We start from the raw sequence: 243,691 nt of genomic DNA, 5'->3' as shown, positions 1-243,691 counted from the left end.
AGGTTATTCAGAGTTATTCTTTGGACAGTGGCTGCTTTTCACTCATGTTCAGTCCAGTCCTTGTACCTTTTCATTTTTTAGAGGAATGTTTTTTGTTTGTTTAAAGCTACTTAACACTGACCTATGAATCATCCAAGCACGGAAAAGGCAACTAGCACAAGGGATGAACCCGTGTTCTGTGTACACATAACAGACAACTTAGCAAAGAACCAGTTTTAAATTGTATCTTTTGACACTTTGTTAGTAGCAGCCTGTCACAAAAACATAATTTGTTACCATTCCATTAGTTAGATCTATGAAAAATGCCAAAGATAACAGAAAATAGTATTTTTGCATTAACAAGTTGATTCCCAAAGAGCTATTAGCTAAAAGCTTGTCCTATCTCAGGATGCATAGTGTGTTCAGGCCTAAAACCTACAGTAGATGAACAATATCTGAAAGCATGTCCTTCAAAAATAGCAAAGTCCATCAAAGGCCTGACGCAGGAAATGAGAGATGCAACTACTCCTTCAGTTGATGCATCTACTGTTCATTGAAGCTTCATCAGAAATGGTCTCACTGGAAGGGTGGCTGTCAAGAAGCCATTCTGACGGACTGGAAACAAGGAAAAAACGCTGAGATATGCCAGATCACAAAATAACTAGACTGAAAATCAGTAACAACGTGTCTGATGGAGTGTTGAATCCAAATTTGAAAATGTCAGTTCGAATTATCATCAATATGTACAGAGGAGGTCAGGCGAGAGTTACAACAGTGAGTGTCTATAGTCATCTGAAAAACATGGTGGAGTCATGGTGTCATGGTTTTGAGCTGCATTTCGGTCAGTGATGCTGAGATGTGGAGATCTTGCTAAACTTGATGGACTTATAGAATGGAATTAACACAGGAAAGTACCGTCCGGTATACAATCTGGAAAGCGTCTGTTTGAGCACGACAATGATCCCAAAAACACTGCCAATGCAGTAAAGCATACCTGGGTAGAAAAACACACAATGGCGCACTATCAGTCATGGATTGGCCTCCGCAGAGCCCGGACCTCAACATTATTGAAGCAATGTGGGATCATATTAACAGAGAACAGAACAAAAAGCAGCCAACATCCAAAGAAGAGGCCTGGAGGACTATTCTTTAAGACTACTTAAAGAAATTACAGGAAAGCTGTGTTGAAAAATAAAGATGGTCACACCAAATATTGACTTTCAGGCTTGTTAGAGGCTTTCAAAAAATGCCATACAGAGCTTTGAACCACACCCTACCAATTTTAAGTGGTTTGGTATTTATATTTCTTATTTAGTTACCTGTGTGCCGCCCCATTTTAAAAATCCTGCAAACACCCCAGTCTCCAACTCAGTATCCTTGCAGCTGCCAGCTTTGCAAAGAAATTCTCTCCTTACGTGGTTCATGTCTTATGTCTGTCCAAGTCAACAAGGGTGTAAGAAAACTTGATGTTTTGTGAGGCCCGGTGTTCTGTCAAGTGATTGGCTCAGTGAATGTTTGTAGCTTCAGTCTTGGAAGGTATTTCCTGATTGGTTGCTGTGAGCAGTATGGGTCACAGAGGAAGCCCATGTACAAGCCTGGTCATTCAGTGGCTGTGAACAGTGCTTGGTTTTCATCTCACTCATATGTGGAGGATCGGAGGCAGCCAGACCTGTAGTGGGTTGCTATGGCAGTATTGTTGCTACTCTTCAATGGTGTACTTATTTTTCTCCTGCTACATGGTAAGTTTTATGGTTTGCTTTGTTATATTAGTTCTTGAAGAGTGAATTCATTTTCCAGTCAAAACAGGGTTTGGCTGTAGTAGATGTTATGTATAGAAGTTTGACAAGGGCTGTAATGTTCTGTCGATATGCCTGAGTTGTTGTTTTTTTTCCTTTTCAGTAGGTGATTGCCTACAGGGGAAACCAAATCTCTGTGATTTAAGTTGTTCTGGTAAGATCTTTGTTACTTAGTCTAATGGATCTCAGATTTATGGATGCATGCACACTGACAAGGAGGGTTTTTTTCTCTCAAAATTTCCTTTTCAAATGTTTAATTGTGTTTTATTTGTTAAATTATTTTCACTAGGATTTCCTACCTCTGAATTACTCTATCAGAAAGGGGTGAGATACACTTACAGGTATAGCACGACAATTACCAGCACCCTTCACGGCTCCACTGGTGGCAGGAATGGTCTGGCTTTGGACTGTCTGGTTGATATTGACGTGGTCTCCAAGTGTCACCTAATGATGCAGGTCAGCTTTAATAAAATAGTTTTTGCAAAAAAACAACAATAAAAACGCATTATTAAATAACAAAAAATCTGATATTTAATGTGCATGTTTGATCTCTACAGATAAGGAATCCACAGATAAAACGGCTTTCCCCTCAAAAGGAGCACTCTGTGCAGCATTTAAAAAGTCTGAGGTAAAGCCAGTGTATAGATTTAATACAGTCCGGTGTGTTTTCACAGATGATGGCGAGTGAATGAGTGCAGAATTCCTTCTCTTCTGTTTCCTTTTGCATGTGTGTGTATGCCATTCTGTCCGCTCATTTTGGAATGCTGCAGATGTTTTTCCTGTGAATCTGATTCTCAGTTCAGATGCTCTACTTGTCTGTGTTCCCCGGTCTTGTGGGGGCCTCATCTGGTGTTTTTGTTTCCCAGGGAGTCACTGGAGAGAACACGCCTCAAGTTCTCCCTCCAGAGGGGGAAGGTCACGGCCCTCTGTCTGCAGGAGGGGGAGCAGGTGTGGGCTCTGAACATTAAAAGGGCTCTACTGAGCATGTTCCAGACGTCCCCCATGGCTTCCAAACTGACATTAGAAAATGAGGTGGGTTCGTGGAAACGGAATTTGTTTCCATTCATTTCCTAAATATGCATGTATATGAAGAAATTCTTCCCAGGGGTATTTAACTTTCTTTCACTCTTTCTTTTCCTCAGACGGATGTGTACGGCACCTGCATCAGCAGGTACGAGAGGCGAGGACTCATACTGCTGAAGACCAGGGATCTAAAACAGTGCCATCAGTCCAGGCTGGCAAACTTCTGGCCTCATTCAGTTGCTCTGAGTGAAGACACAGTAAGATTAGGGATCTTTCTCAACAGTGTTTGGAAATGTTGATATGTCATTAATTAGTGACTGACAAAGTTGGAAATAAACATGCACATGGTGGTTATTTTATGGTGTAATTCCTGTAATTTGGAATGAATACTTCTAAGGAAAAGGCAGAAAAAGGAGTGATGGTGCTAGTCCTCTGCACAGCTGAATTAGAACATATATTAAAGTGTGCATTTGAGTCATATTCTAATGATAATGAGTTTGTTTCTTCTTTGTCTTTTTGTTCTTTTTTTCTAGTCGGTGCATTTGGAGCTACAGTGTGCTCAGCGCCATGGCTCTGTAATGGAAGAGGTTAACTGTACTGAGGCTGTATCCATGATGACATGGTCCAGGACTACAGGGATGGTGAAAACCCAAACAGTGTCTAAGCTACTCTTGCTCAGAGCCCAGCCAGGAAGTCCTCTAGGAGCAGGTCAGAAGACTCTGCAGTCACCTTAATCGAATCTAATCCCACTCACCACCCTAAGTCCCAAACATGTCACCTGTGTGGGTTAATGAGGGTTTGATAATGACATCCATAGGAATGGGTCAGCACTGACTGCTATACCATGCATCTCTCTGATTTCATGAAATCTTGGGGTTCCGTTGCTCCACCCATGGCTGTTTGTTTACTGTTTTATAATACACTAACCCCATGTTTGCCTCAAAATGCTGTGAACTGTGGGTCTTTCCCTCACGTGAAGTCTGCAGAAGAACAAAAAGTTTGGTAAACTGGGCTCAAAATGTCTGCTAAAGAACTCTCTTGCACTTGACAATTTAACAGCGTGAGCGCGTCCATGGTCTTAGCCACAGCGCATCTCTGTGGGTTCTGTGGCATTGGCTCTTACTCTTTCAGAGACCTTGATTCGTGTTCTCCTCATTGTCCCTGCAGATTCCTTAGGCACTCGTGTGCCAGCTGACCTTCAGTTTGAGGATGAAGGAGCTGCAAGGCTGGGAAAAACTAGACCAGCAACACCACAGGAAGTTGGTCAGACTGTCAGGATGTTATGCAGCCTCACCTCAGACCCACAACTGGTAGGCCATAAATGTAGCAGGTCACAATCTTTTAATTATATCAATTATACTGCAGTCCTCTTCAGCAGTGACTGTGAATAGCTTACATTGACTGCACCATGTCAGATCACTGAAGGTGTGTTTGTATATGTAATTCATGGCTGGACATCCACTGAAGCTTTTGGTGCAATAGCTCAGAGAGTGATTACTATGAATATCCCTTCTAAAGGTTAGTCTCCTTAGCCTGGCAACTTGTTTACATGGGAGGTTTATAAAGACTTTCCCCAGACCAGGGGTTGCCAACCTGCGGCTCTTTAGTCCTTAAAGTGCGGCTCCGCGTGGTTTGGGAAAATAAATTAGAAGTATTTAGCTGAAGTGTATTTTATTCATGTTAGTTTGGAAGATTTGTGATATTGAAATATAAATATAAATAAAAATATATTCTATTATTTTTTCATCGCTCAAAATAAGCGTCACACTCGCAGAAGCCGGTATACACGCCGAAACGCCATGCATTTATCGAGACTTTCCACCCCAGGTAGGTCAATTATGGATCTTCGGATCCACATTATGTCAGCAGCTGTTCTCCACCGTGAACTATGTTAAAAACAAACACCGCTCACGCCTCACAGATGACAGCTTACAGTCCTGCGTTTTCACACACGGTTGCTGTACGCATACAGCCCGACACATACCAACACAACAGCATAGATAGCACAGACGTTAAGGTAGCGAGGCGTGATTGCGGGTGCCGCTCAGGTGCGTCGCCTCTCCTGCAGCGTTGCTGCAGACCACGCCCCGCCACACACATTAACCAGGTAAAAAACATATTTAGGCAGAATTTTGCAAATATCTGTTTTTAATTTTTCAGCAGCATAGTGCTTTTTTTCAAATTATTTTTTAAAAGTCAGGTCAAGGCTCCCAAAGCCCAAAAGCAATATGAGGGTGGCGGCTCACAAGAGTTTTTGTTTGCTACATGGATCATTTTAGTTCAGCTGGGTGTCTTTCCTTTTGTTATATTTCTTTAAGAGTTCAAAATGTGTTAATTAAATAAATAAAATGTAATTTTCTCTGTAGCACTTCATGGATTTCATAAGCAACACACCTTAGTTGTTCACACAAAGCATAAATGTAAAAAACAATATATACAGTGTTATCTTGATTTTAGATGTCAAAAAGTATTTGCGGCTCCCAGTGTTTTCCTTTGCGTGGAAACCGGGTCCAAATGGCTCTTTGGGTGTTAAAGGTTGCAGACCCCTGCCCCAGACTCATTAAAATGATAAACTTATAGTGTGAAGATCAAGTGATTGGTTCACAGTTCTATAAGGGTTCATTTTTCTACTTTAACACTTTTGAAAAGCTGATACTTGACATTCACTATATGTTAGCAGCAACTTTAGTCCATATTATATATGTTTGGTTTTTCTGCTCCAAGGTATCACAAGAGTTTATTCAACTGGTGTTCCAGCTGAAAGATCTGACTATCTCTCAGCTCAAGACACTTTGGCAAGAAGCTTCTTTCAAGTGCCGCAATGACTGGTCAGTATATCCCAGAAGTTTTATAAATGAGTATCCTTTGGTTGCTCCTTGAGTTCCCTGTCAATCTACCGCCAGTAAAAATTATGTAAACATATGAGTATACAGAATCTGTAGGCCAGGAACAACACTTTTGATACTGAAAGCTTTATGGTTCCTCTTTTCAGTCCATTTGTCGACTGAGTTCTTTTGTTCCCAGGGACTAGATCAGCAGACCACTAGCCCATGGGATTCCAGATTGTCTCCACCATGACTATTGTGCATGTCAGTTAATAAAACATATTTCCCTTAACTGCTAGTTGGAGTAAAGCTAAAATAACAGCCAACTTAATTAGACAATATTCTGTGACTGAAATGACCCAGCGGGCCCAAGGACAGGGTCACCTCCTTGTCTATTAAACATATCAAATCTGGCCTTATCACAGTGGATTAATGATTTATTACTCACAAGAGTAACAGAAAGCAATTAGCAAGGAATTGCCTGTAAGGTGCGGCAAGAACAGATAGTGTTCAGTGTTTTTTAGTGCATGACTTCATGGCAATATAATATTATTACAATACTTTACTCAAGATATAATATTATTGCAATTTTTGTCATTTTCTGATATGCTGAGTATTGTAATAACATATGTGTGATTTATCACCTTTTTATACAAATTATGTCCTCAAAGGTCAACTGTGTCCATGTCTGTTGTATATCTAATGAGATTAAATTCAGTTGGTTTGTTTTTACTGCAAAATGAGATGGTTACTAAAACCTTTCATAATTGTTGCTATAAGACACAGTCAGTCTAATATCAATCTGTGTACTTTAAAGTTAACAGCCTTCCTGTTCCACAGGAATATAACCAGAAAACAATCCCCTGGCACCCAGCTGTGCTCATTTACAGTCTCATTCAGACTCATGGCAACATGCTGACAATCTGTCTGCATTTAGAAATGAGACAACAATTACAATCACTCTCAGACAACCACTCTGAGAGTGATTGCAGTCAGTCCAAGTCAGGCTGCAACTATTTGCAGAAAGGTTGCCTCCTATCAGGCGACTTGTGCAATCGCTTTGTAATAAAAAGTGATTCTGAGTGTGCAACACCAACAAGCTCTGGGCAACCATTTACTCACCACCCCTGAATAGAGAACACATTGAGTAGGCAACCACCGATTTTAAATGCAATGAGGTTACTGCCCTATTTTAATCAGGGCACTCAGGCATTAGCTTGCTCTGAATTTGGAGGTAGCTTTGTCAAGCTAAGTGTTCCCAGTGCTGGATGGTTTGTTTTTGTTTTTTTGGCTGAACAGTTTACTAACTAACATAATCTCAGGATGGCATTGCATGAAATAAGCCCTCTTGTTCATAGAATTCTCTGAGTATTTCAAATTATTTGATAAAATATTGATCTTTAGTGTCCCTGTACTGATACAATATCACCACAAAAAATATCACAATACTATGCTGTATTGATTTTTTTGTCACACTCCAAATGTGTGAAATGTGAAATTTGGAACTTTGTGAGGAAGAATAATAAAAATGATAACCGAAAATATTTTGGTGCCCAGTGAAATGTCCAGTTAGATATAGCTTGAGTTAAAATAATCAGGTATATATGAGCAGTTTGATACTGATGTTGATTAATTGTTTGGACAGGCAGCCGCTGTTGGATGCATTGCCGGCATGTGGATCTGAAAACTGCATCATATTACTGACTGACCTGATGAAGAACAAAGAGGTGGAGGAAGAGCAGGCTCTCTCTCTCCTTACCACCATAGCCCTCGTCCCTCATCCTTCGTCAAAGATCATCTCCTCCATCAATGTAGGAACCTTCTGATGACACTCATGATGACCTAAGTCTCTCATCAAAACTCACATGAAATATGTTAGTTACCCAGATGTCTGCTCTTTGTGTTAGGCTTTAACAGAGCTCCCAGAGCTGCGGTCCAAGACCCTGTTGGCTGGATCATCTCTAGTCTATCAGTTGTGCCGGAGGTCTCAAAACTCCTGCACTGAGCTTTCTCAGGTACAGACCTTTATGCAGATCCTTGAGAAAACCCTTCAGGAGGGCTGTGAAGGAGAAGAACCCACTCAGGTGCAAGAGGTAATGCAGTGACCTAGAACTTCATCGCACTCTCCATTTAATGCACAATGAATTGTGAGAGGATTTACATAAACAATGCCCAATTTGCATTTGTTATGTTGCCCACCAGGTTCTTTATGCTTTAAAATCAGTGGGAAACACTGGTGTGTCTGCTTCTGCCTTCATTCCCCTGCTAAGCCGTTGCATGCTGAGCTCCTCAGCGGCCCTGCAGCTTAGGCTTGCTGCAATCCATGCCTTCAGACGCTTTCCCTGCTCAGCTGATGTGAGTTAATTCAGAGTTAATATTTAAGCCAGCAGTTGAATAAAATTGTGCTAAAAGAGCATAAGAAACCACCCTTGGTGTTCTTTATGCTCACCATATTCTTAGACAAACCTTCATGAGCTGTATGGTTAAGTGAGGCGATAATCAATTCCCTGTGAGCTGAGGTGGAGATGACAAGGTGAGGAGGTGAATAGGAGCCGAACGTCAGTACTGACAGAGATTTCCTTCCCTCAGAGGTCTGTGCTGTTGCAGCTGTACAGCTCTTCCCAGGAGGATACTGAGGTCAGAATCGCCGCATACCAGCAGCTCATGCGTTGCTCTGACCTGGATGTGTTTGAAGTGGTGAAGACGACCCTGAGGAGTGAGACTTCCAGTCAAGGTGGGGTTTGTGGAAGAGATGGCCGTAACAGCTTCTGCTATCAGAAATGTTTAATGGTGGAAAGCAGGAAAATAGTGAAGTGCTGGACAAACAGCAGGATATTTGGTGGTCACTAAATCTCAGAATATTTCTTCGATATTCTCTGAATATAAATATTAGATCATATTTATCAATTTCCATATATCACATTAATACTGTATTCTTGAAAAAAGCTGTTCCATGTGGGAACCAGAGAATGAAGTTTTCAGCAGTGTGATCTACTCCCATCCCGAAGCAGTAAGGTCTGGGTCTGACCATTAAATGAAGATGCAGGTTAAAGAACTGTGAAGCATCTGTTTCTGAAACCAGAGACTCTGATGCACTTATCTTCCTGCTGAGCTGGACAAGTGGCGAGGGTCACAACTTCTCTTAGAGACAGTTTTCACAGTTCTGTGAAGAAACTGTTACATATAAAAAATAATTTTTTGAATATTCTGTCAAAAAACAAAACAAAGTCATTTAGATATAACCCCAAACTCTTGAGTGATGGCACAGATTGAATTCCTTTCTGTGTATCTTAGAGGCGCATGTTTGATTTATGTTTATTTGCCAGAATTTGTTAAGGAATGTAAGGGAATGCAATAATGTTTCAGACTTTTACTCGGCTTGTCTGTGACCTAGCATGTCTTGAGCTCTTCCCTTCTTCTGTTTCTCTAGTGGGCTCATTCGTGTGGAGTCACCTGACTAATATCATGAGGAGCGAGGACCCCGCAAAGCAAGCCCTCATTGAGTTGCTGCCCGACGATATTATCAGCAGAGATTTTGAAGCCGAGTTTTTAAAATATTCCTCCTATTCAGACTATACTGTCTCATCAGGTATTTAAATTTTAAAACTGTAATTCGTTTTCATAAAACTGCACGATACATTATTTGGAAACAAATAAAATGAGGTGCTGAGCAGTGTCACTCTACCAGGAGGGTGATAATGCATTTAAAGGTGCACAAATATATGTCTTTTTATATTACTTTATTTTCTTCTTTTGTATTTGTTTTAGGCGTCGGAATCAAGAATGTGGAAACATCTCTAATTTTCTCCCCAAAATCATTTCTACCAAGATCTGCTTCTGCCAACTTGACCGTGTATTTTCATGGCAGAGCCCACAACCTTCTAGAGGTGAGTTTAACCCACATCTTATTTTTTACACTTTACGGTCTTGAAAAGTGATATTTCGAACGACTATATTTTGCTCCCTGACTTTAGGTGGACCTTCATGTTGAAAATGCTGAGCCATTTTTAAAGAGCATCTTTGGGCAGCAGCAGACAGAGAGAGAAAACACAGCTCAAAGTGGAAAGCATGAGGCCAGGAGCACAGGGAGAAAGACGGACGATGGGCGTAGAGGAGAAAAAGAGACGTGTTTATCGAGCACTGACAGCTACCTGAACCAGGCCCGAGAAATGGTGAGGTCAAACTGTTACTTTAGGGGTGTAAGTCATAACGTATAATCTGAGCTTGCTCAGTAAGATTTTTGTCTGAAATCCAAAGATACTCAGTTTATAAAAGCAGACCAATCAACTGTCAAACTCATCCCCTGACCCTTAATCAGTGGCAGGTCTACAGGACAGTCTTCATACTCCCCGTACCTCTTTCCAGCTTTCAGTCTGTGTGTTTGCACTTGAAACATTGTTGGTTGGTCCAACTACGACATAAAACTGAGCACTAAAAACAAGGAAATTTGTGTTTGGTCGATTATTTCTTTGCTGTACCGATGCTTCTTGAAAATAAATCTTATATCATTGGAAAGCCTGTTTATCTGGCCTTAAATGGCGCCACATTTGTAGGAAAACTTACAATTATGGGTTGAGCAGCAGAGTCGAGTATGTAAACAGCTTATTCTGCTACTGGCTCTTGTTTATAGTGTTGGATGATTGAAGTCTGAAGAAACAAGATATACTAGCAATTTAACAATTTATTCATTTAACAAACACGGGCCTCAGCAGCGTGTGGCCACACACTGCTGTGGTATGGCATCCATCAGCATTTGTCACAGGGCAGCCAGTACATGTCACAGTTACAGATACACCACATCCAAGTGCTGTATCCCATAAGTGTTGATGTTGAGGTCAGGACTGCAGACAGGCCATTCCATCCTCTCCACTCCAAAATTCTGCAGGTAGTCTCTGATAAACCCGCTCTGTGACGGGAAGCTTTGTCATCTTGCAGGATAAAGTTCAGTCCCAGACGCTGCAGTTACTGGATTGAAAGAGAGCTGTCTGGCTCTAAACCCAGACAGCTTGAAGTTGCCCTATGGCACGGAGCTCTTTGTTCCAAATGTGGCACTAGTTAAGGGGAAATAAACAGGCTCTCCAACAGTATGAGATTTAGCATTAGTACAACAAAGAAATAATCAGCCAAATGCAGATGTCCGTACTTTTTGCGCTAAACTTAAATATAGAGTCCTATGTAAAAGCTATCAATCATTCTGTAGTCTCCAGAAAAGGTGGAAATAATGAAGTGGTAATTTTAAATGAAATAAGGTGTATTCAGTAAATAAAAAAACAAAACAAAATGATGGATGGATGGATGGATTGGATGGATGGATGGATGGATTGGATGGATGGATGGGTGGATGGATTGATGATGATGGATGGATGGATTGATGATGATGGATGGATGGATGGATGGATGGATGATGGATGGATGGATGGATGATGGATGATGGATGGATGGATGGATTGATGATGGATGGATGGATGGATTGATGATGGATGGATGGATGATTGATGATGGATGGATGGATTGATGATGGATGGATGGATGATGGATGATGGATGGATGGATGCATGGATTGATGATGGATGGATGGATGGATGGATGGATGGATTGATGATGGATGGATTGATGATGGATGGATGGATTGATGATGGATGATGGATGGATGGATGGATTGATGATGGATGAATACAAAATATGAATATAAAAATTGTAGTATGAGAAAGTAATCACATTCACTGCCGGTGAGTCAGTAGCTGATATCTTTGTTACTTTATGGAGTTTTGGGGTGTTTTTGCAGTTGTTTGGAAGAAAGAAAATGGATGCGAACATGCCCAACTGCTGGGTCGGTGTGAAGGTGTTTGGGAATGAGCTCAGCGTGTTCACATGTGAAGATCTCTACAATCAAATCAACCAGGTGTCGCTGAGCATGGCTGGACTGGCTGTCAGACTGCTCAAGGTGGGACCCCTGTTGTCACGTGTTATTACAGTCTCTTATCGCCGACTCTTTACCTCCCATTATCGCCCTGATTGTCTCTTCCACTCTAACCTTCAGGGTCATGAGGTGCAGCTGAACCACAGATCCACGTTGATGGCGGAGGAGCTGGCTTTGCCATCTCTGTCTGGTTTACCCGTCAAACTGGGCGTCAACATGACCTCCCTTCTTTCACTGCATCTGAAAGGCAGAGTCAATTACAGGGATTATTCCCATTTCTCCCTGAATGGATACATCAAACCCAAGTACTTAAACGTTACCAAATGTCACATGGGCTCATCTTTCTTCACGGTCTGGTTTTTTTGTTTGTTTGTTTTTACTGTGCCAGGTGAAACTTGTCTGTTTGTTCTCAGTGCCTATGTGAGTCTCTCGGCCAGGATGGGGGTTGACGGGGCTCTGGGTCAGGCTGCGGTGGAGTGGGTGGCTGAGCTGAGGAGCTCCACGAATCTGGACGGCAGCATCCAGCTGCAGGAGGGGCAAGATTTCAGGGTCACGCTTAACACACCCGAGGACTTAATGGACATCTTCTCTCTCAGGTACACATTAAAAAATTTCCCCTAATAAATCCCCTGTTTTAATGAACGTGTGTGTTTTTGTGTGTGTATTTACTTAATCAAAATCCTTGTTAAGCATTAGGAGACAGTTTAGAGAGGGTTGAAGTGTATCGTGTGTATGATGCACTGTAAAATCTGTCAGAGTTACAGGATGGACTCAGGATTCCAGCTGATTAATGGCATTACCGTAAAAATTATTTAAAAAACATGAAATACGACTAAAAATTTGTTATAGTTGCTTTGTTAAAATTTAAAGACGGGATTGAGAATGAGTGATGATCTTTTTTTGTTCTCACCAGCTCGAGAGTGTTTCAGCTCAGCGGAGACCACAGAGAGGAGATAAAGGGGCCAAAGAGTCGAGTACAGAAGACCACCTGCACACCGAAAACCTGTGAGTTCTACAAAAGCGGTGCACTTTTAAACGTGTGTGTGTGTGTGTGTGTGTGTGTGTGTGTGTGTGTGTGTGTGTGTGTGTGTGTGTGTGTGTGTGTGTGTGTGTGTGTGTGTGTAGTTTAATTAAGAAAGTGCACTTCACTCTCCTTTGTTCACAAAATCACAATCATATATTATATGTTTAAAAAATTAATCTGAAGTTGTCTGATTCAGTTCATTAACTGCCTTTCTCTGATTATTGTACGTTATAATATTTAGTAAGTAATAGTTATAGTATTATAAGTACATGTCTGGTTCCCTGCAGGGTCCAAGATGGTGGGTTGGCAGCTGTGCTCCAACACCTCTTACCCATCCCTTGCCACAGGTGTTGCTTTCCTCCCCTCTGGACCAGTGCACCTCTCCCTCAGACTGCTGAAGCTGGACAGAGGCCTCCATTACTATCTGCTTGAGGCTGCTTACTCAGTACATCATCAGGTGCCAGACAGCATTAAGATATGCACGTGAAGCCCTTCCACTGAGTTTATTTTATCTGAATAAAGCTGATTTTGTTATTTAGTCTCACAGTGGTTTGTGTTTCAGAGAGGGACCTGGCTTCCTAGGGAGGCCTCCATCCACCTCCTGCTAGCCACTCCTCAGTCCTCCATCCCGAGAGACATGTCTCTGGATCTGGCCTTCAGCCCTCGCAGACTGCTGCTGAAGATCATTCATCCTCTGAAAAGCATCCATATACATGGTCGGCCAGACAAACAAGCTAAGATCACACACGGTGTTTGGATACATTTATGAAAATGTGTTTTGTCCTGTTTTTTTGGGTTTTTTTTGTTGCAGGTCAACTTGAGCAAGAGAGGAACACTAAGTCAGCAAAGCTGGAGCTCATGATTGATGGTGTTCATTATTACATCATGGTAAATATTGTTCTCAAGTTTTCAAAAATACATTCGATCAGTTTTATCTAATTTCCCAGTTCTAAAAACATGTATATCATCCACTGCAGGGTTTGATGGACACCCAGACCTTCCTGTCGGAGCAGAGGACTCGCTACCACCTTGAAGCCAAGATGGCCCCCGATCGACATCCCATGATCCTCTCTGCTAATATAACTCGTGGGCTGGGGGGCAAAACAAGCTTTTCTGCCACTGTGAAAAATGTGTTCAGAGAGCCTGCATCGCTGTTGGGTACTTTTATAGTTGTCTCTAAAATCTCTTCTACAATAGACAGTAGACAGCAGAAAACATGCAAGTGATATGTGCTTTTAGTGGCCCTGGAACGCAGGCGGGATGGCAGCAGCAAGCAGTACTCTGTGGAGGCGGAGCTCCTCCTACCTGGTGTAGTCGGCAGCAAGACGCTCGGGGTGATGGAGCAGAGGGGCTCACTGTGGAGCTCTGTGCTCAGGCTCAAGTATGGTTTGGGAGGTGAGGTTTAGCTTGCAGATGGTACAGGACACTTCAAACTGTTTATACCCCAAAACACACAGTCTTTTAAAAACAGGAATATCTGCTTTCATCAAAAGTTAACAAATATCGCAGATTCTCCTTTTAAAGTTTTGTTTGTTTAGATTGATCTGTAATGTGTTTGGTAGCATTCATATGCCTGACATTTTTTCTGCAAACACAGCCCAAACAGTTTTGAATGAATTCTGATCAAACTTTGTAGGTGTTCAGAGTGGAGTCATATTAACAATCCATTCAAATTTGGCTAACATCCACCCAAGCCTTCGAAGTCAACTCAATGACTTATTGGTTGAAAACTGACTAAAGGCTTCTAACTTACAAACTATGATTCTTACAAGAGTAAGAAAATACCATATAAAGATTTAAAACGTCATGTCACATTTGACCTTTGACCTCTCCATCAAGGTTAATAGACTGATCTCAAGGTCAAAGTGATAATAATGCTATATAGAGCTATTTAAAACTATGGAGCAGGAAGTAGTTCTTATCAATACAATATGTCTGACAGGTCATCACTTTCCTATTTTATTTGGGCTTCCCTGCAGTTGATTCTCGCCACCTCCATCAGGAGTGCTACACATCTCAGAGAGTGAGGAGCGAGAGGGATGCAAACCTCACATACATCATGAGAGCCGATCATGAATTCTACTGCACCAGCACCGCTCCTATTAACCATAAGGTACCTGCAGACACATTTAATTTGAAGCCGCTCTGCTTCATCTATTACAAACAGCATAAGCTGGCGGCGCAAGTTATCTCCGGGTGATTGAAAGCATTCCGGTTGTTTGTGCGTCCTTCTCAGATCCACCTCAGGCACGAGGAAAGCTTGAGCCATGTTAAATCATCTTTGGATATTAGCTACGGCAAACACTGGGATGAGATAAACAACAAACACACGCTTCTCCTGAGCCAGTCTTTCAAAAACCAGTCCACAGAGAATCACACCCACTACACTCTGGAGGTAACCCGACCTGAATTCAGAGCTTCCCGTTCTCTCTGTTAGCCCGGGGGAGGCTTTTTATCCCAGATGACTTCCAAAGCAGCAGATTAATATTTTCTGTGGTCAGAAGTAATACGGCTACCTTTCCTCTCCTTAATCTTATTCCAGTTCAACCTCCAGGCACCGGAGAAAAACATGAACTACAGGACTCAGCTGCTACACTCTCACCTGACACAGCAAGGCTCTGAGAGAAGCACTCATTTAAAAATCAATTACAACAATCTGATGCCGCTGGTGGCTGGATTACACTGGAAAATCCCTCCTAAAGATGCCCTGCACAAGATATGGGAGGGTAAAAACAACTCACAGCCATCTTACATTACAGCATGCTTAAGGTCCACTTTCTCTTTTCATATTCCTACGTTATATTTCTTTGATATACTAAATTATTTTTTTAAAGTTTGCAGGAAGTTGACTATCAGATTACTTATTTTTCTTATTATTGTTTAGGATCGTTTAATATGGACACACCATGGCTGTACATTTACACTGCACATAAGTTAAACCAGCTGCAGAGCCAAACGCTGCAGCTGACCTCTGAGCTGACAGCCAGCAAGTGGCTGACCATCCGTAACCTGGTCCTGGAGGGTTTTTACAGGGACAGGGGGAGAGAGAAGGAGGCCCGATTGGAGCTCTACACACCAGCAATCACCTACATCCAAGTAAGGAGAGAATAAAGTGCTCTGCCTGAATATCACCATTTAGTTTTTAATTAAATAAAAATAGATTTTTGAATTTGTGGGTTAAAAAAAGTGTTCAAGGCGCCACTTAAATAAAATCACTTCCACACTGGAGTGAAGTAATTATAAAGATAAAAAAAGAAATATTGTGTGTTTATGAAAACTCCACCTTTAAAAACACACGCCTCTTCCTCTGCCCTGCCTCAGGCGGGGGGCTGGGGTTTGCTGGGGAAGCGGAGTGTGAAGGCCTCATGCTCCTTGAGCTCGCTGTGGACTCCTCCCCTCCAAGGAGACATTTCTCTGGAGGCCTCTAAATTCAGCCACACCCTGCAAATGGCCTCCACCTATGGCAAGCAAAATGTAACCCTCGCTGCTGCCCTGACCGCTGCTGATAAGGTGGGTGGAGACGCTGGGCTGCTTTTGTGGTTTGGGCGTGTTAAATGTGTGTTTAATTATAGAACGAAGCCATCATATTGTGTTGATTGTAAAAGTCTGAGATCACAACAAGCATGAGAGATAACCCGTAACCACCAACTGTATTTAAAAGGCCAAAATCGCACATTTTGATAGCGTAGGGCCTGAAAAGGTTAAAGGTTGTGCTGTAGTAACAAACCTGCCCTTTCATTTGGATGTGATGAAGAATTTGAAAAAGAGGCAAGGGATTCTGAAGATGACCTACACAAATCCAAAGAGTCTACCCACTGAAGTGGAGCTTGAGGGAGTAGTAGAGGAGCTGAAGAACGACAAGAGGATGTATAAGAAAACTGCCATGCTCCAGCTCAGGTCTGTGCCGTAACTTACAGATTACAGATATTTTGAGAAATGACCGCAAGAACATTGTTGACTTTAATAGTCTCCATCTTGCACAGACAGCCCTTCCAGACCTTTCCTCCAACTCTCCTCCTCCGGGAGACTTTCACCGTCGACCTCCTCAATGGCCTCTACGTCCTAGAGTCCAAAGCTGGTTTCAGTGACAACAGAGAGGTCGTCCACACCCTGACCCTGGGCTACCGACCACCGAGCCCTTTTGTAAGTGCTGTGTAAGCTAATAATTCACCTGGGCATTTGAAAGAGTGAAGTGGGCTGTAAACAGTGATCCTCATCTTTAAATGTGATCTCATATGTAGGTTTGTTCTGCACTGATCCACCCTTTCAGCGCTGACGCTATTCCATCAGACTCGGAAATCTGTGTGACCGTAACCAGCAACCAGGTAACCTGCCAACCTTTAAAGGAAAAAAAAACAAGATCTAACATAGAGGGTAATCAGCTGAACCCCAAGAGAAGGCCCATTGTCTGTGACTCCAATGGGTCCATCACTGCAAGTGCTCCACACTTTAGCATAATTGGTAAATCAAGATCTGAAACAATGAGTGAAAGATTATGTGACATTTTAATTTTGCTGTCATGTGACTGTAACTGGCAATGTGAGAGACTCATTGCCAGTTTTTGCAAACACTTGATTAAGATAACTAGAAAGAGAACAAGAGAGCATATTACTCCCATAGTAGCTTCTCTTCATTGGCTCCCTCTTAAATCCAGAAGTTGGCTTAAAATCCTCTCCTCACATAAAAGGTCTCAAACAATCAGGCCCATCTTAAAGACCTCATAGTACCATGTAACCTCAACAGAGCACTTTGTTCTCAGACTGTTGGCTGACTTGTTGTTCATAGGATATTAAAAAAGTATCCTTGCCCCTTTAGGCCCCTCTTCTATAGAGCCAGCTCTCAGTTTGGATTCGCGATACAGACGCTGTCTCTGCTTTTAAGATTAGGCTTAAAAGGTTCCTTTTTGATCTGCCTCTGAATCCTTGATTTGTTGTGCTGCAGTCTGAGACTATTGAGCATTTCTTTTTTCACTCACTATGTTTTTAAATCCCTCTTTACGTTTAATTATTAGTTACTATTAATCTCTGGGTCTCTTCAATGATGTATGTGTTGTTCTCGCTCTCTCAGCACTCTTTCCCCCCCCCTCACCCTCAGCTGCCCCTCCCTGAGGTTTCTTACTGTTAAAAGGGAGTTTTTCCTTCTCACTTTCTCCCCATATGCTTGGTCGTAAGGGTTATCTTATTGTTGGGGTTTTCTTTCTAATACTGTAGTGTTTACTTCACAATATAAAACACCTTGAGGTAACTGTTATTGTGATTTGGCGCTGTATAAATAAACTGAACTGATTGTATTTGGTATTTTTTAACTTTATCCAGTATCTTTTGAAACGCAAGTGCCTGAAATATATAAGTTTGGCAATTGTGCCAAGAATAGTGTAGATGGATAATAGTGGAACATACTGGCAACATTCACGTATTAGATGTTGTTTCGGTTTTGTGCACTCTTCTTCAGAACCAGAGAAATATACAAGGGAGGTTACGAGTTGGAAGCAAGGAGAGACTGACTTTCTCTGGGCAGCTTCAGCTGAACCCTACGCATTCAACTCACCAAGCAATAAAAGTTAAAGGCAACTTTCTCCATCAGCTCCAGGTAAGCGGGCTTCTCTCTATCCTCAGAAAAGTGTTTAGGTTAAAGAGCCGTGTTTGTGTGCGTGATGCACTGGATGGTGACCGCAGTCAGCAGTGCAGTAAATGATGTACGTCTGCTGCTGACAGTGAACGGTGTGGTTTACAGTAACGAGGCCAAAGTTATGACCGGTTAATCTGTTATTGCTTTTACAGCTGCAGCTCCCCTCCTCTGCTTTAATAGAGGGAGATGTACTTTGGACCCCAAAAAGCAACAATGACTTTGATTACCAGGCCAAAGGGAAACTAAGAATAGAGCGGCAAGAGTGCCAGGTGAGTAAAGCAAACACCTTGTGCATTTGATGAGCCGACATTTTTTAATTAATTTCTGGTTTCTAAGGCTTTCGTGTTTGTTTTTTAAATTCCTGTCAGCTTTCTGTGCAGCTGAATGGAACATCAGGCAGAGTTGGTCTGTATTCATCTCTTCGTCATCCCTTCAAATCAAAGATTCCCAAAACATTAGAGGTGGGCTGATTTGCATTATTTTTCCTTTAGCGTTCTAAAAATACACATGTTAAGATCTTGCAAAAAATTCAGGTTATGTGAAACATTTTCATTTTGGGGTATTAGTTCAGTCGATGTACTGTTTGACCTGTCAATATGAAGGCGTCTGCAGACATGTCCATGGTGACTGGCAAAGGGAGCAGCTTGGTGCATGTGAGGGCTGACGGGAAGGACAAGCTGAAGCTGAATGCGGACATGTCCCACTACATGCAGAAGGGAGACAGAGCTGTAGGGCTGAGGCTGAACTTATCCCAGAGCCTGCTACCTACAGCCACGGATCTACATGTAAACATAGCAGGGAACGTGTCCTCAGACAGGTTTGTCTGTTATGTTATTTTAAAAAAGCCTTTAGTCTAGTCCTCAGTCACACAGTAACTAACTCTAACAAAACTGCTTTCTCTTATGGACCTTTGACCTCTTTTCCATGATCATCTCCTGTCTCCTCCAGTGTCTTTCTACGTGGCTCCTTCACACAGGGAATGCAGGCTCTGCTGGCCCAGCTCAAGGGGTCTTTAAAACACTCACAGGGGATCCAGATGGCTGTGACAGGGGACTGGAGGCACACGGTGACCAGCCTAGATTTCTTGCCTCCAGTCCTCGGGTTGGATGGAGCATTGGGGCAGTCTGACAGTTTAATCGAAGGTAGACCATAACCTGTGTCCTTTACTTTAAACTTGCCTTTGCCTGTAAAGCGTCACAAATGACATGTAATGCATGCGTGTTGTTGCAGGACAGCTGAGAGTTAGATTGATGGAGACAGTGTACAGCGTGGAGCTGCGACACCAGCGAGATCCCGGAGCAGCTTTGGAAGGAGATGATGGAGAAGGAATGATGGAAAAGAGGTCCCACAGGACCCACGACTGGCTGTGTGTTTGGTCCGGGGAGGAGCATTTGTGTGTGAATGCAAGCCGCCAGCAGGGGAATCAAGGGACAGGAGAGGTCTACACACGACTTTCTCACTCTTTCCATGTGCTGAGAGCCACAGGTGATCATTGCAATATCGAAAGGATACATACGCAGTACTTTCTACACATGTATATATGTCCCTGTCTCTGAGTTTCCCTTGTCTTCTGAGTACAGGTGTACCTCCTAACAGTAGTCTTGAGGCTAAATGGGCCCAGGAAGGTGATGGATTATCAGTCCTGGGAGAGCTGCAGGTTGGACTTGAACATCTTAGAGCGGAGTTTCATGGAGGCAGGACAGACCACACCAACCCCCAGTGGGTATTCTCCTCTAGGCTGCAGCACCAAGTCGAAGCCCTGCTTAAAAGAGGCCTGACACCCTCCTTTGAGGCTAAAGCGCATTACCAGGTGCAGGACTGTCCTTTATTTTTTAATTCTTGCCAAGAGCATAAAGTAGTCGGGAAGCAATTGCATTAATAAGTTATCTTTCTCAGGATATATGGTGTATAGCTGTAGGCTGCTTTCCTTTATTCTTATATTTATTTTTCTCTCTCTTAGTCAGAAACAGAAGGACTGGACACAGGCTTGGTCCTTTACATGGAAGATGTGAGAGCTGCTGACATCCTTTTAAAAGTTGGATCAATAAATACAACACCTATTTTGGTAGTGTCTCTATGGCAACAGATGAAGCTGCTCCAAGGACTCGTACCCACTTCCTTACAGGTATATTTATTTAACACCGTTTACACATGTACACTCACAGAATCGGGCTATCACTGTAAAAGGAAAACTGTGATTACTTCTTTGTACCTACCCATGAATATGTGAGCATCCAAAAGGTCGATGATCTATGAATCTATATTCAGAGAAAGATTACAGATACAATCATTTAAATTAATCTCAAAATGGATAAATGCAACAAGGACACAGATATGGATCTGTGATCTTCACTTACATTGTTAGTTCCCTAAGATAAACAGGACCAGCTACCTGTCCATTTTCTTAACAGCTTGTCCATGTTAGAGTAATGAAGGTGTTGGGGTGGGGCACATGACTGATGGGTCACCGGGCCATTACAGGTTACTATAAAGAGAGAGACAGTCACAGCTAAGCCCAGTTTAGACTCACCGATTAACCCGACATGCAAATCTCCCGCTAAACGCTGCACCTCCGCTTGCTATGTGACAACAGCACTTCTCCAGAAGCTTTTGAACACATTATTTCTTATTTGTTCCATGAATGAAAAAAGGTACAGTAAAACAAATCTTTGATGTGCCAGCAGACAGTTTTTGTTTCCACAGGAAAGAGCCAGACTGGCTGTCTGTAGCCCTTGTGCTGAGCTACGCAGATGCTAGATGTATCTTTATGTGTGGAAGGATGAAAGATTGAAGGATTTTCTAGCCTCACTCTCAAAAACAAAGAGGGTTTTTTTTTAATCAAATGGCAAATATTGTTTCATACAAGGCAAAAGTTTATTCTGTTTCAACTAAGAGCACTCAGTGATCATTAGTGTCTTAAAATACACAGAAATGCTGTTCAACACTAAACATATGTGTTCCATAACAAGGTCTCAGATTATTATGTTATGGCACTGCAATATTTTTATGTGGCTGGTCTAAAGTTCAGTGATTCCTCTTCCATCTCCTCCTTGAAACAAAAAACAAACTTTGCCAACGGGGGTTTTGTTTTCACAGATGAACTGCACAGGGGACGTCACCGCAGACCGGCTCTCCGCTCACTGCTATGGAAATGTGGCAGACAGCCCGGTGGAGGTACGAGCCTTTCGCTCCTATAGACCACACAACAGGCTCTGCTATGGCCTCTCGCTTGCTCACTTTAGGCTTAGTGCTCATGCTAAAGCCTGTTACAGTTCCAGTGGCCGAAAGGAGCTCAGAGCTAACCTCACTCATTCTTCTGTGCTCTTACTTACATATTTGGGGGTTCCCACCACATCTGGTGTTAGGTTCCTCCTCCGGCCTGGCCCTGAGAGGTGGGTCCTGGGGATGGGGATAGTGGTCAGTCCGTGGAGAGCAGATTTGAATGTGGGACTGAGGTTGGAGAGACCTGGGCAGTATTGCTGGCACGGGCTTCTTGAGTATGGAACCCACAGTTCTACTCAAAAGGCTACAGTGACAGGACGGATGAGCCTAGAAAGGTGGTGCCACATCTTGGGAGATGTTCGTGTAGTATGGGACTCTCTGAGATCCAGTCTAGTCGTGTCCCTTCGATGCACGGGGGTGGGGCGGCTGGTCTGGAGGCAGGTTAAAAGCATAGAGGGGGGTAGATCACATAAAGCCTCTTTAACTGTGCATGCACAGGGAGGAAAAGATGGACTCAGAGGATCTCTGAGCCTTCAAAACCAGCAGGACTTCCTCCAAGGCCTCTTGTCTGTATTCCTAAAGAACCATAAAGCTGAGCTGGGTTGGAGACTCCAGCACCAATGGGCCTACCTTGGAACAATCATCCCAAACAGATTGGACTGTCATGGCTCAGGTGAGCTTCTTGATACCTCCCTTGCTGGAAGCGCTCGAATCTCTGTCAACACCCACTCTGCACAGATGAGGATCACTGCTGCCTGGGAGCCCTTCACCTCTTTCAGAGCTGTACTTCAGCAAAACCTGCTAGCTACTGCTCGTGTACCACAGGAGCTCACTGTTAGCATGGCGACCTCAGCAAGGCAAGCCCAGTTTGAGGTGGAAAGTGACGTGTGCTCCATGCTTCTCCTGACCAGTCAACACAGAGGAGGAACGAGCAGGAGGAGAGGGTGGATGCTTTTTGCCCGAGAGCGATGTGTCTTTCTAAAGGTTAGAGAGGAAACAAGGAGCAGTTGAAGGAAACTTGTTTCCCACCTGAAGGAAAGCAAAAGAAACATCTTCACTTTGGAGATGACTCTTTGTTTTCCACTGCAGTGTGAGCTGCATTGAAAACACCAACAATGAATAAAAAAGCTCAGTGGCTTCAATGAATGGTAACTTTCTAAGGACTGGTCACTCACAGGGCAACATAAAGCTTTAGCTGTGAAAGTTAAATCTATCCCCATAAAATATGTTGCAGATATTTAGTCCTCTTGGGATCTATTTTGATCCACTTTGATCAATTTAACCTTTCCTCTAATGCTACCATCAACTGAAAAATAAAATGTAAAATTAGAGAAAAAGTGTATCCATGGGTACAATCATAGAGCAGTATATCCTGTGTATCCATTTAAAAAACCCTGAAATTTCTATAGAATATAGTAAATTAAAAAAAAGACTTTTCTGTCATTTAATTTTGTAATCATTACCTAATTACATTTGGTGTGTCATGAATAGCCACTGGGAAGGCCTTATCAGCAATGATACGACTGTAAAACTTATGAAAATACAGTTAAAAATCTGAATATCTGCCTTCCTTCACATTTTCCAAAGCTGTCCAGTGTGGCGGGATTGGAGTATTTGCCAGGCCGATTCTGGCCCCTCCGTCTTATGTTTGACACCCGTGGTCTAATCCTCTAGATATGACGTCCACCCTTCAATTAAACTCTGAGAGGCTTGCTGTACTTACACTGGGCTAATGAAATCCAGCAGATATCTGCCTTTTAGCTGAAATATTAAACCACCTAATCAAAAGTTTGATGCAGCAAAGTATTTGCTCTTCTCAGTTCTTTGTCCATTTGAATATATTTAGGCTACATTGTTGGACTGAGATTTTAGGACTTTACATACACCTCCTTGTATAATTCACATTTTTTTGTGATTAAATATTTGAACTGAAGGATTTCTATAAATGTAATCTTTTATTCCCTCCTCTGTAGGCTCTCCTGCCTCCACAGACCTCATTCAACGTCTCCATCACTCAGTCTGGCTGTTCCACAGATCTCAGCACTGTCCTGCAGGCCGAAGGAGCACAGAAAGGCAGTCTAAACCTGTCTCTAACTTGTGATCCTCAGCTTAGTCTCCGGGCATCTGTACAGCACTCAATTGAGCCAATAAAGAAGCTGCAATTTCCTACCCATGGAGAGCTATTCCTGAACGTCTCAACTGCCCTTCTGCCTGGTATGGAGGTCGGCCTGGAGGTCGGACGTTGTTTCTTTAGGGGTAATGTAGGGAAAGTCAAGGCTTCACAGACAGAGACTGAGCAGACTTCTTACACTGTTAATGTGAGCAGCTTCTGTCCTTCTCTGCAGGTGAGTAAATCTGTCAGTTGTGTTTAATACAGCTCGTGGAAACCTAAACCAATATGTTGAAGTTGTTGAATCTCGCTGTCACCTTGTGGTGATACATACATGTTTCTTTCATCACAGTTAGAAGAACTGGAATTTCCTCTGTAACTCACTCATGTTTATGTTAATGTAGTCTCCTTTGAAATACAGTTTCCAGCCCATTAGAAGATCAAACGTGAGCTTGTCATAGCAGCAGAGCAGAACAACTCCACTGATACAGCTACAAGCTTGTAAAGCTATAAAAACATTTTGAAGGGTATTCGTCTCTCAGAAGTAATGATTATGCTCCACCTGTGTTTGTGCCTTAGGGAATGAAACTCCCTGTGTCCCTGGCTCTGCGGGGCTTCCTCAAGGTTATTCCTTGCCAGCTGACTCTGTCCGCCTCTGTGAAGGCGGATAATCAGAACCTCTCTCTAGACATGAGCCAGTCCTGCAGGAGTCCAAACCTCTCTGGGGCCCTTACTCACTCCTTTCTCTGGCTGAGTGGTCAGGGTCTACCACAGATCATTTCTATAGATGCTAGTGCTCCTGAAGGCCCTGAACAGCCTGGAAGTCTCTTCATCAAAGTTGGGACGTGTCACATTAGAGCCACTCGAGTTGTGGAAACCAGAGGACGAACAGAGTGGCTACTGGCTCTGGAGTCTATGTGCCCTCTGTTACAGGTTGGATCTTTTGAATGATTAGTAAATCATTTTTGGATTTTGAAAGCTGCATGAATCCTTGTTTTTGATTTTTCTATCAATACAGTCAAAGACATATTAGAGAAAAAGGAGTTTGACTGTTGCTGACAATGATTTTTTTATTCATTAAAGGCTAATATAAATGGGTCAGTACAGCAGGATCCTCGGGGTATCTGGACAGTCATGCTGGGCACTGATATGGAGGGCAGAAGGGGTTTTCTGAGGCTTAATGCAAGGGCCTGGCCAGAGCTCAGTGTGGATGGTGAACTCAGCCATGACCTTCCTGCTCTCAGAGATGTGCCTAGAAACAGCAGACTGAGACTAAGCACCAGGTCAGGAAAACTACGATTTGACGCCGAAGCCCTCGTTCAGATGGAGGAGTGTGCCGTCACAGCCAGTGGAGCTGTGATGTCCCAGCTGGGCCTGCAGGGGTCGCTGATGTATCACAACAACTGTACAATGATTCAGGTACATACTTAATGATGCACATAGAAAAGTATTACTCATCAGATCTTTAATCACTTCCTGTTTGTTTTTTTATAGGAGTTGGGCAGTCCAGACAGGATGCAGGCCTCTGGGTCCCTGGTTGTGTCCTCAACGTCTGCTGAATCCCAGCTCTCAATGGCGATCGACAACGCCAGGTTGCAAACTTTAGTGTTGATCAATAAAACCAAGGTGTGGGAATATGTCAAAGAAATTCAGAAAGTCTCAGAAAGTTCATGAGACATAAAGATGTCTAATTACTTTTTCTTGGGTTGAAGGACGAAAATGAAGCGACTCTTAATCTAAACCACTCTGTGCCCCTGTTGAAGAAGCTGGGTCTCCCGCTAAACGCTGCAGTGACAATGAATTCTGGGAGTCACAGGAATGGTTCACACTTTTACACATTCAGCAGCAGTGCAGGAAATCAAATGGTGGGTCCAGAATGAGCGCACAAAAACTGTTATTCAGGTGAAGTCAAGGACAACCATAGTGGCTCAAAGCTGCCAAAGACCCAACATATAGATTAATATACCTTTACTCGAAACATAAATAATATAAAACATATATATGGAGACAAAAACAACAGATTAAAGAAAATCAGAGAGCTCAGATGTTTATCTGTGTGGTGCTCAGGTGTTAGTGGAAGACAAATGATGAATTAAAATGTGGTATTTTTTTGAATTTCTATAAAAAGTGTTGCTGTTCACGTTCTGAATTCTCTGCAGGTAAGTCATGCTGTGTCTGTGGCAAAGACGTCTGACACAGTGAGAGTAAACAGTCATTTTAGACACACAGTGAATTGTCTGAAGAAGCTGGGAGTCTCCGTCAACAACAGCATCCAGGTAGGAAACTAAAAAGGATACATGACCGTATATCACGGCACCTGATTTAACTGAGATGAGCGTGCACTAAACCCTGGATGGTGACTGTGTCCAGGTGGAGTTTGGTTCTGCTGAGGGGAAAGGCATGAGCTTACAGTCCCAGTTTGGTGGTCAGCTGGCGGGACTGAGGCTTAAGATGAAAAATGTTCCCATGACCAAAGAAATAAGAGGAACCATGTGGCACAGCTGGTCATGGCTACACGACAGAGGCCTGCCATCTAATATAGAGGTACCTACCTAATGGCTCTACATACAGACACAATGTTAACCTACTTCTATGAGTTTAAAAAAAAAAAACATTTATTTTTATGTTTCTGGTGAGCTGAGGTTTGCCTGTCTCAGAACATCCTATTAATTCATGAGATGAATGACAAAAACAAGTTGCTTTCTTCTTTTACTTTCTTCTCTACTAGGGTCTTTGCTCCATCCAAGGAACCTTCTCTCAGCATCAGTCCAGGGCTCAGCTCACTGTGGAGGGACGCAAGCTGCTCACATCTGGCTTGAATTTCAGTGGCACCAATGGACATTTGTCTGTTCTCCTCTCCTACTCTCCTCCAGATTTCAATCAAACAAGAACTCAATGCAATCTGGACGCCGTCCTCACTGCTCAGTTCAAAGGTCAGACAAAAAGTCGGGTTTAACGTTGTTCTTTTACTTTAGTCATCTATTTTATTTTAATCTTCATCCCAGTTTCATAATTTCATGCACTTCTTGCTTCGTATTTTCCCCGTTTGGCTGCTGACCGCTTTTGTCTTAAATCCTATCCATGAAGTGCAATACTGCACAGTGACCAGCAGATGTCAATCTTTTACTTTATAAATTGTTTTATGGCCGTTCCTCCTCTCCTGCAGGAGCAAAAAGATGCTTTGGCTAAATGTTATTCTCATGAAGGTGTGATGACTCTACCTTGAGGCAGTGATGCTCTGATACCCTCCGCAGGCCCTCTGAGGAGCGCCTTATTAGACATTCGAAGCCAGGATTGGAGGGTCAGAGCGGTGGGGGATGTTGGTGGTTGGGGCGCACATGGAGGAACTAAGGAGGCCAGAATCACACTGAAACAGACAGTACAGGGACAAGCCACTCCTGCTTTTCAGGTAAGGTCAGCACGCACCTTTAATCCCAACATCTTCGTTCTTCTGTGCTCGCAGTCTACTCTCATATTGTTATCGCTGAATGTTGTTGCAGGTGGAGGCCTGGGGAAGACTTACTGAGTCACAACTGAGGTGCTCCATGGCTGTAAACCCTGAACTCAGCACCTCACTTGCACTCATTGTCCAGGGACACCATGTCCCTCATAGGTACCGTTAATACACATCAGTCACTCACTAATTAAAAAAATTATTGTAAGTTGTCTTTGTGCACATTGTGCGCACACTGAAAGTGATAGATGTCCTTTTGTTTAGCAAGGACCTGATGGTGAAGGTGGTCCAGAATATCCCCACAATGCTGGTCTACCTGCCTTCTCAGATCAATGTCCGAACGCAGGTGAGTTTTTCAGTTCTCAGAGGAGCTCCTTTTGCATTTAACTGGAGCTCAAATAGACATACACTCTGCAAAACACAATCTGTGCATCACTGTCCAAATCCTCTGTCAAATTACAAATGCACTGCTTTTGTTTGGCTATCCTTTTAATGCAGCACCTTCTTGTCTCTTTCCGCCTCCAGTTGAACCACTCTCAGTCCACTGTGGTGGGTTTGGTGGAGGTGATGTCAGGCAGGAGGAAGCTGTGGGCTGTTGGAGAGCTGGCAGCGATAGAGAGCGGATACAGGCAACTTCTAGAGGTCAAAAACTCGTACCCACAGGTATTTCTGAGCTTAAATGTCTCTTCACTAGGAATACAGTGTGTGCACAAGTTTACTTAAGAGTTTTATCAAGTCACAGGTTACAGACACTTTTCACTGGCAGTGATGGATGGTTGTTCTAGAGGGTTATCATATATTTGCGTCCTATTGTTTATAGACAATAATAATAAAAATAATAATGCAACGGCCTCTATGTTATCAGCGGATGCATTTCACCTGATTTTGGGAACCATTAAAAAATAAAACTAATGAAAAAATTGACTTTCTGGGTCAAAATCTGAATGTTGTTTCAGTCCACACCCTCAACATGAACCCTCATGTGGAACATGAATGTTCCACATCCTAAATATGATTTGTTGTGTAGTTGAAGCCACTCCCCAGGACTGCTGCAGTGAGGACAGTGTACGAGGCTCGGAAATGGAGCTACCAAGTTCAGCAAGCTGCTGTGTGGGGAAGCCAGGAGTTCAGCTTGTCTGGTCTGTACTCTGCTCCACCAGCACTGGAGATGGGAAACCAGACAATCAGGGGTAACATTTAGTTTTTCAGCAATGCTTGATCTTCGTTGTTTTATCTGCAAAGGCCACGTTAGAACTTAAAGGGAAAAAAGTAAAAGATAAATCATGAAGCTAACTTAAGATGCTGAGTCTTTCTCTCGTCCCTGATGTTAGTTCAGATCACCTGCATCCCCCGTTTGACTAATTTGGATGTGAAGCTGGAGCGTTCGCTAAATGCAGGACTGGATAGTGTTTTGCTGGACTGGATGAGGCATGGACAACTGGAGCAGGTCAGACTGTACAAGCTGTGTCATTACGCGAAAAACGAAATTAAAACAACGTTGATTTCTCTCTGCTATTAGCTTTCCTTCCTCTTTAAACTCTAAAACTGTAACATAACTAAATGGAAATGTGTATGAAATGTATATGGTTATGACAGTAAAACACAGATCATTCAGGCATTAATAAACTGGATTTCTTTTCTGCATTATGGGGTCATCTAAAGGTCAGAGTTCTGAGCTCGTGGAGTCGCTCGGAGGACATAAATACAACCAAACTGGAGCTGAAACAACCATTCACCTCTGCGCTCAGACACCTGTCGCTGCACACACTGATGCAAAGCTCACACAGAGACCGACGCAGCAGCCACCAGGTACAACAGGAGCTTCACACAGTTGTCTTATATTTCGTCTGCGATACTGATTTAAATTCAATTTATTTTTATTTAAATAGTGCTGAATAACATAAACAGTCACCTCAAGGCACTTTATAGTTTAAGGTAAAGACCCCACAATAATAGAGCGAAACCCCCATCATACAACCCCCTATGAGCAAATAATTTGCAACAGTGGGAAGAAAAAACTCCTTTTTAACAAAAACCTCCAATAGAACCAGGGTGAAGGAGGGGCAGCAAACTGCTGCGACCAGTTAGGGGTGAGGGGAGAAAGACGGGACAGAAAACAAGACAGAAGACATAGACAGAATTGCAGTTACCCCTTCAGACTACAGATACATTTTTTTACCTAAAGTACTAATAAATGCCAATAAATGTATGAAAACTAACAATGATAGGGATATAATATTTGTGTGTGGGGGGGTGGGTGGGGTGGGTTATCTGTATACAGGCCCATTTGTCATGGGACGGTGTGGTCCCTGTCAACGTTTCTCTCAGCCTGAATAAACAGTGGCAAACCAACTCCAGCAGGGGGCAGGCATGCGCTCTGTTTACAGCCCAACAGGTTGGTAAATACTCTCATGAGTCATGTGTGCAGAATAGTCAGGAAGTTTGTGGAGCATCAGCTTACTTAATGTGTGTGTGTGTGTGTGTGTGTGTGTGTACGTGCACAGATGGCCGTGTCTTCTGTTAAAGGATGTGTGTCAATGGCACATGAGGGGAACTCATTTTTCCAAAATGCAGAATTAAGATGGGACAGCAGGAGCCTGAAGCAAGGCATAAAGTACCAGGTAGTCAGTTTTATGCGCTGAAAGACATTGACCTTATATGATAAAAGATCAATAAGAACATCTGTTTATGCTTTCTTGATGTTTCCAGAAAGCTCACTGGGGAATGCACAGCCTTCAGGTTAACGTTGGCCTGGACAGAGTCTCTCCAGCTCCCTGTCCCTCACACACACTACTGGCCAAAGTTCAAACCAACCTCAGGAACCGCTTAGAGCACATTGTGCTGCTGGGCCTCTGTCCTCTACAGCCTGTGAGTCCACACATCAGTTCTCACTGCTTTCTTTCTTTGCTCTTCATATTTGGAGACATTATAAATTGTTAAGAATAAGACTTGATGCGGTGATACTGCCGCACCTCATCACGTCTTGTGTTAAACTGGCCGTCTTTGGTCTCGTCGGGTCAAACAATTTTGTGTTGAGCACTATATATATTCTTTGTTTCCCTTGAATGACCTGCAGAGTTTTTCACTTTCCTCATCTCCTTTCTTGAGCTCTTGTTAATTATCTCTTTGCCTCTCAGACTCTGTCATGGTCAGGATCCCACAGAGTGAACTCAGGCGAGGAGCTGCTTTACACTCAGTCCCAGCTGGCAGTGACAGGGCGACCGTACCACTGCAGCTTCACCCTCGCCCTTACCAACTCCTCCACTCTTCACGGGACCAACATGTCTCTGTTCTCTGAGGTAAACAACAACAAGGACCTGGTGGGAAATTTAAAATAGTTCAAGTATTGTTAATTTCAACAAAGTTGGAAATTAAAAATACTTGTGTAAAATTGTTGCTGAATACATGACACGATTCCCCTGCAGGACCTTTACAGCCCACTCTTGATATTTAATATTGTGAGAAATGGGCTTTTGTGCATATTTCTTTGAGAAGGCAAGAAAGGGCAAGTAGCTACACACACGCATACCGATTTCACTAAGCAAAATTTTGTATTACGACGGCTAAATTTGTACAAAAAAAGAAACGTGTTTCTTCTGTGGAGTTTGGAATGACTTCCTGCAGTCACTGCTGGTTCCTAACAAGGATTCCAGGAAATGATCGAAATATAGTGAGATATTCGACTAGCCTTCTTTTTGTAAGTCAGGGTCCTACTAATTCTAAACATGCCTACATTTGTTTCACTCTTTACAGTCTAGGATGGGTAATTGTAGTGTGGAAGTGAGGGGAAGTGCCCTGTCTCAAATCAAGGGGCCAGGTCTCCAGGTACAGGCCAGACTGGATGGCAGAGAGAAGATCTGGCTGAACGGTACAGTCGAGGGACGATGCCTGCAGACTACAGCCGGTCATATGAATGGTAAATGCAGAAGAACCTTAGCCATGCATTAATGCCAAAATATATCAAAATGAAATAAAATGAAATGAAATTGTCTCTTGCTGTGCAGGTCTAGGCCTCAGTGAGGATCTCACTGTAGCGGTATGTGTGGGTGTAAACCACAGTTCGACGCTGGATGTGCAGAAAAGAAGCGGCAGTGGCACATCCGAAACTCTGGGCAGAGTGTTTCTGGGAACAGCCAATCAGACGCTAATGCTGAGAGCAAGTGGCTGTTTGGAGAGTCTGACTGCAGCAGAGGTGTCGCTAATGGCATGAACACATCCCAGTGTTTGCTTTCATGTGAATGGCCTTTTTTTAAAGTGGTTGTTTTCATTCGGTTCACAGCAGTGGGCGGACTATTTGAGCTCTCAGATACAGATTAAACTTACGGAGAGAATCAGGGCTTTGCAGCGTCTCCTCGTAGACTTTAGAAGACAGGTAACCACACACACACACACTGGAATTCTTAATGTAATAACAGGAGCTTTCTTGGATTTAACTGCTGTGCTGTTTCTGTTAATCCCCCACCACTCCAGTCCAGAGACAGTCAGCTGCTGCAGGAGTTGAGCGCTCTGCCTCTCCATGTTTCACAGCAAGCAGAGGCTCTGCTGGGGAAGAAAGAAAAAGGCGTGCTGGCTCTGTGGCAGAGGAGCCCGCTGCGTCACTTCTTGACCGACAGCCTGCCACGCTTTCTGAGTCTGCTGCAGCACGCCTCGCTGCTGGGTCAGCAGGAACTTAGGAGTGAGTGCGGAAAGACAGAAAGCTTACCAGAGCTTCAGGAATGATGCATTCCAGTTGTGTGTACATGATTAATTTAGTTCTGGTGAATAAAGAGATGGCCTTTAGTTTTTGAGCGATTGCTGTGCCGTCACCAATTGAATTTCCTTAAGGAACTCCAAACACAAACTAATCTTCTCTCCATTAACTTATTTACCGGAAGCATGAAAAGCATCTCTTCTGTCTCTCAAGGCATTATTTAGCAAATTTCTCTTCTTGCGTCATCATCGATGATCACATCTCTTTTTGTGGTCCCTCACAATTTCCTGTGAGAGGTTCTGAAGTATGTATACTCATGTGAAACTGAAAACGTGTACCTCCATCCCTCGTTCTGCCTCAGGGCCGCTTGCCACTCTGGCGGGTGTGTACCAGGATGTGAAGGGCCAGAGGCTGGAGGCGATGTGGAGGGAGGCTGTTCTGCAGTGGAATGACAAGCTGGTGGAGGTCCATCCTGCTCTGCTGGAGAACCCTCAGCTCAGACTGCTGTCAGAGGCCGGTGTCACCACGCTCAGCATCGCCCTGGATGTGGTGAGAAACTGCACTCTGGTGCCTTTTTAAATGTGCTCGATGAGGTCTTTGACTGGGTTAGACAAACTAAAAACCTTATCAAGGCTGTTGATAAGTGTCTGCCTTCAAATTAGATCAGACAGTTAGTTCCATAAGTTTTTGGACAGTGACAAATTAATTGTCCGCAATTGTAGTTTTTGCTTCTGTGCACCACGACAGTGGATTTTAAACCAAACGATTGAAGTGCAGACTTCAGGTTTTTAAGGGGTTTAACAAAAGCATTCACTGTATAGGAGTTACAGCTATTTTTATACTACAGGCTTTCATTTTCAGAAGTTCCAAATTAATTGGACAAAACTAATATGATTTCAAATATAAAGATAGTTTTTAATACTTGGATATTCATCCTTCATACTGCCTGAGGTCTACAACCCATGGACATCATCAAATGTCATGTTTCCTCCTCCCAAAATGCTCTGGCGGGCCTTTACTGCAGTTGCTGCTTGTTTGTTGGTCTCTGTGCATTCAGTTTGTATTTAAGAACTGAAAAGCAAACATTGAAGCATTGAGGTAAGTTGCCTGATTTGGCCACTGAAGAATATCAGAGTAGAGAGTGTAGCCCTGCACTATTCATCATTCATTTATCCTGCTTCTTCCATCAGCAGTCACATCATCAATAAACACCAGCGATCCATATCCACTGGCTACGGCGGTGTTTCTCTATCCATATACTTCACATCATGAACTGTTTCTCTCCTTCTCCAGACTTTTCTCTTCACATCATTCTGGTACAAATTAAGCTTGGTTTCAACTATCAATTTTCTTTTATTTTTCCCATAAGTTGCTGGCTCACTTAGACATTTTCTGGCCGAAAACCCAAAGTCTGATCTGGCCTTCTCGTTCTTGAGTTTGTGTTGGGTGTAACCCCGCCGTATCTTTCATGTGTCAGGTGTCTCTTGTTTTAAGGCTTTGACAATGATACATCCGCCTCCTCCAGAGTTTTCTTGAATTGCTGTGATGGTTTTCCCAAGCCAAAAAAAGAATTCTGCAATCATCCACTTTAGTTGTCGTCTGTGGTCTCTAGACCGTTTGGTGTCCAGTGCATTCCTTCTTTTAAAAAATGGACCAGATTTCATATTTGGCTACTCCCAAAGTCTTTTTTCCTCTTTGACAGGTTGATTTTGGGTTTTCGGTCTAATGATGACCTGAATTATATCACTTTGAGCCTAATATTGAGAGTTCCAGTAAAAAGATACCAAATGTAAGTTCAACACTTGGATTCTTCAACCATCCATCTTCTTCCACTTATCCAACTCAGACTCATGGCAGGGCTGGAGTCTATTCCAGCTGTCACAGGGTGAGATGTGAAGTACATACTGGTCTGTTATAGGGCTCGTACAGAGAGAAAGACAGCCATTTATGCCTACAGACAGTTTAGAATCACCGATTAACCTGGCATGCATGTCTGGAGAAAAACCACACAAGCATACGGAGATCATACAAACTCCCAACAAAGGCCCCAGCCAGTCAGAGGATTTGAACCCAGAAGCCTCTTGCTTTGAGGTACCAGTACTAACCACTGCACCGCTGTGCCACCCTCACTTGGTATCAGCTCCAGATACCCTGTCTTTGTTTGTCATGGGATCATAAGGGAGCAGGCCTCACCTGGCCATGAAACCGCCTGCCTGTCAAATGCCCAATTGGATTTGAGCCTTGAAATATTGGGCATAATGTATGAAACACGATGTAATTCCTAAACACTTAATGCAGCACTTTTGCTAAACACCCTGAATTAAATGTCTGAGTGAAAGTCTGCACTTCAATCACATCTTGATTGTTCGGTTTAGAATACACTTACATAAAACTCTGACTAAATACCAGAGGTGGAAAGAGTACTAAAATATTTTACTCAAGTAAAAGTACTATTACTTTGCTGAAATTTTACTCAAGTACAAGTAAAATTACCTGTCTAAAAATTTACTCAAGTAAAAGTAAAAAGTAGCTCATTTAAAATTTACTCAGAGTAAAAGTTACATAGTTACTTTTTTGTCAGCAGGAGGACAGCCTCTTCTGAGTAGTGCAAAAAAGACAATGGGATAAATCTCAAAGTAGTTGTTTTTTAATTAAAAGAAAAACTTTACAAATTAAAGCGCAGTGGCAGTTAAACTGCAAGTCTATACATCAAAATGGATAATGGTCACCAAACCAACCAACCAAACTGTCAAAACCATATAATTATTTTACATGTGAATGTGTTTTAAACTGTCAAATAAGAGAACAAGTACTGAATTGAGCTGTACAGCAGCTGCTATAAAAATGTGTTTTAATTTTTTAAACTTGGCCCTGCTCTGTTAATTTTGAGGAGCAATTCAATTCAATTCAATAAAACTTTATTGATCCTGAAGGTTGACCCCGAAGGAAATTGGGTTAAGGTTGCCGACCTTTGCCAGCGTCATCTTACCCTCCGACCATACATACATTACACAAACATCACATGGGGAAGACAGGTCAGAGAGGTATAACGATGGAAAATGCACCACGTGAGGAAAGATTAAGGAGAAAAAAATAAGTCCCCCTAGACTGAGCTCCAACAGGGAGATCAGTTTGAGAACAGAAAAAAACACCTCTGCACATAGCACATGTTATTCTTTTGCCTGCAGTGTGAACATATGTGGGTTAAGTAAGAAAGTAGCCGCTTCTGTCTTCTGTCTAATTTAACTAATTTTTTTTTTTTTAAATAAATTATTATTATTAACAAACAGGAAAAGTGAACACATTTTCTTTTGGCAATTTACCAATCAAGTAAAAATATTTTAAGTTGCGTGGACAACAACGTGCCCAATAACAGCTTATGTCTTAACTTAATGTGATTAACTTGAGCACAGCCTTTTTTGCTAAAATAAATGTACAAGTTTCATTTAACTTACCTCTACATGCTTGCGCAGGTTTGATGTGGAATTTTTAAAAGCTGCTAACTCGGTCTCTCTGGGCAAACACAGCTTACACTGCATAATAAAGCTGTTGCCTTTCTTGCACTTGAAGCCGAAATGGTCCCTTAAATACGGCCAGGGGTTCACATCGGTTTCTTCGAGTTCAGGGTCAGCAGAATTCGATGGGGTTTCTTTTTTCACTGGATCCGTACCACCGATGTCAGACTACATTTTTATCGTGACCCAACGCTAATTTGTTCTACTACCCATCATTCCCTGCAGTATTTCCGAAGCGCAATGTTGGTTTTTTTTTGTTTGTTCTTTTAATTTACTCAGTAACGGGTGTGATTGAAAATGTAGCGAAGTACAATACTTTTTAAAAAATATACTTAAGTAAAAGTAAAATTACCGACTTGGAAAATGACTTTAAAAAGTACAAATACACAAAAAAACTACTCAATTACAGTAACGCAAGTAAATGTAATTCGTTACTTTCCACCTTTGCTAAATACTTTCTCACCAAAATACAATATGGTGAGAAATTTGTTAAATGCTATTTTATTTATATATATATATATATATATATATATATATAAATAGCATTTAACAAATTAGATGGATGGATGGATAATATGTTATAAAACAGCAAAGTCATTTATATTGGCAAAGTGAGATATGGAAAACATCTGCAAAGCGTAGTGTCCAGTCTGCTGGGATTCTTCTTCCCTCGCTCCCGTGTGGAAAAAGACAGCTTGTAGTGATGAGTTGTTTGTGCTTTAGGCTGGCCCATATCACATTTTTATCCTACTACATAATGTTTATTTGATTCATACTTATTTCTTATAATGTTTTCACATCATAATAAAAGAGAAAGGGCATAATTTCATACATACATTATTAGTATGAAACATAGCAGCTGTATATGTAAAACATTGTTTTGATGTACAACAGTTGCTCAAGTGTCACGATCTCTTACACCCACTCTTCCTCCTGTGCTTTTCACATTGTTCCCATCCATTGTTTGTTTCAGCCTTTGCTAAAAGACCTATTTGAACCTGATGAATGTGTCAATGTGTCAATCAGGCAGGCCAGCATGCCTACCACTGGATTGAGACCAGGCTGGCGATGGCTCTGTCTGGAGTCAGAAAACGGCTTGCATCAGTCTACAAATTCTTCCCCAGGTACTGCACATATCAGAGTTAAGACAGCTATATCACTGTTTTGTTTTGGGGGTTTTTGTTTTTGAAAATGGTCAGTTTATTTGGGCTCACTGCAGGTCCAAACTACATGTTGAATTATAGTCACCGAAATGCTCTCGAAGCTATGTGCACCTAGATGTTCGTAGCTAAAGCTGGACCTGTTTAAACTTAAGCAATAACTCGATCAAGAAGTTTAAAGATCAAGTTTTGATCCAGAGTACAACTGATGGATAAAAATGATTCCAGTTGGATTTTTTTCCCTTTATTTTTCCTTTCAGTGAATGTTCAGTGATTGTGTCCGTGCCGCTGCCACAGCTGCCCCGGTCAAGGACGGCCAAAGCTGGGCTGATGGAGATCCTCCTGGAGGAGTGGATCCTGAGACCTCTGCTGACCCTCACTGCTGTCAGACCCACTGCCGAACTCTACCGCCTCAAAAGGAAGATCATGGACAGCCCCTTCACACGTAAGGCACCGTTTTAATTACTCAGTTTTACATGTTTATGACAGTGCTGTTGATCAATTTTACTGAGACCGTATTGACACAAAGTATCGAGGTGTCATAAACGCTGATGTTTATTACGGGTGTACAAGTCGTGCTGTTCTCTTTTTTTTCTTGGATCTTTTGTGATTTCCTGGATATTTTTCTTTGCTTAGATGACTTTTGGAAGGCACACTTCTTCTGGAAAAGTTCACTCAGTTTTTAATCTTCTCCATTTGTACTTCATGAGTCCCAGAACCTCAAAAAGAACTTGTCACTGTTCCCAGGCTGGTGTATTTCAACTGTACTCTTCTTCTGTCTTTTCTCAGATCTCGTTTGAAATGTTTTATGTGAGGATTTAACTGATAGGTCTGGCAGAGCAAGCCTCAGTATCTGCATGGAAACTAGCTGTAGCAATACCAGCCTGGTAATTGTTGCAAATAGGACCTCAGGAGGTGCTTTTTAGGCACGCTCAGTTGGTATTCGATAACCTCTTCACTTCAGTCCATATAAATATTATTTAAAAGTCAGTAAACTGTTATGTGCTGTAGGGTGAGAAACAATACCCAGGACAGACTGAATGGGGAAAAATGAGCATTTATTTTGATTGATGAAGTCCAAAAGAACACAGAAATCCAGAGGCAAAAGGGAAACACAATCCAGAGCTGTCAGAGGACGCACTGGGAGACTAAACAGATGCACAAAAACTGCAGGGAAAGACAGAGCTGGAGTACTCATACATGAGGTAAACAAGGGGGGGTGGACAGACGAGGGTAACGAGATACAGATGAAACCAATAAGGACACAAATGACTAACAAAATAAAACAGGAAGTAACTAACAAGTGCAGAGGTTAGACCATGGATACGTGCAGCAGCTTTACACACAGTGAAAGACCAGGATAAACTAATAAAGAGGGAATCAAATTAGATTAAACATCATAGAGGGGTTTTTGTTTTGTTTTGTTCATATTTAATACATCCTTCAAAACATTTTAGGTCATGGCTGGAACACATCTGCAACAAATAACACAAGATACCTGAACTAACCAACATAACACTTCTAAGTAAATCAGTACTGGCGGCACTTGTCTAAAAACAAATACTGACTTATATGTTGTAAACATGTAGTAATGAGCATGGAGTAACTAAATATGGAGTTAGACCAGCTATGAGTGGAGGCGTAGGTAAAAAGGGCACTGCATGTCAACATGAAATATTTATTATTATTATTTCAGCTTCACATTCCTTCCCTTTGGTTTCCATGACGAACGGAACAAATAACATATTTCTGATGACTTCACGCGACTGTTAGCGTGTACAAGTGTGCCTTCGGGTGTGTTTTGTCTTTTTGAGCTTGTTTTTTGCATTGTCAGGACTTCGTGTGTCGCTCAACGCTGCAGCCAGACTCCTAATGCACCCTAGCGAGCGAGCTCACATCACCCCTACTTTACTCTGTTTTCATTGGCTGCCAGTGGAGTTTAGAATTTCTTTTAAAATTCTCACACTCGCGTACGGAGCTAAATGGACACCAGATGACTTATCTCAGCTTCGTGTTAAACACAGTGCTGCTCGCTGTTTTCACTAATATGCTAGTTGGCTCATACAAGACTGAAGACGACGGGGGGTCAGAGCCTTTCATCCTGCGGCACCGAGGCTCTGGAACAGTTTAGCACTCCAGCTCAGTTTAACTGATTAACAGTTCAAAACATTTCTTTTAATCAGGCCTTCTGATGACATCCTTTTCTTATTCATGTCTTTATTTATTTTTATTGTTTTAATATGATTTTCTTTTTACATTAATTGTGATTTAAGTGTTGTTAACAGCACGTTGAACTTTTACGTGGCAACACGCGGCTTGCTACTGGATGTAGAATGAGATGAGGAATATTTGAGAAGATGTGGTTCCCATAAGACTGAGGGTGAATGTGGGACAGATATTTTTTTCTAAGCATTACAAACATCCAGGCGCAATGATACAAACGCAGCAATTTTCTCTAGCTTAGAAATGTTCCCTGAATGAAAGAAACGGGAGCATGAGATAGATTTTATATGTGAGTCAAGTTCACAAAAAATAAGACAAAATAATACAAAAAGACACCCATTAGGTTTGACTGGCTCGCAGGCCAGAATAAGGTTGGAACAGCTGCAAGAAACACATATGCAACACATCAAGTATGCTCCTCGTTTTTCAATGGAACTGATGTGACATCCGTTCAGTTTTTTACTAATTTCAAAGAAGTAAGCAAGAAATTTTGCTGCAAGATAAACACGTTCTATTTGTGGTTTGGGTTGTTTTTTGTAACCAAGAACAAATTGGATTTTTATGCATAAATTGGTTCTAACAGAGGTAAATAACAAACGTTAACCACACGCGTTTGTCTGTATAGCTTAGTATTGGGTTAAATTATATATCTGTTAAGTGCTTTTTACATAAAATGATTTAGATTTTTGATTTAATAACCCTGTAAAACAGTGAGTCCACCAGACCTGCCAACATTGCATGAGTAACACCACATGAGGGTTCAATGAATTCTCTCTGTTTTTCCCTTCTTATCTCACCAAAGACCAAGCTCTGTTGGTGGCAGATCAGTTCGTAGTGACGTTTGACGGTCACTTGTATGAGCTGCCAGGTTCGTGTCCACTGCTCCTGGCCCGAGACGTCGGCCGCGATCCGTCGTTCACGCTGCTGCTCGGCACAGACACGCAGAACCTCCTCCTGATACAAATGAATAACCACACCATCAGCGTTCAGCGCAACGGGCAGGTATGTGTTACTCTCGACGAATAAAGAGCGTTCAGGCCACGAGGAATAAGACGGGTAAATGCTTGTGTCACAGGTGAGGACCGACTGCAGCGGCGCTGTCAGCCACACGTTTCTCACTGATGATGGAATGACAGTCAGGAAAGCATCAAACGTGGTGCAGGTGTCCAGTCAGCGTGGGATGTTTGTGTCATGTGACCTGTCGCTTGAATTGTGCAGCTTCGCTCTGGATGGATGGTTACATGGTGGGAAAGATTCAGCATGGCCCGTTATAAATATCTGTCTTCATATTCTCACACATATACACCTTTCTCGCCTGCACAGGTGTGTCCACCGGTCTGTTTGGGACCAACGATAACGACGCAGGAAATGATTTTCCTATGTTTGACGGATCTCAGGCTAAAAACTTGGAGGATTTTCTCTACACCTGGCAGGTAGGATCAGTGAGATTAATCAACACATGGCATCGGTCCAGTTCTCAAAAACATGTGCAATATGAAATAAAGCCTAGATTTCAAGGATTTGTAAATCATTTAAACTCTACATTTGATCGAAAATACAACAAAAAGGTTTTAAAGTGAAAAAGGACTCGGTAAGGACTGAATAATCGAGGAATGTTCTCAGGATTAAAATAATCATCAACGGTTATGGTCTTCAGGCCCTCAAGTGAATTCATTAAAAAATATGAACCACTCCGTAGCACATGTTAAAGCTCTGACTTTGAAAGAAAAAGCAGACAGAAACAAGATGCAGAGACTTCACTGGGCATAGCAATAGTCTGGGCTTGGGTCCATTTATGTTTTAAGATCAGTGGAAAGCTGTTTGCTTGTATGACCAATAAAAATAAATTTTTTGGCAGGGGGCAAGTAGAAAGGGACAAAGAAAGGCTTGTTAGCGGTACACACTTAAAACTCCAGCATCCATTATAGCATAGGTTTACAATTGCATGAAGTGGAATTTGTTCCTCGGTCATCTGTTGATGTCATCACCCTGTTAGTGATGAAAGATATAAAAATAAATAAATAAAATCCTCTTTCAGCTCTAAGGTTTTACATAAAAATGATTTGGTCCTCAGCAAGTCTTAAAATTATTAAATGTGACTTCAATTCAATTCAATTTTATTTATATAGCGCCAAATCACAACAAAAGTCGCCTCAAGGCGCTTCATATATACTTCAGATGAACAACAACTCTCACATCACTGCGGAGGAATTTTGGCCCTGTTGTCTTTACAACATTGCTTCAGCTCATTGGGCGTTTGCTTATGCACGGCTCTCTGAAGGACCCGCCACATCTGTCAGGTGGAGATCTGGACTTTGAGTGCGCCATGGCAACACGTCAAATGATATGTTTTTCAGTCGTTCCATCAGCTGTTCCATGACCCAGTTGATGCCAAACTTTAGCTGTCAGACCGATGATCTCATATTTGAGTAGAAAACTTTGGTACAAGGAGGAGTTCATGGTCGACTCAGTGACTTAGGCTACGTTCACACTGCAGGTCTAAATGCTCAATTCCGATTTGTTGTCTAATTTGTTTCTGCTGCCTTTCCCGTGCCTTCACTTCCCTGACCACCCTCTTGTGTACATATTGTCCCGCTGTCCTGTGCCGGAACGCCCGTTCTTCTTCCATGTGTCTTGCTCATGTTCCAGGATCCTTGTTACCAGTTTTTCCCCCATTTAGTTTTCTGTTAGTGAAAGTCTTTGTCCACTTTTTCCCTTTTATTTTGTATTTTTGCAAAGTTTTGATCAGCCTTAATAAACGGCTCGCTTTTGTTAGGATTAGTCCAAGCGTCTGCATTTGGATCTTCTAGAAAACGTGACCTGCCTCCCACAGATCGTGACACTTTTTTTGAGGGAAGAGGCTTTCTCCTGGCAGTCCTTCCAAATAAGCCACACTTATTCAATCATTTTATAAATGTACTGTCTCGAACTTTAAGATCTAATGTGCCAGGAGTCGGAGATGTAGCTCTTGGGCTTTTGGCAGTTTCTCTGAGCACTCTTAAAGGTCAGAGCATTGTGGTAACACACAGCTGAATTCTCCAGAGCAGCAAACTGCCAAAACATCTGCTTTCATAGAGATGCTCACACTCACTAATGATCAGTTAATCTCATGCACTTGATCTGCTAATTAGTCTCTTAATTCCTTTGGAAGCAGTGAGGGTGTCGTTAGACTTTATGCGCAGCGTTTTTACATGTTAGATTATTTGTGTTGAATAAATAATGACATGCTGTAATAAGTAGAGCAGGGCAATATGACCAAAATATTTATCACGATATACATTTGAAAATTTACGATAAGATATAACTGACGATATAATTGACACTAGACAAAATACTTTACGACTCCACAACTTTATTAGTGCTAAAAAACACATCAAGGTATGTTCACTTAAACAAGCAGCTGTTTTTTATGTGCATTAAAGTTATATAAAAATGTAACAGTGCAAATTCCTTGCTGACAGTTTAACCAAAAGGCATTTCCAGTGGAAACTGTCCGACATATCCTCAGCATAACCATGTATAATATCCACAAAACTTAAAAAGAGGTTATACACACACAATACAGTAATATTATGTTGAAGCACAGTACGTATCACTCCGCGAGGCTCCTGCCTACGATAGCCGTAATAATCCGACAATCCATCAAGCGGTGCGGCTTTGTAGCTTAGCACAGTCATACTAAAATATTTGACAGATTTTCGAGCGCCGTGTACCACATAAAATCGTTTCGAGGTCAGTAAACGCAACCAGAATTCATACATAAGGCACACGGGATTATAAGGGGCACTGTCGATTTTCAGAAAAATCAAAGGATTGATTCACGGTAATAACGACGGCCAGCTAGCATGCTCTACCAAAAATTGTGCTTTGTTGTGCATCTGCTGGACAAAAGCTAAACCAGTTCCACACCACTGAAATTGCAGCATTTTTACAAACCAGCTCTGGTTCATCCGTGTCATTCAACGATCCTCTTTCGCCCTTCTCATTCTCCTTCTCATTTGCGTTCCAAGTGACAGCCATTAATTTCATCTACCAAACATTTGGAAAGTGTTAAAAATGATATACGATAATGGGAAACATACTCCCGCATAAACATTTTGGGGGGAACGTTTTGCTGGGATGAAATACAGAATGAACATATGTTTATAAAAATAAATCAGCGTCAACATTTGATTTGTGGTTATGGTTCTCGGTGGTTAAATCATTTTCAAATCACTGCATTCTGCTTTAATTTGTATTTCAGACAACATCCCGATATTTCCTGAAATCGAGTTTCAATGAAATTGTGAAATCTTGTGTCTACAAATGTTTGCAGAGTTTTTGTCAGCCTCGAGGTTCTCCTTAGCTTTGCCCGCTTGTTTGTGACTTTAGATGAAACCTACATGCATCAAACCTTCTGCGACAGCAGCCGTCAGTCCAGCGAGCTGTGACGCTTTGTTCTCTTCTCCCGATTCTCCCCTCAGCTCTTGTTTCAGGGTGGTGAGTAACAAAAAAACCCACACAGCAGGCATGTCCTGGTGGTTTCTTCACCAGAACATTTTTATTAATATCCCATTTATGTTTGGAAAGCTCGTCATGGAGGGAAGTTTAAACAGATAAATATGAAATCCTTTCTGTTTTCCCCATCTCCATCTTTTTTTCCTTTTTTTTCTCTTTTTGGTTGATCACATGTGATTTTTTTCACAAACCTGCGTTTGTGTTGTCAGGTGGATCCCAGTCAGTTCATGTCTGTGTGTCAACTCAGCTCATCGAGAGCACCCTGCAGATTAGCATTTGCTTTCGCTCACCTCTGCCAGCAGAACTACATACCCATGGAGGTCCCCGTTCAATGCAGTGAGTTAGGCCACTGAATAAGACATGCATGATTATTCTTGTATTAATGTGTCCGTGTATTTGTGGCAAATTTTGAATTCAGACATGCAAAATGTATATTTTGTATGTAGTTTTAACTTGTTTTGTGTGTGTGTGTGTGTGTGTTTCTGTTTTAGTGACAGTGTAAAGGAAGGACAAGCTAATGAAGAGCAAAAATGGCCAGTTTCTGACCTCTCTGAGATGCTATAATGGACAGATTTACTCTTTATACCACTGTTTGTGCCATATTGCCTTCGTACTTTTATGTTGTACTCCACTGTGTAGTCACACATTCTTGTACCTCCTGTGACGCTTTTGTCCTGTTTAGACGTGCGTTGATTATCCCATTAATGTGAATGTAAACACATTCACTGTAGCAAGTAGTTTATTAATAACACAATGTAATAAAAACATTTTTTTTAAAAGATTTGTGTCAGTGCATCGTGAGGAGGGAGCGGCTGAAACCAGCTTTTTATTGAATATCATTCCTTTCAGACTTTGTTTTGTGACCAGGACAATTATTAACACAAAGTCTGGAATTAAAGAGTAATTTCTTTCAAAAAATTTGAGACGTAAGCGATCAGGTCTTGAAACTCAATACACATGAGCAACAGATGTGCTATAACAGTGTAACACCAAGGCCGTGGTTTGTAGTGCAAACAGGGAAGATGCTGAAGACTCACTTTGGTCCACCACATTTACTAATCCGTACTAAAACGTAGTAAAACATCCTTGTTTCTTAGTTAACTGGTCTTTTGGAAGATGGGTATGTAGTTGTGTATCTTTGACTTCTGTCTTTGTGTGACACATTCGGCAATCCACACAATGTTCCGACTCTCCTGCTCCTTAAGTTTGATGTAAGAGTAAAATACTCCAAAGTGGAACTGCTGCAGGAAAGCAAGTATGTTCAGCTTCACCTAGAAAAATGATAGATGTGTAAGCTGCAAGAATCTACAGTCAGGGCAACCTAACAAGAAAAGTACATAATAATACTAAATTTAGATTAATCAACTGTACTTTCTTAAAAATATATATACTTTCAGCAGGTGATAAAAGTGATTTTAAACATGATAGAGTTTACAGAGGTCTAAAACATGAAAATATCCAGTGAGCTGCAGTTCTCATAGAAGCTAGAAGTCATGGGACAATGGCCAGACTGCTTTAAACTGATAGGAATGCAACAGTCTGATAACCAAGTTACAACCAAGGTGTGCAGAAGAGCATCTTCTAGGAGAGCACATCTGTGAATCTGAATCTGTGCTACTAAAAATTCAAGTAGCTCTGAAGACAAAAGCAGCTCCAACTAGGTGGGGTGTACCTAATAAAGTGGCTGGTGACTGTATGTCAGATTTTCATATTTGAAAGTCTGAATGGTCAGCCTGGTTCAAATGTTTTTTACAATGTTGAAAAGTGGGAAAGAAATCCGTGAAAGTTCAAAACAAAGCCGTCATTACCTCTTGTTCGAAGAATCGGTCCTCAAGAGTCTTAAAATCTGATCCAGGCTCAGGGTCATCAAAAACCATTTTATAGTCCTGCAGGGAAATCTGAGTTTACACTGACCACATGTCTGACTCAATGTGCAATAACAACCGTGCAGCATCTTAAAGGACATGAGGTCAAACTCACTGGGTAGCAGTCAGCCACAGCCTTGACCTGCTCGTGGTCCTCCGCCTGGGCCAGGAGTTTCAGTCCTCCAGGGTAAAGTTTGCCACAGGATGGATACAGCGCACTCCTGTCTGCACTGCTGAGATCCGTCCCAAAGGAGTTCACCGTGATGATGAAGGCCCGCCGGTCCGCCTCAAACTGCAGCACGCATAAAAGCGCACGGCATTTACAGCAAAACAAATCTCAAGTAGTTTGTAAGACTTCAGTTAAACAAACTCATGCATCATAGAAAGCCAGAGTACCTCCAGGACAGGGCACATTACGTCCTTTGTGGCACCGCCCACGCTCTTGCAGAAAGAGTGGAAAGACTGCAAATATGCCTGTGCGGTAGAACAAAAGGCACCGAGATCAGCACAAATTTCATGAAAAACAGATTGCGTTCAGTAAAACTTAAGTGCAGCTGTTAAGCATGTTTATCACAGTAGTATAAACTACAGTAAAGAATTTATTGCATATTTATAGCATGTGCACAAATACTATAACACAGGTGTCAAAGCTGAGATAGGTTAGTCATGCCATCTTATGCCATGCTCTGCTCACCTTATACAGTTTGTTTCTCAGGATCTCAGCCTCCATCTCATCCAGGCTGCACTCAGATACGGCATCCTGGAAAAACTGACCTGTGGCGAGAATAAAACAACACAGTAACCCTCAGTATGTTGTAAATATTTTTATAAAGTAGAAGCCCACTCCTGACATGAAGAATAATAACATATGGTCACAACTGTGTTTACTATATCCCTGCTCACACCTATTACTTCATGCTTAGCTTTGGTAAACTATGACTCTGAAATTTTTAGCACTGACTAACTTTTAGCTGTGCTGAGGGAACAGAGAGCCAGAGAAGTCTAAAATAAAGAAACCAGAAGTAGCTTATTAGGCTTGTTGCTAACTAACAGTCCACAAACTTGCTTGGAAGGTATTATGAACACATTAGGAGGATTTAACAGCAAAGGAGGAAAAAATAAAAGAAAACAGAAACGTGCATTGCCTTTTAATGACTAGTGCTAATCTGGCTTTGACATTTGACACCTGAAAAGTTAGGCTACAAAAATTTACCAAAAAGACACCACAGTTGTATTTTCTAAAACACCTAAAGAAAGAAATGACTTTTTAGTTTTACATTTTTATAAGTAAAAATCTTGATTTCTCCCTTTGAGAACCTCTAAAAGGACACAAAAAAGTTAAAACCAATTCTAATTTGGGGAGTCATCGAACTATGAAGTGGGCACAGCCTGAACAAGTTGAATCCAAAACACATATTCATCACTGCTTTTGTTGCATTAAGATTACATAAAACTACTGTCACTCCCACCACTACTCCTAAAACTTCTACTACAACTAATATAACAACATTATTGTTTCCTTTTGGTGTTATTTGGTTTTTGGAATAGCACTTTAATACTTAGTAATAACGATATAACACATTTCAGTGTTATGTTGAGCACTTGCAGTTTCTGACAAACATTACACAGAGCTCCACATAATGCTATGCATTAGAAATAAAAGTTATATCACTGTAATAAACTGATAAAAAGATCCAGTCTGATGAGGTCATGTGAGGCATTTAATATTGTATCTGTACTCAGAAAGGTTCATAATGCTCTAATGACTAAATTAATAGTTTTTGTGTGCAAACCACTTCCAGTAAGCGGTGGTTAATGAAACAGGATGAGTGAGCAGGACCTGTTTTCTTTTTGCATGCATCAGTGCAAAGTGTTTAAACTAAAGTGTTTTTAGTGACTCATTGATATTTAAGTCAATGATGGTCTTTCACAAGTGTATTAGAGCTAAAAGATAATTAAATATTAATAATATACATCTTTGCCGCCATTAGAAATTTTAAAAAACAAAAAACAGAGATTACCTAGTGGTGTGTCCACCAGGATGGCTGAGTACAGTTCAGCTGGAGTGCGAGCAATGCCCACGGCTGCCATTTGGTCAAACGCTCCCAGTGGGTGACACCGTGGGAGCAGCTCTGACACATCTTTGTTCTTCAGGGCCCCCGTGATCAGCATCACCACATTGTCGATCATGTAGCTGTAACTATGGCAACACAGAGACCACATGAATTGAATATCCCTTTTACCCTACATGACAGTTCATGTAAAATGTTTCCTGCTCATCCCATTTTTATAAACCACAAAGAGTGTTGCAGAAGGAAGGTTTTCATCGCATAAATTGCATTGAGACCTCGCCACGTTTGCCACAAGGTCTCCACTGTCTGCGTAAACACTGTCCTCTTTAGCTGAAAATCTCAGCAGCAGCTAACCTGCAGGATGCTGTTGAAGTGCGTCTGCTTATCCTGTGACACAAGCTATAAATAAAGCACATGCAGTGACTAGGCACACCTTATATAGTCAAGGAAGGTAGACAGGGGTGGCAGGGCGTTAGAGCGCAGGCAGCTGAATTCAGTCACCAGATTCTCCCTCAGCTTGCTGTCCAGCAGCGACACAGTCAAATCGCCCTCAGATGAGGACAGCAGTTTACCGTAGTCTGTGCTCTGAAGGTGTAGCTTCATATCTGAGCAGAGGACATGGCAAATCAAATGTTTTATACTCCACTGCTTGTTAGTTTGCCATTTTCAAATAAGCAGGAAAAGGTTAAACAATGTACTGATCACAGATAGATAGATAGATAGATAGATAGATAGATAGATAGATAGATAGATAGATAGATAGATAGATAGATAGATAAATTGCTTCCAACACCCCCTCACATGTGCATAATATTTTTTAGACTGCAGGTATTGCACATTTGCATATTATGACACATGTGTGATACAAAAGTCTTACCCTCTAGTGTGTCACACTGGGCCAGATTATGATAATCAGTCTGACACAGAATCCCAGCTTTCATTCCTCGAACCAAACCCTCCAGGTAGCCGTGATCCACGTTAAAGCTGAGCTCCTCGCACGCTGCCATAATGCCAAATGAGTTATTGAGTAGAACTGCCACAGTCACAGCGTGATTTTAGCTTTTCTTTATATATATCAGCTTCTGCATAATTCCCTCTCTGACTAACGTTCATGCTGTTATTTTTCCTTCCTCTTTGACAGCAAGAAATTCCATGGCTAAAAGTGTTTGCTGTCTCAGCTCCTGCTTTTAGTACATTCACTCTGACTCGTGTGTATTCACCCACTCTGTTTGAACCACTGTGTAGCAGGAATTTCAAAAATGAAATGAAATAAAGACCCTGATGGGGTTTTGTTTTTTTGCTCTGTTCACACAGCACGGGTGAAAAAAGTAAAAAAAAAAGAAAAGCTAAACAAGCACTGAGTAAAAAGTCCGCTTCACTGCTCTTCTGTTCTAAATAGTTCAAAATACACACTAGACTAATGACTACTAGTGATGACATCTGCATTGTTTTCATAGATCATTTTTGCTGATGTCAGCAAATGTAATGTGATTGTGAAATCATATAAACATGTTTTAAAGAGCTCAAACAAAGAGAGTGCATATGTCTCCCAAAGACTAATATGATATATCTTAATTTGTATGACCTCGACCTTTGACCTATGACCTTGAAGCATTGCATACTAAAATGGTGTATTTTAATATCTTTATCCGTATGATTGGAGCAGGATTTCCTGAAATCTTTGGTTTCTGTAAGCTGTAAAAACTCACTGCTTTTTACAGACAGAGAAATGTTGGTGTGTAGCATGCAGATATTATGCAGACGGCAGGCAGTGAGCATGAGCCTGTGGATTTTAAATATGTTTCATTCACTAACATATCCAACAAAATTGGCCTTTGTGCACATTTCATGAATCTAACAGTGATTTTACGTGTAAACACTTATTAGTGAATGAGCCCATTGTCAGTTTGAGATGATCTCAGCTTTGTGAGATGGTGCGTTATATTATTGGAAGCCATCATCAGAAGATGGGTGTAAGCAATGATCACAGATTCAACATGCATCAACAATATATCCTCCACCACTAGCAGCCTGAACAACTGATTCAAGAGAGGATGGGGCTGTGCTTTCATGTTGTTTATGCCAGATTCTGACTCTACTATCTGAATGTTGCAGCAGAAAATCGAGATTCATCAGGCTAAGCAAGTATTTCTCCTGACGTGGTCTTCTGCTGCTGTAGAAGACGCTCTTCTGCATACATTGATTCAACGAAGCTTATTGCTTTTGCCTTCCTGTCAACTCAGAGAAGTCCCGTTTTTCTCGTCTGACCATTTCTTCTTTAATCTTTTTTAACCTTTCTTAATCCTTTTTCTTCTATGTAAACTAGAGATGGTTATACAGAATAATCTCAGTAGATCGTTTCTGAAATAGTTTCTGAAATACTCAGACCAGCCTGTCTGGCACCAGCAACCTTGCCACATCTTAAATTATGTTTCTTCCCCATTCTGATACTCAGTTTAAAACTCAGCAGGTCCTTTTGACCATGTCTATCTCAGTTTGTAATAAAAACCTGGAATTTTCTTTTCACCAGAAGCCCACATAGCATAATTGGTATGGTTCGGATCTGGCCCACACAATGTGCTTACACATGGCCCACATACCGCAAAGAATGACGGCTCTTTGGTGGCCCAGATCTGGTTTGCCAGAGGTGACCCACACATGGGCCAGCACAAGGCCAGTTGCAGACACACTGGTGGCCCAGAACAGTTTCAGTTCTGGCCCCAGATGTCAGCCTAATGTGTACCTTAATCAAGCCATGTAATATTAACATGTGCCAGAACATACTAGTGCAAAAGTAACATGACGTAACTCTGTTAAGTCAGTAAATGCACTGATTCTAATATTATGCTTTTCTGCTCTCCCAGGTTACTCAAGTTTCTATACAACATGCCACATTCACCCACTTTCTCTAAACTGAGTGTTTCCTAACTACATTCACACTCTTGACATGCAGACTGGAGGAGCCAGGGATCAAACTACTAACCTTCTGATTAGTAGGTGACCTGCTCTACCTCCTGAGCTACAGCCACCCGGTGGTAAACACGAGTAAACCCTCACTAGGTTTTGGATAAAGTGTACACTCGCAAACCTGTCAAACCTGCATTTGAAAAGTTGGCTACCATAGCAGTATAGTATTGCAACATGACATTTGGCCTTCTAACTAAAATAGGAAAATAGGAACATAAATACTGCCATCATTGCCAGACCTGGCCCACATCTGGTTGACATACACTCTGCCATAAAACCAGTCAGTCAGAAGTGCCAGCTTGATGCTGGATCCGGGCCAGACCTGTTTTCTATGAGCCTGGGCCACATACACCAAACCACAATCGAGCCAGATATGGCGTGCCATCACATAAACAGTGGCCTCTATGCCAGGCCTGGCCCATATCTGGATGACATACGTCTTATCGTATGTCATCCAGTGTGTGAATGTGTGTGTGAATGGGTGAATGACTGAATGTAGTGTAAAGCGCTTTGGGGTCCTTAGGGACTAAATAAAGCGCTATACAAATACAGGCCATTTACCATTTTACCATTTATCATGCCAGAAGTCAGCCAGCAGTGCCGGCTTGATACTAGATCCGGGCCAGACCTGCTTGCTATGTGGGAACTTTTGGAGCTATAAAAGATCTTCTTCTGTCTTCTGTTGTTAGGGTTAGGGCTAACTGTTAGGCCTTTTTCTGTAACATTGGCTCTTTCCTGTCTTAAACTCCTTCATGCTCATGGACATAATGGACATATAAGGATCTCCATGAAAGGAATAATCATTCATTACATAACTACTACTGACAAATGGTGTTCAGTTTGCCCATTTGCCATTTTTCAAAGCAGAAGCAGACAGTGTCCCAGACAAGATAATATATTATGTGGACCACACATTTCCTGGATAGGATTTATAACCACTTTCCTTTGGAATTTACACAGAAAGCATGTGTCTCTGTGCATCTCCTCGGGATACTGAGCTGAGCCTCCAAAAGAAGGTCTATTTATTATCTTTCTGCTATTCACATAATTGTCCTGGAAAACCTCAAAATGCTGGTTAAGTCACTGTTTAACTACGAGAGACAGGTCGGCCTGCAGTAACGTATTCTTTACTCTCTTGTTTTTAATCCTGTGTACCGCATTTACTCTAAAATCAACATTAAAGTAGCAAATCATTAAAAATGTTTTTTTAGCATCTTAATAGGTTCCACATGGAGAAATGCAAGGAGAATTTAGGCTGACAGTGTGTTTATTCAATAGCAAAAATATAAACTCCTTAATCCACAAGAGGCAGGCAAGTCCAAACATATATATCTGATTTTCAAGGCGTGGGGAACATAAGTAAATGCCATTTGGTCCTCATTAAGTCTAAAAGCAACAACACATTTATGTTCCAAAGTAAATTTACTTGCAGGTATCCCCAGCAGCAAGATATTCAAAAGCAGCAAACATGTGGGAAATACCCATAATGCAACACACAGTTAATATCAGATTGTCTACATACATGAAAAAGCACGTCACCCATCTCTTTTTATGCATACATATACTGTTTTAGGATATTTTAACACTGTGCAAAGATTTCTGTGAGTATTTTTTTTCATACTTTTTGCCGCTGAAGACAGAAGAACTCTTGAATAAATACAAACAAATATAAACAAATGCCTCACATGATATCAGAAGCATTTTTCAAAATGCTTCGATTTTATTTTGATGTTTAATCTCTTAACTGCATTTGTGCAGACAAACCCACAGAGCAGATGTGAATCTTTCCGTGCTCTTTTGTCAACCACAATATACGTTCAGGCGTTGTGATGTGTTTGCGTGCATGTGCATGCATGTGCATGCATGTGCGTGCTGCATCTAGGTCCTCTTTAAGCAGAGGGGGTTCATCCTCCAGCAGTGACAGATGGTGTTGAAGAGTCGACAGCGGCAGGAGGCGCAGGGGTCGCAGCACAGCAGGTGAGGGGAGCAGCTTTCCATCAAGCGTCCGCAGCGACGCGCCGGAGTTACAAGGTTCGACTTGTGCTTCTAAAGCAATTCCAACAGAGACAGAATATGTGGAAAAAGCACGAGTCAGTGGAAGAAGTGGAAAAGTCATTTAAATACATGTGAACTATTTGACCCCCGACTCATGGCAGCTCTACAAAGCGTTTTAGTGTTGTTTTGGTTTTACAGCCATTAACTTCACTGTTATTACTAAACTATTTTTTTTAATCAGCCTTTTGGCAAAAGCTTCAACAGTTTGTTTTGTTGTTATTTTTTAAATTTAGGCACAAGTCCTGTTTACTCTTTTAAGAAAAATCTCACTCACTGAAAGACGTTTTGTTGCGAGAGTTCTGACAGGGACAATAAGAGGGAGTCAAATTCATGCTACATCATAGGACAACACATACAGTGCACTTGATCTAAAGTGGGCCAGACCACTTAAGATGGAAATTCACCTTTCTAACAATATGATAACATTTAATTACACATTTATTCTTTCCTGAATTTAGGCCCTTAAGTTTGACACCCATGGACTAGAAAGATCGAGCGTATTTCTTGCATAGTTGCTTTTCTTCTGTGATCTTCTCACATACAAGGTCTTAAATAATCAGACCTCATCTTATCCTAAAGACCTCATAGTACTGTATGTGTCAATTCAATTCAATTCAATTCAATTTTATTTATATAGCGCCAAATCACAACAAAAGTCGCCTCAAGGCGCTTCATAGATACAGAGAAAAACCCAACAATCATATGACCCCCTATGAGCAAGCACTTTGGCGACAGTGGGAAGGAAAAACTCCCTTTTAACAGGAAGAAACCTCCAGCAGAACCAGGCTCAGGGAGGGACGGGGCCATCTGCTGTGACCGGTTGCGGTGAGAGAAGGAAGACAGGATAAAGACATGCTGTGGAAGAGAGACAGAGGTTAATAACAGATATGATTCAATGCAGAGAGGTCTATCAACACATAGTGAGTGAGAAAGGTGACTGGAAAGGAAAAACTCAATGCATCATGGGAATCCTCGGCAGCCTACGTCTATTGCAGCACAACTAAGGGAGGATTCAGGGTCACCTGGTCCAGCCCTAACTATATGCTTTAGCAAAAAGGAAAGTTTTAAGCCTAATCTTAAAAGTAGAGATAGTGTCTGTCTCCCGAATCCAAACTGGAAGCTGGTTCCACAGAAGAGGGGCCTGAAAACTGAAGGCTTTCCCTCCCATTCTACTTTTAAATACTCTAGGAACAACAAGTAGGCCTGCAGTGCGAGAGCGAAGTGCTCTAATAGGGTGATATGGTACTACAAGGTCATTAGGATAAGATGGGGCCTGATTATTTAAGACCTTGTATGTGAGGAGCAGGATTTTGAATTCAATTCTGGATTTAACAGGAAGCCAATGAAGGGAAGCCAAAACAGGAGAAATCTGCTCTCTCTTTCTAGTCCCTGTCAGGACTCTTGCTGCAGCATTTTGGATTAGCTGAAGACTTTTCAGCAAGTTTTTAGGACATCCTGATAATAATGAATTGCAGTCGTCCAGCCTGGAAGTAATAAATGCATGAACTAGTTTTTCAGCGTCACTCTGAGACAGGATATTTCTAATTTTAGAGATGTTGCGCAAATGGAAGAAAGCAGTCTTACATATTTGTTTAATATGTGCGTTGAAGGACATATCCTGGTCAAAAATGACTCCAAGGTTCCTCACAGCGTTACTGGAGGCCAAGGTAATGCCATCCAGAGTAAGAATCTGGTTAGATACCATATTTCTAAGATTTTCAGGGCCGAGTACAATAACCTCAGTTTTATCTGAATTAAGAAGCAGAAAGTTAGCGGCCATCCAGGTCTTTATGTCTTGAAGACATTCCTGCAGTTTAACTAATTGGTGTGCGTTATCTGGCTTCATAGATGTCATCTGCATAGCAGTGAAAATGTATGCTATGTCTTCTAATGATGCTGCCTAGACTCCACCGAGACAGCGGTGACGCTAATCAGAAGGCTACACCGTCCAATTTCACGGCCGTTTACTTCTGGCCTACCCGACCTTCTGAGGACCCGGCCCACGTAGACCGCGAAGGCCGGGTCCTCAGGAGGATGCAGCCCATGAATTTGGACACGACCTGTGTCTCATGTGAGTGTTCTCAGCCTGACGTCTGTGTCTCGTCAGCCCTGATTTCTCCCAGGTGTGTTCCCCTCCTGTGTCCCATCCCATGATTACTCCTGTGAGTATTTAAGCCCCGTGTGTTCTCCTGCCTGTTGCTGGTTTGTCTGTTTGGTTTCCCTGCATCTGTCTACGTCTCCCTGCGGTTCTGTTTGTGTCTCTAGGTTTCAGGTTTGTTTTATTCTTAGTTTTCCCAGTTTAGGATTTCATAGTAGGTTTCAGGTTCTTTGTTTAGTTTTCCCAGTTTAGGTTTTGTCAGTTCTGTTCTCGCCACCCTCGCCTTTTGTTGTATGTCATCCTCCTCAATAAAAGCCCACTCACATCAGTAGTGCCTGCATCTTGGGTCCTTTAATAATTCCCACACGGTTTGCCCTGCTGACAGTATGTTTACTGTTGCTTTACTGATGGTTCCTAGGATATTTAAAAGTAAGGGAGGGTGAGCCTTCATCTTCAAGACTCCTCTTCTATGAACCAGCTCCCAGTTTGTGGAGACAGACACTGTCTCTACTTTGAAGATTAGAGTAAGCGCTTTCCTTTTTGATAAAGCTTATAGTTATGGCTGGATCAGGTCACCCTAAATCCTCACTTAGTTATGCTACAAAAGGTCTAGACTGCTGGAGGCTCCCATGATGCACTGTGCGCTTCTTCTTGATTCACCTTGTTTCACTCACTATGTGTTTATACACCAGTCTGCATTTAATGATTTGTTATTATTCATCTCTGGCTCTTATCCACAGTGGGTCATTTGCCCTGTCTCCATCCCTTCACCCTCAGTCAGTCACTGCAGATGACCACTGTGCCATCCGCTACAAATAATTTCTCATGCTGTAATTCATTCATAAGTGTCCTCTTTCTACAGTTTTCTTAATATTGGGTCCTTTACATACCTGATTTATAATTATGTGGCACAAAAAACTGTGAAAGTCAGAGCAAAGCTGTTGAATTGTCCACCCTTTTCTCCAGCCTCTTACCCCACCCGAAAAAACCCCAGTTTTATCCGTCCATAAAAACCACACATTTTTTTCCAGTTCATTTAAACCAAGTAGAAATAAGACTTCTGAGCCCTCGTTACGCTACATCAACAACGTGGTATTCCTGACGGGTAGCTCCAAAAATAATGTCCACTTCTTCCACTAAACCGCGTTTTTTGTGGTCGTCTAATTAATCTACAAAAATTTCAAAACAGACGATGAAAGCAGGACTTAAACTTCAAGTGACTCATTGACAGCCGGGATAAGCTCAACACAGGAATTTATTATGAATGAATCAAAACTTTTGTGTTAATGAACGTAAATGTGACACATGCAAGTCATTTGGTTCTCCGTTTCTTTTTCATCTGGTTTGGAACTCCACGAACACAAACGTATTTAATCAGCTGGTAAATTTCATCTGAGTTTCCTGATCTTTCTCTCATCATCCTCTTACACAGACACTTCCTCCTCTGCCTTTCTTGTTGCCATCAATTGTTGGTGTCAGTCTCTATCTCACCCGTGAGCTAACTTTCATGCTAAAACACAGTCTCAAGAGCTAAAACAGTCAAAAGCTAAAAGTTAAAGAGCTCCTTCCTTGTTAGGCTGATGTGAAAACACTGATCTGAGCACATTTCAAACTTTGCATAAATGGTAAATGGCCTGTATTTGTATAGCGCTTTTCTAGTCCCTAAGGACCCCAAAGCGCTTTACACAACCAGTCATCCACCCATTCACACACTGGTGATGGCAAGCTACATTGTAGCCACAGCTGCCCTGGGGCGCACTGACAGAGGCGAGGCTGCCGGACACTGGCGCCAACGGGCCCTCTGACCACCACCAGTAGGCAACGGGTGAAGTGTCTTGCCCAAGGACACAACGACTGAGACCATCCAAGCCGGAGCTCGAACCGGCAACCTTCCGATTACAAGGCGAACTCCCAACTCTTGAGCCACGACATAGATAATTGTTCGGTTTCACTGGAGGTTTTCTGCATGGAGTTTTTAACAGATAGCTTGAACATTGATTTGTTTGTATTGTTTTAACAAAATGGTTTCAAGAAATATGTCTTAGCAATATAAAAAACTATAACAAGTGAATTCACGACACTGAGAATTTAGCTCAGAGGGCAGGATTAAGGTCACACTGAATTTTTATCATCACTGTTAAATTATTGTGATGTGCTTCGTTTTCATTGGTGGGAAATTTGATCCTTGTGGAAAACTGGGTTGTGTTGCTGTCACCACATTTTGCTGCATGTCACATGTGTTCACTGTTGTCTGGCGTTTTCCTGCCAATGGAAAGCAAGCAGGAAATTTTCAAATCCAATAAACAGGATTATAAATTCACCTCACAATAAAAAATTGCCTAACAAACCGAAAAAGGCATTTTCAGGAACATCTTTACAAAGACTAAGGGCATGTCACTGAAACATGTCAGCAACTACCTCTGAATACTTTTAAAATGAGCAATTTTACACAGCGTTACTACTAAATCAGTGAGTTTATGACAAATAGAGTCGACAGCAGAGATGGGCAGTAACGCGTTACTGTAATCCGATTACTTTTTTTAAGTAACGAGTAAAGTAAGGGATTACTATTGCAAAAACGGTAATTAGATTACCGTTACTTTCCCGTAGGAACGCTGGGTTACTGCGTTACTAAAACCGTGATTTTTTTTGCGAGAATGTCTCATGACAGTGTGACAACAGCTGTGTGCAGATCAACAATGGATAATATATCGAGCGGGAGAGAGTATGAGCCTGCAGCGTTTAAAGCATGGAAGTACTGACCTTACTTTGAGTTTGATTCCATAAAAAGTGACAAAAACATTAGTGTCCGTTGTGCGTGGGAAGAAAACTTCTTTTTACAGCGAAAAAAACCCCTAAACTTCCGAGCAAGCACCGAGTGCGCTATGACGTAATGGGAAATTCACAGAGAAACTCGCGGATTCTTCCACTGACCGCTGCGGCACACCTGCACCAGGGTAAACCTCCGCCTACCCCACTCCTGCTTTACAGGTGAAAATAGAGCAACAGGACCGCCAGTCTGTGACTTTATTTATTTTCTGCTGTGTTTTACTTGCATCTATTTGAAAGAGTGAGTGTAAACACACACAAAAAAATATTTTATGTGCTGGAATGTGCAGAAAATAGGTTTAAATGTTAAACTAATTTATTCAAGTCAGAGAATGTTGCATATAATTAAATTTTTGCTTGATGCATAAAGTTAAAAGATTAAAACTAATAAAACAAGTTTTAAAAAGGGACTTTTCAATTTGATTACATTTTGTGATGGATTATGCAGAAAAAGTAGAATTGGGCTGAAAGATCTATCGCTTTATTACCTATTCAGGTTGTAAATCGTGTTTTTAAAAAGTAACTAAGTAACTAAGTAATTAATTACTTTTGAAAATAAGTAATCAGTAAAGTAACGGGATTACTTTTTTGGGTAAGTAATCAGTAATTAGTTACTGATTACTTTTTTCAAGTAACTTGACCAACACTGGTCGACAGTAAAAACTTACGGGAGTGACACTTTGGCGTGGTGGAGAAATCTTTTGCCTTGCAAACAGCCGCCTATTCTTCGCTTGGCTCCAAACTGGGAATGGAAATAAAAGCAGAGTCAAAAGATCAATTCAGTGTTTCAACAATGCAGCCCCTTGTGCACAATACATGATTAAAAATTGTAAATATGTACAATAGTAAATATTTTAAGACTCTAATACTAAATACTACAAGAATCGGCCCTTAGATTATGAAATAAGGAAACCAGGATCTCCTCTTGGAGTGAGTGTCTGGGCACCAGCCATGATTAACCAACAGCGAGAGCAGAGTTGAAGCCACACAGGAGGGGGAGGGGTTAAAGCTGACAGCTGGCAAAGTCGGAGAACTTGGAGCACGGGCTTGTTTTACAGTAATTGGGGTCTAGAGCAGGAAATTTATACAATATGCATATTTTTCCTCAAAACAAGCCAAAGAAAACCCAGCTTTACTGACTAGAAAATGTGGGCATCATATTTGTGGAGGGCTTTAAAAACAATAATACGTTTTATTCAATTGTATTATAGTCTGTGCTTGCATGGATGCAAGAAAAAAAAAGGTTATTTTTGCTAATGTTTTTTTATATGCATCATTAAGTAAATACTAAAAAGGTTTTTCGATACTTGTTAAAAAAGGATTTAGAAGTCTGCTCATTTGTTGTCTTTGAGATCTCCATCATCTTTTCTTTCTGGATCATCATATAGTCTAGTAGGAGGAAAGATTTATGACGGATCAGCTGAACATCTACAACTCCTTTTTCTCAGCAGTGGAGTTTCTGTCAATCGTGACTGATTTTTTCTTCTTGGCCGTGAAGCAAGAGAACATTTTTACACATTTAGAGCTAAATCATTTATTTTGCTTTATACTTGTAAGAAGTCCAGTCAAAACAGCACAGCAGGTTTCTTTTCTTCCTCCAAATTATTTTATCATGCCAAGCCTACAAATGGACATAAAGAGATGTTTGCTTTAAAGCGTGTTGGTATGTGATACGCATCCAAGACTCCAAGACACTGAGGGGTTTTGTTTTGGGTTTTTTTCACAGACAGAAATGGCAGAGAAGGTAGCCAACGTTCCACTGGAAATCAGAATTATTTGACTCTACATCTCCTCTCCGCCAGCCTGGACATTCTTTTGATCATAATCGAAACAACGTTTTCAAACCACTCACCTCACATACTGGCACCAGCAACACACTCACCCTCCCATACTGGATGCTGCACAAGTTCAACAAATCAAAAAGCCTCTCTTTTGGCTATGATTTCTTTCCTTCTGCCCCATGACTGATAGCTGCGGCACCTTTTCTTACCATCCAGCACAACACAGATATAGTCTAAACATCTGCTCAAAAAAAAAATCACCCCAAGGTGTGCTGGATGGTAAGAAAAGGTGCAGCGCAACACCTTTGGGCGATTTTCTTTTTTTGACCAGATGTTTAGACTATATCGGCCACATTTGTGGAAAACGCCCTTTCTTGTGTCTCCTGCTGTTCCCGAGGTTCTCGTGTGCACCCTGATCTTATCTTTATTTTACTACGTTATCTGAAATCGTCTTGTCCCCCATCTTCTGCAGGAAAATATGATGAACTCTCATCTCCCATGTCCTTTCTGTGCTTACATTTGAAATGTTTCCCTCACTCCTGCTTTCTCATGAAAATCAGATGGTTGGTTTTCCGTGTAGTTCAATCATATTTAGCTCACTTTTCCAGCCTCTTTTAAATGTTAATAGAGCAATTGGCTGCTAAAGCCAGGTGTTTTCCCCACTTGATTATAAGATATCCACACACTGAGTAATCACATTTGTAACTGTGGTTTAGACTGTATGTCAAAAGGTGATGCTGTGTTGGTGTAGCATCTGTCATATTGCTGTTTAAAAGCAAGAACTCTAAATCCAGCTGTAAATACTTTCAACTGTACCACAATCATTTTGAGGTTAGGGGCCCTAAATATGCATTTTTCTATTAACAGTACATGCAAACAGGAAACTTTCAGCTGCTCCAAATGGAAATACAAATTTTTAACATTTGATTTGGCAGAGACTTCACACCAGACCTTCCTCACATAGTCATTCATCTGGGCTTGAGACCAACACAAGGAGTAGACAAGCTGAAAAGGCTGCATATGCATCACCTCGCATGCGAGGTGATGCATATGCATTTTAACATATGCATGTTAACGCATTTCCCTATTTTGATTCTGCAGAATCAAAATAGGGAAATGCGTTAACCCCTAGACTATGAGACCACAGTGCACAATGCACACAAACACTGTGGTTGAACTCATTACATGCTACCAGCATACACTGCCACTCCAGAGCTGTTTCTCAAGGAAAATGGTTAGCGTTAAACCATCTACTGTTGCAAATGATTATTGGAACCACTTATCATCATTTTATATGTGTAAATATTCAGCCCATTTTCCAGTGTTCCAGCTGCAAACTCTTATCATGCTGGAACATCAGAGGGAAGAAATACTGTCTTTAAAAAGAAATAAATAGCTATGATTTAAATGTGCCTCTGGTGTTTGGTATCTGGTTTTCCCCTGAAAATCATCAGAATTGTTTTGTTCTAAGAAAAAATGTGAAGGGTGTTCTACTCCTTTCACATCACCAGAGCAAACTGGCTCTTAAAGGCATTGTACACTGTAAAAAAATCCTAATATAAAAGTATTTTACTGTGTATTTTACAGTTTTGTACTGTTCTTCTAGAATATCATTAAATTTACATAAATAGACTGTGATTTCACATTTCAAATGTAAATTAACGTAAAATCACTGTAAATGTAATAAAACATAATTTTCTTGTTTTTTAAATGCATCTGTCTGTACATATGCATATTTAGATTGTTAAAATACATTCACAAATGCATCATGATTTCACAAATATTTGTCCGTTATTTGAAAGATTGAACTGTTAAATTCAAATGTAATGCTATGGAAAAATATATAAAATGATTCTTAGAAACTTTTTTTTTACATCAAATAATCATTATCATTATTGTTATTTAAGGCGATCGTGGCTCAAGAGTTGGCAGTTCGCCTTGTAATCAGAAGTTTGCCGGTTCGAGCCCCGGCTCGGACGCTCTCGGTCGTTGTGTCCTTGGGCAAGACACTTTACCTGCCACCTACTGGTGATGGTCAGATGGATATTGTAAAGTGCTTTGAGGCTCTCATAAAGCGCTATATGAATGCAATCCATTATTATTTAAGTTAACTGTATATTTCTGTACATTTAAGTATTATTATTCATATTGCCGCATTCATTGACCTTGTTTATAGGTAATTTCATTGTTTAATCACATTAAATTGTTCCTAATTTAATGTTTAAAAGCACTTGAAAACGGCAAAATCCCATGTAAAATCAGGGCAACAAACTGTATTTTCATTACTGGAAATAACCGTATTTTTATGAGTAAGTTATTTTCTGTTATTTTACGGTATTATTTTGGCGCCCCAACTGCCGGAATATTACTGTTTTTTTAAGATGTTTTTTCTAACACTGTAGAGGTGTCTGAGGCTCTGACCTCACTGTGTCACAACTGTTATGGTTTTATTTAGTTCGTTTTATTAATCCGCCCCGTGAAACTTCAACAGTTCTCCACCAGCATGACTGGATAATGTTTTTTCACATGATCAGCTCACCTAATAAACATAATATACTTGCAAGGAACACTACGTGGACCACTGCAGGGATGCTTCTCCAATAATAATCCACAGACATTTAAAACACTTGAGATCACTTTGTTGTTGCATTACAATGAAGAAAGCAACGGCAGCTTCTTGAAGAGCAAAATACAATTATTGTTTATATTCTCAAGTTATATTGAAAATGGTGAAAAAAACTATTTTTTGACTATATTACAGGTGAGCTTGTCTCTACAGACAGATGCCAGACTTAGACAAACCTGGTGGACATTGTTTGTCATTTAATGCCCAAAGCTCAGGATTCATCTCAGATCATTCCATCTTTATTTTAATTTGGTTGCTTTTTTAAATTTGAAAACACAATGATAAATTTACAAAATGTGACAAATATGTGACATATACCTCCCCCCTAACGATTGTAAACCAATGCTATGCATTAACAATGCTAAAATAAATCCTGCTGTTATCAAAGCTTTAGCGTGTGTGCTGCCTGGACTGGGAGTTCGTTAAGTTTTACTATTTTCGGCTCGTAAAGGAGATCCCTCCTCTGAGATGGATTTAGTTATGTAATTATTTATTTAATTATTGGGTTTTTTTTTTTAATGATTTTATTAGTCTGCTTAGAATAACGCATCTGTTTATAATAAGTGCTCAGTCCTCAGACACACAGACCCACAGACCCTCATCACTCTGTGTCAGCTACATACATTATCTATCCAGCACTGTAAGCAGCGGTATTGTCGGTGAGCCTCCAGCCTCACGACACTTTTTAATAATAATAATCATAAATAAATAAAAACTACATCAAATCAGGTCTGTGCTCATCGATCCTTACCTGTCACATTCTCCCTTTTCCGCACATCCTTCTTGGTGTCCTCTGCCCAGGACATCGGCAAGGCAAGCAGGAAGAAGCACAACAAGTGTTTGCCGGTGATCTTCCTCATGATGATGATGAGATCTGTTGATGACAATGGTGCAAAAAAACAACAACAACAAAAACAATCAGTCTAACGTTTAGAAGATAAATATCGGACTTTAAGGGGCTAAAGGAGGAGAAATCTGTGAGTGACGTACGCCTTGGCTGGTTGGTTCCCTCAGGTTTCTCTCTGGCTGTGAAAGAGGAGGTGGGCTGCGAACGAGGACTGAAACACGCACTCGCGACGTGATGGGCTCGATGCACAGCAGAAGCTGGTTGAAGACCAGTCAGTCTACACTGAGAAATTACGGGAGAAATTACTAAATTGAAAAAGACAGGGGCGGATTTATTGGTCTTGTGGAGCCCCAAAGCAACCCCCCCCTCCTCCCACCACCACCACTAAATAGGCTATGATCTTCACAGGTGTATTTTCTCACCCTCGCAGACACAGACTTGGAGCAGACAGTGTTGAAATACAACAAATAACAAGAAACTACACTTGCTTTGTGGTATTGCACAGTCCATACAAAGAATCAAACATAAAGGAATATTTAGCTTTGCATGATTATGGGGCAAAACAAACCCAATTTTGCAATCTGCACTTATGTAACTCTTGTGAAAGTGCACAAATGTAACAACTGACCATGAAAAATGAGAGGAAATAATTTCTTGGAGTGTTCGGGAATGTAAAAAGATCCGCAGGGAATTCTACAAGGAACAGATGTACAGTATAAGGTCAATTATCAGCCCTTTAACCTTGTCCTCACAGCTTTCCTCGCTTGTGAATACTTGTGAAAAGAAAGCCAAGTTTTAAAAATACAATTTGTTTTTATTTTTAAGTGAATTTTATGTCAATGAAAGCTGACAAATCCCAATTCTCTAGCTATTTTAACACATTTATGGTGTTTTTATTCAGTATAACAGAAACCTTTTCTTTTTAAATGCTAATTTAAAAAAAAATTGTGCCTTAGAGGACAACTTTGGACTGCAGGAGTGCAAATTCTGCGGTTGTATTATAGCCTCACTCCCTCCTGCACAGCTGCTTTGTGTGCATCTGCTGGCCTGCATTCAAACAGAAGCCTAACCGGTGGGTGGACTCAGGGTCCTTACATCAATGGGGTGAAATTGTTGCATTTACAATACTCTGGGTGGATGGAAATTGCTGGATTATGTGAACATAAAAATATATATATGTATACATATTTTGGCTCCCCATCACAGAGAGTGCTCCCTGCATCTGTGGTTTTCACTGGAAACAGTGGAATATGTATTCTTAGTGTATGCCGTGCCACCTCAGTATGGTTTCCTCATGTGCTCTTTGTTAAAAGTGGTGATATTCCATTAGAGAAACCTGGAAATTATATTAAAGAAAGGTCTAGATTTTTTATTTTTTATTTTTCAACGGAGCCCCTGCTTTGCTGTTGGCATTGCAAAAATATTCACTAAACATTAGCATCTGCACGGCAAGAACAACAGCTTTTTTTTTTTAAACCACACTGATGCTGGATTTCAAACTTGCCCTGAGGGCCCCAAATCCTGTGGTTTTCATGTGTTACTGTTAGTTTGTGGTAAGTGGAGGATTTTTATTTATTTATTTTTTTAATTTTATTATTTTTTCATGTTTGTGCGAGTGGAATAAAAACTGAGAAGAACTTCATAGAGGCCCTGCTTTTGTACCTAATCCCTTGGCCCAGAGACAACCTGTGTCAAAAACCATTTTTGAAACATTTATTCTTTGAGATTAAGTTGTGCTTTCTGGGATTATATTTCTAAATAGTTTTGCTTAATCAAATTACCTGAAGATAACACAGCAAACCAGGAGCATGGTGGGCTTCCAAAATACAAAAACTCATTGTCTTGGGGTCTTTTGGCAAAATATGCCATGTATAGTAACTTAAAGGCACATTAGGATTTACCCAAATAATAAAAAGAGTGTGGGAACATAAACACGGGTCAGCAGCAGCCCACCTCTTTGGGATTCTCACATAAAACCTTAGAATCCAACTCATTTCTGAACTGCTGAAAGAAAAAAATATACCCATATATAAGAAGTCAGAAAGATTGAAAACCTCTCCAGTACAGCTGGTCTGTGTCTCATGTATACAATATAAAGAGCCTTTCTGTCCCATCACATTGACAAATAGCTTTAAGATTAAGATCGATCGAGGCCTGTTTTTAATATGATATGTGATATGATATGTGATACCAGAACGTTTTTGAGTCATTTGTGATGAAAGTGGATCAACTGTATAGAGTCAGTCATTTACAAATGGGAGTAATCACAGGGGGAAAGTGAAATTACTCCTTTTTTTGCATTTCTCATATATGTTTCACTTGTCTTGTTTTTCTTGTGGAGCGTGTGCCAAGTTTTTGATTCTACAAACAGATGTAGCGAGCAATAACCTGAGGTTTAACGTGATAAATGAATCTCTAACATGGTGTTCCATCGTCTCCTCATACACTGATGCACACGTGGCAGATAAGTTTACAAAGTTTCTCTGTGCTCTGGCTTTGAATGCAGACTTTGAGTCACGCATTTCTGAGATAAACAAAAATAAGCTGCAGTTCTCTGTCAGGTAAATTTGAATTCCCTGCAATCCTGAATTGGATAAGAATTACTATCTAATATGATATTAATTACTACATCCAAAAATGTTGGGATGCTTTTTAAACTGTAAATAAAAACAGAATGCAATGATATGTAAATGACATAAACCTGTATTTTATTTACAATAAGACACAGACAACATGTCAAATGAGTAAGCTGAGGAAGTTCCCAGATGTCCTTAAACATCTGGGAGCTCAGGAGACCATCTGCTGGACTTCTGGCAGAGGAATGTTGTCTGATAGTTGTGTGATAGCTGCGCAGCAGTCCTGGGACTTCTTTACTGTATTTTTCATTTCATGGTGCTCCAAATGTTGTCAGTTGGTGAAATATCTGGATTGCAGGCAGCCAGTTCAGCACCTTCTACGGTGAAGTCGTGCTGTTGTAACAGATGCAGTTTAGCGTTGCCTTACTGAAATATGCAAGACCTTCCCTTCTGGATTGGAGCACATGGTGCTCTAAAACCTGCATAAACTTCTCAGCACCGATGGTGCCTTTCCAGGTGTGCACACTATGATTTTCATAGGCACTAATGCACCTCAATACCATCAGAGATAAAGGCTGAAGACAAGTTGATAACAAATTTCAGATTTCAGTTTTCCAGGTTGCGTCAACCCATTTAAAGGAGCTTTGATAGTGATGTTGCTGGATAGTTGTCACATTTGGCTTCTTTGCATTTTAGAGCTTTAACCTGTATTTATGGATGCCCCTGTGGGCTGTGTTCACAGACAGAGATTTCTGGAAGTGTTCCTGCTGTGATTTCCCTGTTATTACTGAAGTGCTCTCTGAGCCCAAACATCACGGGCATCCAATATTTCACCCTTGTCCCTTGCACACAGAGATTTCTCCAGATTATCTGAACATTTTGACAATATTATGCTCTGTAGATGAGATTATTGCTGTCTTTACAAATGTACATTGAGGAACATCATCGTGGTAAACTTCTGCACATTTTTACTTCTGAGAAGCTCTGCCTCTCTAAGATGCTCTTTTTATACCCAATCATGTTACTGACCTGCTGTCAGTTAACTTGCTTAGTTACATAATATTCCTCAACGCCATTCTTTTTAGCAGCACTTACTTTTCCAGCTTTTTCCCAACTTTTTTGGATGTGTTGCTGACATCACGGTCAAAATAAGCATTTTTTCATGAAATAGTGAAACATCTCAGTTTAAACATTTAACATGGTTTCTGGTTCTATTGTTCTATTTTGTTCTATTTTCTATCTGAAAACTGTTGTATTTGGTTTTAATTTACATTTTATGCAACATCCCAACCTTTTTAGAAATGGAGTTGTATATAACTCTCACTGCAAGTGGCCATTTCTTACAAGTGTAGTGAGACAGTCAAGGCCAAGATTTGATTTGGCTGCTTGTAATAGGCATCTTTAAAAAGAGCGGTCAAAGTTTAATTCAATTTAACTTTTATTTAAGTCTGGATGAGCTGTTTTCTTGTATATATGCTTTATAATAATATAATGATAATATCTTAAAAACTCAACTCAATGAACTAAATACTAAGAGGAAAAAATAATCAGGTTCAAAACTTTAGTTTAGACATTTTCTCATTAGTATAACGGTACTTTCAGTCAGTCTTTTATTTTCCAAGGGGTCGCCACAGCAAATCAATCCACATAGTGGGTTTAGCACTGGAAGCCTTCCTGACACAGACCTCAGTGCTTGGAAGGAGCACTGGGAGTGCACTAACTTGTGGCTCCCTGATGCTGGGTTCATGTCTTCTCCCTGTTTCCAACTTGTGATCTATCATGTGCAAGTCACACATGTTAACCACTGCAATGTTAAGTATATAACACTTAACCTGCTGATGGTGGCGAAGGAAAAAGACGGTCCTGGATACGAATCCACCAGCCGGCTGGGATCTTCCTGTGCAGTTTGAATGTTCTCCTTCTGAATGTGAGCGGGAATAATTGTCTGTGTCTCTGAGTTAGCCCCGTGACAGACGGGTGACCTGTCCAGGCATCTCGCCCCATGACAGCTGGGATAGGTTCCAGCTCCCCTCCAGCCTTCAATTGGACAAGTGGTTAAGAAATTGATTGACTGATGGATGGATGGTTGGTAATTTTATAGTAATCCATCCCACAGGGACAACGTTCGTAAAACCTCAAACTTAGTGTCAGTGCCAGAGAAAGTCATGGGAGGCCACAAATGCCTGTAATAAACAGTGACCATTTAACCACCACCCTCACACTCCACCGCCTCCCTCCCACGGCCCTGATAATCTTAAGCAAATGGACCGATAATAAACAATCAGAGAAATGATAAAAACTATAAATTAAATCATTAAATCTTTGTTTTGTGCCACCTGATTTGTCCTTCATAATTAAACAAACCACTGTGCCGCCTGCATCTCTTCATGCAGTAACACTGTGAAATACATAATTCTTTCTGCCCACCTCAAAACAATATTTCACAGCTGCTGGGTAAGCTGTGGCCAGACTCACTGAATCCTGTAAAGAGTATGAACGTTTTTCTGCAGCCAAGCAAGCTGTAAGTGTGTTTATATATCTGACTATGGACAACCTGTTTTTCACAGTGAATGTTTTATTATTATTATTATTATTATTAATTTGCTCACCGATTGTTTTTTATACAACCCACTCAGATCCAGTCGAATGTTTTCATTGTACAAATCTAATAATTAAGCACCAACCTGCTCACAGCGGCAGCATAAAAGTAGCCTTCATGACCTCGGATAAGCCACACATATCTGGTTTATTCAGCGACTCAAACAGAATGAGTGAAAGGAAACAACATGGCCATTCAGTGTGATAACGGGGGCGCATGAATGAGGCTTTACTTGGATGGATGTGGAGCTCTCTCTCTCACACACACACACATTCACACAGGCTTCCTTCATTGATTGCGAGCTGTTATTCACTACTCAAGAGGAAAACATCTCTCCCCTGCTTTTGTGCTTCTCTGCACTTAAATCTTACAGAGATGTCTCCGTGCGAGATAAGAACAGAACATCAAGTTCCCAGTGTCCCTCTCACGCAGATCTTTGCTTTCTCAAACTGTTATTGTATTACAGTGCCCCCTTGTGGTCGTTTTGTTTTTTCATATGCTTCAAAAAGAGCTTGTGTTCACTAAAATTCAAGATCAATGAAACATTGTCATCGATATGAATTGAATACATTACTTTGAAATAAAAAATAAATAGGGATTTTTTCCCTCATTAGGCAGCATAATATGCAGTAAATACACATTATGGGACTTCTATGTGCTTGGTATTTTGAGGTAGTACTCTTAGTGACACCCTGAAAAGAATCAAATAAACATATGCATGGCAGGGGTTAGATTAAACTGCATCTGATGATTGTTTCGGCACTGCGGTGGTCACATCATAGACTTTCTTGTGCATTTGGGTTTAAGAGGAACCAGCAGGATGTCTGACGACCACTTGCTCATGTTACTGTCACCTAGAGAAGAAAATACAGAAAACATTATTGATCATTAACGCCGACATTAAAAAAAAAACAGTGTTAGGCGACTGAGATTAGATTTGTTGGTTCGATATGTTATTTACAGTTTGTTTCTTTGTCCATGTCAGTCACTGCATGTCCTCTGTGTCACTGTCTGTGGGGGTGGTGATTGTTGAAGCTTCAGAGCTCTCAGCAGAAAGTGACAGGGATCTGTGTGAGACGGGGGAAATGAACAGTTTCAGCACAGCATGCAGCTCCTGCTTTACTGTGTTTCCAGCTGTGCAACAGAAACATAATTACTTGGCTTCTTTTAGCAGCAGGTTGAGACGGTTCTCTCTCTCCTCCAAAGTCTTCTTCAGCCTGTCGGCTACTCTCTGCTTGTCCGCGAGTTCGCTCTGAAGACGAAGGTGAGTTTCCTCGAGACTCTCACAAAAGGCCTGCACGCCACACAGTAGCCAGAGGGTGTTTGAGATGCACAACTTTCCTTACATTCAGCCCCTGAGACAATATCTTTGAGAGCAACGTGTCCTCACCCTGCTTTCCTCCAGGCTGTCAAACGGACTCGGTGCTTCAACCAAACACAGAAAGCGTCTTGCAGCTTCACTGGGGAACCAAAGGGTTTTATGTACAGGTCAAAATTAGTAGTACTGAAAAAAAAGTCACAACACATGCACACACACACACACCTTCTGAGGACTTCTTTGTGTAACACTAGGTTCTCCAAAAAGGTCTGCAGTCCAGCTTTCCTCCCTTCTAGAAACTCCTCATCATAGTTGTTTTTGAGCCAGCGCTTAGGAGGCAGGGCTGGATGAAAGCTGGGGAAAAGCTCTTGAAGCTGCGTCAAGGCGACGAGCAAAAAGGGCAAAAACGGGAAACCAGAATCACTATGGCAACAATATTACATCAATGAGAGCCGAAAGCGTCGCTGAATCACGGTGCCGCAAATAAGAGAACAGTTGCAGCAAGGTCTGCATGTGTATCGGACAAATGCATGAGGTAAAATGTCACTTTATAGGTTTTTCATTAGTCTGACTAATTTACTTTATGGGGGTGAGTTTGATAGCTTCACAGTATCACTCCACCTACAGCATACACCTGTAGGGGGAGTGCTGGTTCTATCCCTGTCATTAAATAGACTGGCTGTGAGCTGAACAGTCGCTGTGTTGTCCTTAATTCAAGTTATATTCTCCCCGATTCAGGGGTGCAACATGTGCACCCAACAAAGAGAGCGTACTGAACAAATCAGGCAGCAGATTGTTGTAACCCTCAAACCAACCCACATGCACATCCACATTTTTCCACATGCAGCTAAACCATCCTTTTACTGAATGTTGTTGGTTAAGACTGGCCGAGCAAAGCAATAGTCACTGATACTCAAGTGCTGAAGCATTTGCCATATATAATCTACCCCCTCCAGCCTCTCCGGGCTCCTCACGGCACATCATTTCACCACCATGAATGTATAGGCTGCTACACTAATATGTAGCTGCTGAGGTGCACGATATCTTCTCACCTTGTCACTGAGCCTGCAGAAGTCTGTGTATCTTCTGAAGATCACCCAGCTGTCTCCCTGACTCCCCACCACCACGATTTTATAAACCTACAGAGCACAGACGACTATATGACAAATAACAGACACATGTATTGGTTTGCACTGAGTGCCTTAGCAAGTTGACACTGTACGCGTGTGCATTTCAGGTGCACATAAGAACAAGAGCAGCAGGATAGTACAACATGTATAAGGAACTGTAAATGCATCCTTTAAAAACAGCTGTAATGTCAATAAGATGATCTGTAATAAAGCATTTATAACACATTAAGAAAGTCTGGGTGGCGTATTTCACCCCTCTTCTCACAACAAACTGTAGACTGCAATATTATTCCTGTCACTGTTCTTCAGGTTTTCTCAGAGTGAGTGGATTCGTCTTGCTGTCTCGGTGTACATCAGCATAAAACTGAATGAGATGTCATTACAAGCAATGCTGCTCAGGCAGCCGCATGCATATTATAAAATTAAACCTGAATCATTGACGACAAGTTCTTTATTTAGAAAGCCAACAGCTGCTCTCTCTTACTAGTTGTTTTATTTCTTCAGCCCCTGATGACGACTTTCATCCATGGCGCTAAGACAAAACCACGTCAGTCCAGCATGGAATTCCCAAAGGTAGAGCGCCAACACAAAACTCCGGTAGCTGACAAATCGCGATTGAACCAATTTATTTGGCCATTCTAACAGACATGCTGAAACAACCAGAGGATTGTTTTATTGTTTTATTTCCTGTTCCAGCCCTTTCTTTCTCTTTTGCTAGACAAATTTTAAAATGATACGAGTTCCTCTGGTTCCACAGTGTAACGGTTTGCACATCGGCCTAATTTGACTGATCCTGAAAGGAGATGCAAATCCCAAATCCGATAAAAAGAAAATGTTCCAAACATGTGGCATGGCCTGCTTTGGTGTTCCCTTGTGAATAAGGCAGCATGTTCAACTGACACCCTCAGCATCAGCAATTACAACTTTTTTAATTCACTCATTTTTTTGCCCACTCAGCTAAATCCTTTCCAAAAAACAAATATTGTTTGAAATTTAGCCAACAGTGATGTTATTTATAAAAGTAAAAATCCAACAAGCTTTTATTTTAGGCTTTTAAGGTCCTGCCCTTGTTAACACAGTTTGCACAGTTTGTTCTTGGCTCTCTTGACTTGAACATGTGACTTTTACTTGTTTTATTATGCAGCTAACACACACACATATAATATATATATATATGTAAGAATGTGCTTACTTAAAAATACATGATTGCACAATTTTGGAAACCCCTAAATCCGAGATCCTTTTTTTCTTTGGTTTTTCTTTTGTTTGTTTGTTTGTTTTTACATCAGGATGAAGTTTAGCCTGTTGTCTGCAGGAAAAGAAGAGCCCTCCCTTTAAATCCCTACCGTGAACTTTGCCCTCTCCTCCAAGATCTCATGGCCAAGCAGTGTCGGAGTAATGGGTCTCTCCTTCCAGCTCTCCCCATAGCTCATTTCACCTCTGTGCTGTCTGGATGGTCCATCTGTCAGGCCTCCTCTTGGTCTCCCACAAGTCTCATCTACAGTAGGATCTACAGTGGGACCATCTCCTCTGCTTCTAGGAGGTGAGTGCTCACAGTTTGCAGATGAAGAGTTGATATGTATGGGAGAAGCTCTTTTGCAACCAGGCCTGCTCACGCTGACCAAGTCCACTGGCAAAGGTACTGGAGTAAATGGAATAGCCATCCGTGGTGGTCTTAGTGACGTACTGTGAACAAGGACACATGGTGAATTAGAATAAACACAGGGGGAACCACATGGACATGCACAGAGAGCATGGTAGTGTACTTACAGCGGATCAGTGCAAACACTTCCAGTGAGTCAGAGCGGGTGAAGGAACTACAGCACAGGGTTTTATAGAATCAAGCTTTGTTTCCCACCTGATCTGTGCAGGGATTGTCTCACTCCATACTCTTGCTGGCTCATCAAAAACACAAGGCAGTTTGTGTGACATCCACGTAAGCAGTATCATAGTACCTGATTTGTTGAAAGCCTGTTCTCGGTTTCAGATTACAGAGGGACACAGAGTCATGTGCTTTATGGTGTGTCTCATCCAACAGCACAAAAAGGGCGCATCCTGTTTCAGTAAATCCCAACAACGCACTTGTAAAAGGTCAAATTTAATACAAAAAATACCTATAATTTCAATAAATTAACACTAACTGTGACTTACCAAAAGGCCCAATTATCACATAAACTCAAATTTGGAGCGATCAAAGAATAAACACCTAAAAGAAATCAATAATAATAATAAAGTTTATCGAGACATCATGCATTTAACTGTCTTATTTGAACAGTTTGTATAAGATCCTCTAAAAATCTGCTATCAGGATGTCTAAACTAAACTAGGATGTCTAAACCGAAGTTCTCTAAACTAAAACTAAAACCTATACTGCTACTGAAAAGAGAAAGTGTTACTTATGATCACATGAGACGAACATCGTATTTTGACATGTCTTTAGCGTCGACACATCTGTAGGAAAGCCCCTGTTTTTTGGGGGGATTCCCGCTGCTAAAAATCCCAATATTACCAATTGGGTTCATGCCGCAGGAGGCGGATCTTTGTTTCAGCGAAACAGAAACTAAAGTTGAGTTAAAGGCTCATTTATGATTTATGGTATTTTAACAGCGTGCCTCCTCAGTGTTTTTCCTAGACTTACCTCGCTGTTATCCATATTTGTACTGGGATTCTGAATGCGCTCAGAGGGCTGCTTGGAAAACGGGGTCAACTGTCTGAAGTTCTCCAAACCTACCCTCGTGAACGCATCTCGTAAAAGCCGGAAGCGTGTCGTCATTAGCAACAACAAACGCACCTGCTTAAATGAGCTCGGAGCTCAGCTGCGCTCTTCTTGTTGTTGTTTCGCTTTGGGTCCTGCGCACATTTAACTGTAGTCGCTGGGTGAAGGGCAGCTGTCGCCGGTCAGCGGGTTCGCTGTTTATCGGCTGCTCTGTTTTTTCTGCTCGCCTCCTCCTCTGCAACATTAATGTTAGCTTAGCATGCTAGCAGCCGGCTACGTTGTGGAATGCATGTGAATGGGAGCGCAGTTCCTCTTTGCGTTTATACCAAAAGAGGTAGTTCTGCCTTTATTGGCCAACCCCGTAAGAGATAAATCCTGAGAGACTTCGCGTAAGGGATTCAGAAACTGATATGGAGCCAACTGCGGGCTGTTTGGATATCGGCAGCCTGACCAGCACCTTGCCGGTGATCCCCCAGAATAAACTGACGGACCTGTACTACCTGAGCGGAGGGGGTTTCGGCACCGTGTTCAAGGGGAAGCACTCCGACTGGAGGACCACTGTGGCCGTCAAGTGCCTGAAGCTCGACTCTCCAGTTATAGAAAGGTACTCAACACCGATCAGGCAACTTCGCGTAACAAGGTCTAGGTCACGGAGACACATTTCAGCCATTTATAGATGAATTGCACTACTATAGAAAAACTTTGTGCTGTTTCAGGATGATGCAGTAAAGTCTGCCTGTACTTACTCCACAGTAACAACTGCAGCACTTGACCTAATTTGAGTCAAATGTGAGAAACTGTTTCCCAACAACAGTGAACCAGGCCAACTGGATTTCAGTCAAATGTCCAGACATCATGACTCAGTTTGGTATTTATTGGTCACCTAGTAATGGGTCATTCTAAACATCTCTGCACAAATTCACAAGTGAGAAAATCTCAGAATATCTGCGTGTAACATTTTTACTCCTCTGTGTAATCAAGAGATTCAGCAAGATTGTATACTGCATTTTTGGTCTGTGTTTCTAGAAGGATTTTATCTTAAATATTCATTTACCTCACTATCACAAAAGTGCTCTCAGTGCTGTTTTGTTTTTGTTATTTATTCTGTGTCTGGCTGTGTTTCAGAGAGAGGAACTGCCTGCTGAAGGAGGCCGAGGTACTCCACAAAGCCAGGTTCAACTACATCATCCAGATCTTTGGTGTCTGCAATGAGCCTCGTATCTTCTGCATAGTCACGGAGTTCATGAGCAATGGATCTCTGGACCGGTTACTCCATGAGGTAGCTCATCAAGTTCACTTCCTATCACTAGGAACTCTTCTAGTCTGAGCAATGCACCCTTAAATAAACCATTTAGATTGCCACTGAGTGGCACCAGTTTTCTCTGGTTTAAATAGTTAGCTGTGAGAGTTGCCCAGACTACACACTGGAAAAAATGAAGGTTTTATAGTTGTTGCATTTGGATTTTTGTTGCCAAAAGAGGTCAGCTGAGGGAGTTGCATTGGTCTGTTGTTTTTCTCTCCTGTGCATCACTCATCATGTGAGTGTATGACTCTTTTTCCTTTCAGTGGGACTATAAACAAAAGCGAAAGCTCGAAGTAATTAGTATCTGATGAAACATAAAAGAAAGTAGGGAAAGAGAAGCAGAGCACTGAGGGAAGCAGACAGCTATGCACAAGGGAAATTCCCACTGGGCTGAGTGTAGTAATTTTTTCAGTCTTTATTTCAAGCTCTTGCATTGTTTTGTACTTTCACTGTAGTAAAACCCACATTTCCCTCTTTTATTTATACATTTATGATATCTTTAGCCCATCTTTGTAATCTCTGCCTTACAGAAGGACGTGTACCCTGTTCTTGCCTGGCCTTTGCGTTTGAGGATTCTGTATGAGATCGCCCTTGGGGTTAACTTCCTTCACAACATGAACCCACCCCTCGTACATCACGACCTAAAGACCCAAAACATTCTGCTGGATGGTGAATTTCATGTTAAGGTATGCGATAAGTATGAGGTGCGTGCAGAACAGGAAAATCTATGACATCACCTTAAACCGTGTGTTTGTTGGAGCTGTAACAAAAGGTTACAGCTGCTTAGGTGGTTACAGTTATAGTCACATGTATTGTGTACGTTACCAGACTAACTTAGACATAGTGGATAAGCAGCACATACCCTATGTACTGCTTATCTGCTACTCTTTATGAAACGTACCATTTTTATTAGCATAAAAAGTATATATAAACTGTATTTTTCAGGTTGTTCAGACTGATTTCTTTTTCTTTCATGGCCTAATTAAAGTGAATATATTATACTCATATCAACTCCATATTTAAGTTTTTGGACTGTAAAACAAACTCCTCTCCTTTAAACTTTCTTCTGATTGGCTGCCCCTCACAAACAGAAGGTTCAAACAGCAGGTGGGTGGTGCTAGTCTGCTGACACTCAGCGCTGTGTGCCTAAGATGAGCACATAAAGATAATACAGTATCAGTAAGAGGGGATAGAGATAACAGTAGAAGGGGAAAAAACCTCCCTGAAACTGACTATTTAGGGCAGTTTGAGTATCCACCATTGTAACAGGAAATAAGAAAGGCATAATAACTTCCCCTTAAAGATCTGATATTATAGAAAAGGCTGTCCTCCCGCTGCAGTTATCAACCTTATTTGACTTTTTGTCACGAATTAATTTAAGACTCATAAAATGTAAAACTGGCTTTGTATAACTTTGTCTGTCTGCGGTTCACGTCTTGCTAACTTTCTGCTTCTCTCCAGATTGCAGACTTTGGCCTATCGAAGTGGCGACAGCTGTCAGTGAGTAGAGGCTCGGGGTCCAAGCCAGCTGAGGGTACAGTGATCTACATGCCCCCTGAGGAGTACGAACCATCCAAGAGCCGTCGGGCCGACGTGAAGCACGATATGTACAGGTAAGACACCAGAACCCAGTAACTATTATGTAGAAGTCAGTCTCAAAATGTACATCCTTCCCTGAAGATTTAGCAGAAAAAGTCTCTGACTTATCTGTGTTACTATAAACTCTGATAACTTCCGTGTTTGTTGAGCACAATAAGCATTTAAGGGAAATGAGGCTTTCCTTCCTGTAAAGATGAAACAGTTCCTGCCTCAGCTTGCATTGCTTGCATACCACTGCAGGGCCCAGTGTCAAAGGCTAAATCAGTCGTGCCAGACAAAAAATCAGACCTAACTGTTGAGATCCGCGAGTGTGTCAGAAAAGGAATTCTGATTATTTTTCTGCTTTGATAAGAGAACTCTACTTTCCGCTGATGCAGTCTTTGTAAATTTTGCGCAAGAGGTTACGCTCGCTGCAACGGGTCAATCAGTCATGGCTTTGAGAGTCATCCCTGAAGCTGGCTTGTGGTACAGTCCCTCAGCTATAAGGGGAAATGCCAATATCTGGCAACTTAGTAACTCTTCCCTTAACTGTTTTCCTCTTTGATAATTGGATTCTAGCTATGCCATCATCATGTGGGAGGTGCTGTCCAGGCAGATCCCGTTTAAAGGTAACTGCTCGTTTTTTTTGGGGGGGGGGGGGGTTTCACGTCATGCTTTGTTCCTTCTTTACCCTATTTGAGTCACTAATATGTGTGTGTTTATGTTCAGAGGTGACCAATGGCATTCAGATCATGTTCAGCGTGCTGCGCGGTCTGCGTCCTGACACCAGCCTGGAGAGCCTGTCCACAGACATCCCCAGCAGAGAAACGCTCATCAATCTTATGACAGCCGGCTGGAACGCTAATCCAGATGAACGGCCTTCCTTCCAAAGTATGCTCATACAAATGACTAAAGTGCGCACTGCTAATGGGACGGTAGTTCTGTGTTACATCTTTGGCAGGATTTAGCAGTGTGATGCGTTTCCTACCATTTCAGATTGTTTGATAGAGCTGGAGCCTATGGTGAGGGTGTTTGACGAAATAGAGTTCCTGGAAGCTGTGCTGCAGATCAAAAAGAAAAAGGTCAGTTTTTATATTTCTTCTTTATGTACCTGTAGGGAAATCTGTGTAGCACTTTTTTTTTCCTTTTCCTTTTCCTTTTTTTTACTTTTGATTTATTTCAAAATTTAATTTGCATTTCTTCTGATCCACAAAGAGTGTATTGTGGGATGGTATCGTGTGTCTGTCTGTCAGCATGCGCTCAGGTGTGTCAGCTTACAGTAAGAGAAATCTGGTGAAACTAGTTTGAGACAGACTGTGGCTCAGAGTATGACTTTAGTTTCATGATGATGTCTCACAGCCATGCATATGAAAAATAAATGCACAGGCTTTGATGCAGCTATAGCTACAGTGACAACTGCATTTGTTTTTATTAGTGTGTGTGTGTGTGTGTGTGTGTGTGTGTGTGTGTGTGTGTGTGTGTGTGTGTGTGTGTGTGTGTGTGTGTGTGTGTGTGTGTGTGTGTGTGTGTGTGTGTGCGCTGTTGATGGCCAGATTTTTACAGCTAGTGCATCACCTAAAGTGTCATAAAATCTTTCCTTTCCTTAGTAATTGCACAGGGGTTCCCTGAATTGGCAGTTTATCACAGGTCTACTGGATCAGCTTATCACCTTTTCAAATTGATTAGAAGGAAAATGATAAAGGAAAAAAAGATAAATGTGATCTAGAGAAAGAAAAAACAGGAAACCAATAAACAGCGGCGAAATGCAGCAGGGGCCTCTGACAGACTCAGTCTGGGGACATTGTGGCTCATAGTTGGGGAATTACTCATTTAATGAGTTCATTATTTTATTTTGTTTACTATGCAAACGGCAAAACAGGGAGATGTGTTGATAAATTGAAAGCTGCCACTAATTTGTGCTCATCAATCTATGATCCTGTGATTACCAGTATCTTCGATGAGGTACTGAACCACTTGCATATAACACCCCCATACCAGCATAGTTTTTTGCTGATGTTAATGGTAGGGTGGGTTTGGAGCTCTGCAGTTACTGAGCAGAGCATTGGCAACTTTTCCACACTCTGCACCTCACTCTGTAGTTTTGTAGTTCACTTCAGTTCTGAGTTCCTAAATACGTCCACCTTACAGTAATACCACGTATAGCAGTTGATATCAGTTGTGGAATAGATGGGAAAGAACTATCAAACTGACTTGTTACAATGGTGGCATCCTAGTACAGCAGCATGCTCAAATTCAATGAGCTCTTTAAAATTACCCATTCTTTCGCAAATGTTTGTAAAGGCAGAACACATGGCTTGGTGCTTGATTTCATACACCTGTGGTAATGGGACAGAAAACATCTGAACTGAAGGATTAAGAGGTATGGCCTCAAGCTGGCTGTAAGTTAGCTAACAACTGGACACCCGTGCCCCCGATTTATAGTTTTGTCCAAAGTAGTTAAGTGTTCAAAAACCCAAAATGGTAAAGGCAGAAAAAAGCCAGTCTACCTGAAATGTCAGACTAAAGGATTCAAAGTAAAAACCAATTGGTGATGCCATCTTTTATATACAGTTTTTGTTTGGTGATCATTAAAAGAACTCATTTTCAAAAGACTGTCACAGGTTAGTGTTTTTGCTTAGCAGACATAGATGGTTAATTATTAACATTAGATACATTTTTTATTTATAGTTGGCTGTGTATGGATACACACATTTACGCAAGTATAAATGTTGAATGTGCAATTTGGGGCAGTTTAAATTGCACTGTGACTCAGTGAGAGAGATTAAAAACTGACATCATAATTTCCCTTCAGCATATCCTTCCTCTTTATATTTTCAGTGTATATGTGACTTTGCAGTCACATGTCTGTTTCTAATCCGTACTTTCAACAAGCACAAAATTGAACTACATGCAGTTAAAGGCAGCAGGGAACTAACTGTGGTAAAGAACAATCTATAGTGTTATTATTGTCTGTTAGCTGCAGAGTACTGAAGAAAAAAGTTAACAGCGTGTATTTTTAGTACTCCTTTTTTTCCCTCCTCTAAATATCCTCACTTGCATAAGTCACAGAAGTTATGAAAACATCAGTGACCTTTAGTTTTGTTCAGTGTATTGTTATATATGTTAAACACGTTGGTTATACATTAGCTTAGCTGGTAATGTACAAACTTGATTCCAACAAAGTTGTCACTCTTTAAAATGTCTGTGAAGGTTCTCAGTCATCCAGGTCATCGTAGTCAAAGGAGCTTGCAAAGAAAAGCGTCTGGACTTCTTTAAGTTTACTTGAAGACGTTTCACCTCTCATCCGAGAAGCTTCTTCAGTTCTAAGGTGAAATGGTGGAGAGTCCCAGATATAAACCTAGTGGGAGTATCCCCCCACAGAGGGACAAAAGGACCCCCTGATGATCCTCTAATCGCCTGAGCCAAGGTGTGAAACTGGGTGTGGGTCCCAATCAGCCAGAGTTTCGGGTGTGTTCATTGTGAAACCTGGCCCCACCTTATCATGCGAATTCCTGAGGTCAGATGGCCCAGGATGTGAGTGGGCATTAAGGTGTCTGGGAAGGGATCTCAAAACTGGATTATAGATGGCAGAGAGTTGGTGTCGTAAACCCCCGCCTCTGTTCAAAGATGGTCGCTCACAGTGGACATAGATGGCTTCTTTCACTCCTCTTTCAAACCATCTGTCCTCTCTGTCCAAAATGTGAACATTGGCATCCTCGAAAGAGTGTCCTTTATCCTTAAGATGCAGATGGACTGCTGAGTCTTGTCCTGTGGAGGTGGCTCTTCTGTGTTGTGCCATGCGCTTGTGAAGTGGCTGTTTGGTCTCTCCAATGTAGAGGTCTGGGCATTCCTCGCTGCACTGTACAGCATACACCACATTGTTAAGTCTGTGTTTTGGCGTTTTGTCTTTCGGGTGAACCAGTTTTTGTCTGAGCGTGTTGCTGGGTCTGAAATGCACCGGGATGTCATGCTTGGAGAAAACTCTCCTAAGTTTTTCTGATACACCGGCTACATAGGGGATGACGATGTGACAGTTTCACACCTTGGCTCAGGCGATTAGAAGATCATCAGTGGGTCCTTTTGTCCCTCTGTGGGGGGATACTCCCACTAGGTTTATATCTGGGACTCTCCACCATTTGACCTTAGAACTGAAGAAGCTTCTCGGATGAGAGGTGAAACGTCTTCAAGTAAACTTAAAGAAGTCCAGACGCTTTTCTTTGCAAGCTCCTTTGACCACTCTTTAAAATGTAAATAAAAAGTAGAATAAAGTCATTTCCAAAACTCCTTTTATTTAAAGAAAATTTGTCATTTTAATAGTTAGATGGCAGAAACTCGTCTCTAAAAGTTAGGACATGGTCATGTTTACTACTGTGTAGCATCACATCAGCTACGTTAGCAAAGAGCATCACTGGAATGAATGGGTGGATCAGCAGGTTGATGTATACTGTATATTTGTTTTTTTTAGCAACACCAGAACCTGCTGCTTTGTTGGGCAAGTCAATATTTGACTGTGTGGTCAGATACTTCAACATTCTCCTTACACTGTCCGATATAGTTTTATGGGATTTTTTTGTAAATGTAATCCTCTCTTTCAGTGTTAGTGGAATTTTTTTGTCTCTGTACTTTTTTTTTTTTTTTTTTTTTTTTCAGCAAGGGATTGACAGTTAAAGTATTTTGAAGTTGACCTTTTTGTTTGCTAATATGTGGTTGTGCCGTATCTCTTTTGCTCCTCACACAGCTGAGGTCACAGTGTTGTTCAGCCCCAGCAGCCTGTCAGAAGGGGAGTGAGGAGGAAACTCCAAGTATGCCAAAGGACAGGCCCAGCCAGTGGACGGTCAGTATCTACTCGTCACCTACACTGAGAATAAAGATGACGTGTGTGGAGCGTGGATTTTTTTTTTTTGTTTTGTTTTTTTTTTTTTTATGCATGTTGTCAGCCGGTAACTGAACCTGAATAATTTACTTGGCTTATAATGAAAACGGTGATATGGAGGGATGCAGTTCAACATGAAGGTGTGTCGTTGTGGTCATGTATGAACATAAATGAAACCTCACTGTTTTCTCTGTCGCAGGAGGGCACTACATCAGGCTCGGGGTCTTGTTCCTCTCAGGACACGGACATATCTCTACCGGGCGCCCTCTCCAGCAGCAATGCTGCATCCGCTAAACGTAATGACACCAACACCTTTACCAAGTATCACCACTGATAATCTTTAAAGGAAGTGGTGTGACTTGATGTCATAGAGAGTTCAAAAATAATACTTTAGTCTCTGTTACAGCGTATGCTCTGTTTGGCTGCTGGGCACATCACCTTTCTTGTTCTGTTTTTCAGCTGTAGATTGCCTTCCATCGTCATTCATGCCTCACAGTCTGGAGTCTCCACAGTCATTGAAGGATGTCTATGATAAACCAGGATGTGGGGATAAAATGAACGGCTGGACGAATGATTTAAACATACTCAGCAAGCCTGAACCAATCGCCGAATGTGAGACAAAGCTGGTTAATGTCTCCCTCAAAGCACAGCCTCAGCCTCAAGGTACAAGAAGCTCAATCGTGCATCTGTTGGTGTGTGAATGCGTGGACCTGTGTCCCATTTTTAAGTCTTTATGATAGACGAGTGCATGTGAAAAACAGAGTGCAGCTCATGATTCAGTAGGCTGTAAAACCACGTTTGGCAGCAGTAATGATTCTCTGTACCACTTTATCAGTCTCTCACACGCTCTTCTTTACAGCATTACTTCAGTTCACTGAAGTTTGTGTGCTTTCATTTATGGACAGCTCTTTGACTGGACCATTTTAACACTTTGATATTTTTTTTTTTTCTCAGCTGTTCTGTGTTTGGGATCATTGTCCTGTTACATGACTCAGTTTCGGCCACACTTTAGCTGTCAGACAAAGGAGTTCATGTTTGATTCAATGACTGCAACCTGCCTGGGTCATGTGGCTGCAAAACAAGCCTAAATTATCGCCCTTCCGCCAGCGTGCTTAACATTTGGTATGAGGTGATTGTGCTGATATGCTGTGTTTGGTTTGCACCACACGTGGTGTTGTACGTTATGGCCAAACATCTCCGCTTTGGTCTCATCTGACCAGAGGACATTATTCCTGAGATTTGATCAGATGCAACTTTGCAAACTTAAACAATACATGTTTTTAGAGACTTTCTCCTGATAACATCTTCAAACAAGAACTTGTTCAATGTTTTTCTGAGTGTTTGTCATGAACTTTAGCATATAGGCCTGTAGAGTCTGAGACGTAGCTTTTGGGATTTTCCCAGTATTGCTCATTCTGTCCATCAAGTACATTTGCTGGGATGTCCAGTCCTGGGAAGATTGTGGCATTGTGTTAGCACAGCTGAATGCTCCAGACGAGAAAATTGTCAAAACTTCTGCTTTTTTTTGAGGTGCTCACACTTGCTGATGATCAGTTAACCAAGTGAATTAAATTAGTAACACCCAGCTGCCGCTTAGCTTCTTAATTCCTGTGGGAGCAGTAGAGATGCACTTTGTTTTTCACAGGACCTGCCTGTTCTAGTTGCACTTTTCTTTTTGTTTTCCTGGACACATGGTACCAATAGGCTATCAACCTCATAATTCATGTTTCTGTGTTTTGCTGGCTCTGTCTAGTACAGGGCATTCAAGCACACTTCGATCATTTTAGTGTAACTGTGTTTATTTCTTCCTTAAGAAGATACAAATTAGAATCATAGTGATGCTGTTATCGTTCCTTTGTTCTTGACTAGTAGGCCCTGATAGCAAGTTACACTCCTATTCAGCTGATTGGCGTAACATAACATTGGTTTGTAACACCTTACACTTTTGGTATAAAGAGTATATTTCACCCTTGCAGCAATGTTCAGCAAATAAGGCATAACTTTTTCTTGTTGCAGGTTACTCTCCTCCACCGCGGCACTCTCCTCCTCTGCAAGGTCCCATCTCCCAGTGGATTGCAATCCGGCGTGAGGAAATTGTCTCCCAGATGACGGAGGCTTGTCTGAACCAGAGCTTGGACGCCCTGCTGTCCCACTCCATGCTGATGAAAGAGGATTACGAACTGGTGATCAACCAGCCCACACGCACCGCTAAGGTCCGCCGACTTCTGGACACCTGCGACAAACACAACGAAGACTTCTCCCGCATCATCGTCCGCAAGCTGCACGACAACAAGCAGATGAGCCTGCAGCCGTACCCGCCTGAAATCAGCTCGCCTATGGTGGCACCCAGCGCACCGTCACTGTCCATGTCCTACAATATCCCCAGGAAGATGTAGCACCACTCACGGCCAAGACTTCCACATAAAGACTGTGCCAACTTGACACTACAACTAACTCTTTCTGGTTCCGTGTCATCCAGACACTCGCCACGGTTTAGACGGAAGAACAGCTGGTTGAACAACTAAAGTTACAGGTACAAAAACGTCATGTGTTACTATGGACACATCAACTCAAGATTTAAGGTTTTATTCTGTATGTTTAGAATCAAAAAGACTTTAACTGAAGCAGTGATTATTTTTTTAATGTTACGGATTTGATGTGATTATTTATTTGTAGTCCCTAAGTGACTATATTGAGTGGTTTTCACTCTTTTTGGTATCTAATGCTTTTTGTCTGAAGACTATTAGATTAATGTTGGCCTGTTTGTGCGATCGTGTATCAGTATTTGGAGAATGCAAACGTCCTCATTTATTTGATGCAACTAAAGACAGGAGGACTGTTAACTGGAAAACCTGCTGTAAAAATAAGGTTTAACTCTTCTAGCAATCTTTATTCAAGTATCATGTATTTATGGGTTCTGGTCATGTTTACGGCCTGAGTGAGCGAGTGTATTGTTGTTCTATTTAAGCACAAGGTCTACAGAAAGTTTGAATAAGTGTTACTTTAAATAAGTGTTCCTGAACTTTGCAGCTTTGCCAAACTAAGAGGAAAAGTTGGACTGAGTTGTGACCCAGTGGCAGACTGCATGGAAAGTTTTTACTCTTCCTCTATTTATCACCAAGCTAAAGAGAGTCACAGGGTCACAAAGTAAAGAGGAAGCTGAGAGGGTAATACAACACCCAGAAAGAGGTGTGTGTGTGTGTGTGTGTGTGTGTGTGTGTGTGTGTGTGTGTGTGTGTGTGTGTGTGTGTGTGTGTGTGTGTGTGTGTGTGTGTGTGTGTGTGTGTGTCTGCATATAGTGGGTCATTAAAATTGGACCAAGTATGTGCTCTCATTTCTTTCGGTCGGTTCAGTAGCGACCTCACCTCAGAGACTTCAGGCTTATCTGGATCTTTCCAGACTTGACCTATCTTCCACAGACTCTGAGCTGAGATTACAAATAAATGTATTCCAACTGAGCTTCTCTGCAGTAGCATAAGAAAAAAAAAATCGAATACATGAAAATCCAGCTTTGCTTGTAGCAGATCTTTAGTTTACCTACAGGCTGCCTGTTCAGCATATTTTTCTTGAACGTTGCAACTTTTTTTGCTGTTGTTACGCAGTCTGCTCAAAACAGCAGCAACATGTTTATTAAATCTGTCAGTCACTGACCCGCAAGGCAGAAAACTGTTGCATAAGTATACAATAAGCAAGTACTGGTTTATCTGTTAAACTATACCTTTGTCTGCCACAGGGCTCTTTGTTAGCTCCTTAACATAATAAGCATATATTGTACGTTCTTTCTGCCAGAATATGCTGTAGTTACACAACAGATATTTTCTGTTTTATTAGCGTGTGTGCTCCTGCAGTTAACAAATATAATCAGTCAATTGGCCAACAAACGGCCTATTTCATTCCCCATTTGGCATCTTTAATGTGCCAAACATATTTTGTTGTTGTTGTTGTTTAACCCTTCAGTGTCTCAAACATCAAACATGCAAACCTATTCACAAACTGTCCTACACTGATTCTTAATAACTCCATTGCTTTTGCCTGTCAACACTTTCATCAGTAAGTAATTGTTTTGGTGGGTATGTTGTGTGCATGCATGTGAGCTTTTTTTTTTTTTTTTTTTTTGTAAATGCACACGGGCCTTGCCGCCCTCAACACTGCCTTCACTTCCTCAAATGGGTGCTTGCAATGACAATATTAAGCTGTGGCTCTGGATTTCAGTACCACCTACAACACATTAATCACAGGACAGTCAGTGTGATTAATTAATGTTTTTTCATGCACATGTTCTGCATCATTCAGTCCAAAGTGACCACAGTCCAATGAAGACCTGAATCACACAGTGGGGAATGAGTCACAGCACGTCAGACTTTGTAAAACACTGTTAGAGCAAATTATGCTCGAATGACAAAATGTCATTTAGATTAGAAAGGCCGAGCAGGGTCGATCTGCTTCCGTATGTTGGACTGGTATTGTTTTTGAAATCTGTGCCTCATATTCTGCTTCTGGTCTCACCTCGAGTTACAGGCAAACGCCTTCTACGTGCATATCAAGCAAAGCTGAGTGAAAATGCTATAGATTTGATAGTGGTGTGTGTATATGTTGTAACATATTTTTTTTACTGTTTTTCTGTGATGTGTTTATTTGATATTCGTAGAAATACCAACTGAAAAATACGGAGCTAATTTAGAGCCCTTGTATTCAGTAGTGTCAGCCGATTGAGCAGTTCTGTCAGAGGTTTAACATGATGTGTAGCTGTGGTTTCAACTAGGATTTTCTTTTTTTATATTGTGTCAAACTTCATTAAAATGGCTACTCTGTTTTTAATTTAATTTGGTCTCATTTCTGCTTCTTGTTTTTGTAACAGTAATTTTAAAGGAACACTTTGCTCCTTTAATGTTACATGTGCTGCTGATTGATGTAGCAAAACCACCAAGGGGCCACACTGTATGCTGTTGTAGATAACTGTGAATGGGCCTAACAAAAATGCAAAGGTTCAGTGAGCTTCACTTAAGGACTGAAAAATACACTTATCTGCCACTTTATTATGTACAGGTTGCTAATACTGAGTTGGACCCATTTTTGCCCTAATTCTTGGCAAAATAAATTCAACAAGTTGCTGGAAACATTCCTCTGAGATTTTGGACCATATCGACATGACTGCATCACACAGTTGCTGCAGATTTATCAACTACATGTCTGTAATATGAATGTGCATTTGTGAAATATCCCAAAGGAACGCTTTGACATGACACATTATCCTGAAGGGTACACAGTGGTCATAACGATATGGACATGGTCAGCAATAATACTCTGGTAGTCTGAGGTGATCAGCTGGTGCGAAGTGAAGTGTGCCAAGAACCACACTCTTACACCACTACAGTCATCTATACAGGGCAGGATATGCCAATACCTTTGTTTATGCCAAAGTGTCACTTAAATCACCTTTCCTATGATGTTTGGTTGAACTTGAGCAGCTTTCTTCGACTACATTAACATGCCTAAATGCATAGAGTTGCTACTATGTGTTTGTCTACCAATAACTAGATATTTGAGTTTACAAGCAGTTCAACTGGTGTACATGCCTATTAAGTGCACATGAAAGATATATGAAGCCACATTGACATCACCTACTGGTTTGTGAATTTTTGGAGCTAGAAGGTACCATATTTGGATAATTTAGCTAGCGCTAGATAGCTTGGCTAGCAAGGTGGATTAACAGCCAAAAACTAGCTAATTGATGCTAACTGCAGTAGAAAAGTGCACACTCTTTCTCAAATACTGAAGATGTCACCAACAACACAGAAATATTCAAGATATTCAGTGACTTGGACAAGCTGAAGTAAAGGTTAACATACAACTAGAGGCTTCATTTGGCTATGTTGGCATACACCTGTTAGCTTCACAATCCATGACTTTAATGTTGAGTACAATTTAAACAGTTGAGTCTTCATCCTCATGGGCTAAATTACCAAGATAATTTTTGTAGCAGACATTTTAACATATCATGTGAGGACTGACTTACTTTTGAGCCAACCTCAAGTGGAAGTTGCACTTTTTAGCCTTGGAGTTGGCTGCTTGGCAAGAAATAGTTTATACTTCACTTATAGATCGTTCAACAAACAAGCTGCTGGACATAGCTTTCTAGTCATTTTCCTGGCCTGCAGATGTCTACAAGGAGGCACAAAACAAACTCATAGTATCAATCATTAAAAACACAAAAAACAATATCAAGTAGACTTATAGAGTCTTCCTTCTGTATACCAGTGATGAGGTGGGTTATGCCCCTGGAAACACTCCCTGCAAATTAAGATAAGCTTAATGACACTTTTCATCACAGTATAAATAACCATCCTGTATGTGGGGTCAATTTGAGCATGGCTCCCTCTGTCTCAGCTGTTGAAGGCTCTGTGCGGGCAAGAACGTCTGCTTGTCTCTGAAAATAGCACAGGGGGCAACATGAGAGTGTGGCCCTAGAAAAACACACGTTATGGATGGGCTGGCCTGCAGAGATTGCAACATCGACCATCCTGTTGGTGCCTCTCAGATGTGATCTCCCCCGGTGCCAGACTGGTGTTTCAGACCTGAGTGGTGGCCTGAGTCAGACTGCATGTTCAGAGGAACAGACAGACTTGAAAACAAGGTAAGTTAATCTTTTGTTACTTGCATGCCTGTATTATATGTCATGAGTCACTCGTGCTGTTCATTTATATCTATAATTATAAACAAAGGGGAGTGATCTGTGTTGGGGAATTGCATGCTTGTATTCTTAAGTTTGAACATGTGTCATGGAGAATTTTTTATTTTTTTAATACATTGTGTGCTAGCTAAGTTTGTTAAATTTGAATAATCCCATCTAATTTTCCCTATCATCTCCATCTCAGCACTGCTGGAATAATGGGGGATCTGAGACAGACCATTGGGGTCATGTCACAGACGATATGTCCGAGCTCACGAGTTCCATCTGAGGAGGACCTAAAGGCTCCAAATGGTGTTAAAGAAGAGAAAATGCAGATGAAGAGGGAGATTTCTCTCCTGAATGGGATCTGCCTCATTGTGGGCAACATGATCGGCTCTGGGATTTTTGTTTCACCAAAGGGCGTACTCATGTACAGCGCTTCTTATGGACTGTCGCTGCTCATCTGGGCTCTTGGCGGGATCTTCTCAGTGTTTGGGGCTTTGTGCTACGCAGAGCTCGGCACCACCATCACCAAATCTGGAGCCAGCTACGCCTACATCCTGGAGTCTTTTGGTGGCTTCTTGGCTTTCATTCGTCTGTGGACGTCCATCCTCCTGATCGAGCCAGCCAGCCAGGCTGTGATTTCGCTGACATTCGCCAACTACCTGGTGGAGGCTTTCTACCCCACCTGCCAGCCGCCGTACGCTGCTGTCCGCCTCCTTGCTGCAGCCTGTCTCTGTAAGAAACACAGCTGTGTCTGAATGAGTGTGCCCACTGGGTTTTGTATTGAGCTGTAAATGTGGATTTTTAAATGAAACAAAATGTGCTGTTGCAGTTTGCTGCAGAAAAAGCTTAAATTTACTAACTACTCACATTTGACTCTAGCATGCTTTTGGTATACCTACGAGTTCATGGTCGACTCAATGACAGCAAGGTGCTCAGGTCCCATGGCTGCAAAACAACCCTAAACATCACATCTCCACCACCATGCTTGATAATTGAATGCGGTGTTTGTGCTGATATGTTGTTATTGGTTTTCTAAAAACATTTTTGCAGTTTGTTATTGACAAAAATATCGACTTTGGTCTTGTCTGTCCAGAGGACATTGTTCCTTAAGTCTTGTAGTTTGTTTAGATGCAACTTTGCAAAGTTAAGCTATGTCCTTTTTAGAGAGAAGAGGCTTTCTCCCCCCAACCTTTCCAAACAAAGCTATAGCCATTCAGTCTTTCTTTCTAAGTGCACTCTTGTAAACTGTAACATTTAACATGTTTACTGAGGCCTGTAGAGTCTGAGATGTAGCTCTTGGGGGGGGTTGCAGTTTCTCTTAATGTTGCACTGTGACCTTGGGGTGATTTTGTTGGAACATCCACTCCTGGGACGATTGCGACATTGTGTTAACACACACTTGAAACTCTGAACCACCAAACCGCTAAAACTTCAGCTTGAGTTCTGTGGAAGGAGTGAGGATGCACTTATTTTCTCAATGCCAAGTCTAAATTTGTATCAATTAAAGCCATTTAATTTCTTTTTAACCTCTACAAACACCTCTCAAATCTAATCCTATTTAAATAAATTAATAAAGCAACCTTGGTTAAACACATTCCTGCACTGGGTTTTAATTACATAATTATGGTGATACAATCAAATATTGCTACTTGTAATTTTACCCTGATATAGCCACAGCTTATATAAAGTTACTACTGATGAACACCTACCCTTATCCACTCCTGCCAGTTCAAAAACACAGCCCAGGGGCTCAGTGGTTAGTGCTCTTGCTTCACTGTTTTCTGTTTCAAACTTGGGCCTGAATTTTCTGTGTGGAGGTCTAGTTTGTCACTGGAGCTGCCCACTGCTAATGCTTCAAATGACTCAAATTAATTTCCTTACAATCCCTAAACATGTATATCTTGCAGAATATATTGAGGCTTTTATTGTGAGGCAGTCAGGAGAAATGTAAAACGTTTAGTTTTGTTTCGTTTTGAATAGTTGAGTAAAACCAGATTAAAAGAGCTTTAGTGCTGCCCACAGTCACATCTGATCTATTCATGCCAGTACCAAACCCGATAGCCCTTTGTAGTACAGGCATAAGCTAAAGTTAGGCTGCCAGTCCCATGTCACAGAGCTTTGCAGTGATTGGATTGCGTGCTCCGAAGACTGTAGCAAGCAGAAGTGTTATTTATGTGAGAGATCAGCGATGCTGTGACTCACCCATCGCTCTACCAAGAAGTGCGATTCTGTTTTGGTATCCATGAGCCAATTGCAGCCCACGTGACAGAAAGAAAGGAGCAGTGTGAGAGAGTCAGGTTTCTGTTTGCTACAAAGTGCTTTAGTTTCACAAACTGCTGGCTAAACTGCTGGCTAAACTGCTGTGTCATGCAGGATTCCTTAATGTACATCGTAGAAAGCAGAAGCAGTGTTTCTGTGTTTGGTCATGTTTGTTCATTGCCTTCATCCTCTACTTTGTATCAGGTATCCTCATCTTCATTAATTGTGCTTATGTGAAGTGGGGGACTCTAGTGCAGGACATCTTCACTTATGCCAAACTGATGTCACTTTTCCTCATCATTATTATAGGAATCCTGAAGATATCCAGTGGTAAGTGAAAGTAAAAGTAAGAATTTGTGGGAAAGCTAAATAAAATGTTACACTCAAAGTAAAACTCAATCTTGTCTTTGTGTAGGAGAAACAAAGAGCTTTGAGAACCCGATGGAGGGCTCCACGGCAGACCCCGGCGCCATCGCTTTGGCCCTCTACTCAGCTCTCTTCTCCTACTCTGGCTGGGACACGCTCAACTATGTAACTGAGGAGATTTGTAACCCAGAGAGGTGACTGAGGCAGGAGAAATGAAAATGCACTCAGACTCGTACGCTCGAGGCTCCATGGCAACTTCTGACTAGATTGTATTTCCTGCTTTTAGCTTAGTGATGAGAAATCTGCTAAAAGTTAATTTTTGACAGTGCTGATTAATCAGAGTAGAAGGGTTAACATGCCTTTGAGCAGAATAGCTGAGATAGTACAGACAATAAAAATGAGCCACTGGACTCCTGCACTAAAACACAGCACCGACTATATTTTTAATGTCCACTCACAGCATTATACATCTGTGTAACAAACAAAAAACATGACAGAGAATCATCTTAATGAAAGATTCGTGCAAAGCTGCTTATTTTGGAACACCATTAGGAAATCACAAATATACAGTGGCCCTAAGAGGCCAAACACCAGCAATAAGAAAAACGCTGCAAAAGCACAAAACGGATATAGGAAAAACGACAACGGCAATAGGAAAAAACAAAACACAAATAGGAAAAAACACAAGGGAAGTGTTTTTGGAGAGACAATAACCCGACGGACCAGTTGCAGGAACCCAAAACATGCTACGTGTGTTTTATCATGATTCATATAATACTGATGACAGATTTTTAGGCTAATAGTTAGGCTAACACACTTATCTCTCATCTTTTCTTTCCTCACAAAACCAACAGATCCTCCACTACTTTTAAGTGTCTCCCAGCGCAATTCTTAGCATATTTTGGTTCCTGCAACTGGTCCGTCGAGTTATTGTCTCCCCAGAAACACTTCCCTTGTGCTTTTGGAAATCTGTTTTTTCCTATTTCTGTTTTCTTTTTTCCTATTTCCGTTGTGTTTTGTGTGTTTTTGCAGCATTTTTCTTATTGCTGGTGTTTTCTTAAGTTGCAGTCCATTTGGCCTCTCTGGGCCACCATACAAATAGCTATTTGTATGTAGATTATCAGATATCACCGACATTGAAGTCAAATAAATTCTCTCTAGATATCTTAAAGGAGAGCCCCAAAACCTCTGAAAGAGTGACTGTTTAATAGCCCTGATAAAATAAGTATATTTCTCTACAGCCAGTGTTGTAGCTAAGGTAGAAAACCAATCCTATGAGTCATTTTCCGTGTTATAGCAACAACTCTTCTTACCAATAACAAACACATTTCTAAAAAGCTCTTTTGATTCTGTGAAATGTTAAAATGAGCTGGATGCAAACCTAATATAAAAGCTTAGGGTCAGAAGGTATTTGTTTGGAAATTTTGTGTTTTGCATTGAATGTTTCACACATTTTCTTTAAATTCACAATATTGTAATTATTGTGCTTTTCACCTTCCAAAAGGTAGGTCATTGTTTTGTTTGCTCTTAGAAGCAGCAGATATTTTAAGCAAAAAAGTATTTAAAAAAAAAAAAACTACACTACAGAGGCATTACACACTACCTGCCCATCACCAGACTGTGTGCAGACCCATTTGGACACCAGCTGGGAACGACAGGGAAGCATGCAGTAGCTACAGAGTCCTTCAGAAACTGGTGGAGACCAAAACGAGAGCTAAAAGACAGTGAATAGTGGACATTTATAAGACAGAAAAATGCATGACTCCCAAAGAGGAGCTACTAAAGCAACCTAAATGGTGATAATACGCCTAATTTCATTATCACAGGTTTAACTGCAGATGATTTCAGTTACTTTCACGAGTCTTGTTGTAGCACAGCATCCCATAACTGTCTTTTAATCACTATCTGAACACTTTTAAATTGTGTATTGTTGGCATGAAACCAGCTGCTATTCTTTGTCCCAGCTCTGTGTAAAACATATTCCTGAACAAAAGGAAATGAAGTGTAGGAGCTGAAGTCAGATTCTTCTGTAATCGCTGTGTGTGATTATGCTTTTGTTGCAGAAATCTGCCCCTGGCCATCGCCATTTCCATGCCCATAGTGACCATCATCTACCTACTGACCAACGTGGCGTACTATGTGGTTCTAGACATGTCCTCTCTGCTTGCCAGTGACGCTGTCGCTGTGGTGAGACACCTGAGAGTTTCGTTCCTGCTAAATATAGGTCTGTTCAGCTTAGAGCAGGACATTTTGTTCTCTGAGATGAAAACAGGACTTGAGAAAATAAAGTAATGTAACATCTACGTCAGCTGCAGAAAATATAAGGGTTTAAGGCCGCGACAGACCCTTAGGAAAACTGCTCAGATCTCTTCATCGTGAATGTGTAGTGTGAAATAACCAATGCAAATGTGACCCCACAGACATTTGGAAATGCGGTCCTGGGGCCGTTCAGCTGGATCATCCCCGTTTCTGTGGCCATGTCCTGCTATGGAGGACTCAATGCTTCCGTCATTGCTGCTTCACGGTAATGAGAAAATACAGAGTGTATCCCGACTTACACTGTGATGGCACTTGTGATGGAAGTATGACTGATGAAGTATGTTCTCACTAACCTTCCACCTCGCTGATCACACAGGCTGTTTTTTGTTGGAGCCAGAGAGGGCCACCTCCCCAACAGTCTGAGTCTGATTCACCTGAAGCGCTACACGCCCATACCTGCTCTGCTATTCAACGTGAGAAACAAAACTGCCTTGTAAAACACAAATGAACGTGTTTCATCATACCACGATCCCATGGGGATTCTTTACTTGTCCTTGTGCTGTGTGGCTACAGGGCTTAATGGGCCTGATTTTCCTGTGTGTGAAGGACGTGTTTCAGCTCATCAACTACTTCAGTTTCAGCTACTGGCTCTATGTGGGTCTCTCTGTGGCTGGCCTCATCTACCTACGAATCACCCAGCCGGAAAGACACAGACCTGTCAAGGTGACGCTTCTTTCTTTTTTTTTTAAGTTCGACCTTTTTTGAAGAAAAGGTCAGAGGTCCAAATAACATGATATTTAGGATCCACATACATCGTTCCCTATATGCCTCTATGCTGTCAACACCAACAATGCCAGCAGGAAACCTAGCTTTAAATAGCTATATAGCATAAATATCATATCATTCTGACATTCAGAACAATCTACTAGCCTTGATAGAGAGGTCAGAGGTCAAATATGGCATGATATTTTATCATATACAGGACTTTCTAAATGTTACCAACACACACCACAGGTGTAAGAGGTTATAAGAGGCAGTCAGCAAAGCGTTGGCTTTGGTGTGATATCTAGCGCCCAGTAGGTTTACATACAAACATTTGAAAACAGGAAAGCTGGCATGAACGGTGCCAAAGAGAGGAACCGATACTGATAAGTGTGCGTGGCAGTCTGGGATCCCAAATTAAAACAGGAAGTCACGAGCACATTAAGAAAGGTCAGATATGTATTTTGTTTGACGTGACATAATTTCTGTATGCAAGCTTGCCAACTTCTTTGACCTTCACAATTAACATCACCGAGTTTATTTACACTAGATTAACAATTCATGGTTTAAAGATTATACCCATTCAGCTGTAGCGCTGCTGAAACACTAGCATGAATGAGAAGAAAATACGGGACTTGCCTCTCGTTATCTACAACACAAAAGCAACAAATACACATTTAAGAGCGAAATAAGCTGTCGGGTGGTTGTAAGAAAATATAAAAACATTTTCAGATTCTGCTAAAGTGCTGTCCCCAAATCTGACCTCTCCCATCACAACAAACTGTTTTCACTTCCTGCTACGGCCATCTGTTGCTTGTTTATACATCAGCTTCCATATGATGAAATAAAATCAGGAATTGTGTAAAGAAAGAAAGAAATATAAATAGTTACCACAGTTGCATGCACTCGGAATTAAAGTGTGGTGTTGTTTTGTGCACACTGAGTGATTATGAACGTAAAAAGATGGTGAACACTGTGTTTTGAACCATTGCTCTTCATGTCAACATACACATTTAAACACTCAGAGATTCTCAGAAAGACTAACCAGATGTGCGTGTCTCTCTTCACAGCTCACCTTGTTCTTCCCCTTCATCTACTGTTTTTGTAGCCTGTTCTTAGTCATCGTCCCTCTGTACGGTGACACCATCAACTCCCTCATAGGAATTGGTATTGCACTGTCTGGTGTGCCAGTTTATTACGTGGCCATTTACCTGCCTGAGGAGAGAAGGCCTAAATTCATCCGCAAGCTAAACAGTAAGACTTAAAATCTATATTTTATACTGTTTTCAGTTTTTCTCTAGGCCTCGTTGTTGGTTGAATATATAGTTATGTGAAAAACTAAGTACATCTTTACTGCTTCAGCAGCTCAGCTTAGGAAAGTTGCAACTGAAAGACTTCTGGAACAACGTTTTCTGGACAAACGTAGAGATGTAAATCAAACACAGCATATCAGTGCAAACACCTCATACCAACTGTAGTGGAGGGTGATGATTTTAGCTTATTTTGCAGTCACGGGTCCTGGTCAACTTGCTGTCATTGAGTGAACCATTAACAACTCTGTATATCAAAGTATGCTAGAGTCCAATGTGAGGTCATATGCCTGACAGCTGAAACTGGATTATGCAACAGGACAATGATACCAAGCACAGCTGCAAATCTGCAACAGAATGGCTCAAAAAGAAAATAACCAATGTATCACAATGGTGCAAAGTCCAGACCTAAACCTGGCTGAAGTGCTGCAGCAGGACCTGAAGACGGCTGTGCATAGATGAATGCCTGCAAACCTCAATGAACTGAAGCAGCGTTTTAAAGAGTTGGCCAAAATATCGCCACAATGATGTGACAGACTCAAAGTAATACAGAAAGTGATCGCTTCAAGTTATTGCCGTTAAAGGTGGTTTCACAAGCTACAAAAAGATTGGGTGTACTCAGTTTTTCACAGGACTGCATAGCATTCTGTTCTTTTCCTTTTTCAAAGAAGTGAAAACGCCCTGATTTAAGTCATTCTCCTTAGATTTACGTGCTACATGTCCTCCTTTCACCCTTTACCCAGATTGCCAAATACCGCTGTCTTTAACATCAAATTCAGCATTAGTCATCCTGAATCATGAATCAGCTGTAACTGACCTCTTCTCTTACTCTCTCTCTTCCCACCCCTCCCACATCCTCCGCCGTGTCCTCGCCTAGCCTTCGCCACCAGATACACCCAGATGTTGCTGTATTGCTGCATGACTGAATCTGACACAGAGGAAGAAATTCATGGAGGCATTAAAACACAATGAAGCCGCAAACAGACTCCCAAAGCCTTGTTCACAGAAAACAAGGATTTGCATGTACTGAGCAATGAGGAGCAGGCTCTCAGCGTTTGTGAGGATTACTCACATATCTCTCAAATGAAAGACAAATAATTTGAGAAACTGGTGACTTGATTTCTTCAGTAAATGTGCTACACTTTTCTACTGAGAGCAAAGAATATCTTCTATGAGGATATACGTTTAAAAATGTTGCAAAAACTACATTTTTATTTTTGAGAGTTTTGTGAAGATTTAAGCTGATCACCTTTTGTCTGATTAACACGTTACGTAATGAAAATCCTACTGTCGTGGTCATGTGATCACAGTCTTCAGTTTTCAGAAGCATATTTAAACTTAATATTCATCTCTGGATTTTTTTTTTACAGTTTGATTATATTCATATGTGGATGACTGTGCAAGTGTAAAACACTATTAACAATGTCGGCTTCAGCTAATGCAACTGATTCCTGAGCCGCTTCTCTGCAAAGCTGTTTCACTTCAGGTATTTTCAAAATGTTTGCATCTTCTTCTCTTTTTTTGAGAGAGAGATAGCCAAGCTTTTTTTTCCACCAACCAAACATTTACTGCAGCTGGGTGGGAAAGTCCCTCATGCGTTCGCTCACTGTCCTTCGGCAGTTTGCAGCTTTGTGTGTCTTCTGTCAGCAGCTCTGAAACCTGCACGAGTGCAGAACAAAACAATCAACGTTTAGATTTTATTTAAATGGCAAACCTTCTAATAATTTTACTATTTAAAAAACTCATCTGAACCAAAGAGCTTCAGCTCCGTATTTTTATTCTTGCACTTTTATTCTTGCTGAAATATCTCAAACAAATACGTTTCTCTCCCTTTTAGGACAATCTGTGTTTAAGATTTGTTGTGATTGGCTGCTCCTCACAAACAGAAGGTTCGAGTGCTTACAGTCAGAGCTGTGTGCCTGGGGTGGCCAAATTATTGTATCAATTCACTCTGACGGGAAACAGAGCCAAGGGTAGAAAAATGAGCAGTCTGAAGCAGCAGATTCTTATTCTATTTCTTTTTTAAATTAATGTATGTATGTATAATGTGTGAATATTCTCTCAAATCTGTATTCAGAATACCAGTCTTTAAAAGCTTGTGATCATGCTCTCCAGAATGTATTCTAACCTGGAAGTTATAAATAATGTAAAATGAAATGAACTTGAAAAAAAGAAAAGATTAAACTAATTCCATCTGCATGCCGCCCATTCTTTCATCAGCTTGCTAGAGTATGTACCGTTAACATGCACTGCGTGAAGAGGTGAAAGCGGCTTTAAGTATGACTTGATTAGTATTCTGATTATTTTGACTTAGTAGAGAAATCAAAATGATTTCGATACGACTGAGGAACCATGTGTGCTCAGTGTCTAGTGACCTCGACGTCGCACAGTAAAGCAAACGTTACTCTATCCAGTCTTGTTTTGGGCCCATGAGCTCCAGACTGAACATCAGATTGTTTTCAATTCGATTTTAAATTAGACCCAAGTTAGACCTCCTGACTTTATCAGGAAAATATTTGCTGACGTCACAGAGAAAGCAAGCCCAGACCTTTCTACACAACTTTTTTTCCAATTACAGGAGTCTCCCCTGCTGGCTGTTGCAAAGAATACAAGCTTAAGAAATGCTGAAAAGCTCAATCAATCTTTTGCATACTGTCTATGCTATGCACAAGACAAGTAATAGTCTCAGTATAAAACAGGAACCAAACAAAAACCAAAACTCTCAACAAGGCAAAGTAATAAATATCATGGATTTACAGTTTATTAACCAGTTAAAAGATTCATGTAGTTACATCCTACTGAATTTATGTGTTATAAACACTCTATTATTATATATTTTGCAGACATTTTCTGTTTATGGAGAAGGACACACTGTTCAAAGCTAACATTTCTCAGAGGCAACATTTGGAGCCGGCAGGATCCGTTCGTCTCTTACAGCAGGGCGCACTTGGCGGCATCGAACCCAGGGCAGATCCACTTGTTGCTGAACTTTTTGTATCCCTCGGCGTCGCTCAGTGTACTTCCTGAGCAGAGAGAAGCAAACATTGCTGATGTGATTTCATAATTCACAGTAACATCGAGCGATTATTCCACTTACCGTCCATCAGGTTCTGCATGCTGCAGTAGTTTGTGCGGTTATCAGCTGGATCTGTGGAGAACTCAGACATCGCCTCTCCCTGCTCGTCAGAAACATGTTGGTTTGTCAAACAAGAAATCCTGGGAGTAAATCTGATGAAATGTTCAGCGTTCTGATTTTATCTCCGATCAAGCATTCCACCATACTTGTAGTCTATAATTTATACACAGTTTATACACACTTACGGTCACTTTGCAATTTGTGGACTGCTCTACAAGGAACTGAAGGTCGTTCACTTTCTTTGTTCTGGGAGATGTGTGCGTCGCTATGATCAGGTTGGGAGCTGATGACACAAGCTGTCAAGACATTTCAAGCTGATTGAAGTCTGACAGTAACATTTTATGTAACACAAAGTGCCAGAAGGAGTCTGACGAGTTTGCAGGCTTGGCAAAATGACAGCTGAAAGCTCAACCTGGGTTTGCCACTTATCTGTACTTTAATTTTAATAACTGTACAGTACTGTTTTGGTAACTATTGTCTATGATGTAAATATGTAAAAATTTTGTGTGCTTCTGTTCTATGTCTTGTATCCTGCTCTGTTTGTACATGTGTCTTTTTGCTCCTTTTACAACCAAATTTCCCCTTGTGGGACAATTAAAGGATTATTCTATTCTAAAACGTTAAGGCACCTAAACAGTATACCTACAGGAACTGCTTGACCTGGGGAAAGTCCTGCTATGAAGTTCCTGGCACACAGGTTTTATGCTGATGTTAATGCCAGAGAAGAAACTCTGCAGTTATTGAGACAGCAGTGTTTTGGTGACATTTAGATGCTATTCATTCAGATTCGGTGCGCCTGCTTGTTAGCTTTACATGGTCTGACACTTTCAAGACTGAGTTCCTGTGGTTTTCTAAATACTTCTACTATGCAATAATACCACTTACCGCTGTGCTACTTTCAGTTTCTCCCTTGCAACAACTTTACAGCAGGCAGCAGGTAGTTCTGCATGTTTGATCTGGCAGAGCTTTACTGCAGATGTTCTTTCTGATACAACCCCACAGGGGATTATTTGTGTCTTAGGATTCAATGTGTTACTACTACACCATTGGAGACCAGGAGGGGCCAAACACCTGGACTAAAAACACCCGAATTCAAAGATTAAAAGATGTGGCCCAGTACTTTTGTCCATTTATAACAATGTACATAAATGTCTTGATGCATTCTCAATCATCCAGGAAAGTAAATCTCCAAAAGTTGATTCTGTTCATCTGGACGTAGCATTTTGTGGGAGAAACGTTTCGTCACTCATCCAAGTGACTTCTTCAGTCTCAGCTGACTGCAGGTTTCCCCAATCTTATAAACAGGCTGGTTTCAGTCATTATGCAAATGTACTGATTGAAGAAGTCATTTGGATGGGTGACGAAACGTTTCTCACACAAAACGCTACGTCCAGATGAACAGAATCAACTTTTGGAAATGTACATAAATGACTAAATAAATAAAATAATAATAATCTTCAATGCTCGCTGTAGTCATACATGGCTAAACCCTTGTTCATCTCACTGCTTAATGTCTTAGTAATAAATATGTCATGTACAGAAAAATAAATGTCTTTCTGTTAACTGGTCAGTTTGTGGGTCTTTGCTTTTAGCAGTAACTCATTCATTTAAATAGATACATCAAGAAAGAGATCACTTTACCCAAATCCCATAAACAGCATTTATAACCTACATAGCAAATGTTATTAATAGTTAGCAAATGCTTCATCTTCACTGAGGGTGAAGTTTGAGGTTTTTTAGTATAAAATATTTATCCCACGCTTTAAAGAATAGGAAGTGATGTGTCTGACCTCATAGGAGCACTGTTCTCCTGCATACAGACAGCTTCTGCTGATCTGCCAGGCTTTGATCTGGCTCACAAGCCTTTCAGAGACATTGCTGCAGGAGATGCCAAAGAGCCTGCAGAGCAGAGCAGTGAAATTATTCAATCAAAATGTCTTGACAGAAGCACAAGAAATATCAGTTCACTTAAAGAGAGATGTTACTTTAAGAAGAAAAAAATGGAAACTGTTCTCTGCACAGATATGACTAATGTGAGTGCACTTCAAAACACAAACACGACCAAAGAACACTGAATTGAACATCACTGCAACAAAACTTCTGCATCTGATATTGATAACTCCATGAATTCATTTTAGGAAAAGGTGCACTGCAAAGTGTATAATTCAACATCTCAATTCCACACACAAATCCTCAAAGATGATACACGTTACCATTTGATTTTGCAGTGTGCAGTGCGTTCAGCCGGAGAGATGCTGAGTGTTGCCCCCACAATCAGAGATGAAGATAAAAAGAGGAATGTCAGGTCCATACTAAAGACAGATATGCTGAAGGTCGGTTTGTAGTGTGCAAACGTCTCCTAAGTGTCTGCTCAAACTGTCCCTGGGGTTTAAAAGAGCACCCGGCTCATGTGGAAGACTGGAGGAGGTCAGTGTAAGATTGATTAACATGGCCTGTGCCGTGGGAGATGGGACAGTTATATATGCAATTAGACGCAGCTGGTTATTTCTGTGTCTTTCATTCTGGATATTCAATACACTGAATATTTTTGAAACTGATTTCCTGCTTTCTGCAGTCAAGCATTTCCATGGAAGATGTGTTCAAAGGCGTGAAACTGGATTAAAACACAGCATGTAACCGTGTAAGAAACCATTCCCAACTACACACATTCCTTTAGTCTCCTTTCTACCTCCCAGGATCAAACTTTGGGTGTTTTGTGAATGTTTCTTTTTCTTTTAAGCAAGCAACGAAGACGAAAACGAGTGTTCCTCAAGAAACCTGGAGAAATTACAGGAAAGCTGCCCAAGAGAGTTCAGAGTGTGTTGAAGAATAAAGGCACAAACTATTTTTACTGCACCCATTCCTAGCACAATACAACTTTTTCCCCAGTGCTGCAAGATGTGTTAATCAATTATATTCCTTGTTAAATGTTAAATGATCAGTCAGGTTCTAACTGTAAATCATAGGATCACTTGGACACAACTGAAGTTGAGAACAGCTGCACAGGACTCTCCCAGGTCTAAAATCGGTTATGTTGGGGTTTTTTTTAGTGCAAGACAGAGCTGACTGCGGTCAAACAGCATTTGTTATGGAGCACTGCATGCTCAAAAAAGAAACCTTTTAATCTCTTTGGCATAACTAGAAATCTATGAGACATGGTTTCGTTTTGGTTGATGAAAAATAATGAGGCGAACGAAATCATTCATTTGCTGTGGGTAGAAAATGGTGAAAAGGTGGGTCAAAGTGGGAGAAGGCATGAGTGTGTGTTGCCATCTAGTGGCTGAAAGTGGAAGTTTCCATTTGAAAACCTTCAGATTCACTCCGTGATTCCACTGAAATGTCCTTCCAAGACAAAACTGTGACAGTTTCCCTTTTGTCAGACTCCACCCTCAGTCTCAGCTCAGATGGTTCTGATAAACAAGTTTTGGTGTTACTGTTCAACTTTAGTGCTACGATGAATTCATTATGAAGTGAGTAAAAGTGGCTGTCCAAAGTACAAAACAAAACCTTTATTATTGATGACCATGTTCATTCCTTAATGACTCATCTCCTGATGGCTGTTTCCAGCAGGATAATGTGCAATGTGACAAAGATTAAATCATCTCAAACTGTTTTTTTTAATATGACAATGAGTTCACTGTATCCAGATAGCCTCCACGCTCATCAGACCTTAATCCAATAGAGCGCCCTTTGGGATTTGTTAGAACAGGATTTTCACATTATGGATGTGAAAAATCAGTTCAGTATGGAGCAAAATGTTTGAGGATTGTTTCCAGCATCTTGATGAATAAATGTCATAAAGAATTAAGAAAGGTCTGGAGACAGTTGTACCTAATTAAGTGGCCATATATCCAAACACAAGACAATGTCAAAAACATTTTGCACAAAAATAATCTAGGTTGTCTGGACATGAAATGTATCAAAAACATTAATTTACTTTTATAAATAAAAATGATAAATTAGCATCTAAAAATTGTATAAAATAATAATAATAATAATAATAATAAGAAGAAGAAGAAGAAGAAGAAGAAGAAGACGAAGAAGAAGAAGAAGAAGAAGAAGAAGAAGAAGAAGAATGGAAGTACGCCCATTTTCAAAACAAGTGCTCTCTTCACCTTCTTTGAACTGTGTTGCTGGCATGAACTTTAACAGATTTTCCAAAAGACAAACAAACAACATCACAACTCATCTTACAACTTGTTTTAATTTATTATTACATTTAAATGATTTGCACATCATTACATTATGTTGTTCCAGTTTTATACAACAATTGTTTCCATGTTTTGTAGAAACAGAGGTCTCTACTACAAAGCAACTTCAGCACAACAACAGTGTCACATAACTGACTAACTCACTAAGTTAACAGTTAACACAAATTTAACCATTTTAACAGATGACTGCAGCAGCAAATCATTCGGCGTGATGGTAGATAACAGCTGAAGCTGATTTCATTTGGGTGAAAATTGGGTCAAGATCAAAGTCAAAGGTCACACCAAATGTAAAAAATCAGTAGAAACGTTATATTACCCACAGTTTTTATGGATTGACTTCAAACTTCACAGAAATATACTTTGCCTTAGAGGACATGTGTACCTGTTACCACCCAACATTAAAGTTGCCTTAAAAAAGAAACCATATTGAGTGTAATATAGTATACAAACTGGCACGGAGAGAACCGTTTATTCTCTTCACTTCAGTTTTTATTCTCAAAGGTAAGACATCAGCATGTTGTTATAAAAGCAGGTTGGTGTCAGCATGTCGTAATTAAAAACATCCAAATTTAAGTACATCCCCTGCTTCTGGGGCTGCACATTAAACTGCATCTATGTAAACATTAAAGCTTACTGTCCCACAGCCCATTAAAAGAGAGCTCTTCATGTATACTTCATGTACATTTCCATCGGTGTAAAGGAGACTTTACAGCAGATTAGAATGAGGTATTCATATTTTCTGCATCATTAAATGAATACATGCAGATTTCTGTGACATTGTGACGCACAGCTTGTGCTTCATTCAGTGGTTTTAGAAAATCACAGCTTAACAGCTTGCAAATATGAACCATTTACTCCCGGCAGAGAATCTGTGTTGTGCTCAAAGCATGTTGTAAATAGAAGAATCAGCGCTTTCAGAAAATTTTAAACCAAAACTCTGAACATCCTCTCCCATCAGCTTTACTTTTTAATTTCTCAGCTGCTTTTGTTTGTGCTTTTAAGGGTTTGAGTGTAGAGATGAAATTGTAATGAAGTTATACTGCAATATACTGTAACCCAGTAAGATGTAAACCATCACTGTAGTACAGAAAACTCAGGATTAACCCTGAAGTTATCTGGTTACGACAAAACCCTGTTTCCTCTGTTTTGGATACTTAGTAACTCAGTTTGATCACAAAGCTACAGATTTCAATTTCAAGCACTTTGATTCATCTTTAAAACAGCTGAATCGCCCCATCTTCAGGTTTTTGGACATTTGTCACACACAAGAGCTTATAGCTACTTTCATTCTTTACAAGCAATTCATTGCACAGAGGGAGTGGCCTGTTTCTGACATACAACAGGGTTAAAAGAATTGGATTCTTTGGTCATTTTTGTTTCGATATTCAATGTTTATCTTTCATGTTGAAGACGTTGCCTTATTCAAGTATTAGAAACACATCAGTTCAATTCCTCTGTTAAAGACTAATATAAAACCATCACTTGAAAATGACTATAAATATCTGCTGAAGTGAACTTTACATATCCCACTCAGATAACCGAGTCGAGCTATGATCAACACAAATCAAACGAGTAAAGACAAGCTTATGAGGTGTCAGACTTTGGTGATGTTTCTAATTTTCAGACTTATACTGGAATCTGGTAGCTCGTGTCTGATGCGCTGGACAAGCTGAAAGACATCGTTTTTAAGCCCATTATTTTGAGTCGCTCATTGACACACATACAGAAGTGGCTGTTACAGTTTCTATCGACATTAAGCTTATTTTGTAAAAAGACAGGTACCTCGTTCAAGATCGGCTGAGCTGTCGTCTCATTTAGATCAAATGGGCCAGCGTACTGAACATAAGCCTGAAGGATCGCCACGTCTGAAAGATCAACAGAGAAAAATTAATCAAAATCAGACCTTTGATTTCAGGCCTCAGTGCAAATTATACACTACAATTTAAAAGGCACTTACATTCTGGCGTATAAACTGCAGACGTTGCTCCTTCAAAAGCGATGGGAACTGCTGCTGAAACGAGCACAGTTTAGGTCACATTTCATATCTAGACAATTTTAACTTATTAACATTGTTATTTAAAAGATCGATTTTGCATTTCCTTATGATCACTAAAGAGTAACTCACTGGTCTGTGTAGGCATTCCTATTACAGTTACTGAAACATGAGCAAAGTTAAGGTCACATTTCATATCTAGACAGTTTTAACTTATTAACATTGTTATTTAAAAGATCACCATTACATTTCCTTATGATCACTAAAGAATGTACTCACTGTTCTGTGCTACAGATGTGGCCAAACATCCAGCAAACAGGATCAGCAGCAGCATGTTGAAGCTTTATTCCAAAGAAAAGAGCGAAATCTGTTAAGGTGCAGTATTGTTCCTGTAGTCTGTCTGGCTGCTTTTAGTCTGTATGAGAGACTAATAGTGTTACAGAGAGGGAGTGGCCTGGTTGCAAAACTTCCTTGAAGAATTGGATGAGCAGGAACAATGGGGTCAGAACAAACCATGTCATGAAACATGAGGAAGTAGCACAGTTTTCAGACAGTGAGGCACTCCTACTCTTTAAAACATTCTCAGAAAAAAAACACAGCTACCAAAAAGTCAGATTGTAATACACAAAGAAAGGACAGAAAACATTTCAGCTGCTGCTAAAGCTGGGTAAGAGAAATAGGTGAATACCTTTCACACTGTGTATATGTAGTGAAGTAGGTAGTTTAGGAAAGCTTTCAAGATACCGCAGTCATACAAATACTCGGAGAGTGGCTTGTCAATAACATTTTATTGAGAACTCTTTGCGTATGTATGTACTTGTAAGACAAAACAAGCAAAGAAAAGGAGAATCCAAAGAAAAAAAATCAGATTACACTAGATTCACAGAGTCTGAAAATCTAACAGATTCAAGATTTACTCTGAAATGAGTGCGACACACCAAAAAAGACAAAAAACAAATGATCCTGAACCTACAAACTGAAAACATAAACACATCAATGCACCGGTCATTCTCTGCAGCTTTAACTACAAAACTGAGTAGTTCTGAATGGTAAAGCAGCAATCAGAGGAGAAAGACACTAAAGCTTCTTTGACTTTCTGCTGCTGCATGAGCTGCTCGCAGAGCTGGAACATCTGGAGGTGGTGAGAGGAGGGGAGGTCGCAGTCAGATCCAGGCTCAGTTCCACCGTCTTCAGTGTCGGGGAGTGAGGCGCAGCGGTCCGGGGGCTGGCGCTGGCTGAGGATGCCAGAGACCTGCAGAGGAAAAAAAACATAAAAATGCAAAAGAAGAACCTTCTTTGGAGGATCAGAGGTTTTATTAGGAACGGATGAAGCCTGACCTGAGAGAGGTGGAGCAGCGGGGGGAACTGTTCTTGGAGGTCCGCTGGCTGGCAGGAGTGGGAGAAGGAGAGGGAAGAGACAGACTGGCCTGAAAGAGAGAAAACGTTCAAGTTAAAGGAGCTTCAACAGTAAATCAAAGCATTCAATAATCCTTAAAGAACTGTACCTGCAGGAAATACTTCTCCATCACTGATCTGAGGTCAGGATTGCCCTCCCAGGCCTCATTCAGCATCCTGTCCACATTCTTGATGAATTCCTTCAACTCCCTCAGCTTAATGTCTTTCTCTTCGAAAGTCTCGTCTTTGGTGCCCTTTGCTGAGCGGACTTCTTTGGTCAGCTTAGAGAACTGGAAAATCAGCAGAGCAGCACACATTTATAACATGGCGCTGCTTCGTTCTGCTGTTGACTGTTCAGGTGCGGCAGGTTAACAAATGTGCTTAGAAAACATGATGCAGTTGGACATCAAACCTGCTTTGAGGCTCTGTCAATTTTCTCCTGCTGGGAAGTAACTTCTTCGTTCATTTTGCTGACAAGGGCATGTTTGTTCTCTATCTTATCTCTCTCCATTCGCTCTTCTTGTGGCAGACTTTCCAACACATTGTTCAGGTCCTGAAACCAGAGCGCGGTGTACACACACACACATAAAAAGAAAGCATTCACTGAGGCACACATACACAGTGATTCATGCAAGGTTAGTTACACTAGATGACTCCGATAGTTTTTACAAAAATTAACTGTTAATAATACGCTCACTGGGACTCTGCTATATGATACTCAAGCTACTCTTTCATGCTGGAAATGAGAACCAATAACAACACAGATTTTTTAACTCAAGAGGATTAAAAATGGCAAATAACATTTTACTGTATAACTGCTGTTGACCTGAGACTGGTTCTTATAATGTGGAAACTAAGCAGCTCTCACACGGAGCTTATTATTAATTGTTAATTAAATTGTCATTAAATGTCATTAAACTCCAACCCGCTCGATCAAATTCTTGTTTATTTAATAGATAAACTGATGGACAATATGCAGCTGAGAAAGATACTTTCAGCTCTTTCTGAGCTACACAGAAACACACCTTCCCCCACAAATGTGCGCATAAACCAGGGACGCCAAACTCCTTTTACATCATGAGCCAAGTGCAGTGGCCAGTTAAAATTCCCTTTCTGACAGCGTGAAGAAGATTAACTACACATTTAGTGCCCGAGATATCTTGATAAAAGACAAGGAAGTGCAATTTTATTTTATTTTATTTTATTTATTTATGTTTTGTTTTTTGTTTTTCTGCCTGTCCCGTTTGGATCTTTAGCCATCAGAATTGTTGTCTGAAGGCCAAGAAAGATGCCAAGCGGATTTACTTTACCAAGTGGATCATCATGGCCTTGCCATATTGGTCCATTTGATTGACCTTTATTATAATTATGTATTTATTTGATTTGATTTTCAGTTGTTACAGACGGGACAGACATGACTGGGGGATAGGACAGGGAGAAAGAATGAAAGAAAGAGAGGGAGAGAAAGAAAAATAGAGGGGAGAAGAGACGGTGAGAAAGGGGGGGGGGTGCAATTTTAAAAGTACGTCTCAGTTTTTCTACATGATGATGAAAAAGAACTGCTGTAGTAAATGAAAGAAATGTGTCTACTGGGCCAGACTGGAGTCTATGTTAGGCCAATTCTGGCCCTGTGCCTTGTTTTTGACACCCCAGCAATAAAAAAACAAAGTCATCTGCAGGTTAGCACTAAACTTCATGAATTGTTTCACCCCCTGAAACTCCTCTCTTCAGATGTTGCATGTGATACTTGTGATACGAAAGTAGCTTCCTGATTGCATAGTTTCATCTGTTATCTGACAGATAAATACGGAACCAGCATCCCAAGTAGTCAAAGTCATCTTTCATTTTATCAGCAAAGAATAGCACCAGCTAGTGGTTTCTACAAACACAGGAAGAACTGAGTATACAAGACTATTTTAGACCCAACTCAAAAAACATTAACACACTAAACTGCTTTATGTGTTTAGCCTGTAGTTCAGCCTTGTGCTGAACATTATGATGACAGACTTCACCTAATTCCAAATTAGCTTGAGGTATTCAGCATTTAAGTACAGGTTGCTTTTTCTTAGTACTAGCAGCTACTATAAATAGCAAAAACCTGTATATCCTGTTGAAGCTCTTGGATCTGCCTTTTCTTATAGTTCAGCGTCTCTTCACCCACATTCAGCTGCCCTTCCAGTTTCACTTTTTCCTGGTACATTGGACCTAAAGAGGAAAAAATGACATAAATCATAAAACTTCCTGGTGATAAGTGGGACTTTTGAGTTGCTGGTTTGGTGTCATTCCATCCACCCTCTCATACATACTGGATTCATTCACTTTGTTCAGAGACTGGCGAAATGCAGAGTTACTGTTGTTGAACAGCTGGATGGTGTTCTCCAGAGCTCTGTTTTCCAGCTCCACTTTGTGGATTGTAGCATCCAGCTCATCGCCTTTCCTCCTAAGCTCCTCTTTCTCTTGTGCAGCCTGCAGAAAAAGCACAGAGTGGTCATTCAAAGTGATTGTGTGGTGCTGTGGAAAAAAAGATCAAACCATAGTCTGCTTTAACACAGCAGTGTGTGTGCAGACTTTTGTGATGTAGTAAGCCTGCGATTTCGCCTCTTCTTCCTCAGGAGGTGCCATGGAAAGGCTCACAATCTCGAAACATTTCTTCATCGTGTCAATCTTGGATAGTTTCTCACTGAGTTCAGCACTGAGACAGAAAAAAAATCTGTTAAACCAGATGCAAAACTCAACTGACAGCAAAGTGGATAGTCTTGTTCTTTTTGTCCCACCTGAGTTTCTGCCTCTCCTGCTCACTGATCTTGAGCTGCTGGCTGAGCATTTCTTTGTAGACCTTAATCTCATCCTCCCTCTCCTTCATGGTTGTTTGTAGCTGCAGCAGTCTCTTCTCCAGCGACAGCACGTTGTCAGCCTTGCTGTACAGAAGATCCCTCACACGTTTGACCTCTATCTTTAACATTTGGTGCTCCACTTTGTTTTCCTGATGAGAAACACATGAGGTTAACAATAACATGTGTGGTCCATGGGGTATCCATCCATTTCCATGTGATCAACAGAAATTTGAATGTTTTCAGTCCTAACCCACATTGGTTAGTGAAGAAAAAACAGGCTAATTATTTACTATTTATTAAAACACCCATTGTTTGACTCATTATTACGCTTTTTTATTCCACAAAGAGATGAGACAGCATGCTAACGCTAAACTAGCCAAGAACCCAGAGTGTTGTTAAAGCTGAGCGAATGCAGACCCCACCCCGTCAGCTGGACCCTGAATGTGTGTCCTCATTAGGATAGGGATTTATGTTGGTGTGTGAGACTGTAGAGTATAGGGTTATACTGATACGTGTTTCAGGTCATTTTTCAGAGAAATGTGAAAGTAATGTAACAAGTTAGTTTCTCCTGAGGGTAATTAAGTTATGTACTGCATGTGTTCTGTGTAGTACAGACAGTACATTACTTATTTTAAGTGACAACACCAACAATGATCATAGCAAAGAGTAAAAAATACCTTCAACACGCTTAAACATTTGACCACACAGCATGCAGTCAATTTGCATGAATGTAATGTCTTTGAAATAATGGTGTTGACTCTCACAGTGGAGCTAATGAAAACCTAATGAGAATCAATAAGAAACTGCTAAATTCTTATCAATTCCCATCCCTACTCCTAGGGGGTCATCTGATTGTTGGGTTGTCTCTGTGTTATTGTAGGTTCTTTAAAATAAAAGCTGAATTTAAATTATAATGGTGAACATAGCACACCACAACCACATGCCTATGAGCATGATGCACTGAATTAGCCTCCATTAGTTAGTTACCTGCTTCCTCAGTCTGAGAGTCTTCAGCTCCTTCTCACTGGTGTTACGGATTAGCAGGAGCTCCTCCACCTTACTGCTCAGATCTCTCTTCTGAGCTTCAGACTTCTCAATCTCTTTCCTCAAACTGCGAATATCATCCTGCCAGAGACAAACAAATGCAATATGTCAGATGGGATTCATAAAAAGGCAGAATAGTACGGCGAAGCATCAGATCGACCTCAGCCTCCTTGAGAGTGTCTGTAAGCACTTTGGCTTTCTTCTTTTTCTCTTCGAGTTCTTCGGTCAGCTCAGCGAGCTTCCTGTCGAGCATTTTCTTTTCTTCTTGGTTAACGTCACCTTTCAGCTTTGCCAGTTTTGTTTTTAGGAAGATCATCTTGCAATTCTACACACAGCAGGAAACAAGTAAGGACGGAAGGTTTAACGTGTTGGTATTTCAGCACCAGAGTAGTGAAAGCTGGGTAGCGCACACGTTCGTGTCTGTGCGTGAGTGTATGATTTTTGCTAAGCGTGCCTGGTCACTTATGGTCATCTGGTGTCTAATCAGGTCCTGTTCCAGTTTTCTGAGCTGACTCTCCAGGCTGTTAATGGTGGATTTACTCTTTGAAACCTGCGAGATAAAATCCTTCTCCTTTGTCTTAACGGCCTGCAAACGCTCCTTATGATGCAACAGCTCCTCCCTGCAGTCACGCAGCTGGACATCCAAGTCCTGTAGCACAGCACAAGCAAAGGGTTACACAGCAGGTCTGAGGCACCGAGCTCTGAGTCTGCTCATCTGGGTTCTAGCAGGTGAATTATTAAAAAACACAAATTTTAAAAAGTGAAATTGAAATCATGCTACTTCTGATTAAACCACGTGATCATCTCAATTCTATTACATCACTGCAATTACAACAGACCTTTAATGAGCCTTGAGGTTTCTGCAGCCTTCCCTTGTATGGTGTTAATATATCAGTACAATCAGTATATTTAGTTCATGCTATTTAAATAACACTGTTTTATAATTTTGTAAAAGGTTTTTCTTTTTCTTGTATGTCTTATTCATGCCATGAAAACAAAACCAACATAATAACGAGTGTAGGCAGAAATCCTTAGACAAAGTTCTTATTCTGTGCACAACAGTTCTCTTCTACCTGGATCGGATTTGGCAGCTCACCTTGATGGCCTGTTCCTCATCCTTAAGAAACTGATCCATCTGTGCAGCTCTCTCCTCCTCACTAAGGGCTGTCTGAGTCACCACCTTCAGCTTCTCGTCCAGAGCAGCGTTGTATGCCCTAGCCTGCCTGAGTCTACAACACAGACACACACACAGGCATGTATATTTAACAAGCCCTGCAAAAAGGTGCAGATTTATTAGATCACCTCTAAAAACAAAAAACACAAATATTTTAGACATTGTCAAAAAGTTGTTGAAAACTAAAAATGATATTGTTATTTTTTAGGCAAATAATAAACAGTATTCATGTTTTTATACCCAAATATGAGCGGGCACACTGGACTTCTCTAAGAGGTCAGAAAATAATTAACAATCAACCACTCAAACTATTTTTTCTGTTCAGTAAATAATTGTAATTTGCCATCTTCATCAAATAATAATAATAATAATGTGCTTTACTGTTTTCTTTTGTTTTTTTTTATTACATTTTGATCATTTAAAAAAAGAGCTTATGCATACTGGTGGATTAACTGTTACAGAAACAATAAAAAATAATTTTCATAATTACCACTACAGTTAATTTGGGGCACTGGGTGCCAATCTACCTGGCATGTGTAAAAAATTAGTTCTTCCCCTTTTTAAATTATGAATTAACTGTGATTAACCTCATTATTTGGAAAGCTGAGTCCAATTTCACTATTTCACTGCTAGTAATCAGGCACGATTACTAGCAGAGCTGTTAAATCAAGAAATTGCTTAAACAGAAGCCATTTCTTAGGCTTTGGGCCTCCAGTGAACCACAGTCAGAGCCAACAGCCACAAATGGAGAACAGTGGTGAACTTATCCAGGAGGTCACAAAAGAACCAGAACAACATCTAAAGAACTGCAGGCCTCACATGTCTCAGTTAAGGTCAGAGGTCATGATGCAACAATAAGAAAGAAACTGGGCAAAAATGGCACGTATGGGAGAGTTCAAGGATAAAACCACTGCTGACCAGAAAAACCCACAAAGGCTCTTCTCACATTTGCCAAAAACATCTTGATGATCACTGAGACTTTTGGGAAAATATTCTGTGGACAGACAAGACTTTTGGAAGCTTTCTCTCCTGTTAAACTAACACAGCATTTCCTAAAAGAACATCATACCAACAGTCAAACATGGTGATCGTAGTTTTAACTTTTTACTTTTATAAATCTGCATTTTGTATTTGCTCCAATTATGTTTGTCTAATACTAAAACTTTTTGATGATTGGGAAATGTGTGTGTATGAAAAAAAAGAGGCCAAATACTTTGTCACGGCACTGTACAGTATACATGCAGTACATGGGAAAGAGGTAAAACATCACAGTGCTATTTTATAGGCAGGGATGTGTCGTAAGATTCCACTGACTTGTCATTTTTATCCTGGATGTCTTTCTTCATTCTGGATATCTGGGATGTCAGGGACTCCACGTCAGAGGTTGTTCTGTCCAGTGTGTTTTTGCAGGTATTCAGCTGCAGGACACAAACATGAGCATTGACTGACAAGCTCTTAGAACATGAAGCTACTACTCCTTTACATACAGCACAGTTTGAGGAACTGACCTCATCCTGCAGCCTGCTGCAGTTACTCTCCTGCTCCTTCAGATCCTGTCTCAGTTTTGCTCCCTGTCGGTTGGTGAGGGTTATCTTCCTCTCAGTTTCCTTGTTGTTGCTCCTCTGAGTATCTAGCAAGTTCTTCCTCTCTGTTACCGTGGCATTCCTTTCCCTAATAGCCTGGTTCAACTGGGCAACTTGCTGGAATGATAAAGGAACAACACAGGTGTTACTCGCGTGTACTTGTCAATGTTAATTCACATATTCTTGGCTTTCCTTCATGTCTTTTATCAGCAGAAGTGTAAATCCCCATGTAAATGACCACGGCAGACCCAGTGGCATTTTGATCATCTTTATTTTACCGGTTGCTGTACACACAGACACAGAGCTGCAGCTCTCCCGCTGCCAGCGCAACATAACAACAACAACCACATTCACCAAAACTCCAAACTTTTAAGCCGGCGTGGCGTGATTGCATATGCCGCGCAGATGGGTCAATCGCACCTGCAGCAGCAAACCACGCCCCGCCACACCCTACACTTTACCAGAGCACACTGCTGCATGTCTTCATCCCGTTGCATCATCTGCTTGATAGTGTTTTCCCACTGGTGGATGAGTTGCTGGGCCTCCAGGTGTGCCTGCTGCAGATTCTCTGTAGTCTTATCCAACGCGATCTGTTTGGACAGGAAAGGAAGCAGCAGTCATCCTGAAGGTTTTTGTAACTGCTTTGGTTTGTCTGCTGAGAATCAGTCTTACATTACCTGAGCAGATAAAGTCTCAGTCGACTCTTTGACCAGTGCTTTTTGCTTTTCTTTGGCTTCCAGTGTCTTCTTCTCTATAGCCAGAGTGAGAGACTATATGAGGAGAGATCAGACAGTTGTTAGCAGAGGGTGAAAACAGCTTGATCATCCATATTCCAGAATTTCTTTTTTTTTTTTAACCTTGATCTTCTGCTCGTCCTGCTGAGCATACTTGATGATGGCCATTGTGTCCTCATCTTTACGTGCCGACTCCTCTAAAAAGGCATCCATGGTCTGCTTGTCCCAGTTCATCTGCTCCATAAACTCATCCAGCTTCTGTTTGCCCTTGAAGATGTGGTTCTGGCAAGATGGGCAAAAGTTCAGAAGGTCATTTTGGTACCAACAGCTAAACTAAGCCAAATCCTGTATATGATGTGTATATACAGATGTTTATATACACAGACCTCTATCATATCTTTCCTCTCTGCTACAGACTTAAGCTCTTTCTCCATCTCAGCAGCCTCCTGAGCCTGGCGACCTGTCTCTCTATCTGAGAGAGCTGTCAAGTGTTTCTCAAACTCTTCCTCTCTTTCCTTTGCTTTGCATAGAGCCTGTGAGCAGAAAAAACATCAGAATAACAAAGTAACACGCCATGACACAGTAACTACAAGCCAGTTACAAAAGTCTCACACACGACACACACTGGTACGACAAACGGTAAATTCACAATATGCTCTAATAATCTCACCTCAGTGTTATCCAGCTCTTGTTTGGCATTCTTTAAGTATTCAGTCATTATCTTCTTGTGATCTTTATTTCTCTCAAGCATGTGCTCCAGCTCCAGCAGCTCCATCTCTTTTCTGCAAATCTGTTGTTGAGCAAGTTACCAGATAATGTAACACAAGAATGTTTGAATGTTTGCACAGGGCTAAGCAACACTTAGCCACCTACCAATTTTTTGAAAAACCTTAGGACTTGTGAACTCAGGCACTGCTACAAAGTGGTCTACATCAGGGATGTCAAGCAAATGAGGCCAGAAACAGCCTATTGGAAGGCTCTGGTTACAGCTGTCAGGGGGTTCAAGTCTATTCCAGCTGCAATAGGGTAAGAGGCTGGGCAGACCCTGGACTGATCAACAGTAAACTGCAGGGCTTGTTTGAATTATAATCACTAAAAATACAGGTACAGAAACTCCACATTCGTCCTGTGCTTTGTAAAGTGAAGGCTAAATGTACTGACAAAAGACTGAAAAATAACATATATATTTGTAAAACTGCATTTATTAACACATCAGCTGTCCTTCCTCTGTTTTAGATAAACATAAAATGCTCGTTCATTGAAGGAGGAAAAATAACTGATCAAGAATAATACTCTGGTGATGGCTTAAAAAAATGGGACCCAAAGAGCCTTTCCACTATAAAGGATGTTTCGGATTTTGATTTTAATCATTGCTGTTGCTCAGCAGAAAACTTACTATTTGAACTTAGAGAAATCAAAAATCCGGGGGGGGGGGGGTTTAAAAATATATAAAAAGTATAATGTATAAAGTGGTCTGACCCTTCTGGTCTAGATACTTACAGCGTCAATATAGCCCCAAAACAAGCATATTCTCTATTACATTGTGCACCGTATATACGATATATATATTCTGGCGTTTTTGTCGTAAAGTCAGAGAGGACGCAAACAGAGCTGACAACAAAGCATGAGACCCCAAGCAGAATTTATTTTACGTTGTGAGCATTAGTCATTCAGAGGCTCGTTCAGAGATCCCGGATTCCTCTGTTAGACTTGTTTGACACTTTAGATTACTTCACTTACTAAAACTATTTGTTTAGCGGTGAGATAAACAGTTACTACTTTCCCACACTCACCTCCTCCAGCAGAGCCTTGTTTTCAGCGTTGGGCTCGGGGATAGCAAAGTGCTCATCCCAGCCTGTGTCAGGCAGAGCTGTGATAGTGCTAGACATCTTATTCTGATTAAGACAGCCTCTCTGAGGGGGTTAAAGTAATACTTATTTCCACTAAGATAGTGTCAACTCCAGCTTTTAGCTGCTCCGCTGTTGCCGTCTGTTGTCAGTCGCCCGTAGCAACCAAGCATCCATATAAACGCGTCAACGGAAGTAAATAACGCGAGACTACAGTGAAACAGCGCGCGCCCATAGAATTACACTTGAATATATGGAATGAAGTTTGAATATGTAGAATGAAACACGAATATATAGAATGAAACTTGCATATAAAGAAAATGATCTTCTGAATTAACTAAATGAAAAGTGACGTCAAATTTGTTTCCATTTTTATCACTTCTCTTCCTCTTTGAGATGTGCTTCAGCTTCTGCTTGAATTGCCATCTCAGTTGACATCTCCATCAGTGATGTTAAAAAAATAATACAAAATCCAATGACCCGTTTCAACTAAGCATATTATAGCCTACCTCTCTAATTCTCTAACTGATTAATTACTATTTTAGGAAACAGCTCTGTGAGAATCAGTTTGATTTACCTAAAACCACAGGTCCATTAAGTTGTAACAACCTCTTAAACATAAAAAAAGCTTCTAATAGTTATGGGGACATTAACCTGCCGATCATAAAACATGGCATCACATATCAAATTTGCTCCTTAATGTAAATATTTAAAAATCAGCCAATCACATAGTAGCAACTCAATGCATTTTATCATGTAGACATGGTCAAGACAGCCTACTGACGTTCAAACTAAGCATCAAAATGGGGACTAAAGTGACTCTCAATGCGACATGTCTGTTGGTGCCAGACAGGCTGGTCCGAGCATTACAGAAACTGCTGATCTACTGAGAAAATATCCAGTGAGCAGCAGTTCTCTGCCTCGTTGAAGTCAGAGGTCATGGGAGAATGGCCAGATTGTTTTCAGCTGATAGAAAAGCAACAATAACTCAAATAACCCCTTGTTACAACAAAGGTGTATAGAAGAGCAACTCTGAACATACAACACATTTAGCTTTAAACTACATGAGCTACAGCAGCATTAGACCACAGCAGGTGCCTCTCGTCATCCAGTAACAGGAAAATTTGGCTACAGTTCAATGAGAAAGATTGCCTGGACTCAAACTGGTTTCATGAACACCACAATGAGTTCACTGTACTCAAATGACCTCAACTCAGTCCAGTGGAATGTGGTGGAACAGGAGATTCTCATCATCAAGCCAGCAAATCTTTGTCATGCCGTCATGTCAATCCTGATGAAAATCTTCGAGGAATGTTTCCAGCACCTTGTTGGATTTGTGCCACAAATAATTAAGACATTTCTAAAGGTTAATGAGGGTATTTGGCAATAAACCAAAGAGAGACTGACTTTCAGTGTCTCATTTCTCTTTCTAAGTATAAATGCACAGAGGCTTGGCAGCTTTAAAGAGACCAAACTGAATTATTTATTTTATCCTTACGCATTCATGTTTAAACAAACAGCATTATGATTTAAAAAAATTACAATCAATGTTTGATACTGACTTGTAACACAAACATATCATAAAACCAAAATCAGGAAATGCACACTAGTATTAAAATTCAGTATTTAAAGAACAACATCCTCTTTGCAAACCCTTGTGTTTACATTACAGTTCAAGTGTGTATATCTACCTGTATCGGAGTGCAACCACATCAGAGACCCACGTGGGATCAAATGGAGACTCCTCTCTAGTTGGCTTGAGCGCACACAAAAGCCCAATACTTTAGATAAAAGTTTCAAACTATCACGTGTTAACTAACAAACGGATATGCCTTTTGTACATACACATAATATATATAAAGTCTCTGCTGTGTAAAATATTTCAGTCCTGAGGGTTGAAAAGGCAACATAGTTCCCAGCTCAGTGTGACTCCACTGTCCTCCAGTCACTGATTTTGTAGAAACCTCTCATGGCTGTTACTTCAGTGAGAGCGGACCTTAAACTGCAGTGCTTTTGGTTCCGATGTGTGGTCGCGCAAACTCCACAAAATCGTCAATAAGGACGGGCCACGCTCCTATCGAAGAAGCAAAACAGATTCAGCGATTTGACTCTGAATAACACGTTTCAAGACATGACTGCCAACGAGAAATCTACAAACCTTCCTCGTCGTAATTCGACATGTCGTCTGTGATCATCGTGCTGAAGTCTAGTAAGAGATTCCAAGTGTCCTTAGGAATCGATCTTTTATGGTGTTCCTGCAAAGGATGAGGAGCAAAGTTTATTTATGAGAAACGATGATACCTGCGTACTTAGCATAGCCTTGTTATGATTTATTTATTGTAAACTTACAACTAAAAATTTGTTCCACAGGTCCAGGAACTTGAATCTTCCCGGAAGAACTAAATTCCAATATGCAATTGCCATTTCTAAATCTGTAAGAAAAACAGTATTCAATCAAAAGAAATTCCACCAAGAAAACAAAAACAGCCAATGAGCATTAAAAGGATTCTTACCCAAACCTTTCTGGCCAGGATTCTTTGCAAAATTAAATGTAAACTGGTAGAAGTCCTTAAATTTCCTTGAGTCCTTTAATTCTTGCTCTATCTTAGGCAGCTGAGCTTTTAGCTTCTCTATGCTGTCACACCTGCAGAAGGATAAAAAACAAAACACTGTTGCTGTCCAGTGGCTAAAAATGAAGCGGCAAAATGTAGCAACTGGTTTATATCTGACAAAGTCCAAGCAGACCCTGAAGCCTTTACAGTTGTCAGCGATTTTATAGCATAAAAATGTAAATTATCACAGAACTTTCCTTTGGTGTCGCCATTTCCAGAAAAGCTGGGGCAGTGTGCAAAATGTAAATAAAAGCAAAATATAATGATCATCAGAATCGTTTCAACCCCACATGAAACTGATGTACGAGGGCAACCCCAAAAGTAAGGTCTCCTATTGTTTTTGAAATACATAGGAAATACAAAATAGGAGACCTTACTTTTGGGATTGGCCTCGTAGTATAAGGAGGATCGGATCAGATCAGATAAAGACTGATATTTCTTATTACTTTTTGAACAACATGCTCATTTTTATTTATTTATTTGTTTATCTTTAGCAACACAGTAAAAAAAAAAACAATTTAAAAAAATGGGTCAGACCAGAAGAACAAAGCTAGAAAATCTTTGCAACCCGCAAAACACCACCTGGTGGAACAGCTCCCAGCTAACTAACATGATTGTGTGCAAAAGGCTCCCATGAGCCACATTAGAGCATGCGAAAGGGATCACTTGCACATCTGTGAAGGCACCGTTAATGCTTAACGCTACATGAAGGTTTTGGAGCAACATATGCGGCCCATTCAGATGTACGGACATTGTATAAAGGCGTGGCTAAGATTGATCAAGCACAAGTTGTTGTGTTCAATAGACACATCCTGGACAATCGTCCATTCTGACACTAAAATTGACCAAAATTTGCAAAAAAGACTCAATGCTTTATTCAGTATGACCTGAAATGCTAAATGCTAAGCCCATAAGCTTAGCAGAAACTTGTTTCCAGAAGTCCAAGTAGAAAGCCGTTTTTCCACATGGGACCAGAACTTCTCTTGCAACCACTTCTATCGCCTCCTAGAGGCCATTAAAAAGAATGCAGGTTTTTCAGACCAGGAAACTGCGACCATTTTTTATACTACGTTCAGATGACAATTTTTACAGGAAAGGAATTTTTTTTTTTCACTTTAAAAATGTCAACCCACAGTCAGCACGTACTGCATTAGCACGAGGCGAGAGCTGAAGAGCACTAACGGTGACATAAAAAGAGGCGATGCAACACAGTGGGAATTATGCCTCTGTGCCAAAATCTTTGATATGTGATGCTGATATCAAATTTGATATTTTTCAAAAAAAACAATTAAATTTGTTACTACTCAACCTCTAGTGTGATGTCTTTTTCTATTTTTTTAGGAAATACAGCATTTAAAAACTTTTCCTATCTAAATTCTGTTTTTATTTACATTTACTGTGCTCAAACAGTTTGGGAAATATGTTTGCATCTTTCTCCAAATAAAATCACAAAATAAGCATTTTTAAATGAATACGTGCATTTGCACAACAATCCACTCCATCAGTCTTACTTAAAGTTACACCAGTGTTTGAATGATTGTTGCACATAACACATAGGAACACAGTTTGCCCCCCCCTCTTCTTTTACCATCTGAAAATGTTTTTCTCACCCCTGTTCTGTCATGCCTTCCATGAACTCCTGTTTTGAGAACTCGCACTGCGTTGCTGCCCTGAACTTCCAGGCGATGAGAAGGACGCTTATACTGGCAGGGTCCAAACCCAAGTCGTCACAGAATTGCTGGATCCCATCAATGCCTATTTTGTTGTCGTCATGAGGATCTAAGAACAAGAAAAATGAATTAACTGATTAACCATTCAGAGTATTAATTTCAGTTCGTTAGTATTGTAATGTGTAATACAATCCTGTGCTGTGTATACAATTTCTAACCAATGGAAACATTATAGCGGTGCTTTTTCTATACCTCTGTATCTGTTATACAGCTGCTCAAGCTTCTTCTTGTCTAAGGCCCCCTTTAGATTTGAAATGTAGAGCTCTGGACTTTGGAAAAACTTATCTGTGGCAACATCTAGCTTCCAGTCATTCTGTGCCAGGCAGGTCACTGCAGTCTTCTCACTGGATTGTGTAAAAATCATGAACTGGCGAACTTTATCCTTCTGCGAGGACTTCAGCTTGTTCTGCACAGACACAACACACAGGGCATATACTCAAATAGCCAAAATACACAAATAGCTGAAGGTATGAGGCAGCAACAACAATATGGAGTAATTTTTTTACGTATTAATTCCCTGTGCGACTTGCACAGAATGGGAGATTACAATAACACTGCAAGGCGTACCATCTGAATTTTCACACAATAACCTAGGGCTGCTCAATTAATCACATTTTAATCTCAATCATGATTTTAACCTCCCACAATTAAATGAATGTGACTGTGCAAATACTGAAATGTGTGCTTCACCAACAAAACGCAGAGCAAAAGCAAATCAAATGCTCACTAAATCAGCACCTGACCGCGTGCCTGTATGTCTCAATTATAACTGTTACCTTTGAGCCTAGTGAGCCTATATAGTCTGCAGCTCACAAAGACACGCTGACATCAACAGCCAATCAAGATTCTATTTGGTCAAATATTTCTGTCCACTAAACATAGTGAGTAGTAAAGGCTTCCGGTAAAGGGTAAACATACAGGACAAACAAAAGATTTATCTCCTTTATTTACTTTCCTAAAGTGGCAATGCTGCTAGAGATAAGATCTCCCATATGTGAAGTACACTGCTTCGAGTTTTATTCACATCCATCATGCAGGTACACTGAATGGAGTGAGAAACGTTATATTTTGCTTATAGGCAATGCACATGGGCCAGGTGAATAAAGACCTGATGTCTCTGCAAAGATTAATTTATAAAGTTGAATTAACAGGGATGTAGCACAATGTAAATGTGAAAGAAGTGCACTGCTGATTTAAGTTTGTATTAAGTTTTGGTACAGCGTTTTTTCCTTCTCTGAGGCGCACTAAATTCAGGTGACTTTTGTATTTTGATACAAAAGTTGTGTCCACGCGAAGATATGAAGGCGGTGTCTTTACGTGGCACTGCAATAAAAACAATTCTGTAATTGAAAAAATTATAAATAATCGTTATCTCAGTACTGAACGAAATAATCGTGCCGCTCTTCAATAACCACAAAGGGTAGGCTAGCTGTTAGCTACAGTGAACTCTGGCGAAACACATCTAAATCACAGTAAGAGGGAACTAGCAGCGATATGCTATGCTGATTGCATTTACCGACTTCTAGTGTATTGACTGGCGGTTTCCTTGTCTTAATATCAATACTACTGATAAAGTTACGCATTCCACACGATAACGATCTAAAAGTTGTGTCATTTTATGTGTTTAAATGATAGCAATCGTAGTTAGCTCACTGTGCTTGTTGGTTAGCCCCACTGTGAGCTACTTAGCTAATGCTAAAGGAAAGGGGGCTGTTTGTTTTCATTATTTCAGGCGAATTTAAGGTATTAAAAGCAGTTTTAATACTATGATATGAATCCGAAGAGATGTGTTTTTATACGTTTATGTGAATGGGTACATGTTATATTTGCCCCTACAAACAATAATAAAAAAAAAAGAGTAATTTCATACCATGTTTGTCACTGCCGGGCTACTCTTCCTCCCATCCAGCTGGCTTAGTGCCCGTAAAGTTTTTTACAAGTCGCGTAAAAAGTTTTTCCGGTTGAATCACAGCTCTTCAAAATAAGAGCATACAATTTATAGCCTATAACCTATACAACTTCCAGAAGTGTTAATTATCGATTTTTTGTTCCATATCAAACATACAATACATATCTAAAGATATTTAAGCAAAACAAATTTAAAGTTCGTTCTACGTTTTGAAATAGCAACAAGTGTTTTTTTTTTATTTTGAAGCAAGTTATCGGAAACGACTCGACGATTCATCCAAAGAACCTCGTTCTTCAATGTCCGACATACAAACAAGTCTCTGGATGTTTACAGTTGTTTTGCGAAGATTTCAGAACAAATGGAAGTCCTACCGACACAGGTTTGTGCCTTGGGTAGTCTTCAACCTGTCTAAAAATGAGAAAACACTGCGGAAGGTGACTGAGCGCTCGAAAGATAAGCTAGTCCCCGATGAGGAGGTTTCACGGAGCCTGCTGACGCTCTTCAGAGCCCTGTTCAGGAAACATGGGTTTCATCAGAGGCAGTTCCAGACTCCATTTATGCTGCAGCTAACAAGTGAAGCAGAGCAGGTTGGAGGAGATCCGGTGTGCGGACAGGATGCCATGTTACAGACACTGGGATTCTGCATTGAGCGGAAGCCTAGCACTTTATCCTTCGCAGGAACTGGAGTCTTTGTCACCAAGGGATTTGTACCCAAAGGAGCAACAGTTGCAATGTATCCCGGGACTGTTTACCAACCCTATGAGCCAATTCTTCTTCAGTCCATCAGAAACCCCTTTGTTTTCAGATGCATTGATGGCATCCTGGTTGATGGAAATGACAAAGGCATCTCTAGGATGGTGTTCAAGTCGTGCAGTGGAAGAGACAGAATAGGTCCTTATTTGACCAGCGACACAAGCTGGCTGACAGACACTCCCCATAACCCCCTGGCTGTGGGTCAGTATGTGAACAACTGTTCCTACGAGAGGCCTGCCAACGTGTGCTACCAGGAGTACGACCTGCCAGACAAGTTTCCCATTGAGCTCCGCCAGTATCTCCCTAACGTCAACTACAGCCAGGGTACACAGAGGCGTCTGCGGTGTGTTGTGCTAGTGTCGCTCAGGGACATTTCAGCAGGGGAGGAACTCTTCTCTAACTACTACACCATTGTGCATTAATATAGTTTCCAAAAGCCTGCATCTGTGAAATTCAAACCATATCTCCACTGTATTTAATTAAAGAAAAAAAAGGAAAAATCCAACCGCTCCCTTTGTACACTGGAACAAAGGCAAAGCTTTTTGTTGTTGGTTGCTTTAACAGAGCAGTTTTGTAACATTTGTGGATGAATAAAGTATTTGTAATCTTATTTGACATGTGTACCACAACCTTTTCATTGTTGATAAGACAGTAATTTCACTTAATATTAAGTATATGAACCCTACTTACTTGTGGCCTTTGTGGTTCTAGCAGAGAGAAAGAATGAAGTTTCCCTCTTATTGGCTGAGTCAAAAGTCATCACAAGTGCTGGTTTAAGAGTGGTGCGCTGATACTGCTGGATGGTCCATAGAGTTGCTCAAATGTTTTAGCTAAAAGCTTAAACTGTCTATGGAGTTTAACATCAAATAATTAAAGTGTTTCCTATTGAAATGCACTGAAATAGAGCGTAGAGGTAACAGAACTACTTGTGCAATTCAATTTCAATTCAGTTTTATTTATATAGTGCTAAATCACAACAGCAGTAAGGTTAAAACTCTACAATCATAGAGAGAAAATCTCAACAATCAAATGACCCAACAGTGGGACAGAGAACTCCCTTTTAACAGGAAGAAACCTCAGGCAGAACCAGGCTCAAGGAGGAGCGGCCATGTGCCGTGAGGGGAGGAAGACAGGACAAAAGACACACTGTGGGAGAGAGCCAAACATAAAAATAACTATTGATTAAATGCAAAGTGATGTATAAACATATAGAGAGTGTGAAGAATAAACAGTCAGTGAAGTGTAACTAAGGGAAGGTTTTGGGTTAGTTATCCAGCCCTTACTATAAGCTTAATCAAAAAGGAAAGTTCTAAGCCTAATCTTAAAAGTAGAGAGCGTGTCTGTCCCGTTCCACAGAAGAGGGGCCTTAAAGCTAAAGGCTCTGCCTCCTATTCTACTAAATATCATAGGAACCAAAAGTCTGAGAGCGAAGTGCTCTGTTAGGGTGATATAAGGTCTTGAAGATAAGATGGGACCTGATTATTCAAGATCTTGTATGTGAGGAGAAGAATATTAAATGTGAGTCTACATTTAACAGGTAGCCAGTGAAGAGAAGCTAATATGGGAGAAATATGCTCTTTCTTTTTCTAACAATGCAAGCACGACTACCTGAGATCAAGTAAAACCTGGCCATTAAAACAGCTTTGCTGTAGGGGAAGGCTTAAATATACAGAATCTAAATGTGTTTATTAAAGTAAACAGGGATATTATATCCAGTCACGTGAGTGTGCCTCACAATTGATTATTATTGTGTGCTTCTCTCATATTTAGAGAATAATCCTCTAAATATGTATTATAATAATAATCTCATAATAATCTAGTTAACATTGTCTAAACCAGAGTAGAGTCCAAGGTCTTCCAAGTAAATCAGGAACTTCTCCAAGAAGGTGAAACGTGGAAAGTAGAGAGGTGACACAAGGAGAAAATGGTTGTGTTAGCTCAGCTAAACTGGGTACTTTATCAAAGCAAGTCTCTGACTCAGTGGAGACTAATTGAAGCATTATCTAACTGAACTTTCATCTCAAAGGTCACCCGGAGATAAAAACTGCATGTATAGAATCTCCAGTCAAATCTGATTTTTTTTTTTTTTTTAATCAAGGCTTGTTAACTTTTACCCTAAAATAAGTACAACCAATCTTAGCTGTCAGTACTTTCCAATGTCCTTTTTTCATAAGTCTTTGAGTGTCTCCTCTTTGTAACGTCTCTGATTTCTGGAATAAAGAAACACAAGAGACTGACTGAGAATTAGTTCGTACAAACTGTCAGTTGCTTAAGTCCAGCAGGTAGCGGAAATCTACTGAATGATATGCCAAGAAGAAGCCTTCTCCAGATTTCTCCCCACACTTTCCCCAAAGCAGTTATTGTTATGACAAGTTTGTCTGTCCAGTCAGCTTGCCTTACAATATGCAAGATACCAGTTCTATATCTGTCACTCCACATATGGAAGTGACTGTGTACTTTAATTGTTTTAAACCTGCCTCAAGCACTACACATAACTGATAAACATGGAGCAGCAAGTGTGTCAAAGACACAGAAACTGCAGCATTGTCCCTTTTTAAACTCTATGCCAATTAAAAGTTGTTTAATAATCACACTTGGACAGCAAAGCCTCGGTTAGCTCTGCCTGTGTGGTAGTAAACTTCATTTTATTTCTTGAACCCCGCTTGCATGGGCCTCATGCAAACCTTCTCTCCAAAAATGTTGCACAACCTTGTCAGAGCGAGTTTTGACCTATCAGAGACACGGTAGCGAGCCCGAGCACCCACTATTACTGCAATATCCTTCCGCCGAGGAATATAGTCTGGAACAATTGTAACATTTTATTGTTTATCTAAAGACATATTTGAACACAACAAGTAGTGTGTTAAATAAAATGTGATTCAAACATTAAGTCAGTCAACTAATACTTTATTGTCAGCCAAATAGGGCACTGAGTTTGTCGGTGAAAATAGTCCGGCTCCATAAATGCAGTTGTATTCTCGAGCAGCGATCTTTCCACTCGCATGCTGAAGTTGGGAACGGATCATGTCTAGCGATTCTGCTGATTACAACAGGTAAGAGAATACGTTTGGGCGTGTTTTTTTTTTTAAAACGACACTGGATATTTATCTGCGTCTAACCTTGCGAAAGTGGTTTGCAGTTAGTGTTATACAAAATTAGTTATTATATAGCTAACGAGGCCCCAACCGCTGTTGAGGTGATTTGTTGCTAACTGTTAGCTATGTGACGCTAGCTGCTCCGTTACACACCGTAGTTCCAAACTGCTTTTAAAAGCATTCTGGTTTAAATGTTTAATATTTGGCCACGTCTTACTCAAAGTACACCAGGACTTTGTAGTGATTAGTAGAACCCTTTGTTTACTATTGTAGCTGGGGATTATCCAAATTGACAGCCGTCGGTCCAGGCTGTATGTAGGCCTCAGAAGAAGCCACCGTTGGCAGTACAGGCCCAACTGTCCGACATATTGGCTAACGGTGAGCGAAGCGGAGCTCCATGTTGAGGTACATCCAACGTGTACAGATGTAATTTTAATCTCGAGTTACCGGGGACCACAGTGGGTGTAAGGAGCCAGCCTCAAATCTTTGGAGGTTACGTAAGCGGCCATTTTATGAGGGACTAGCAGTGGAGCCCGGCTCGTGCAATTTGACACGTGCGCTCAGTGAACCTCCAGACTGTGGAACTAGATCGCTGGGGCGTAACCCAGGCTACGATTGACTATCTCACTACATATCTAACGTAATTTATGTGTTTTAGTTTCTCACCCTGAGCGCGAAATAGGCGGTCTTATTGTTGGAGATGAGTGGGCAGCAGGCCTTCACATTAAATGACGCCTGGAAGAAACGACCGCTGTAGCATGCGTTCAGTTTATTTTTAAGGTCGCATTTTATGTAAAAATTGAAGAGTGTTTAATTTTCAACAGCTCAAGAGATAGAGACCATGGGGGACCAGATGGAATGGAGCCTGATGGTGTCATTGAGGTAAGTAGTATGGCGAAATACAAGCACTGGCACTATATTTTTGGCTGTAACTGGATCATTGAAGTACTAATCCACCCATGTACTGTCTTTCCCCAATTCAGAGCAACTGGAATGAGATTACGGACAACTTTGATGATATGAACCTGAAGGAGACTCTTCTCAGGGGCATATATGCATATGGTTTTGAAAAACCATCTGCCATTCAACAGAGGGCCATCATCCCTTGCATCAAAGGTACCGATACTTTTCTTTTTAAACTCAGAATAGGATTGTAGATGTTTGAGTGAAATGATGGTCTACCATCTTTCGGGACTTACCCAAAACATGGGGATAACTTTGTTTCATGCTGATCACTCAATACTGTAAAATGATTAGTTAATGAGTCAAATCTTGCAAAGGATGATTTTGTTGTTTAGCCTGTCTGCATGTTTCTGTTTTGAGAAACAAATATATGTACTTAAAATAATTTTTTCCCCTTACTGTCAGGCTATGATGTCATTGCTCAGGCCCAGTCTGGAACTGGCAAGACAGCCACATTTGCCATCTCTATCTTGCAGCAGTTGGATATTGAGCAGAAGGAGACTCAGGCTCTGGTTTTGGCTCCGACTAGAGAGCTGGCTCAGCAGGTATGCTGTTCCTGAGGTCACCATAAACCTCAGCAGTACCTCAGACCTAAGCAGCGTACTGAGGACACTAATTCAGATCCTAAGGTACAATCTTTTAAAGATTTGTTCAAATTCCAAAAGATTTGACGAGTATCTTCTTAAGCTAATGTAGTCTCTGTCCGTGGCTACATTGGTCTGAAAGGTGAAATGCTTTCGAATTTTTCTGTGAAAAACTGAGTGATGTGATGGCATACCATCTTTCGGGACTGACTCTTGAAATGGAGAGTTTCTTTTACTCTACTGATCACTTTAAACAGTTTTTCTGGAGTTTGCGAGTCTTGTCTGGCTCTCTGTGCCACATTATCTTAAACAAGTTCTTCTGTCCCATCTCCCCTTCTTAGATCCAGAAGGTAATTCTGGCTTTGGGTGACTACATGGGGGCAACCTGCCATGCCTGCATTGGAGGGACCAATCTCCGTAGTGAAATACAGAAGCTCCAGGCCGAGGCCCCTCACATAGTGGTGGGCACACCTGGACGTGTGTATGACATGCTGAACAGGAAACACCTGTGTAAGTATTACAGGTCCTGCTTACTGGAAGCTCGGATTGGTGATATGTTTGCTAACAAACATGATATTTCTCTGCAGCTCCAAAATGGATCAAGATGTTTGTTCTGGATGAAGCCGATGAGATGTTGAGTCGCGGCTTCAAGGATCAGATCTATGAGATCTTCCAGAAACTGAGCACAAACATTCAAGTAAGAAACCAACGCACACCAGAGAACAAATAAGATGCCCTTCTGCATCAACAGAGGTCTGCTATAATTGTGTGATCCAGATTTTCTGTTTCATGCAATGATGATAGCAGATTTTTTACGTGGAAGGAGATTATTTTGCACTTGACTGAAAATGAGATGTGGTCGAACCTCTTTCTTAATGTTCGTTGGCTGCAATCTCAAGGTCAAGTGCCACAATTGGCATTGGCCTTTAATACACTTGTAACAAATTTTATGTTGATTTTTTTTTGGGGGGGGTGGTGTAACATGTAGTGCTGCTTCTTCAGGTGGTCCTGCTCTCAGCCACCATGCCAGCAGATGTGTTGGAGGTAACTAAGAAGTTCATGCGAGATCCCGTTCGCATCTTGGTGAAGAAAGAAGAGCTTACCCTTGAGGGTATCAAGCAGTTCTACATTAATGTGGAGCGAGAGGTTGGTAAGATTTCTGCTGATAATCTTGTACCACTGTGAATGTTTTAATTTCCCTTCTCTCTAAAGCACCCTGCTGAAACTGCAGGAGCCAAGCCTCACAGGTTTAGCTCATGTGGCCGTGTAAGCATGGGTACACCAGAGAAGGAGATCAAAGGCATGGTATTGGAAATGAGGCTAGGAGGGACCTCTTTCTTAATGTCCAGTTTCCTTTGTCTCGTGATCCTGTGTTACACAATAGCTGCTCCTCATTTAACATGGAAGTGGGGTAGATGTTAAACTACAGGATTCTGCTGTGACTTCATGTTGATGTTTTTCAGTTGACAGTGCTTTACATCTCATAACCTCATGTTTGTTTCCAGGAGTGGAAGTTGGACACTCTCTGTGATCTGTATGAGACTCTGACAATCACACAGGCTGTGATCTTCCTCAACACCAGGAGAAAAGTCGACTGGTTGACTGAAAAGATGCATGCTAGAGACTTCACCGTCTCTGCTCTGGTATGACACGTCCTCTCCCTGTTTGAATCTTATGTTGGTGCAAGCAAATGCTTTTGCTCATCAGTATTAATCTATATTTTCCATTTGCAGCACGGTGACATGGACCAGAAGGAGCGTGATGTGATTATGAGGGAGTTTAGGTCTGGCTCAAGCAGAGTGTTGATCACTACTGATCTTCTGGTAAGTGTGAGGTGTATGAAGGGTCAAATGATCATCTGTGACTTTACAGCCCAAAATGTTTTTAATCCTGCAAAAGTCCTGAAATGACCAAGCAGTCGAAACTTTTGGGAGATTAGGGCTCGTTCTCCACAATGGGTTCTTTTAACGTAGGAATCTGTTACTTATTCGCGAGCAACATTAATAATATGCAGTCTTCATCAGTCTGTCTGTTAAGGAGTTAAATTGAACATGCCCTTTTCTCCCCTCCCACACCAGGCTCGTGGAATTGATGTACAGCAGGTTTCCCTGGTCATTAACTATGACCTTCCCACAAACCGTGAGAACTACATTCATAGGTGAGTTGAGTTTCTTTGGAAGAATGTGCTCTGTTGTTGCCTCTCTGAGTCTAACATGGTCCAATTTTCCTCCACAGAATTGGTCGCGGTGGCCGTTTTGGCAGAAAAGGAGTTGCTATCAACTTTGTGACTGAGGAGGACAAGAGGATTCTTCGTGACATTGAGACGTTTTACAATACAACCGTGGAGGAGATGCCTATGAATGTGGCCGACCTGATTTGAGCCCTGAGATTTTTCTTTTTGTTTTAAACGCAGTGATAGCGATTGTCCACTTGCATTGTGCTTATTATTCGAGGGGAAAAAAAACTTCTCAATGCTAAACCTTCGATCAGAATTTTGGTATGTGTTAAAAGCGAGGTGACTTCTTTGGTGGTCCCTCTTGGACAGTTGTAGATTCTGACCTTGACAGTTGATTGGTTGGAGCTGCAAAGCCATGGGGTCTATAAGCATTAAGGTTCTTATCAGGTATTTCTTTCCATGTTCACTTAAGATGTGTGTATTCGATGTTCTCCACCATTTAGTAACTTACTTGTGGACTAAAAGGTATAAGTGCTGTATAAAGTCTGCAAATTATGTTATGCTAACATATGTGCGATGTATTGTGGGCCTGCTTAATAGAGGCTTTTGTCATGTTATACTGTAGGATTCACTTGCTTTTTGTTTATCTTTGTGAATGTGTTTAATTTAAATGTACCATATATATATTTTTTTATTTTTATCCCACTTGCTATATATCAGAATTCCTCACTGGTTGGCTATATTTTGCTGACGTGGTTTTACCCTTACCAGAGTATATTGCCCGTTCCCCTCCTTGACTACTTTTCAGATTTCCTCCTCTTGGATTATATGAATGTCTTAATAAACTTAAAAGTTGCTCTAAGTTAACTTGTTTTGGTGTCTGGCTTTATACTGGTTTTGTTTTTTTAATAACAGGAATTTTAGAACACTGGTTTAAGTGCTGCAACTGACATTCATAGACAAGAGATGCATAGTGGTGTGAGTGCTTGCAGTAGAGGTTATGTAACAATTCCACCTAGTGGTATCCCTGCAGCAAGATGAGCTCAACGTTAGCAGCACAGTACTCTAGTATTTTAAACTTAAAATTAGTGAACAAATTGAAATCTGAGACTAGATCAGGGGTGTCAAACTCCAGTGCTTGAGGTCCAGTGTGCTGAAACACAGCTGATTAACAATAGTAGGTCATTAGCAAGACTATAGAACTAGACTGCATGCAACCCCTAACCCTGCTCGAGTAATTTTAAATGTAAGTGTTTGGAGAATTGTACTTCGAAAAGTACTTTTATTGCACCATTGTCATTCACTCATGAGCTGTTGTAACATAATTGAAGTGGCTGAATTGCTACCTCAGAATGCAGTCAAGTTCTAGTCTCTTGCTAATGACCTAATTTTATTCAGGTGTGTTGCAGCAGCGACACATGGAAAATTTTCAGGACACTGGAGTTTGAGACCTATGCTCTAGATCAGTGGTTCTCAAACTTTTCACAATAAGTACCACATAAAATATATGGCTCTTAAAGTTCCACCCTTTTAACCGGCATTAAAGTACAGTAGTATACGCCTGTTTACACAAGACAATTTTATTATGTGAATGTTATTTATTTGAACTGTCATACACAGGATGTAACAAGTGATCAGAACATGGTATATTATTTAATCTTTAAAAAATGTTTGGAGCGTTCCTATGTATCACTAGAGGGAGCCCACGTACCACCAGTGGTACGCGTATCACACTTTGAGAACCTAAAAGTGTTGAAATGAACTCCAAATACAGGGAAACTATTCCATTTAAATCTAGGTCACATTCTGGTCTTTTTTAATGCTGCATGAGAAAGCGATCTTATTTTCCACTGTATGACATTAGTAGATATGTAACAACTTGTGTTGTTTTTTAGTTTTTAAGTGTTTATATTTGTCCACACTCTACCAGGAGAACTTCAAGACATGTTGAGGAGCTAATTTAGCCATTTAAATCAGCTGTGTTGGATCAAGGACACATCTAAAACCTGCAGGATACCGACTCTTGAGGCCTGGAGTTCCCTACCCCTGCCCTAAACAGTTAATGCAATATGATTGTTAAACCCCTTCAATTAAAGCTTTTACTTATTTCTTTTGCAATGAAAGTTTGTACTTCAGTCAGCTTATGAGCAGACAGTTTATATGAAAGCTGACATAATCACGCCCCATATAAGATAATGAGAGATCAACTCATTCAAATTAGGTCACCAGGAAACATCCCGGTGCTCTTAGGTCACCAGGAAACATCCTGATAGAAAGTCCACTTATAAAAGCTTATTTCCATAGTGTTCCACTGTAGTCCTTTTATTTATAAATTTACACAAGAACATTAGAGATGCAAATATGAGAGATTCTCTCACTTTGTTAACAAAAGAAGTCTGTATGGAGGAAAACACGTCAGTAATAATCTACTCTGGCATCAGATGTGTTGGTGTCACCGGAGACAGGAGGGATAACGTCAGCACACATAAGGAGTACAGAAGCAACACATAACAGCAAAAACAAGCATAGGAGCAATTTGTCATTGTATCTTTAGGCACTAGCAGCCTGTCACAAAAACACATTTGTTTCCATTTCTTTATTTGAATGTAGAACAAAATGTCAAAGATAACACAGTCTGACAGACACGAAATATTTGCACCAACAAGATTTCCAAAAACCTTTAGTTGAAAAGAAGGCGTGTCTCAGCATCCTGTGGAAATGGGCCAAGTGAATGGTATCTGAAAGTCACGTCTTTGAGAACAAATCCAGCAAAGGCGTGGCACAGAACGTGAGAGATGCATCTGACCCTTCAGCTGATGATTATTCCCGTCATCAGAAATGGTCTCAGTGGAAGAGTGACTGTCAACCAGCTTATAGAAGGCAAACAGGGAGAAAAGGCTGAGAAGTGCCAATCTACACAAGAACTGGACTGAAGATCTCATGGATTTGAATCCAAATTTGAAATTTTTGGCTCAAATCATTGTCAGTATGTATGGATAAGACCAGGAGAGAGGCACAACAGTGAGTGTCTACAAACACGGTGGAGGCTCTGTCACGGTTTGGGGTTGTCTGGGGAAGCGGTGTTGGGCGTATTGTCACAATTTATGGAATTCTGAACTCAGAAAACAGCAAATATGTGAAGAATTGAACTTTGCTGTGATGTAGAGAAAAATCCCACTAGCAGAACTGATTACAGCCACAGAAACAGCAGTTTGAAAAAAATAACGTTACAGACGTGGAAGAAGAAACTGTGGACAAAAGTTTCAGCCTGTCTCAGCAATGCAAAGCCCTCAGCATCCAACATCAGCACAGAGGAAGGGAAGTCACTTACCCTCGTCTAATCCATAGAGACAATTGTGAGAAAATTTTGTCACTCTCAGCAACAAATAACAGCAACATCTCTAAGTTTCTGGCTTCGATCCTCAACCCGCTGGTAGGCAGCTCTGAACACCACATCCAGAACACCTTGGATTTTGCGAGATGTCATTATGGAGGCAGATGAAACCATGGTCTCATACAATGTTCTTCACTTGTATTCCAGTCACTGAAGGAGTGGAGGTAGTTCGTAAGAGATTAAAGGATGACCCCAACCTCAGCAACAGGACCACTCTCAGCACCCACCACGTGTGTTTGCTTTTGGAACTGTGTCTTAATTCCACCTACTTCACATACAAGAGTCAGTACTACAGGCAGAAACATGGGTGTGCCATGGGTTCCCCTGTTGTACCCATTGTGGCCAACTTGTACATGGAAGAAGTGGAAAAGAGGGCTTTGTTATGTTTCCATACAGATCAATAAATTGATGGACCTTTTTCACTGCTTTTGTAGGAAAATGTAAAGAAATTAGTGTTTGTTTGAGACTTCTGTACGGTACTGCAGTCTGTGACAGCGTGGGTTCTTCGACAAACATGTGCGTGTACTTCATTTGTTGCTTAACTTGACAGTTAAACATCTCTGGACTCTCTGATCATGTTAAGACGGTGGACAGTGGGAGACTCTGTAGACGGGCTGCAGACCCCCATCCAAGCCGACATTAGAAACAGTACTCGTGTTTTGTGTGCTGGTAAGTGTAAGCTAGTCAGTTAAACAGGAAGAGGCTGGAGTTGATTGTTAGTCTGCCATTTGCATGCAAACCCACTGCATATGGAGCTCATAATGCAAGTGAAATAGACCCTATATAGACCACAAAAACAGCAAAAAAAAAAGTCAAACGGAGAGACAGCAGGAACCACAGGAGCGATCAAAGCAACGTGTTAGCTGCAGACACAGGTTAGGAAAACCCAAGAAATACAAAACCAGAGAGTACACTTTGTAAAGACAGTTGTCTCACTGCCACGTGGACATTGAGGTTATACCAGTTTTAATAAATGGGCCCATTAAGGCCGATCAAATGGGACCAGACTGACAAAGAGTAATTTTCTCTATATATTATAATATTTTATTTAAAATTTCTAAGTAAGAAATTTCATTACTTCTTTACTCCCAAAACACGAACAGCACATCAGACACAAAAAAACCCTTAGAAGCCTCAACTTCTGGAATAACACTCTGTGATCAACCCGTAAACTATGAATTGAAGAGTACAGAGAAGGCTGAGCTCACACTGTGGAGACCATTTATCTGAATTTCTGTCTCCTGCACTACAACCTGTTGTTTTCTTTTTCAAATCAACTGTTTTTGGTATAAACCAACTATTTGTAAACATGTTATAATAAAAAATATTAACAATATTAATAATACAATATAAGCACGTGAGAATACAAATGTCATTCCAGTCTAACCAATTCCAATGAATGTGCTCAGCTCGAATCTTTCTGAATCAAAGCATCATGAGCTTAAATGCAAATTCATTAAATTCATTCATTAAAATGATTACATTACATGCACTCTTTAAATCTGCAGTTCATCAAATACCACTGAGAAATCTAACTTCTCTTTCTCCATCTCTGAGTCAACTTATCTCACACTCTTTTGTCTCCCTGTGAAATACAGCAGCTGGACCTTTAGCTTGCGACACACTGCAAGCACACAAACTGCACACAGACAGTTTGTGTGTTTGCTGGTGTTTGTTGAGCCCATAGAAACGCTACTTTTAAAATGACCTGAAACTTAAAAAATAAAAATGTTACTCCCTTTGTGCTTCCTCCTCTTCAGAAGCACTAGCGGCATGCGCTCGCTCCAGCCCGCTTTAACCCCCGAGTATAAACGCTATAAATTGTACCTTTGAGCCTAAAATAATGAGCTTGATTTAAAAATGTAAAGAGTAGAAAGTTAGGTAATTTATGTAAACATGTAGTGAGTGAAAGTAAAAGGTCAGAAAAATAAATATTCTTTCTTTCTTTCTTTTCTTTCTTTTTTCTTTAATAAAGAAAAAAAATGAAAATAAATATTCACATAAAGATACCTAAAAATACAGCTTAAATGTTTTACTTTGTTTCTTCACACCTGTGAATTTGCGTAAATGTTATGCAGACGAAGAGTTGTATGACGTGCAAAATGTCCCGTTTTACACCAAGCCAAGCGAGAGACTTGACACATTTTGATACCCACACCTCTAACCAAGGTCAATCCACTGATCTCCACCTGTTTGAGCACATTTGTCATTTGCTGAACGCAGAACGATTTGTGGCCAAACTGCTGCAGGCAACTTCATTTTAAGTGTGCTGTTTGTGTACGCAGAGGGAATTACCAAGACTGAAATTTGTACTCTCCAAAACATTTAGAGGCGGCGGCTGTGAGGTCATCTACTAATGGGAAGATCCGAGGTTTGATTCCTGGTCGCTCCAGTCTGCATACCAAAGAACCCCTAGTTACTCTCATTCACTCTCCAATGAACACATCAAAGAGTCCATCGGAGAGTGAATGTTAAATAGAAAGCACTTAAGTAGAAAAAGGATGGAACAAAAGTGCTGCGCATGAGGTATGTGTATAAAGGTGCTTTGAGTGCTCGACTAGAAAATTGCTATGTAACAGCCAGTCCATTCGCCTTACATATGGAAACTTTAATGCTTCTTAGCAGCTTGTGTGACGCTGCCTTGCTGGTAAGTTCAGACAATGATAAATGTTTCTGTGCTGTTGCTGGATGCTCATATGTTCAAAAGTTAGGTCATCAGGTGAAAAAGCACTTCATATCGACTGATTGACCCTCGCATTAACTCTTTATTTCCAAGCAAGCCATTATAAAAGGCAGAAAAATAAAACAGCATTTCTGATCAAATCACTGATCAGTGTCCACGTCATGCCAGGCGGTGGTTTTGTGAGAGTTTTAAGAGTGAAGCAGAAGGAAGCAAATCTCTTCATCATGCTTGTTGTCCACAACATCCGTTTTTAATTGAGAAAACACCGTTTTACCCCAGACAAGTAGGGTTACCCGACGGAGTGAACAATCAAAGATCTGGACACAAGAGAACTACGCAGACTTTAGACTCCCCTCAACAGCTCTCGAATCTTGAACTCATTACCCTGTTATCGGTTTCCTGATTGTGTTTGCATGACCTGCTTTGTGTGAGCAGTTTCTGAACAGGCTGCACATATTTATAGTATTTTTTAATTAGCCGTATTTAACTCCCTATCGCCCCCTCAGGGTTGCTCAGGTGCGCTAATCAGCACAGTCAGTGCCTATTTTTAGGAACTCTCCTCTGTCAACACAATTATTTTCCAAATTTGCCTCTTGGGACCTGACAATAGCTTCTGATGACTAAAGTCAACAGTTAACTCCTCGCGGGACAATTCCCAGAAATGATGACTTGAGTGAAGCCGAGAACAAACAACCGGCTTCTGCTTACAGTCAAAGTAAACAGCTCCACACTTTATGTGACATATCCCACTTTTCTAATTTGCATTTGAACACAACTTCATATTTACAGCTTCAAATGGACACAGAAGTCTTTTTTTTTCCTAAACTCAATTACTGCCAAACAGATGCAGACAGCTGGGACCGTTTTCTGGACGCTCCTAAATCCTGCTCTCCCTTTACAAGTTGCCTCGGAAACAGAGCATCTGTTTCTAGAACAGTTAATCCAGGCGACGTCGGATTTCAGGAACGAGGTGCAATAAATATGTATGCAGACAGTTTCCAGTGAGGCCAAGTAAAGGGAGCAGAGGGTGGCATTTTCATCACCTGTGCTGACTGCGTAATATCAAGTCAAATCCAGAGAGCCTAGTGTTTTGCGTTCTAAGTTTAAACAAAATAAAACTTCAATTCAATGTTCAAAGGGAAGTTTTTAAAATATTTTTTATTCAAAATACAGCTGCAGGAAAGAAGAAATGGAAACAATTTAGCAATTTTAACCAAGAGGGGAGCATGGAGCAAGTGAGCCTTCCAGTCTGATGTGTGTAGTAGCTCCTTTGGTTTTTTTTTCTAGCTAAAAACTTTAAGGCAAAGAGTATATTAATGGAGGCGTATGCATCTCTTACTGATTACAACATAATCCCTGCTTTCATTAAATGAAAGGTTAAAAATATTTTGGCCTCAGTGCCGTCGATCTTACTGTGGCGTCAGACGGACGCCTGTTTCGGGAACTTTATTTTAACACAGGAAAAACCACAAGGTTTCGACAGCACACTTGCTGCGTTGTTCAGTCTGAATGCAACGTTCTGCATTGTGGTTGACTGCTTCCCACCATCACTGATGGCAGTTAAAGTAAACCACCGCCCGCAGATACATTATGGCCTCCATTAATAGCTGTAGGTATGGGCGCGAATAAACCGCTTCAGCTAAAAACAAAATGTTTTTTTTTTTTTTTAAATTGTAATTTAATTCATTCAGTTCATTAAACTTTTTACATAAAGAGTGAGAGTTGAAGTTTCACTTTGTTTTTCACACAAGCAGAAACCAGACAGCAGAGTGATAGTAAAATATGCTCTGGAGATGTTTATGAGCGAACATCATCTTTAAATTCATATCACCTTTTTTGAAATATGCAGTCAAAGTGCAAAAGTCTGCTGCTGGTAGGATTTTCCATTAACTCGTAACTCGTTTCTTACATGCTGGCCACATTTATACATCCACATTATACATCCAGGGAAATTTGTTGTTTTGTTTTGTTTTTTTAAACGAGCAAATAAGTTGTTTTTTTCCCCATATATGTCAAATTGTATCAGACAACGCTGAGTCACTGCTACAACTCTTTAAAACTTGCACCAGGTTTGGCTTGATTGGCAATCTTTGCGATGGTATGACACTGTTGTATCTGTTGAAGTGAGATACATGAATTACTATGTGCGGCTATGCCTCAGTCCCACAGATATGTACTGAACAGGGGGCACACAAAGGGTTTACAAACCACCTGACTTGAATATCTTTAGTATGGCGCGAAAAACCCATGCAAGCACTTTGGAGAAATGCTAAGCAGGGGAAACAAACCTTTCAGTACTTCAAAAGGCTGGCTTGAGGTTTCCTCAGACCTTGTTTCCCTTTTACACAAACTCTCAAGTTCTTCACCAGCAACAGAGTGCAGTCTTTATTCCGATTTTAAAAAACCAAAACGAAAAACAAATAAACACACATTTTTACAAATGTGAGTCAAATGTCTTTTTTTTTTCCCAGCGCAAAAGTAGAGAAGAAGCGTCACAGGTCTGTTCGATTAGCTATTTCACACATCATTGTCATCACCCAAATGAATCACTTCCGTTTTCACAGATAAGTCAGTCAGTTTTAATAACCATGGCTCGTTTATTTAAGCCTCACGTTTCACAGTAGGACAATGAGGATGTGGTCTTGTCATTTGCACCACTACTGAGTTTGAATTGCGGCGATGTGTAAACATTGAAGGACTTTTGAAACACTGTGCTGTGAATGAGAATCTATTGTTTGAACTCTAAACACACTGATCTCACACCCACAGTGACACAAATCGCCGGGTCTCGAACACAACACTTCAACGTGACTGTCCGACTGAAAGGACCGAGGTAATATTCTCAGCAATACCCTCATGTGCTCATGATCTACAGTGTGACACATTCGCACTCACAGTCTGATGATACACACAAAGTGTTGAGTAATACTAGGAAAAGGCTGCTTTGCAGGGGTAGGTGTTGAAATAGTAGGGTTTACAAAGCAGAGCCATTTTCACAGCGGTGCAGTACAGATCTCCTAAGAATCCGGAGACCTGCTGCTTCACCTGCGGGTGCGTTGCTGCCTTCCAAATGGCGTGAATGTCTTCTATGTGTCCATGTGATGTCATCATCTTTGCGTAGATACATGGGTGATACGGCGCCTTGCCCTCTCCTGAGAAATAAGTGTGCTCCTGTGGTGACACACCCACGGTGTTGGCGCAGATGCCCATGAACACATCGTCTATGTAAATGGATGCGTTCAGCGTCAGCGTGGCGTGGTAGATTTTCTCCGCGACGTCACTGGAGACAACATACGCAGCCCCAGCTGTGTAGTCCGGGTAGGTCACCCAGGGGTACATCTCATAGGAAACGTAGTATTTGCTCTCCTTGTCGCGGATGGGCGGCGCGCCTCTGTGCACTCGACCAATCCAGAAGTCTTTAACACCTCTGCTACTCACGTCCTGCAGGTAGCTCACCAGGTTGGGCATGTGGACAAAGATGTCGTCGTCAGCGGTCATGAGGAAGCGGGCGTGTGGGCAGCGGCTGTGCATCCAGTGGAACTGCATGATCAGCTTCAGGGTCAGGTTGTGGAAGGAGTCTAAAAAGTCTTGCTGGATCAAGTCGCCGTGGAGACGATTCTCCTGGATGAGCTGATCCTGAAAACCAACGCCACTCCTCTTGCTCCACAGAGGCTCCGTCTCCTTGGTCTGAACTGCTCCCAGAACGAACACCACCTTGACCGTCACCCCCAGGGTATTTTGGATGTAGGTCTCGTTCCCCCAGGTGGACCTGATGGCCGTTCGCCTTTCAATGTTCTCTGGCGACGTTTTGACAAAGAGGAGGAGGAGAACATCTTTCCCGACGCATTTATTGGGGTGGTCCATAAGGTACTGGAAGTTGCTGAACATTCTGGCTTGCTTTCGGGGGATGGTGAGGCTCTTGTTGATGTAGGTGAACCGGTTGACCAGGTAGCGATAGGAATAGGATTTGACGTGGCTGACGACGCTGTTGTCCAGCTGCTGCCAGCAGACCATCACCACAGAGAGCACAAGGCAGGTGGTCATCACCTGCACCAACTGGCATTTTCGAACACGGCGGAAATTCAGAAACATCCTGGAATGGGATCAACTAGTGGCTGCGGTCCCTGTCTGAGAGGAGGTGGCAGCGGAGCAGGTGTTGGTGCGTTCAGGGGGGGTAAGGTAATGGAGGTCGACAGTGTTGTTTGATTGCCTCAGAGCATCACTTGCTTGGTATTCCATCCTAGGCTCTCCAACATTCAGCAGGAGGCAGAGGCAGTGGTGAGACTCAGTGGGGGCTGCTGGGAAGTGTGATCCATTGAGGTGGGGGGTGGGGGGAGAAAGCCACTCAGTCACTCAGCAGCAGACGACTCATTATTCGCCCACTTAATTTTTGGTTCTGCAAAGAGAGAGAGCGCATTTATAGTTTAATGAATAGAAATTAATAATAATTTATATTTTATATAAATTAAATAGAAATTAAACTAAATATAGTTTAATTTAGAAAAAATCTGTGCAAGGTGATTATAGGCAACTAGAACCACATTTAAAAACAACAACTAGATGTGAAAAATCATTTTAGTTAACTAAAATAAAAGTCCACTCCGGAAACTAACTGAAAATAAACTGAATTCAAAACTAAAATTTTAAATGAAATAAAAACTAATCAGAAAATGCAAAACTGTAATAAGGCTGCTTCCGTGCATTTCAAAAGGAGGAAACTGAAACATTCAAAAGGCATAACGTCCTTCTTGGCGGCAAAGCATGGCAGATGCATCTCTCGTGTCAAATTCAAATTTCGCAAACATACTTTTTGCCCGCCATCACCCCGTGAACTCCACATGTACAAGTCCCAGAGTCGCACCATTAGCTGAAGAGCAGATTGTTTGTGGTCGATGGGAAATGGTGGTGTTGGTGGGGAATCTGGGGGTCATGGTGTGAGCGAAAAGAATGCAAAAGCCAACGCAGCAAATGTTGCAATGCAAGCTTGTCCATAATGGAGGGGTTTACTCTGCAGACCCAGTGAAATCGCTGAGAGTCATGGAAAACACTCTGATACAATGGACGGTGTCAGAATAGCTCAGCAGCACAATACAGGACGAGAGTAACTCGCTTCCGTCAAGGCCTAGGCTAAAACCAGGGGGGGGTGCCGGGTGGGGCTGCTGTTGGGTCGCAATGAACGCAGGGCATGCGACTCCCAGTGCGCCCCGAGAGCTTTTTAAACATCACTGGGTGGCCTGTGCCTAATGGGGTCAGTGGCTCCGAATGGCTTTCGTTTCTCTCTGCCCAATAATGAAAAACGCTTCACAGAAACGCTTAACACTTCATCTAGTTTATTACTTTGCTGCCTGCGTGATGCACTCCTTTTATTATTATTTTTTTTCACAGATATTTTATAAGAGGGAATGCATTCATGTCTTCATTACAAGCCTGCCGAAGGGAGGGTGCTTAACGGTGCGTGACATGTTAGCATGAATTTACAGGGTTTGTTTACCCGAATCACAATAGAATTAAAAACATGCTTCAGCCTTAATAACTGGGAGAGACATTATTGGGTATTTATTCTAAAGGTTTGAGATATCTGTTTAATGAGGGAGTTGCGCCTTCCTAGAGAGGGGATGACGTGCAACAATGCACAGCTAACAAAAACAATGTTGTAACACGAGCTGTGAAGGCAGTGCCACAAACAAAAATCATTTCCATTTAGTGCTATCTGCATGTGCTGAGGTCAGAGCTTGTAGCTCTTTTTAGATGCATGTGGAAATGAGGAACTATATGCAACGTTTACAGAAGTATAATATATCCTTCACATGCACAGAGTAAAGAAGAACATGTTGCATTTCTCATAAACGATGAACCAGTTAATCTGTTACACATTTATAGATAATCTTCAGGACTCCTGAAACTGTGCACTTTTCTCTACACGGATGATTCTGCTACAGGATTCAGGATACAGTAGACAGACTTAAGCCAGTTTCTCTACCTAATCTATTCCCCTTGTATGAATAGTCTTGTAGCACAGAAGCAAAATGAGAAGGAGATGGCGAGGGGGGCAAACTGACCTGAATGATTATTCTAGCACTTACCGGCAAAAGAAAGTTTCACCGTATGAATCCAGCGACAGCCTCCTCTCCTATACTGAACTGGCTTCTTGACTGCACGGTGCGTCTCTGCTGTCTGACGTTGACCTCTCCTTCAGATGACGAGACGCAAAAGACTCAGAGGCTGGCATCAGTCTTCTGTGAAGTAGTCAAACCACCTGTGGGAGGAACCGAGTGAGAATGTGTGAAGTAATTTATTTTCCTGTTTTTCTGTTCCCTCTCTTGGTCTGTGTGTGCAGTGCAGACTTCTGCTTGTTTCTGAATGAACCATCTCTGCTCTTGCGCCCTCCCTTTTTTTGCACTGCAGTCAGTTTTCGGTAGGTTGGTAGTAAAGTGCAGGAAGGACAATAAGAGTAAGCCTGCTCCGACAAACATTACTTTCAAGTTCACAAGCAAACTCTCTGCACACATCAAGCACACACACCTTTGGATTTTCTGAACCTGTAGGAACCAATCGGTATCTGAAGATAAATGCACTATAAACACACTGCATCCTGTATACTAGCCAACGGACACATCATTGGTCCCTTTGTCTAACACCAGGAAAGGACTACCTTCAAAAGAGAGTCAATGCAAAATGTGCAGGCAATCAGTGACAGGCAACCTAATCAACGTACTGACAGGTCCGACTATAAAAAGCCCACACTTTATCCATTCAGTGTTCACACCAAAGCCTCAGTATCACAACCCTTTTTATTTATTTAGCTTTATAATGAAATGTAGCAGCCTCCACTCCATTAAAACAGGAAATATGAAATCCTAAAGCGGCGTGCCCTGAATTTCACCTGAGAGCCAGTGCGCTGGATGTCTAAAAATATACAAAATGACCTGATTAGACAGAAATGTTTGTCAGGAGGTTACAGAAGTGAAAGACTACACTTTGATGCATCAGGTTCTGCACAGCATATGACTAACTGTATTGGGAAAGTGTGAAGAAAGGGTTGTGCTCGGGGTTGGCTTCCCACTCGCACACTCACAGTAATGCTCACATGCTTATTTAATCAACAGGCACACAAAAGGATCTCAGATCACTGGGACAGTTTTAAATTATGGGAAAGCCATAAAACCAGTTACAGGTGTCATTAATTTACTTTATTAACATTTAACACTAGGTGGTTTGGCACCAAAACAAATAATCTAGTTTTTCACTCCACTCATTTATTCGCATGATGATTTTTGGCCCCATCCTCTCATTGTTTCTTTGCATATGACTTGTTCCTGGTTAACATCCTGCATTGAATCGGGAGCAGAAACTGGCCACGATCAGGTGCTTCCCTTTAAGTAATGCACGTCTCTGTCTAGAATCCTGCAGAGAGCACTTGCTCAAGACCGGTTTATGGTAAAATTATGTTCTTTCCACTGACGGATTCTGGACCCAACAGCGCTCACTGAAATCTTCAGTAGTTTATAAATTCTTCTGTAACCAGTGACATCAATATGTTTAGCAACAATAAAGTGTCGCAAAAGCTCATTGGTTTTTCCCGTCACAAGATGTTTTTTTGTGTAACACCTTGGTAATGAGCCATCTAGCACTTAAAAACCAACTGATACTGAAAGTAATAAATTCCTAAATTGGATTAGATCACAGGTGTCGGACTCCAGGCCTCGAGGGCCGGTGTCCTGCAGGTTTTAGATGTGTCCTTGATCCAACGCAGCTGATTTAAATGGCTAAATGACCTCCTCAACATGTCCTGAAGTTCTCCAGAGGCTGGTACTGAACTAATCATTTGATTCAGGGGTGTTGACGCAAGGTGAGATCTAAAACCTGCAGGACACCAACCCTCGAGGCCTGAAGTTTGACACCCCTGGATTAGATCTTCAACTGGAACACTAGTGACACCAACAGCACCCTCTATGATGCCTCCAGCTACCAAGTTGATACTGCATAGCTGCAGACAGGCAGACATACAGCCCCTCCCCTCAGCAGTAGCTTAAATAGTTAATATTCACAACACTAAACAAAGAAAGCTCCCATTTCAACAACACTGCAGTACTGAACATTTACTTACGGTGCTTGTTTTCGGCACCTCTATGCTCCAACATGTGGCGGTGCGCGGTGGGGATACCTTCTGCTATCCCAGTGCCTGTGTGAAGGATATTACTCTGACCGCTCTGCAGCTGTTGGAAACCCACCACAAAGCCTCAGCAACAGTTGTTCATGTCAGTACTACTGGCTTAAACCATCGTCAGAGACCCTCAAACAAGACTTACACCTCGTGTGCAGTCTGCTGGATACCGGAAAGCAATGCATCATCTCCGGGTTAAATGGCCACCCCTTGTTTACATTTACAAAATGCTATAAAATTAATATATATTAAGAAAGATTTCCACTTTTTTTGACTTGATTTTTTAGATTAGCATCAGTGCTGTTCATGAAAATCTGAATTTCATTCAAATTCAGAATTTTAACCCTTTAAATACCAGTTAGATCACATAATCATAGGAACTCATAAATAGAAAAAAAAAAAAAAAAAAAAAAAAAAAAAAAAAATCACAAAACCCAAATTTTTTTACAAATAAAACATGTCATCTGATTTATTTTCTAACCATGATGGAGGTTAGATGCGTAGCAATAATTAAAAGTATCAATGAGTTTTATGCATCTTTGTTTTTTTGTGCAGTGACAGAAAAATAAAAAAAACTCCCTCTCAGCTTGTTCGTGGCCAAAAATGGCCACCCTCTGTTTACATTTACAAAATACTATAAAATGAATATATATTAAAACATTTTTCTACTTTCGTTGACTTGATTTTTTAAATTAGCACCGCTTCTAGTCATAAAAACCAAAATATAATTCAAATTCAGATATTATACCCTTTGAATACCAGTCAGATTATGTATTATTACTACGGTTTTGGGGGAAAATAGTAATAAAGTTCACATTTTTTAGCATATGAATGGTGAAACCTAATATTTTTTTTATCATCATTGCAGGTCAGTAACAGTAACTGTAACAATGATTTACTTTTACTTTATTTCTTTTTTCTTTTTTGGGGGGGGGAATGAATGGCCAAAAAGAAAATCACACATGGTGTGTTGGTGGCCAGAAAGGCAATTTAATGACCAAATAACCACTGAAATGACCAATAAAATGATCAAAATTTATATTCCAGTGTGAGCTTCTGTGTGCAACCTCATTAGCAGCAAGACGTACTAACCACATTAGAGTGGTTTTTGTAGGCACACTTTCTACACCTGGTGCAAGGGGCTGCTGTTCCAATCCTGGAGGTGCACCTTTTGCACCTTCTTCTCATTTCGTTGGTGGGGTGTGGGTCACACTCTGGTTCAGACTACTGTATCTTGAGATCAATGGCAGAAGTGGCTGAGAATCAGGGACAAGGGTGTCTTGCAGTTGTTGAGGTCACCAGCATGTGTCCCAGCTCTCCCAGGATCACTCTTCATTTGTAGGTTGTAGAGGACTCCCCCACTTCAGTGAAGTTGTTTCCGGGCGGGACAAAGGCATCGTATCCCAAGACATCCAGGAGATTGGAGAAAAGAACCAGCAGCCATCAGTTAGTTTTCCTTCTACAACTCGAGGTGCCAACATCCTCTCTAAGTTATCCAATCTGTATTTGTGCCTATTGTAGTCCAGGATTGCTTCTTGCTTTCACGCATCCTTTATTCCCCATCACTGACTGCTGGTTCCTTGTGTGTTGCTGTCAAAAGAAGCACATTCCTCCGTTGCTTTGGCATGTGGGATATTGCTGTGGTAGTTTTGGTGAAGCCAAAGACAGACAAAATCTTCCTCTGTTGCAACTGGAGGAGCTGAGGAGGAAGCTCTGGGTTGTTTCCCCTGTGCCAGTTTTCATCTGAGGGGTTCCTCTGCCAAGGTGCCCGAAGGAAAGACGTTGTCCTCGGAGCTCCTCCGTCAGTTGGAGTCTGAACCCCTTTCCCCTTTTTACTTCCTGAGAACTTCCAGTGTTGTCATACAACATGCTATGTATTGCTTTATTCTGGTGTAGGTTTTATCTCTACTTCATCCATAATCCTCCAATCCTCACACCTTCGCCTCCCGTGCAGGTTTGTAAGGGTGCACAGCAGCTAAAAGATCTCCTTTGTTATAAAAAGGTCAAAAGTAGATCTCAGGCTGCTAATTCAGGAAACTGCATACAGGGTGACTCCTGGTTTGATACCAGTGGGTACTGGATTGTAGAGCAGTCTCTCTTCAGTGGTGGGACCCACATGGTTTTCCTTTCATGAGGGATCCACTCAGTCACCGGCTCCTCTGTCTGAGAAAATGCTCCTATGTTCTTTTCCATCAGCTGCTCGGCCTCCACCTCCATGTCCCCCAACCCCAATCCTCCCCCAAAGAAGAGGATTCAGGCACTGGCTAGTACTCATCATCAGTGGTGATGCAGTCAGCCTCTTTGGAGATTGTCCCCTCATCTTCTGGAGAGGAAGTTTCTTCATCTTGGGCAGATGTCTTTTCTTCAAGGACAGAGGACTGCTTGGTGTCCTTGCTCTCTGACCAGATCATATAGGCAGTGCTTGAAGCAGTGATGACCTTTTTGCCATATAGCCAGAATAAATGATCTGAAGCCGTTAGGCTTACTTACAGCAGTAGCACTGTCTGCACCTGCATAAACTCCAGGACACGTTTACAAACAGTGTTTGTTGTTGTTTGCGCTGTAGCTGCAGTTTTGAACTCTGCAAAATGTCCTGTGATTGGGGGTTGTTTTGTTTTTGTTTCTAGAGTTAATATTTTGGGTATGGTCTCTTTTTATGAAAAATACAAGAGTAAAAGTGCTTTTAACATGTGCTTCAAAGCTAAGTTTGACTGGGAACCTCAAAGCTCAATAGCATCCACAGAAATTCACTGCAGCCTATGTAATGTTTGATGCGTCATAATTTATTCCAGTCTATCTTGCAAATACATGTTTGTGCTGCAATGTCATGCACAAACAAACTATTAGATCCTTAAGATCAAACCTATGTCAAAATTGTTTCATTATTTTTTTGTCCATTGGAGTGTGGTAAGCCATCAAAGGCGGCTACTAGAAACTCGGAATATTACATGAAATTCCTTGCTTGGCCAAAAATGGGTAAATCATGTAATTTGGTAAAAAAAAAAAAAAAACATTAAAAACTACAATTTTCATGTGTTGAGTTTAGAATGAAAGCAATTTTACCTAAATCGCATGATATAGTACTATCAATAACAAGGAATCAAATACAGGTGGTTATAATGGGTTTCAATTGGCCAAAAATGGCCACGATTGAGTCAAGAGGAACAATTTGGTGTATAGTGAATATTATTGACATTATTAAGAAGCTGGTGTTGAAAATTAAAAAATCTGAAAAAAATACACACCTTTGGGAAGTTTCATTCCATTTGCATTAACAGAACAAAAATGGTTGAAAAAAGAAAAGTGAAGTGGCCACAAATGGCCAGGATAGAGCCCAGAGGGTTAAGTTACCACTATTGTTTAACAAAAAATGATTTTTACAGTTATATGGTTTAAGTATTAAACTTCCTATTTGTGCTTTCCTCATTTTAAGACATAATGACTAACTTTTAAAGCGACTCAGTCGATTACTAAGATTACTAATGTATAAATAAAACACTTTTTGAACAATGGAAAATGCAACAGAAAGCTAATTATTTACAAAACCCTCAACTCTTATTTAACTGAAAACAGCACAAAAGACAGACAAATGGATTTGCTAAATATGGGATGAATAAAATGTTTCTTGTCTCGTTTTGTTTTATGAACAATCTCATTTTAAAATATCAACAGACAAGTGTCTACTCTAAACGCAGGAGTCCCTCAGGGGCTGAAACTGACAACGATTCAGATGATCGGGAGGAAATCTTCAAACACTTTGTGACGTTACATTTAAACTGTTGAAATAGTCACAGTTGTTGTTTCAAAACAAAGTGCCACGGCTGCTGTACTTGTGAAATCGCACTTCAGAATCACTTTTAGTAACAAGGAAGGAAATGATTTCTGTGGTGATAAGTATAGGGATGCTGAAAAGATGGTGCAGAAAACTGCGTCTGATCAGATGGAGAGAAAAAAAATGTGGGAGAGTGTATGTGTATAAAATGAAAAGTCTGGCACACAGATATAAGAATGTCGGGGATTACACCCTTGTGCACTAAACAGGATGTTGTTTTATCACAACATGGCAGATCAATTTGTTTTGCCAACTCATCTAAACAAGCCGTTTTGTAGATGGTATAACTAACGTGGCAGTTTATCTTAAAACAACAACTGTAATCTGCACATTTAGACTTTATTCTCAAAATGATCACCAAAATTTTTCTTTCTAAGTCTGTGAACCCCTCCCCTCTTTTATCAGAGACAAGACAGACAGTGCACTCATATCTGAAAAGTAATCTACAAGAGAGGCTCTCAAACAATAGATATATGTATATTTTATGTAAGTTTCTGCAGTTCCTCTATGTCCCACTTAAAGCTAGCATAAAAATGAGTCAGCCCCCATAGACCTCATATGAAAATAGGAAACGTTACAGTATTTAAAAGCATTATTACAACCTAGAACCAAGAGAAAGCAACAACTATCAATGCAGACGCTTAAAATGCATGTTCTGTGACACTGTACACTGAACAAAGCAATGCCATGCATTTCTGTTCCCTTCCCCAAACAATGATGATACAAGCCCAACCATGATCGCAAGATAATTCCTAAAAAGGAACACACTTCAACACTCAACGGGAAAGCAGGATGCTTTGCAAAACATATAAGAAAACAATTCCCACTAACGATGGAAGCAACAAAATTGTTTCACTGCTTGACTGAGTCAGACTCATAATTAACACCGATTTAAACCGGCTACAAACGGACACTCTAAACGGTTCAAAGCATCCGAAACACTTGACTTTGTCATTCCTGTTTTGTCTCTAAGTGTTTTTATGAATCTGTGGGAAATACTTTGCAATCTCTTTATTGTGAAAAGATAACTGACACGGAACCAAAGTTTTATCTTTTCTCGCTCGCGCGCTCGCTCTTAAATATAAAACTACTTATCTTCAAATAGCAACAGAAGACGATGAGCTAGCTTAAAGGCGATTACTTAATTAACCAAAGAAATTCTCAATATCTTGAAACTGAATTAAAGCATTAAATTCGTGTAAGTGGTTGTTCGTACCTTATAGTACGGTCAGAACTCCCCCAGCCGCTGCCGACTACTCCACGATCCTCACTGTTCAATTGATCGCACGGTAGCTGGAAGGAACCAAACGCCCTCTCGGAGGGGGGGGGGCTAATTTGCATAGAAGCACACAGTCTGTTAAAAACCTGTCTGTTAAAAGTCTGTTTCTTGTCTATGCCTTGTTGAAACGGGTCTTATTAAAGCATTCGTTGTGAAACAAAGTTTATCAATGCCATAGATATCTAATCTTACAAACCAAAGGACTCACATCACCCCACAAGAAAAGTAGTGACACCTGTAGCGACCAGGCATAAAAATCACCCAGCAATAATAACAATAGTAATAATGATTCCATAGCGACAACTGCTTTAGTTTAGTTAGCGTCAGATCCATCAGGGTTGCCAGGTCTCATGTTTCTGCCATGTGACGGGCTGAAGAAAACTAACAAAGCAAGTGTGAGAGGCCTCAAAACACAACTTTTATAAATAATGGAATTTGCATAGAAGCACACAGTCTGTTAAAAACCTGTCTGTTAAAAGTCTGTTTCTTGTCTATGCCTTGTTGAAACGGGTCTTATTAAAGCATTCATTGTGAAACAAAGTTTATCAATGCCATAGATATCTAATCTTACAAACCAAAGGACTCACATCACCCCACAAGAAAAGTAGTGACACCTGTAGCGACCAGGCATAAAAATCACCCAGCAATAATAACAATAGTAATAATGATTCCATAGCGACAACTGCTTTAGTTTAGTTAGCGTCAGATCCATCAGGGTTGCCAGGTCTCATGTTTCTGCCATGTGATGGGCTGAAGAAAACTAACAAAGCAAGTGTGAGAGGCCTCAAAACACAACTTTTATAAATAATAATAGCAAGTCCACACCACTTTTCCCCCCACTGAACACTACTAAGTTTGAACGTCAGGCACAGATTATTATCCATGATCTATCAACTCTGATTCTATCAGTATAAACGCTCAACTGAATACATGCAAATTCTAATGACAGTTAAAAGTGCTGTCTTCAGGGCATGACAAGTAACCATGTTGATCTGTCTACCTAAAAGATGGATCAGTTTTAAGTGACATTCATGCCACTTAAAACCCCCAATGTAAACTGGATGTAGTATACTAATCCGTTAATCTAGTTTCATAGCAATCTGACTGTAAGATGTTATCGGTGAGACTCAAAATGTTTAACAGGAACTGAAGTTTTGTTTGTCGCTTACAGCTATTTCTAAGAATCTTTCCTTTATTATTAGTTTTCGTGTATATGGGGCTTAAAGCATGCCAGCTTTCATGTCTCATTGACTCGCTATCTAGAAAAGGATCAGGTTACAATCATTCATCTGCTGGAACAGAATAAAGTGAATGTGAGTTTACAAGGAGTGGACTGAGGCCAGTGTTGGTGCTTAGAGAACCACCATGTGCAGACGTTGCTACAACTGTCGCTTTACTAATATGAGCACGCACTTGAAGCAGAGACATCAGAAGTGTCTCACCTGACGTAAGAAAAATAAATGAAGTGGTCTGTTGCCCAGTGGTCAAAAGGAAATCCAGGTCTTAAAGTCTGGAGTCATAGTGGAGATTAAGTCCAGTCTGTGGGGATTTTGGGTGCCGTGTGATCAGCTGGTGCTGGTCACGATTGGTCTGTTGTGTTTTTATCGAGTCCAAAGTTAACACCATTTCAGAGCACTTCATAGGAAATAAACGAATACATTTTTATGGAGATTTCCTTTTTCAGCGGGACTTTGCACTGGCCCACAGTGCCAAAAATGGCAACCATGTTCTTTACCATGTTCTTACCGTTCCACTGGTCAGCCAACTCCCATGAGCTCCAGCCAAGTACTGATAGCAAGGAGACATTGAACAGATGTTGATTTTCCATCTGAACCATCAGAATCGTCAGGATTGAAATGTCAACACAAAACCAATGTTGAAACAACATTGAAATACTGATGAAACCTGACACTGACATTGAAATAACATTGATTCACTGTTGTTCTGTCATCGTTGATTGTTGATCTATTTATAGTTGACAAGGTGACAACAATCACGTTGAAAAACCATAGATTTATGGTTGAGCGGGAAATTAAAGCTGCTACCACTTGGACTATTCCGCAGCACCCCTATCACATTGGTACATCCCTCCAGGTAACCATTGTCTTGTACAGTAGAGCGGGACATTAGATTTACTCTCAGCGGAATTGACCGGAGAAGGCATCAGTTCATGCACTGCACTGGCCTGCACCACGATTAGTATAAGGTAAGAATGAATGACTTTTGTTCTATTCGTTATTTCCACGGTTGCATTTGAATAACAGTAAAAAAACAAACAAACTTGTTAATGTAAAGTTTCGGATAAAATGTGGGAGCCCGAAATTGTGTCTACTTTCATCTTACAATCCGGCAACAAATAAATTGCACTGCAAACAAAGTCTATCAACAAAGAAAACATTTTCGTTTCATACTTTTCCATTATATTCCCTTACAAAGCTAGCTTTAACGCTTCGAGGGTTCCTTTGTTCTTGCCGTCGCCTCGGCACTTGACCCAGACTTTCACTCTGTTGTTGCTTTTTAGCATAGTACTACAAAAAATTGTAAATCTGTGATATATGATTGATAAACGTAAAGGTAACTGTATAAATGTGTTCAATGACTTTGTTACTTTTAATGATTGGAGAGCACCCGCTTCGATTCACACTCAATTCAAACTTTACGCTGCACGCTCACCAAACTTTACGCTGCACGCTCACCAAACTTTACGCTGCACGCTCACCTAACTTTACGCTGCACGCTCACCTAACTTTACGTTGCACGCTCACCTACCCTGCGTTTGCACCTTTTGTCCACACGTAAACTGCGTTCTCCTTAACTGAAAACTGAGATTTTTAAAGACGCCTGCCAGGGTGGATATTTTCGAAAACTCCGTTTTAGCATTTACGTGTGGACGAGGAAGACGGAGAAAACGCAGCGTCAAAAGTGTGCGCCTATTTTGACGCCACACTGTGCGCCAAGTTTTTGTCTCGGTGCCATGAATTCCTACAATGGCAGACTTAGACAAAATACTGTTAATTTTATTATCTTCAGTGTTTAAATGCTTACATATACACACGCAGTTGTATGTAAAAAAAAAAAAAAAAAAAAAAAAAAAGGAAAAAAAAAGAAAAAGAAAAAAAGAGTTTGTTTTATCGGGTTTGCTTGTAATTGTTGCCTATATACATTTTAAGCTATTATTTAGTTCTATCAATAGATCAAGTTTTGTAGTGACTATGAAATATATTGTAATTATCTGTTTCCTGTTTATCCTAGACAGGGCAAAAAAGGACTCCAAATTAAAAAAAAAGATAAAATTGAAAGACTGGTGCATTGTGCAGTTCAGCACTGGTGGTACAGAAATAGTCCCTAGTTCATGGATAAATGGGGAGAAATTGTCATGGCCTCCATATCCTCCGTGAGACACATTCAGGATCCACGCCACAGTAAAGAGGAGAGTTCATCCTGGTGCAACATGGGTCACCTATGCACCAGTCCGACTTCTAATAAGCCATGGTGGGTATCATCTGGATTGGTGTTGTATAAATGTAACAATAACAAGTTTTTCGTGTCCTAATTTATGTCTGGCCATACATTGTGTTTGTACTTCCAGACACATTTCACAAAGCAGAACGCAGTCTCCAGAGATATCTAAGTGAACACTGTGATACGCCTGACCTTCAGTCCAAAGCTGAAACTCAGACCAGTCATAAAAGAAAGCACAAGTAAAACTTTTTTTATTTCACAAACATATCTTTGATTGCTAAGAATTTATGATCTTGTCTTTTATACATATCTGTGGTGCTTGCATACTGCAATATCACCACATAATATAGTCCAAAAAGTGGAAGCTTGTAAACTTTTTATAAATGCAAAGCCGTGTACACTTGTGCACTTCAAAAATTCCTTGTATACTGTACCTTCTTGCACATCTCCGTTTCCTGTGTGTGTTGTTATAAATCAAACTGTAACTTTAGGAAAAAATATTCCAAAAGCACATTTGTAATTACTTATGACCGTTTTCAACTTTTTTTCTTTAGACCAAATCCCCTGTACACATATAGAGACTCAGAGGATGAGCAGCCCACAAAAAAACGGTTTCCCCAGGCCCCTCGAGTGAAAATACCAGGTAATAAAATACTGTCTAGTGTCTTTGTACATATCTGTGTGTGACACAAGGAAACTTTTGACAAGTTGTCTGTATTCTTAAATACTTAAAAAAATTATCTTTTTCTGTCAGACCTGACGAGGGCTGTTAACGAACTCCGTGAGGAGGTCAGAGCCATCCGCAATACCGGCTGCAATGAATCGGTAGATGCTGGGGTACTGCCTCTGGATTTGCCCTTGCACAACATTGAGGAGCTAAACAATGCAGAGGCAGCTCTTCAATCACAAGAGGCAAATAAGGCAATGGTAAGTATATAAAGGTTATGTACACTTTGTAACTATAAAGTGTAATAGCTGTCAGATGTGATTTAAATACATAACAACAGCCTGTTGATTAAACACACAAGCACTTACATACACATTTAAGACATGAGACACGCTAATTCCATCTCTTAAAATGTGTCTATAGGTGAGACGCTTTGCCTTGATTGGAGGGACCACACTGGAGGTGCGAGTCCGCCGTGTAATGGCTTATGCCATTGCAAACGAGCTGGCCTTGGTACTAAACTGGGCAGGGAAAAAAACCAAGGACCAGACAAAGCAAAAAATGGCATTTAAAGATACAGCGCTCTGCAAATGCATATTTGGTAAGTTTTACCGGTTTTTTGCTATATTACTTTGTCTTTCTTAATAACAAGACTTTCATGTCCGGTTAATCTGGAGATGGAGTCTTTGGTCTTTGGCTTGTTTAGTCCTCGGGTTGTAGTTTGTACAGCCCGAGGACCCCACGTTTATTTTGTTTTAAAGGATACACGGCACACCATGCTAAGACTTATCACTTTTTCCGCTCATAGCTCTTTGGGAATCAAATGCGGCAGTTTGCAGATTTACGCCTGGTGACTTTCATGTTTATCAGCCTAGGAGTTTACATACTTTCTCCCCGCTGAAGACAGTTAACAAGAGCTTATTCATGTGCTCTAATTCACTTTTTTTGTTTGTGTGTGTGTGTGTATTTTTGTCCTAGATGGCCTGACGCAGCAGTTAGGGGCAAACTCTATGTCCGAGTTTGTCTTTGCACAAGCAGTGCAGAAATGGCTCCGATACGCCCCAGATCGTTTGGGTGGTGCAGGACGCACATCATGCATCCCCCATCCCAGAGTAAAAAATTACAAACTTCTGTGAAACATAAATGTAAATAGGAAACTGTCTTTTAATAAAGTATTTAGCAAACGAAACATGCCTATTGACCTTTTTTTTTGTTTATTTTTTTTTCTCTGTTACATCACATGCAATGCTTTCTTATTTTAGGATATTAATATTGACATGATACATTGTGAGACATTTGTTTTTTTTTTTTATAAAGGGTGTCCAATTTGAGGAATAAGTACAATTATGTGTTTAGGTGGTTTAAGTATTGATGGAAACATGCAGTAGTTTAGTATTGGTTAAAATACCTATAAAGAAAGGTAGATTTCCAGTCATGATTTAACTGTTGTTTTAATAAAAAGCAACTGCGAAAGAGGTGGAAAATCAACACCATAGCTCAACAGTGTTTCAATATCAGAATCTGACATTGTTTCAATGTCAACAGTATTAGAAAATATAACGTTGAATCAATGTCAGGTTTCAACATTGATTCAACATCAAAACCTGACGTTGTTTCAACGTTAAAAAAGGGTGCAAGAGTGACGTTAGGTCAACGTCACACTTCAACGTTGATTCAATGACATCGCCTGATATTGACTCAACATTGTTTCAATGTTTCCTTGCTATCTGGGGAGTGCATACATTAACATGTTTTGTTATGTTTGACATTTCTATGTTGTAAATTGGTTTTGATTGGTCTTAGGAAACAATATTTTGAGGTACTGGATATCTGATTTCCATGCGCCACAACGCTGGTCTAGAAAACAATATTTTTGTTTGCTACAGGAAACTTCAGATCTTAATCTAGTTTCCTAACATGAAATTAGATTTAAGCTTGCTCACAAAAAACAAAAACCCTTCCTCATGTTTGCCGTCACTTTTTTGAAGACCACACTTATTTCTTAAATGCTGTAATGCATTGCCGTTTCTCTCCAGTCATCCTAGCTGTCAAATGCTTGGAACACCATAAGTAAAAAACAAATACAAAACAGACTTTCTAGACAAAAAACTGTTTTCAGATTTAAGGGCAGCGAGTGACATTTGTTCACACACAGGTGAAAGAATGCTTATTGACCAGTTTAATCATCAAATGTAAACAAATTAAGACTTGAATGATTTCACTTTAGTTTTTTATGAATGTACAATATATATGAAAGTATATCTTTTTCAATCAAACTAAGAGTAAAAGTAAACTTTAAGTTCCTATGAAAAACCTGGTAAGTTCGTATTTGGAAAGTTATGCAAGTATTTTCCTTCAGCTATGTCTCCACATGCAGGCAGTGATAGGCAGGCACCCATTCCTGCAGTGCTAAAAAGTCTGCAGTCACTGTAATTTCTTTATAGTCTGGCTGAATGAACAATGTCTATTTGGTGCTAGATGTCAAAGTGACATCAGTGTGAATCCCAGGACTGAAGGTTTCCCACCTGAACAGTGGACTGAAATGTGCACTGTATATCACCCGACAGTGCTTTTAAAGTCCTGTCTGAGGGGACTTTTAAGCTGACTGAGTGAAAACAATAACATCTGCTAATTCTCAATCCATGCAACCACAAACAAATACACTTCTGGTTGTGTTGATTTCTGTGTTATCAGATTTGACATGACTTCAAATATCTGTCACATTATTTAACCCAGAATCCAGGACTGTGTCTGTAAACATATTATGACACATGAATGTCAGTCAAGATTTGAGCTGATATTACAAATATGTGACGCTAAAAATGGATCACTGTGTTTCTTGGACTTTTCTATTGGTCTGAGTGCTGTCAGACAAATCTTTCAACTCTTTAACTCTGGAAAGCTGAAGAAAAAGAAATAACCCTACTGAGCTGTTTGTGCCACGTCTCAGACATCCTCATAGAACAAAATGACTGACTTTCCATTCGAAGTTGGCGAGGGTGGTCTCTGCCTATGCAGCTACCCTCGGGAAAACCCAGAAACCACATCTTTATAGATATATACTGAGGCGTCAAAACTCGTCATTAAGGGTACGGGGGTCGTCTTTATGTGTAAAAGTATACTGTCAAAAAGAATATGCTCGTTCTAGTCAATAACGTCCACTGATCACTCTCAAGTGGTTAACAGGCCTTGTTAATTTAAAACACGTGGTATATTTAAGCTTCAATGTATGCTGTTGAGCCCGTGTGTATTAGAGGAAAACCAAAAACTTGTGTGACCAGTTGTTGCTTTTCAAGAATGTAAAAGAACAGTTTGAAGAAATCAGTAAAAGTTCACCATGACATCCACTCGCATCATAGTGGTAAATAACCTCACCACAAACGTCACAGGCGAGAGATCGCACGGTTCTGCCTTCGCCTATACCACATACATATACATTGTTTCCTTTACTATAACTTCTTAAGCACCACGCCCCCAGCTACGGGGGCAAAAGGGAGGAGATCGCATTGGTGCTTAACAAGAAATATTGAAGCAATGGAATATTGCTTCACCTTCGCAAGAGCTGACTTTTCAGTCCTATGAAACAAAGTGAAGTGAGAGTTGGCACTTTGTTCATAGAAATACTAATGCATCTCAATAAATAAATAAATAAAAAATCAGGAAAAAACAATTTTCATATATTTCCTTTGTTCGGAACATGTTACATAAATGTTATATAATACTTTTGTCTTCATTTTGGCTTATGACTATACTACAAAATTAGTATTAGGAAGAATTAAGATTAAGAAAACACATTAAGATACATTAAGATACACATTAAGAAAACAAATAGAATTGATTTAGAGAATAAAGTCAAAATGTGGAGGTAACGGTTGTTGTTTCAAGACAAAGTGCCACGGCTGCTGTACTCTCAGAGTTTGTGAAATCGTATTTCAGAATCACTTTTAGTAACAAGGAAGGAAATGATTTCTGTGGTGATAAGTATAGGGATGCTGAAAAGATGGTGCAGAAAGCTGCGTCTGATCAGACGGAAAAAGCACATAAACCTGGGAGAGTATTTGTATAAAATGAAAAGGCTTTATTCTCAAAACGATCAACAGAATTCTTCTTTCTAAATGTGGCCCTAACACTCTGTCAGACTGTTCTCAGAGAGCTGTGCTGAAGCATATTCACAGGATATTGAAAGGAAGGGAAAACCGTGTTAGGAAAAGAGAAAACCACAGCCCCGAGAGGAATCTCAGGAACTTGAGAGCGCTTCACAAGGAGTGGACTGAGGCCAGTGTTGGTGCTTAGAGAACCACCATGCGCAGACGTTGCTACAACTGTTGCTTTACTAATATGAGCACACACTTGAAGCAGAGACATCAGAAGTGTCTCACCTGACGTAAGAAAAATAAAAGAAGTGGTCTGTTGCCCAGTGGTTAAAAGGAAATCCAGGTCTTAAAGTCTGGAGTCATAGTGGAGATTAAGTCCAGTCTGTGGGGATTTTGGGTGCCGTGTGATCAGCTGGTGCTGGTCACGATTGGTCTGTTGTGTTTTATCGAGTCCAAAGTTAACACCATTTCAGAGCACTTCATAGGAAATAAACGAATACATTTTTATGGAGATTTCCTTTTTCAGCAGGACTTCACACTGGCCCACAGTGCCAAAAATGGCAACCATGTTCTTTACCATGTTCTTACCGTTCCACTGGTCAGCCAACTCCCATGAGCTCCAGCCAAGTACTGAGTGCATACATTAACATGTTTTGTTATGTTTGACATTTCTATGTTGTAAATTGGTTTTGATTGGTCTTAGGAAACAATATTTTGAGGTACTGGATATCTGATTTCCATGCGCCACAACGCTGGTCTAGAAAACAATATTTTTGTTTGCTACAGGAAACTTCAGATCTTAATCTAGTTTCCTAACATGAAATTAGATTTAAGCTTGCTCACAAAAAACAAAAACCCTTCCTCATGTTTGCCGTCACTTTTTTGAAGACCACACTTATTTCTTAAATGCTGTAATGCATTGCCGTTTCTCTCCAGTCATCCTAGCTGTCAAATGCTTGGAACACCATAAGTAAAAAACAAATACAAAACAGACTTTCTAGACAAAAAACTGTTTTCAGGTTTAAGGGCAGCGAGTGACATTTGTTCACACACAGGTGAAAGAATGCTTATTGACCAGTTTAATCATCAAATGTAAACAAATTAAGACTTGAATGATTTCACTTTAGTTTTTTATGAATGTAGAATATATATGAAAGCATATCTTTTTCAATCAAACTAAGAGCAAAAGTAAACTTTTTCATATTCTCCTAATAATCTGAGACACCTGACTAGATGCTGGGCGTCGCATACACATCTATGTTTTTGTTTTCGTTTTAATAGCAAGCTATTCATTGGGGCGATCGTGGCTCAAGAGTTGGGCGTTCGCCTTGTAATCGGAAGGTTGCCGGTTCGAGCCCCGGCTTGGACAGTCTCGGTCGTTGTGTCCTTGGGCAAGACACTTCACCCGTTGCCTACTGGTGGTGCTCAGAGGGCCCGGTGGCGCCAGTGTCCGGCAGCCTCACCTCTGTCAGAGTGGCTGTGGCTACAATGTAGCTTGCCATCACCAGTGTGTGAGTGTGTGTGAATGGGTGGATGACTGGATGTGTAAAGTGCTTTGGGGTCCTTAGGAACTAGTAAAGCACTATACAAATACAGGCCATTTACCATTTATTCAAGTGTTCTTTAGAAAAATTGACTGTAAATGAAATAATGATGCTTCTAAATGTGCACAAATACCTCCCATTCATTCAATTAGTACCAGAGAAATGACTCAGACACAGGAAATCAACAAGCAAAAGAGCAAAGACGTTGATATTATCAAAATAGATTTTATTCTAGACCTTGAGATCTGAGTGATATTACAACAGTCTGATCAGGAGGCTGCAGACTGCAGCCATGTGAGTGAGAGAGAAAGAGAGTACAAGGGAAAAGACGAAAAAAAACCCAACAAATCTTAAAATCAGTATTTACACGTTGTGTTATAATACATCAACAATTAAATCCAGATTTTTCTTTTTGCTGTTCCTTTTGAGTATACAGCTACAAATAAATCAAAATTACAAAAGTTTTGATCAGTACAAAACCTTCAAGGGCTCTCCAACTTAGCAAAGATAGAATTAGTACTTTTGGAAGGAACAAAAATTAAAAAATAAAATAAAATTGCGAACACACTTGAATGCAGCGTAAAAAGCTTATCGTCTAAAAACAAACCATTATAAAATACCATTCCACCGTCATAGACATCATTTGAAATAGCGTCCTTGTGATTCACTCCAAGTACTGCTGACTGTATTAAAGCAAACTTCAGCATAGTTCAGCTTCAGTATTTTTTTAAAAAAAGAAAAAAAAGAAAAAGAAAAAGACAAGTAACATGTTGAAGAAAAAACCTCATTATCCAGCGACGTGTGTGCACATATCCAGCTGAGGGTGTTGTTATGGCTACGAGATGAGAGCGGGAATGCCATGAAGTTAGTTTATCTCAACGTTGAAGTGCCCTACGAGTCAGACAAGACACCGCTGACCTTATTTTTCCTACTGAACGCATTCTAAATCATTTGAGCCGTCCTCAGGGACTTCTTAAATCAGATGTGCCTGAGACAGTTTCTCCATTTGAACCTAAAGTGCAGGTTAAAAAAATAATAATATTCAAAAATCTACCATTTTGTCTTTTTCTTTTAAATTTAGTTATAACTGTTTAATGGTATTTTATAAATAAAAACCATTCCTCATGGTCACAACTATCAGTGATGCACAAGAACATCACGTACTGTATTTCATGAGTCTTGAAAAGGTTACTTTAAAAATCCACCCATAACGTAGGAGTGGCATACACACACAAAAATCCCCTGTAGTAGCATAGATATATATTCATAAATGTATTTATATATATTATATGCAGATACCATGTTACAACAAGTCCTATGCTGAGAGTCTGCTTTTCAACAACACAGACTTGCCTCAAAAACGAGCCAGACGAGACACTGCTAACCTTATTTTTCCTACTGAACGCATTCTAAGTCATTTGAGCTAACAACACGTTACAACGAGTCCTATGCTGAGTCTACTTTTCAAAAGCAGACTTGACTCAAAATGCCAACTCTGAACACTGCACACAAAAGCACCGTCTAGCCATGCATAGGCCTGAACACAGCCTGTCTCCAGAGTGAGTGTGTGTGTGTGTGTGTGTGTGTATGTGTGTTAATGCTGGTCAACTACTACCTGACAACAGCAGGAAACAACACTCCAGATCATCTTGGTCTAATTGTTTCCGGTATCGAGAAGCAATTAGACCAACAAAGCTGCATTATGAAAAACAATGGATAGCAACAAGCCATTAACTGAGAAAACAAGTGCAATTAGGACTATTAATTGTAAAAATCCGATGAAGTAATGGGCTGGTTTTCCCGTCTCTGCCACCAAGTGATATCTGCACCGACAGATCAAGGACGAGGTGAGTTTCAAAGACGTGAACCTGAAGCTGACCGCTCTTCAACAGCACTGCTGTCATCAGTGTTAAAAGCTACACAGATCATTTTTCAGCCAGGAGATTTTGAATTCTTCAGGGCACCAACACAACCTGATGAACTGTGATTACCTGAAAACCATTTCTGAGGATAAAGGTTGCAAACAAAGGACAGTTCAACCTTTGATTAACTGCTTCATATTTAGTTTTTTGTTTGCTTTTTTTAAATGGCAAAAAATGGAACGAACCTACTGGATAAAAATAGAGTTGACAAAACTATACACCTGCATTTTTGAACCTCAAAGACTGCAGTAAATGAATTTTTCTCCAAATGAACGACTCTGAACATCCACTTTTTAAAAGACAAACATCTTTTTTCTTTAAAAACAAAAACAAACATCTCCCATCTCCTCTCTCTTCTCTCCCATCTCACATGTAATTTACAGAGACCAATAAAGTCCAAACTCAACACAACAATGTCCACAGGACACTAAATGCTGACATATGCAATATGCACACACCAGAGAACAAAAGTCTTTACAAGTCGGATACAAAGGACAAAAAGAGCGAAATCAAGAGGAATCCTGGTGTTTTGGTTTGCTTGTGGTGACACATTTATACTGTGTGATAACAAAGAAATGTTTAACTCCTGCAGGTCTGAGGAGCAAAGACTGATGTCCATGCAGACCTGGCATATCTGATGCATTTGCATATAAACTGTTTGTTGCCATGGTGTGGTCCTTGGGTCTATGTCTGATGGAGGGCGTGCTCCAGTTGGCTGTAACAGCGGGCCATGGCATCTGTGGGACTACAGCAGTGTGGCGGACAGGCAGGGACAGTCATTTTGGCTATGTACACATTCGTAGTCGGTCCATGGCTCCCCCCGATGAGTGTCATTTTCTCAGGTCTAGTACGCATACCTGTCAAACAGGAAGGCATATGTGGTTAGACAAATTGTCACCCAGTGTGCTATGAGTTTCAGTTGCCATAGTCAGAAGCCGTGTGTACGCTTCAAGGTGTACAAATATTTTCCAATCAGAACCCAAAAAGAGCCGAGGGCCATACTTCCCCTGTGGCATGTTTAGACAACTGTGTTCAGCAAGCCAGTAAAACACAATAAAATGTGATCAGGGTTCATACACCTTTTTCAGGGTGAAATTCAAGTACTTTTAAGCACTTTCAAGGTCCCTTTTCAAGCTTTTTTCCAGCACCCCCCCCAAAAAGTGCATGTTTCAATTTGCATCACCTCTGTAAGACCATGTGAAAATTAAAACAAATCATCCTAGGTGAACTTAACCACCTTTGTTCCCCTTTTGTTAAGACAGAAAAACGCACCACACAAAAATACTGCAAAAGGACGGTCGCCTTATATACATAGTGTATAAACTCAAAATGCACATTTCACTTAAAAATTAAGATGTGAACAAATCAACTTGTTAGAGATATTCTTCTCCTGTTGAAAAAAACCCCCCAAAAAGAAATAAATAATCATCAGATATTGATGCTTCTTTCCTGTGTGACAGAAAATAGGAGACAGATGTTTGTTTGTTTTTTAAGTTAATTCCCAATAAAACTGTTCTATTGCTAAATACATTGCTGTCTGTATTATTGCTGAAGTCCTAAATGATCACCTTTAAAGTGTTTGTGCTAATAACATCATGTACAGTCAGACAAGCATGGAGAACAGCACTGACTGGGAGGCTTTGAACAGATCACATAGTTCAATTCAACATATGAGACTTTAAGAATGCACAAGCATCTACTTAAAATCTATTGAATTTATCATCTGTCATATTATTATGTACAATTCCACTGTACTTTGCTCATCTCAGTTAAATAAACAGGCAGCCTTAAAGTATGAAATATTCATATACAAACACACATAAATGTGTGAACTGTCTCAGTGGCCGATTGTGCCCCACAGGCCTCAGTGTGAGATTGAAGACATTTATAATGTTTAAGTAGTTTAATGTGTCGGTGCTGACGATAAACACAGTTTGAATGAAACTTTGGTAGCACAGAAACAAGTGGCTGTTCTTTGTGACAATATGGATCAGTCCCTCATATTACCATTATTTCACCCAAAGGCACCAAGTTAATACTCAAAAAAGCTGCAGCAATACACACAAATATAAACAGTACTTGGTGACAACTTTGCTCTTAGCCTTTAACCCTCTGGGGTCCAGGGTATAATTGGCTGTTTCTGACTACTTTTGATTTGGCTTCTATATTTCACCTTTAAAAACTGTTTATCTTGCCAATCTGTTATTTACTCATTTTGACATACTGTAAATATGTAAATATTGTGCTTAAAACATGAGTAGAAAGTGATATTTTTGACTGTAAAAACCACAAGCATGTTTAACTAATCATTTTCATAACTTGAAATGCAAATAGAAATTGTACGTTTTTAAAAAAAAAATATGCACAAGTTTTGCAAACAAAGTTATATGGTACTATTTACCTAAAATGCAGCCAAGGCTCAGACTTTTTTTATATAACCATTTACAGAACGATCAGGTGCTCTTCGTTAAATAAGAAGGCACACAAATTATTTATGCAACTCCAAAAAATAGTTTGTGTCCACTATAACACAGATGAGAACAGCACAGGGATAAACCTGCAGGTCTCACAGCAGCTGTGTCACTCAGCGTTTACACTGCAATCTGCCTTTGGTGGCTTTTTTGCAGCAACTGTGACGTTCACTAGTAGAACTGACACACAAAACAAAACAACGACTACACTACACACTAACTACACAAGACAACACACTAACTTGAGACTCCAACACGGTAAACGTCACAAACCTCTCACGTATCAAAACTCTCGCTCTCTCTCTTTCGCTCACTCCTAAAACTTCCCCCTCTTCCCAAACAACCAAATGCCACATGTTGCCATATCATTTTTTGATTGGTCCACAAGGTACATTTTTCCACCAATAGGGAAGGAGTGTTTTTTCTTTTTCTTTTTTCCACTCACAATCAAAGCGTGTTTGCTAGCGCGCTCCTTAGAAAACGCTGTTTTTACCGTTTCTTCCCGGAGTAAACGACAGTTTTATTCAGAAAAAAAAAAAAAAAAAAAAACATCGGTTTTACGTGGCCTATCAACACAATTTAAAACCTGGTACATAGTTTGAAATCCACACGTTCTCATATTACTGCTAAGTAATGTTAGCTAAGTTCACAGCATATTCCATAATAGCGCTGCCATACTGCTTCTCACTCAGTGCATTTCAATCATTTCTCCAGCGAGTTTGATAGCAAAATAATAATCATAATTTTAAAAAATAGCATGTGTAACGTACACGTACTGGAAAATTATTTACTAGCACTCACCTATCATGCGACTGGAGAGCGCAAACTCCGCCATTTGTTCCATCAAACACTCATTAAAACAGCAGCCTACAGGTATGTTAGCGCACTCATCCCCGACTGTTCAAGGGAGGGGCGGGGTCGCACGTTGAAACAGACGGAGGTGCAAGGCAGCCCCGACGGCGAAATTTTGCTTTTACATTTTGCGACTCATTTTATTTCTCTATCTGATAAGAAAACTATTCAACCAGATAGTTATTTGTGGTGAATGAAATACAGTTACACTTTCAAGCACCACATCTGAAATTCAAGCACTTTTCAAACCTTGAAAATACAACATTAAAATTCAAACATTTTCAAGGATTTCGAGAACCCGTACGAACCCTGTGTGATACTGTGGAAACTGAACGCACTGCAGTGTGAAGAAGACTAGTGGGCATTTCAGCATAATAAACATATAGTTTAGGTCACCAACAGTCCAACTTAAGACCCTTTCTATTTAACTCTTTCTCATATGTACAGTAAGCTTATTTTAACTTGCACCACTTTTTCCTTTGTCTTTATGATAATCAGTGTATGTACGCAAACAAACCAATGGCAGGAACTCATTCCACATGACGCTACTCAGCCAGTCATATCCTTAATTCAGAGCATGTGTGAAAGACAGGATGTATAATTCTGAAGAAGTAGGTTGGGGAGAAAAGGAGGGTTGAAGCTGAGATGGCTTATATCTGAAATCTATATGATCACTTCCCCAAATACACATTTCCAGGCCATTTTCTAAAACATATAGAATCAACATCCCAAACAAACAAGTTCCTCAGTTTGGAAACCTCCACAGCACTCTACATCAGTCTTCTTCACACACAGCTAAATCATCTCTACAGCAAAATGTCAGTTGCCCTTTACAAAAAGTCCACAAATGAGCACACGATCAACCAAAGTGATAAAAATCAGCAGCATTGCAGCCTGTTTCAACAAAGCACAAAATGCCTTTCACACTTAAAAAGCATTGCTTCACTTGACCTAACCGCTTTTGTTTGTCACACTTTAAATCGGTTTGTGGTGACAGATCAACACAAATTTTAGGTAGTGTATGGAAATTGTGTTTCGTAGGAAATATGGCAACTTGTTTCAGCTTAAAAATAAAGTTTGAGAGTCACAGGAAGAGCCGCTCAGCAGTTTGTGTCATTGTTCTACTGTTTTGGCTGATAACGGTGTAGCATCCCTGGCTGAATGATGGTCTCTTATACTGACGCTTCACAGAGGTTTTATTGGAAAAGTTTTTATTGAAATATTCCGTGAAGACACCGTAAGAGCTAGGAGCAAACCAAAACCAACAATATTACTACCATAACATCAAAATATCAAGGAAATACATTTCTCCTGCTCACATATAGCATACAAATCAAATTTACATCACTCAATTCACTATATCACCTCACTAACTTCACATAAACTCTATTAAACGACATTGTGATTGCACATAACTTATTCCATTAAAGGAAACGTTAACAAACCTTGTGCCACTGTCAGCCAGGTACTAACTGGCACAGGAAATGTACATATTTTTCACTTTAAGGTACACTATTTATCATATCCTAAAACAAACGTTACTAACAAGCCCTTTAAGGGTTTTGCGCCAGTTTCCTGTTTCAAAATAAAAGCATGGATTTCAAAATAAAACCGAACTACCTTTCAAACTGCAAAATAGAAAAGGAACATTTTTAAGTCTTTCTCAGGAGTGGTCCAAGATAGGTACATATAGAGGACACATACTCTATATAGGAAGGTCCAGTCCGGGATGTTATGTTATAAACATACTATAACAGTACCTTGCTAGAGCAGTGTAACTTTGTGCCATAATGAGCAATAGAATGCATAAGTTGAGCATTTCAACTTGAGGGGTACTTTGAAATAATACAAAAATACAAACCGTTCAAATTTCCTTTCCTTTTTTGGTTTTGTGCCCCAAAAAACAGGAAACATATCTACACTGTTCCTCATTTTCTCCTACTGCTTAGCACGTAGCTGCTTACTAGTCGAATGTTTCCATGCCCACTGCTGTGTCAGTTTGCAAGAGACAAATACTTCATAATGCAGAGGCATAATGTTTGAAAAGCACGAGACCTACAAGAACAACATTTTCGGTGTGCCTGGGGAAAGGTACACTACTAACAGAGCTCTGCTTCATACACAACAGAGCTTTTAGCTCACATAAAAGCCAGCACTCTAAGGCCAATTAACAATCCTGCTATCAATATCAGCCTATAATCCAATTAAATAATTCAACAGTAGATGTACTCCAGCCTTTTCAATCCACTCATAAGAAAGTGTATATGCAACTCTGCGCTTCCTTGTAACCTCTTATGGGACTTCTGCAGTTTCATTCAAATGCAGATAAAAACCTTTTAGAGTTCGGTTAAGAAGCATCTGTAAACAGACAGACGGCTATTTGATGCCATGATGACCATAAATCTTACCCTGATAGAGCATTTTAAATGAAGCCTTTAGATTGAAGTGCTTCATTCATGGCTGACAAAAGTGCTAACAAATCCAACAAATATGAATAAAGTTCTGAATTCACCATTTATGAGAGGCTGTTAGCTGACAGCTCACAGAATAATCAGCTCAGGTCATGGCTACAGTCAAACAGTCAATTTTGCTTAGGAAAGTTTCTAAGCGAGAGAAATGACCAAATACTTCTGCTACTGTAATACTAGCAGCAGATGTACTTGTAGTAGACCCCCAGCCCATTCTATCAGAACAGCTTGGTAAGACCTATATTAAATGGGGCTGACACATTTCTATGGTCAGGAAGGTGGTGTGAAAGTTGTAGACACAGGCCAGAGCACATGTGGGTGGATACTACTGGGAGTGACGAAGCTCTCAGGCAGCAAAACTCACCGATCCATCAGATGCGCTGGCTCCTACTTTGTCCCCTGTGGCGTTCCAGCACACTTCAAAGATCCCACCTGTCCCTCGGTAGCTGTGGACTAAAGCACCCGTCTGGAGAGACACACACAGATTCATCAATAACAGGCAACATCTTTAGAATATTGTGGTTCAGCATGTATTACCAGATCAGCTTTTAATTTGAAGGTAGCATCACAGACCTGAGTGTTCCAGATATGGACACACTTGTCAAAGGAGCCGCTGGCCAGGTGCCTGCCATCTGGGCTGAAGGCCACGCTGTAGACGGGCTCCTGGTGGCGGGTCAGAGTGTGGATGCACACGCCCCACTCCACGTCCCACAGACGCACTGTTGAGTCAAACGACGCACTGCAGAGAGAGGGGAACGAGAGAGGATGCAAAGGGTCATGTGTCAAGAACCATGTGCCAGATATAAAATACACTGTGTCAGAGCTGCGTTATCCCAGACACAGAAATGAAGATGTATTTTTTTAGGCTGCTCGATGTTACCAATAACAAACCAATAACCCATTCTAAGCTTTAATTATTTACAATGATTCTTTATTCAGTTAAACATGCAGTTAATGAACCCTGAATTCAGAGAAAATACAAGGAAGTAATAATGCTGGCTAATGCACAGCCAACTCTTATTTGCATTGTGTAGTGAACCATGTCCAAATCCTGAGCACATCCAACTGAAAGCAAACATTTTTCTCTGGACTGTTCTTTCAAAGGGATACATCAAATCTCAGACAAACAAACAAGAATTTAACTCTCATGCCATAGTTACGTTTAACTGAAAAACTCCCAAAATGTTAGTATTAAAAAGGCCATTTACTATAAACAATCTGTTTATATCTGTGACTGTTTTCTAAAGGTGTTCCACCAACAACAATTTACATACCATTAACATTCCCTTATAAATAGAAATCCCCTTTGATACATGACATAGAGAGAAAAAAGATGAAAAACTAGGAACATGTTTCATTCGATTTACCTGGCCAGCATGAGGCTGGCGTTGGGATTGTTGGTCCCAGGGCCTGTGGGGCTCCACTTGATGGTGTAGATTTCTTTACTGTGGGCCTGGAGGTCATGGACACACAAATCCTGCTTCATACTCCAGATCTATGTGAGAGAAAATCAAGGCAACATTTAAAAGCTATTAATTTGATTTGTAATGTACGCTTGGGATACAGTGTTCCTATGAAGGCCCGGCTTGTTCTTTTCTGTTAGAACTCATTGCGTTGAGTGAACCGACCTTTAGGGTCATGTCATCGGAGCAGGAGGCCAGCAAGCTGCCAGTAGGATCCCACTTTATGGCGTTCACTTCATTCTAGGGTGAGAAAGACGTGAGTGTAAACAAAAAGTATGACTGGCGCACACGGCCACAGATAATACAATACACTACATGAGGATAACACTGGCTTATGACCAAACAAAAATCTCTTCTAAATTCAAGACTTTACACAAATCTTTTCCAAGGTTAGGGTTTCATTTACTCCAGCTCACATTTTTATTTTCAAACTGGCCAAAAATGAGAAGGGTAAAAAAAACAGACTCTTTGCCATAACAATCGTGTTGACCTGCATAGTCCATATTTCTATGAAATAAATTAGTTAATAACCAGCCTATCAGGCTCATCAGCTTATGACAGAGACAAATGATAATGGCAGTGACACATAATGGTACGATAATTGTAGATTTATTTTTTTTTACCACTGACTGAATGCACTTTATGAGCACTATAACTTTTATCAGAAACCAAAAGGAGGGAGTGCCACCATGTAACACAGTAATGTTCCATCTAAATATAGTCAAACCTAATAATAGACATAAATTTAACTGAACCACTGTAAAGTGATCCCTCTCCTTTCATCTCAGACAGCTGTCACAAAGCTCCCTGCCAGTTTGCATTCATCCTTTACTTTACTGCCATCTTGTGGTCACAGTCTGCTATTGTCAACTGATCAGACCAATGTGCGGGTCACAAGGACTGGCTCTGCCTTTACTGCTCTGAGATCAGTCAGATCTGGGCTTTGTGTGGAAGCACAGCTAGTATTAGCAAGTAAACAAGCATCACCGAGTTGCCTCTTGCTAATCAGTGTGGCCAACGTGTGTGATGTAGAGAAAATGAAGAGTGAAAAGTTTGATACTAGCTGCTTTAGTACATTACCAAGGAAAGTTGTGACAATGTTTGACTGAATATAAGTTTAACCAACACTCCACCTTTATTTGTCATTAACATTTTAGATATTGACAGTTAATCGTACTGTCAACGCTTTTCATTCTATTGATTTTTTGCTATTAACACATTTTATTACACTTTTTAAAAACATTTTTATTCATGCAGCAGCAATATTTGAAAAATTCTTATTTTTGATACTTACTTGATACAATTTTGCAATTATACAGATTATACCGTGTTTTATTGCTTCCCTACCTAAAGGAATGGTTTGAAAACTTCATCCAACACGCCATTTTCAGCTAATAGTAATTCATTTTGGTATAGCAGATATTCATTTAACTAGAAAAGTAATATTTTACAAGTCATCAACTAGGAAGGAGTGTAGACAGGCAGCATAAATGTTTAATCTGATCCAGTTTATCTTGTTAAATAATGAAGGAACATGTTTCTGTTTGTGTCTCTGGGCAACAACCTTCTCCCTTTGTCTTTCTGTAAAAGTCACCGCACGTCACTGATCAAATACAGCGCATTTCAGCAGCAGAGCTGTTTTCCTACTTGTGCAATGGAGTGCTAACACTGGAGTGTTCTATTCTCACCGTGTGTCCCTGGAAGGTCTTCACAGGTCTGTCCTGGCCCAGCTTACACACATGGATGCACATGTCTGTGCTACACGAGGCAAATGTGTTATTGCTTTGCCAGTCGACATCCAGAGCGGGTGCTGTGGAGAGGTAAAGATATAGCTTAAGGCTGATGTAGCAGTAAGTTGACGTAGAAGATCACAAAGAACAAATCACAGTAAAGATTTCTTCCTTCCACATTAGATCTGATCATTAGATCAACATATGGTTTTAAAACAAAAGAAAAAAAGCTTTGTCTATTCATTCAAAGCTGAAATGATACCTGTGTGTAAAGATATACTAGCTTGAATATCACAGGATCAAAGCTCAGTCACAATGTCCAGAAAAACTAGACAGAAATAAGTGAAGGTCTTCTCACTGTGCTCTCACACTGCAGTTCAACTAAAGGTAACGTATGCCTAAAAACAGAAACACTCCAGGAAACGTCATGTGAACAATCCAGCTGACTCCTGTCACTCACCTGAATGGAAAGGAAACTGTTGCTTCGCCTCTCCCGTGTGTGCATCCCAAATAATTGTCGTCTGTGTGAAGATAGAGATGCTTTTTATGACGAACTAGTGTCATTTATAAAAAACAATCAAAAACATTACATAGAATAAAACACTCTTTTTAACATCTTGCAATCTTTTCATAATTTGTTGCTGCACAAGCAGAGATAATACAAAACTACACAACTATATCACAAACATAACGACATTTTTATATTGCAATACGCCCTTGGTCAATCATGAGAATGCCAAGGTGACAAGGTTTTAATATACTTCTGTACACTAGGTGGCAATGTTGAACCATGTGTTGATAATTCTGACTGGACAAACAAATAGCTTTGTGATTTCAGATGAAATGCTGCCCTTCACATTTACGACATACAACAACCTGATTATGTTACATACTAAGCCAAATCCAAAATATCCACACAGACGTGCATGGCATCAATTTGCTATTGCTAAAAGGAAGAAAATTATAGAAAATAATTGTCATTAAATTATCATTTATGCAAATTCATTTTTAACTTTCCCTTTATAGCAGAATATCATTACGAATTTTCTGCTTTTAAATTTGATTCTATAAAAATGGGCAATATTTTGAGTAATGAATAATCAAACCCAAGACAATATGTTCAAATTGTTTGTTTTAGTCAGACCAGGAATCCAAACCAACGACCGAAAATTTCCACCCCAAAAATATTCATAAATAATAATTAAAAAAATACAAAGAAAAGCAATGTGTCTCACCTTATCCACACCAGCGCTAAGGATAAAGTTTCCTTTCTTATTCCACTTGAGTGCAAATATAGGGCCTTTATGCTGACCCAAAGTACTGGCCAAGTTACCTGAAAAAACATAACCAAATGCCACTTGGAAAGAGACCAGGGACAAACGCCTGAAATGCTACGATGCAGAAGATGCCAGAGTCTTACCGTCTTTTGTCCATATCCTAGCAAAGCCATCATATGAGCCGGTTGCTAGTAATGTCCCCTCGCTCTGAAGGAAAGAAGCGTGGTGTCATTAGGTGCAGCCAAATTATTATGACTAATTTATGAGTAAGTGAATGAGGCTCATTTTAAGCGTTGTGCATCGACTTTGACTACAAAAAAAGGGTAACAGGAAAATATAAGAGCAAAAGAGCACAAAATGTTTGCAGCTTGGTTATGGAAAAGGCCTTTTCCCTCATCTGAGTGCCTCCTTATACATGGCTATAGTTAGAAGGAACGCCTCCTGATAAAGTTGTGTTTATTAGCATGCACACAGGCGCACAAACCCACACCCGAAGACTAGATGACCAACACAGAGCACTCAGTATGATCGTGTTAGTGTGTGGGTTCCACAGTTTAACTTGACACAATCCCACTTTCACTCACATTCCAGTCTAGTGAGGTGACGTCTTTGTTGCTGGGTACGTCCTGGCCCCCTTCCCGAATGCAGTGCCTCAGAACCAGCTGGGTGGATCCGCCTGTGCTGTTCTCGCTCAGGTTCCAGATCCGTGCTGTCGAGTCCCCGGACCTGAAGGAGTCAAAACAACCTTGCGTTAGGCACACCCACATGACTTGGACTTCTAAAATCGGTACTGATAAGGTTATAAAACTGACCATCATTGCTCCTGAGTAGGGTTGGGGTTTAAAGGCATTTTATCGAACCTGAACCCAAATCATCAAATCCAAAATCTTTTAAAATCCCTATCAAAACTTTTCACATCATCTGTTGAAGAAAAAGGAGAAAGAGATTTTACAAGCACAAAACTCATTCACGTTGGTTTATGTGGATACTTGGCCCTTTACGCAGACCCTCCTATATTACAGGATTGTTCCAGATGTAATCGCTTTTTTTCTCCATTTTATTTTAAGACGCATGCACATACTGAGGAGCAAGACTGTTGAATACATAGCAAACAGCCAGCTGAATACTTACCTCTGGTTGGCTACCATTATAAATTAAGACTCGCCGGTTTAATTTGGAAAAAAGGTTTAAAATGTTATTGGCTTTATTTGGCCATGTTTCAGCTTTTAATTCCTGCTGAACAGAGCTTTCTTTCAGATGATCGTTATTTTTAGCCTTTTTTAGTCCACATAGTGGTCGTGCATCCTGTTGGATTGCATGCATTATTCTTCTTTATCATCTTGTTCAACTGCTGAAAAATTCAGGCATTTCCCTTGAGCCATGTTGACAAACAGTAGAGCGTGGGAGTGGAGAAGTTTATGTCTGATGTAACCGCAGAGAGAGCTGATTTATGAGTGGGTTTGTCTGACTAAGAGTTTAACAAACTTTGGTCCGAGTAATTAAATAAGAGTAGAGCAAATACAGGGTTTAATGTATGGCCCATTTACCTAACAGGTGCATGGAAACAAAGCTTACTCTTGAGGTTATCTGCCTGGTTTTAAAGCCATAAAAAAAGCCACCAGCTATAGATAGACTGACTGTAAAACGGCAATTAAGTGCACAGAGTTTGACACTTGAAGCAAATAGAGAAGAATTTAACATTGTGTTTAACCCTCTGGGGTCGACAGACACGCCGGCGCGTCAAAATCACATGACCATTTTAAGATGACACAGCTTTCACATGTGGGACATTAATAATGTTTAGCGTGTTTAGAGGCTATAGTTAGTGTGTTGTGTTGTTATTGTTTTGTATTGTGTGTCAGTTATACTGTTGAATGTCACAGTTGTTCCAAAAAAGCCATTTAAGGCAGATTCCAGTGTAAACACTGTCTCCACATGGAAAACAGGACTGATACACCTCCTGCTGTCAGACCTGCAGGGTTTAGGCCGGTGCTGTTCTTCTCTGTCTTATACTGAACACAAACTATTTTTGGACTGGCACAAATAATTTGTGTGCCTTCTTTTTGATGCAGCACACCTGATTGTTCTGTAAATTGTTTTAAATGGTTAAATAAAAAACAAAACGCCTGAGGCCTTGGCTGCATTTTTAGGTAAATGGTACCATATAACTTTGTTGTTTGCAAAACTTGTGTATAATTTTTTAGAAATGTACAATTTCTATTTGCATTTCAAGTTATGAAAATGATTCGTTAAACATGTTTGTGGGTTTTACAGTAAGAAATATAACTTTTTTCTACTCGGATTTTGAATTTTTTTGTCTGAATTTAGATCTATAGTGCTAATATAGTATGCCAAAATGAAAAAACAAATTTCAGATATTTGAGGTTGTGCTGAAAATAATGATACTAAGCAAGGCAAGAAAAACAGTTTTTAAATGTGAAATATAGAGGTAAAATCAAAAGTAGTCAAAAACGGCCAATTATACCCTGGACCCCAGAGGGTTAACACAAAAAACGATTCTTGTCACTTTATCTGTCAGTGAGGGTTTAATCAACACCTGTCAGGAAATCTGCTGCGTTGGATTCATGTGTTTTCTGAAAAATGTGTCACATTTGCAGCATGTTTTGTTCTTGAATACATACTCCACCCATGTAAAGAGATTCCTCTGTGTGATTAAGATAAGATAACCTTTATTAGTCCCACGCGTGGGAAATTTTACCAGTGTTGGTCAAGTTACTTGAATATAGTAATTAGTTACTATTACACTGATTACTTCTCCAAGAAAGTAATCCTGTTACTTTACTCTTTACTTATTTTCAAAAGTAATTAATTACTTTATTACTTAGTTACTTTTAAAAACAAGACACACAACCCAAAGCACCAGACCTTTCAGCCCAATTCCATTTCTTCTGCATAATCCACCATATAAATCAAATGAAAAACTCTTTTTAAAACTTGTTTTATTTGTTTTAATCTTTTAACTTTATGCATATTGCATCGAGCAAAAATTTAAAAATATGCAACATTCTCTCACTTGAAGAAATTTGTTTAAAGCTATTTTCTGCATATCCCAGCATATAAAATAAAATATTTTTTTGTGTTTACACTCACTCTTTCAAATAGAAGCAAGCAAAACTGCTGCCGCAGTCATGTCAGTGAGGGGATCTGGGGGTTTCTCTGAATTTCACATTCCTGTGGCAGCGTGCTCGGTACTTGCTCAGATTTCAATTTTAAGTTTTTGCTGTAGAAAGAACTTTTCTTCCCACACAGAGTGTACAACAGACGCTAATGTTTTTGTCACTTTTTACGGAATCAAACTCAGAGTAATGTCAGTACTTCCCAGCTTTAAACGCTGCATGGTCGTACTCTCTCCAACACTCCATATTATCCATTGTTGATCTGCACACGTCTGCTGCTGCCACGGATGTCGCACACTCGCACGTCATTGTCATTAGACACTCTCATAAACAAAATCAAGGTTTAGTAACGCAGTAACACAGCGTGCTAATGGAAAAGCAACAGTAATCTAGTTACTTTTTTGCAATAGTAATCCCTTACTTTACTTGTTAATTGAAAAAAGTAACGTGTTACTGCCAATCTCTGGTGATTACACTGAAGTGCACCAGCAAATTGTCCAGGAAAACACTCCTCTAACTGGGAAACATTCATTTAGCTGTGATAAAAGCTCACTGACTATTCCACACAAGTTATTCTTTTTATAAATCAACCATTTAAAAATGATCAACTATGTTTACAGATCTGGACTTTATAATAAATCATCAAGAGTGAACTCTGGGTAAAAATACTTAAATTACGACCGATATAAAAAAAGACAAGAACGATAAGCTAAATCATTTTGGTTATTTGAATTACAAGGTGAAAAGATGATAATGTGAAGGTTTCAAAGAAACACGCTTAGCTGCGCCAACTCTCGCCCATAACAATCCCACGTTTGCATCAGAAAACTGTAATACTGACCCAGAGGCGAGGAGGTCGTTCACTGGGTTCCAGGCACAGATAAAAACCTCCGATTCGTGGCCCCTCAAGACCATGGCTTTACTCTGGGGGATCTCCACATCCCTGTCTACCTCCATCATCTCCGAGTGGTGATCTACAGGAAGGAGCGTGAAACAAAAACTTGAGTATTCTTTAAGTACTGTGCAATTTTTCAGAAAGCAAAGCGAATGCAGTGCAGCAGGAAAAGGGAAGCAAATACATGAATGATGAGAAAAAATAATGAAAAGGTATGTTATATGAGCACATGCTAGTTTCCTCTCATTGAACACAAAGAAGAAAAAGTAGAGTCCTGTTCTTCTGCTACAAAAGTTAATTATTTGAAAAGGAGTAACCAGTTTTCACTAAACATTATTGTGCATCAACCAGCCTAGCAAACCGCATCACACTGTACAAGATTAGTCATGATGGGAATCTGACATCACCCAACCTACAAACCACAGCATTCCCACAGCAGCACACGAGTATATCATCGCTTGAACTTATTTCATAAAAAGTGGCTTAACCGCAAGCACGAGGTGCTGAGGTCAGATGGTTAACACCACTGTGTCCACACAGCAGGAACCAGATCCTCAGTGTGGAGGCGTTTAAGCAGTGTACTGAATTGTAGGTCATCGGTGTTCTTGAAGTCCTAAAGCTCCAGCACACATGAACTATTGCAGGTAGGGCTGGGCCACATCATACCGCTCACGGTAATATCGGTATAATGTTGGTCAATGATAATACAATGAAATATTGCGATAGAATATGGGTAAAACGCGTATGCACAATGCCTTTGCTTTCATACGCACCATCATTATTACCGAACCGATTTGATGTGGTACACGGCGCTCAAACATCTGTCAAAAATGTTTTAGTACCACTTTGCTAAGCTATGAAGCTGCACCGCTTGATGGATTGTCGGAGCATTATGGCTACCGTAGTCGGGAGCCTCGCAGAGTAATATGTACTGTGCTTCAACATAATATTACCGCATTGTGTGTGTATAACCTCTTTATAAGCTTTGTGGATATTATACATGGTTATGCTGAGGATATGTCGGCCCATTTCCACTGGAAATGCCTTTTGGTTAAACTGTGCGGGTGTAACACATAAAAAAAAATAAATGTAAGAAGGACTTTCTGGATGCAGCTAATCAGAGTCATCTGCAAAATACAAGCAAGTCAACCCTATGTTATACACTCACAAGGAGCCGGCTAATGATGACTTCATTTTGATCCTCGAAAACTTGAATCGTGCCATAGGGAGCAGTTATTAAATCTGATTTAAATTCTCAATGTGTTATCGTATTTAAAACACATTGGGAAAATGGAGGAAACAAAGCAGACTGGAATGATCCTTTTATGATAAAACAACAAACAGCACAACTGTACAACACAGTCAGGCCAAAACCAACCAAACCAAAAGCACTTTACACAAAACCCTCAAACTGTGACGCAGCCGTGACGGGAAAGATTAAACAGGTCACGCAGACAGAATCATGCAAAAAATAAAATAAAAATCAAAGAGGTTAGCTTTAACAAGATGCAATCTTTCAGAATATTATGAAGCCATTCTAGTGAAATTAGCAAAAAAAAAAAAATAATTTTTGACTCATAACCTGATTCTGACATTAATTCAGGTTGTACTGTTGCCTCACTAAAAGTAGATCATCTAGGTGTTTTGTGTACTCATGTTTGAAAATGTGTCAACACTCCTTTGTTTTATAACTGTGTATCAGGCATTTAGCTCAAAATAACATCCTGCATGAGACAAGAAAACACAGCTGGTAGTTCAGAAGCTGATTCAGATTGTTTACAACCATGAGCTAAACTTACTGGCTAAGGCGTGGGATCCATTTTCCTCCCCGTTGGCAGCGCCCTCTCCGTTCTTGGTGCTTCCCTGTGGCCCCGTGCTGCTGCCACTGCCCGCTGCCGCCTGCTGCTGGGCCAGCTTGTCTCTGTAGGCCTGCTGCCTGGTCTGGACCACATCTGGCATTACGGCATCAATCAAAGACAAGGACTCGATTGGCCGCCCGTCAAATAAGGTGCCGTCCTACAAAGAGAACATACAGTGTTATTTAACCCCATTACCAAAGGAGTTGGACTGATTGGGGGAAAAAATTGGGGGGGGGGAAGGAAGCTGGAAGATTAGCACGTTGACAGTAGCCATCTTAGTTTTGAAAAACTGAATGTGATAAAGAGGAACAGGTCTGACTGAAACTACTTGCTCCGTTTAGCACCCAGGCTCTTCTAACAGAGCCAAGCAGCTGTGACACAGCCAGCATGTGTTTGGCATTGCCTTGCTGAAATAAGCAAAGCAGCATTATTGCTGAAGATTCACCCCTTCCATAACAACATGAATTTTGGCTTTTTAACAGTGTGTTCATAACAAGCCAGGTGGTCTGGCATTCATGATTTCCAAAAAGAATTTCTAACTGAAGTGGTTACACTGTTATCAGAGCAATCGACACATAAGTAAACACTACACCTATTCTTTCCAGCATGTTTCAAGTGTGAACTAATCAGTCAATAGCAATGCAAAGACAGACCCCTGACCTCATTGATGCTGACTTCAGCCTCCACATACTGCAAGCCTTTCTGAATGATGGAAATGAGGGCAGCAGGGGGCACCAAGGCTCCATTGATGTTGGACTGACTGATGTGGCTCTCTATGCCAAAGGTGAACGCAGAGTGAGAGAAGCCTGCGGGAAGAACGGATCATGCAAAAAGTAGGATGAAGTCAAAGTTCATTTCCACAGACTCAAATGCTGCAAGATTAAAAGTTATTCATGACCAAATATTAAAACTACTAACAGTGCGATTACTACAACAGCAAGCAGAGCTGTTTGATCAAATATTGATTTGTTGGACATACCAGACTCCTGCAGATATCTGTAAACCAGGAAATTAACCTCATCACTGCTTATGCTCATTTTTAGTCCTGGTGATTAAACCATTGGGTCAGCACAGGATAGGAGCCTGTAAAAGTAAAGCACAGAGCACAGAGTTCATTAAAAGCCGGTGGTATTAGACACTGCAGAAGTGAAATGCAAACGAGTTCTAGTGGTACACATCTCGATCACTCATGTGTTAAAATCAACAACAACATAAATAGACTGCAAAAACATTAGTTGGTATTCTGGCGCACTAAATCAGTTTTAAAAGGGTCATACATGCACTGAAAATGAAAATGAATCCTTAAATGAAATCATTAAAAATATATTAACTTGCTTGACCTACATCTTGGATATTCAAAAACAGAAGTAGGCAATCGCAAATGTCATTTGATAAATGACGACATCTTGTTCCTCTTTATTTGTGGATGCAGAAACCACTTAGCTCTAGGCAGGGCACCAGTTTCCATTCATTAACCTACAACAGGAAATAATTACCAGCCGCCTTCACGAGGCAGACAGGGTATTTTAGACTGAAACGTCTGGGAAAGATGGGCTTTAAACCTCGGCAATAATCCATCGAGTACTTGTGTCTGTCCTCCATATTTGTTCATGCAGAATCTGCACTGTTTAAATGAGACTGTGGAAATAAACAAGGGGACTGGACGAGGGACAGAACGTCTACTGTTTCCACGATGCCAGCCTGCTGAAAAAGTCAACATGTCTCCTGCCACATCCCCGAGGCTCAGATCCAAGACCAACTCAACCAAAAGGGCTGGAATCTGGTACAAGCCCTTCAGTAATCCATAACAAGGTGGTCAGAAAGTCCTGCTGGATACATTTTCTCACAATGAAGCAGTATGACTAGAACTTAGCAAAAAGCCTGAAAGAAATCACAATCTCCCATAAGCTCTACTGAAGGAAACAAAAAATGACAACTAACAACACATTTCAATAAAATATGCACCCCTTGCCACCAGTGTATTACTGTCACAGCACTGTCTTCACCTTAAAATCTCTGTTTGATGGTTATGGCACAAATAAATGTAAGCTGATGCAGCACTCCTGCTGTGTGAGCTTTTATGCTCACAAACCTGACATCACATCTGCTAGTGACAGCAGCAGTTTTGGTGTCACTTCAACCTCTTGATTATTGTAACCCAGCTTGTGCCTCCACAGCTGGGTGCAGAACCTGAGTGTATAATCGTGTTGGTTTTTACCGTCAATACAGAAGCTCAGTGATTCACAGATTATACAAAAGGGGATGTGTCAATAGTTTAAAACACGAGACTTTGTGGAAAAATAACTTTGCCAATGTCTTTGCTTCCGGTTTTGACTCCTTCCCATGATGTGGTGTACAGTCTGAGTAGCAACACCTATTGTTCATTAGAAAACTCCAGCAGCTACCCGCGTCTTTAAAAGCGAACATAAATAGAAGCTGAATGCAAGTCAGATCTAAATGGTGAGCAAAGAGTTATGAGTATCTCTTAGGTAACTTTCAAGCTTGTTATGAAATTTTAATTAGCAGCTTAATAGCTCAGAGACATAACTCCCAAAGCTTAAGCATCATAAGTCAGCTGTCTACCCAAAACCCTTTCAGACATGCATTTCTTTTGATTAATCTGACAGCATCTGAACATGCTGGCTTCTCGTCTGAATATCAGTCATGGTCACTTTTCTGTAAAGGCTGTCACAGCAATCTTAATAGTTTAGACCTTTTAACATTTATGTATCGCTTCCAACACAACATGAAGTCACAATAACTGACAGGTCTACGTCTGTCACATAGCCACTCACAGTAAGATTAAAGCTAGAATAAGTAATTCGAGATTATCTGATAGAAAAAAAATTATGGCACTAATAAATATACACAGATGGGTGTGTTATTCATTTTTCTAACAAACTGATGCATTCTCATCAACTTAGAATGAATACATAAATACATAGACAAATACATATTGGCATTAGTTTGTGGAAGCCACCATGTTGCCTTGCCTTCTTTTATTTTCATCATATCGCCTCCATCACTCCTCTCTCCCCTGCCTGATTTCCACCTCATACTCTTTCTTCTCACCTCAAGCTTCATCTCCTAAACTGCAGTCGGGGCTCTAACACAAGAAAACATGTTACAATTGTATATTCTTAGCAAATTAGACATGCGACCTTCCCATCTTTGGACAACAACAACAACAGCTGGTTACATGCTAACATTATACCAGCTAATGTAAGACTCAAGGTTCTACTTTTAAAATAAATAAATAAATAAATAGAATACAATTATTCATTGATGCAAGAAAAAAGAAGGACATTTTTGGATGCTGTGTGGATTTTCAATTTAGGGCACAATGTGACTGCACCTGCAAATGTGCTTATTTATCTTTGCAGGTTCAGTCACACATAACACTGAGGGGAGGGGATCTCTCAATAAAAAAGCTGACAACCCACTCCTCCACTCTTAAGTAGGCAAGGGCCTGAGGAGAAGTGGAGGAGACAGTAAAGCCATTTTAAACATAGAAAAACAGACTGAACAACTCTGAGGTCAAAAAGGAAGAACCAACAAAGAGAAGGTACTTCCAGCTGCGCCCTTATTCCAAGCTTGATTCACAGTTAGGAGTCCACTAACTTTTAACTCCTGAGGCCAAGACTGTGTCCCCTCTTGGTGTTGAACCTGGGATCTTTTGCGTGGAAGGCAAATATGTTAACCACTACACCAGTACAAATGATAATAGAGTTGTGATATTAAACCTCTAATGTATTTACCACCCCCTGAAATTTCAATCAGTGATACTGCTTGTCTTCAATGGCAGGTCCTTCAATATCTCCCCTCGTTTACGAGAAGACTCAGATCCTTCACTTAAACTTCCTGCATGTCATTGATATTCCACTGTCTCTGGTTACCACTTCACTGCTTGAAGCTTTCTGTGTGAGTTTTCTTAGTCTGCATTTCATCTTCAGATAATTCACTCTCTTATTAGCTTCACTAACATCAACATGATATTCCTAAAGATAAAGTATGCAGTTAAATATGTGACTTATCATGAAACTGAGCCTGGTTAACTGCAGGAATTTAGAGATTACAAGCATAAAATAACTTCTTATAATAATAATTTGGCAGCACTGATTTACATTTAAAGACAAAAACAAACTATTCATATATTTTATGCTACATGCCACTTTGCTCTCTCTCTCTCTCTCTCTCCAGTTTCTCTGGTTCTCATTTCAGCCTCATTTATTCTTTTAAAACTAGACATTCAGCAGACCAAGCTGATGAAGTTTCAATGACCACCCACCAAATGTTTAAAATAGTTGTACAGGTGTAAAAACACAACAAACGAGTCAGCCGTACAAACAAAAAAAAAAAGCCTGCAAAGACACTCCCATACTGTAAACCTATAATGACACATGGTATCAATGGTGTTTTGTAAAAGCAGTGGGGGGATTTATTGACGTATTCTCTAAATAAATATTTGACATCATTAACAAACATCAACTTTAGCTAAAATCCAAGCATTTTAGGACATTCCTGGTGATATCTATTAATGCTGGATTCTCAACATTTTCTTTCACATTCCTATTACTAGGACCTGTACTACATAAGTAGTCATTTCAACTAGGGGTGGGCGATATAAACGATATACAATAGAAACGATATAAATTTGGCCAACGATAGAGATTTTGACTATATCGCTCTATCGTGATAGCGCATGTTGATGATGTCATCAAGCTGCGCCTGTTTTGGTCGAAAGCATCGCAGCGGCTAAAACCATTATCATCTGCAAATTATGCCGGGCGACAGTCATAGCAAAGAGATGAAGCACTTTTGAAATATGGGGAAAGCCAAAAACTGCGCTTCCTCCACTTCCGTAACATTGATTCATTAATGTTGAATTCTCTCGCAGCTGCTCCATTCCCATGTTGTTGCAGTATATTAATAACTAAGCTCGTATTGTGGATGAATAATCTCAGTTGTTCTCCTGACTGAAGTTTTGCCCGTGTATAGCATCCTGCTATGCGATTGCATTTGTCCCCAACCACCAGAATCCCTCACATTAACTTTTATCGAGTGGGAAAAAAGTTCATCCTCCAGCTTCACTGTGCTAATGTTATGCTAACATAGCTGTGTCGCTAGCAATCACGTAGCACAACATTATATACCAGGTAGTCAACTTCAGTAACCCTGCAAACGCCACTGCTGTTTAGTTTTCTGTCTTCATTTATGTTGGAAGTGGTAGCAGAGCTGTACGTTTTAATTCGTTTCAAAAATCTCTGTCAGAACATGGTATGTCATGTTTAGGTGTAAACTAGCAAGCTAACTTCCTGTTAAATTTAATAAATTCTGTTTTCATGGATGCATGGATGTAAAACTTAATTGTTACACCCGATAAAGCAGCATCGCTGATGATTTAATTAAAGATGAAAGAATTTAGACCGTTTTTAACTCTCAGTGTTCGTTTGACTTTGGGACCTGAAGGGGGACGGAGTTTTAGACCCAGATTACTCCGCAAAGCTCCTCACTATGGCAGCCGTAATGCTCTGACAATCCATCAAGCAGTGTGGTTTACCAAAGTTGTACTAAAACATTTTTTAACAGATTTCTGCACGCCCAAATCGGTTCGAGGTCAGTAAGCACAACCAGAATTCATACATAAGGCACACTCTCGATTTTTGAGAAAATTAAAGGATTTTAAGTGTGCCTTATAGTGTGGAAAATACCTTATACAGAAGAAAAGAATATATCGCGATATATATCGTTACCGCACGTGCTTCAAATTATATCGCGATATGGATTTTAGGCCATATTGCCCAGCCCTAATTTCAACATTCCCAGGATATCTCTTCCTTATCTGGGATCACTTACCCAATATCAGAAATCAGGCTATAAGGTCACATGACAGTGGTTAGCATCTTAATAAGTTAACTCAGGGTTTCCTAATCTAGCTACGAGGACATTCACACAAAAGGGGCCGCATTAGCAGCATGTGACCAACCGCAAACACAGACAGATCAACTGGCAGCAGAACAACTGATTTTACAAAGCAAGAGAATATTTATAAAGTCTATAAATATGAATATTTAAAATACAGGCTGAAAGGAACACAGCTGTTGCAGACAAATCAGCTACAAGAGTGCTCTTAAGGGGCAAATTACAGTATTGAAAGTACTGTATAAATGTGTGTGTAGTTTAAGTGCTTTGGTCAGTGAAACTGGAAAAAGAGTTGCTAAAAGTAACTCTTCAAGTGCAGCTTATTTAACGCAAGGAAGAAAAGCTGGAAAAAATACTGTGCAAGTTAAAGGACTTCTCAGTGTTACACCTTAAGGACATGGGATGATCAGAACGACTAAATCATGTTTAGGGTGTAAGACAATTTTCTTTTTTCAACTCCAGCACTGATGGTGTTTAACAGCAAGTAAAGAATAATTATAAAAACAGAATTCAAAAGTAGGCTTAGAGAAAGTGTCAGCTTCACGTATTAAGGCAAATAGAACAACAAGGAGAAAAAAAACAAAGGAGGAAGAAAATAAACACTCTAGCCCCAAGTATTATCCACAAACCAAGTTCAGACGGATTTTCAAAGAGTGATGAAACGTTTTGTTTGTTTGTTTTTACAGAGAACTGATTGGTCAGCATGTAGTGATTTTGTACCTGCTGATCCCTTATCTCAAATGTAAATAGGTTATATCTGCAGCATAAGTTACTACAGTGATGTAACCCTGTACGAATACAACCCCCTTTGTAATACTGACAAACACTGGGTTAAACCTGAAATTACCGCAATAAGCACAAATCCTGCTCCGTACTTTAAACTTCTGGTTAGACCACAGATAAAAGACTGCTGTGCTCTTCTTTAGAAGAGTCCCTACACTAGGCATTAGCGATATAATTTTCAACACAACCAAGAGAAAGACACCAAGCAATACCTACGGAAGGGGGTGGGAGGGCAAAGGAAGGACAATAAATAGTGATATGTGTTACCCATGTGATCGTGATATCCTCAGAGGCGCATCATAGCGCTTTTGTCCTCGGAAACAACTTTCAGCCCCTAGGAGAAGAAAAATACAAACATAAATGCCCCATTACAAAATCAGTAACTACACTACAGTTCATTACACATACAAAAGCTGCTTGGTGTGAAATCACTCCTTAAAACAAACAAACAAAGTCAACAAAACATATTTTCATATCTTTTAAGTTTGATATGAAAAGTCAGACTCATGAGTGGCACCCTTATTACTCGCAGCCCAACTCTCCCCATGTAGTGGAGGTAAATAATCTGCTCCAGCTTTCCGACAACCAGACAGGCCCTGCCAAACATTCACGCGGGACACATTTTCCCTATCAGTGCCATGACAAATTACCCTGCTGAGAACGAACATTTTAGCAACGGCTTGTTAGCAAGTGGATGAGAAGGCAACCTGAGTAAAATGCTCTGAAGGAAGGGGCGTGTCACAAAACAATGAGAGAATCTAGGTCAGCAATGCAAAAAGCTGAATACACCAAATGGATATGTGTGCCATGCCTGGCACCAATCCCTGCAGTACTTCTCTAAAAGAGACGCATGCCTTAAATACACTTAAATAGTAAAAAGGAAACGAAATACAGATGTTCCACTGTTGATTCAATGTAATAAAGGCAGCTGTTGCCTAGAATATTAACAAACAATAGCTCACTTCTTCATGTGGTATTTTGCATATTAGTACTTTCAACTGGGCAAATCAGATTTTGTTTGGTTACCATTTTAGGCGAAAGGTCGTCTGTCTGACTGGAGCCAAGTTAAATACATTTGTCATCATGTTAGTCTGCAGGGAGCTAGCGATGAATGAATGAGTTGAACTTTGGTGTGTGACAAGTCACTATCAGCACAGTGTGTGCTCATAAATGACTCAAACTGCCCCCAAGTGCCTTTAAGACAACTCTGTTTAAAATAAACTCTCTACTATCAGCACATCTATTAACAGAGTAGCAATAAATATACTTAAATAGTTCCTGCTGTATTTCTAGGTAGGCTGACAATTGTCCGCATGTCATGTGTCACGGGGAGATGCGAATGTGCGAAAGGGCGCTACCGGCCTTAGCATTCCAGATATAATTGTCAAATGAAGGCTAATTACTTGCGTTTCATTCCCTTTAACTTCACCACCAAAGAATAGTTAAAAGTTGTGTAGATGCAATTTTAACGTGGTGTCTAGTGGCAATGTGCAGTGATAAAAGCTAATCAAAAGCTAACGTGCGACTTAACATTAGTTTTGCCTCGGCGGCGGCCGTACCCGTCAGTACACATGCCAGCCAGGCAAGGCGGTCTGTACTTCATTTAATGCTCCTCACAAGCACTTAGCCGCATCTGCCAATCAAATATTTTAAAGTTCTATTAACCCGTAACTTTTTTTATTCATACAAAAAAATACGCAATTCACGACAACAGAGTAAAGTTAGCTTCTCTGAAACTGCATTTCAAACGAATACAGTGAGGTCGTCAGCCCGCTGCCGCTCTGAGCCTTCCAACAAGCTAACTAGCTAACCTAGCATGCTATGCTAACAAGTTAGCTACAATTTCCTACCTACTTGGACAAAAACCTCTCAATTGGCGATATCTTCCACAGCTCTCGTGTTCAAGTCAGACCGTGTCATCTCTTTAACCGATTGCAAGAATGGTGGTTTTCCCACATATGTGAACTACGATAAGGTTATAATATTAAAGCTAAAGGTAGGCGTTGAGAGGCTGTAACGGCTTCAGACATTAGACACATTGGAGTGACCCGACATGCAAAAATGAGCTCCTGTAACAACTGTTATTTCAAAGCGGCGCGGACTAAAGCTCAATATAAAGATTAACCCGTGACGACGGGAGCCCATTATGTAAAAATATTCCACGTGTGTTCCGTTAAATAATCAAAACTAATAGCTCACTCGTGTTAGAATAACAGGGTATTTTCTAATTCCGTCCACATGTAATTGAAACACAACCATAGAGCGGTAACTAACCTATTTCCCTCAAAAAAAAGCCACCAAAAATCACGCTGGGTTTTGCAAATGCTGAAACTGTCCTCGGAGTTGATTAAATATAATGTCTTCGCCCGTTTCATATGTTCACGCCAACATGGAGACGCATTTCCACGCTAAAACCGAGCGATAAGATGGGGGGGGGGGGGAATTAGGAAAAAAACATACCAAGTCCTCAGCGAGTTTGTCCCGCAGCCAAGCACCAGTCATAACAGTGTCCTCGCCCATCCCCCACTACACCCCATTTTCTCTTGGCGAGTCACCACTAGCCCTGGATTAATGACACCCCACCCCCTATCCTTTCCTCAGTCATTCAGACTGGGAAAGTCAACAACAGCTTACATCATCATTGCAATCTGTGTTTTACACAGATTTATCAGAGCGCTTTTTTTTTTTAGCTGCACACATAATCCATAATCATGCTAATTCCGGCCATGTGCACGATGAAAATCACAGTCACGCTGTACTGTAATCATTTAGAATTTATAGTGTCTTTAAAAAAACACTCTGCTTTAAAAAAAATCCATCTTCATAATGCAATCTAATGTGTGCTGTATTACAAAGTGAATTGTTTGAATGTGACAAACGAATGCCCCCATTTAAGCCTTACACACCGGGGTGACGACACCAGGTGAGATGTCTATTACACAGTATTTAGTACTGCCTTTGTTACACTGCATTTCCCGGTTACCACTAACAATGGTGTTTGAGTGGAACACTTTAATTCTCACACGTGTTCATAACCCGACCGCCACAACACAGTAATGTGTGGGTAATTACCAGCGACTGGTCATTAGTCACAGCTAAATAGAGTTCTGCCAAAGCTGCCGCATCATCTGTAACCAAATCAGCGCTGATAATACAGCAGTAGTGTCGTATTTGCATGTAATCAGAAGGAAGCCGTGTGAAACGGGCATTCATTTGTGTCTTATTAACTGTGTAGCTGAGAGATGGATTTGCCTGTAGCAGATAAAGTATGATAGTGCAGTGCAATAAAAATGCAAATATCACCATCACCCAAGGTTCTGGGTGATGGTTGGTGTTGTGGTTAGCACTGCCACTTCACAATATAAGCTTCCAGGATCAAACCCATTTTCTTCACACCTAAGCAGAAGAAAACTGATGGATGGACAGTATCAGCCCAGAGCTGATGCATCCCCAGTCGAAATGGAGCTCCCCGAGGAAAAACAAAGGACCACAACACAAAACTTTGCTATAAAATCTCACAAAACATGGCACCAGTGCTGTTTGTCTCCATTAGTTAATTTCCGAGTGATTTCCCACGTTCTGCTCTGGTGCTCTCTCCTCGAGCCATGAGAAACAGAAATATGTGCTCCATCACTCCCACTGTGTGAGGGTGTTTTGGCTGCCAAGTGAAGAAATGTGAAGCAAATTCCTCATCTCCAGTGCCAGCCTTTACGCAATACATGATTCACTCCAGAGGCAAATATTGTGAATCGACTCACCTTTTTCTGCAAGTGTAAATCCTGCTCACCCATTTTCACCTGACCCACGTGCACATACTCTATACTGTATGTGAATATATAGAGATATATGTACGGTATGTCTGCATGCATATGTGCAGAAACCCCTGGTTTACAAAGTCTGCTTGCGTTTCAGCTGTTACCCCTTAAAACAGGGTGAGCACAGCTTCCCTCTATAATTATGAGACTAGGAGTGTGTGTGTGGGCGGGAAACTAATCTGCAGGACAATAACAAGACCAGGCTTTATCAAGTGCCTTAGCAACTGCAGTATCCCTTTTTCTTGTGTGTGTGAAAGATCATGAACAGAAGATTAGTGGGTATATTTTAGATAAGGACAAATAATTTGACACTAATGGGTCAGTTTTTCTTTCTTTGTTTCTTCTGTTTTTTGGTGTTTGCAAACCTGTCAGAACAAACAACGCCTGCTTCTGACCGCTTTCTGAAGAGTTCACATGCAGACCTTTGAGCAGCTGATGTTAATGTGTACATTGGAGGATCCCAACCTTTAGACTGGAGTCTCATGTTGCCATTTCTTTCAGTGGATGGATGCACAGGTGACACGCCAGTCAGCACATAAATATTAAAATCGGGCCCTGCGTCCAAAGGTGCTCTGTGTTGACAGCAATTTAAAGACAGGGGTGGAACAGCTTGGCCCAAAACGCCGCTCCGCGCTGGCTCTCCAAGCCACCTCCCGTGCACCATTAGGGTGATGCATTTTTGTGTGTGAGAAAGTGAGAGATGGAATAAGAATGAAAAAAAGGGAGCAAGAGAAGGGACTGCAGCTCAGCTTCACTGCCTGCTCAGCATGAGCTATTTTTAGATCCAGAGAAACAAAGACGCAGAATCGCCTTTCACCCCCCCCCCCCCCCCCCACACACACACACCCACCCACCCATCCACCCCCCTGTTAGCATGTTATTTCACCTCCAAATGTGGTGCTTGAAGACAGCCTGCACTTTGTAGCTATGTTTAGATATAACCTCAAATAAATACAAACGCCTTTCCATCTGCCCTTGAGCATTTTTTCCCCCCTCATCCTGCTATATTTATGCACAAATTCTTCCTGCTGTCTTACTGTACATGCAGAAGGGACCATTATTTTTAAGGACCAAATCTAAGGCCAGGGTATAATTACAGCAGCAAGCATGTGAGCTGAGAGGCAGGAAGGAGCTCTGTGGTTCTTCTGGGAGATTGTTTTGTGTTACACTGTACAGTGTACACTGATAATCAGCTGGACGATGCAGAGAAAGTCAAGTAGTGAGCAGTGACAGTATCAGATCTTGTGCTATAACTGAAAAGGGCAGACGTTCGCTCAATTGCTCAAAACCAAACGGGATGAGGAGAGATTGCAGTCAAGATGGCTCATCAGCTGGGGTCGGTGAAGTAAAATCCACCATCTGGTCAGGCTGTTGAGGAAATTACTGTTTAAAGGGAAGTGGTAAAAACAGGTTAAAACCCCTCCCAAAAAACTCTACAGATTTAATCTGCAAATTGTGTTTGATTTTCAAGCTTAAAAAAAGCATTTGTGTACAAAAGCTGTACTCATGGTTACTTGAAACAGTAAAAGCCTTATAAAATACATCACATGTGATTACATCACTCAAGATTTAGAAATTTTGCAGATTAAAGTCTGAGCGAATGTTTGCTCTCACTCTTTCTTTCTTGCTATCTTTAGTCTTTATTTTTTAAGTGGATTTAATTGTCATTTTTGCTTTTAATGAAGAGAGACAGAAGTTTAAAAAGCAATAAGATTCCCCCGTATAGAATAAAAGCAGGGATATCCCAGTGATGTGGTTTGCCTGATCAGCATGATCTTTTCACACACGTAATAATAAATATATCCCTACAATAAATAAATAAATCACACATTAACACCTATGTCTCCACCAGACTGAAAGCATCACCCCTCATAATGAATTGAGTTACACGTTTAATGTTCAGTCAGTGGATGGAGAGCCACCCTCCACGTTTATCTTTTTCCACTTTTTGAGGTTGCAGAGACACCTTGTGGCCACAATGTAGCTGCAACTTCTTTTTTTTTTTGTCTTGTCACAGCATTTGACTTTGAATTTGCCTAAACTTCCTATAAATGGGGAAGCACTATGGTGCAGTGTTTAGCACTCTTGTCTTACAGCAAGGGTTCAAATCCACCATCTGTGTGGTTTTTGCATATCCAACCCGTATCTGTGTGGTTTTTATCCAGGTGCTCCAGCTTCCTCCCACAGTCCAAAGACATGCAATCAGTGGTTAACTGTGATTGTAATAGGTGTGAATGTGAGTGTGAGTGGTTGTCTGTCTCTGAGCGTTAGCCATGTAACAGACTAGTGACCTCTCCAGGGTGTAGCCTGCCCCTGAACTGGATAAAGGAAAGTAAATGGATATAGACATATGTACAACATAAGGCCAGAAGCGTTTGAAGTAACTGCTGCGCACAAACATAGTAACAGGCCCAGTCAGAGGTCTGATCATTGTGCTGCCCAACTCATTTTAAGGCATTGTAAAGGGAACTCAAATTACTGACCCAGGTATGGCAGGCATCCTGTTCACTTGGGGGTAAGAGTTTAAATAAGAGGTAGCCAGCTGCTGTCCCCAGGAGCCTGGGCAGCATTTGGAAGAGCTTCTGCTGACAGTTGTACACCAAAGACTGAATTATCACAACAAGCCCCCCCACCACGCCCGACAAAAGGTAGGACTTCACAGAATTGACATGTTATCACTGCGGTTTCAATTCAGCATAAGCTAATTCAAAAGCTGGGGCTTACTTCACTTCGACTGTGAAAAGAAAGAGATTATCACGGACACCGGGGGAGAAACACAGGCCATGTGTGCTTAAAAAAAGAACCGGCACACAGCGGAAAGCTGACATTTAGCACAAAATGGATACAAAAGAGTTTGAATCTTTTACAGATCTGGTGCATGTGCTATTTATTTCTAAGGGATCAGATTTAGATGCAGTGCATTGACCTGTTGAATGGAGCACACTGTGATTTTCCTCCTGGAGTGGCCTAATGAATCATATGTTTTTTACTCAGTCGGAGGAACAGCGCTGCAACCTTCACAACTGCTGCAATAATAAATAGCTGATTTAGTTAACATGCAGCTCACTTTCCCCTGCATATTATACAGCATTACTCTGTGGCCCTCGGTAAAGCGCTTTGTTATACTGTTCCTATGTGGGCTGCTGAGGGGCAGCACCAGCACTGGGACACATGATGGGAAAGCAATAATCACTGGAAGGACAACGTGAACATACCTTTGTTGTCATCTCTTCACTGCCTCCGTTTTGTGCACCTTTGCAATCTTTCTAAATCTCTCTTTTCTTATTTTTTATTTTTTGGTCACTTGTGTTTCTTTTTTGTGGCTCCACAATTACGTGAGCTACCACGTGCCATCTCGGTTCACTATCATTCAGTCTCGCTCGCGCTCACGAGATTGAAGCGAGGCAGCTGGATGAAACATGAACTAAGGACACACCCGTGAAAACATGAGGGGACGCTGGCTGATCGTATCGGCCTCTGGCTCAGGATGTTCATTAAAATGATAACAGGAAAGTGTGAACAATACGTTCCTGCTGCTGTAAGCATTTCCACACCAGCACTCGGTGCTGGAAAATCTCTTCAAGCACGCAAAAACTGTCACCCTGCAGAGCTTTGTGGGGTTGGACAGCATGCAGACTAAGTAGACTTTAAAAAAAAAAATAAGCAGAGACATGAAGAAATTCGTGTTTTTCGAAACTGTCGACAGGCTCTTTGAACCTCTAACACTATTTCACTGCAGTTTGAGACATTTCACATAAATAGCACATTTCCAGACATCTTTAGAAATGTATTTGAGTTAACATCACTTTTAAATAAACCTCATCCGCTGCATTTTTGGTTAGCCTCACTTACCAGTGAGAACAGTCGAGGCCCATTCCTCACAGGCTGTTGTGCTGCCAGTGTAAATCAAACCTGCACTGAGCACAAGGCTCAGCTGCCAACACGTTTACAGCTTTCAAAGCCTTTAAAATGTTTTGCTTGACAGTTAAGTAGACACATGGAGTTAGGGGGTCTCTCTCTGAAATTGTGTGTGCGGGTGTCCACGTTTAGCTGAAATCAATACAGTTATGCACCGAGCTTGAGGCCCTCGAGGGGCAACGGCAGGGTGTGTGTTGGGGGGGGGGGTCTGGTTAAAAGTAATAAGACACAGCGTAAAATTTGTGTGAGTGACTCCCTTTGTTGTGGGGATGCATGCAAATTCGTGTGGAGTGTTTGGAGAGAAGCGCATTTTGTTGATAACATTAATGGTTTCCTTCAGATGTCTTGTGTCACACTGGAGCGGTCTCTCAGCTACATTTCCCCTAAGCAGCTGGGAATGTGATACAACAAGGAAATTACTCATCTAAGAGGAACTTGCTGGCTTGTTTTCTAACTATTCTGGTCCCAGCATTCTGGCAGGGTTGTTATCCCCTCACAAACAAAAAAGAAAAAAAAAGAAAGAAAAGAAAGAGGCCGTGTTTATTCTGCTTCCATTTTGAGCCTTGAATGAAGCTAATGTTTTCTTTGGAGGGCTGTTGGGGCGTAAATAGAAGCTTTTTCTAAATAAATTCCAGCCTGCGGAGGAACTGATTTTTGATTTTCAAATAAAAGCAGTGACAATATGGGAAATTCACCCCAAGTTACAGCGTGCACATGCAGTCTTAATAGTGTTTTAAGAACTTAAAGATGACCAATTACTCCTAATGTCTCAGGTGCTTATTCAATTACATGAAAGCTAATGATATTAAAGAAGCTGTACGTACAGCGGCATTGAATGCTGTATGTTTTCTTGCAGTGGTGGGACCTGTGGAGGAGGCCCGTGCAAGGTGTTGCTCTTGTGTCTCAATAGGAGCAAATGACTTTGTGTTGACAGTGTTCAGAAAACAGCAGGTAGGTTTTTTTTTTCTTTTCACGTGTGCCACGTCAGCATTAACGCCTTTCATCAGTGGCAGTCCATCATCTTGTAGAATTCTTTGTGTTCAAAATGAGATGTTTACCTGGCGGGGCGTGCCATATCAAGTGCAACATAATGAGGAACTGTTGTTCGAGGGCTATTTGAAGTAGTGTTTACTTTATCCAGAACGTAGTGCGTTTTGACAGCCAATATGCACCAGAGGTAAAGTGTGATTTGCGATTCTCACGTCTTACAAATCTCCCTTGGAACCACCGACTCGGGATTTGTGCTCTGTTTAGGATCTTAAAAATAAAACCGGCTGCACTCTTTCACAGGTCTTTCCAGCAGCCTTTCCATTCTGCTTCATCAGATACAGGCGGACGTGCATCACCATCATTGCCGTCGCCAGGAAAGATGTTCTTTGTGGCAGGGGCCAGAAATACAGCAGGATCGGGAAGAGGAAATGAAAGGAGGTAACAGATTCTCATCATTTCAGGCTTGAAAAAGTATGAAATGTCAAGAGGACTTTGATTGCCAAAAGTATTTTAGCTACAGCTTTAAAAAAAAACTTAACTCCTTCTCATTTTCCATCATCAGGACAATTTACCAGAAATTTCGAGAGGTAGATATATTGGACAAGAAGAAGACGGTGACCGCTCTGAAGCCCGGAGAAGATCGGGCCATTCTTCTGGGACTTGGGATGATCCTCTCTTCAGTCATGATGTACTTTGTCCTGGGTATCACCATATTGCGGTCCTATGCAGACAGGTACATGCCTCCTAGTGTTTGGAGGAGGCAGCTCTGATATTTCTTTCAGAAACATGTTTTATTCATCAGATGTGCTTGTTGGCAAACTGTTTCTTTGCTCATTCAAGCGGGAAAAATGCAAAAATGAATACTTTATGAAACCAGATCTCCAGGAGCAGATTACACTTTCCAAACTGAGCTCGTTTCATGGCATAACATCCCGAATGCTGTCTTTCTTTCCTCTTCTTCTTTTTTGTTGTCGTAATAAATTGGATCTTCCTTTAAATGTCAACACAGCGTGTGGACGGAGGAGGGTGTGTGTATTGTTCTCAACTCCACGGTCACAGCAGACATGAACTGTTCCTACAGCTGTGGGTCAGACTGCTGGAGGATATCCAGATACCCTTGCCTGCAGGTCTATGTGAGCGTCAATAACACAGGCCGTGTCAGCCGTTTATCTCACAATGAAGAGACCCGTGATGCCAGCTCTGAAGTGAGTACGGTGCCAGAGAGAAAATACTGGGAATTACTGAACTGTTTCAAATGTTGACAATGGCTGTCAGATGTTGGCCCGGCGATAGATGCCCAATTCAGAAATGTCAGATAGCGTGTTGTGAAATAAAACAAAAGTAGCTCTGAGTGCCAAAAAACAAAAAAGTATGACTGGCTGATTGCCCTCTGGATGACCTCTGTGTCCCTCACTCCTGTCCTTGCAGTGTTTCTATGTGCCCAGGTGTCAGAAGGACAGCACAGCCATGCACGCCATGATTTTGAACATTTCCGAGCGACTGAAGGCGAACCAGCAGGTCCCGTGTTACTACGACCCCAGCGAGCAGCAGGAGATGACTCTCTTGATTCGCCTGTACGACCACAGCGCCGTCTTCCACTCGCTGCTCTGGCCGTCTTGCACGCTCACAGGAGGGGCCCTAATCATCATGATGGTGAAGCTAACACAGTACCTCTCCAGACTGTGTGAAGAGATAGGGAAGCTCAAGACATGAAAAAATCAAAATAAACCAAGAAATTGATGGTTTTGTGAGGGACGCACGACATAAAGGAATTGCTGGGAACCAAATGAATGTTTTGTTGCATCTCACAAACTGTTCTCTTCAGCTGAGACATTCAGAGCAGCTGATTTTCACCTCAGAGCAAGTGTATAAATGTGAATGAACTGTCAGCTGTATAAAGATCTGAGCGCGGTTGGGAAGATGTTAAAGCATGGTAAAAATGTCTGAGAGTACTTGTTTACAAGTGTTACATACCCGACGAAAACGAATCAATATTTGAACTGATGGAGAAAAACATCGCTGTCTGAGCAGAAGTGTCTGTGGCTGATGATGTCGAACAATGTGACAATGCTAGGAAAGCATTCTGATAAACATGTGCCGCTTCTTCTTTTGTTCATCAGTTGTCCAGTTTCTTCAGATTTTTTAAGGCTACACTCCACAGCACGCCATGATAAGTGAAGTTTTCAGCTAATAGTTTTTTTGTTGGTTTTATTGTTTTATGCCTGTCAAACTGTGTTTGGCAACTAAAGAAATGGGAGCAAATTATGTGTTTTTGTGACAGACTGCTAGTAACAACATGGCAGCGCTGCCAGGTTGTCTGTTCTGTGGTGAATGATTCATAGATGTTATGTGGCTTAACAAACAAATAGAACATTGTTTTGAAAATGTTCATGTACAAGGACTGGACTGAAAATGAGTGAAAAATCAGAGACATCATGACACAGCGTACATGTGCACTGACTCAGCATACCAGACTAAATAAATTGATTTCGTATTTTTATTGATTACATCTCTATAACAATTTTCTATTTGAAATTACATCTTACATTGTGGTAGTTCGCTGGCTGTGTCTGGCTTGTAACTGTAACAAATGATCAATCCCTCAGAATTTTCTTATGGTAGAAAACAAATACAGATGCATCTCTGCTAAATGTTCACATCTTTTTTATAATGAAAGAGAACCTGATTTTTAAAACCTACATCACAAACACAGGCAGCTGCCTGACTGCATATCCATATGCTTGAATATGGCTTCTTCAATTATCAATTTTTCAAAGTTTTAAGCTGCTCACACTCTAATCACTCAGTAATGTTGACCCTTTAATCGATTCCTTTGCTTATTGAATATAGACTGTTTGTTTTACAGATACTCGAGAAATGTGTGGAAATATAATGCCCTGGGTGTACATATATAATTAAATAAAATAGTGCTGCAATCGTATTTTGTAGGCTTGTTCACTTTACGTTTCTATAAAGGGTTTGGACTCTGCATGTGAAATCTGATAGCTTTTCTTTGGAGACATTTCATTTCAAGAAAACAGCGAGCAGGCGGTTTCCCGTGAATTCCCCAGTCTTATCTCATGACAAACTCCTCCACCAGCTCGGTCAGTGTGGGAAGGCGGTCCGAGACGATGAGCCTGCTAGCAGCCCTCGAACAGGCTAGCTGTGTGGAGCTAGCGTGTTACCAAGCAGTGCAGTATATTTTCGGGACGGCACGATGACGAACAACAAGAAGTGTTATAGACTTACTCCACTACAGAATATTGACAACCTCGGTGGGAGCTAGGGACGTGTTTCCTTCTGAAAAGCGGCACTGTCCCGACCGCCCCGTGTCACTCTTCGGATGGACTAAAGTAGCGCGGCTGCTTGGGAGTTCTCGAGCGGATGGGATTTACTCAGCTAGCCGCGGCTAATGATTGAGCAGTCCGACTAGCTTTACGGCTAACCGGTTGCCGTTAGCTGACACAGGTAAACCTAACATGTTAATTTTGTTGTTGTTTTGTTTTTTGCAGTGTGTTTGGTTTTGCTGTTGATAAAGCTATCCCGTTACTCACACAACACTGTTCACTCGTACCCTTTAATTACATTAGGGCCAGCGTGAAAATAGCGTGTGCATGAGGAGAGGTCTTCATACTGTATATGACATTGATCTTCTTGGTGAACTTGGCTAGCTTGGCTAGCTAGCTCGTCAAAGAAACATTATCTAAAGTTAAACCACCAGACAGCAGTACACATCCAACCAGTCAATGCGTATGTCAAGCTCAATGCTTAGCTGTGTTAGCCGTGATAAACCAATATACGGGGAAATTTGCTAGCTAACAAGTTTGTTTACATGATTCTCAAAGACCTTTTGAGTCCACAGCCCTGCATCAGTTCATTTCTGTCCACTTTAACTTGAGCTAATTCAACACCAGCTGACACATGTGGTCGATTTTGCGCATCTGATGAGTTGACAATTTTTGTTATCATTGGATTAGTTTGTAACGTCAAGTTATTGGCATATGTTGTGCTGCCGCTCTTGTGCTAACCGAGCCAAAGAAACATCTGTTATATAAGTAGCACACAAATACTAAAGAGTGACACTACAGGAATTCTACAATTATTTTTGTTCTTCTTCTAAAATTCTTCATAATTAGTTAAAGTTTGATGTTTCCAACTCCCTTGGATATAGTTACATTTTTGTATATCCTGTCACTGAGAAGCAGCTGCCATAACTGTAGTGAAATATTTACCACAGGCGTTTTGCATTTGTGTATACTGCTCAGAGCTTCTTATATAATTCTGCTTCTTTCTGTTTCTCAGTTGGTCAAAATTGCTCATCTGGTAATTACTGGGCTCAGAATAGAGAGGATCTGCTGGCGAAGCCATGGCTCCCAGACCATCATCGGGAGAACTATGGGGGATGCACTTGATGCCCCCCAGCATCCTAGTGGACTGCCTTCTGCCAAATGGCATGATTCTCACGTTGGAGTGCCTCCGGGAGGCCACACTTACTACAGTCAAGCATGAGCTTTTCAAAGAGGCCAGGAAGTACCCTCTCTACCATCTGCTGCAGGAGGAGAGCTCCTACATCTTTGTCAGTGTCACCCAGGAAGCAGAGCGGGAAGAGTTTTATGATGAGACCAGGAGGTTATGTGATCTTAGGCTTTTCCAGGCCTTCCTCAAGGTTATTGAGCCAGTAGGCAACAGAGAAGAGAAGATTCTCAACAGAGAGATAGGTACAGTTCCTGACTTACTGTGCCGTTAAAAACAGCCCGTATTTATTTGGTTATACTGTGTGTTATATACACTGTATTGTGTTGTCGTTGGCTCTCCTTTTTAATACATAATAACAAAACGCAATTGCTTTTTTTCCTTTCAGGTTTTGCTATTGGTATGCCTATATGTGAGTTTGATTTGGTGAAAGACCCTGAGGTGCAGGACTTCAGAAGGAACATTTTAAATGTTTGCAAAGAAGCCGTGGACCTCAGAGACAGCAACGGACCCCACAGCAGAGCATTGTACGTCTACCCTCCCAATGTTGAATCCTCAGCAGAGCTTCCCAGGCACATCTATAGCAAGCTAGACAAAGGTGAGGCATTTTACTCCGAGGTGGGCAGCACTCCTTACTGTGCTGGAACTGTTTTGCCTATGCTTTTGCTCTCTGTTTCATCTGTTACTTTATTTCCCTCAGGTCAAATCATTGTGGTCATTTGGGTCATTGTTTCGCCCACCAATGACAAACAGAAGTACACCCTGAAGATCAATCATGATTATGTACCAGAGCAAGTGATTGCAGAAGCCATTCGGAAGAAGACGCGCAGCATGCTGCTCTCCCAGGAGCAGTTAAAGATGTGTGTGCAGGAGTATCAGGGAAAGTACATCCTCAAAGTCTGCGGCTGTGATGAGTACTTACTGGAGAAATACCCTCTGAGTCAGTACAAGGTAATCTAATTAAATCTTAGCTTGGCTGCAGCTGATTCTATTGTACTTAGAGGGGGAGAGACAGATCCACCTCACATCAAATTATCATCCAACACAAATGTGTTCGACACTTAGGGCATGAAATTAAATTTCTGAGGAAATGTTCGGCCAGTCAAGTGTGCACGTTCGAGAAAAGCCCCACACACATCACACAAGTACAAAGTGCTGAGTGCGTCAGTTATTGCTGAGCTGCAATTATAAATTCTTGGAATTTACATTTTGATAGGCCCAGATGTGTACGAATGGCTTCAAAATGTCAAAATGACACGAGCGGCGTCAAAATGTCACAATCGCATCTATGTCAAAATGTCACTTTTATCTGTCCTCAACAGTATGTGCGCAGCTGTATCATGCTGGGAAGAATGCCTAACCTGATGCTAATGTCAAAAGACAGCCTGTATTCCCAACTGCCCATGGATTTCTTCACCATGCCGTCATATGCAAGGCGAATATCCACAGCAACACCCTACATGAATGGGGAAACAGCCACCAAGAATCTGTGGACTATCAACGGAACGCTAAGGATTAAGATACTGTGCGCCACTTATGTCAATGTCAACATCAGAGACATTGACAAGGTACAACTGCAGTACATTGTTGTCATCTTGTTTTTCTTTAAAGCTCATCTGGCTTGTTTCTCATTTGAGTAAAATTCATTCTGACTGTAATATTCCATCTCAGTAGCTTGGAGATTATTAAAAGATGTTGCACAGCGTCTCGCCATCTTTCTCAGTCAGAAATGTGCTGAAAGAAATCTTTATCGCTTAGAATACTTTATAAATCTTTTGATTTGTTGCTGATCTAGATCTACGTCAGGACTGGGATATACCATGGTGGAGAGCAGCTGTGCGACAATGTCAACACACTACGTGTGCCGTGCTCAAACCCCAGGTTGTGCATAATCAAAGTGTTTCGTACTCTAAGATTTTACTGAGCTTTGTGGCACTAATGTGACTGATTCATATCTGTGGTTATGTTCCTGTTTGTGGCAGGTGGAACGAGTGGCTGACTTACGACATGTACATTCCAGAAGTCCCCCGAGCTGCCCGACTCTGCCTCTCCATTTGCTCTGTCAAAGGAAGGAAGGGAGCTAAAGAGGTTAGCACTGAAATGTCAACATTTTATATTAAAATCTTCAAGGTATTGTCGTAAAATTCGCATATTTTCTTTTAAAAAAAATCCCGAAATTGAATCAGTCACGGCACAGTGAGTGAAGTTGGCCCTTATAATGGTCCTGTAGCCAAAGATGGTTGTTGACAGTAAGGCATTGTTAGAAATTAATCTTTCATCAACTGCTTCTAGGACCTGTGTTCATCAGTCAGCCAACTGGAATGCAACTACAACTCATGCCCCGATCTACTCGACACGGGCACTTGTTAAAAAACACAAACCGAATTGATGGAAGTAAAATGTGCCAAACAAAGTGTTTGGGATGCCAACCAAGAAAAAAATGTAGCTGATCTTTTAATATGACATGCTCTTTAACTATGATCTTGTCTGTGCCAAGGAGGGTGTAGCAGAGAAAGAAACAGCGTCAATGTTGCGTTGGTGTATCATAGCCTGTGATTCAGTAGGCATTGTCAATCACGCAACCACTTGCATCAAACTCGACTGGTTTATTCTATCCGTGTCTCATCGTGTGACTTACAAGGGTTGAAAAACGGCCTCAAAAATGATCTTTGCTTCTCTTGAATCAAACCTTTAATATGGAGAGTGAATAACAGCCCAATATAAACCAATCAGTGCCACAGATGTTATCAAAACTGTTCTCAAAATTATTCTCTGCACCTCCACTGACTTTGGTGCAACAGAAATGAAGCACATTAATCTTAGCTATTGTGTTTTTCTTGTACCATCTCATTAGCCACAGAGTGGTTGTTTTATTTTGTTTTCCCCCTCCGGGGTGAAAGAGGCCATGATTTAACACCTTGTTGATTTTGGCCAACAAGTGTGTTTTAATATTACAGCAAGCACTCGTGGAGAAATTATTCTGTCAGAAATGTATCAAAAGCGCAAGTGGTGTATCTGCCCGACAGCCAAACAAACTAGCATGGTTTTAATTAAGAAGTCAATCAGTAATTGGCCCTTTTCCCAGCAGACCAGCAGCAGATGCGATTAAGTTTCATGGTGCGCGTGGTTTAAATGGATTTCCATACAGGAGCAGGGCAGGAGTTGGAGCTGTGCAGTCTGCCTGCTGCAGCTCTTTTTTCTCTTCTTGTGTTTTTTTGCTAAAAACCATGTTTCTATTAATAGTTATGATCAGCCAAACCAATGACCACATGTACTTTGGACCAGCGGTCCCCAACCCCCGGGCCTCGGACCGGTACCGGTCCGTGAGTCGTTTGGTACCGGGCCGCGAGAGTTGAGGCTCAGGTGTGAAATGTATGGTTTTCAGGGTTTTTATCGGTTTTCAGCGTTATTTTGTTATTGTTTTTATCGTTAACTCGGTTTTCCTGGGTCTTTTCACGTGTGTTATGAATAAATCTTCTTTTTTTCGGTACCGGTACTAGTTTTATTTTGTTGTATTTATCCGCGACACCTTAAAGGCCGGTCCGTGAAAATATTGTCGGGCATAAACCGGTCCGTGGCGCAAAAAAGGTTGGGGACCGCTGCTTTGGACATTTTATTATCGTCTTACCTGTTCTTACTTTATTATCACCAACTTCCCTGTTTGTTTTTATTCCACTGCACCTGTCTGCTCCGTATCCACCAGCTGTTGCCTTGCTGATGATTTTCACATGGATCCTTTTTACTTGTTTCCTGTAGGAACACTGTCCCCTCGCCTGGGGCAACATTAACCTGTTTGACTACACCCACACACTAGTAGCAGGGAAGATGGCTCTCAACCTGTGGCCTGTCCCACATGGCCTGGAAGACCTGCTCAACCCTATCGGTGTCACGGGCTCCAACCCTAACAAGGCAAGTGGCAAAACTTTCTTTGCTGTTTGCACTTCCAGTGTTTCTCTGTTCTGTATATACAAACATGTTGATAATAGTAGCATTGTATCTTTAACGTGCATAAACCTGAATGGATCAGGATGCAGTTTATAAACACTTGAGTTTTTGCCAGCATCTGAAGCTTTTCACATACACGCATTATGCATAATAATAACTTTTAAGCCTTGTGACCCAGTTATAGCAAAGCTGGCGACACCTTGTACAGTTTCAGTAATGCAGCAGCTGCTGCTTAAGCTGCTCGATTTAAGCAACCAAGCTCCTTATCCCAATTAATTAATTACTCATTGACACAGGCGCCTTAATTTGATTACAATAAACACCTTGAATGACCTTTTCCCCTCTTTACCGTTTTCTAAACATACAGGAAACCCCATGTCTGGAGCTGGAGTTTGACCATTACAGCTCCCCTGTCAAGTTTCCTGATATGTCTACCATTGAGGATCATGCAAACTGGAACATATCCAGAGAGCTTGGCTTTAATTACTGCCACACTGGTTTGGTAAGAGTAAACACGTGTTTGTTGGTTTCTGTTTTGCTTTGCTGGTCAGATACATGAACACATTATCCGACGTGATTTTCATTGAAGAGCTGCCACATCATAGTTCATGTGCACTCCACACAGAAAGTATGGGGGCCTATAAGGTTTATCTTTCTGTTAGATATATACACAGTTAGACATGGGCGTTTCTAATAATAAGGTCATTTTCTTCGCCTCTTGGCTCTGTGATGTGATTGAGAGTGGATATCCCTAATAATGTCATCTCAGGGACTCAATCAGGTGCAGCCAATCAGAAGAAAGGTTTTCCTTAAAGGGAGAGGAGCTGAAACGGATCGTTTTAGACAGAGGATGAACCAATGGGCCTCACCAAGGCTCAGTACAAGATAGACTTAGACTATTTTGAACTGTGAATCATGCAGAGTCACTATAGCAAATGTGACTGAAAATGTGGAGCTGGAAATGAGAAGAATCATCCCGCTGTTATATGACAAGTGGCTCTAGACCCGACTCTGACCTCCTTGGTTTGTTTTGCTAAACTGTGTTATTTTGGTGTCATAGAGTAACAGACTGGCACGGGACAACCCCCTGACTGACGGCGACAATGAGCAGCTACGGCAAGTGTGTAACAGAGACCCACTTTCTGAAATCACTGAGCAGGAGAAGGACTTCCTGTGGAGACACAGGTAATGATGTGTGCTGGTATGCTTTTATAAAGGGCTTTTGAGCCAGTACCCACTCGGGTCGACTCGTCTTTACTCTGCTTCAGTCTTTTTCCATTACAATTGAATAGCACCTAATGTGCGTGAGGTCAATGTGGCCGACATCATTTGTATGCAACACAAATGGAACACAACAATGGAGGATGTAGAGGAGAGGGTACACCTGTAGCTCAGTGTATGGCTTTTTCTCAGACTCGGGGAGCATGATTTTGTTTTTTGCGTAGCCGTTGCCGGCTCTCATGACGCCACAGTCCAGCCTAATCAGTGGCATGCAGCCTGTTGATGTCACGTTTTCAGATTGACTCAGTTCGCTTGGATCCCCGGAAGAGTAGGCAATAAAATACACCACCAGTACCACCTAATGGAAAACCCTGATGACTAAATGAGCAGTAGGACGAGTAGGTACTAGTGGAAGAGTTAGCACCTGGTTATCAGAGCTGCTAGATTTGTACACAGAAGTCTTTAATGCTGATGGTGGAAAAAGTTATAACTTATTTGTTTTGTCACCAATTTTATTTTAGACATGACTGCATCAATATGCCAGAGATCCTTCCCAAGATCCTCCTGGCTGTGAAGTGGAACTCCAGAGATGAGGTTGCACAGGTGAGTGCGGGGTTTCTACAGCTGATACACCTTGATATTACTTTTTAACAGTGATTGAACATGCTTACTCATGTTCTCGACCTGTTTTTGCACATGAGCCACAGCATGACTTTTCTAGACCCAGCAGGGCTTGATGCGAGAACCTAAATGTCATACTCAGATGGATTGAACTCGAGCAGCCTTCACCCTGCCAGCTCCCTAGTACAAAGTCTGTGTGATGTCAGATTGAGCCAGTGTGAGAATAGAGCAGGCAGGCTGGAGATTTCACGGGGAGTGAGTGAGTGTAATGTGTCCTGCCTCCTTCAGCAGCTACCTAGGGAACACTACACACCTAAATCTATAGGAGAACTTTGCAGTGGTGAGAATACAACTCTGACACAGAGAATCTGTTGTCTGCAACATGTATGAAGGGGCAACTTCTCATAGTCCTTATACAGCTGTGTATTACAGGGTTGTTTAAAATCTGTGTTCTGTATTTAGCTGCCCTTTTCTCATTTCAGATGTATTGCCTTCTAAAGGACTGGCCTGCTATCAAACCAGAACAAGCCATGGAGTTGTTGGATTGCAACTTCCCCGATCCTATGGTCAGAGAGTTTGCTGTGAAGTGCCTTGAGAAATACCTAACTGATGACAAACTCTCCCAGTATCTCATTCAGCTGGTTCAGGTGTGTTTGGATCAAAATAAGCCACGGGAGCCATTTTCATTCTGGCATGTTTTGCTGATGAGTCACATGTTTTGCTTGATGGACTGAAGGTATTTTCGATATATTCTCTGTGGCCGTGTCTTAGGTTCTGAAGTACGAGCAGTACCTTGATAACCCACTCGCACGGTTCCTGCTGAAAAAGGCGTTAACCAATCAGAGGATAGGACATTTCTTCTTCTGGCATTTAAAGTGAGTTTATTTAAAAGGATTTTCTTTCAGGAAGTTGGAACTGTTTGTAAGCGAAAGGTTAAAGTCTTGTTTGAGTGTTTGGCCTCGGGTACGGATGAATTTAAAAAACATACTTTGAAGATGCCTCACATTGGTTTATGTTTTAGGATTTCCAGGGAGGCAGAGCGTATTTTCTTTGGGACAGAACCTCTTAAACTTTTTTTTCTTTCCTTGTTTTTATGCGTGAAGGTCAGAGATGCACAACAAGACAGTGAGCCAGCGGTTTGGTCTGCTTCTGGAGTCCTACTGCCGGGCCTGTGGCATGTATCTGAAGCACTTGAGCAGACAGGTGGAGGCCATGGAGAAGCTCATCAATCTCACTGACCTCCTCAAACAGGAGAAAAAAGATGAGGCTCAGAAGGTAATCTGACAGCTGGCAGCTGTTTTGAATGTGATCCACTGAATCGTTTGGTTTAATCTTGACAACATCTGGACCGGCCTGGCCGCAGGGACACCACATTAGAGTGCAGTGATAGAATTTGGAGCTTTGCTTTTTTTCCCTCTTAATTGCTTGTAGTAAAATATTCAGCCACACTGGCATAAGATATTTCTTTTTTTTAAAAAAAAAAGCTTTTCGTATTCACTCATTCAGTGTATTTTGTATTATCATTATTATTATTATTATTTTGCTTTTGGGTCTTTATGACATCAGTGAGAGTGAAAAACCTCAATCATCTCAGAAACACAGATAACAGAAGCCCCACCCACCTGCTGTTCCAATTTTCTGTTTGTGAGGGGTAGCCAATCAGAAGAAGGGATGCTGGACTTAATCAGCAACCTCCTCGTTTAAGACAGAGGATGACCTGAGGGACTCCACAAAGGCTCAGCATGAAATAAACAAGGATTATTTTAAACTGTGACTCATGCAGAGCTAACCCAGAAGAGTCAAATGAAAATATTTAATTGAAATGAAAATAATGGGTCTCTTATCCTTATAGTACTAGTTCCAGTTAAATATGGAACTTAAGGTTAGTAGTCGTTAGTAGTTAGTGAACTTAATATGTAGCTACAGGCTATAAAAATGTTTTGCTACTAGTTGCTATGCCAGTCACAGTGGTTAGCTTGGATGGCTTGGTCATGTATTAAACCAGTATGAAATGCCCAGTGCCCATCCAATCTAAATCTACCTGGTGCTTCTTAGATGGTTCAGCATGGCCACCAGAGGGTGTATGTCATTGCCTGAAAGCCCTCAGTGAAGGAGCATTACCTCATTGTGAGAGATTTTGCTGAAGAGAAGCAGCAGAAAGTTGACTGTGATTGCTGCATATGAACTTAGGCCAGCCCGTTTATCCAGTTGCTCAGCACCTGAGGAAACTGTCACATTTGTTTAATCCCCTCTAAGGTTCAAATGAAGTTTCTGGTGGAGCAGATGAAAAGACCTGACTACATGGATGCACTGCAAAGCTTCACCTCTCCGCTGAATCCGGCACATCAGCTGGGAAACCTCCGGTACTTCAGCACTCTTATCTAACACAGTCCTCTCAAATGGTTGGCATTTTATTCCCCCTGCAGGTGATGCTTTCGCCCTCTCCTCTCCGAGGCTTGAAGTATTACCAGATGTAATAAGAGCTGAACAGTTTGGTTCATATCAAGCACATTAGGACCATTATGAACTGAATGCTTGTAGAGCTCTGTTGCTGTGATGAGCACAACCACAATTACAGAGGGCTTTCCTCCTTTCCTTTTATATACATGTATGTGTATTTTTCCTGCTAAAACATATCCATGTCTTTACTTTAGCCTGGAGGAATGCAGGATGATGTCGTCAGCAAAGAGACCTCTGTGGCTTAACTGGGAAAACCCAGATATGATGTCGGAGCTGCTCTTTCAGAACAATGAAATCATCTTCAAAAATGGAGATGGTGAGTTGTGCCTCTACCTCCGCCTGTCTGTCCTCTCCTCAGCGCTCACACTCTCAGCACACACACACACACACACACCTGCCGAGCATGCGCACAGTTCAGCCTGCGCTGCGTCGTTTCATGCTACATAAATACAACTATAACTGCGCTCTTAACGCAGAACTCAGAAGGAGCAGTGCTCGTATTTGACCCCCGCTTCACGGCAGCAGCTTGTGCTTTTTTGCTGCAGCGTCTGTGACCAACATGACTTTGAAAGCTCTGCTCCATAATGCATCATGGAGTTGATCAAAGCAGCTCAGCAGCTCATATTCACCTCACCGTTATCCACCTCCTTGTCTCTCTTTGCCTCTGCAGATCTGAGGCAGGACATGCTGACGCTACAGATCATTAGGATAATGGAGAACATCTGGCAGAACCAAGGCCTTGATCTCAGGTAGGCTCCTCACTTCGTCATGACAGCAGGGATGCAGGTACCCATTAACAGGCACCGGACCTTTCATGTTCTGCGAGCCATACTTGAATGCAGATTAGCAGGCAGACCCTGCCAGCCACCTCACGTCATTTAATATAAAGTCCATCAGTGCTGTCTTGATATATATATATTTTTTCTTTATCGCCTTGCCTCTCATGTTTTCTACGCTTCCTCTTCCAGGATGCTGCCCTATGGCTGTTTGTCTATCGGCGACTGCGTGGGTTTGATTGAGGTGGTGAGGAACTCTCACACCATCATGCAGATCCAGTGCAAAGGAGGCCTAAAGGGGGCGCTGCAGTTCAACAGCCACACTCTACATCAGTGGCTCAAGGATAAGAACAAGGGAGAGATGTGAGTGAGCTCAGTAGAGATGTTAATTAATGTTAATTATTAATGTCAAGCCTTTTTTTTTTCTATTTCTACTTCCTTTGTGACGACATCTGCATAAATTTCCTAGACTGCCTCAAATGATTTTGCTTTTTTTTTTTTTTGCCGTCTCAGGTACGACCAGGCCATCGATCTGTTCACACGGTCGTGCGCAGGCTACTGTGTAGCTACATTTATCCTGGGCATAGGAGATAGGCACAACAGCAACATCATGGTTAAAGATGATGGGCAGGTAATGATTACAGCCGCTTCTCTTTCTGAGTTAAACTTCATCTCTATACTTTAGATTTTTTGGTTTATCCTTTATAATTTAATGTGTCATATTTTCTGTGTTCACAGCTGTTCCACATAGACTTTGGTCACTTCCTTGACCACAAAAAGAAGAAGTTTGGGTACAAGAGGGAGCGCGTCCCCTTTGTGCTCACACAGGACTTTTTGATTGTTATTAGCAAAGGAACGCAAGAGTGCACCAAAACGAGGGAGTTTGAAAGGTAATGCTTCACCCACAGCGACGCTGAAAGGGTGGATGAGGTGCTTTTTGAGTCGTCTTTTTAAATTTTTTTGTTACAACAAATGACTCAGCACAGCAACTAGTCTGTGTAAAAATAAAAATCTGAAGGTGTTAGGAGAGAAACGGAAGAAGTAAATAAATATAAATCAAATGGTAGGCACCACAGGCTTGTAGCAAAAACAAAACAAAAGATCAGACAGTCAAGCCGTGACAGATGTGGCCACTAGTGATCTTATTGTAAACACACACCAAAGGTTTTCTGTCACTGATGAGATCTGAGAGCAACAAAGTGACTGAAGAGTTTGTGAAACAAAGATCCGGAGCCCAGATTCTCATAAACTGTTTCCTGGAGGAATGACGCAAGCTGCTCAAATGTTCCATAGAAATTCTGGATCAGGTTTGTCATTTATCCAAGACATGGAAATTTTATTCCTTGCAGCGTATGCAAGGATGTAGTCTAATGAAGCTGATGTCCTCAATATTGTTCCAAATTGGATGTCCCGAAAGAGATAAAGGGTCCATGTTCAAAGACTCTCCCAGTATCTTTTGCACCTCCTGCAAAAATGTCTAGCCAATGGGAATGAATTTTTGGACACAGCCAATCACAGTGTGAATAGGTTCTAATTGAGGTCTTGCACTTCAAATGTAAGAAAGTTGATGATTCTTCTGTTGTCTTTTACTGCACACAGTGCCAGATTTAAAATAGCAGCAGTCTCTGGTGGGTAACTGGGGTGGGTAACAGAACTTGACCCTGCTCGTTTTGCTTCCCTCTTCAGATTCCAGGAGATGTGCTACAAAGCGTACCTGGCAATCCGGCAGCACGCCAACCTCTTCATCAACCTCTTCTCCATGATGCTGGGCTCGGGAATGCCTGAGCTGCAGTCGTTCGACGACATCGCTTACATCAGGAAGACCCTGGCCCTGGACAAGTCGGAGCAGGAGGCCCTCGACTACTTCATGAAGCAGATGAACGACGCTCACCACGGCGGCTGGACTACCAAGATGGACTGGATCTTCCACACGATTCGCCAGCATGCCATGAACTGAGGAAAGAATGGTGGCAGCAGCAGGACACGAAGAACCACAAGAACAATAAAAAATAAGCAAGTTGTTTCCTCTAACACACTAAGGCCTGGTGAATATTTCTGCCAGTGCTTGACTCTGAAACTTTGCCTGCCAACGCGACTCAAAACGAGCACGCTCAGAAGAAATGCCTAAATGCTCCTTTTCCTTACAGACGTCTGAAATTTCTCTCCCTGCGTTATGAACTTAAGGTTAAATTTCACCTGTTGTCTTCATAGGAGCTAAGCTAGCGTGGACCTGGACAGCATTGGCCTTTATGTGAACCAAGTATAGACAGGTTACATTTTATCTTTTTATTTTCAAAGCTTCTACAACCATCAACATTAAGAGAGGAACTTCATGAAGTGATACACGATGAGCACAGCTAGCTTTTTATAAAGAGAGATTGAAACCAAATTATTTCAACTACCTATTTTTGAACTGATGAAGGCGGGGCCAGGTGAAGATGGGGCTGTTGTTGCAGCCGGGCAGCTCACCTGCCAGGTACTCTCAGAATTTTCCAATAAGATTATATAAACACTGAACAAACCTCAAAGTTTTTTGGGAAAACCTCAACTAAGCATTTAACACTATTTGAAGAAATTGCAATGATGACCTATTTGTAACCTACCAGTGTACAAATCATGTCCCGTCATATAAGTGACTTTTTGTACAGCAGTATATCCATATACTTGTATGCATTTGGTGCACATATTCCTTTTTGAATCTATTCTCTACTGAGCCAAAGTACTACATGCATAACTCCACTAGTCAGCAGTCTTATTGTTAAAAACAAACAAACCCCCCAAATAATCACTACTATTCCATGTCTTGTGTGTACTCTTAGCACTGATGTCTGCAGTATTTGTTTTTTTCTTGTCTGTCAGTATTAGTTTGTGTCACATGTAGAGGCACAAACGTGTCATCTATTCAGTGCACATGGACCCGAGAAAACCTTTCTGATGACCAGCTGGTTAGGGTTCGTCTTTCTTTTTCTTTTTTTTTTTGGGATGCACCAAAATATGAATTTGGCCAAAAGCGTTTTTTTCCCCCCCTTTTTGTTTGTTTTTGTATTGCGCTAGTTTGTTTCAGGAAAACAAAGTTTTTGCTCAATACGTTAGTTAGAAAAAACATTTTTTCTCGGAACATTTAGCCAGCACCAGATTCATGTTGGACGACACTTACAGGTCGATAAACGTCAGGCTCTATAACCGACCAATGTATCAGCGCATCCCTGTTTTTTCCTGTTTGGTGGTTGTATTGTCGTTTAGCTAACACGGGCGGGAAACAAAGGATGTGCGGTGTTCATTTCGTGTGCTGTGCAGTTACTCTATGCAAGTCATGATCCTATAACATGTACTGTATACTGACGTCGGGCACAGAGGGAAGCGCATCTTCCCCCTGGCGTGCTCGCACAGAGAACCGTCGGTGGACTTTGTATACAAAGTGCACGGAAGAAGGAAAAAACCCCAAAAAACTCACTAAGTTGCCGTGTAACAGTATCATCTACTTCCCAGCAGAAAGAGCTGTGCAAAACACCTCTGGACCCTGCCTTTTACTTGTCCTTGAGAAACTTTGGAGCTTTGGTCTAAGCCATGTGTTTAAAAAATAAAACAAAAAAACAAAACTTTTTTGCTCTCAATCACAGAGAGCAAAGAAAGAAAAGTATCTGAAGTTATATTTTTGAAACCTTCCAAGTGTCTTCTTCCATACCTGTGATTGTTGCCCTGTGCGTGGAAGCGTGGCCGGCGTTATCGCTGCACAGACTCTTGTACGCGTCCATAAGTGTTGTAGCTTTACTAAAGTGATGCCTAACAGGGCAGTTTCCTGGAAACGTTAAGTCTGTTAAAGTAAGCGAAGTTTGAGCGAGGACTTAAAACTGCTCAGGAAACTGTCGACTGACATGCATGCGCTTCTGTACGGGATACAGAGCAGTGGGCCGGACCCGAACTGACAGAACTAACCCTCAAATATACTTTATAGAAGCCCTATCTAAACCACGCTCTCTCCCTTTGTACTTGTTTTGTTTCTCACACTGCATTATGCATGACTATCTACCTTTTTTTTTTTTTCTTCGACCTGATGTTGTCTACTTGAATTTCATGTATAGAAATGACCTTGTTACTTGTTTAAGGTACAACAAAGTCACAGTGAAGTTAACAGATACTGATACAACGTGTGCAAATGCTTTCCTTGAATAACTACAGAGGTAATATATTTTTGTATTTTTTAAATGTAAGCAATCTCATGAGTAACGGCTAACCAGGAAAAAGGCAAAAAAAAAGTTTAAAAAAAAAGGAGGAGTCACGTGTAACATTCACCATCCTCACGCAAAATCCAGCAAACAGCCTCTTGTCATCGAAAAGGATGTGACTGAAGGACAAGGACTTGGTGCTGCAGTTGGAGTACCATTCTCACATCAAGTGGAGGGAATTTTTGCCCCAAGTGGAAGTCTCTAAGCACAACGCGTACAAAGAAACTACCCTGCATGTTTTAAAATGATCCAGACCCATGCTAGTTATCTTTCCACCTGTATATGTCAGAAAAAAACACCTCAAATACTTCTTTTTAGTCATCCTCATATCACCATGTCTGTATGCATTCATTTATTGTGCTGTTGAATAAAAACATTTCTCCTCGTGAATAAGTCTGGCAGTTTATTTTACTCGTTTAAACATTTAGGTCATTTACAAGCCACTTTTTCATTTCCATGCTTACAAAAAAACAACTCCAGAATAATATTTACACAGTGAGCCAAAGCCATGAAGAGAAGCATTATAAAGGTTTCCATAGAAAAATACAAAAAAAGACTTATTAGAAGGGTTTGTGCAATATGGCACACTTATGAAATGACTCCCATTAACATTATCTAACATTAAATGATTGCGGTAAGAGTAACTACTGTGCAAAAGTCTTGAGTCATTCCTCATGTTTTTATATTTTGCTCAGAATTGGGAAATAAGTGCATACATTTATTGAAAAGTAAAAACATGGAAACTGTATACAAGGTGAAGGTTGGCAGTGAGTACTTCATATGACTACCTTTATTCTTCATCACAGCCTGAACCCTTTTGGGCAGCTTTCTTGTCATTTTTTTTAAGTAAATGGCCTGTATTTGTATAGCGCTTTACTTAGCCTTACCCTAAGGACCCCGAAGCGCTTTACACGTTCAGTCATCCACCCATTCACACACTGGTGATGGCAAGCTACATTGCCTGGGGCGCACTGATAGAGGCGAGGCTGCCGGACACTGGCGCCACCGGGCCCTCTGACCACCACCAGTAGGCAACGGGTGAAGTGTCTTGCCCAAGGACACAACGACCGAGAGCTCCGAGCCGGAGCTTGAACCGGCAACCTTCTGATTACAAGACGAACTGCCAACTTTTGAGCCACGATCGCGTAGTCTTCAGGAATAGTTCTCTAGGCTTCTTGAAGGACATTCAAAGCGTATCTTTGGATGTTTACTGTTTTTTTGTGAGGTCCAGGATCTAGGGAGCAATAGTGTTACATTCTGCATTTTTCTATCCCGGTATACTTTTACTGCATTGGCAGTGTGTTTGGGATCATTCATGCTGATCTGTTCTACAAATTTTGTTAAGATCACCAACACCAATGGCTGAGATGCTGCCCCAAACCATGACACAGCCTCCACCGTGTTTTACAGAAGGCTGTAGACACCCACTGTTGTACCTCTCTCAACTCCTCCATACATACTGACAATGATTTTAACAGAAAATGTCCGTTGCCACTGATTTTAAGTCCAGTCCACTCATTAAGAGAGGCATCTTAACACCCACCCTTCCACTTAGGTCGTTTCTTATTAGGCTTCAGTGAACAGTAGTGCCAGATGTATCTTTAGGTCCTGTGTCAGGTCTTTTCTGGATATTATCTCTTACAGACATGACTTTCAGATACAGTTCATCTGCTATAGATGGTTTTTTAAGGGCACACTGCACACCATGCTGAGTTAGGTCGTGTTTTCTGCTACTGGCGCTTTGGGAATCACCTTGTTGGTGTAAAAATACTACTTGATGTTTGTCTCTGTTATTTTATACATCTTTCATAGAATTTTTCATCTAAGCAAATGGGTACAAGTTAACAAAGTGCCTAAAGATACAATTTAAAATTGTCTTTGTCAAGTTGTCTGTTGCATGTAGACACAACACTGGTTCATCCGTTGAGTTAGTTGCTTTTTTATGCTTGAATGATTCATAGGCCAGTGTTAAGTGGCTTAAAAACAAACACCAAACAAAGAAGAAATCCTCTGGACATGTTCAGTTATTCAAGGATTGCACTGAAAATGAATGAAGAACAAGTGTCCAAAAAGAGATAATGTGAAAAAGCTTCAAAAAACCTGTAGATCTATCTCTCAAAAGCACTTTAAAAATAACAAGAGAGTCTGGATCCTTTGAAATGAAACATAAAGACACGAGAAGTGCATTGAGAGTTTTACACAAAACTCCAAGATGAGAATTATTTTTAACCATGAATCATGCAAAGACATTCAAGCAGAGTCTGTTATTATTCTAAATATATTGTGTCCAGTACTCCCTCGCATATTATCATTGGACCAATAGAAACTCTCATCCAACTGTGACACATCACATCAATCTGTCACGAATTTCCTCACTTCTCTCAGGGTGCAAATAATCATCCCTCATAAACGGACTTATTAGCCAGCTTGCTATCTGGAAAACATTATAAAGTATTAGTCAGTGACCCAGAGCCCAGGCTAGATAAATCAGTGTTTGGATTACCAGGAGAGCATTGGAATGCTTCTCTCCTGTAAGTGATCCCTGGCCCAAGAAAGTTGGAGCGCTACCTGCTCGACACTTAACAAATATTGAATATATGCCTAATTAAACATGAGAGGTACTAATTGGTGCTGACTGAGTGTGAAACATCATGAATGGTGTGGCTGTTCAAGCAGACTTTGTTTCTTTCTGCCAATATTTGGACATCAGTGTCTATTTAATAACAGAGGAAGGCACTTTTTAATAAGGAGGCAAAAACTATAGATTTTCAATTCTCACACTTCAGACCAACATTGTACTTTGACTAACCTTTTACAAATCAACACTAGATAACTAGATATGTACCAGTTAAAAGGCTTACAAAAATGGCATTTTTTGGCATATTACAGCTTAAGCTCTGGACATGTCATGAGGGAGACTGTGCGCTGGACCTACGGAGCAGCCTGTACAGTTTACCATGAGTGTATCTTGAAGTCAGCCGGCCCCCTGCAGCTTCACTGATCACCTCTGTGGACAGATGGGCTAGACACTGAGTCAGTTTCACAAGGCCCACCAGCAGAGCTCCACCGCCCAGAAGTATACAGGGCCACAGCAGTGCAAATAGGACCATCTGCAAAGTGTACTTCCTGCGTAAGATGGCGTGGTTGGGGTACCTCGTCTGATCAGTTAAACACGCGGTGTTGTTCCCGAGCAGACTGTCCAGGCTGCTGTTCACTTTCTGGACTTGATCCTGAAGTGCTTTTCTGTCCATTTGGCATTTGGGCATGTAGAAACACTGAGAGAGAAAAAGATAAGATTCAAGTGTAATTTTTTATCAAGTGACCTACCCCTTACAGTTGGCAGGACTGATTGCAATCAGTGCGACGAGCTGCAAGGGTCTTTTTTTTTTTTGGTGTCTGTTAAAAAAAGCAAAGGGAATTTACAAGCCTCCGTTTTCTGCACCGGTGCCGAAAAATACTTCATAGAATCTCTCTGAATGGAGCAGAAGTGCAGTGTGAGAGCATCTCCTAATAATATCTACTGGCTTATTCACAAGGGCACAGGCATTAAAAGTGTTGCTGCTTTTCCATCCTGTCAGCTAGTTCAGCCTTCATCGCTTTCTCACATGCATTCCCAGGTCCATGCTTAGATGGATAATAAAACACCTGAGAATTAAAATTAAGAATTACTAAACAAAGTAATCTTACATGCTGTGCTATATAGATATAAAGACCTAATATTCAAATTTAATGCTCCAGAACTGATGTCCTCCTCCTGGGCAGTTCATGTAACAATTCCTAAAACCTGGAATTTTGTGTTTTAAATCCACACCTCGGTCGCGAGGAGAACAGAATCCTCATTTAAGTGGAGCACGGCCTCCTCGGTGGAGCCATTGAAGTAAACCGTCACCGTCGCCTTGAGGCACGGCACTGTGCTCACACCTCTGCAGTCCACCCACTCCTCCAGTATCTCACTCTTCTGCAGCACACAGCTGGCATTACCATCATCCCAGCCACTGGAAGACAACCAGCAGGGAAGCTTCAGAGAAGCCTTCAGACTTACAGAATTCACATGCACACCTCAATGGCACTAATTAAAACAGCCGCATAAAGGATTGTTACTGCAATTTGTAGTAGCAAAATTAGTGTGGGATAGACTGACCCATCAACTTTTCCACAGGAGCAGGGTTCCTGCCCAAGTTCTTAGAATTTCTTACTTCGTCTGTGTGGTTTAGTGCAGTTTGCCAATATTTAGCATGTTAACAGCTAAATTAAGATCCTGAACATGGAAACTTTAGACTTGCTCAGCATTGTCTGTCATTGGTCTGTCGGTCATTGTCCATTGTTGTGCTGAATTCTTCTAGGAACTCTCAGACAGGCAAGAAAAACTACTGGAATAAAAATTCCATGCAGGAATACAGAGCATAAGCATAATCAGTGATTCCTGTTATACCAGCTTTGTTATTCTGACAGGAGATTATGTGACACAACTGATGGTGAATGCCAATAAAACTTGTAAAAGCTGTTGCAGGAGAATAGGGTGCAACAACAATCACATGTCATGTGTTTTTAAGTGCCTTTTATCAGTTTGTTGCGGAGAAATCTTTCAAAATGATTAAGAAAGCTCAGCAGAAGGAAAAATATACACCAGCTGTCACGGGGCAAGAGGCAGGTCACCACTCTATCTCAAGACTAACACGCAGAGAGACAGGCAACCATTCACACTCGCATTCACTCTTAACACACACGTCTTTGGACTGTCTGAGAAAACTGCAGCACCTGGAATCACCCGCACAGACACGGGGAGAACAAGCCTTCAGTGAGGGGATGCATTTGTAACTGAGCCTGGAAACGAGACAACACTCCCCAGTGTACCTGTTAACAAAGGGTTTGATCATTGTGATGCCGACTACAAAGAACATGAGCACAGAGAAGGCCATCATGGTGCAGCCCAGCAGGATGGCGCGGTCCTCCCCGACGCTTGCACCTGGCACCTGTGTCCGAATCCCCTGCTCTCCGTGCCCGTCAGCTCCTCGGCTTCGATCGCGGTCCTGAGCCACCATAGTGTGGCAGAATTCCCCGGGCCTCACACACACACAGACACACACACATACAGGGATTTAATTCAGAAGTGATTCAAACTTAAATGATTTCACGTTTGGTTAATTTTACACTCTTTAAAACAATAAATGACTTACATACAAAATGTATTTAAAGTAATGTAAGTGATAAAAATGAAAGGAAATACAACAAAATGTAACCAATACTTCAAAAAAATGAGCCATGCTAGCAGCTCTGTAAGGCTGTGTTTGAAAACACGGGTGGTTTGAGCTAAACGCCACTTAGCATGGTAGCATGCTATTGTACCACTTGCTAATTAGCAATAAACAGGAAGCGCAGCAGAGGCTCGTGGGAAGGTCATTAGTTTAGGAACTAGCTTATTTAGCTAGACATGAACACTGTAAGAGAAAAACAACCCATAAACAACAAATGAGTGATTAGAGGTCAAGCTGGAGGAATCATTTTAATTAGTCCAGTGTTAATAATGTGGGCCTTAGTATTTCCTTTAATCGGCAGTTTGTTAGCTGCACCTGTTCGCTGCTTGTTCTTGCCTGTCACACAGCAGCAAGCAATGCATCTAGCCATATAAACATAGGCTAGCCAGACTGCTGTGAGATGAAAAACAACAGTATCTCAAATAACCACTCGTTACACCAAATGTAAGCAGAAGATCAGGACAGGTTGAATCTTGAAGCAGATTTGTTACAGCAACAGCAGAAGACAACACTGGGTGCCGCTCCTGTCGTCTAAGAGCAGGAAACTGAGGCTACATTAAAATTGGAAAACAGAAGACTGGGAAAATGTTGCCTGGTCTGACAAGACTTGATTTTTGCTGCAACATTTAGATGGTTGGATCAGAATTTGGTATAAATAACACAAAAGCATGGATCTAGCCTGCCTTGTATCAACAGTTCAGCTTCATGGGATATTTTGTTAACACACAGTTTTGCTACTGACCACATCCATCCCTTTGTGCCCACAGTGTTCCCGTCTTCTGATGGCTCCTTCTAGCAGGATAATGCACCGTGTCAGAAAACTCAAATCAGCTCAAACTGGTTTCTTGAACATTACAGTGCACCTTTGGGATGCAGTGGAATGGGAGATTCTCATCATGGATGTGCAGCTGACAAACTGTGCAATGAACTAAAATCTCTGAGGAATGCTTCCTGCACCTTGTTGAATCTGTGCCATGAGGAATTAAAACGAAAGAAGGCAAAAGTGGGGCTGATCTGGTACTAGCAACCTGTACCTTATGAAGTGACTGGTGAATGTATACAGGTTATTTCTGATATATCATTCCCCTTCAAGCCATACATTTAGAAATACTCTGTGCTGTGCATGTGCTGTAATCTCACACATGCATACATGTTGAATAGTTTTTTCTAAAATCTTGACTAGTCCTTTGTTTACAACAGTGCATATCCGTTACAGACTGCTGCAGTTGTTTGTATATTTATACAATATTTCTTTTTAACCACCGCCATTAACAGACCAGCAGGATGTCATGAAACTTACTGGTTTTGTAACCTGTTGGAGGCAGGACAGGATACAAAATATAGGCTACATTACATTTTTTCTGCACGTGCATAATAAAAACAAAAATCTACTCACTGAACCTTTTAAGTACAGACCTGATGACATCATTAGGGTTTTTTTTTTTAAACTTTACAAACAGAAGATGTACATTTTCCAGGCTTATAGTAGTAATCATATGTACAATCAGTGGAATGCAGTATGAACTGACTGATGTCACCACAAACTGGTTTTTATACATACCCAGTGAGCACCTATAGCATGTATAATGTGAAGCTCTGTTTAAATTCAGCCGTGCTTTTCCTTCATAATGAACCCAAAAGTGTTGGTGCCTGGCCCAGTCGATTGCCGGCTCTTACCGTGTCTGCCGCCTGCGAGCACCGTGCAGGTTAATGTTAATGGGGATGCTGGATGACCTCCGGGGAGAATCTGTGTTCAACCACATGCCCACTCCTATCTGAGCCACCTCCTGTACAGTATATCCACCTAACAAGCGCCTCTCTATCTGAAAGTCAAATGTCCTTCTGCCAGCAGCTGATCATTTCATATCTCCAACAGGCTCCGGGGCACTGCTGTGACTGGCTGAGTGGACTCGATATCAGTTTAGTCACCGGGGAACTTCCTGTTGTTTACCAAAGCTCAAAGGTGAGTGCAAAAACACCTTCCACCCTCATATGTGTTTCTATAGAAACCACCACAGGTAAGGCAGGTAGGATGCTAATGGCCTCTCAGCGGGCCTGTGACACTCAGCAGCAGCCGTTTGTCACGGAAAAGCCGAGCCGGATGAATCCCTTCTTGATTACCGTTTCCACAGAATGAAACACGCAATGACGCTACACTGGTGAGTACACATGCTCTATGAAATCATTTTTCATTAAAAAAAATTAGAGAAAGGTCAACACTATGGCCAACAAAACATATATGCACGCGTACATATACAGTAGATTCCTACCCAAATACATGAGTCCTGCGACTTTTCATCACTGCAGGGGCCTGGTGAGCTCGAAACCTCTCAGATTGTCTGGACGTTATTTGGCATGAGCACATGATGCTGAGCGAGTTTATATCTGCTATTCAAACAATCAAATGTTTTGTATTATTCATGGGTTGCTGAAAAACATATGGCGGTATTAACTTGGTGACAGTTCTGTTTAATACAGCGAGCCCAAGGCTAGGAACACCACAGCAGCTTGAAAAAAGGAGCTACAGCTCAACACAACAGACAGCAGTGTCATACCTAATTTATTCAGTATTGAATACAGTGCAGCGTTAAGCTGAATAGTTTCCTCCGTTGCCCGCTCTGCTGTTAAAGCTCCATAAGATATAGTCCTTGTTTATCTGATGTATTTCATTACTTTTTGTTTTATCACTGTGTGATTTATTGTGTTTTTGAACAGCTAAATTTAGCCCCATGCTTGTAAAAAGCACAATTCCTATTTAAAAAACTGTGCAAAAGTCTCAAACCACCCCTTATTTCTTTATATTGTGCTATAGAAATAGGAAACAGGTGCAGGGATTTATTGAAGCATGTGCAAACATGCATGGAAACACACAGTATATGAGGCAAAAACAGAGCTTGTACAATTTTAACAAACATGAACGGCAATATTTGGTGTGACTTTATTCTTCTACTTAGCCCGAACTCTCTGTCTAAGACAGTTCAGGCTAAGTAGTCTTCAGGAATAGTTCTTCAGGCTTCTTGAAGAACATTTAAAGCTCTTCTTTGGATGTTGGCTGCCTTTTTTTTTCTGTTCTTTGTCAACACGATCCCACACTGCTTGTTGAGGTCCGAGTTCTGGGGAGGCCAATTCATGACTGGTAGTGTTTCACTGTGTGTTTTTCTATTCAGGGATACGTTTACTGCATTGGCAGTGTGTTTGGGATCATTGTCATGCTAAAACATTATCAGAAGCTTTCCAGATTGTACTACATGATAGATCCAAATTTGATGGTACTTTTCTGTGTTCATCAATTTGGACAAGATCTCCAACACCACTGACCGAAATGGAGCCCAAAACCATGACAGAGCTTCCACCATGTTGTACACACTCTATGTCAGGGGTGTCGAACTCCAGGCCTCGAGGGCCGGTGTCCTGCAGGTTTTAGATCTCACCCTGGGTCAGCACACCTGAATCAAGTGATCAGTTCATTATCAGGCCTCTGGAGAACCTCAGGACATGTTGAGGAGGTAATTTAGCCATTTAAATCAGCTGTGTTGGATCAAGGAAACATCTAAAACCTGCAGGACACCGGCCCTCGAGGCCTGGAGTTCGACACCTGTGCTCTATGTTGTACCTCTTTCCTGACCTCTGTACATACTTGAACCAAGTATTTCATATTTGGATTCACCACTCCATCTGTTGCTCCTCATTTTTAGTCTAGTTATTGTGTAATCTGGCATTACACCATAACCTGAGCCTTCTGTCCCTGTTTCTCTTCCTTTGGCTTCTTCCTTTCACTGAGATCATTTCTCAGTAGGCTTCAGTGAACAGTAGATGGATCAACTTAAGGACCAGATGCGTCTGTCAGGTCCTGTGTCAAGTCTTTGCTGGATTTTTTTCAGCAGTTTCCTAAAATTCTTAAGGACAAACTACACACCATGCTGGGATATGCTGAGTTTTCAGCTAATAGCTCTTTGGGAATCACATTATTGCGCCAAAACTACTATTTTATGTTATCATTGCCATTTTTCATAGATTTAACTACAGAAATTGAACAGAAGATGTGTTTTTGCAACAGGCTTCAAGTAACAAAGTGCCTTAAAGATACAATTTGTCCTTTTCTCTGTTATGTGTAGGAGCTTTTATTATGCTTGAATGATTCATGGGTCAGTGTTAAGTGGCTTAACAGAAAAAAAACAAAGCAAAGCAACAACAAAAAAAAAGATTTACTATGAAAATGGTCAGTTCCAAGAAAAACTCTGGAACTCCTTCAGAAGGCCTGGAGAACTATTGCTCTGGCTCTTCTTTGGATGTTCTTCTTTAGTCTGCCTCCTTGGAAGAAAAGTATAAAGAAATGAGGAGTGTCTCAAGACTTTTGCATATTACTGTGTAACCAAAAGGGGCAGATAGGCCTTGCACATTTTTTCACAAGGTTGTGAGGTGCTTTTGATGAAACTGAAGCAAACAAGTTTAAATATGTATAAACCTCAGGGTACTTTACCTCACCGGGCAACCTGAGAACTTGCCTCGATCTCGCAGCGTGGTGCTATACCGAGGACGGGAGTCAAACAGAATTTCATCTTTAACATAAATGCCTAATGGAATTGGACTACTGCAATCATTTCATATTTGTTTGTATTGTTTCCATGTTTGCTGTGACGTGGTCCAGGCTTCGTTCGTCCTGAGCTTTTTCTGTAAGAAAAGCCTCCCATGGTCTTTGTTGTCCATCTCTAAGAAGTTTTGCTGTGACCTTGTAAAGCGCTGCAACAGATTCCTCTGATTATCTGGGCCGGCAGCTGTAATAGGATGCATGGTGTCTCTTGTTATCTGATTATGGCTCTGAAGAATGTTTCAGAGCAGCATGCGCAGATAGAGGTTGGCATGTAAAAAGAAGCAAGTCAGTGAGGACAATGGATAATCACCAAAAGAGGAATCTTACTTTTCTCACCATTGGACTGATATTCATGCTGAGTGGCATAGAGTACGGTAAGTTCATATCAAACTGGATATCATTTCAGGGTTGTTTTTGGCATATTACTGCACACGTCTCAACCCTTCTCTGTTGTTCCTCTGTGGTGGCCTCAGCTGTCATTCTTCCTACAATATGGAGGTATCTACAGATTTTGGAGGCCCCACCTTACTTCCTGGGTCTCGGTCTGTCTGCCTTCAGTTTGAGTGCACTGGTCACGGGCCCGCTATTTGGCATCTGGTCAGATCGAAGCAAAACTACAAAGTCCATTGTCCTTTTCTCAAATGTTTTCGAGATTGTTGGTAAGTAGTCAAGCCAAGAGACATCACATGACTAATTTAGACTCTGCGTCAAGCTTCTGTATGAAGAGACTCTGTGGGTCATCTTTTACGCATTTATTTTCACCTCATGCAACACAGAGAATTCCTTATAGACGACCGAGCTTACAAAAAATCTGATATCAGGTCACTCTTTTCATCTGAATGCAATCTAAATTTCTCTTTGAACGTAGCCTCCGGGAGGAAGAAAGTCAAGTGAATAGTGAAAGAGGCGCAGAATTGATTTAAACCTGCTTTCTTTCTAATGGCCAGCAGAGGGTGGCTTCTGCAGTTACAAAAAGAAGTCTGATTGTAGAAAAGTCAAAGAAGAAATCACCCTACTGGTCCCTTCCCAAAATATTGATTCTGTTCTGAGTCTCATTTAGAGTAAAAGACACAGTTAAGCAGGAAGTGCTTGCTAAATTGTGTTTGGCCATTTACTGCCATGTGATTGTCGGTCACACTTCATCACGTGTGGTTTCATAAAAAGAAAAAAAAGGCTTCAGTTATGTAGACCTATACTGGCTGGCAACCCCATGGCAACCACCCGCTGGGTTATGTTGGTCAGTGTTTGCTGGAGGTTACTAGGTGAAATCAGTCACAAAGAGGGTACTGTACCAACAACGTCCTTGTGATTGCTTTTGTTGATAGCAGATTGCTGCAGTTGCCCCATAGCTTGCTGTTGTAAAACTAAAATAAGACTTGAAACAGAGAAGGTTCACGTGTCTTCCATGCAAACTACTGGTGACAGCAGCAACTTGCTAGAGACCAAAGCAACTGCAAGGAGGTTCCTGGTAGCGCACGGTATACCTCCATACTGCTTTGTGACCAATTTCATGCTAGTGCGTGCCAACCTCTAGCAACCACTCTCCAAGCAGTCGTGGTTGGAGAGTGGTTGCTAGGGAGTGACTGACTAGTTTCTAGGCCTGTGTATCTGGGCTATTAACAGTGGACCTTTAACCTCCTGCAGCCACTGGCTAATCTGTTAGTGGATGCACATGTTTCCATAGTGACCACGGTTACCAGATAGCCACTGACTAGTCTCTAGGCTTGTGTGACTGGAGCTAAAAGGGCACTTACCAAAGTAGCCAGCTACAGGCTTCAGAATGAGAACTCTCTAGCTGCCTCTGCGATTCAAATTTTTATCTACAGGATGCACACAATGGATTATGGGAATTTCTAAAAGAACTATGAATTTGTTCTTTAAGCAAAGCATTATAGGAATGATGTGAGTCATTGTAAAGAAATTTATGTTGTCAACCAAACAACAAAATCACCTGAATGCTATTAGACTAACAGTATATTCTAAATAGTAGCTAAATATTAGTAAATACTAGCTAAAACCTAGCTACTATCAGCTAAAATCAACTAACTAAAACATTAGCAGTACCACATGATCGTCTATTATTGTTAATGTGCACTTTACTAGATACAGTGTTTTTCTATTGTCACCGAATGTGTTGGAATCAATGACTGTAGACCTTTTTAGTAAAAGAAAACTTTTTTTTATACAGTCATTGGTTGGCGTGTTAGCATGCTAACATTAGCCAACTAGCCAAAGTATAGAATAGTATAGAAGTTAATGGAATTGTTACAGGGTGAAGCCAGTACTTTTTTGGAAACATTTAAACAAAGATCTTGCCTCAGATGAAGATGCATTTCACAACAATTTTTTATTTTTTTATTTCTTCTCAGGTAACTTTATGTATTTCATTGGATACTCAAAGTGGCTTTTGTTATGCAGTCGGATTGTAGCAGGTGACACATGCACACACAGGCACGCATGCATTACATAAAACGGTTAACACTCAATGCATGTAATATATCATAGTTTGATATGTTTAAGGTGTCGGAGCAGGAGCCGGGTCCTCCATCTTTGGCTTTTTGACTCGGAGCACTCAGCCGGAGGAGCGAGCTGGCATATTTGCCGCCATCATGGCTGGTCGACAAGCCGGTCTTCTTGTCGGTCAGTTTCTACCCTTTCCACTTATCCACAGAGAAATAGGTGTTATTTCACTTCTCACCACCCCCTCTGCCTTGTGAGGAAATATTAGACAGCGGGAAGGATTTCGTGATCCTTTTTTTTCCTTTTTTCTTTTTTGATGTTTCATTTCAACTGTGAGCAGAAAAAAAACATTCAATAAAATCACTAAGGAGCAGGCTACTGTTTCCACACATCTTCCATTTATCTCATCTTTAAAGCACTTCCTCCTGTCTCTACAGGGCCGGCGTTCAACCTGTTCCTGCGGCTGTGTGATTTCAAACTGGGGCCCTTTGTTGTGAACAAGTATACGTCTCCTGGGGTAACAGCATCCAGATAATCAGTAATCTAAGGTTCTGTGAAAGGCTCATGAATACAGAAATAACCTTCAGAAATAGTCGCTCTACATTCTGTGCTCACATATATATTTTTCCTCCTTTGTTCTCCTGTGAGTAAGAGGAATACAAAACACCTGCAGCGGTACTCGGTCCCGTAACAACCTGTATCGATCTGTTTCTATCTAAGTGTGCCTGAATAAAACACCTGTAGCGCGGATGAAGCTTAAATGAGACTTAACAAAGCTCTTATATGCCTGCTTCCATTTTTTTCCGCATAATATGACCCAGAATCCCTCTCTAGATTTCACTCTGCCAGGCAGCGCTTCCATAGCTGAACCACTTTATCTCTCCTGAAAGCTTCCAGGGATTCTGGTCCTGTGAAAATATCTTTTTTTGTGTGTTTAAACTGTAAGATCTTTGAAGACATGTGGGTTTTTCCTCCATGCTGTCAGATCTTCATGTGCCTGTTGTGGGTGCTGCTCCAGTTTGTTGTCCTGGCTATGTACTGGGATGTACCACCCATTAGCTGCGAGGGGGGAGCCACGATGATGGAGATGAAACAGGAGGAGGTAGAGGAAGAGGTGCCGCTGATGGGGTCTGACGAGGAGCCGGTGCACACCTACAGAGCCCTCAACTCCGACCAACTGGAGACCTCCACCTCGTCTGACATGCAACCCGTCCACAGAGCTTCGGACCCTTTCCGAAACTTCAGCGCCAGCAGAGGTGAGCCGGCAGGTTTCACTGCCTGTCTCGAGCAATTACAGTCAGCTTTCCTCTGCCCCATTTTGCAGCGTTCAGGTAGGAAGAGGTGTCACTGCCAATGCACATGTTTCATATCTGCTCTATTGATTTTGCTTGCATTTGCTCACTCAGTCTCGCACACACTTTCCATTCTCCAGGTCTCTCTGAGGAATTTCCTGCAGCATGTCAGATCAGATTCCCAGTGTATTGATTGGACTTGCGTGTACATGTCTGGTTTATGTCAGAGCATGTATATACATGATGTCAGGTGCACTATTGGATTAGTGTCATAGTACGTTTACATGGCGATTGCGATTGTTTGCCGCTACTCAATATCCTTTCTGTACTTTCTTTGACTGTGTGTGTGCATGTGTGTGTGTCTTGGGAGTGAGTGGGTTGAGTACTTACTCATTTGTCTTAACCATGTTGTGAGGACCTAAAGCTTTGATCGTAGATTTACGCACTCACATTCTGGGGATTTATTTTTCTTTTGGGGACGTCGTTAAATTTAAGCTGCAGACGTATTTAAAGCTTACGGTCGAGGTGAGTGTTGGGGTCAGAGTTGTGTTTAAGACTGAAGTAACTCTCCAGGAAATGCGAGTTGGTGTTGTGTCCTCTAAAGACACAACTGCGAGTGCGTGTGTTTGTGTGTGTGTGCTGTATTGATTCTCTCACTCTTTGAAGACGTGGCAGAGGGAAGGATGGAAGACTTCCTTTTTTATTGACTGACTTGCTGTGGTTGACTTGTGGATGAAATGGAGACAGAATTGGTAATGTGGCCAACATTCCTCTTATTGATTCCTTTTTGTACGAAGAGAAGCTACAACACCAGAAACGCAGCAGGAGCGGAGGATGTTTTCTCTGGCACATGCAGTAGGAGTGTCTGTTAGCCCTTACAGCGTGTCTGGTATTCGCTCTCTTGAATTATTGATCTTTTCTGACTTTTTGTGTATCAGTGGAGAAGCTTTGAAAATCGGGGCAGATCTTTCACTTTCTTTCATCAAATCTTGGTTTTTCTGGTAGGTGTCGTGGAAAGAAAAAAGTACATAACAGCACCAGTAAAATCTGTGTGAATCTTTGCTTTTGGAACAAGGAAAACTACACAACTGCCTTTTTTAGTCCATGTACTTGTGTTGTATCTGAACTGGATCAGATTTTACACATGCTTACACGGCACTGCGGGTTTGTAGCCTGCTCTGTTTCACGCTCTAGTTCTTCTCCCTTGAAAAGACTGAAACATTCAAAGATGTGTTATCTGAAACATACTTAAGAGATATTTTGTAATCAAGAGTTAGATTCCACTTTCATACTGAGCAGAAAGTCCAGATGCAGGAGTGAATGTCTTCATTTGTTTAACATGTATAAAAATATAGAAATAAAAGAAATGCAGGTTTTACTCTGTGCTAGATCCTCTGCTAGTAAATGTCTTCCTGGATAACTAACAATGATATCAATGAAGTCAATATGTGGTTTAAAACAGTTCTAGGCTATATAGCTTCTTAGTTTTTCCAATTAGATCAAGAAAGTATGATTAGTTTTAGGGTTGAATTTTGGGTTGATCTTTTCAGGTTGTACCCCGCCTCTCACGAGTGATGAAATGTTTAGAAGTACTGGTAAGCTAATTTTAATGCCATGCTAGCTAGTCTCTTTCCTAAGCTAAGCTATACAATGAATAAAACGGTGGAACTTGCTGTTTTGCTTTGTCTACTTGTGGCATCACCAGAAAACCATCTTTAGGTCAAAGCATTTTCCTCATAGATCATTTTATTACTTATTTTCTGTGCAGCATCAAATGTAAAATGTATCGGCTGAGCAGGAGCATGTCTTTAAGGTCCAAAGGAAAAGCATCAAAGTGGCCAGCTGGATTTTTTTTTAAAAGTTTAAATAAATCTTGGGCTAATTTGGATTGGCAGATTGAAGACAGAGTTGATGTTTGGATGAAGAATCAGGTTTTCAGCTCACTCTAGCAGGTTTGGTTACCAGTCTGCTTCCATAAACTTCATAGGATCAATGAACAGACACACAAATCAGCTAATTAGTGTTAACAAAGATAATAATCAAATATTAGACTTTCACTCACCAAACCAGAAACACAAACTTCTGTACCACGCAGAAACACATCATATTAGCCAATTAAAATTGTCATAAAAGGCACCAACAGCACAAGCATGGAGGTAAGATCCAGCTCAGTGACTTGAATTAGCAGAGGTGATACCTAGAAGACCCAAACTGCTTGTGTCAGAGTCCTTAAAAAACCCCTCTCTGCTCAAAGATTTTGTAATAAGTGAAAAAATGCACAGAAACTATTTTTCGTTCTTTAACGATGCTTTCTACTGTCTGGATATTTTAACATTAGGATTGACTTTCTTTTAGAGCAAGGCAATTTTCAGCTCCAGTGGTTGCCCTTTGCTTTAATACCAAAGACCTGGCAACCCTAGCAACCACTTTGTAACTTTTTTTGTCCATTATTAAGCATTTTTGAGTCTAATAATCAGTCTGTAGACTCAGACTTTGGAATAAAAGCTGGGAAATCTTGGGAAAAAAATCTGTCTCAGAACTTTCTGAGGTACAATAAATTATTTTAAAGCCACATCAGGTATTTACCTGCACACATACACATCCAGTGACATAAAATAATCAAACCATGTCAATAGCAAACGCTGAACACAGAGAACTGAACTGTAGTGGATCACACAGTGTAATATCAAGCCGATTCTCCAGCCATCTGGCATCCAAATTTAGCAGCAAGCCCAGCTCGTTTTCCTCCTCTCCAAGCCCATAAGGAGGAATTTGTTCCAGGAAAAGCTGGTATCAAAATTTGGAATTTATTGAAAGCTTCCCCCCCCCCCTTTTTCCTGTGTAATCATGTTTTGGATATAAGATAAATATCAGAATCCATACTTCTCTCCATCAAAAGAAATAGATATAGAGCGTCTTGGACGACATGATCAACACGACCAGGCAGCCAGGATTTGTCACGCCTCCTTCAATCTTACAACCGCTTTGAGATCGTCCAACTTTTCTTTTCTCTTAAAACTTCTTGATCTCGAATTAACTTGCCAGTTGAAACTTTCGATTTGAAGCTAGCAGTTGAAGATTTCTGGGGATTTTTCTCCCTGACTTCCCTATTTTATTTCTTCTGGTATCTCTCTCTCTGTCCTTCTCTGCGCAGAGTTCCTGAGAGAAGAGGTAGTTGTTGTCCTCACGGCTCAGTTCATCACTCTCTTCAATCAGACGGCGCTGGAGGTGAGAGCAGCGACCACCGAGATCCATCAGGCAGCGATTCCAAACATTTCACACTATGTCACACTGTTTACCATCCAGAGTGAATAACACGGAGTCTTCTAAGACCTAAACTTTTGGGAAAATAATCAGTTAAATGCTGAAGCACATAATCAGCCTCTGTGTAAAGATCCATTCTCACCTCTCATTAAACTGACCTAACTGAATACTCTGGCAGTGGTTACCTTTCTTTACCTCTGAATGGACTGCTTTGCCTAAATGACTGGTGTCTTTTTAAAAATTCACAGACCATGGTGACCCCTCTTACGCAGCGCCACTTCAACTTTGGCGAGCTGGGCAACAGCCTCATGTACAGCCTGTGCGGGGTGGAGGTCATCCTGGGCTTCTTCTTTGTACGCTGGCTGAGCAGGAAGGTGGCGGACCGCGCCGTGCTGGCAGCGGGCCTGGTCATCTGCTGCACCGCCTGTATCTGGTGCCTCATCTTCCTCTGCAACCCCCGAGGTGCTAACCTGCCTGTGAAAAACCACACCCACACACACACACAAATGCAGGCACACACAGACACAAAAATGCCTCTTTTTCTGAGCCAAATCCTTTCTGTGCCACCAGTGTCGGTGTGTAGAGCACAGCAGAGCCATATTGGGTTACACACTGGCTGAACTGAGTGTGCTCTGTAAATGATATCATTCAGCAGGATACCATAGAGGCAAACCGGATCCTGTATGTTAGTGTTGGCCTGCGTCTGTTGCAGCTCGTCACGTTTATCGCTCTGATTACAAGTGACAGGTGCTGGAGCTGGGTAGTGCCTGAGTACATATAAAAGGATTAGAGTAATCGAATTTAGCAAAAACGCTATTTGTTAAAGCGTGGCTGTCATTTGTTTGCCGTTTGTTAACCGTTTTGGTTAAAGCAACCGAACAAAGACATAAAACCTGAAAGAAAGACACCTAAAGAAAAACTATTTTATCCTTTGGGTCCACTGAGAGGCATGTTTGATTGGTGAAACTGTAATTTGATCGTAAAATTATAGACTTTCAGCTCATGCAAGAACTTCCAACAATTCGAGTCGGCACAAATTCATACAGGCATGTGCATGATGCAAAGCAGCAGAGAACAAAAATCGAGTGGCTGCCAGCTTGGCAGGGGTTTCGTTTTTCAGATTGAGCCGTCTCTGGTGTTGCCAGCCCATTTGTGGGAGAAACTTAAAAACCGACGGACGAACGAGCTGGGCAACCGAAGCATGATCTGCCACACTCTTTGAATGATCGTGACGCCACATGAGAAATAAGAAGCTTCAGAACTGTCATATTTATTGGCCACTAGGTCTATCAAATATAGGTATGCGAGGGTTTATGTTGGATTGCGCTAAAGGTAATTGCTGAATTATGTATTCCATTTACTCTGTGATAAACTACTTTAATTTAGCGATCCTGTGATATCATCTTCCCACCCCTGCCAGGTGGTTATGGATGGGAGCTGTCGGCCTTCATCATCGGAGTGTTTCTGCAGCTGCTGGGGCTTCCCTTTGTGGCCGTGTCTCAGGTGTCTCTCTTCTCCAAAGTCACTGCTGAGAAAACACAAGGTTGGCTCATATTACCTTGGCACCGTGTGCTGGCTCAACACATTAAAACAACAGATTGTTGCTCAGCGCATGTGATGCATAGAAAAAAAAATTACACGTAGCGAACTTTAAAGCCATATTGTTATGTTTATATCTGAAATAAATAACCTAATATTTTGTGATCCCTCACCAAAAGGATTCAGCCAAGGTGTCAGACGCTCAGTTGGGGGCCTGGCCACAATCTTGGGTCCCTTGTGGGCTGGAGGATTGACTAATAATTTGTACATAATGTTGGGCATGATGCTGGCACTACTCCTTATGATCACAGTAAGTAGAACAAGGCGCTCAGTAATAGTGTAGTGTTACACAGACTGGCTATGTGGCTGTGTTCTGTCAGGTGTTTAGCTTAGCTTGGCTTAGCACGTAATCTATTATGTGGTACTAACACATATCTACTATCACTGATAAACCAACGGGATAAGACATGCCATATACAGTTATTTAACCGATACAAAAGAGAAACTGGAAAGTTTTGTGTTGTTCAAATTTTTATTCTTTATAGAGTGCTAAGCTAAGCTAAGCTATCGCTTGTAGCGTTTACGTCATAGATCCAGACCTGAAATTCCTCCAGAAGTAGTGATGTAGCTGCTGCAGGACAGCGATTTAACTGCAAAATGACATAGGCGTTCAGCAATCTTGCTTAAATAGAGAATTAATTTTGTTTTGCAATCACTTGAGTCAAGTCCCCTGTTGCAAGGAGACCTATTGCAGACAGGTTGCACTCTTTGGTGCAGAATAATTGATTGATTGCAGTGAGCTGGCAACCTCTACAAGGTATCTGAGAGTGATTGCAGTCAGTCTGAGGGGGACCATGATCATCCACCTGTGCAGTTGCCTTAGTATTAAAAGTGCGCGCCACGAACTTTTCTGTTCAGCTCAATTCTTTTTATATAGCACCAAATCACAACAACAGTTGCCTCCATGCACTTTTTATTGTAAGGTTAAGACCTATGTCTGTGAAGGTTCTCAGTCATCCAGGCCATCATAGTCTAAGGAGCTTTAAAAGAAAAGGTTTCTTGAAGACGTTTCATCTCTCCTCCGAGAAGCTTCTTCAGTTCTAAGAGCAATTGGTGGACAGTCCCAGATTTTAAGCCCTAGGTAAAGGTCCTAAAATAATACATAGAATACAGAAAAAAAAAACCAACAATCAGATGACCCCTTATGAGCAAGTGTTTTGGTCACAGTGGGAAGGAAAAATTCCCTTTTAACAGGAAGAAACCTCCGGCAGAAACGGGCTTAGTGAAGGGCGGCCATCTGCCACGACCGATTGAGGGTGAGAGGGGGGAAAGACAAAACACAACAAACAACATCAGTGCATAAACCCTGCAATCACCAATTTTTCCTAGTTGCAAGAAGGTTGCTGCTCAATTTTTGCTATAGTGCGACTGAACCAAAAATGTTCCTTTTAGTTTTCCCTAGATTATATATATACTGCATAATCTGTTAAAAGCTCAAAATACGGTTTAAAACGCCTTTCTCCCCTTTAAACTTATATTTAATACAGCCATCTGTGCTTTGGAATATCCCATAGTTCATTTCGTGATTGTCTGGGTTGTGTGTCTCTCTAATATAGTCTTGGTCATTAGGCAGACTGACTGTGTATGGCTTTAAGAAAATCGCCTTCTGCTAAAGGATAGCTTACTTTAGCTTCACATAGCGTTAAGACTGAAAACAGACGCTACAAACTAGCAGGTGGGAAAGCTCACTGGAATATAACATGTTACATTCTGCTGTTGTTTAAAAAAAAAAAGGAATTTGGTGATAAAATTCCAAATTGTTCTTTTGAATTTATGTTTATTCTGCATGCTAAACTAAGTTAAGCTATGTGGTTAGCTGTAGCTTCACATTTAGCATAGACACGAGTGTGGCTTCAGACTGATCATTTAACGCTTATAAAATCTTTAATGGTTATTTTAATTTTAATGTCAGCAGAGAGAAAGAGCTCCGTTTTCTGTCCTTCATCTACCTTCCCTGTATGAAACTAGCCGAAGCTGCTGCTTAAAAAAACATTTTTTCACCAATCCAGTGTGAAAAACAGTAGCCACAGGCTGTTCTAGCCAGTAAAATCTTTAACTCAGCATGTCTTTGATAGCCTCTACTTATTACTTGGTTCTCTCTATTCTCCAAAGCCATATCACACTGTACATTTTCGCAGGTTATGACAGCGCTGTCCTACGACCGCCTGACTGAGCCGCGAGCGGTGCAGAGTGCACAGAGCTCTGACAGCGGAGGATAGAGCTGCAGTCCTTGTGAAGAGCAGGAGAGGCTAAAGACGGACAGAGGGAGCGCCCTTCACCTCTGAGAGAATCAATACAGGTTTACTGCAGAGGGAAATGTATGAATGTGGAATAAAAAATGTTCAAAACACATGCTGGACCTCAGAAGCTGCTGTAAAGGTGATCACACTCTTTCACGGTTAAATAACACTGTTCGTTTCTAAGCTGTGCTATCAGATTCAATTATAATTGACCTTAGGTGCATATTCACTATCAGACTGTTAATTATATTTTACACAAGGGGGCACCATTGCTCTCATATTGAATATTCAGAGGCATAAATGAAGATGAAAGCCATTATTTTTAAACCAAACTATTTTTATTCCCCCGGTGTTTGTTTGAAAAAAATAAATAAATGAGAGAAAGAAGCAGGTTTTTCTGAGTGACCTTTGTAGCAAAGCTTTGTTTCTTGTCTTTCTTCCTTTGGAAAAAAAAGAGAGAGATGGAGAACAGATGACACAATGAGTCCAGAAGTAGAGTTGTCAACATCTGAGAAGCTCCATGTCAGTGCTGCTGATAGAAGAAGGTCAGACAGAGTGAAGATTTTCAGATTTGTTGTTTTGTTCCCTTCTAATGCTGGAATAAACTAGGTACTTGAATGTAACACAAACAAAAATGCAAAGCTTTGAATGAAAGTAAACCAAGCTTGTTTTGATCTGATCCTCTACGCCAGCTTGGCATTCGAGGAGCTCTGAATTAAAACCAAATTTAAAAAGGACTTACTTAATTAGTCGGCTCTATCTTCTTACTAAGGGGGGATTTAAAGTTTAATTGCCTGTGTTCATAATTCAAAACATGACTAGGTGTGAGTAGTGTACAGTCAGCTGTTCTTGCCTATAGCCTCCTCTAGGATGTGCTGCGTGCTACATATCTGCACTAAGAGACGAGAATGCAACATCAAGGCATTGTAGATTCCCTTTGTAGCAATGAACATGGGTTTGGCCAATCTCTCTGTTTTTGCATAATTGCAGATAAGGCTCAGTAACCTTTCCAGTTTTCTTCACTCAGCATGTGATGTTTGGTTTTTCTAGAGGCTTTCTGCCTGAAATGGAAATTCTAATCTCTGGGACTCAAGGACATAATATATATAAGTACTTTCATGGCCTGATCAGCGCATTCAGGTACTTGACATTTTAAGGGAGATAAGAGGGAGCGTAGAATCAGGTCAATCCTGAATTTACTCTCCTTTTTTCCAGCATGATTCCTGCTATCCTGTGGGTTGAAAGAAATTCCTATACTGCAACATAAATATAAACAAAATACATTTAAATCTGTTAAATATGTGCGGTTTAATAAACTTAAATTAGTCAAATGTGCTCTTGCTGATTTCAGTAGACTAAGCTAGCTTAGTGTAACAGGTAAACATTTCCATGGCATCACCAGGCGACAAGTTCTTTTGTCTTTCTGGGGCAACAAGCAGGAGAAACATTGACATCTTTTTTATTTAAGTGCTTTTTTTCCCAGCATCTGTGCCTTTATGTGATAGCATCAGAGCCGAGCTGACCAATAACAAGCAATACAGACATGCATCCACTCAACCCAAGGACATGTGAATAATGAACAGTCCTGCTTTTAAGACCGTCTGGACCGGTGCAGTCAACTATCTTCCACCTCAGCCTCTGCGGCAGCGTATAGAGGCAGAAGCACACAAAGGACATAAATAGAAAAGTCAGAGGCCTTGGGCTTTTTTGTTAAATATACCAAAGGTGGGCACAGACGCACAAGTTCTCAAAATTTAACAGCTTCCACGGAACAACTGTTTGATGCGGGAGCAAACAATTATTTTTGTGAACTATGGATGAGAGTTTGTTGCTATGGAGATGGGATTTTTTATTTTTTTTTTGTGAGTGGGATAGAAAGAGGCCAAAAGATGAAGTAATGTTGTGTAATTGGAGAGCGGAAACCCTGGCTATTCTGGTTGTGGAACAGATGAAGGTGCCGTGGAGCTTTAGTGGATGCATCTGCATGTTGTAGTACCACATAACTATAAATGACTCAGTCTGCTTTCTGTGTACAAACTGTTTTCATGCCATGTCGAGGAACAATCAGTCTGCTGTGTGCGGTTATTTTAGCTATCGTGTAAAAATATCTTGCTGGATGTAGCCATTACTCCGGGTTTTTATGTTACTGCTGCTCTGTGGTGAACCGAGCTGTGAACAGTGAAGTAACTACAGTTTAATGTGTTACACTCAGTCTTAACCAAACGTGCCAGGCCTTTGTGGTTTTACTGTCATGACATTTTTCTCATGAATAAAAAGCTAAAAAAAAAAAGGAATGCTTTTAATATACACCAGATCTTAATGAGGAAAAAAATATGCTGGATATCTGGACTGATACGGACTGGATAATGTGTTAGGAGTGACAGGACCCTACAGAGGGCTGAATTCAAAGATCCCTGAAAATCAAAGTGGAAAAATAATGCAGCAGGCTTGTCCATTTGACAGAAAATTAATTTGCAGTAACTTAAAATGGTACTGGTAGTTTGTATGGTCCCTGCATACTTGTATGCATGGCTGATAGCGTCGGGGATGCTCTTAATGAGACAACAGATGGTGTCCTCGGGGATCTCCTCCCAGATCTGGACCAGGGCATCAATGAGCTCCTGGACTGTCTGAGGAGCAACTTTGTGGTGTTGGACCAAAACAAAACGTCCCGGAGGTGTTTTTGTGGATTTAGGTCAGGCGAGTGTGGGGTCCAGGAACTGCCTGCATCCTCTCCCCACATGAGGCCGGGAATTGTCATGCACTAGGACCCACTGCACCAGCGTAGGGTCTGACAACGAGCACAAGGATTTCATCCAGATACCTAATGGCAGTCAGGGTGCTGTTGCCTAGTCTATAGAGGGCAGTGCAGCACTCCATGGATAAGCATCCACAGACCATCACCAACCCACCACCAAACTCTCATCTGTGAAAAGTACAGGGCACCAGTGATGGACCTGCCAATTCTGCAGGGAGCACAGGTCCACCAGAGGACGTCAGGGTCTCATGCCACCCTCGTGAAGCCCATTTTTCATATTGTTTGGTCAGACACATTCACACAATTGGCCTGATGGAGGTCATTCTGTAGGGCTCCACTTCTGGCAGTGCTCATCCTGTCCATCCTTGGACAAAGGAGCAGATACTGGTCCTGCTGTTGGATTACGGACCTTCTACGGCCCTGTCCAGCTCTCCTAGAGTAACTGCCTGTCCCCTTGAATCGCTTCCATGATCTTGAGACTGTGCTGGGAGACTCAGCAAACCTTCTGCCAATGTCACATATTGATGTGCCACCCTGGAGGAGGTGGACTACCTGTGCAACCTCTGTAGGGTCTAGGTATCGCCTCGTGCTACCAGCAATGACACTGATCTTAGCCAAATGCTAAAATAATGTAAATCCTGTCAGATAAAATGTCCGTGGCCTCCAGCTGTAAAAGCATTCCTGTTTTGTGGATTGTCTCATTGTTACCCCTCTAGTGCAACAGTTGTTAATTTCATTAATACCAAAGTAGCTAAAACTGATTAACAATCCCCTCTGCTACTTAACTGACCCCATCAATAACCCACAGGTTAAAGTGACTTGATAATGTGTAGCATAATGACATCACCCTTTGGTTTTGAAGGCTGATGGGGAGCAGCGGGTCTGACTGTGTAACCACACACTCATTGGATAACGACGGTTTCATATCACTGATAAGGTTCCAGTTTGAAACATTGTGCGACCAGAAGTAACAAAATAGATTTAATTTTATAATTCAATATAATTCATATTGAGTTAGTGAGTACATAACTCAGCAGGAAAGTGTTTACAGAGGCCTTTTCACATGTAGCTGTTTTCCAGTTGTACATAGTGCAACTCGGCGTGCTTTGACTCAACTCTACTGGGTTTCTCTCTTTTTCCATTACAATTGAGTGCCACCTAATGTGCATCAGGTTGCTATAACAACGCATCCTAAAACCCTGTGAGGTCATATCTATGTGACACAAACACAACACTAAAACGGAGGATGTTGAGGCGATGGTATATCTAAGTATGACTTTTTGTCAGGCTCTGAGACCAGGGTGCTGATTTTTGTGTTGCCATTGTCTCGTTGCCATTTCACTCATTGAGTGACGGCAGTGACTTGCCAGTCGGTGGCATGCTGTCTGTTGGTGTCATACCGGCTGAACTGGTACTAAAACTTTTTAGTGGTGCAGGTACTACCACCTAATCAAAAACCCTAAAAACTTAGTCGGATAGAGCCGAACCGAGCTGAATAAGTACTGGTGGAAAGGGGCTAATAGGCTAACCACAGCTATCGCCATCTGGTGGCCTTGAGATGGAAAGCAGATTTAAGTCACTTCAGAATTGGCTTCATATTTTCCGCGCAGAAGCTAAATCCATCTTTTTTCATCGTCCATGCTCCAAAACTAACTTCACAGCAGAAATAAACAGGTTTTTAATTTTTCTATAGCATACTTATTTACTTACTGCAATAACCTGTTTGTGATGTTGGTTCTTTCTGTACTAGTTTGTAAAGATATCCTCCTGGGAATAATATTCACTGCTGCGTGGTAATGTTTTATTTTCACATTACTTCAGCAGGTATCTGTATATGATGCACACACGGAGTCTATGGAACAAGCTTGGTAACTATCCTTACTGGAGTTCGGTGTTAGCTTAGCATACTTGGTTACTTCTGATAGCATGGATGATCAAGCTAGAGTCTGGGGTTTAAGGATGTCTATATTTAATATACAGTCTGTGGATTTCATGGATTGAAAAGTGCCAGCTCCGGGCAGTATAGTAATGTGAAACCACAGAATGAAGACAGAATATGTAATTATATGCATTACATGAACTGTATCTTCTATCACCTTTCTAATGCACACGTTTCCATATGCAAGAATGTAAATTTTGTGGTGTTTTTGTATTATAATTTATTTGGTTTGGGGTGCTTTTTTTTAATTAACACATTAGTCAACATAAGATGACTTTTTTTTCTCCTCCCCATAGAAATTTAAATGCAACAGAGATTTGATCAAATGCATCCACTCCACTTTTATCAAGGGAAAAATGTACAAACGGCTGTTTTTAGCATTGACCAGCTTTGAAGCCAAATTGACACTGTCATCTGACAAAGATAAAGGTACTCGGTCCCAAAGCAAAGAAAAAAACCAACACCTGCACCCGCATTCGAATGGAGATGATCTGTAACAATTATGTTAGCAGCAACAGGAAGGCAAAGAGTGTCTCTCCTCTTTCTGATGGTATTACGGCTCTACTGAAGATGGTCATTAATAGGTCGCAGATGATAAATGAGTTATTAGCTACGGAGGTGGGGGGAGGGGGGAGAAATCAGGCAGATATATTCATTCCACGACTTTCTTTCTTTCTTTCTTTCTTTTTCCTTTTCTGGTTGCCATCCATATTTTTGTGCGGAAAGATTTGTCCTCACAAATCATTTATTAAGAGGTTTAATTATACAGGAATGTATATATCCAGGATGTGATTCCGTTTCCTTGGAGGAGACTATCCATCAAAAAAATCTTTTAAATAGATGTCGGCGGTTGGTCTCCTGCCAGCTTGGCCGAAGATTTACAGTTTCACACACATTATTGTTACCGACTTAAAAATCTAACTTCTGGATGTCATTGCCAGGGTGTGGCTCCTGTCCAATAATATGTGTGTGTGTCTCTGTTCCCCCCACACACACACACACACACCCACATACACAGGACTAAAGGAGGGACATTTCTGGACCAATTATGCAAAGGTTTTCTTTATCTAATTCTCTGTGTGTGCAGGCATAATTACATGAGAGCTTGAATCTACACCTTATAGCAATATCGAGATGGGCGACTAATGAGCTGACAGGGGAGTGGGAGAGGGGACATCGTGTGCTTGTGGCTCAGTATCGATGAATACAAATCACAATTCCTCATGTCTTTTTTCTCATAAGCAGCTTTAGACTCCAAAACAGGACTAGCTGGCGGGAAGGCAAATGATTTGATTTATTAGAGGCTACAGTCACTCAGGTAGCCCTCCCTACTCTGACACACACACAAACACACACACCCCGCCGCCCACACCCTTCCTCCGTCGCTGTTTTTTGTGTATTATGTACGGCTGGCATCGCCTCAGATACATTGAATCAATTGCCTCCACCCACACCAAGCATCCACCCCCAAACTCATATGTGAGCGTCAGTGAAATGAATGCCTTTGGGACATATGCGAGCTCTGACTTTTAAAGGCAGGCTCATTGATTGGGGACCATTGTAAGAGGAATGGAAATATATTCCGATAATTATCAAGCTCATTTATTTATGTGGCTTGCTTATGAGCCCCGTGTTTTGTGAGGAGACAGATTCTTTTTCCTTTTTTTTCCTCCTTCCTTCCTCTTTTCATCTGAGGAGTAGCATCAGACAGCCTCAGAGCTGACAGTAAATTTGCTCATCAACCAGTTTCGTTCCAGTGCGAGGTAAAAAATTATCCAATACTTCACGGTCTAGCCCTTTGAAGGTGGCGTTACTCAGCGGCGTGCTGTGGAGCCTAAAAATGTAATAGTGTCCAAACTAGAGATGCAAGCATGAAGAGATGATGAGAACTGGGGGGGTTGGGGGGGGGGGGGGGGGGGGGTGACGGGGACTCGCACGGAGAGTCGCCATATCAAGTAAACAAGGCGTCCTCGTGCGTCGTCCCTCGCCTTTATCCTCTCCTGTGGCCGCGCACAGCCCGGTCATGCTTGAGCGCTAAGGTCAAGGTTTACGTGCGCGGACCTGTGGGAGTTCATTGATCGCATCAGCAGCATTTGTGGAGAATATTATGAAATGATGAGAACTTCATAGGAGGTCAGCGGAGGATCAATATTAAATCCTATCTCATTTATAATCCCGCTGAGGAGAGGCGCTCCGCGGGGCTTAGCTGCTTAAAGAAGACAGCGCTGACAATTTACTTTAATGTTCGTATGATTAAATGTAATGACACACAAATGCTTGGAGACGAGATGTTTTCATTGTCTGTTTTGCAGCCACTTTAATACTGTGTCAGTGTCAACAAATGCTCTATAAATACACTGACGAGGCTGGAGAGGCTTGACCGGAAAGCGTGCGCGCATGCACACACACACACGTGCATGATCAAGGATGTATTGACGAAAGAGGCAATATGAAATTAAAATCAAATCATCAAATGTTTGTTGCATCTCCTGGCAGATTGATGCTGCGTTCTCAGCTATTTTTAAGGAGATTTGCCTTCTCTTATCTGGCATCTCCTACCCTCTCGCACACAGCATCTTAAGATCGGGGATTAAACGTATCACTTAGAGGATTAACCCTTATCTCCCCGAGTTAGGAACCTGGCTGCTGATGGATGTAAAACTTGATGAGGGCCCCGCTTCACTGCAGTTGATTTTGAGACAAATTTAAACGGGCAGCTGCAGAGAGACTGCAAAACTTTTTTCTTCTTCTCTCACAAATTTTAAGGAATGTAACCTTTGATTCTGTATCTTCCTGAGCCAATTAAGCTGTGAGATTTGTTTGAAGTTGCTGATTGAAAGGAGAACTCGGCGGTTTTTCGGGCCCAAACGGTGAAGGGAGACCACAGGGGTCCGGGTTCCCAGAGCCTGCATGTGTAATCCAGTCTAACATGCATGCAAATCTCATCTGTGCCCGCACACTATGGCCTGTCTGTGTGGAGGAGGGAGGAAGGGAAGGAGAATCACGAAACGGAGAGGAAAAGCTGAAAGTGTGTCCTCCGTGCCGGAGCATATGCCACGACGGGTCTTAGGAGACGGAGCGCAGACAAACTAAGGTTCGCAGACTAGTAGGAGTCTTTGATCGAGGTTGATATTTAAACATCTGCATAATTAATCCAATATCTGCAGAGCTCTCCGAGGAGAGAGAAAAAACGCAGCATCGCCCGTGGAAAAAAAAAGAAACAGAGAGAGAACATTGTAAATTCTTGGCACTGCTCTGAGTACAGTTCTTCTTCTTTCAGTGTAAAAACACAAGTTGGCAACCCGTATCTCAGGGGAAATTAAAAAATCTTTGTCTTATCCAGCCAATTAAATGAAATACACTTTTTTTTTGTACGTGGCTTGAGCTGGCCCCCGAAATCTATTTTAGACCGTGTTGTGGTTATACGCCTGCTATGCTATGCAGCTCGCCGCAGATGAGGCTGGAAACAAGGGCTATGGGGGTGAGAGGTATGAGGCTTTTTCTCTTTCTTTCCCAGTGGCACAGACTGAGAGAACTTACTTTCCATCTGTCTCGATCATATAGATTTATAGGATTAGGCCAAATGCTGTTTTAGTCCTCGGCAGAGGCTCAAGCCTTTCATGTGAAACATTGGATTAGATAGTCAGGGGAGCCCTTTGTTTCTGTGTGTCGTCTCCAAGCTTCCAATGGCTCCTGTCTCTGGCATCTTATTGTCGTGGCTGGGCCTGCTTCTGTATGCGCGGCACGCCTTCGAACTTTATTACATTTCGATAACTTTATATATGTGTGTCTTTATCCTCCCGAGCCATAGCACCTCTGCTCTATTGAGACCTCAGTGGGCAGACCATAGCTCAGCAGGGGGCCTTCACTCCAATTTGCTATCGTTTGTCACCATTTGTTCATCCTGACAAACAAAACGTTGGCCCTCTGTCCCCTCCCGTTTGGCCCTGGCACACATGGGATCAGCTGCTCCCCTCTTCTCATGACTCCATTGTAGCGGCATCCCTTTTGTATCCCGCCGAGTAATTCCCGCTCGGCGATGCTAGCTAGCTGGGCGCGCACATGCGCTGGAAATAGTTCCCCCCGTCTAATTACCTCATTTCGTCTGGCATTAATATTGTAGCATGTTGCCGCTGCATTATTGATGGTGTGTTTGTCTCGGTGTATGAGACGTTAATTAAAAGATAAACTGGAAGCTGTGCCTGTGTGACAGTTTCTTTATCCCAGAGGTAGCAGAATTTCACCGTGTCTATTCTTCTTTTTTTGGGGGGGATCCGTTCAGCTTCTGTCTCGCAGCCTTAACTTCATTGTATACTTACATGTCTCTATTACAGGCCATTAGACTTCAAGGTAGCGGTATAATGCACTTCAAGGCCAGTCTAATGATGAATTCCTGCTGGAAACGTGAATGCAGTTGAGATGTTCGAGGCAGATATGGGCTTCGGGCCTATCAGGCTCGGCTAATACTGATTTCCGAGCATCGTATCACTTTCTAGCATCTCCGCTGAGGTGAAGCAGACTAACTAAAACATGTTAAATTGCTCCCCGGCTCCATAAAAACACAGGAAGGTCAGGCAGTTAAAGAGCTTTCTGTGGCTTCCTGGGAGAGTTAAGCCTCTCTTTAGATTGCTGGCAAATGGACAAGCAATAAACTTTAGGTGACTTCACGGTGTTAACAGCGAGGACCGACTCCAGTCTCGGGGATTTGGTTTCACTTTCCCCTCCCTTTCTCAATCCCTCCCTCCCTCCTCCTCCTTTCCACTCTCTGATGTTCTGTGCCACCAGGTTTTAGCTGCGAGCTGCGAGATGAACCGACAGATGACCATACCATTAGGCTGGAGTGGCTGGCTGGTTCTTCGGGCAATGAGGCCACAGCGACAAATAAGTTGGCAGAGATTTAGACAAGAGGCTCCTTGGCACAGAAGCCCAGGCTGCTTCCTTTCTGGCCCCCAAACGAGGGACGAAGAACAGATGTCGGCTTTAAAGCCACCGAGTTTCTCTCGAGCTGCAAATTTTGTCTTGTTTGAAGTGAACCCCGAGGCACGTCTCATTTTCAGCCCTCGCACCAAATCATATGCATACCTTTATTCACATCTTGAAGACCCTCATTACGTAAAATGAAGAGTGTCAGATATGGAAGAAGCTATTAAGGAATAGCAGCGAGCCCAGTGGTTTGTTGTAATTGGAGACACTCGCGCTGAGATGAGCTTTATATTACCAACGGCAGAGTAAACACACTGACCTTGCTGTTTTCATGTTTGTGGGCCTTGAGAACGTTTTTTTCTTCTTCTTCTTCTTTTTTTTTTTTTTAGCTCTGCTTATGATTCATAGAAAAGGAATGGTGAGGCATAAATTCAGTCTCAGAAAAGAATGCAGATACGCTGGCCTTTGCCCACAAACCCGATCAGTAAAAGGATGCATGTGCAGAAACCTCAGGAAGCTCTGAGATTATTAAAAATATTTTCTAATTGTCATTAAATCCCTTCCAAAATAGGAAAACCAACGGAGAATTGTGCCTCCTTGCAAGTACTGTATGCGTAGCAGTAGCCTGATATTACTTATTCCTCTGTGTCATAACTTAATTGTTGTTCAAAAACTATTAAAACACACCAGTGAGCCACGCTGTTGCACTGGGACGCGTTTTCCTTCATTATAACCGCCACGAACCCTTTGTTTATTTTAAGTCGGTCCCACATATGCTGCTGTAAATACTCACTAGGGCATTAAATCTAAAGGAAGGAATTTCTGAACGTGTGTGTTCGGGTGATATGATTTACTTCAGCCTTGGCAGGTATATTGCTGGAGGCCACAGTAAGTGCAGTGTCGAGTTTTAAGTCATTTGGGTGGGCTGTTCTCAAATTTAGGCTAAAAGTTGGGTTTTGAGTACACCCAAAGTATCTTTACACGATCTGGCTTCACTTTCCCTGACATCAGCCATCAGATGAAACCGTCGCACGAAGGTGGTTATAAACTCAACAGGCTAATCCAGGGTTTATCAGTCTAGCTGAAGCACGTTCACATGAAAAGGGTTGGCACTGGCAGCATGTGACCAATCACAAACATGGATAAGTGTGCTGGCAGCCGAGCGGCTGATTTTACTAAAGGAGATAATATGAGGAAAATATGAAGAGCTTAAACACATGATACATACTGACAAAGTGACAGGGAAAGCACTGTGCAATGTTAGTGTTCAAAGAGCTATATGAATGTATGTGCTTTGGTCAGTAACACTGGACAAGACCTACTACACTAATAAAGTTTTTTTTGAAACCAGGAAGGAAAGCCAGCAAAAACGCCGACTGTGCATGTAAGTATCTGAGGATCAATGTCACAGCATCATCACAGCATTTGAAATGTGCATTTGATAGAGCGTTCTTGTCATTTCTTTAAGTCGTCTTCAGGAATAGTTCTCCAGGCTTCTTGAAGGACATTCAAAGCTCTTCTTTGGATGTTTCTGCCTTTTGTTCTCTGTCAACATGATCCCACACTGCTTCAGCAATGTTGTGCTCTGGTTCTGTGGAGGACAAGGCATGATTGATACGCACTGGCAGTATGTTTGAGGTCATCTTCATGCTGAAAAATGAAGCCACCGTGGATCATATGCTTTCCACATGGTTCTGCATATTAGATCAGATTCAGACTGTATGTTTCTGTGTTTGTAATTAGATCAATAACAAATCCAACATCTAACGCCACCATAAAAATGAGTAAAAAAGCAGCCAATTTGCAAAGAAAAACTCTGAAAGAACTATTTTTGCAAAATTAGAAGAAAGTCTGGCTCTCCGGAAATATTATATAAAGAATAGAGGAACAGCTCAAGATTTTTGCACAGTACAATATATTAAAGCTTAGAAAAAAAACTGCAGTGAAATGATTTGTGTCAAAGAATCGATATTTCTTCTTGATAAATTGGAAATAGAAAACTCTAGATCCTGTTGCTATCTGTGCACAGACACAGGAATCTTCCAGGACTGGTGATGTTATTTTCTGGACAGCTGACTGATCTCTAATCTGGAACACAACCTGCTGCCAAGAAGGTTAAACCTGGAGCTTAAGTTACCATGGCGATGTACCCTGGTAAGAGGTGAACACTGAAAACCCAGGGTTAATCCCAAAGATACTCAGATAAGTCGTGTTTTTTTTTTTAAAAGAAATCTTTAAATATAAAACAATGTAACTCTTTTCTCTCCTCAGTCTCAAAGGAAGTCGACTGCTGTGGTGACGGGAGGCTGAGGTGAACGACTTCAGTCCCTCGTTCCTGTCGCCTCTGCTTCTCGTGGGAGCTGCAAACTTGCAATTAGTTGTTCCACAGAGCCACTGCACTAATACAAGTTAATCCACAGGTGAAAAGTTACTCATTAAAAGCAGCCTCTTCAAATAAAACCCTGTAAAGTTCAGCGCTCAGCCGCTTTAGCAAATTTCTGACCGTCTCTTACCTTTTATTGTAGCACACTGGCAGCTACGTGTAGGGATGGGTATTGATAAGATTTTCACGATTCCGATTCCATTTTCGATTCTATTTAACGATTCGATTCTTTATCGATTCTCTTATCGATTCTTTTTAAAAAAAGGAGAACACTAAGGTCGATTAGCTTAGAACTTTGTTTTATATCTTCTCTTTGAACAAGATAGAAATTTAGGAGTAACATGGCCTTACAAACCCAACAGTGAGATCTTAAGAGATCCAGCCTACGGCTCTTCAATGGGGCGTCACAGAGTCCCCAGGAAAAAAAATTGTAAATGTAAAATAATAAAATAAATATTCTTCTGTAGCAATAACAAAGTATAACATAACTTATTCTGTAGCAATTACACAAGAATATCCAGTAATGTCCCTGCCTACAATTAAACACATTCACTTACCGAAAATCGGGGGCATCTGCCGTGGCAAATGGGTGCAAGCCTTTTACCACAAACTCAGTCACTGCTCGGTGACATTCGTCTATCCCGGCCTGAAAGGAGACGCTACCGGTAGACTGCAGCGAGAACTGCCAGCATCTGAGCCAGCCAGACTCTCTCTCTCATCATGGTCACCTAAATGCACAGTAATGGCAGGTTTTGTAATAAGGCAGATCGCGCTAACATAATATGCACTGTTAGTTGATTATTTACCTGCCGCATTAACGGGAGAGGACGTGCAAACGTTACCGCTGCTGCTGGGTTGAGATTCACGAGTCCGGAGCGGAATTAAAAACACGACATTCATTTAAGGTCATCGCGTGTTTTGTGAGCAAATGCTTTTGCATATTCGTAGTGTTTCCTCCCTTAAATGAAATATCTACTTTGCAAGTATTGCAAGTCGCCCTGTTGTCATCCGTTCTGGTAAAGTATAACCAAACTTTTGAGCGTTTGAGCCGCTTAGGCGCCGTGTTTCCTGCCAGGTAAATGACGTTCCGCAACGTGGTGACGTCATTCGGGGCGACTGGAATCGATAAGGGAATTGTTTGCAAAAATGGCAAACAATTCCAAGGAATTGAAACAGTGGGAACCGGTTCTCAACAAGAACCGGTTTTCGATACCCATCCCTAGCTACGTGTCTGCAGGCGCGCTAGAGGCACCGTTAGGTTGTAATTAGACGGTGCTTTGAGCTAAATGCTAAAAACAGTAAGAAGAACGCTAACATGCTGCAGGTATCATGTTTTCCACATTCACCAGCTTGGTTTAGTGTGCTACCGTGTTAGCATTTGTTAATTAATGCTAAGCACAAACCGCTGAGGGTGAATGCTATTACATTTGCAGGTCATAAACTAAAGGACATGTTGGACTAAAGTAATGAGTATCAGCTGCCTTGTCCTTGAATAATTTCAACACAACGGTGTTAGGGCACAATACAACATTTATCAGGGGATATTTTCTAGTAATAAAAACTATTTGTTAAACTTAAGATCCGTTCAAGCATCTGGGCCCTCGAGATGATTATTTATCACTGTAAAATCAATTATTTCATTTAAATCTTCCACTTTGATCACTAGATTATTAGTTTAAGTGACTGCAGTGAATTCTCCCCACAAAATTTATTTTAATTGGAAGCAACACACTGATAGTTTTGTTCCCTTTCAGCTGATTTACACTGTGGATAATTTTATTGGTGTTCATACTCTCCCAAGGGTATCCTTGTCCCTCCTTCACAGGGAGGTCATAGGTCACGCTCAGTATTTTGACTCAACTTGTAAAAAGAAAAATGTTCCGTGTCTTTTCTGATCACCTTTCCTTGACTTGAGGTCAGTAAAAAATCTGAATGTTTAAGAACTTTGAGTGCCGTGGCTGTCTTTCTCTGAGGATCCAACTGCACTTTAACCAGGATTAATTATGCAGCAGCAGATGTAGTTAAGAGCGGTTTTCTAAAGTGCTTCACACGAGGCTTTATAACAAGCACGTTTTAGTGTGTGAAAAATGGAAGCGTGGAAAAAGCAATTGTAATTTACATTAGCTGCATCCCTTGTGGGTCATGCTGATCATTTCCACTCACAGGTCACTTCACTCCTCACACATTTCGGTCCACATTGACCTGATACCATCACACAGTTGCTGCAGATTTGTCAGCTGGAGAAACACGAAGTGAATCTCCTGTTTCGTCACATCCCAAAGCTGCTCTATTCACTACAGTGAACCATTGTCATGTTCAAGAAAGCAGTTTGAGATGATTACTTTTTGACATGGTGCACTATCCTGCTGGAAGTACTCAGTGTACCCACAAGTGTGCCCATAAGATGGGTACATTGTGGTCACAAACACAAACTGCAGACAGCAACAATGCTCAGGTATGTCAAGAAGATATCCTCCACACTATCACACCACCAGCAGCTTGAACTGTTGATCCCATGCTTTCATGTTGTTTAGACTAAAGTTTGAACCTGCCATCCAAATCTTAAAGTGTAAGAAATCAAGTCGCATCAAACCAGGCAACATTTTTCCAATCTTTAATGACCAGTTGTGAATTCGAGCCTCAGATTTCTGTGTGGTCTTCTGCTGCTGTAGCCCATCTGCTATGCTCTTCTGCATACCTTAGTTGCAACAAGTATTTATTTGAGTTACTGCTGCCTTCCTGTTAGCTCAAAAAAATCTTTCCATTCTGCTCCCACATTAACGTTACATTCACGGGTATCTGATCTTTTTTTGGACTATTCTCTCTAAACCGTGGAGATAGTTGTGTGTTCAAAATTAGTTACATCCCCTTTCTTCCTCTAAAGATTTGATTTCAAGATTGGGATTTGTGAGATTTGAACTTCAGCAGGTCATCTTGACC

The 243,691-nt window shown here is 41.0% G+C and overlaps 18 protein-coding genes, 2 long non-coding RNA genes and 4 other non-coding genes across 31 annotated transcripts; 14 read left to right on the top strand and 10 right to left on the bottom strand.

Moving 5' to 3' along the window:
• Positions 1 to 1,576: 1,576 nt before the first annotated feature.
• On the top strand, positions 1,577 to 43,845 carry apoltp (apolipoprotein lipid transfer particle homolog). 2 transcript variants are annotated; one of them, XM_084911985.1, is made up of 74 exons: positions 1,577 to 1,718; positions 1,879 to 1,929; positions 2,065 to 2,231; positions 2,333 to 2,403; positions 2,642 to 2,807; positions 2,918 to 3,055; positions 3,332 to 3,506; positions 3,966 to 4,108; positions 5,523 to 5,626; positions 7,269 to 7,434; positions 7,531 to 7,716; positions 7,826 to 7,978; positions 8,213 to 8,357; positions 9,054 to 9,212; positions 9,392 to 9,510; positions 9,598 to 9,795; positions 11,409 to 11,567; positions 11,664 to 11,848; positions 11,957 to 12,139; positions 12,457 to 12,548; positions 12,855 to 13,024; positions 13,130 to 13,283; positions 13,379 to 13,455; positions 13,545 to 13,725; positions 13,807 to 13,962; positions 14,547 to 14,680; positions 14,804 to 14,962; positions 15,110 to 15,293; positions 15,452 to 15,663; positions 15,889 to 16,077; positions 16,322 to 16,464; positions 16,551 to 16,710; positions 16,809 to 16,892; positions 18,019 to 18,156; positions 18,348 to 18,464; positions 18,564 to 18,656; positions 18,798 to 19,012; positions 19,144 to 19,337; positions 19,426 to 19,680; positions 19,776 to 20,005; positions 20,156 to 20,320; positions 21,292 to 21,369; positions 23,391 to 23,762; positions 24,107 to 24,460; positions 24,611 to 24,946; positions 25,022 to 25,153; positions 25,240 to 25,392; positions 25,687 to 25,803; positions 25,898 to 26,071; positions 26,256 to 26,460; positions 26,782 to 26,936; positions 27,028 to 27,140; positions 27,246 to 27,327; positions 27,507 to 27,644; positions 28,009 to 28,171; positions 28,313 to 28,428; positions 28,644 to 28,790; positions 29,263 to 29,376; positions 29,486 to 29,602; positions 29,691 to 29,849; positions 30,119 to 30,280; positions 30,735 to 30,897; positions 30,986 to 31,173; positions 31,264 to 31,353; positions 31,452 to 31,656; positions 32,033 to 32,220; positions 36,213 to 36,310; positions 36,607 to 36,791; positions 39,372 to 39,571; positions 39,645 to 39,813; positions 39,893 to 40,002; positions 42,941 to 43,048; positions 43,276 to 43,402; positions 43,558 to 43,845. In XM_084911985.1, exons 1-74 carry the CDS (start codon positions 1,664 to 1,666, stop codon positions 43,566 to 43,568), a joined length of 11,454 nt encoding a protein of 3,817 aa, XP_084768111.1. In that variant the 5' UTR covers positions 1,577 to 1,663; the 3' UTR covers positions 43,569 to 43,845. The 2 variants fall into 2 exon arrangements, with proteins under 2 accessions (XP_084768111.1, XP_084768110.1); XM_084911984.1 differs by having other exon boundaries at positions 1,578 to 1,718; positions 31,261 to 31,353.
• Positions 41,929 to 48,510, bottom strand: LOC146367332 (V-type proton ATPase subunit d 1-like). Its single transcript, XM_084911986.1, has 8 exons — positions 47,881 to 48,510; positions 47,437 to 47,608; positions 46,953 to 47,131; positions 45,626 to 45,705; positions 45,328 to 45,405; positions 45,047 to 45,223; positions 44,875 to 44,952; positions 41,929 to 44,337 (listed from the first exon to the last, which is right to left on the bottom strand). Exons 1-8 carry the CDS (start codon positions 48,008 to 48,010, stop codon positions 44,164 to 44,166), a joined length of 1,068 nt encoding a protein of 355 aa, XP_084768112.1. The 5' UTR covers positions 48,011 to 48,510; the 3' UTR covers positions 41,929 to 44,163.
• Positions 48,511 to 51,219: 2,709 nt separating this feature from the next.
• asip2b (agouti signaling protein, nonagouti homolog (mouse) 2b) lies at positions 51,220 to 62,435 on the bottom strand. The gene is made up of 4 exons (XM_084911987.1): positions 62,350 to 62,435; positions 62,111 to 62,233; positions 57,621 to 57,694; positions 51,220 to 52,016 (listed from the first exon to the last, which is right to left on the bottom strand). Exons 2-4 carry the CDS (start codon positions 62,217 to 62,219, stop codon positions 51,849 to 51,851), a joined length of 351 nt encoding a protein of 116 aa, XP_084768113.1. The 5' UTR covers positions 62,220 to 62,233; positions 62,350 to 62,435; the 3' UTR covers positions 51,220 to 51,848.
• Positions 62,436 to 67,509: 5,074 nt separating this feature from the next.
• Positions 67,510 to 72,246, bottom strand: LOC146367329 (sorting nexin-16). The gene is made up of 8 exons (XM_084912035.1): positions 71,600 to 72,246; positions 71,176 to 71,515; positions 69,752 to 69,838; positions 68,925 to 69,073; positions 68,772 to 68,841; positions 68,539 to 68,675; positions 68,343 to 68,448; positions 67,510 to 68,235 (listed from the first exon to the last, which is right to left on the bottom strand). The coding sequence occupies exons 2-7, from the start codon at positions 71,491 to 71,493 to the stop codon at positions 68,367 to 68,369; spliced, it is 843 nt and encodes a 280-aa protein (XP_084768161.1). The 5' UTR covers positions 71,494 to 71,515; positions 71,600 to 72,246; the 3' UTR covers positions 67,510 to 68,235; positions 68,343 to 68,366.
• Positions 68,485 to 71,199, top strand: LOC146367330 (uncharacterized). The gene is made up of 3 exons (XR_014797555.1): positions 68,485 to 68,645; positions 70,334 to 70,402; positions 71,119 to 71,199. It is a non-coding gene; the product is annotated as an uncharacterized LOC146367330 (long non-coding RNA).
• A 709-nt stretch (positions 72,247 to 72,955) lies between the features above and the next one.
• On the top strand, positions 72,956 to 85,122 carry ripk2 (receptor-interacting serine-threonine kinase 2). Its single transcript, XM_084912033.1, has 11 exons — positions 72,956 to 73,149; positions 73,671 to 73,824; positions 74,379 to 74,534; positions 75,310 to 75,461; positions 76,006 to 76,055; positions 76,156 to 76,317; positions 76,423 to 76,508; positions 80,165 to 80,260; positions 80,499 to 80,595; positions 80,759 to 80,962; positions 82,316 to 85,122. The coding sequence occupies exons 1-11, from the start codon at positions 72,956 to 72,958 to the stop codon at positions 82,693 to 82,695; spliced, it is 1,731 nt and encodes a 576-aa protein (XP_084768159.1). The 3' UTR covers positions 82,696 to 85,122.
• A 1,531-nt stretch (positions 85,123 to 86,653) lies between these two features.
• LOC146367327 (Y+L amino acid transporter 2) lies at positions 86,654 to 96,678 on the top strand. Its single transcript, XM_084912034.1, has 10 exons — positions 86,654 to 86,933; positions 87,175 to 87,707; positions 89,439 to 89,564; positions 89,650 to 89,794; positions 91,664 to 91,787; positions 92,021 to 92,124; positions 92,236 to 92,332; positions 92,433 to 92,582; positions 93,692 to 93,875; positions 94,809 to 96,678. The coding sequence occupies exons 1-10, from the start codon at positions 86,785 to 86,787 to the stop codon at positions 94,901 to 94,903; spliced, it is 1,707 nt and encodes a 568-aa protein (XP_084768160.1). The 5' UTR covers positions 86,654 to 86,784; the 3' UTR covers positions 94,904 to 96,678.
• Positions 96,679 to 96,843: 165 nt separating this feature from the next.
• On the bottom strand, positions 96,844 to 99,378 carry LOC146367326 (uncharacterized). Its single transcript, XM_084912036.1, has 5 exons — positions 99,281 to 99,378; positions 98,858 to 98,966; positions 97,253 to 97,363; positions 97,029 to 97,107; positions 96,844 to 96,954 (listed from the first exon to the last, which is right to left on the bottom strand). The coding sequence occupies exons 1-5, from the start codon at positions 99,376 to 99,378 to the stop codon at positions 96,863 to 96,865; spliced, it is 489 nt and encodes a 162-aa protein (XP_084768162.1). The 3' UTR covers positions 96,844 to 96,862.
• A 1,805-nt stretch (positions 99,379 to 101,183) lies between these two features.
• LOC146367325 (uncharacterized) lies at positions 101,184 to 103,798 on the bottom strand. Of its 2 annotated transcripts, none has more exons than XR_014797643.1 (5): positions 103,551 to 103,798; positions 103,404 to 103,433; positions 103,236 to 103,289; positions 103,061 to 103,143; positions 101,184 to 102,947 (listed from the first exon to the last, which is right to left on the bottom strand). It is a non-coding gene; the product is annotated as an uncharacterized LOC146367325 (long non-coding RNA). The 2 variants fall into 2 exon arrangements; XR_014797644.1 differs by having other exon boundaries at positions 103,236 to 103,286; positions 103,551 to 103,795.
• A 242-nt stretch (positions 103,799 to 104,040) lies between these two features.
• ccdc39 (coiled-coil domain 39 molecular ruler complex subunit) lies at positions 104,041 to 114,046 on the bottom strand. The gene is made up of 20 exons (XM_084913264.1): positions 113,829 to 114,046; positions 112,706 to 112,825; positions 112,422 to 112,568; positions 112,159 to 112,317; positions 111,979 to 112,071; positions 111,763 to 111,891; positions 111,227 to 111,418; positions 111,033 to 111,136; positions 109,641 to 109,773; positions 108,999 to 109,193; positions 108,705 to 108,869; positions 108,488 to 108,625; positions 107,441 to 107,649; positions 107,235 to 107,358; positions 106,973 to 107,132; positions 106,765 to 106,871; positions 105,079 to 105,219; positions 104,777 to 104,956; positions 104,610 to 104,698; positions 104,041 to 104,523 (listed from the first exon to the last, which is right to left on the bottom strand). The coding sequence occupies exons 1-20, from the start codon at positions 113,922 to 113,924 to the stop codon at positions 104,349 to 104,351; spliced, it is 2,856 nt and encodes a 951-aa protein (XP_084769390.1). The 5' UTR covers positions 113,925 to 114,046; the 3' UTR covers positions 104,041 to 104,348.
• Positions 114,047 to 115,341: 1,295 nt separating this feature from the next.
• dcun1d1 (DCN1, defective in cullin neddylation 1, domain containing 1 (S. cerevisiae)) lies at positions 115,342 to 120,179 on the bottom strand. The gene is made up of 7 exons (XM_084913093.1): positions 120,095 to 120,179; positions 118,417 to 118,630; positions 118,105 to 118,273; positions 116,396 to 116,526; positions 116,232 to 116,314; positions 116,041 to 116,137; positions 115,342 to 115,956 (listed from the first exon to the last, which is right to left on the bottom strand). Exons 1-7 carry the CDS (start codon positions 120,095 to 120,097, stop codon positions 115,880 to 115,882), a joined length of 774 nt encoding a protein of 257 aa, XP_084769219.1. The 5' UTR covers positions 120,098 to 120,179; the 3' UTR covers positions 115,342 to 115,879.
• Positions 120,180 to 120,379: 200 nt separating this feature from the next.
• Positions 120,380 to 121,496, top strand: setd9 (SET domain containing 9). Its single transcript, XM_084913092.1, has one exon. It carries the CDS (start codon positions 120,430 to 120,432, stop codon positions 121,306 to 121,308), a length of 879 nt encoding a protein of 292 aa, XP_084769218.1. The 5' UTR covers positions 120,380 to 120,429; the 3' UTR covers positions 121,309 to 121,496.
• Positions 121,497 to 123,833: 2,337 nt separating this feature from the next.
• eif4a2 (eukaryotic translation initiation factor 4A2) lies at positions 123,834 to 128,571 on the top strand. The gene is made up of 11 exons (XM_084913041.1): positions 123,834 to 123,939; positions 124,806 to 124,863; positions 124,965 to 125,097; positions 125,350 to 125,489; positions 125,870 to 126,038; positions 126,116 to 126,225; positions 126,531 to 126,674; positions 127,034 to 127,171; positions 127,262 to 127,351; positions 127,607 to 127,686; positions 127,764 to 128,571. Exons 1-11 carry the CDS (start codon positions 123,911 to 123,913, stop codon positions 127,906 to 127,908), a joined length of 1,236 nt encoding a protein of 411 aa, XP_084769167.1. The 5' UTR covers positions 123,834 to 123,910; the 3' UTR covers positions 127,909 to 128,571.
• On the top strand, positions 125,145 to 125,219 carry LOC146367321 (small nucleolar RNA SNORD2). The gene has a single exon (XR_014798054.1). It is a non-coding gene; the product is annotated as a small nucleolar RNA SNORD2 (small nucleolar RNA).
• Positions 125,704 to 125,778, top strand: LOC146367320 (small nucleolar RNA SNORD2). The gene has a single exon (XR_014798053.1). It is a non-coding gene; the product is annotated as a small nucleolar RNA SNORD2 (small nucleolar RNA).
• On the top strand, positions 126,263 to 126,443 carry LOC146367319 (small nucleolar RNA SNORA81). The gene has a single exon (XR_014798046.1). It is a non-coding gene; the product is annotated as a small nucleolar RNA SNORA81 (small nucleolar RNA).
• Positions 126,726 to 126,909, top strand: LOC146367318 (small nucleolar RNA SNORA81). The gene has a single exon (XR_014798045.1). It is a non-coding gene; the product is annotated as a small nucleolar RNA SNORA81 (small nucleolar RNA).
• A 4,883-nt stretch (positions 128,572 to 133,454) lies between the features above and the next one.
• Positions 133,455 to 147,085, bottom strand: b3gnt5b (UDP-GlcNAc:betaGal beta-1,3-N-acetylglucosaminyltransferase 5b). Its single transcript, XM_084913341.1, has 3 exons — positions 146,994 to 147,085; positions 139,865 to 140,037; positions 133,455 to 138,177 (listed from the first exon to the last, which is right to left on the bottom strand). Exon 3 carries the CDS (start codon positions 137,871 to 137,873, stop codon positions 136,710 to 136,712), a length of 1,164 nt encoding a protein of 387 aa, XP_084769467.1. The 5' UTR covers positions 137,874 to 138,177; positions 139,865 to 140,037; positions 146,994 to 147,085; the 3' UTR covers positions 133,455 to 136,709.
• Positions 139,887 to 152,357, top strand: LOC146367315 (uncharacterized). The gene is made up of 5 exons (XM_084912641.1): positions 139,887 to 140,053; positions 151,073 to 151,161; positions 151,273 to 151,445; positions 151,609 to 151,786; positions 152,164 to 152,357. The coding sequence occupies exons 1-5, from the start codon at positions 139,887 to 139,889 to the stop codon at positions 152,319 to 152,321; spliced, it is 765 nt and encodes a 254-aa protein (XP_084768767.1). The 3' UTR covers positions 152,322 to 152,357.
• A 4,675-nt stretch (positions 152,358 to 157,032) lies between these two features.
• Positions 157,033 to 184,130, bottom strand: tbl1xr1b (TBL1X/Y related 1b). Of its 6 annotated transcripts, none has more exons than XM_084912128.1 (16): positions 184,063 to 184,130; positions 181,870 to 181,936; positions 175,877 to 175,980; positions 175,558 to 175,703; positions 174,838 to 175,054; positions 172,985 to 173,117; positions 169,591 to 169,732; positions 169,150 to 169,213; positions 168,965 to 169,062; positions 168,190 to 168,250; positions 167,688 to 167,809; positions 166,165 to 166,239; positions 165,904 to 166,031; positions 165,110 to 165,275; positions 164,901 to 165,002; positions 157,033 to 159,602 (listed from the first exon to the last, which is right to left on the bottom strand). In XM_084912128.1, the coding sequence occupies exons 3-16, from the start codon at positions 175,932 to 175,934 to the stop codon at positions 159,576 to 159,578; spliced, it is 1,539 nt and encodes a 512-aa protein (XP_084768254.1). In that variant the 5' UTR covers positions 175,935 to 175,980; positions 181,870 to 181,936; positions 184,063 to 184,130; the 3' UTR covers positions 157,033 to 159,575. The 6 variants fall into 6 exon arrangements, with proteins under 6 accessions (XP_084768254.1, XP_084768257.1, XP_084768255.1 ...); XM_084912131.1 differs by lacking the exon at positions 184,063 to 184,130 and adding an exon at positions 183,877 to 184,036; XM_084912129.1 differs by lacking the exon at positions 184,063 to 184,130 and adding an exon at positions 183,453 to 183,673.
• Positions 184,131 to 190,611: 6,481 nt separating this feature from the next.
• kcnmb2a (potassium large conductance calcium-activated channel, subfamily M, beta member 2a) lies at positions 190,612 to 193,246 on the top strand. Its single transcript, XM_084912458.1, has 4 exons — positions 190,612 to 190,763; positions 190,888 to 191,058; positions 191,335 to 191,530; positions 191,754 to 193,246. Exons 1-4 carry the CDS (start codon positions 190,705 to 190,707, stop codon positions 192,036 to 192,038), a joined length of 711 nt encoding a protein of 236 aa, XP_084768584.1. The 5' UTR covers positions 190,612 to 190,704; the 3' UTR covers positions 192,039 to 193,246.
• Positions 193,247 to 193,402: 156 nt separating this feature from the next.
• LOC146367312 (phosphatidylinositol 4,5-bisphosphate 3-kinase catalytic subunit alpha isoform) lies at positions 193,403 to 208,440 on the top strand. The gene is made up of 21 exons (XM_084912456.1): positions 193,403 to 193,793; positions 194,628 to 195,043; positions 195,187 to 195,396; positions 195,499 to 195,749; positions 196,121 to 196,366; positions 196,594 to 196,679; positions 196,781 to 196,886; positions 198,555 to 198,707; positions 199,111 to 199,245; positions 199,804 to 199,928; positions 200,486 to 200,567; positions 201,068 to 201,232; positions 201,357 to 201,460; positions 201,689 to 201,860; positions 202,842 to 202,948; positions 203,240 to 203,361; positions 203,716 to 203,794; positions 204,014 to 204,184; positions 204,335 to 204,452; positions 204,560 to 204,711; positions 205,508 to 208,440. Exons 2-21 carry the CDS (start codon positions 194,692 to 194,694, stop codon positions 205,776 to 205,778), a joined length of 3,207 nt encoding a protein of 1,068 aa, XP_084768582.1. The 5' UTR covers positions 193,403 to 193,793; positions 194,628 to 194,691; the 3' UTR covers positions 205,779 to 208,440.
• On the bottom strand, positions 208,441 to 213,156 carry kcnmb3 (potassium calcium-activated channel subfamily M regulatory beta subunit 3). The gene is made up of 3 exons (XM_084912457.1): positions 212,902 to 213,156; positions 211,859 to 212,042; positions 208,441 to 211,322 (listed from the first exon to the last, which is right to left on the bottom strand). The coding sequence occupies exons 1-3, from the start codon at positions 213,087 to 213,089 to the stop codon at positions 210,954 to 210,956; spliced, it is 741 nt and encodes a 246-aa protein (XP_084768583.1). The 5' UTR covers positions 213,090 to 213,156; the 3' UTR covers positions 208,441 to 210,953.
• Positions 213,157 to 220,267: 7,111 nt separating this feature from the next.
• Positions 220,268 to 229,135, top strand: LOC146367310 (major facilitator superfamily domain-containing protein 8-like). The gene is made up of 9 exons (XM_084913089.1): positions 220,268 to 220,325; positions 220,414 to 220,533; positions 220,791 to 220,870; positions 221,339 to 221,609; positions 224,800 to 224,873; positions 225,158 to 225,371; positions 226,330 to 226,452; positions 226,628 to 226,758; positions 228,647 to 229,135. Exons 1-9 carry the CDS (start codon positions 220,271 to 220,273, stop codon positions 228,725 to 228,727), a joined length of 1,149 nt encoding a protein of 382 aa, XP_084769215.1. The 5' UTR covers positions 220,268 to 220,270; the 3' UTR covers positions 228,728 to 229,135.
• The last annotated feature ends 14,556 nt before the right edge of the window (positions 229,136 to 243,691 follow it).

Source organism: Perissodus microlepis, chromosome 18, assembly GCF_051167445.1.
Source record: "Perissodus microlepis isolate ML-2025 ecotype Zambia chromosome 18, ASM5116744v1, whole genome shotgun sequence".
Classification (NCBI taxonomy): Eukaryota; Metazoa; Chordata; class Actinopteri; order Cichliformes; family Cichlidae; genus Perissodus; species Perissodus microlepis.
Note: the sequence above shows the minus strand (reverse complement) of the source record. Positions and strands in the feature narration are given on the sequence as shown.

Bases quoted from the DNA above. Each gene is read 5' to 3' on its own strand.
- apoltp (XM_084911984.1), top strand. From the start codon at position 1,664: ATGGCAGTATTGTTGCTACTCTTCAATGGTGTACTTATTTTTCTCCTG. The intron at 20,321-21,291 runs GTATATTTATTT...TTGTTTTCACAG, and splicing joins TCGTACCCACTTCCTTACAG to ATGAACTGCACAGGGGACGT. The intron at 25,804-25,897 runs GTAGGAAACTAA...GACTGTGTCCAG, and splicing joins CCGTCAACAACAGCATCCAG to GTGGAGTTTGGTTCTGCTGA.
- LOC146367332 (XM_084911986.1), bottom strand. From the start codon at position 48,010: ATGGCAGCGTGCGAGGAGCTCAGCTTTAACGTGGATCACGGCTACCTG. The intron at 47,132-47,436 runs GTGTGCCTAGTC...GTGTTGCCATAG, and splicing joins ACCTTCCTTGACTATATAAG to TTACAGCTACATGATCGACA. The intron at 45,406-45,625 runs GTGAGCAGAGCA...TCTACCGCACAG, and splicing joins TGAGAAACAAACTGTATAAG to GCATATTTGCAGTCTTTCCA.
- asip2b (XM_084911987.1), bottom strand. From the start codon at position 62,219: ATGAGGAAGATCACCGGCAAACACTTGTTGTGCTTCTTCCTGCTTGCC. The intron at 57,695-62,110 runs GTAAGGATCGAT...TTCCATTCCCAG, and splicing joins GAAAAGGGAGAATGTGACAG to TTTGGAGCCAAGCGAAGAAT. The intron at 52,017-57,620 runs GTAAGTTTTTAC...GAATTGCTTTAG, and splicing joins CACGCCAAAGTGTCACTCCC to AAGCACAAGTCGAACCTTGT.
- LOC146367329 (XM_084912035.1), bottom strand. From the start codon at position 71,493: ATGGCTATTCCATTTACTCCAGTACCTTTGCCAGTGGACTTGGTCAGC. The intron at 69,074-69,751 runs GTGAGAAGATAT...GCCTTGACGCAG, and splicing joins TCTGCAGGCTCAGTGACAAG to CTTCAAGAGCTTTTCCCCAG. The intron at 68,676-68,771 runs GTGAGGACACGT...TGTGGCGTGCAG, and splicing joins ACAGCCTGGAGGAAAGCAGG to GCCTTTTGTGAGAGTCTCGA.
- ripk2 (XM_084912033.1), top strand. From the start codon at position 72,956: ATGGAGCCAACTGCGGGCTGTTTGGATATCGGCAGCCTGACCAGCACC. The intron at 73,150-73,670 runs GTACTCAACACC...GCTGTGTTTCAG, and splicing joins GACTCTCCAGTTATAGAAAG to AGAGAGGAACTGCCTGCTGA. The intron at 76,509-80,164 runs GTCAGTTTTTAT...CTCCTCACACAG, and splicing joins TGCAGATCAAAAAGAAAAAG to CTGAGGTCACAGTGTTGTTC.
- LOC146367327 (XM_084912034.1), top strand. From the start codon at position 86,785: ATGGGCTGGCCTGCAGAGATTGCAACATCGACCATCCTGTTGGTGCCT. The intron at 86,934-87,174 runs GTAAGTTAATCT...TCTCCATCTCAG, and splicing joins CAGACAGACTTGAAAACAAG to CACTGCTGGAATAATGGGGG. The intron at 93,876-94,808 runs GTAAGACTTAAA...GTCCTCGCCTAG, and splicing joins ATTCATCCGCAAGCTAAACA to CCTTCGCCACCAGATACACC.
- LOC146367326 (XM_084912036.1), bottom strand. From the start codon at position 99,378: ATGGACCTGACATTCCTCTTTTTATCTTCATCTCTGATTGTGGGGGCA. The intron at 97,364-98,857 runs GTCAGACACATC...ATGTCTTGACAG, and splicing joins GAGAACAGTGCTCCTATGAG to CTTGTGTCATCAGCTCCCAA. The intron at 96,955-97,028 runs GTAAGTGGAATA...CTCTCTGCTCAG, and splicing joins CATGCAGAACCTGATGGACG to GAAGTACACTGAGCGACGCC.
- ccdc39 (XM_084913264.1), bottom strand. From the start codon at position 113,924: ATGTCTAGCACTATCACAGCTCTGCCTGACACAGGCTGGGATGAGCAC. The intron at 109,774-111,032 runs GTCAGTGGAATC...TCTGTGTTGTAG, and splicing joins ATCCAGGATAAAAATGACAA to ACTCAGGCAGGCTAGGGCAT. The intron at 104,699-104,776 runs GTACAGTTCTTT...TCTCTCTTTCAG, and splicing joins TGGAGAAGTATTTCCTGCAG to GCCAGTCTGTCTCTTCCCTC.
- dcun1d1 (XM_084913093.1), bottom strand. The intron at 116,315-116,395 runs GTAAGAATCCTT...TTTTTCTTACAG, and splicing joins TCCTGGCCAGAAAGGTTTGG to ATTTAGAAATGGCAATTGCA. The intron at 116,138-116,231 runs GTAAGTTTACAA...CATCCTTTGCAG, and splicing joins TGTGGAACAAATTTTTAGTT to GAACACCATAAAAGATCGAT.
- setd9 (XM_084913092.1), top strand. From the start codon at position 120,430: ATGTCCGACATACAAACAAGTCTCTGGATGTTTACAGTTGTTTTGCGA.
- eif4a2 (XM_084913041.1), top strand. From the start codon at position 123,911: ATGTCTAGCGATTCTGCTGATTACAACAG. The intron at 124,864-124,964 runs GTAAGTAGTATG...TCCCCAATTCAG, and splicing joins AGCCTGATGGTGTCATTGAG to AGCAACTGGAATGAGATTAC. The intron at 126,039-126,115 runs GTAAGTATTACA...ATTTCTCTGCAG, and splicing joins GCTGAACAGGAAACACCTGT to CTCCAAAATGGATCAAGATG.
- b3gnt5b (XM_084913341.1), bottom strand. From the start codon at position 137,873: ATGTTTCTGAATTTCCGCCGTGTTCGAAAATGCCAGTTGGTGCAGGTG.
- LOC146367315 (XM_084912641.1), top strand. From the start codon at position 139,887: ATGAATCCAGCGACAGCCTCCTCTCCTATACTGAACTGGCTTCTTGAC. The intron at 151,162-151,272 runs GTAATAAAATAC...TTTTTCTGTCAG, and splicing joins CCCTCGAGTGAAAATACCAG to ACCTGACGAGGGCTGTTAAC. The intron at 151,446-151,608 runs GTAAGTATATAA...ATGTGTCTATAG, and splicing joins AAGAGGCAAATAAGGCAATG to GTGAGACGCTTTGCCTTGAT.
- tbl1xr1b (XM_084912128.1), bottom strand. From the start codon at position 175,934: ATGAGCATAAGCAGTGATGAGGTTAATTTCCTGGTTTACAGATATCTG. The intron at 165,003-165,109 runs GTCTGTGATGCT...GTGTCTCTCCAG, and splicing joins TCCATATCTGGAACACTCAG to ACGGGTGCTTTAGTCCACAG. The intron at 159,603-164,900 runs GTGAGTTTTGCT...CCTGTTTGACAG, and splicing joins CCAGCGCATCTGATGGATCG to GTATGCGTACTAGACCTGAG.
- kcnmb2a (XM_084912458.1), top strand. From the start codon at position 190,705: ATGTTCTTTGTGGCAGGGGCCAGAAATACAGCAGGATCGGGAAGAGGA. The intron at 191,059-191,334 runs GTACATGCCTCC...ATGTCAACACAG, and splicing joins TTGCGGTCCTATGCAGACAG to CGTGTGGACGGAGGAGGGTG. The intron at 191,531-191,753 runs GTGAGTACGGTG...CTGTCCTTGCAG, and splicing joins CCCGTGATGCCAGCTCTGAA to TGTTTCTATGTGCCCAGGTG.
- LOC146367312 (XM_084912456.1), top strand. From the start codon at position 194,692: ATGGCTCCCAGACCATCATCGGGAGAACTATGGGGGATGCACTTGATG. The intron at 199,929-200,485 runs GTAATGATGTGT...ATTTTATTTTAG, and splicing joins GACTTCCTGTGGAGACACAG to ACATGACTGCATCAATATGC. The intron at 203,362-203,715 runs GTGAGTTGTGCC...TTGCCTCTGCAG, and splicing joins CATCTTCAAAAATGGAGATG to ATCTGAGGCAGGACATGCTG.
- kcnmb3 (XM_084912457.1), bottom strand. From the start codon at position 213,089: ATGGTGGCTCAGGACCGCGATCGAAGCCGAGGAGCTGACGGGCACGGA. The intron at 212,043-212,901 runs GTACACTGGGGA...GTTGTCTTCCAG, and splicing joins ATCAAACCCTTTGTTAACAG to TGGCTGGGATGATGGTAATG. The intron at 211,323-211,858 runs GTGTGGATTTAA...TTTCTCTCTCAG, and splicing joins CTGTTCTCCTCGCGACCGAG to TGTTTCTACATGCCCAAATG.
- LOC146367310 (XM_084913089.1), top strand. From the start codon at position 220,271: ATGTATTTCATTGGATACTCAAAGTGGCTTTTGTTATGCAGTCGGATT. The intron at 220,871-221,338 runs GTAACAGCATCC...CCATGCTGTCAG, and splicing joins ACAAGTATACGTCTCCTGGG to ATCTTCATGTGCCTGTTGTG. The intron at 226,759-228,646 runs GTAAGTAGAACA...ACATTTTCGCAG, and splicing joins CACTACTCCTTATGATCACA to GTTATGACAGCGCTGTCCTA.